This window comes from Pogona vitticeps, chromosome 2 (assembly GCF_051106095.1).
Source record: "Pogona vitticeps strain Pit_001003342236 chromosome 2, PviZW2.1, whole genome shotgun sequence".
In the NCBI taxonomy this organism is placed as follows: Eukaryota; Metazoa; Chordata; class Lepidosauria; order Squamata; family Agamidae; genus Pogona; species Pogona vitticeps.
Genome location: NC_135784.1, coordinates 137,390,060 through 137,678,417, shown reverse-complemented (window position 1 = coordinate 137,678,417; position 288,358 = coordinate 137,390,060). Strand labels below are relative to the sequence as shown.

At 44.0% G+C, this 288,358-nt stretch overlaps 5 protein-coding genes and 3 long non-coding RNA genes across 30 annotated transcripts in view; 1 reads left to right on the top strand and 7 right to left on the bottom strand.

Moving 5' to 3' along the window:
* Positions 1-3,737: 3,737 nt before the first annotated feature.
* Positions 3,738-16,411, bottom strand: LOC140704154 (uncharacterized). 2 transcript variants are annotated; one of them, XR_013541011.1, is made up of 4 exons: positions 16,303-16,411; positions 6,369-6,505; positions 5,327-5,367; positions 3,738-3,863 (listed from the first exon to the last, which is right to left on the bottom strand). It is a non-coding gene; the product is annotated as an uncharacterized LOC140704154 (long non-coding RNA). The 2 variants fall into 2 exon arrangements; XR_012083280.2 differs by lacking the exons at positions 3,738-3,863; positions 16,303-16,411 and adding an exon at positions 4,038-4,174 and having other exon boundaries at positions 6,369-6,488.
* Positions 16,412-74,432: 58,021 nt separating this feature from the next.
* On the bottom strand, positions 74,433-85,414 carry LOC140704569 (uncharacterized). Of its 2 annotated transcripts, XR_013541010.1 has the most exons (3): positions 77,006-85,414; positions 76,455-76,717; positions 74,433-74,572 (listed from the first exon to the last, which is right to left on the bottom strand). It is a non-coding gene; the product is annotated as an uncharacterized LOC140704569 (long non-coding RNA). The 2 variants fall into 2 exon arrangements; XR_012083827.2 differs by lacking the exon at positions 77,006-85,414 and having other exon boundaries at positions 76,455-76,994.
* Positions 85,415-99,754: 14,340 nt separating this feature from the next.
* Positions 99,755-151,475, bottom strand: SPATA20 (spermatogenesis associated 20). Of its 3 annotated transcripts, none has more exons than XR_013541009.1 (16): positions 151,279-151,475; positions 146,456-146,593; positions 144,870-144,934; positions 143,067-143,221; positions 142,398-142,541; positions 141,002-141,203; positions 138,608-138,738; positions 135,391-135,495; positions 130,164-130,238; positions 128,830-129,057; positions 126,251-126,443; positions 124,509-124,677; positions 119,882-120,090; positions 118,871-119,144; positions 117,266-117,346; positions 99,755-100,047 (listed from the first exon to the last, which is right to left on the bottom strand). XR_013541009.1 is itself a non-coding variant. In XM_072990620.2 (16 exons), exons 1-16 carry the CDS (start codon positions 151,368-151,370, stop codon positions 99,877-99,879), a joined length of 2,358 nt encoding a protein of 785 aa, XP_072846721.2. In that variant the 5' UTR covers positions 151,371-151,468; the 3' UTR covers positions 99,755-99,876. The 3 variants fall into 3 exon arrangements, 2 of the variants coding, with proteins under 2 accessions (XP_072846721.2, XP_072846722.2); XM_072990620.2 differs by having other exon boundaries at positions 118,871-119,070; positions 151,279-151,468; XM_072990621.2 differs by having other exon boundaries at positions 118,871-119,070; positions 128,845-129,057; positions 151,279-151,466.
* An 11,368-nt stretch (positions 151,476-162,843) lies between these two features.
* EPN3 (epsin 3) lies at positions 162,844-206,275 on the bottom strand. Of its 15 annotated transcripts, none has more exons than XM_020815153.3 (10): positions 206,133-206,275; positions 197,071-197,760; positions 194,421-194,539; positions 174,776-174,859; positions 173,834-173,941; positions 172,279-172,456; positions 171,350-171,646; positions 169,445-169,540; positions 166,288-166,518; positions 162,844-165,326 (listed from the first exon to the last, which is right to left on the bottom strand). In XM_020815153.3, exons 2-10 carry the CDS (start codon positions 197,648-197,650, stop codon positions 165,001-165,003), a joined length of 2,019 nt encoding a protein of 672 aa, XP_020670812.3. In that variant the 5' UTR covers positions 197,651-197,760; positions 206,133-206,275; the 3' UTR covers positions 162,844-165,000. The 15 variants fall into 15 exon arrangements, with proteins under 15 accessions (XP_020670812.3, XP_020670821.3, XP_078242210.1 ...); XM_020815162.3 differs by lacking the exon at positions 206,133-206,275 and adding an exon at positions 205,305-205,490; XM_078386084.1 differs by lacking the exon at positions 206,133-206,275 and adding an exon at positions 205,305-205,490 and having other exon boundaries at positions 174,776-174,856.
* On the top strand, positions 205,313-230,150 carry LOC144586923 (uncharacterized). Its single transcript, XR_013542036.1, has 2 exons — positions 205,313-205,446; positions 229,942-230,150. It is a non-coding gene; the product is annotated as an uncharacterized LOC144586923 (long non-coding RNA).
* On the bottom strand, positions 212,147-249,025 carry MYCBPAP (MYCBP associated protein). Of its 4 annotated transcripts, none has more exons than XM_078386082.1 (19): positions 248,538-249,025; positions 240,154-240,281; positions 237,076-237,238; positions 236,802-236,908; positions 234,572-234,752; positions 234,157-234,272; positions 232,170-232,320; positions 231,142-231,257; positions 229,900-230,012; positions 228,293-228,398; positions 227,918-228,107; positions 223,247-223,434; positions 222,679-222,825; positions 221,481-221,813; positions 220,838-220,959; positions 217,612-217,727; positions 216,936-217,045; positions 215,527-215,712; positions 212,147-212,296 (listed from the first exon to the last, which is right to left on the bottom strand). In XM_078386082.1, exons 1-19 carry the CDS (start codon positions 248,581-248,583, stop codon positions 212,195-212,197), a joined length of 2,721 nt encoding a protein of 906 aa, XP_078242208.1. In that variant the 5' UTR covers positions 248,584-249,025; the 3' UTR covers positions 212,147-212,194. The 4 variants fall into 4 exon arrangements, with proteins under 4 accessions (XP_078242208.1, XP_078242207.1, XP_078242205.1 ...); XM_078386081.1 differs by lacking the exon at positions 248,538-249,025 and adding an exon at positions 242,652-242,836; XM_078386079.1 differs by lacking the exon at positions 248,538-249,025 and adding an exon at positions 241,991-242,105.
* A 3,341-nt stretch (positions 249,026-252,366) lies between these two features.
* RSAD1 (radical S-adenosyl methionine domain containing 1) lies at positions 252,367-267,230 on the bottom strand. Of its 2 annotated transcripts, none has more exons than XM_078386093.1 (9): positions 266,942-267,230; positions 263,007-263,140; positions 262,471-262,675; positions 261,449-261,814; positions 260,517-260,580; positions 260,176-260,323; positions 259,495-259,549; positions 257,973-258,076; positions 252,367-252,581 (listed from the first exon to the last, which is right to left on the bottom strand). In XM_078386093.1, exons 1-9 carry the CDS (start codon positions 267,095-267,097, stop codon positions 252,578-252,580), a joined length of 1,236 nt encoding a protein of 411 aa, XP_078242219.1. In that variant the 5' UTR covers positions 267,098-267,230; the 3' UTR covers positions 252,367-252,577. The 2 variants fall into 2 exon arrangements, with proteins under 2 accessions (XP_078242219.1, XP_020670866.3); XM_020815207.3 differs by lacking the exon at positions 252,367-252,581 and adding an exon at positions 257,095-257,890 and having other exon boundaries at positions 266,942-267,228.
* A 10,492-nt stretch (positions 267,231-277,722) lies between these two features.
* ACSF2 (acyl-CoA synthetase family member 2) overlaps positions 277,723-288,358 on the bottom strand; it is a 69,934-nt gene continuing 59,298 nt past the window's right edge. The window contains exons 11-16 of the mRNA XM_020815218.3: positions 282,724-282,831; positions 282,455-282,606; positions 280,718-280,859; positions 280,430-280,540; positions 279,726-279,794; positions 277,723-278,098 (exon numbers count right to left, since the gene is read on the bottom strand). Of these exons, the coding sequence (XP_020670877.3) occupies positions 278,048-278,098; positions 279,726-279,794; positions 280,430-280,540; positions 280,718-280,859; positions 282,455-282,606; positions 282,724-282,831 (633 nt within the window). The 3' untranslated portion in view covers positions 277,723-278,047. The remainder of the gene's footprint in view (positions 278,099-279,725; positions 279,795-280,429; positions 280,541-280,717; positions 280,860-282,454; positions 282,607-282,723; positions 282,832-288,358) is intronic.

The following is a 288,358-nucleotide window of genomic DNA, read 5'->3' as shown; positions in this document are numbered from 1 at the left end:
GGGAGAGAGAAATAGAGGCTTTCCTTCCCAAAGTACAGTGCATCCCCGGCTCACGCTGTTGGCTCACATATACATACACTGCAATGAATGTTGCCATAGAAACAGGCTTTTGCGAACAAACAGTCTGCAACGATGCTTTTCCCCTTTCTATTTTTTCCCTTTTTTCCCTTTCTTTTCCCATGCCTACCAAGGAGGCTAAAAATTTTCTCCTTCCTCATGGAGGACTCTATAGAAGACAGGCAGCTCAACCCTTCTCTCTAGACCCACCCCAGTGGCCCATGTCTGAGGCATTCAGAAATCAACAAATCCCAAAGAGGAGCTAACTGGCAAAGCAGGAACTAAGCTGGGGTGAGTATACATATCCTTTCCCCACAGGATGCATATGAACCTCTATATCTTGTGATTTTGTCTCTTTAGGGGAAAGTACGTTACAGATGGATAAAAGATTACCGGAGACGTGTGAGGTTTTGGGACAGAAAACAACGAATAGTCTGCCATGGCCAAAATCCTGCTAGTCATACTACCAAACATACCACAAACAGCCTAACTTTCGATGGCAAATTGCCTCTAGTGAAGAAATCACCACAGACATTGCCTGTTGCTTTATGAGTCATGTGACCTAGCATACAACAAGAAGTTTCTTTAGTAATTCCTTAAGTTCAGGGAATTCTGCTCCAAAAGTTACAGTGCTTCTGTTCATGCAGTATAAAATCTGAATAGGATGTTAATCTGTACCTTCCACTCACAGAAAAGTTGGGATTTATTTTATTTTCAGTCACATATTAGTTGCATGTATATCCTGCTCTCTTTCAGTGAGTTCAAGGGGACGTGCAAGTTCTCCTCCTCCTCCTCAATCCTCACAACCGCCAGGTGAGATAGGTCAGGTGAAGTGAATGTGATTGGCCCAAGGTCACCCAGTAAGTTTCATGTCTCATCTCCTGCTTAGCACTCTGACTCAGGGAATCTGAGGGAGTGAGGGAAGTTTTCGTTAATCCCCCCCATGGTACCCATCCAAAAACAAAATATGAAACAAAACATGGCCCACACTGAGGGAGAAGCATGGATCCTGGACCAGCAATCTCATTTCCATCTCTGGCTAGAACCCCACCAAGTATCACTCCCCTTATACCCCAGGATCCAGTCCCATATGTCATCCAGCACTGCTACTTGACATGTGAGGCTGCCCAGGAGCATGACTGGTTGGGAATAGCCTCAGCTGCCAAATATTTCAAGGACTTCCCTTTAAAACAGTACAGAAACTTCAGCAGGTCCAAAATGCAGCAGCCAGACTGATTTCTGGGATGAGTATATTTGATCATATATCCTTAGCCTTTGCTCACCTTAATTGGCTTCCTGTCAGTTTCTGTGCTCAACTCAAGGTGCAATTTACTACCTATGAAGCCCTTAATGGTTCAGGACCTCAATACTTGTCAAAACATCTCTCTCAGAAATCAGTTACCTTTTTCAATCACTCCTCTCAATCCATTCTACTAAAAGGGAGAACAGAAAGTTGAAGACAAGGAATTGGACCTTCTTGGTGATAGCCCCCAATCTTTGGAATATTGAGGCATATCAGGTTCCTCCTTCCCTCATGATATTCAAGAAATTAGGAAAGACAGAATTATACAAAGCTGCTTTCAATCGCTTATTCCTTGGATGTTGTTGATATTAATTTTTAATTATTTACTTCTTCTTTTTTCGTTTTAGTTCCAGACCGGTGAACCACCATATTGATTGTATTGTTATATGAACTTGTGTGGGGTTCTGAGTTTTAATTTGTAAACTGCCCTGAGCAGTGTTTCAACTAAAGGGGGTTGAATGAATGAATGAATGAATGAATGAATGAATGAATGAATGAATGAATGAATGAATGAATGAATGAATGAATGAATGAATGAATCTATGAATGAATGAATACTGGATGGTTTCCATGGCCAGAGTCTACAGCAGGGGGACCAGAGACAAACTGTTCCTGACATCACCACCCATCCTGTATCTGTTTTTCTCCATTGCTTTGGACATAAGGTGTATGTATGTGCTGTCAAGTCCAACCTGACATAGTGACCCTCCAGGGTTTTCCAGGTAGAGAATACATAGAAGTGGTTTATCACTCCCTTTTTCTGAGGGCACTCTGGGATTGTGCAGCTTGCCTAAGGCCACATAAGGCTGGCTCTTCTCTCAGGAAGGGGAACTGAACTCCCTAAACCACTGAGCTATCCAGCTGCAAATTATTAGGCTAAAGAAGAAGATTAGTCATGTACAGGACTGGCCTGTACAGCTTTTTTTTTCCCCTTCTAAAATCTTCTTCACAGCACTTTTGTTGATTTCCTATTTACCTGTTTTGTTTGTTTGCTTGTTTTTTGGTCACAACATGGTTGTTACAGGCCTTGGAAGCATCCATTTCAGGAATAAACAAACGTTGGGCTTGCTTTCCAACCTGCACCCGCACCCACAGAGGCTGGCAAATCCAGGCAGCCTCACAGAGTAGACTGTCAACAGCCAAGAGGGGCTAGCTCAAGTGAACAAGCCACTGACCAAACTCTTCCAGGTACTTCACCTTGAATCTGCAGGAGTAACCAATGCTGCTCCTGGCACAGGTTTTGATATGTCACTCAAGCAGAGTCCTTCACTCTGGATGCCATCACAGTGTGAGATTTTAAATGGTCTCTAAGTCATTTGTATCAGGTTTATCCCATTTCATCACCATTGTTCCAACCAATTCGTACCCAGCCATTCCTGTAAAAGTCATTTATTGAATCCTCTTAGAAGCTGCCTGTACCTACCCTTGTCAAAACATCCAGCCACAATGAATCCCATTGGTTCACTGTATGTTGCCTGAAGAAATCCAGTATCCTGAACCTACAGCCAATCAGATTCTTTAGGTGAGCCACATTTAGTAATGTGGGACAGCAGGGATGACAGAATCGTTCCTTTCTCTCAATTGTCTTGTACCACACATAGATTTGTACCACCTAGGAACAGATCACATTTTGGACTGCTTATGGAGTGGTCCAGTGCAATATATTTTTCAGTAATAACACAACATACCGGGCAGTGCGCTTCAGCCTGATACCGATCCGTACTCAAGTAGGGCTGCTACTTTGGGGGGCTAGGCCGCAGCAATTCCCTAGCAGACAAAAGGACACATACTCAGGAATTTGGGGAGGCTCCATTTCTAAACTGTAGTTGCTAACTTTTATGTATAGGTACAACTTTTAAGTATTATTTTAAAAGAAATTTGATGTTTCTCACCACAGTGAAAAAGACAATGACCAGGCACTGTTGATGGCCCCTGCTCTCTCCCCGCCCCCCCCCCAAGTTCTGTTGTTGTTGTTGAACCATAAGAAGACAGACAGGACACAGCTTTTCAAACAGAGGATACTTCCAAATAGAGGAATGTCTTCTGACACGCCTTGAAATAGAGAATTTCCCTTCATAAAGTAGATTCCACAACTGCCCTAATAAAATCAAAGAGAAGACCCACCTTGGAAGCATATCTTCTATTTTAGCAGAGCTGTCTTATGGGGAACTGGCAAACTGACTATATTTCCTCACTGAGTGGTGTGTGTGTGGTTTTTTTCCTTTTTGCACACACACACTCTCTCTTCACCCCCCTTTCCCCTCTCTCTACCTTTGAACGTCTGCCTCCCATCACTCTGGCTGAATAATATGCTTCCAATTTGCATTCCGCCTGTGAGATTTTGATCTAAATACTTTGATGAAATGAAGCCAACGCGTTGGAGTGCAGAGCTTTAGTCAGCTTCTCATTGTTGCCATTGTTTTCATACCCAACCCTCAGTCACGCAAACTGTCTGACCAGGAACGTCACCACAATCCCATGAATGATCCCAATCACCAGGGAGCTGGAAAAGAAAGAAAAAAACTGTAAATGGAACCTTTCCAAGATCTCCACCAAACAGCAGATTTCTTTAGATTTCCCTCCTCCCCTTCTGCTGCACACAAATTCCCAAAAATATACTCTATCAGTATATACGCACAAAGGTTCCTCCACTACTTACTACTCATTTCTCTCTCTCTCTCTCTCTCTCTCTAAGTTTTTCGCACGTATATTTCCATATATGTCTTCACACTTATTCTCCTCCATCTTATATATAAACCATTGTTCCACTAAATTATGTATTGCAGTCAGCATCTTCTGCCAGACTGTCATAACCTGGAACAAAATAAAAGGACAGTGAGTGATCTCACTTTCCCCCTCCCTCTCCAAATCCTTCTCCCAGTGTCCATTTGCATTTAACACAAAAGCTGCCCACTGCATCCATGCCACAGTTGCCTCTCCATCAAATTTCCTACAGTGCCCTCTGCTGGCTAAAGGGAGATCCTTGTTCCTTGGATGGCACACAGATCACTAACCATCCACAATGTAATTTCCATTTTCTCAGCACTTTCTGGACTTGGGCGATCCTGCCATCAGATTAGGCCCCACATTATTCTGTTACAAATCTGTCCTCCTTTTGTTACTACTGTCATTGAAATCATGGGTGCAAAGAGGGAAATCCCATCTCTTGTATTACCCAGGAGAACATTCGAGGGGAGATGGCCGGCCATTGTTTTGTTATGCTGCTCTTCTGCCACCAGCAGTAGAAGATGGCAGAGACAAGCAATGTCCAAATAATCCCTGACACTATGTGTGAGTGCCTGGCTGCTTTCACAACATACTGAGTCTGTCCAACTGGGCTTTTTACACGTATGACTGCTGACTCGGATTCTGTTTGAGTTTGTCACTTTGCCTGTTCTTCCTAGCTTAAATTCCCGGGTTGTTTCGGCAATGGGTTGCATACCACAAGAAATTCAGCTGCAGCCTTTTCCAGTAGAAACAATTCTAGGGATGGGAAGATCTGTCAATTTTTCTTTTCTTTCTCCTGCAGAGTTCTTAAGCCTTAAATTCTTTTCCTCCTTGAATGAGGAGGAGATTGTAAAATTTTGTAAAATTCTTTTAAAAGAAACTCAAACAGAAGTTGCCTTGCCCATCCATACTGTCGGAGGCAACAGTGTCCCAATGTGGAGGGGGGCGATCATGTGTCACCTGCCTGCCATGGACCAATTAAAGATGAAGAATCTCTCTCTGAGAACAGAGATAAGAAACCCAGTTCATGGCATGGCTGAATACAAAGGGATTTGACAACCCAGGCACTTAAGTGTTAAGCACTCAAGGCCCTCTGCCCAGATGGATGAATCTGTCAGTGTCTGTTTCCCCATATTTAAATTATTGTAATCTCAACTTGTTTTCATCTCCAGCAAGAAGAAATGTGTGAAGGTTGGTACATGCTTGTCAGTAACAAACTGAAATCAAATTCTCACCCACCCCTGCCACCTTCTTCGCTCCTTTCCTTTCATCACCCCCTGCTGGATGAGAAAGAGGACAAAGATTAATATAATCTAGAAAAGCTGGTGGAGAAAAAAAATGAAAACATGATGACAGTTTCCTTTGGGTTGAAAAAATTCTCTCTGAATTCCTTGTTCTCCTCAATTTAGGTTGATTTGACATGGAAGAAAATCATAACAAGGCATTTTAAAGTCCTGTGAAATCCCTCGTCTCCAGCTGAAAGTGAAATAAGGAAGTTTTCTTTTTCTCAGAGTATTCGTAAATTGCACAAAGCTGGAATATCTCATAGTGTTTAAAGTGACTGGATGTAGAGCTGAGGGCTAAGAGTTCAAATCCAGCAAAGATCAGCTGAAGGTTTACATGCCTTATCACTTGAACGGCCATGTATTCTGGAGGGTCCCAGAGCACCACTAGAACAAAGGACCAGTAAATCACTCCTGAGTATCATACATAGAAAACCAGGTGAGGGTAGCTATAAGTCAAAAATGACGTGATGGTCCATAATCATAAATTTCCACAAAATAAATCTGTGTAAGATTAGAGTCCTTTTCCTTGAAAAGCAAAGCACAAAAAGAGAGCTGGTTTTTTAAGGAAGATACAAGCAACCCATCCAGTGCTTCAAATTCTTAAGCAAGGCCATAATTCTGGTCATAGTTCTAGGTCATTCCACCCCAGTTATGATTCTGCATCCTACTTTTGGGCAATGCGTTCAATTTGTGTGAACTGTGCAGTTTTTGCACAAAAATGAGAAATCTGTGCCAAGCATTTTTTCACCAATGCAAAACTCTGCTAAAAGCATCACAAAATCTCTCACTATCCTTAGCAGTGAGTTGAAAAACATTACAGTTCCTCATTGTTGCTCATGAGGATGAGACCAGAGAGGACTCATAGCCTTACAATTTTCACACATATATATCAGGCTAGAACCTCACTGCAATGCAGTTACACTGAGAATTAGAGAATTATGGATCCTTTTTCTTTCTGCTTCCAGATATAGACTAGAATCGAAATTATGACCCACAGCTTAATGCAAATGGACAACAGAGGCTAGCTGTTCAGGGTTTGTCCCGCAGGCAGGAGGCAGATTTGCTCCAAACACATGGGCTTTCTTCATCATCATCTTCTTCTTCTTCTTCTTCTTTGGTACCATGGTCTTTGCTATGAAGATAAACAGTTGAGTCACAACAGTGCGCACATGTCTGCAATTCTACAAACTAAAAACAACAAGAAAATACAATCATTTTTAAAATGTTAATTACTTGAAATATTGATAGCATGTGGACCAAGCAGGAGGGGGTCACCTCTAGATTTAGGCTTCCGCTACTCAGTCCATGAAGTATATATGAGAATATTGAGAATCCCCCCCCCCAAATAATTCCTCCTCCTGATAGGGGCCCCTGGGAAGGGGGGAGACAGCCTACCGGTTGAGAATACTAGGTCTTTAGTTGTTCATGGGAAATGTTGCTGTGGGTAGAAGGAGCAGCTCCACCTTATTCTCAGGAGACATAAGGAATCTCAAAGCCTCGTTTGTCCAAGAAGGAACTTGATTAGAAGTAAGAGCATTTGTTCCCAGCTCCTGGGAAGCATGTGAGCTGTCACCCTCAGTGCCCATTTTGGGGCTGTCTGTTGCATTCAATCACCAGGATCCCATCTGAAATGGCATGTTAATGAAAGACCATAATATAGCCCTGCCTTTGTGGCAGTAACTGAGAGGTTCATTAAAGTCTAAAAACAGGAGCTGAGCTTCGAGTGACATGACAGAGAAAGAAAGGACAGGAAATCCAGAGGGAGGGCAAGGGCGGGAAGAGAAAAGAGAGCTGAATTTTTCTCTGCATAGCCAGGAATCTCCAGTCCTCACAGGAAGAATCTTTGGTTGTCATCTGTGGAGGTTTTCACCTTCAGACTCCCTCCCCCCCTCCCCCTCCCCTTCCCCACAGCCAACCCCCCACCATGCCACTCTGCCAGCTGCCTGGCTTCAAGAGAAGTGGAAGATTCAAGTGACAGTGAGAGGAAAGGGTGGCGGTGGTGGAGACAACTGGGAAAAGGTTTAGGAGAGGAGCCAATTCAACAGCACTGCCAGCTCCTTGGGGGCATGGAGGATCTCAGCCGCAGCGACACCTTCAGAGCTTGCTCCTTCGTTCTGACAAGGTGTCCCTTCCTCTGAGGCAAAAGAATCAGAGGCCTCCCAGAACGGGAGCTAAGCCAGGTATCTCCAACAACTTGGCAAGCAGGAATGCAGGTTCGCCCTGTTCTCTGTGTTGTCATCAAGAGGCACAGAGGTTTGCTACCAAATCAGGCGGCAATTGTTATCTAAAGGCAGGGAGAAATGGGGTGTGTTCGTTGCACCTGGAGCAGCGAGGGAAGTCTGTTAAGCAGGTCACAGTGACCACAAAACTGAGAAGAGACATTAGTCACACATTAGCTTCTCCCTAACATAATGACCGGCATAATCGCCTGCTACAGGCAGCAGCCCATCAGACTGTAATACGAGTGTAAGAGCCATTAACCATCTCTGCTGCCATCTTCTCCCTCTGGAGCAATCATTCCCAGATTGTGTGTCCTGAACAATAAACAGATCCAATCAGGAACAGTCCCTCCAAGTCCAAAAGGTCCATAATTTGTGACCATGGTTCCACCATAGGAAGAAGAAGGTTCCTGATGTACCTCTATGTGACTGGTTGTTCTGTCATGGCCTCTCTTCCAGGGAATAACTTTGCTGCAGTGGTGAGACAGTGAGGGGAAACCAAGAATCACAGACTAGGGTGGGGGTGAGGGGGTGAAGAAGTTTAACTTGTGTATGACATACACGCTTCCAAGACACAAGCTGTTCTCAATCCTTGTATACCATTTATATTTCTAGTTCAAACAATCTCTCTCTCTCTCTCTCTCTCTCTCTCTCTCTCTATCTATCTATCTATCTATCTATCTATCTATCTATCCGAAGCCTCCAGGAACAGCTTTTAAACAAGCTATAGGGTTCTCCTGCTGTCCTTATCAGTAAAACCGATAAACAAACAAAAATAACAAAAACATATTTTTATACATGGAAGTGAACCTCTGGCAATTCCTGATTTTGCACCCTCTTCCTATTGTTCAAAAATACTAGGCACAGTCAATCAAAATTATAAAAACATTTACTCGTATTATATAACAGATACAAGTTTTAACAAAAAACCTAAGTATCAGTTAAATATCAGCACAGTCTGTATGCTATTCCTAATATTGCCGGTTTTTGTAGCTCTGATGGTGTTATTTCTGAGAACTGCAACTGCTTATAATACTGTGTGAAATTTCTTGATATTGTTCTCAAAGCCCCAATGACAATGGGGACCACTGAAGTGTGTTTCATCCACAAGTGAGATATTTCGATTGCCAGGTCTGTCCTTTGTTAGTTTTTCCCATTCTTTATCTTCAACTCTGGCATCCCCTGGAATTGCAATGTCAACGATCCAGACATTTCCTCATTCTATTACTACTATGTCTGGTATCTGGTATCGTTGTTGTTGTTGTTGTTGTTGTTGTTGTTGTTGTTGTTGTTGTCGTTGTCGTTGTCGTTGTCGTTGTCGTTGTCGTTGTCGTTGTTGTTGTTGTTGTTGTTGTTGTTAGCATTAGAATTTTTGTCAACCAGTAACCCTCCCACCCCAAGGATCTCAGAGCAAAAAAGAAATTGGTCCTTTAGCCCACTGAAGTTGTCCAACTATCATTTAGGTAGAATTACAAGATCTCTCACTTGAGTGGAGAAAACAGATAAAAGCAAAAAAGTCCCCTGCTGATCCTACTGCCCAAGTGCTGCTCACTGTGGATAGGTAGCTTCAAAGTCCTCGATCTTCCTTTTCCTGGTTTATTATCTTCCAATTAGACTTGAAAAGAACAGCCCTTCAGACAAGAGGGCACCTTCAAAGAGACAACTGCCCTCAGGAAGCCCTTCAAATAAAGGACTGGATAAGAACACGTGGATGCCCTACTTCCATCTCTGGTTCCCACATCTATAGGAAATACCAAGAAAGCACACAGTATAGAGCTGTGTCTACCAGATGGTGTGTGAAGCAACAATCAGTTTCGTTCTTCTACACCTTAAATTCAAAGTCATTCATGCCTTCCTTCTCCTCGTTGGCTCAGGTTTCAAAATGTTTGCATTTTCCCTAGCTGATGATGGCCAGATTTAGCCTGATGGTGTCTTTAATCCAGGACTCAGAAGGAGTGCTTCTTCCTGGGGTTCACGTCCATCACAGCTTGAACCTTTCTGCCTCTAATACTTGGCACATCAACAACCCACCAGCAACGAGAGTGGTGACAAGGTCACAGCGCCACTTCAGAGTGTGTCAGTATATTTATTTTACTCTCTAGTGAGCTAACAGCTCTTGTCAGGAGCTGTTTGTAAAGGCGTGATGATAGCTATCATATCTTGTTAGGGGTGCTAATCTTATCCTATTCTGCTCCTTTCTTGGTCTGCCCTCCATTATCCATTTATCCTTTTCCTCACATTGATTACTCTCTGCTCCCCAAATTAATTTGTCCCTTAACATTCCATAAGACCAGATAGAAAGAAAAGCTACACATAACTGGCCGAAGACATTTTGCAGCTCAAGGCAAAACAGGGAAAGCCTCCCTCCTCTGCTGGATTCACATACCTGAAGGCAGCCAAATTATGTTGGTAGCCGAGACAGAAAAGCTTACAAGTGCCCATCCCTCTTCCTGGTGGAAAAATAAAATCCTAATAAATTAAAATAACTAACAATTTGTTCTCATGACAGCCAAAATCTTGGCATGGTGGCCACCTCACTCTTCCTAATAGTAGGAACAGCCTGGGAGCTAGTTACTAATAATTCTCATTGCAGTGTAGTGTGGCTTTTCTAGTTCCTGGAAGAGATGTAATATAGAGGATGTGGCCTAGAGACAGTGTAAACATATCGACTTGGCTCCATTCATGTGCTGAATGCTAGAATCTGTTAGCTGAATGGAATACTCCCATGCTTTTGTGAAGAAGATATGGGGCAAAGCAGTCCAGGTACCTGAAATGATTAGATGAAAGGGGGAAATTCTACAGACATAACATTAAGGGAGAAAGAGCTAGAAAGCATTAATGGGGCTTTTACCAAGAATTCGATCAGACCATGGAACTTTAGGCTTGACAATTGATATCTTAATGTTAGCCAACAGAAACAAGGAGATTAATTTATTGTTGTTAGCTGTGGCTGGTGGAATCATTTAATTCATTGATCTAGTATTAATTAATTTGTTAATGAGTTTGTTAGGTTTGGAGAAAAACAGTAGGGGTTTCAGGGAATGGTATGAGGCTTATTGTTACCCGCAACATACTTCCACTTAATCACCAGAGGAATTATCATGTCAAATAACCTTGACAGGGAAAATGGCCACATTTGTGGCCTCTTGGGCAAAAGGGCATAGTGATGATCAATGAGGTAAAACCTCATTAATGTTACATTGACAGTGTTAAATCAGGCTAAAACTTTAAGCTACCTCCATTGTGCTGAACAAAGCACATCTCAACTATTTAAATTGTGAGAAATTAAACCTTATAGGCAAAAAAAAAACCCTAACAAACTTGGTTGTCCCATCAAGAACATCTGGATTAACATAACTGGAGTGAAAAATAAAAGTAATATGGTAGTTGGAGTCTTTTACCAATCACCCAACACCACCCCCCAAAAAAGAGAGAGAGAGATGCAGGTGAAACCTTTGAAAAACAAATTGCAAGGATTTTGAAGAGACATAATGTAGTAATAATGGCAGATTTCAATTATCCTGACACTTGTTGGGAGATGAATTCTGACAAATATGGCCCTTCCAAGCAATCTCTGGCTTGTGGGGCTGATAATTTTCTCCCACAAAAAGTGGAGAAACTAGAGGAGTAGCTGTCCTTGACATGATTCTAACCAATAAAAATGATTTGGTGGAAGGAGTGGCAAGATGAGTAACTCTGGCGGAAAGTGAACATGTTCTACCGGAGTTCTTAATTTCAAAGGAAACAAAACCAGAGTGTAGCCATATATGTATGTTGGGTTTTAGGAAAGCCAATTTTAATAAATTCAGAACAATGATAAGTAAAGTTCCATGGCAGGAGGTCCTAACAAGAAAAAGAGTCCAAGACAGGTGGGAGACTCTTAAAAAGGAAATTCTAAAGGTACATCTATGAACAATTCCAAGAAAAAAAAAAGGTGGAAGACAGCAAAGAAGACCAAGAGGAGCTAAAACACATCACTGATGCTCTCTGGTCTGCTAAGCGGTGTGGAATCCAGTGCTCACCCATATGCAAGCATGTTCTTCCCACTCCTATTGCAGATGGTACGGAGCTAAGTGGAGCAATGCTCGAATTCAGTACAAGGCAGTATCCTTGTACTGCCATCATATCTGCTAGAGCTCAAGACATTTCACCTGCAATCCTGTCAGGTGCTTTGTTGAGAGTGCAGCCTTTCTCGTATACCTTCCAGCCCTAGACTGAAGCATGGATACAGTAAAGACGAAGAACCATCTTGCATGAAGGTGTCCAACGTCTACCTAACATTTATACAAATGCCCCTAAGTTTCCAAAGCATTAATTCAGTTCTCCATCACAAAAGAGCTTTCTATTCTTCCTGATGCATTTGCACTCAGTGAATCTAATACAGATAAAACATATTAAAGCCATTCTTCGAACAGATGTGTCCCGAAGTATCACTGAACAAAGAAAGAAGGGAAGCACAGGAGTGGGCATTGGAGGGTGAAGAAGATAAAAAGAGGATATAAAGGAAAGAGGGCACCATCCCAATTCATCTTGAAACAGGCCGTCTTGTAAACAATAATACAATTGCCAGCAGTTGTAGCACGCTCAGGCTGTGGCAGACAGGTGAGGGCACTTTTGAATTTGAGTAGCATAGAGGCATTGCAGTCATCTGCTTTCTGATTACCCATTTTGCTAGAAGATCTTACTGAGTATCAAGGCAGAAGTTTATCTCCCTGATGCTGAATTGGGGTAGAGTGGGGTTCAAGACATTGCATCCAAAGTTGCATTGTACACTTCCCTTTCATTCACCCAGGCAAGCAGCTCTTTGACAACATGGTGAGAAACATAAGGCACAGTCGTTCATTTCGAGAAACTGGAAGTGAACAAGATATTGGAAAACTTAGTGTCCTGTGATTATTATCATAGAATCTAACCTTCCTGTCAAGCCAGCGATGCTGCCCAGGGGTTCATCCTTTCCCATCCATGCTGAATGCCCAAATCCCTGCTTCTTATGAATCCTCATCAGAACATACTAACAAAAAAAAAGTGACTGCAGTGTTTCAAGAGGAAAATTTTTAAATCTTTAAATATTTATGCTTTATGTAAGAGTCTTCCAAGAGAGTCCAATTGCAGCTCAGCCAGAGAAACAAGAGAGTGCATCGTTTCCTCTTCTCCAGAGAGTGTCAAGTCCCAGCAAGTGTGAAAACCTGAATGCTCATATGCAGACTCTCAGCCAGAAAGGCTGACATGCAAAAGAATCCAGATCGGAACTAAATGTGGATGGACATGTTGGTCTGAAGGGGAACCATATATTTTCGGCCTTTTAGATCAGTGGTTCTTAACCTTGGGTTACTCAGGTGTTTTTGGACTGCAACTCCCAGAAGCCTTCACCACCAGCTGTGCTGGCTTGGGTTTCTGGAAGTTGCAGTTCAAAAACACCTGAGTAACCCAAGGTTAAGAACCACTGTTTTAGATAATTAATCTAATTGTCTAAACAGGTGGTTTTATAGCCATTGTTACTACCACAAGAACAGCAATAATTAGAAACACATAATAACGAGATAGTGGTAAGAAGCGTTGGGCTCTCCAGAGGTTCTAGATTTTAACACTCACAATCTTTTCCTATTGGCCATGCTGAGTAGGACATCTGGGGGGGGGGTGAAGTCCAAACCAGGACCAAAAGTTCCTCACCACTGTTCTAGACACTTCATTCTTGTTGTTCCAGATAGCTTTAAAATAAGATCATAGAGTTTAAGCCTGTGATCCAAAGCACAGCTATGTGTATTATGTGCGGTCAAGTTGGAAGCAAAGTAAAGCAATCCGAAAGGGCTTCCAAGGTAAGCAAGATATTTAAGGAATCGTTTTACCTGCCCCACCCCACCACCCACTCAGTGAGTTTCCATGACCAACTGGGAAATTGAATCAAGGTCTCCTGAATCCTAGTCCATCACTGTATCCAATACACCAAACTGGGTATATAATACTAATAATTGCATGTCATCAATTACACTTTTCCGGAGATATCTAAGTAGAAATGGTTGAACCATCTCTTCTTCTGGAAACATCACGGGGCTGTGCATTTTGCCCAAGGCTATATAGGCTGGCTTTCCTTCTGGGAGTCGTAGTGGTGAATCCAACACCCAAGCTCTGGCTCCACAGCCAGATAGCTAACTCAGTATTTCTTATTATATGGATCAGGGCTTCTGCATAAACAGAGCATCTTCCAAACTCTTCTGCTGTATCTCTATGCATATTACCCAGAAGTTTTCTGATCACAGTTTCTTTGTTGGGAACGTACAGTAGACTTTATATAAGTGGGGTCATTCATAACGCACTCCATGTGTCAAGGATAAGGATAAAGTAGCAGAACTGTGACGGGAAGAAAACTGGCTTGACATGTGCTATCACACTCACATGGTGGCTTCTCCAGTGCAATCGTTTTGTAGAACAAGGGTGAAAATTTGTGCTCTGTTTGAATAATAGACTTAGGAGAGAGAAAATTATATGATTTGCTTTATATGAGAGAAAAGGATGGAGAACATAACTGCATGGCAACCATTAAATTCAGCACATAAGGTACATTTGGTACATTTGGTAAATTTGGTACCTAAGAGACCATATAATACTAAGATCCTTTCCAGCCTTACAGTTTCGTGTCTGTAAGGAGCTACACATTATATTCTGAAATAACATAGCATCATTTATTCAAGCCAAATTTCAGGCTCTAGCCCATGTGATTTTAATGGCAATGCAGTGATGGCAATCATGGTGCATACCTGCCTCCTTGAAGTATTAATGACTCTCTCTCGCTCATCCATCCATCTTTCCAACCTGCGATGAAGTCATTCCTGTCCTAACAAGGTCTCCATTTCTTGTTAGGTATGTTGACAGGTTGGGTCACAGCTTTGATAAAGATACTTATCAAAGATGCGCACCAGGTGTGAAAACTGCTGTCACAGTGGATTAGCAGATGGCAATTCACCTCCTGACATTTCTCATGATTAGAGACTGGATGGTGTGTTGGATTGAGGCAGAGGTAGAGGTAAAGGATGAGAGCGGTGTTTTGGAGATGGAAAATAATTTAAACCACGGAAACTGAACAAGAAGAAAAACCTGATGGTATCTGGAATGTGGAAGAGCGACTAACAAATAGGACATGAAAATATGTAAGAGAAAGAAACAAACATTTAGATAAAATAGCTGTGGGATTTATTCACAAAATTCTAAATTAATCCCAGGTTAGTGGAGTAAGAAGGTCTTGAATGATGACAGGTAGTAAGGTGTATAAACAGAAACAAGCCGGAATTAAGATTGCCGGAAGAAATATCAACAACCTCCGATATGCAGATGATACCACTCTGATGGCAGAAAGTGAGGAGGAATTAAAGAACCTCATAATGAGGGTGAAAGAGGAGAGTGCAAAAATGGTCTGAAGCTCAACATAAAAAAAAAACTAAGATCATGGCCACTGGTCCCATCACCTCCTGGGAAATAGAAGGGGAAGATATGGAGGCAGTGACTGATTCTACTTTCTTGGGCTCCATGATCACTGCAGATGGAGACAGCAGCCACAAAATTAAAAGACACCTGCTTCTTGGGAGGAAAGCGATGACAAACCTAGACAGCATCTTAAAAAGCAGAGAGATCACCTTGCCGACAAAGGTCCGCATAATCAAAGCTATGGTTTTTCCAGGAGCGATGTATGGAAGTGAGAGCTGGACCATAAAACTGACCGCTGAAGAATTGATGCTTTTGAACTGTGGTGCTGGAGGAGACTCTTGAGAGTCCCCTGGACTGCAAGGAGAACAAACGAATCCACTCTGAAGGAAATCAACCCAGAGTGCTCACTGTAAGGACAGATCCTGAAGCTGAGGCTCCAATACTTTGGACACCTCATGAGAAGAGAAGACTCCCTGGAAAAGACCCTGATGTTAGGAAAGTGTGAAGGCAGGAGGAGAAGGGGACGACAAAGGATGAGATGGTTGGACAGTGTCATCGAAGCGACCAACATGAATTTGACCCAACTCCAGGAGGCAGTGGAAGACAGGAGGGCCTGGCGTGCTCTGGTCCATGGGGTCATGAAGAGTCGGATATGACTTAACGACTAAACAACAACAACAAAATCCCATTGAATATAATGTTGCTTATTTCCTGCTGCATACCATTTAGGATAGCAGTCCATGTAGTGAAAGTTAACACTATGTATTATGCTGCCATTGAAGCTGCAATCCTATATACTTTCAGCAGGGAGTAAGACCCACCAAACTCAGATGGGATTTGTTTCTGAGCAGACATTCACAGGATGGTGCTGCCAATTATCATTAAGTCTCATTACACCTTTTCATAAAACATTTCCTAGTTCATTTTACCTGGAAAGGCTTCTGGTCTGAGCAGAGGGATAGCCTCTGCGCTATGTAGGGATAGTGGGGATATTCCCCAGGCCAGAAGCCAGACTTAGTTTTTTATATCTCTCATGGCCAACAGTTCTGAGCTTCCTGTAAAGAAGAGTGTAACCTCTACCTCCTGATGGAGTTGCATGTCAACTGTTATTATTTACACAGACCTCCCTGCCCATGAAATTAAAGTGATAAAATCCTGTCAATTCACACAAATATAAGGTTCTATCAGGTAATTTCACCCAAGCCATGAATGCTCTCTACAAGATGACAATCTTTGACTAAATATTGATGGCTTTAATAGTTATGCTGCTTAGTCTGTTTTGAAAACTTACCAGGGTCAAGCTGACTTCCATTTTCATGGCACTTCATCAAATTGATTCATTTTCATTCTTCAGTCTAAACTGCCAGCTTAAATAATTGAGTAAAATGCTGTTTTGCCCTGGAATTTTGAAGAAGAAAAAACTAAACATATGCCAAAAAGAGCACATACAATTCATTTTGTTGTACAAAATGAACATTTTTCAAAAGTCAGTGCATAGTCAGGTATTTAATTTAATTTAATTTAATTTTGGGTGACAAATGGACTTGGTTTATTTTTTAAATTTCGAAAATTTGACACCTCTGTTTCCTCAACTTTCTTCTCAGAAAAAGACCAGCAGTTCTAACTTACAGTATATACTCAACTGAGTTCAGCGGAACTTTCTGCCATCTCTAGGATTGTAACAGACTGTAGCTATGTATAGTATTGTGGTCTGATTATTGCCCCATTCCACACACAGACTTACCTACACATTTGCATTTTGTTAATTAGGAGGCCATAAAATGAGCTGGACTTTCTGCACATAATAAATTAGTTAATTAATTAATTCTCTTCCTGGAGTTTAGAAGAATGATATTACATCTTATCTGCCCTTCTTTTCTACTCATCCCTCCATTTAAGTCACCAAGTCTGCAAGTCTGACAGTCAAGACTTCCATTTTGGACATCTGTCACTAGAGGTTAATTACTTAGATATAACAGTAACTGTAGAGCTGAAGGTGGCTAAACAAACTCTCAGATTGAAAAAAATGCTATTCATCATTCTATCACAAAATGAACCCCTCCGGTCCCATTCACATCATCAGAAGTCAAAAAAAGAGTGGCCATCCAGATATGGCTTTACAAGCTCTGGTAGCAAAAGAAAACTACAGAAATATGTTTAAAATTAAACAGCTCAGATAGCAAACTAGCTGCTGATGAGAAAATAATTAAAGCCCCCCCCCCCACATAGCCTCCTACTCTCCTTTCACTACTGTTCCCTCGTCCTCAGACACATGGAGATTTCACACAAACACTAAAGAAGATTAATCGTCCTTTTCTGTTTTGCTTTAGTCAGGCTTCACAGGAGCACTGTGTCTGGTTCTGGAAACCAGAGTTTTAAAAGGGTAGTTGCACACTGGCAGTTGTTGAATGGAGGATGACAGAAATGTGGAGGGGCTAGGAGGCTCACCCCTTTGTGGATCTTTGAAAGGTGTTCAGTATGTTATTTAGCCTGGAAAAGAAATTATTATGAGGTGCCATGATAGCTCTCTTGAAACACCCGAAGGGTTGTCACATGGTTGATGCAGCAATTTAGTTTTCTGTGGCTTCAGAGCCTAGTAGCTAAATCTACAGTTTCACAGAAAAGAAAATTTAGATAAAATGTCAGGAGGAACTTCCTAACAGTATATAAACTGTTCCACCTTGATGCCTCAGGAAGTGACAGACTCTTCTTCACTGGTAGAGACTGGGTGGCATGTTATTAGGAGCCCTGTAGTAGTGGGATGTCCCATATTGAGTGGAAGTTTTCAAGCCCAGAAAAGTTACATTTCTAGAATACTAGAACTCTAAACCAACATGGACACTGGCTATTATGGCTATGAGATTCTAGGAGCTGTAGTAATAAAAAATAACTTTTCCAAACTGGGGTGGTATGCTAGATGGTCTCCAAGTACTCTTCCAATCCAACACTTCGGAGGTTGAGTTAGTCACAAATACTACACGGCCACAAATCTAGTCCTGTAGAACCAGATAGTGCAGGTAGGATCCTGAGAATCTCATTACCTCACGTATCCAATATTTGGTAATATAACAAATATAACAAATAACAAATAAATATTTGGCATGACTGTAAAGGAAGTACCGCAAATCATCTACTAATGGCTGCCAGTGGTCTTGTGTTTCTCCTGACAATTCAAGAATGGTAATAGTGTCATTTAGAATAGTGGTCCCCAACCTTGGGCCTCCAGATGTTCTTGGACTGCAACTCCCAGAAGCCTTCACCACCACCTCTGCTGGCTGGGATTTCTGGGAGTTGAAGTCCAAGAACATCTGGAGGCCCAAAGTTGGGGACCACAGATTTAGAAGACAGCTTCCAACTGTGGATTTTGAAAGCCTTCTATTTATAATCTGGCTTGAAGAGATAGTTTATCTTTCAGACAACAAGAGATAGTTCATGTGGAAAGATCAAAGGCCAAAGTTAGGACATATACTTGCATCTAGAATATCACAGGTCCAGTCCCTAGGAAGCAGGGCCAATTTAAAAGGCAGGCAGGCCAGGAAGGATGATGAAGGAAGTGAAGTGAAACACCCCTTCCACTTATGACCCTGGAGACCTGATGTCAGTTAGAGTGGACAGTAGTGGGCTTGATGTGTAATGTTTACTATATAACTTCTGTTTTAAAAGAACAGGTGCTGGCTGGATAGCTCAGTGAAATATCCAGCTGTGGAGTCAGAGGTTAAGAGTATGACTCCCCGCTGCGTGTCCCTGGAGGAAAGCCAGCCTGTGTAGCCTTGAGCAAACTGCAAAGCCCCAGGGCACCACCCCAGAAGAAGGGAATGGCAAACCACTTCTGAGTACCTTATGCCTTTCGAAACTGAAAAAGGTCACCATAGGTCAGGACTGACAAGACAGAACATAACTAATTACCTAAAGGGTACAAGTAGTGCCACTTTAAGAAGCAGAGACAGATTCTTAGTGCTGTGTGCCCAGGAAGGACAACCTTCAAGAATGCTCATACCATGCTTATGGTTGGCTCATTTGCAGCACTAACACGAGCGCACGAGTGACACGCTTAAACTAAAGTCAATTGCAGGAGGATGCTCTGGATGACTGGTAAGGAGATGGGTTTTCTTTGCTTTCCTGCTGTACCCCTATTCTCTTTGGATGTGTGTGTGGACCGGAAAAAGGAGAGTTCTGGTTCCATCTTCTACTCCCACCCAAACTCCTGCCCTAGCAGCACAGAGAAACACAGGCTTGACATGTTGGAGAGGGGACCAGCTTGTTGTGACCTAGACCTCCCATTCCCGGTGGACAATAGTAAGATTCTGTGGGATTTGGGGTGCAAAACATCTGTCAGACCAAAGCTTTCTCAGGCCTGATCTTAATGGACTGTAGACTCCCCCCACCCGCACACACACAACACTTCTGAGAGAATGGAATCAAATCCGTTAGAACTAGCCAGTGGCTCATGAATTTGGTGGTTGAAATCTAAAACCCCTAGACTGCTGAGAGTCCCTCACCTCTGTCCTAGAACAAGCGGCCTACATCTGATAATCTGGCCATGCCAGAAGGCAAGTAAAGAAATAAACAGTCAGACATTCCCTGGTGGTTTTTCTGTCAAACAAACCAGGACTGTAGGTCTGCTAACAACTGAAGAATGACAGTGTCTACACTCTCCTTTGAGTGTCAGCCAATAACAGCTTTAGAAATATGTGAAAAGTTAGAGCAGGTCTCTGCTTGGCCTTCAGTGTATGAAATGTAAATACCACTGTTGCTGTGCCTTGTCTGTGCAAATGCATTTCGTTTGCAAGAATCAGATCCTTTTCCTTTCCCTTTCTGTTTCTCTCCAGTTCTTGACTACCAAGTGTGGGAATCAAGGATTATACCAAGGACAGTCAATTTATGTCCACCCAAGAGGTTCTAGGATGGCCACTCCCATCAGTCCTATAAAGCCAGACCGCTGGGGACGGCCATCAAACCACAGGTTGTCCACTCCTGGATTATATGATTAGCAGAAGCAAACCATGCCTCTTCATGACAAGGGATGAATGTTTTTATTCAAATGTGCAATTCTCTTCCCCACAGCCAATCCACAATGGTCTCTTGAGTCTGCAGAGTGGGTACATGGAGCCCAACATTCCTGGGGAGGAAAGGTATCTTACTCTGTGTAGGCCTGGAGTGTCCTGAAAATGGCTCAACAGACCAATCCTGATTTAATCTAAGACATAATGTAAAAGAGGGAAGTATTTTTTTAATAAAATGCTGAAGTCAACCTGGTCTCTGGTAAAAGTACCACTTATATGTAGTTGTTGACAAGGAGATCCATGGATGTTGTCACTAGTCTTCTTCCTGATCTTATCACCATCCATATCCTCACTTGCCAAGTGACATGCCTTGGGGACTTGTCTGCCTTTGCAATGAATGACAGAAGGCCGACAAAGAGAGCAGTAGTAGGAGATTATAATTATCTTTGCCCCCATGCAAACATGGGCCAAAATCCTGTCACTCAGCATAGTAAATCCCACTAGTGTAGACCCACTTGGTCAATGGGGATTTAGTGAGAACTCTTCTGTAAATTCCATTGATTTCAATGGGCCTACTCTAGCTGTGGCTTGCTACACTAAAGTAAATCAGAAATTGAAGAGGCCTGTTTGAATCCACTGAACTTTTCAGAGGACTTGACTCACCAATTTACTATGCCACACAATAGGATTTTGCCCATAGTTTCTGACCAGATGAATGAAAGAGATTCGATGCACATATTGCACATATTTCAAATACCTCGGCAGAACTTATCCAATAAGCACATATACATCTCTGTGTTATTCTCATGATTTTCCTAATAATGTTTCTTTTCTAACTCTTCACTGTCTTCACCACTCACTTAAAAACAATGCAATCTCTTCTGCTCCCCGAGAACAATTTTGCTGAGTTCTACTTTGCACGAACCAAATAAGAAACATGCCTAAGCAAGACTCACAGATTATTATTTTTTTTAAAAAACCCATTGCCAATGGGGCTGCAACCCAGGGATTCACTTTTGTAAAGCCAATTGTGTTCCTTCTGCCAGCAGGACACAGAGCTGTATTTGCAGAGGAACAATAATACTGCACAGGCATGCAGCAAACACAGAAGCTGTTAGCTTCATCTATTTTTCAGCAACAGAGCTGTAGATTTTAAATATAATATAATAGACAGAAGAAAAGCAGGAGGACGGAGATATTCAAAGGGCACTGGGTTGGGGGGGGGAGAGATTTAAACTGGTACATCTTCAAATGTATTAGATTTAATATTATGACTGGACTGAGAAAAGAGCATTCAGTTCCACCACATCTATTTGCACTGAAAATTTGATTTAATGGGACACATTGTACAGAAGATGTGAGAATGCAGCCTGCCCTACTGGGCAAAACTGAAGACTTGGCCTCAGGACTGTGTTGTCTGTCAGGATTAGCCCAAGACATTTTGCTGCCTGAGGCATAGCAGCAAATAGTGCCCTCCCACTCACTTGTCACTTAAAGCATTTAAAGCATGGATATTTGAGGCACACAAGAACATCTTACAGATTTCTCTCTCCATCCAATAAAATATAAATGAAATAATTATCACTTGCCGTTCTTTCTTGCCACTCAAAATCTGTTAACCCAAGGCAGTTGGGCCTGTTGTGGCCCTGCTGTGTATCCTTTTGTTTTATTGGGTGTCATATTGAGTGGTGTCTCCACTCCTGTTGTCCATGGAGAGAAAGTTCAGGGGCATTTGCCACATCTGTTCTAGCGAGAGGCCCTTCTTTCTTCTGGACTGTGAAGGATGCTAGGCAACACTGTTCCTTACATTTAGTCCAGTCGTGTCCAACTGTAGAGGGTGGTGCTCATCCCTGTCTCCAAGCCATGGAGCCAGCGTTTGTCCATAGACAGTTTCTGTGGTCATGTGGCCAGTGCAACTAGACCTTCCCACCAAGGTGGTACCTATTTATTTACTCGCATTTTTACATGCTTTCAAACGGCTAGGTTGGCAGGAGCTGGGACAAGCGACGGGAGCTCACTCCATCACGTGTTTTCGATCTTACGATTGCAGGCCTTCTAACCTTGCAGCACAGAGGCTTCTGCGGTTTAACCCACAGTACCACCACGTCCCTTTCCTAGGCACCACAGCCACACACTAATCTAGACAGGCTCGAACATGCCCTGACTTGATGGCAGGCCAATAAACGAAAGCAAAGCTCCTAGTACTGGAGATGAAGCCCAACACGATGGATGTCGGCAGGGAGAACCAGCCCTTTCTTTCCGCAACCCTCATCCTCACCCCACCTATCGCTCAGTAATGAGGTTGCCATTATAGGATTGCCGATGGAGTTGCCTGGTTTCAGGAAATATATACAGTATCTGTTTTTCTAGTTTATTGAGCAGCACACAAATCTCAATGCAAGCAAGGTTGATCTTTGTATATGAGAGATGGCTTTAAACCTTGGGCTCGTAACTCCACTTCTTCCCAGCTGGGGCTGGGATGCACTGGCTCAGAGTGGAGATGTTTGGATGGGTTTTGTCCTTGCATAATGTTGTTATGCCAAAACGTCAGGAGCCCGAGCGAGGGACTGGGAAGAGAGCACGTGAGTGTATCCGCTTGGGCCCATAGTGCCATTTGGAGCATGGCAGGGAGGGACTCATCACCATCCTTGCTGCACAAGTCTTTGCAGCAGCAGGAGCTGGAAGAGTGGAAAAAAGAAAGGAAAGAACCCTCCCTGTGAGAGCTGGCAGTGAGACTGCTACTAATCTCAGCAACAGTGTAGGGTGTGGGTGGGCAATGTGTGACCTGTCAAGTGCGGGACATCCAGCTTCCATAACCCTAGCCTCACCTCTGGGTGCACTGGCTAGGACTGATGAGACCTGCAATTCTAGAACATCAGGAGGGCCACACAATGGGGTACAGCTTGGAAAACCTACCCTCCCCCACTTATGCCATGTTGGTTCATTTTGGTTCTGGATTGCCCTATTGTATGGTTAGGTGGGTGTTACCCATCTTCTAGGCTCATTTCCCATGTGTCGGTGTCTGTAGGCAAGGTGGTAGATGGCTGCCTTTTCGTCTAGCAGAAATGGCTGCAACCAGTGCAACTGGCAGGCACATTTCACTTACTTTATTTAACCGGGGGGGGAGGGGGAGGGAACCCCATAAGAGTTGCCATGGTTCACTGAATGATGGCCATGGGAAAAGGCAGGGAAGTGGGGTGGAAGGGGAGTGTCATGAATTGAAAGGAGGACAAACTGGAGTGATCCAAAGATCTGTCTCGAGCCCTTCTCATGAGAGAAGAAGCGTTGATCGGTGTGAACAGAACGACTGCTCAAGTGAGAGATCACACCGAAGATAAGGACCCTTCATGCATGAACCAGACTTCTCCAACCCCCCCCCCCATGTGGACAAGACCTACCTTTCTGAGATCTAGGTATGAAAAGCCCAACGAAGACAGCCTGCAGCAGTGAGACTGAGGATTTCAATCCCATCTTTCCCATCTTTCTTTTAGCACCAACTAGGGACAGCCCTTATTCCAAAGAGGGGAGGACTCCTGCCCGAAATGGTGAGTAGGGGCGCACACACATACACACATCGTGAGCTTCCCATGGGACCAACCCAGGGCAGCCAGAACTGGCAAATAACTCGAGTGCCATTGTAACAACCATTCTCAATCCATCATGGCTTCTGTGACTAATTCTGTATTGTGTGGTGCCCATTTTTAATATTCTTCTATAAATATTCATACACTTGTCAGCTATGAAAAAGGATCCTGGCTGTGGTTGCACTCCCTTGCTGAAAATGGAGGAGAGGGGGACTGCGATGGAGACAGAGAAATCTTCCAAAAGGAATTAGAAGAGCCTTCTAATCAGCAAAGTCACATTTATTTACATGTGTGCAAAAAGTCTTCTCCATATACTGGAATGGTATGAACAGTTGATTTTCCACCACCTTATCAAAAAGCTCTGCCTTTTTAAATACATGCATGGGGTATACAGGTTATTCCATTCTACCAAACCAGGCTTCTACAAAGTGATACTGTCAAGGTATTGGACTACTTCCAAAATCTCCAGTCTACAGGGCCTATGGGCCCCTGCTGGATGAGGATGATGAGGATAGTAGTCTGATACATTTGGAGGGTGTCAGAAAGGGGAAAACTAAAGGGGGCGATACTTTGCATGAAGTGGTTTCTTCATATAGTGCCACTCTAGTTTATAACACTGAAAATAGGGATGACTTCTAGTTTGAATGCCACTTCACCCATAAATAAATCAAACCTACATGAATAAAATTGGCTGAATGAAATGTCTTTCTCTGATGTGTTCTATAATTAGACCTCAGGGAATTTTTTACATGGAAGAGCATTACAAACAAATATAGCTCCCCCCACATGCAAATTTACTTTTAGACTACACCTCCCAGAATCCCCCAGTTAGCATGGCTCTACAAATCAGAATTCCAAACCCTCTCTCTCTTTCTCTAAGGCATAGAGCAGCAAGACACCTACGGCAATTCCATTTACATTTTTGTTTTGGTGTATTCATTTCAGCCATTTTTATCCTGCCTTTCCATCAAACAATCAAAATTGGTTTACAGTCCATCAAGCAGCAACAGCTCCTGTGATAAGCAACAAATTGTCTAAAAACAATTTACAGATTTAGAAAGCAGTAGAAGCCGCAGCAGCCGCCAGTTCCTTAACAACAATGCTCCAGAGAGGCGTTTGGATATCTACCATCATCTTCAAGCATCTTAAGCCAGAAGCTTATTTCTAGCCTTCTATTTTTTTCCCCCCGTTCTTTTTGACAGGGTGACCATTTAACAAGACACAAGTGCACCTTTTTCTCCATTGGCTCAGAGCAAAATCCTGCCTCCCACTTGAAAGGGAGTGGTCCTCTGCCCTGCAGCCCCACAGCACCCCATATATAGACAGCTACAAGGCAGATGAGTGGAGATCAACCCAATAACATTGCCTTTTCATTCACCCTGTAGCTGCCAACTCAGCTCTCCCAGATTAAAATCACAGACAGACATTTCAGAACATCCATGAATCCCAGAGAGAGAGCAGAGATGGCAAGGATTAAAACATGGAATGAAGGAACTACCCACCTTTTGAAACGGACAGAACCCCCCAGGAAATCTAGCCCCTGGTCACACAAAGAACTGGAGTCACTGGAAGTCACTTAATCTTAATGGGCTGGAGCGGGCAGAACCAAAGCTAAGAAAACAGGGTTCCTGCACCAACACAATCCTTTGCAAGTGGAGAAAAACAAGCAAGGTCGCATGTATGCCAGTGTACACTAGGCTCCTCAACATGGACTATGGAAGATTTTATATCAGGGGTCCCAAATGCTCCTGATATTGCTTGTTATTGGGGGAAAACTATCCCATGTTTTTATTAATGGTGTTGCTTGTGGCACAAAGAAAGAGAGATTCCGCCTTATGCTAGAGCGTGGTCATATGCCTTTGGCGATAGGCCTTCGCACAGCATGCTCCAATCAGAGTGGCTACATGTTTTTGATGCTGATTGTTGCTTATACGAGACCACAATGGAAACATCAAGGAGCTTTTAAAGGTCTTTGCTTTGCATTTGTGTTAGGCTGCTAGCTGGGATGGAGAGAAGTTTGAATTTAGTCTGCCCTTTCCAACTGGCTGAGATTTGCCCCATCCGTTTTGCCCTTGTCCGTATTTAGTCATCCTTTGCACATGCCCACAACAGAAGCGCTTTATCTGAAACAGCTTCCACTTTGAAATGTGGACTTTGGGGTGAAAACGCTTTCCAACCTCTGTTACGAAGGACAGATCTCTCTTCCATTAAACCAGGGGCAGAGAACACGTAGGGCTTCAGGACCTCCTCCACCACCTCCCATCCAAGGCAGACCATGCCATACAAGTCATGCCTTTGGATGTTCTACCTGTGGCACTGAATGTTGATGGCAGAAGCAGCAACCCTCCGCCCCCATCCACTCCCCTTTCTTTAAAACTGTGTTCCAGGTCTGTAGTTCTAAGATTGTTATTCTCATCATCGTTATTATTTGTAGCAGTCCCAGATCGCAAACGTTAGTGGTCTGTTAAAGAAAGAAAAAAACTAAACATGTTGCTTATTTGTTTCACAACTGGCAGCTTGGGCAGCTTAACTTGTCAGTGGAGGCTTCCCCAAAGCTGATGCAGTTGTTTTAAGTGAAATCATGGGGGAGATGGTTTCATCACCATCACTTGTCTTCCTCTATTTGTGCTAAAGTGTCCCTTTTGACACTCCTGGTAACACAACCAGGAAGTTGGCGTCTCAGTGTCGATTTTTCTTGTGGAATGTACTGCCCGGTGCTGTGGTACAGAAGTGGCCTGGTCTGCTCCTCCATTTGGGAAGAAACTTATGACTAAGTTTCCTTGTTAGATCCCCACAATGAATCAGGCAGCCATTCGTGGCTGGAGGCTTGCCACCCTAATCTCTGTTTGGGAAAGAGTTGATTTATTTGGATGGATCTGTGCTGGATCATCAGCCATGCAATTGCTAGATCCAAGGAACCCAGCTTGTCTTCCATACACACTCACCCTCTCAAATCACCGCAGTGGCTGCAGAAAGCTGAGCCAAATAGCATGCAGCTGTATGGCACTCACGCCTGTATGGGCAAATGTTTCGGATTCTGAAAAAGTCCACAAAGCTGAGGAGAGAGACAGAGAAAGAGAGGGAAGGAGGACATTTGTATTTGTTTTCACTCTTCCTAAATTTGCATCTACACTGTGTAACAAGGTTGGCCAACTTAGAGGGCAATTACATTACTAAAAAAACAAAAACAAACTCTGCTACTCCTGTCCTCTGAAGATGCTGGCCACAGAGACTGGCAAAACAACCTTCAGAACATGGCCAAAGAGCCCGAGAAACCGACAGCAACCAAACTCTATTTAAATCAGGTTTAGCCTGTTTTGAATCAGTGTAAAAATAGGTGAATGTTTATTATTTATTTATTTATTTATCTGACTTTTATACCACTCATCGAGCTACCAATATCACTCTGGGTGGTTAACAACACAATGCACGACATGTGTAAGAGCAGATTAATTTGGTGGGGAATCATGATTTTTGGAGCGGCAGTGAGCCATTTTTACTCCTCCACCAGAGGTCAGTTTATTTTAATGTGGATATGGAATTTATCATTTAAATTGATTCCCCCCTATCTGAACACTTCTGCCCACATTAATTTTATAGTAACCTTTCCGTTGGCTGATACCCAGAGCCACTTGCCACTGCTGCTGTTGTGTTAAAAGCAGGGTGGGTGGGGGAGAAGCCCGGATGCCAAGCAGCCTGTAGGAACCCCCTGCCCCTCACTTGCTCACCCAAATCTTAGGATCATAGAATCACAGAATAGTGAATTTAGAAGGGGCCTATGAGACCATCAAGTCCAACCCCCTACTCAACGCAGGAATACAAATCAAAGGATATCTGCCACGTGGTTGTCTAAGTTTCTCTTGAATGCCTCCAGTGTTGGAGCACTCACCACCTCTCGAACCAATTTGTTCCACTGTTGTACTGCTCTAATAGTTAGGAAGTTTTTCCTGATATTTGATCAAAATCTGCCTTCTTGTAACTTCAGCTTCTTCAGGTCCTGGAGTAGGATAGGGGATGGATAAGGCAAGATCCACTCAGGGAAGTGTCTCTTCACTAAGCCGGTGTGCAAACCCTGGAACTGGCAGCTAAAAGGCAGGCAAGCAAACAAAACACTGCCGGCATCACTGCCACTCTCTTCCCCCCCCCCACTCCAGCCAGCCAGTTTCAGCTCCTGTCTCTTCCTTTGCCCTCGCTCTGTGTTGTACGCATTTTTTTGTTTCTGCGTTTGCGGTGTGTGTCGGCCACGCTTCACTGCCAGGCTTTTCCGAATGTGTCAGTACTCACAAGGCACCGCTGTGCACACAAAGGCTTTTCTACTGCTGGCTTGTTCAGTTGTTTCTTACTGTACTTCCCTCTTCCGGACGTGCACACCAAGGGTATACACACATATCTGCACAAACGCCTGCCTCTCTGAATTCCAGCCTTAGGTTGAAGAGAAAGTGTACACATCTAGCAAGAGTGTCTCTTCAAAAATACTAGATGAAACATTTGTTTCAAGGGAATGCACACTGCAATTCAAACAGTACGTGACTGCCATGTGACTCAGACTCGATTTAACATGCTTTCATTTACACAGACACATAATCTGAACTATTGCTCTAATGTAAACAAGCCCTTGATTGGTGTGCAGGAACTCTTGTAAGTGTGATACTTAGAAACTTACTAAAAATGGAAATTTGGGTTCCCAACTCTCATGCCCAAAGCAATAGATAACAGGAGAAAGGGATGGAGAGATGTGGAGAGAGAGGAGAGTATGTCAGAAGGAGGGAGAATGGAAAGGAACAGGGCACTTCTCTGAATTTCTAGAACCCTAAGAATAACATCAAAGAGGCCTCTGATGAAGTGGGCTACAGCCCATGAAAGCTTATGCCATAATACAGTAAATGGGTTAATACTGAAAGTGTTTTATCAGTGTGCTAGTCTTTATTGTGCCAAATGACTTTCTGTTTGTTGCTTTGTTTGTTTGCAGCTGCAAACCAACAAATCCCTCAGGGGAAAAAATCTTTTGGCATCTTAAAGACTGATAGATTTTTCACGGCATAACCAATGGTGATCAATTGTGCAAATATTTGGAAAAAAGAAGTGAGACAGAGGTGGTCCACTTTGGGAACAGGCTGGTTCGCTTCATTTTCCTGCAAATATATGACATATTGTACAGGCAATTGTGAATCAGCCCAACCCTTTATTCATGTCTAGCTGCAACTTCTGGGGTCTCTGGCAAGGATTACTGTTTTTTTTTTTTTTTTTAATGAGGGTAAAGTAGCTCTGTTTTGGTATACTTCCAACATGTGTGATCGCCAGTATCAAATCAAACTGTCATTTCACTTAACCTACTGCAGGATTCAACTTTCATGCAGGTGGGAAAGATGCCACTTATTAATAAATTTAAATTTGCAGCCTTCACTCACTTCTCCATGGAGGGGAAGATAGAGAAGGGGGCATGGAGAGGATCTTATTTGTTATATGTTGCCTTTAAAGGGAGGCTAAATAAGGCCACTCGAGGTGTATCACCCCAAATAGCATACTGCATCTCAAAATGACACCATATAGCCCAAGCCGGCCTGGGACTATTTAGTTTTTAAGTCACACCTTAAATTAATGTAGAGTAAGCGAAAGAAGTCCTGCTAACAAATGTCAGTCAAATAGTCTTGGCTCCTTGGCTGCTGGGAAGGTGGGGGGGGAACAGTATAAATTAGATTGGGGCTCAGTGTAAGTTAAGAGGGTCAATCTGACTTACACTGACACTCCCCCCATCTAATTTATAGAGACCCCTTGGACAGGTACCATGCAAAAAATGAAGCGGGGCAGCATTCGGCAAAATAATCTTGGAAATTACACAATTATAATATATATGTGCTAATTTGTTGACCTTCCCCCCCATCCCCCCCATACCCGATAGCAAAAGAAACCAACTTCACATTTTAATTTGGCAAGGCCCATGCCTGTTAATTTTACTGGCATTACAAACAGTGAGTTTTGACTCTCTGTTTTGTTATTCTTCCCTCCTTATCTGCAATCAGCGTCAGAAAATGAAGATAAGGAACCATTTAACACCTTAGAACTGAGTTCTTTTTTGCAGCCCAGAAATGTTTGGCACAGAATAAGAGCTTTTATTTGCAAAATGGCAAGGTTTTGCGTGGAAGAACAATGTTTTGTGAGCTGGTGAGGTTCTGCATGGTACCGGAACTTTTTGCAAAGTTCTGGTATCATGCTGGCAAAGTTTTGCATGGAACAGGAATCAGGTGCACAAACAGCTTTTAAAGCATTAATGAGCTTGACAGCCAATGGAAGAAATTAAACTAGATTTAAAATATAACAGATTACATTTTTGAGGGTAGTAATAATTTAAAAATGAACTAAACCGTTAAGAAACTAACATTTCAGACTATATTTTTAAAACATAACATTCCCTGCCCCTGCTGGAGTGGGACATGATTTGCATCCTGCCACTGGTGACACCATGTATGCACTGTCGCAATGATGCTCCCAGAAGTCACACCCTTGTATTGGGCTGTAGCCAAAGAGTCACATTTCTAACCAGTAGAGCTGAGAAGTACCTGCTGGGGCATCTAACTTTGTAACTTGGAATGACCAGAACCAACACTGCTCAGGATATGCCCGACCCTAGACTTTGGAGGGATGCAGATGTTTCTGAAACCTCCAGATTTCCAATACAATTCTGGATTTTTTTTAAAAAAAAAAATGAAGAAGTGCCCTTGTTCCATCTAGTTGCCAAGTTTTTGAAAAAATAAAATAAAATTGGCCATGTGGGTTTCCCCAACATTGCTGAGCGCCCCTACAAAGAAAGGAAAATGGCCCCTGATGACTTCTAGAGGATACAAAAAGACTTTCTGCATCCCTCCAAATTAAACAAAGATGTTAAAAATATATAAGAAAGAAAAAAGATGGGTGTGTGTGTTGGGAACCACATTTCTGCCTCTGAGGCTAGGTTCCAGCAAAAAGATTTCACTTTTTTTTTTGTTTTTTTAAATTTTATTTTTTTATATAAGGGATGACAGAAAGGAAAAGGGAAATGGAATTGATGAGGAAGAGGGGAGACAATAACATATTTCCATCCATTCTGTACCTATTGCCATATCAAGATTTTAAGTTATTCTATTTACTCTTTTCTGCCTTCTGGATTGAGTTCTCATTTCAATATATGCTATTCATAAGTTGCCTGTTGATTCAGTCCACTTGTTAAATAGATCCCATCTTTCTGTTGCCTTTTGCAAGGGATAGTCCTTCATGACTTCTGTTAAAATGTCCATTTCGGCTATTTCCCGTATCTTTTCAATAAGATCTTCTTGTTTCGGTACCGTTGGTCTTTTCCAATTTTTAGCATATAGAATTCTGGCTGCCGTAACTATGTATATAACTATATAATCCTTTGACTTATCTATATTTTCAGGTATCATACTCAATAAAAACAGTTCTGGGGTTAATGGCACCTTACAGAGCAATATTTGTTCCAACATAGCATGCACTCTTTTCCAATATTGTTTCGCTACTCCACATGACCACCACATATGGTAATAGCTTCCCACTTTTGTTCCACGTTTCCAACACTTATTTGATACATCTGTACACATTTTTGACAATTTTTCTGGAGTCATATGCCACCTATAAAACATCTTATATATATTCTCTTTAAAGTTCACGGATCTTGTAAGCTTTATGTTATTTTGCCATATTTTCAGCCATTGATCAATATCAATATTATGCCCTATATTTTGTGACCACTTAATCATACATTCCTTAACCATTTCATCTTGCATCTTAATTTCCAACATGTAATTATACATTTTCTTAACAATTTGTTCTTTTGAACCTAATAAAAGTTTATCAAAAATCGTTTGCTCTGAGTAGAAGCCTTCTATCTTATCTTTTGTAAATCTAGATTCTAACTGTGCTCTAGGCCACCAATCGATATATATGTTCTGTGACTCTAGCTCTTCTTTAGATTTTAATTCACCATCCTTTTTTAATAGATCTTGATATCTTAAAAAGTTTGCTTTTGTCATAAACCTGGGTTGAGTAAAAGCCTCTATTGGTGGCACCCATACAGGTATTTTATAATAAATTTGTTGTACAATTTTTCTCCACATTCCCAGTAAAGCTCTTCTTATCATATGTGAGTTGAAATTGTTTTGTTCTTTATCCTTTTTATACCATAAGTAAGCATGCCAGCCTAGTTTGTTTTTGTTTTTGTTTTTTACTTATATACCGCCCCATAGCGCTACAAGCACTCTCCGGGCGGTTTACAATTTTAATTATACAGGCTACACATTGCCCCCCCCCCAGCAAGCTGGGTACTCATTTTACCGACCTCGGTTGCAAATCATGTCCTTCCAAGCTAAGTAATCTATCGTTTTCTAGAGTTATCCATTCTTTTATCCAATCTAAGGTACAAGATCTATAATACAGAACCCAATCTGGAAGACCAAAGCCGCCCCTCTGTTTATCATCTTGCATTGTCTTAATTTTAATTCTTGATTTTTTTCCTTGCCACATAAATCTCATGATTCTCAAGATTCTCAAGATTCTCAAGATTTCACTTTCTCAAAGGATTTCTGTATTTATCCTTCTGTTTCTTTCATTGTATTGTCAGTTTTTATTACCTTGTACATAATTTGTACATCCCAAATTCTCACTCTAGTTTTCAGCCCAGAGTTCAAAATCCTATTGCGTAAATTACCATTGCATAAGGGCAATGATGTCACCAGCAGAGGGAGATTGCTGGTAATAAAGGAGTTCCTACCTTCATCTCAAGGCTTGTCCAATCTGACCAGAAGTTGCCTACAATTAGTCTCACTGCAGATGAGTCAAGCAACTTGTGGAATCAAAAGCAGAAGCTCTTCCATCACCTCCATTCTCTTGGGGCCAATGATATCATCATCCTTGTACAGGTACAATTCACTTAACAGGATTTTGGCTAGAGAATGTTAAGACCCTCTAACCATTTGAATCTTTTAGGATCTCAAGGCTTTTTTATATCTATCCACAATGAATGTAAGTTGCACAAGTCAAAATTCCCTCTTTTACAGTAGTGGTTAAAAGCACACAACCTCTGTCTTCACTCTTATCTGCCTACCTGCAAGTTACCCACAACATTGCTCAGATTCCATGTGTCAGCTGCTTGCAGAATGACCCTCTTGGCATTTCAGCACTATTAGTTTCTCCGGAGAATATCTGCTGTGCACTCCCTGAAATAATGCTTTCAGACCTATGCATGTTCAACAAAATGTGTATGGTGTGGATATAAAATGGTATACTAATGTGTTCTTGAGCCACTGTCACCTCTTCCCCAAAGCAAATGAGATGATTTTAAACAAAGGGAAACCAACAGTCGGTGAAATATCAAGAAACCCAGCAATTCACATGAAGAATCCCCAAAGGGGGAAAAATGACTAGTACAGTGCATTAATCAGGAAATGAGGCTGGAACGACCAAAATAACACGGCAGTGCAAAGTTGTGGACAAAACGCCAACACCAGACTGCTATAGTTGTTGAAAATAAAACTTTCAAAATAAACAAAAACTTTGTTTTATTTTTGCACTTCAAATTTAAGGTGTAGAAATACCTTTAGGCCTTGTGAATTGGTTCTTCTGACCCTGTGGGCAGATAAGCAACATTTTCCTGAAACCTTAGCTGTCATTCTCAGGCTACACAGATCCAGCTGAGACATTTTAACTCTCAGTTATTATTCAGGTTCAAGGTTTCAAACGGCAGCCAAAAACAAAAGATGTTCAAAGAAGGCATAATCAAACTCCAACTTTTCTGGAAACCTCTAAATTGACAGAATTATATTCTCATTTTAGAGGATGCATGAGCACTTGGGTTACACAGGTGCTGCTGCTTCTTGTACCAAGATGCACTGTTTGCTTCGAACTGAATTAGGCAGAGTGCAGCAGCACCGCAGACAAGAGGCACCAAGAAGGAAGGAATGGCAGGGACACGTTGGAGAACATTGCTGGAGGTGCCATGATATCTGTCTTGCACCCCCTTACCTAGCCTGCTGCTCTCAGACGTGGCTCAGAAAGTTAATATAAGAGCCAAATGCCAGTCTGGATGGCTTTGCTTCTTTGCCCCAGGCGGCAAAATGTATTGACTTGATCCTATCTCTTTGTCTTGTTCCCAGCGTGAATTTAGTTCCTGAATTAGCAAATAGAAGCTTACCAGAACTATTTGCTGGAGATCCACAGCCAAAATCTAAAACAGTCCAAGTTAGGCTAGTCCAAGAATCATACAAGGAAACAGGGAGAATCCAAAAGCATATAGTCAAGTAGTCCAGATGTGACACATACCAAGGAGTTGGCTATGGAGACACATACCATAGGTTGAGAACAGATGTGGGCACAAACTAAAAAACGAACCATGATTGGGAAACAGAAGCAATCTAGGCAGGGCACAGATTTCTCATAAGCATGACTAAGAAATTCAGTCTCCTTCAATCCCCTTGTCTTCCCAAAATCGGGGTGTATTATCTCCAACTGACCTGCCTAGCGTGAATTATTCACTTGGGAACTTTTGCCGTCAGCTCTGGAGAGTCAGTGTTTCTCCTAGTCCTGTTCTTCCCCTGCCCTCTAACTTATGGTAAATGATGAATTACGGTAGCAGATTCCTTGTAAACGTATCTCTTCGGGGGGTGGGGGTGGGGAGAGGGTGCTTGCTTGATTGCAGAATGCAGTTTCTTTGAAAGAGTGATTGGTGGAAAACTACGTTACCGCAGCTTGAGAACCATTGTTCTACCATATCGGAGAACAGCAGGCTACCTTAGAATGTGTGGGCCACACTGTGTGGCAAACACAGCAGGAGCGGGAAGAGACCGGAGCTCAAAAGAAATGGGCAAGGCCTTGACGGCTGTTGTCAAGGAATGAAAGTTAAGGAGTGACTACATGGGCATTTTGTCCTGCTGCTTAGTCCTCTCTGGGGACAGGTTGCTTTGCTCCTTTTGTGAATGACTAGACAACAGAATTACCAGTGCAAACCAGCCTGTCTCCAGAGCATTCCTATCTATACTTTTGGAGGGTCCCTGTCAGAGGCTACTGTTTCTTAGGTGTGCATTTTTTAAGGACTCCATGCTGTTTCAATTTGAGTGTGATCGCCAGGATCAAACCAAAGTGGCTGCCTGGTTGTCCCTTCTTCCCCTTTAAAAGCAAAGATTATTTCCCTTTAAAGGGAAATATTTCTCAAGATTGTTAAGCAGCTGGCTGGCTGGTCCTTTGGACTGGTCCTTTGGAGAACTAATTTAAGAATCTTAAGAGACCTTCCTTGCAGCTCACCTTTGGAGTGGAAGTTACACACTTTTTAAATTGTTGCTAACTAATGCAGTGCACCACAATTCAAAAGCATCAATTCTTCAGCAGTCAGCCTACTTTATGGTCCAGCTCTCACTTCCATACATCGCTACTGGAAAAACCATAGCTTTCACTATGCGGACCTCTGTTGGCAAGGTGATGTCTCTGCTTTTTAAGATGCTATCTAGGTTTCTTGTCGCTTTCTTCCCATGAAGCAGGCATCTTTTAATTTCGGGGCTGCTGTCACCATCTGCAGTGATCATGGAGCCCAAGAAAGTAAAATCTCTCACTGCCTCCATATCTTCCCCTTCTATTTGCCAGGAGGTGATGGGACCAGTGGCCATGATCTTAGTTTTTTTGATGTTGAGCTTCGGACCATTTTTTGGGCTCTCCTCTTTCACCCTCATTAAGAGGTTGTTTAATTCCTCCTCATTTTCTGCCACCAGAGTGGTATCATCTGCATATCGGAGCTTGTTGATATTTCTTCTGGCAATCTTAATTCCGGTTTGGGATTCATCCAGTCCAGCCTTCTGCACAATGTATTCTGCATATAAACTAAATAAGCAGGGAGACAATATATAGCCTTGACGAACTCATTTCCCAATTTTGAACCAATCAGTTGTTCCATATCCAGTTCTAACTGTTGCCTCCTGTCCCACATATAGATTTCTCAGAGGACTTACCATAGTTTCCTGTGATCCACACAGTCAAAGGCTTTTGCGTAGTCAATGAAGCAGAAATAGATGTTTTTCTGGAACTCCCTTGCTTTCTCTATAATCCAGCGCATGTTAGCAATTTGATCTCTAGTGCCTCTGCCCCTTCGAAATCCAGCTTGTACTTCTGGGGGTTCTCGGTCCACATACTGCTGAAGCCTACCTTGTAGGATTTTGAGCATAACCTTGCTAGCTTGTGAAATGAGTGCAATTGTACGGTAGTTGGAGCATTCTTTGGCACTGCCTTTCTTTGGGATTGGGATGTAGACTGATCTTTTCCAATCCTCTGGCCACTGTTGGGTTTTCCAAACTTGCTGGCATATTGAATGTAGCACCTTAACAGCATCATCTTTCAAGATTTTAAATAGTTCCACTGGAATGCCATCACCTCCACTGGCCTTGTTGTTAGCCAGGCTTTCTAAGGCCCACTTGACTTCGCTCTCCAGGATGTCTGGCTCAGGGTTAGCAACTACATTATCTGGGTTGTCTGGGATATCCAAATCTTTCTGATATAATTCCTCTGTGTATTCTTGCTACCTCTTCTTGACGTCTTCTGCTTCTGTTAGGTCCCTCTCATTTTGTCCTTTATTATGTCCATCTTTGCGCAAAATGTTCCTCTAATATCTCCAATTTTCCTGAACAGATCTCTGGTTTTTCGTTTTCTGTTATCTTCCTCTATTTCTTTGCATTGTTCATTTAAGAAGGCCCTCTTGTCTCTCCTTGCTATTCTTTGGAAGTCTGCATTCAAGTTTCTGTAGCTTTCCGTATCTCCCTTGCATTTTGCTTCCCTTCTCCTCTCTGCTATTTCTAAGGCCTCGTTGGACAGCCACTTTGCTTTCTTGCATTTCCTTTTCTTTGGGATGGTTTTTGTTGCTGCCTCCTGGACAATGTTACGAGCCTCTATCCAAAGTTCTTCAGGCACTCTGTCCACCAAATCTAGTTCCTTAAATCTGTTCTTTACTTCCACTGTGTATTCATAAGGGATTTGGTTTAGATTATACCTGAGTGGCCCAGTGGTTTTTCCCACTCTCTTCAGTCTAAGCTTGAATTTTGCTATGAGAAGCTGATGATCAGAGCCGCAGTTAGCTCCAGGTCTTGTTTTTGCTGACTGTATAGAGCTTCTCCATCTTTGGCTGCAGAGGATATAATCAATCTGATTTCGGTATTGCCCATCTGGTGATTTCCATGTGTAGAGTCGCCTCTTGTGTTGTTGGAAAAGAGTGTTTGTGATGACCAGCTTATTCTCTTGACAAAACTCTATTAGCCTTTGTCCTGCTTCGTTCTGAACTCCAAGGCTAAACTTCCCTGTTGTTCCTTTTATCTCTTGGCTCCCTACTTTAGCATTCCAGTCCCCTAGAATGAGAAGAACATCTTTCTTTGGTGCCAGTTCTAGAATGTGTTGTAAATCTTCATAAAACTGTTCAATTTTAGTCTCCTCAGCAATGGTGGTTGGTGCATAAACTTGGATTATTGTGATGTTGAAAGGTCTGCCTTGGATTCGTATTGACATCATTCTATCATTTTTGAGATTGTATCCCATTACAGCTTTTCCCACTCTTTTGTTGACTATGAAGGCTACTCCATTCCTTCTGAGCTGAATTCGCCCATTCCAGTCCATTTTAGTTCACTGATGCCCAGGATGTCGATGTTTATTCTTGCCATCTCCTGTTTGACCACCTCCAGCTTCCCAAGGTTCATAGATCTTATATTCCAGGTTCCTATGCAGTGTTCTTCTTTGCAGCATTGGACTTTCCTTTCACTTCCAGGCACGTCCACAGCTGAGCGTCCTTTCGGCTTTGGCACAACCACTTCATTAGCTCTGGAGCTACTTGTACTTGTCCTCCGCTCTTCCTCAGTAGCATTTTGGACGCCTTCCGTCCTGAGGGGCCCATCTTCCAGCGTCATATCTTTTAGCCTTTTGTTTCTGATCATGGGGTTTTCTTGGCAAAAATACTAGAGTGGCATTGCCAGTTCCTACTCCAGGTGGATTGCGTTTAGTCGGAACTCTCCACTATGTCCTGTCCGTCTTGGGTGTCCCTGCACGGCACAGCCCATAGCTTCTCTGAGTTACTCAAGCCCCTGCGCCACGACAAGGCAGCAATCCATGAAGGGGGAAGTGACATATTAGTAACCAGTATATGTTAGAAAATGTGCACATGACTTTCAGGCAAAAAAAATGATAAGCTTTACATGAGTCATTTAAGAAGGATTGGCTTGAAATAAAAGAAATTGATAAACATTATGTTAGCTCCTAGATTGTTACTAGGATGCTTTTTGACACATAGACATCGTAACTCAAAATTAATTGATGTTGACTTTTTACATTAAGTATTACAAAGTTCATGAGCTTAATTGGTATATACTGTATATATATACAATATCTTCTTTGCTTAGATACCAGTAAAAGAACATCTCAGATGGTAATAGCCACTTTTAGATAAGATAATAGGTAATAAAAACAGGAGACGAAGAAGAACACAAAAGAATGGATACCTACATCTGAGAAATCAAATGCTGGTAAAAAGGGGGCAAAATAGATGGTAAGAATTTAACTAGGCGTCCTTGAGTCTCGGGAGACTCTGGTTAACATGCTCTGAATAGAGATCTTGGAACAGCGTATAATGTGGCTGAGAAGGCCTATACAAGAGTGACAATCCCTTCCACACTGAAGATAAATACAATCTGTCCCTTGTCCAGCTCCTTGATTTTGCTGGTTTCGAGACTGCCTCTTTGCCTCAGCCTGCTGGACAAGGGTCTCTTCAAATTGGGAGAGGCCATGCTTCACCGCCTGCCTCCAGGCTGAACGCTCAGATGTCAAGGTTATCCATCTGTTGAGGTTCATTCCTAAGGCCTTCAGGTCCCGCTTGCAGATAGTATCCTGTATCGCAGCTGTGGGCGCTTTCCCTGCACTAATTCTAATAGCTATAACTAGTTTTTCAATATACATGGTGTCACTTGACCAATGCCAGTGGTGATTTTAAATTTTCTTACATATATCTCAAACAAAATGATAATTTTAATTTTTATTAATAATTTCTACAAATGTAACCAAGAATCTTTTTATTAACTATCTTTCACACAGAAAGATTCGTGTCATTTTGTATGACCTTTTTCATTATTTTATGTACATCTTTAATAATATTTTATATATTTGTCAGAATAAAAGAAAGCACTAAACATAACATTTTGAAATGCTGCAAAAGCTTATTTCTCTACTCAAAAAGGCAGAGAAACATATGCTAGAATATTCAGATGACATTTCTTTGAAGACGCTATGAATTATTTCTGAGTTTCACACAAACCAAGAATAACGGCCCATAGAAAGGAAGATGTTGGTATGTGAAACTGATTCACAAATATTTCCTGGTACTATGAGGCCACAATGTTGTTTAATAATTGATAGAATCATGGAACAGGGGAATTATCAACGCTTAGCTACATTATTGTTTACTAGCATTTGTTATCTGAGGTAGCTATCTCTCTCTTTCTGCTTAATGGTAGGCCTCCAAGCATGAAGATTGTCTCTTTAAATTTATCTATCCTTTCTAGAGGGATAGAAACGCTGGATAGGTGGATAGACTGCAGTGTGTTATGCTACATTGAGCTTTTTACCAGCTCGGAGCTATCCAAAGTCTTCTACTCAAGCCAAATTTACTGACTCCTCCCTAAGGATTTACAGCCTGCTCTCTTTCTTTCCCTAATCTTCTCTTGCCATACGAACTCCCAATCAAAAGAGGACAAACTGCAGCTATCTAAGGGCTGAACTAGATAAGATACCACCATTGCAATTAGGGTATTAAATACTATTGCCCCAGAAACACATGTCTTTACACCTTCCATGTCTATGCGGTCAATTTCCAAATGAAACTTATGGTGTCTCCTAATGACCAATTGTCAAATTCTGCAATTTGCAGACCTGCAACAAGCTTGTGGTAGGAAAAACAAATGTCATTTTCCTCTTAAGGAAGTTCCATTTCTAACTGCAGAGCTAGCTTCACATATAGTGTGACCTTCAGTCTTTAATAACAGAGGTCTTAAGTCTGGCTTACTGGTTCCAACCCATTTTTATTTAGCTTTCTATGATGGCAAGCAAAGCAAAGCAAGTTGCCAAGTGTAACTATCCTTGTTTTGTACAGACCTTGAATGATATTTAATTTAGCTACAAGTTCACCATCCTTCTCCCTTAACATTGAATGAAAAACGTTGGCCTGTACCACACTTACTCATTACAAAATACATCTTTTAGAAGCCATCGATTTTGTTTATATATCTAATTCCAACTTATTGATCTTATTAGTCTGTTGTAATTCAAGCTAAATTAGCTGTCATTTACTGGCAATAATTTGTTATAAGTTAGCTTTTGGGTAATCAGGGCCAAAACCATTGTATGTGGTCAAAGAAGACATATATGTAATGGATACATACTCTGCTTCCCTGGAAACCAGCCAGCTGAGCTACTGGTTCAAGGACTAGACACACCATTTAGCGTTTGACAAAAGAAGCATTCTTCTTCTCCTTTTCTCAGGGAGAGGGGGAGGCCAAGTGCAACCTTTTACATAGTGTCAGTCTACAAGTCTCATCATCCCTCACCATATAGCAGCACAGTCCAAGGGCTGCACTTTCCCTTAGATGCTTACAGTTAAATGACTTAACTGAAGTTTTCTCAGACTAATGTTGCAGCTGATATCCAGGATATCCAGTATGGTGTAATGGATAGAGTGAGGAGGCCTGGGTTCAGATCCCTACTCAGCCATGGGGGAGTGGAACTGGTAAAACCAAATATCTCACCTACCACGAAAGCCCTATTGGAGTCACTAGAAGTTAATTCTGACTTCATGGCACAGAATGCACACACAAACCTGATTCAAATGCAGGTTTCATTTTGTGTTGTTCTGTTTTGTTTTGTTTTTGCAACGTGTAACCATGCCCTCTGACAAACAAGCAAGGGAGATGCACTCACAGGTGTCAAAATGGACTGAAGCCAGGTAAAAGTTTATGGACAGAAAATTTTACCTTCTCAGGAGTGACTGACAACTTGAAAATGCAAAGGCGTGGGTCTTTCATAAGTGAAGCAAACCTATATAAAATCAAGTTTTGTTTATCCAAAATGTGTCCAGCTTGAATACACTCTGGCACTTCTGAGAAAAGTTCTTCCCCTCCTCCTGAGCGGCTTTCAATACCTTTTCTATGTTGTTCTGTTCTGAATTACTTCTGGCGGCACAGCTTCAATGAGTGGAACACAATGACCTCTAACAAAAGATCTCCAGTCAGCCAAAATGCAACATTTGGGTTTTAATAATAAATGCAAACAATCTCAAGTAATACCAGTTACCAGTAATAAGGATTCAAAAATCCATTTTATGATTTTCCTTACTCCCTGCCTTCCTCTATGCTGATCTGTCACAAACATTGACAACGATAAAAGGGGCTTTTAAGTTATATTGCCGTTCTGGGAAGCGGCAACCTCGTTCCCCGTTTTGTGGGAGGTAGAATCACAGAACTGGGTTTCCCTGCTTTCTCCATTTAATACACCCAAAATTAGTATGCACCTCTTGCTGACCTGTATCTGAATGTGTGAATGGATTTCACTGAAAAGAACTGTGTTTGTGATTTCGTGTGGTAATAAGTTTTGTCTGTGTTGTCAGATGTGAAATAGTTTCTCCACAGCTGGAAGCCATCACTTGAGGTTGCAGCCACCAACCATCAGTCTACCAATGTTCAGCAAAGAAGGCTGTTCTTTCTTTCTTTCTTTCTTTCTTTCTTTCTTTCTTTCTTTCTTTCTTTCTTTCTTTCTTTCTTTCTTTCTTTCTTTCTTTCTTTCTTTCTTTCTTTCAAATCTTTCAAATCTTTCCTCACCCGCCAAGTTTACTGACTGAATTATGGGCCAGTGACAGTTTCTTCCAAACCGACCTACCTCACAGGACTATTGTGAGAATAAAAGGGAAGAATTGTGAGAATAAAAGGGAAGAATCATATGTATTATACCTTTTGGGATAATGTAGACCAGGTAGACATTCCAAACTTAGGGAGTAGCAGTATAAGACTGAACACCTGAGACACCTCTTCCCTTGCCATGGCACAGGATTACCACAAACAGGTCTCATGGAAATCTTGAGATTTGTTTAAATTTATTTTTAAATTTAAGTTAGATAACTCTCCTGACCTTTATCTAACCCCTCAATGTATTAGACTTCAGACAAACAGTTCTTTGCCAGGCTTTACCACTACAGCACTGGATAGCTGTTTTAAATTTTAAAAAACCACCTGAAATTGTAAAGATGGGGAATGCCTTCCTGCATGATTCCTTAATTTATAAAAACAGATTTCCATCAGGCATGGGGCTGCCTGTCACACATTGCAGCCGCTTTGAAGCGGCCACATGCAAGCTGCTCAATTCAAGGTACTGCACACTCAGAGAGGACGGCACAAAGAACATTAAAGCCACAGCACATCAAACAGGCCTCTGAAAAGGGAAGCTGGCCTAGATTCTTTTGCTGCAGTGCACCTAAAAAGCTTTCATTGCTTTTGATGTGCCTCTCTTTCGCCACCCCAAACAACAGCCACTCGCTGTACGGGCGCACTGTCATGAAACATAACATTTACACGTGGCACCTCCTAAGCAGCCAGTCACGAAACAGCCAATGTTGAACGGCTTCAACCCTGCTTAATTTTAAAGCCCCTAATGGCAGCCAAAAAAAAGAGAAAAGAAAAGAAAAGAAAAGCTAAAACCCCAGGGGACCTTTGGTTTAGATATCTCATTCAGCATTTCCCTCTTTCTCTTCCTCCCGAATTCTGCCCAGCCTCAAAATATGCAGAAATCCTTCAGATCCAGAAAAGAAAAGAGAAGAAAAGAAAAGGCACCTTTTCTGTTCTGATTAACAAGAGAGACTTCATGGGAGACTTTAGTGCCTGCTCCTTCTCTGCAACTGGCTTGTTTAATTTAGCCCTCTCATAATAGCGGCTAAGATAAAGAAGTCTCCTCCAGCAGTTCAGTTCCCTTCACCCCCCTCAGCACACACCTGAGCACCACACAATGCCAGCAGCTACGGCAAAGGTGGTTTATTGAATTCTTCAGGTTGTGACACCTTGGGATATTGGGCTGTCGGAGGCGTTTGTTGAAAAGCGGCATTCTCTGCCGGCATTGTAATGGGCAGGGAAAGAGCCGGCCTTCCAGTAATAAGGGACACACCTGCTAGTCCCTCCACTCCCTGCTTCTTTTCTATCCCTGGCTCCCGGAGAAATGGATTGTGCTGCTCATTGTTATGGGCAAAAACATGCACCGGCAGAGTTCACTGCCTGGGTCTCCTCCACCCACGCATGGTTTGACTGGCATTTCTCTCCGTCTGGGGCTACAGAAGTAGCAGCCGCCACACAGAAGGAACTGAATCCTGAGGGCTTGTTCTTATGAAGTATCTCGTCGGTGTACGATGTTTTAAAAAGTCTGTGTTTTGGAACCGCAAGTTCATCATATAAGCTTATGTATCTAACAGCCATGGCTGTGTTCTGTCTGGAGACCTTTCAAAGTAACTGTGTTCAATGATGCCATGCCTTCTACAACCAGGAGGCAGGAAAGGAGATGTGCTGTAGAGAATTCTGTGGTACAAAATGGTCACCTGAGACCAGAGTGACATTTGGGGGAGAATAAAGTGCCACAAGAACAAATATGGGTGGGGAAAAAATTGTTAACCCTGCAAACTCTGGAATTCATTAACTGGGGATGGTCCACAACATGTAACTTTATATTCGTTTATTATTTATTATTGGCTTCTCTTCCACCCCACCTTCTCTACAAGGACTTAAACCAGTTTACATGGGTCCCTCCTGCTTACCTTCTCTACACATGAACCACAACCTAGGTCACAATTTAAGCTTCATGGGTCAGTGGGGATGAGAACATAGATCATCCACTTCCATGCTAACATTAACAAGCTTTCTCTGAGATCCTCCACTTTGGGAGGGAAAAAAAGGCAACTTAAGGATGACAGCAGGAAGTATCTCCAGAAATTCAGTGAACTGCAGTCTCTTCTCTTGGACTCAAAACAAAGAGATGGTGGCCCACTCCTTTGGGACTCAGTAAGCAATTCAGTTTCCTCACACAGTCACCTGGCAACTGAAGCAAGTTGGCAAGTAATTCTTCTAATATATCTCTATTTCATGCAAACAAATTCTTATTGCCTCTAAGAAGCTGTATAGATTCATAAGGAATCCTGAGAGTGTTTAACTAGGGTGGAATCATTCATCTCTAGAGACAGAGAAAGAATTACACTTTCAAGTAAGGAAACAGAACATTTCCGACTGCATCTTAGCACTTGTTGAGATGGGCAAACATTCCTCAGTAAATGAGCACAGATGTTGGCGGTTCCACTTCAAGAGGACCAGGCCTGGAAAACCTGTGGTTTTGAAAATCATTTCTCTGCAAAATCCACTTACTTGGTACAGCTTTCCTTTTGCAGCTTTTCAAAAAGAAAATTGAATGCAGCAAGTAAAGGCTTCTATTTGTAAACGTCTGGCTCAAAATGAACTTTCCATAAGAAGCACTGTAGCACTGAGTTTTGTGATACACACAGAGACACACATACCTCTGAAAAAAGCATTGATCTTAGGGAATTCAGCCTTTGTGGTCTGTAGATCAATGGGAAACCTGACCAAAAAGAACAGCACTGAAGCAGGTACTGAGGCAACAACAATATATTTGAATGTGAGTGGAGCTCCCAATCAGAAATGCTACCTTTGCCATGTGGAGAAATTTTCTGGAGAGGGGGCTGGGGAGGGCTGTGTGTGAGCCATGGCTGTCTGTCATGGTGGTGCTTATAGAGCCTTGTGGTGCAGTGGTTAAACCACTGTACTGCAACCAAAACTGTGCTCACAACCTGGGGTTCAATCCCAGGTAGCGGCTCAAGGTTGACTCAGCCTTCTATCCTTCCGAGGTTGGTGAAATGAGTACCCAGCTCGCTGGGGGGGGGGGGGGCGGAATGTGTAGCCTGCATAACTAACTTGTAAACCGCCCAGAGAGTGTTGAAGCACTATTGGGTGGTATATAAGCAGCACGCTTTGCTTTTTGCTTTGCTTTGCTTTTAAGCGAGAACTAAATTATCATTTGGCTCTGTTCTCCATCAACTGCCCCCTCATCTGTTTTAGCTTATCTCAAGTACAGTGCACAAGCTCACATCAGAGTGAAACTGGGCATTGCACGTGACATATTCTGAGGGTCAGGGTGGGACCAAATGGCACAATTATCATAGCTTGGATCAGGCTGGATTGTGCTAAATAGAGTCACTTTGAGGTGCCACATGTCATTTCATCCTTGCATCCACAAGGCTGACCACACCACACCTGTTTAACACAATTGAGGACAACCTTCTTTCCCCTTTTTAAAAAAAGAAAAAAGTGGGGAAAACGCCCCATCTCCTCCTCTATGCCTTGCCTAAGCCACTTAATGATCTTGAGAAGCTTCCTTTCCACTCACCTATCCTTTCAAAGCATGGCTGATGTGTAAGCACCAATGAAAAAGAAATGCAAATTTTCTTCTCCCTTCCCTCCTCAAGGGAATGGGAAGAAGCTTTCCATTTCTCAAGACCATTAAGCAACTTAAGCAAAGGAACAGCTTAAGTCATCCACTTTGGTTTGATCAAACACACTGGATCCAAATCACAACAGAACAATCCTGCTAGCACACAGACACAAAAAGAGGGATCAAAAGAGGTGTGGCTAAGCATTAATCAGAGGTGGACTAGTTTCTGATGGCACATATGTCATGTGGTTGTCAGAAAAAAAATCAGCCTATACCCAACCTGCACCAAATAGTGGACAAATGCTCACCTGATTGCATCCTCAAGCTAGACATGCTGGTAATGTGCATTTTCTCCAATAAGCTAATTTTCCTTGTACAGTAGGATCTCCACAAAGATATGTGTTTTGACAAAGAGAATTGCAAATTAAGCATGCTATACGGAGGAGACAGAGGTGAGGAAAACCATCTGTTATGAAAAACAGATGTCTTTCAACAATTGAGGGAGCACCTCTTCTGAAATGTGCTAAGCATGTAATCTAAGATTATGGGCACCCAGTGCAGAATAGGGTGGGAGAAGCTGGGCTTCTTTGAAAACACTCCTGCCTGCTAGGAGGCTTTGCCTACCCTGTGGAGCAGATGGACCCTTGCCCTCAGTAGCTGGCCAACCAAGCCAGCGCCTATACTCTCTATAAGAGGTGTGGCAGCAATTTTTTCTTGGCAGGGCAGAGAAACAATGGGTTACAAAGAACTCATTGTTTATAATTAAATATATTTTTTAAAAAATATATACAATACTTTACTAAGGTGAATTACAATCATAGCGTAAACAAGGGATAATTTCATCCCTTTTATGTTATACCTGTAACGTTCCTTTTAGAAACTTTTTTAGTTACAGGTTATAGGTGCAGTCTCACCTAAGGATGTCTTTTATTGGCTAGTCATGCGATCATGAAAAAAAAGAAAAGCAAAATAACTTAAAATTAAGTTGTTACTTTTGACCAAAGAAAAAGACATGAGTTCTCTTTTCAAAACTGGAGCTATAATGGTAAATAGCTGTTTATGTATTTGCTCCATGGAATGGTAACTGTAACTCATTACTTTGGGGGGGGGGGGAAGGAAAGTTGCCAGCTCTTCTCTGTGGGCACCTTCTGGTGAAGGACTCCTACCCATTCGCTGCTGCCGCCTTGCAGCCAAGAGGCCATGGCTCCTCTCCATTCCTCCTTCTGCAAGCACAGCTCCACCACTCTTCCCTTACATTAAGCCTCCAAAATATGCACTGACTTTAAATTTAATATGAGAGAGAAAGAGTCACCAGTCTGCAAATAGCACAGATGTATTTTTAAAAGGTTATTAGATACAATGGTTGAATGCCTGGTGCCCGTAATTCTTTTCCTTCTGTGCAGTGGTAGCTTCTGCACTTTCTGCGTTGCGCGCCTAATTCCTCCTCCCCACTCGCCCTTTCTCTTTCTGCTCCTACGGAGCGGGTCCTCTTCCCGTTCCCTCCATCCCGGGAGTCTGCCATTGCATTAGCAGCCTCGCAGATGCCTTGAGCAATATGTTTTATTTCTCTTGAGTCGTGGCTGAAGCCAACGGGCCCATAATAAATTAATGAGATCGCTGTGGCACTCCCCAGTCAGAAGGTGCAGATTTTAAGGTTATTAAAAGCACCGACCTTCGTTTGAACAAAAAAGCAGAAGCCACACAGAACAGAACAGCCCTTCCCGCACAGGAGCTGGGGCTCCGGTGAGAACCAAGATAGGGGCTGCCAAAACTCACGTCTTGCAATGATACCAGGTTTCCTTGTGTCACCAGCATCAGGTTAATAATGGAGTCCTGAACTTGGGATGGCACTCCCTGCAGAGCGCTTCTTGGGAAACCCATCTTCCCAGAACAGAACATTTTTGCTCTCAAATCAAAGAAGCGGATAAATGTAACCTGTGCATAGTTATTCTGTTGTCATAGGAGGCAAGGGCTATCATGGATCATGGAACTGTTGTAATGTTGGAAGGGACCTTGGAGGTCTTCTAGTCCAACCCCATACCCAAGGCAGGAGACTTCATACCATCCCATACCATCCCGGACAGAGGGCTGTCCAATCTTTTCTTGAAAACCACCAGTGATGGGGCACCCACAACACCGGGAGGCAAGCTGTTCCACTGCTTAATGGTTCTCACCGTTGGGAAATTCCTCCTTATTTCCAGGGTGGATCTCCCTCTGACGAGCTTCCACCCATCGGTTCTTTGTCCTGCCCTTAGGAGCAGTGGAGAATAAATTGATGCCCTCTTCCCTGTGGCAACCCTTCACGTATTGGAAGACTTCTATCATGACTCCCCTCAGTCTTCTCTTTGTTACCTAAGTACTTTTAGTCATTCTTCATAGGATTCAGCTATGGATTTAGCATAGGATTTATTCTACCCAGTACCAGAAGCAATACATCTCTGTATATCAATTGCTGGAGGCAGAAGGTATGGGTCCACTCATCCATATAGCCCACTGGTTGCCCAATGTGTGTATAGACATTTGAAGCCTTTGGTTTGAACCAGCACGACTTCTCTTATACTGTATTCTTATAAACTTGGGTTATTTTTGAAAAAAGAGAGAGAGAGATGAAGAAGAAAAAGGAAAAAAAGCCTAGTTACTTAGGGACATGTGCTGTTTTCCTGGTTTGGAAAGAATAAACAAAAAGCGCCCCCCCCCCCTCTCTCCAGTCTCCAGTACAATACTGTGATTTTTCTAAAGACTCTGCATCCCAGCAGGAAGCCAATCTGCTACCACTATGGATCTTTTACAGATAGCAGTACATGTACATAGTTCACAATCAAAAGTCTCAATTTCCAAAGGTCATAAAAGTTAGGAAGAAAGGAGAGGTGGAGATAGGCAATGTGAGATAATTTAAGTACATTTTAGCTAATGACACGGAGGTTACATTTACGGGCGTGCTGTAGTGGTGAAATGAAGCCACTGACTTCTTGTTGTTGTGTCCTAGCTGGAAGAAAGGTGGGGCGGGGGGAGTGTCACAGACAATGTGACACAGAGCAAACACACTTTTCATTTGCACTTGGCTGTTTCTGTGAAGAGGAATGGGGTGGGAGTAGCATCAGAGTGGGTCTGGCAGCAATGAGAGAGAGAGAGAGAGAGAGAGAGAGAGAGAGAGAGAGGTGACCCTGTGTATGTCAACAGGAGGGAGCCCTTTGTTTAAGAGACAACCACATTGCATGGTGCAGTGGCCCATGGGCAGCTAAAATTGGGGAATTCACAGCTGTGAAGCATTCAGGCAGGAAACTACCTGAACAAAGTTTGCTAGGTATTATTAGTATCCAGTTTGGATAGCTGGTTTGTGTAACGCTTTCTACGACAATTGCCTGCACATGCACTCTTTTATACAGGATAATTTAATTTTGACTTACTTGTTACCAGAGATGGAATATTCATATTTGTCTCCTGGGGAGGACGAATACGAATATCACCACCACAAGTGGCCAAGTCCTTTCAACCCACCCCCCAGAACTGGCTGGTCTACTTACCGTTTGTGGCGCGGTGTGCACAACCATTGTAGTTCACGTCACACGAATTGCAGAAGTAGCCTGGTTGGCATTTCCCCTCCTCCCTGTATTGCTGACCACTCAGCAGCTGAGCGGGGAAACTCATCAACCCACCTCCTCTCTGGTCAGCAGTGCTGAGAGGCAGGAAGCCCTGCCTGGGCTACTTCCATGATTGGCGTGGCAACAACAACTATAGCCCTGTGCGCTGTGCACAATAAGTGGACCGCTGAGTTTGGGGGAGGTGTCGAAAGGGCCTGGCCACCTGTGGTAGTGATATTTGTATTCGTCTCCTTCGGGAGACAAATGTGAATATCCCATCTCTATTTGCTAGCTATCCAGTGCCCAATTAGTTCTGAAAAGCGATTTATTTTCGGAGTGCTACAGATTATCTTGAATGTTTGTTGCTTCAGCTGGTTCTGTTGTTCTGTGCCATCAATTCAGAATTTATAGTGACCCTATGAGGATTTTCCTATGAGTAGAGCCAGCCTGTGTGGCCTTGGGCAAGCTGCACAGTCCCAAGCTGCCTCCAGAAGAAGGGAATGAGTATTCTCTTCTGAATATTTTCCACCTGGAAAAACCTGATAAGGGTAGCTAGAAGGTGCTGAAGGAGACTCCCAAGAGTCCCCTGGACTGCAAGGAGAACAAACCTATCCATTCTGAAGGAAATCAACCCTGAGTGCTCACTGGAAGGACAGATCCTGAAGCTGAGGCTCCAATACTCTGGCTATCTCACGAGAAGAGAAATCTTCCCTGGAAAAGACCTTGATGTTGGGAAAGTGTGAAGGCAAGAGGAGAAGGGACGACAGAGGATGAGATGGTTGGACAGGGTCACCGAAGCGACCAACATGAATTTGACTCAACTCCGGCAGGCAGTGGAAGACAAGAGGGTCTGGAGTGATCTGGTCCATGGGGTCACAAATAGTCGGACACGATTTAACAACTAAACAAAAACAAAATGCTGAAAGCCAGTTAATGTAGACAGGTGACCAAGGTAGTCTTTCCATCTTTGTGGGACCAGACTTAAAATTCTTCTTCTTCTTCTTCTTCTTCTTCTTCTTCTTCTTCTTCTTCTTCTTCTTCTTCTTATTATTATTATTATTATTATTATTATTATTATTATTATTATTATTATTATTATTGTTATTATTGTTATTATTGTTATTATTGTTATTATTGTTTATTATTGTTTATTATTATTATTATTATTATTATTATTATTATTATTATTATTATTATTATTATTATTATTATTATTATTATTATTATTATTATTATTATTATTATTATTATTATTATTATTATTATTATTATTATTATTATTACTATTACTATTATTATTATTATTCCTGTCCTGTAGGCATCCTTCAGCCTTGAGAGACTATGGTAATGTGCTTTGAACAGAGGTTTTGGAACAGCGTCTAATGTGGTTGAGAAGGCCAATTTGAGAGTGACAATCCCTTCCACACTGAAGACAAATACAATTTGTCCCCTGTCCAGTTCCCCGATTTTGCTGCTTTCGGGACTGCCTCTTCGCCTCGGCCGGCTGGACAAGTGTCTCTTCAAAATGGGAGAGGCCATGATGCACCGCCTGCCTCCAGGCTGAATGCTCAGATGTCAAGGTTTCCCGCCTGTTGAGGTCCATTCCTAAGGCCTTCAGATCTCGCTTGCTGATCTCCTTGTATCGCAGCTGTGGTCTCCCTCTGGGGCACTTTCCATGCAGTAATTCTCCATACAGAAGATCTTTTGGAATCCGACCATCAGCCATTCTCACAAGATGCCCAAGCCAACGTAGACATCGCTGTTTCAGTAACGTATACGTGTTAATCATCATCATCATCCAGGCCTGAAATTCAGTCCTGAAATTCAGTCACCAAAGAAAGAAAGCTAATCTCTGTAGTCCCAGAGGTGAGAGAAGCTCATGCTGTGATGCTTAGGGCATGATTTCACTACCAATTAGAACCGCAGTTGATTTGGGTTAAGAGAAAACAAAATCAATTTAAAACAACAATGGAAGCACAGATTTGGAGAGGGGGGCTGGGAAGTGTTTTTTGTTTTGTTTTGGCTGGAAGGCAAGGCAAAATATTCCTCTGCTAGAGAAACATTCATTTTAAATCTCATGGCAAGCGGAATTATTTCAATCAGTTTGGCATACGTAATTCCCTCTGTTGGAGTAAACTGTGTCTGCTGAGCTTGAGCCAGAGGTTGGGAGCTCCATCCCGCACTGTGCCTCCTTGAGAGGGGCTAGACTCATTGATCAATAGGGTCCCTTCCAGCTCAGCAGTTCAAAGGATATTACTAGCAAGAGGGGAGAAAAAGGAGTGGAGCGAGGAGGACCGGCCACAGCAGAGGCAAGGGGAAGAGTGTTGGGGATCACTGCCTGGATCCACTGCCCCACCCCGTCCATATGCCAAAGGGAGTGTGCATTCAGCAGCCTAATTTACAGTGACACAACTCACTCATTCATAGAACCCATGAAGCGCTTGGCATGCATTTAGAACAATTTATACACATACAGTAGTATGTATTTAGAGGAGATGCTCCCTCATATGGGGAAAGACATTTGTACATCATAGCATCTAATTTTCCTCTCCTATAATCTTAAATTCAGCCTGCTTTGCCTTGTGGAAGGTAGTTTATGACTGCTGAAGCACACTATCTCTGAAGAAATCTTATTGTGAATGAGAAAATGGTCTCTCACAAAGAAGGTGCCTTATCTTGCCTACGTAGTTTCACCCTCAGTCTCAAAATATTCCTGCCTCCACTCCCACCCACTGCAGTGGTACCTCACTAAACGACGACCCCGCTAAACAACAAATCCACATGACAATGACTTTTTGCAATCGCTATAGCGATTCGCAAAACAGTCATTCCTATGGGGGATTTTTGCTGGACGTCGATTAGGTCCGTGCTTCGCAAACTGTTTGTTCGCAAGACGACAATTTTTTCGGCTCCTCAAAATGGCTGCCCTGTTTTTTCTGGACCCATGCTTCACAGGGCAGCCATTTTAACAGCTGATCGGCGCTCGCAAAATGGCTTCCCTATGGGTGATCTTCGCTGGACGACTAGGTATTTCCCCCATCGGAACGCATTAAACCGGGTTTCAATGCATTCCAATGGGGAAAGGGTTGTCACATGACGACGATTTCGCTAAACAGCGACTTTCCCGGGACAGATTATTGTCGTCATGTGGGACACCACTGTAAAGCCAGCATTGTTCAGGAACACTAAATTTGCCCACTCCTGGACATGCCTCTAACATTGTGCTTCCCAGTGTCCATGGTTGTCTTCGATACTATGTAGCTGTGTTTGGCCATTTCTTCCCACCCCCTTCTTGCCATGGATTTCCCTCTTCATTTGGATTAGCTAGAGATGTGCAAGAGCAAACTTCCCATTGGGCTTCACTATCTGATACCATAGTCCAAGAGTGAGAAGTTCAGGAACTGTATTTCAGCATTGTTCAGCCAGGAATGAGGAGGAGACCAGCACCCTAACAGTAAAGCTACAACACAGAATAGAACCAGAGGCTTTCCTCCATCCTGACATTTACCTTTCTGCCTGGACATCCAAAGCAGCACAGCAGGTCCCTAAATCCTTGGGGATTATCTATGTTGTCATTTTACTTAGTGTCTATCTCAGCCTCTCCTAGATAAAACAAACTTACACTTAATTAGGGTGTGATCCCAAGAGGCAAATGATCATACTGTATTTCAGACTGCTCTGGGGCAATCCAATACGATCTGTTTCCTGGCAATCACACGAAATATGGGGAAATGTACTTGAGCCTTTGTTCAGGCTATGCCTAAACTGGACCTTTTTGGTGTAGCTTGTAGGACTGTTACTTTTGGGGGCCAGGATGGAGTGGTTCCTCGGCAAATGAAAGAGCTGTGTTAAGGGGGACCACTCCCTGCCAAGTAGCCTTCTTCCAGTGTGACCAGATGTGTGCTTTTCCTGCTGTCTCATCATGCCATCAATAATGATGGAGTTCAGACCACGGTGCCTTGAACATCCCTGAAACAGCCTGCTTGTCCATCTCCCTATTTGCCTGGTGTACGGCTGCCATTAGCAACCCTAGATAGTTCCTGACTCACATTGCCATCATTGATATATCAATAGTGGGCACAAATCTATAGTGACACCACAGTTATATCCCCATCAAATAGCATCACATCACAGTTTACTCTGAAAGGCACTTTAGAAGCACCGAAGAGAAGCCTTTTGCGAGGTGACTCCACCCGGTCACCCCAGCCATTAACCACCTAGAATCTGCCAGTTTGTGGTTACTGGCAAATGAACTCTGGAAACATCCTCATTCCCTCAGGGAAGCCAGGCACTTAAGCTATGACAGAGAAACATGCCAAACATTTATAGTGTGATAGTACCAGGAAAGTTTGTGAGGAGATGAGCAGGAACAAACAGACAAAAAAGCTGCAGAGCATGAATGGCATGGAGGAATGGCGAACTTGAGCATGAGGAAGCACCGCCTATGGATCAGAAGAGTGGATGAAAATTAGAAGAACAAGGCCTTGCAGCTGCAGTTCCACCACTAAACTCCAACAGAACATCAAGCTTCCAAAACCAACAGCTGCAGGGAGTGAGCAAGGCCAGTTATTTTGTCAGTCTAGGCATCCCAGGTGATGAACAGGGCATGCATTTTGAAAAAGCTAAGCCTTACTTCCAGGCAACAGCTTCCTAGGCTGCAGACCAGAGTCCCGCCCCATGCAACCACTTCCTGGCATGCACATTGCCCCGCATTTTCAGTTGCTGAGTGGAGGAAACATCAAAAGAGCTTGTAGGCCTGGTGGGGAACTCCTGCAGGCTCCATCCAGCCCAAGTGTGGGTGGAGGCTCCTTATTTTTGCTCTAAGTAAACAAGGGAGGATGAAGCCCACTTCTTGTTCTGTTTGTCCTCCTTCTTCCAGATTACCACCTTAAATAGTAACTTTGGACATAGGTTGTTCCTTCCATCAAGAGAGGGTGAGAAAGGATATACTGTACTGAATGAGCAGAAGTGAAGGAGGAGATGTTACATTCCCTCAGGTGCACTCAAATCTCTTAACGGCATCGGCACAATTTCCAAACTTCAGGCTAATTTCCCAGTCTAACTTGGAGCCAGTGGTGTGCCTCCAAGAAGGGCCGATACAAATGGCTACACAGGAAGTAATATGCAAATAGGGTCAAATGTTGGGTCCAAACTGGTACATACCATTTCCCTTTGCTCAGCCACTTCCCCCACTTCCTGTGGGTCAGAATTTGAATGCTGGCAGAGATGAGGTTGGGCAAAGGGTAGAGTAAAGCCAAGTCATTTCCTGAACGAGGTAGTCAACAAGCTGAAAGAGCAAAATGCCCCAGGCTGGCCAATTTATTCTGGCACCCATGGCAAAAAATAAAATAAATAAATAAATAAATCCCACAGGCAGTACTTCCCATTCTTGGCAGTAATTTAACAAAAGAACTAACAATTGCTGATGGCACTCAGAATCTGCTGCTGAAAGGAATCACTTCACCTTGCCTAATGATAGGACTGGCCTTGACAAAAGAATCTGTAAGAATCCGCAAGAGTGAAAAACAAAAAGGAAGAAGCAATGCCTCGGCTCAGAACATTCAGAAATATTACCAGCAGGCGCTCCAGATGGGGGCTCTGGCAGTCCTCTCCATTAGAGATAAAACAAAATCCATGTCTCAACCCCCTCTAGACTACATTGGCCTTTAAACTAACTTTGCCGGATATACCTTCTCTATGTGTGAAGTCGGATGCCTGCATGGTTATTTCATTAGAGAGTGTGCTCTTAATGTGGACGAGCCGGGGAAAGGTATGAGCGGGAGGCTGACGAGCTCTCCCAATCTGCCAGCTCTGGATTTGCATTTTCCAGGCTTGCCTGCGTTTTATCTTTGCCGGGCCGATAATTATTGCAGCTCCCTCACGTGGCACATTGGAGGGCAAACCCTCCTGTGTCTGCCACTTTCTGCACAGCTGGGCTATTTGATGCAAAACATGTAGGAAGGGAAGAGTGTGTGTTCGTTTGTCTGCTAATGGCTCCCTTGCTCCCTCAGACCAGAGAGACGTCTCTTCAAATCTCCTTCGGTGACGTGTGCAGCGGCTTCCCGCCCACCCCAACCCTTTTCTACTGAGGTCCTTGAGGACGGTCACCCACTTAGGGCGAGGTTGAGCCAGGCAACTGAACTGAGGGAACCACTTTCAGCCTGTGGGCCAGTTTCCATTTCACACTAGTCCTCAGAGGACTCCCCAATTCCCCACGGTGGGTGGGCAGGGCCAAAGGCAAACGTGTGGGAGCTCAAAGCTGCATGCCTACAAGTCAATGCCAACTTGTGGCCATCCTTGCCAGGGTTTTCCAAGGTATAAAGTGCTCGGAAGTGGTTTGCCATGCCCTTCAGCTGGGGGTGCTCTGGGACTTCACAGTTTGTCCAAGGCTGGCTTTTCTCCTGCAAAGCACAGTGGGGAAATCAGAGTCCCGACCCAGGCACTCCTATCCAGGCAGCAGCAGTAGCTAATAAGCTTTACCATTTGCCTCCGTTCTTCGGACAACAACGAAGCCTTAGGAAATTAATTGTAACCTTTTTAAAAGGTGGGGGTGGGGAAGCTATAGAAACCCTGGGCAACCACTAAGGGACTGTATCCTGGGAAAGAGGTTGTGGTGGTCTATCTACAGAAACCGAGAAAGCCATATTGAAATCTCAGAGAGGGCTGGATTTGGCCCAAGGGCATGGGGTTCCCCACCTTTGTTCGAATGAAATGGTCTGAAGTGTACTTGTGATTTTTTAAAAAAATAATATGTGTATTCTATAGGCATTGAGGGGAAAATGCAGAAAATGAGACTTGACACATAATGCAGCCCCCTGAGATCCTCAGCTTTCTTTCTCTTCCCCCCCCCCAACGCCACCACCAAATCAAGTTTCTAGATCCCATGGCTGCAGTTATGTACTTGAGTGGGACAGCAATGTCTCCTGAAAACTCTGAAGTGCTGGGGAGAAGGTGGAGCTGAGCCAGATTTTCAGTGGTTGGGAACTGAGAAAATATCGGTATGTTCAAGACTGAAGCAAGCCATAGAAGTTTTCTTTGTTTGGGTTCTGAGTGTGACTTACCTGGGCGAGTCTTCCCCACCCTGGAGGAGGGTGATGTAGGTGTGTTATGGGATTCAGCTGTCCCTGCTTCTGTCAGTGACTCACTGTCTCACCTTGAGAGACACTTGCAGCCCCATTTGCACGTCTGGTGTTGTTTATTCCGGCTTCCTGTACAGGGTGAGCATAACCTCTTTCTCTGGGGGCATTGCATGTCCAACGTCATGCAGCCTTAGCAACAGAGACATCAGGGAATGCTCATCTTCGTGTGTATGGAAATGGATGACACAAAGTCCTGGGAAGCAAACCCACCAGCTTAAGGCTCTAATTATGCTCTAGAGACTGCACTAGGCGTAACATTCACAATTATGGGAATTACTGAAAGGGTTTCAGCTCACTTTATGGTCGAGTGAATTGGCATTGTCCTGACTCTCCATATGTATCTTTTTATTATGACAATCTCCTATCACCTTGAAGATGGCCCTGCTCTGAGTTGAGCTAATTTGTTTGGGACTACACTTCCCAGCTTCCCTGCGTAGTCCAGCAACCATCCCATGGACTCTCTCACATGGCTAAAGGGACTCATGCTTCTCCTTTCTTGTCTCTCCACAAGCCCTATTCTGTCCTTCTAAAAGTGCATGAACAGCACATGCAAAGTGGGGGACACGTTGGTACTGCCGCCTCCATTGTCACTTCAATTACATGAAAGGAACAGTGTGAAAAGGGGGAGGCTGAAGAATCCAAGGATGTTCCCAACAAAAGCCAACACACGAACACACAACCTCGGTTCTGGCTCATGCGGAGTACCTAATGCTGGTACAGCACTTCTTCAGACCTACTCAGTCGTTCTGTATGCAGATAGCCTAACTTCAGAGGAAGGAGAATGAGCAATAAGTCCTGCTCTCTCCACCCTTGCTTTGCTGATGCAAAATGACAGCTCTGAAAAGAGGAGGCTCAGCTGTCTAGGAAGGCTGCCCACATGAGCCAGAGTCCTGATTCCCCGTGTTCTGGCTTGCACAGAAAGACTTCCTGGTTTGAAAAGCGCCTCCCCCCTCTCATCCCGCAGCCCGCGTTAGACCTGTCACCTCATATGAATAAAGCAAAAACAGAGAGGTGAGGCTAATTCCCTCTTTGTCCTCAAGTGTTTAACTCAGTGGATACTGGATGGCTGAACAGGCTTCTGCTCTTCAGCGTGACTTTTCTGTGACTGAAGCCATGACGGGAGGGGTAATGAGCTGGGCTGGGCTAGCACAGTCCCCTTGTGGCATGTGCACTATCTTCATTGCATGCATTCCCATGCTTTAAAAGTGACTACGCAGGGCTCTTGTCCCTTATGTTGCATGTAGACAAGGTAGTGTTACTTGGCTTGCTGAGGCAACCTGCCTTGCTCCTCTCATTTCTCACTTGCTGGTTTGGCTGGGAGAATAAGTCACTACAAGCAAAAAGAAGGCATTCCAGGAGGGAGTGGTGGGACCATTTTTGGGGGTGGGTATAAAGGAGAAAGAATTGCTAGGGGCTCTGTGGTAACAACCCCTCATGCTGGTAGAATGTGAGAACTGGTAGGCTTAAGCCTCGTTCTTGAATGCCCAGGCACCAGATATTTGGAATAATATTTATTGAACCTAAAATGCAGGGTCTTGCCTTCACTGGAGATTCAGCCTGCACATAACAAAGACCACAAAGGAGGGTGGGACAAAGGCCACAAGGCCTCCCCCCTTTGTATGTTCTTTACAGAGCTGCAGTAAACTTCAGATCATAGAAACCGTGGATGCCGTTCCTGCTGATATTGGCAGCGGCGGGGGGGGTCTTGCTGCATTCTCTTGTCTTGAGCAGACCTTGGAAAAGTTGTGAAATCAGTCTAACAGCTCCCAGGAGGCTGTCCTGGTCTGTGGTTCTGGGAGCTGAACTCCAGCAAATTAATTTTCCTGAGCTCCGATTTTGAATGGCAGCCTACTTTTCGTCTCTCTCCCCTCCCCTCCTGCTGCCATTAAGAATGATGTAACCAAAGTCGGTGACAGTGAGAGAAACAGCTGGGCTACCTCTGAGTTCTAATATTGCTGGGGCAGAGCTTCTTCTCCGGGGATATGATGTGGGGCGATAGTATTTGCTGTTTCTAGAAGTTAAGCCGTGCTTCTACCTCTGTTTGACTTTTCAGTCAGTACATGCCCTCATATGTTACCAACCTTCTTAAGTCTCCAGCGGCCCTTCCTTCCGAAGGAAAGCAATCCCAGGTCATCACTCTCTCCCCTGAGGTACTCACCCTAAGATCAGCCAACACGTGCACCAAATAGTCTATTTCAGCTAGCGCTGAGAGAGAAAGAGAGGGTGCAATCAGACAGCTGCATCCGCCTGATCATACTGGAAAGGGTTGCTTCGTAACAGGATCGATCGCCCTTAAAGCAATATTAAAGAAACAGGATGGTGTGATTCGCCAGCAGACAGAAGGGTCACTTCAATGGGAGTGACCTCTCTTAAAGCAACTCCTGTGTCTGCTGGAGAATTATTCTGGCCTGCCCCCTACAGCTAGACCAAAAAAGTACAGTTTGGGCACAGATTGGGGTCAGGCTCTAGGCGCTCCAAGGCAGCCACTGCCCTCAAGCAGCAGATTTTGCAGTATCAGTGGTTTTTTTGCCATCTATCCGTGGCATGGATCCACATGAATTTTAATGTATGTTCATCTCCAAAGCATTGCCCATCTCCATTTCCCCACTTGTGGCACTGGCGTGAGAGGTTAGACTGGAAGCTTCTTTGAAGTGGCATACCTTCTCCCCACTAGTACTCTGCAAGGAGCTGTCCATGGAGTGCCATGGCGTTGATGATGAAAATGAGGCTTGCCATGTCTCAGAGAATGAGCTGCTGTGCCAGGAAATGACTGGGCTCCCCTGAATCTCCAGGCCAGGCAAACAAATGTGAGGAGCCGTGTGGAAGGGAAGGAGCGAGTCTCGTTTATTGTTACGGGGTGGCCATCGTGTTTGGGTTCCCAACTCCAACCCTCTCTGAATGGCACCAGGGCTCACTGGTTTCCTGTCTGTCCAACATGACACATAATATACTTGCTTAGGAGCTCAGACAGGAAACCCAAAATGCCTAGCTCACTCCCTCATACGTGCATGAAGAAATATTATGTTCCCAATTCCTGTGACATCACAAGGCCCCACACCATGACTTCACAAAGACCCACCGCAGGCCTTGGGCCCCAGATATAATGACAGTTATCCTCAGCGGAGACAATGGCCTGGTTCAACTCCAGCAGGACGCCTGCCTTCTGGTCCCTCACATCCCCCTGGGGAAGAGGATGCTTCAGGCCTTGCAAGAGAAAGAGAGAGAAAAAACAAATAAAGGGCGAGCTCATCCACGGCCGTCAACTGACTTCAACCCAGGCGTATCCACTGACCAATGTTCTGGCAACTTCATCCCGAAGTTGCGCCTGCAAACATCCACTGGCTTCCACCAGGAATATCCACCCATTCATATCTTCCACTCCAGCCTCCTCCAGCTCCCAAATGCTTGGGTCACACTCTCGCCCTGGCGTCATCCCCACAGAACACCAGCCAGCCCATTCACTCACTCACTCACTCACTCACTCACTCACTCACTCACTCACTCACTCACTCACTCACTCACTCACTCACTCACTCACTCACTCACACACACACACACACACAAACACACACACACACACACACACACACCATCCACCCCCAACACACATACCTCTTCACTCCACCAGCCATTCACATACACGCCCAGGCTTCCATCCACCGATATCCACCAAGCTTCCGCCAGCTGGTTTCAGGAGGCTAATGGTCCATCACTGGCTTCATCTGCCAATCTCTGCCAGCCTCCGCCTTGCGGCCTCAGCCAGCTTCCGCAGGCAGATTCACCAGCTTCTGTCTGCCAATGTCCACCGACTTCCCCCCAGTCCATCGCTGACATCAGCCAGCTTCAAGCCACAGATCTCTGCCAGCCTCGAGCTGTTAATTTGCAAGCCCACTTAGCAAGTTCTAATTTCATGAGAGCACTTGCCTCGGGCAGAAGGGCTGGGTCCCCTCCAGCCGCTGCTGCGCTCTCTGCCGGACTGCCCTCTGGCCACTGGCCACCCTTCTGGTCTCCTGCCCTGCCCAACAAACCCCTTTTATCTGCCAGCAGAGAGGTGAGGCTCTGTGAGGTCACAAAGACTCAGGAGGATAGGGTTGGGTTCCCAAGGGAGCAGCAGCAGCACCCTCGGGATTGGCTGAGTCCTGAAGGTGATGTCAACAGTCCCTCTGATCATGTGGTTTGCCCACAAAAACTTGCATTTTGCATGATTTTTTTAAAAGAATTAATTAGTGGCCCATAAATGTATCCACTGTCACCAACCCCTCTGATAGTTAAATCTCCCCATGTTAGCCTTCTGACAGGATTCTAGGCTGGTGCTCCAAAAAGTTATCTCCCAGCATTTGCACCAAAAGGAACTTTCCTAAGCCCTGAGGTGGCGGGGGGGGGCTGAAAGTAATAAATGAATAAGGATGGGCACAGTTGCACAATGCAGCCTTTGACACTATTGGGGTTGGGTGGTGTTTTTTGTTTTTGGGTGGTTGTTGTTGTTTTGGCCTCTTTTTGGACATTTTTTTTCTTGTCCTTGCTATGAAAATGATATTATAAGGAGCCCATTAAGGAAAAAGCCTAAGTGTTTGAAACACATACCAGTATTTTAACACCATCCCTGCACCATCAAAGATGCAGCTGTGTTTCAAAGACTCTCCCAGCCTTTGGAATATCCTCCCACTGGAAGGCAGATCTGCCCCATCTTTGCTGTCCTTCCACAAGCCGGCCAAGACGTTCCTCTCCAGGCAAGCTTTCCCTTATGGACTGGCTGCCTGCGTTGGCAGCCAGTCACTAAGGTAAACAAAAGCAACACATTTTTGGTGTTGCTTTTGTTTACTGTTTTTACTGGGGTATTTGTTCCTGTAAATTGCTTTTTCCAGCACCTTTTGAAGCTTCAGTGACTGAATCTGCAACTTCCTGCATGCCAGACTTGCTGCCAACCTCTGAACTAAGTTGCTCCCATCACATTCTCCATTGCTGGTGCCATCATTAGCCTTAGGTGGCCTTTGGTTATGGATGCCTGGCACCTATTATACGTAGGTGCTTGCATACTGGTGTTTGCATAAGGTTTGAGTAATGTGCCCTGGTTAATTGAAAGGTGCCAAGGAGTGTCTGGGTCACATGCCTGGTCATGTGCCTGATTTGTGCAACCAGGATGTACCCCAGCACTTCATCAATCAGCTGCAGGTAGCCATGACAAGTTACTCATAATTTATGCAAGTGCCAATAGGATTCCAATTAAAATGTCTATAAATAGAAAGTACTTCCTTTCCCTTTCAGCATTGAGCGCATTGTTGCAAAGGTACTGCAGACAGTTGGGTAGACATCCGTTTCTCTCAGGCTGGACACACAGTAGGATCCCTGTATCCACTGGATCAGTATCCACAGTTTCACTCATCCCTAGTCTGAAATTTTGAAAACAATTAAAAGAAAAAGAAAAGAAAAAACTAGAAATAGGTATTTTTGCAATGTATTTACCCAAACTGGCCACTACAGGGAGCCTGAGACCATACTAGGTATTGTTATTGTTGAAGAATATATAGTACTGTATAGTCTCTGGCTCCCTTGGTTGGCCAGTTCTGGTGATATAGGTGAAAATCCATATTCTTGGATTTTGCTCTTTTACCATTCTAGTTATTATTATAGTGTTCACTATTATCCACAGTTTTCAGCATCCGTGGGGGGCTTGTAACCAATCCCCCACAGATATGGGGTTCTGACTGTGCTTTCTCATTCAGAAACTGTGTTTTCTAGTTCCAATATTACTCCCTGTATCAACATTTGTACATATATAGTGTGTTATGCATACCTGTACAAATTGCTTCCTTACCAAATTGCTGAAATCAAGTCACAGCCAGCTGAACTCAGACATCTGCTGACACAAGAAGGGGGATACACTATAAAATTATGCAGAAGATGAATAAAGTGGATAGAGCGAAGCTCTTTTCCCTCTCACGCAATACCAGAACCAGGGGACATCTATTTCAACTGAGTGTCAGGAGAGTGAAAACAGACAAAAGAAAGTATTTCTTGACCCAGCGTGCTGTTAGTCTGTAGAACTCCTTGCCACAGGATGTAGTGATGGCATCTGGCCTAGATGCCTTGAAAAGGGGATTGGACAGATTCTTGGAGGAAAAGTTCATCGCAGGTTACAAGCCATGGTAGGGATGTATAATCTCCAGGCTTAAAAGGGAGGCACCTCCAAATACCAACTGCAGGGGACAGTATCCGGAGACAGGTACAGTATTTAGTTGTCTCGTGTGCTGCCAGAGGCATCTGGTGGGGCCACTGTGAGATACAGGGAGCTGGACTAGATGGGCCCTTGGCCTGATCCAGCAGGGCTCTTCTTATATGTTCTTGTGTTCTTAAGGAGCTGAAATTTCCAAAGCTTCCCAATATAATAATAATATAAGTGTATTCAGTTTTAACACCTCTGGAATAAAACATTAATATTGTAATGCTGTACTTCCTGTCATTGGAAAATGTAATTCAAGTGATTCTGGAATTCATAGAATCAAAGTATCATGAAATAATTGAGTTGGAAGGAGCGTACAAGGCCATGGGGTCCAACCTCCTGCTCAATGCTGTAATCCAAGTCAAAGCAGATCTGACACAAGGTTGGCCAATTTTCTCTTGAATGCCTCCAACATGGGTGCACTCACCACCTGCCAAGGTAACTGGTTCCAATGTCATACAGCTCTAACAGTTAAGAAGTCTTTCTCTATATTCAGCCTAAATGCAGCTTCCTGTAATTTGGGCCTTTTATCATGTGTCTTGCAGTCTGGGATGAGTGAGAACAGATCCTGCCTCTCCTACGTACAACTGCCTTTCAAGTATTTGAAAAGTGCTATCATATCTGCCCTCAGTCCCCTTTTCTTTCTTTCTTTCTTTCTTTCTTTCTTTCTTTCTTTCTTTCTTTCTTTCTTTCTTTCTTTCTTTCTTTCTTTCTTTCTTTCTTTCTTTCTTTTTCTTTCTTTCTTTCTTCATTTCTTCATTTCTTCATTTATTTATTTATTTATTTATTTATTTATTTATTTATTTATTTATTTATTTATTTATTTATTTATTTATTTATTTATTTATTTATTTATATCCCGCCCTTCTAGACAATGTCTAATCAGGGCGGCTGACAATAAAACATATCATAAAACAGTTAAAACAATTTAAGTCAATGGTATTAGTATTGTTCAAGATGGGCAATGTGAGGAAAAGCTAAAGTAAGAAGTAAAAGTTAAATATTGACAGGAGGGAAGTCCTGCCTAAAGAGCCAAGTCTTTAACTGGCTCTTAAAAACACCCAGCGAGGGTGCCAGGCAGATCTCTGGCGGCAGGCTGTTCCAAAGTCGAGGGGCCACTGCGGAGAAGGCACAGTTTCTTGTTGTTTCTTTCCGGGCCTCCCTCGGCATTAGGCCCCTCAGCTGTCTTTCCTGGCTATATCAAGTGACTCAAGTAGATCTAGGTGGGAGAAGGCGTTCCGCTAGGTATCGAGGTCGAGGTTCTCAAGGCTAAACATTTTCAGCTCTTTCAGCATTTCCTCATACGGCTTGGTTTCCAGTCCCCTGATCATCCTCAGGTGAGTAGAAACCATCATCTTGGACATGATTACAACAGAACTCTTCCAAATGTTGAAAAAGAGAAAACACCTTGGGGCCCGGTGGGAGACGAGTGAGCAGAGTAAAAATCTGAATTAGCCCCTGGATAGACCTGGAGGGGAAAAAGTGAGGTGGGAGAGAAAAGAAAGAGAAGAGAGAAAGGATAATTGTTGGGAATTCGGGAGGAGGAAAAAAAATCACGACAGCTGAATGGAGAGGAAGACTGGGTCACTGGATGGGTCCATGGATGGACTGGGGGGAAGTTGGTGGACGTTAGCAGACAGAAGCTGGTGGAATCTGCCTGTGGAAGCTGGCTGAGGCCGCAAGGTGGAGGCTGGCAGAGGTTGTCGGATGAAGTCAGTGGTGGACCATTAGCCTCCTGAAACCAGCTGGCGGAAGCTTGGTGGATATTGGTGGATGGGAGCCCGGGCGTTTGTGTGAATGTGTATTTTCAATGTCCAGCGACTTCCCCCCAGTCCATCACCAACATCAGCCAGCTTCAAGCCACAGATCTCTGCCAGCCTCGAGCTGTTAATTCACAAGCCCACTTAGCAAGTTCATTTGCTTTCCTGAGAGAACTTGCCTTGGACAGACGGGCTGAGTCCCCTGCAGCCACTGCCGCTCTCTTTGCTGGACTGCCCTCTCTTCTGGTCTCCTGCCCTGCCCAGCAAGCCCCTTTTATCTGCCAGCAGAGAGGTGGGGCTATGTGAGGTCACAAAGACCCAGGAAAAAAAGGGGATGGGTTCCCAAGGCAACAGCAGCACCCTCGGGATTGGCTGAGTCCTGAAGATGATGTCAACAGTCCCTCTTGGCCAATTTTCTCTTGAATGCCTCCAACATGGGTGCACTCATCACCTGCCAAGGTAACTGGTTCCAATGTCATACAGCTCTAACAGTTAAGAAGTCTTTTTCTATATTCAGCCTAAATGCAGCTTCCTGTAATTTGGGCCTTTTATCATGTGTCCTGCAGTCTGGGATGAGTGAGAACAGATCCCGCCTCTCCTCAATACAACTGCCTTTCAAGTACTGTATTTAAAAAGTGCTATCATATCTGCCCTCAGTCCCCTTTTCTCAAGGCTAAACATTTTCAGCTCTTTCAGTATTTCCTCATAGGGCTTGGTTTCCAGTCCCCTGATCATCCTCAGGTGAGTAGGAACCATCATCCTGGACATGACTACAACAGAACTTTTCCAAATGTTGAAAAAGAGAAAACACCTTGGGGCCCTATGGGAGACGAGTGAACAGAGTGAAAATCTGAATTAGCCCCAGGATAGACCTCCAAGGGAAAAAAGTGAGGTGGGAGAGAAAAGGAAGAGAAGAGAGAAAGAGAAAGGGTAATTGTTGGGAATCCGGGAGGAGGAAAAAAGAGTCACGACAGCTGAGTGGAGAGAAAGATTGGGTCACTGGATGGGTCCATGGGTGGACAAGCCAAGAACAGGTATGCCTCAGTAGATGAGAAGGAAGAAGCAGCGGGAAGAACAAGAGATTTGAGGGCTCCTAAATCATGCGAGGAGGAGCACCGGTGCTAGTTTTTAATTAAAATGAAATACGCAGGCAAGAACAGCAGCAGCAGCACCAAAAACAAAATACTGTAGAGCAGAATACAAAATGACTGATAAAGGAGGAAAGCACACTTAATTCTAAATATTTTAAAGATGACAAACGTGTGGGGGAGGAGGCATGGAACCATTGGAAGCGTTTGCAGGGGTTCTCCTGTTCTCCCCTCAATTTTAGCCTTCCAGTGGACAAGCTAAATCCCTACGTAACACTACTCTTGATGACTCTTAGAAAGTAAAGAAAAACCTACCAATTATTAATAAGAGCCTGGACAATAAATTAACACCAATGGCTGTGCTTTGCATGCCTGTATTTTCATTATAGCTGATGTTGCAGGCAGGTGGCCCAACTGTCTTGTTCCTGGGGCCCTATAAAGGTAAAGGTTCCCCTTGACATTTTTAGTCCAGTCGTGTCCGACTCTAGGGGGCGGTGCTCATCCCGTTTTTCAAGCCGTAGAGCCAGCGCTTGTCCGAAGACAGTTTCCGTTGTCACACGGCCAGTGTGACTAGGGAGCGCCGTTTTACCTTCCCACCGAGATGGTACCTTTTTATCTACTCAGATTTACATGCTTTCGAAGTGCTAGGTTGGCAAGGAGCTGGGACAAAGCGACGGGAGCTCACTCTGTCATGTGGATTCAATCTTACGACTGCTGGTCTTCTGACCCTGCAGCACAGAGGCTTCTGCGGTTTAGCCCGCAGCGCCACCACGTCCCCCTGGGGCCCTATACTTTAGGAAAATTCATACTGACCCATTTGCTGAAAGAACTTGCTTTGTAGCTAGGCATTTGCAAACCTAAACATGTCTCCTCAGAGTCCAACTGTGCTGAATGGAACATGCTGCTAGGTAAGCAGGCACAGGACTGCCTCCCTCTGCCGCCTCCAGAGTGTGCTTCTGGATCAGGCCTTTAGGACTACTGCAAACAACAGCCATGGAAAGATGTATTCTCAGTATACCAGCCACGAATGGCACACTAGAAAGAGGTCTGGTGAATGATAACACCACATGCAAATCTGAGCACAGGTCAGGCTTTTGCCCATCAAAGCAAGAATACAGGAAGCTTCTCTGCATGTCTAGTAAGTCGGCAGCAAATTCAGTGCCTTAGGCCCCAATGAAAACGAAAGAACACAACGGAGAGAAATCAAGGCTTGCATTCATAGACATCTGAACCACTAGGCCAGTGATGGCAAACCTATGGCACACGTGCCACAGCTGACACACAGAGCCCTCTCTGTGGGCATACGAGCCATAAGTCGCCATAGAGAAATACTTACCCGTCCTCCAATCCCAGATTTTGACACTCCCCTCTGCTGGTGAAGGTCCAGCGGAGGGTTGCAATGGCAACAATTACCAGTGTAGCTCAATGGGGGATTGGAGGATCAGTAAGTATTTATTTGTTGATACTGCCCCTGAGGGTGGGGTGGAGGAAAACAAGCATTTAACCCTTGCAGTGCAGGAACAGTTGTTTTTTCTAAACTAAAACGTCAGCATTTGGGTTTTAATTGCAGTATTGGGACTTTGAAATAAATATGAAAAGTTGATTTTGTGTTGCAGATCATGTTTCTGCATGCGTCCCATGATCGCCAGGAAATAGATTGCACAATATAGTGCCCCTAGTGGTCCAAATTGCATATTTTCCCATGTGATCACACCCACAGTTCCTTTTTCAGCTTCTCTGCATGCCAGTACATTTAACATATTTATGCCAATTAAAGTAAATCAAGGAAGCAATGCACACTCACAAAAACAGACTCAGCAGAGCAACTGAAAAAATAACAAAAATTAATTATGGCAATCCCGATAAGAGGAGTAAAAGGGGGGGGACATGTATGTGAAATATGTCTCTGCGATTTCTAGTTTTTGTGTTGTTTTAAATTCTTTGCTAATTAACTGGATAAAGTATATACTATATTTTTTCAGTTTTCCAGAAGGAACACTGGAAGAAAAGTATATCATTATTGAGAGATTGTCTTTAAATTAATACCATCTTAATAAGTGCTATTAGGACTGCTTCAAATCATTACATTGAAGGAAAAAAGAAAAGATCTAGACCATAATAAGGGGGAATATCTAGGCAGGAACATTCTAAGGGTTGTAGAGTTACAAAAGAGCACCAATCTGGACTCTTTGGAAGTGAAGTCTATGGGGTAGTATAAAAGCAGCGTGCTTTTTTTTTTAAAGTCATGGAATGAAGCGACAGGGAAAGAGGTAAACAAAAGCAAAAGCCAAACAAGGGCAAAAGGATAATGCATTAACTGAGTTTGATATTTTTAAGAAACAAACGAGTTCAGAAATAACTCTGAAAACAACGGTTCATCTCATTCGGTGGAAACAGGACCAAAAGTGGGGGGATCCTGTTGCTTCCTGGCCCTTGAAAGAAACGGTGGAGCTGTGAAGTAACCAGGCCAGCCCCTTGTGCAGAATGGGGTAAGAGGGACTGAAAAATGAACAAGCCACCTTTCATCCAAAAAGTTAGCATGAGCAAACAGTAACTAGGTCAGGAAATATCCAGAGAAGGAGGTAGTCTTCAGAGTCTTGGCCTGATATTGGTGCTCAGGGTCAGGGAGCTGAGGAAGGCGGGAGGTAACTGATGAAAGAAACAGGCAAGGCAAGAGCAAAGCAGGCAAGAACCAGGTGTGAGACCCACTGTGAATAAAACAGGAGATTTTATTCTAGCCTCAGTACATGCTTATGGGAATACGTCAACAGGCACATATTGGACTAGTCATGTCACCTGCTTGTCCATCTGCGTGCTACAGCTCAACCTTAACCACTCACTTCTCTGCCCGCCCCCATGATGAATCTGATGGATTTAATCTTTGACTATATACTCTGACAAGCAGCTGCTGTGGCTGCACATGTGCTGCACATGTGCTGCACAGTGTTAAAATGAGAGTATTTTTGCAATCACATCACTCTTCCAGTGTGTTTTGAAGGAGTGGAAAAATTCTCCTACAAGACTAGATTTAAATCTTCCCTGTCTTTTGAATTAACCCTTCAGCGGGATATTCTGAGCAATACTGTTGGGTATCTAAAAGAAAGAAGAAAGGTGATTTAATTATTTACTTGCTGTCAAGCTGATTCACAGTTAGGTAAAGGTAAAGGTTCCCCTTGACATTCTTAGTCCAGTCGTGTCCGACTCTAGGGGGCGGTGCTCATCCCCGTTTCCAAGCTGTAGAGCCAGCGCTTGTCCAAAGACAGTTTCCATTGTCACGTAGCCAGTGTGAATAGGGAACGCCGTTTTACCTTCCCACGGAGGTGGTACCTATTTATCTACTCACATTTGCATGCTTTCGAACTGCTAGGTTGGCGAGGAGCTGGGACAAAGTGATGGGAGCTCACTCCGTCGTGTGGATTTGATCTTACGACTGCAGGTCATCTGACCTTGCGGCACAGAGGCATCTGCAGTTTAGCCTGCAGCGCTACCACGTCTGAGTTAGGAAGACCCTTTTGGGATTTCTTGATATATAGAGTATTCTGAAGTAGTTTACCAGTCCCTTCTTCGAGCGCACTCTAGGACCATGTGGCTTGCCCAAGGCCGCTTCGTCTGGCTCTTCTTTTACAAGACAACATGGGGAATCAAACTCCTTTAAAAAAATTGAGACCACTGCAGTTTTGTTGAAATATCTAGCTAGGCAACAATCAGATATTTCAGAGGAATGCTCTAAACAGGGCTTCCAGAATGTACACCCCCTGGGCCTGACCTCACATAGGAAGTTCATACAGAACTGACATGCTGTGTCGTATCCTCCCTGCCATTGACTGGTAGTTACATCAGTGTTTGTGGTGTGTATCTTTTCTTACAAAATTTATAAGAATTTATATTCAATGTGGCTTGTGTCTTTTCTTGCAAAATGAGTCCTCCATTGTAGTTAAAAAAAAACGAGAGCAGGCTGATTAGATACAGTTATCAGTCAAAGCTTCCACTTTCTCTGCTTGACCAGAGAAATTCATCAAGGGTAGGGATAGAGTGGCCATTTACCTGTCACCAAAAAGGAGGACCGCTCTCAAAATTGAATACTGTGCTCCCTAAAGAAGGAATATGGCCACCCTAGTGTTAGGGTATGTTCTGATTGTGTGCCTGATCACATACTCAACTGCACTACTGAGATGTGCACCTCACCAATTGGCTGCAATTAGCCATGACAGGTATCAAGAGACTGGCAAATGAGGGGATGGTAGGTTTCAGTTGCTCTGTGAAATCAAAGCCTGTTAGTTTGTGCCTCAGTTGAATGATTTCAGCTGGACAGCGGGTGGGGGGAGTGAACACCGCACTTTAATCATGCAGGCTACACATTCCCAGCAAAGATGATCAGGGGGCTGGAAACCTAGCCTTATGAGGAAAGACTGAAGGAACTGGGCATGTTTAGCCTTGACAGAAGACTGAGGGGAGATATGATAACACTTTTCAAATACTTGAAAGGTTGTCATACAGAGAAGTGGCAGGATCTGTTCTTAATCATCCCAGAGTGCAGGACATAAAACAATGGGTTCAAGTTACAGGAAGCCAGATTTCAGTTGAATATCAGGAAAAACATCTCAACTGTCAGAGCAGTACAACAATGGAACCAATAATCTCAGGAGGCGGAGAGCACTCCAACAGTGGAGGCATTCAAGAGAAATTTTAGACAACCTCATGGACTGAACATGGGGTTCAATTCAATGGCCTTATAGGCCCCTTCCAACTTCATGATTCTATGAAGTCAGTTTTGGAAAAAGTTACTCTCTCCTGGAAGATTTGTGGCAACAGGGGACTTGGTTGATGGAATAAACACAAAAGCTCTGGATTATTGGTATAAAAACAATATGGGGAATGTTTAGTTTAGCCTAGCTTCTCTGAGGAGAATGTCATCCTCACTTGCTATCTTGCTGTTTTATTTACTTTCTGCACATGCTCTGAAACTATGATCTTATGCAAATAGTTTAAGGCAGCTAGCTTTTTAATTTTCTTTGTAGACTGTTCTGGAATTGCCCTTGTCTCTAAACCTTTTGAATGTGTGTTTTTACAACTTTTGACAGCCTTTGTTTGGAATTACTTTCTTTGAAACTACTCATGATTGTATTTCTTTTTGACTCTTTGTAACCTCTTCAATAAAATAAAATAAAAATTAACTGCAGTTTGGACATTTTGGGAATAGAGAGTTGACTGGTACATAATAAGGCCCTTACTTTGTGCCCCTTCTGGATCCTGTATGTTTTTGTGGGTGTTTTGAGTATTCCTACTTTGTAGAGTTGGCGTGTAGGCTAAAACGTGCAACCTTTTACAGTTTTCTTAACTCCTGGAGCACTGTGGTGTCAGGGTGGCTCAAGGTGTTGGGTAGGAAGATTTTCCACAGCTAGTAGCACATCTAACTCTCCGGGAAGTCACCCACACCAGGAAAGTCTGGGTAGTGTGGCTGAATGGTTTGTGTCTCTGTCCCAGCCATAATCTTGACAGCAGGTTATGCAAACTTTTTGTGAATCCCTTTTCTCTGATTCTGATGTCAAAACCCATTTGTCTTGTCCCTTGTTTACCTGCTAGTGAGGATTTGGGCTTGATTTGCTCTAGAACCCATTGATTCACTTCAGGTAAGCAGTCTCAATTAACCAGGCCATTGATGTAAATGTTCTTTGCAACAGGAATGAGGAAAGGCAAGCTTACAGCAGCTCTTTAATTTCTGCAGTGTTTATGAGACATAGCTCTCTGGCTGTGATATTCAGTCTTCAGGTAGGCAACATTCCAGTGATATTCAATGTGCAGCTTCCCGCTATTACAGGACCATAACTCCCATCAGACCTGGACACCATAGCTAATGGTGAGGAATGGTGGGAGTTGCAGTCAGGCCATATCTGGAGGAGCACACTTGGCCAACGCCTGGCCTACAGTGACTAACAGTGTCTATCCAGACTTTGGGGCAGGAATTTTTCCCATCCCTGCCTGGAGAAAGTGGGTAGAACCTGGGATTCTTTGGCATTCGAACCTCCACCATTGAGCAATGATGACCCTTCCCCAATCAAAGAACCTACTTCATGTATTGCTCTTAAAATTAGCAGTGTCTAAAACTTAAAACAAAGAGATACCCACAGTATAGACCAGTAAAGGCAGCACCCTCTGTATCCATCTTGGACATCTATAATCCAGAGGCAAACAAAATGGCTTCCACAAACCAAAAGGCTAACTCTTCCTTAAGAGCCCGTGGCACAGTGGTTAAACTGCCGTGATGCAGCCACAAGTCTGCTCATGACCTAAGTTCAATGTCAGTTAGTCAGCTTGAGGTTCAGTCAGCCTTCCATCTTTCTGAGGTCAGTAAACTGAGTACTGTACCCAGCTCATTGGGGGGTGGGAATGTGTAGCCTGCATGATTAAAGTATAAACCATCCAAGAGTCCTTTAAGTGCTGTGGGGCAGTATATAAGCCTTTGCCTTGCTTTCATATTCAGTTCCTGGTTGTGAGAGGCAAAGTTTTTAAAAGGTGTCTTTTTTGAACTACTGTGCACAAAATTCCCCCACTATAAGCTCTGGGCTAGTTATCCAGAAGTCAGAAAACCACACCAAATTGTAAGCGAAGGTTATATAGCCCTCTTAGACTTCAGGAAGCTGCCTGTTAAAATAAGAAGAAAGCCCAAGCTGCGTCAAACAATGAGAATTACTCTGGAATGATTGAGGTTAAGAACTTTCTTTGGCAGTACAGATCCTCCAGCCGCTCATAAATACTGAAGAACAATGTGGTGATGCATGACTGTTAGTATTTTAAGACCTAGGAGGCAAACAATCCATGTTAAAATTTAAAAACTGATGGGGGAGGACTATGTTAATATGTTAATAAGAGTAAAAAAAATACAGCAGTTTATGGGCCACTTTAAAAAGATGGAATGGAATAATCTGAACTGGCGGGGGGGGGGCATTTATATTCTGTTGCAGAAACCTGGGACGCTGTATGTTACTCAGCTTTGGCCTGAGGAGAAGGTTTTTAAACACAACCACAGGGGTGAATGGCAGCTATGATGTTATAACACAAGGAGCTGCTCAGTTTGTTTATTTGTTTTAGAAACATCTTGCAAGTTCCTGCCCCTATTTAACACCAACCACCACCACTGAGTAAATCCCTGCAAGGACAAGAAGGGTGTTAAAAGTTGGGCCTTCGGTTTGCTTCACGTTTTTCCATTTGAGATAGAGATAAGACCAACTGCAGCACCTCCAGTGGAACAGCAGCGTCCTTTCCCTGACTGTCCAGTATTTCTCTCTGGAGGTTATTTCATTGCCCTACAGTAGGGGGTGAAACTATGGTTCCTCCTGAGCTGCCGGTTGCAGGATCCCTCACCACGACTTTTGCTTGGGAACATCTGGAGGGCTACAGCGGCCCAACCTGTTCTACAGTGACATGGTTGGTTGGTCAGTCAGTTAATTGGTTTGTTTAAGCCAAGGGAATCATGTGGCCCACAAGATGCACATAGTCTCCAAAGGCTGTTCTTTGCAGCTTCTAGAGCCTTACAACATTTTAAAAAGAAAAAGCAGAATTGTGCCTTCAGTGGGTACTGGGGTTTAAAAAAAAGACATGCCCTCACCTTATTTTAGATGATAGATAGATACAGTGGTGCCTCGCTTAACGAGTGCACCGTTTAACGACAAATCCACATAGCAATGCGTTTTTTGCTATCACTAATGCGATCGCATTGCGATGTTTCTAATAGGGAAAACATCGCATTGCAATGATCAGTAAGCGTTTTGCTTACCAATCTTCGCATTGCGATGTTTTGGGAACAGCTGATCGGTGGTTCCAAAATGGCCGCCGGGTCAACAAAATGGCCACCCGCAGCATTTTTGCGCCCTGCCCTCGCTTACCGGGCAGCGAAAATGGCGGCCAGATGGAGGATTCCCCGCATAGCGGTGAGTTTTTCCCCAATACGAACGCATTAAACTAAGTTTAATCTGTTCCTATGGGTTCCCCCCCCCCCCCGCATCCAGATAGCGACGTTAATCCTGAAGCAGGGCACCACTGTAGGTAGGTAGGTAGGTAGGTAGGTAGGTAGGTAGGTAGGTAGGTAGGTAGGTAGGTAGGTAGGTAGGTAGGTAGGTAGGTAGGTAGGTAGGTAGGTAGGTAGGTAGGTAGGTAGATTCCCCTAAACCAAGTTATTTTTCCCAGTTCAGTTCTTTGACTCAGTTTGTATCTTGTTCTAAACCTCTGCTTATTATTTTGCATGTGGTTTTGCCTTTTCTGGGTATGTGAGACCAGAGTTTAGCAACTTTATTAATTTTTTTTAAATCTCCAACTCTCAGAATCTAGCAGCCACTCTAAGTGTTCCCATTATCGCCAGCCAAAGTAACCATTAGTGAGATGATGATGGGAGCTGTAGTTTAGCAACACCAATCCCTATCCCTGCTTAGACTTGGAATAGCTCAGTGATGGCAAACCTATGGCACACGTGCCACAGCTGGCACACAGAGTCCTCTCTGTTGGCCATAGAGAAATACTTACCTGTCCTCTGATCCCGGATTTCGGCACTCCCCTCTGCTGGTGCAGTGGTCTAACGGAGGGGTGCAATGGTGACCATTACTGGTCTAGCCCAACGGGGGATTGAAAGACCAGTAATATTTGTTAATACCGCCCGGGGGGGGGGGGGGAGAGACAAGCATTTAACCCTTGCAGTACAGGAGCAGTTGGTTTTTTCTAAACTAAAGCTTCAGCATTCGGATTTTAATTGCAGTATTGTCACTTTGAAATAAATAAGTTGATTTTGTGTAGCAGTTTGGGCACTCGGGCTCAAAAAAGGTTTACCATCACTGCACTAGGCACTCAGAGGCAGCCACTACCCTCAAGCAGCAGATTTTGCAGTACCAGTATATTTTTGCCATCTATGGCACGGATCCACATGAATTTTAATGCACACTCATCTCCAAATCATTGCCCATCTCCATTTCCTCGGTTGTAGCACTGGCGTGAAAGGTTGGACTGGAAGCTTCTTTGAAGTGGAATACTTTCTCCCCACTTGTACTCTTGCAAGGATCTGTCCATGGAGTGCCATGGTGTTGATGATGAAGATGAGGCTTGACAGGTCTCATAAAATGAGCTGCTGTGCCAGGAAATGACTGGGCTCCCCTGAATCTCCAGGCCAGGCAAACAAATGTGAGGAGCCGTGATGGAAGGGAAGGAGCGAGTCTCGTTTATTGTTACAGGGTGGCCATCGTGTTTGGGTTCCCAACTCCAACCCACTCTGAATGGCACCAGGGCTCACTGGCTTCCTGTCTGTCCAACACGACACATAATATACTTGCTTAGGAGCTCAGACAGGGAACCCAAAATGCCTAGCTCACTCCCTCATACGTGCATGAAGAAATACTGTGTTCCCAATTCCTGTGACATCACAAGGCCCCACACCATGACTTCACAAAGACCCACCCCAGGCATTGGGCCCCAGATATAATGAGGGGATGGGGAAGATAATCCTGTGACAGCCCCTGACAAACAAGACAACAAAACCATTCCGGAAAAATACTTTTACTGGTTTTGGAAAAGAGGCTAAATGGGTATCCTCAGCAGAGACAACGGCCTAGTTCAGCTCCAGCAGGATGCCTGCCTTCTGGTCCCTCACATCACCCTGGGGAAGAGGATGTTTTGGGCCCTGCAAGAGAAAGAGAGAGAAAAAAACAACTAAGGGGCGAGCTCGTCCACGGCCGTCAACTGGCTTCAACCCAGGCGTATCCACCGACCAATGTTCTGCCAACTTCATCCCGAAGTTTCACCTGCCAGCATCCATTGCCTTCCACCAGGAATATCCACTCATTCATCTCTTCCACTCCGCTTCTGAAGCCAGCCTCCGCCAGCTCCTAAATGCTTGGGTCACACACACGCCCCGGTGACATCCCCATGGAATGCCAGCCAGCCTATTCACACACATCTTCACACACACACCTTCATACACACACACGCACACACACACCTGCTACCACCCCGACACACACACACACACACACACCTTCACTCCACCAGCCATTCACACACATGCCCAGGCTTCCATCCACCGATATCCACCAAGCTTCCACCAGCTGGTTTCAGGAGGCTAACATCCCCTGGCTTCATCCGTCAATATTTCCTGGCCTCCCCCATGCGACCTCAGCCGGCTTCCGCAGGCAGATTCCACCAGCTTCTGTCTGCCAATGTCCACCGACCCGCGACTCCGGTCCATCGCCGACATCAGCCAGCTTCAAGCCACGGATCTCCGCCAGCCTTGAGCTGTTAACTCGCAAGCCCACTTAGCAAGTTCATCTGCTTTTGGGAGAAAACTTGCCTTGGGCAGAAGGGCTGGGTCCCCTCCAGCCACTGCTGCTTCCTCCGCCAGACTGCTCTCTGGCCACTGGCCTCCCTTCTGGTCTCCTGCCCTGCCCAGCAAGCCCCTTTTATCTGCCAGCAGAGAGGTGGCGCCCCTGTGAGGTCACAAAGACCCAGGAGAAAAGGGGTTGGGTTCCCAAGGCAGCAGCGGCAGCACCCTCGGGATTGGCTGAGTCCTGAAGATGATGTCAACAGTCCCTCTGATCATGTGATTCATCCACAAAAGCTTGCATTTCACATGATTTTTTTTAAAAAATTAATTAGTGGCCTATAAATGTATCCCCTGTCCCCAACCCCTCTGATTGTTAAATCTCCCCATGTTGGCCTTCTGACAGGATTCTAGGCTGGTGCTCCAAAAAGTTATCTCCCAGCATTTGGAACCAAAAGGAACTTTCCTAAGCCCTGAGCTAGGGGGAAAATGAAAGTAATAAATGAATAAGAATGGGCACAGTCACACAATGAAGCCTTTGACCCCTTTTTTGGGGCCTATTTTTGGACTTTATTTTTCTCGTCCTTGCCATGAAAAAAATATTATAAGGAGCCCGTTAAGAAAACAACCTAAGTTTTTGAAACACATACGAGTATTTTAACATCCATCCCTACACTATCAAAGATGCAGCTGTGTTTCAAAGACTCTCCCAGCCTTTGGAACCCCCTCCCACTGGGAGGCAGATTTGCCCCACCAGTATTTATTTGTTAATACATCCCATGGGGGGCGGGGGCAAACAGTCATTTAACCCTTGCAGTGCAGGAACAGTTTTTCCCCCCCTAAATTAAAACCTCAGCATTCAGGTTTTAATTGCAGTATTGTCACTTTGAAATAAATAAGTTGGTTTTGTGTTGCAGTTTGGGCACTCAGGGTCAAAAAGTTTCTCCATCGCTGGCCTAGCTTGTCCTGAAAATCAGATTTCCTGCACTGCGGGGGGGGGGGGGGGAGGAGAAGGGGAGAGAGTGTGGGGAGAAGGATAATTTTGTGTGTGAGAGAGAGAGAGACTGCACTTCAGTTTCTGCCCAGTGCATCCTCTTGTGCCACAAACAAGCTAGAAAACATGTGCATGATGATAATTCAGTGGTGGCTGGCCAACTGTCCTCCCAGTTTTTCCATGAATTCATCCACTCGCCCACCATACAAATGGCATAAGAACATCAGATCTGCCTTGCTGGATTGGACCAACCAAAGTCATTATACTCCAACATTTAGCTTTGCAACAGGAACCAGCTGGATCCTTCCAGGAAGCTTGCAAGCAGCAGGACATCAAGGAGATAATCTCCCCTGTTGTTTCTTCTAAAGGATGGTTTTAAGAGCTGAACTGCTTCTGTACAAGGAGGCTCCCTTCTGCTGTTGTGTTTCAGTCTCTTATTTTTAACACATCACCAAATCCACCCGTGTGTCCCTCTATTGGGTTCTTCTGGGTGTATGTTTTAACAAGGATAAAAACTAAAAGAAAAAGAAAAATATAGTGAGTTCTTCGAGATTAACTCATTTCTTTCAGTGTGTGATTTCATGGCCTACAGTCCACTTTTTCGGACAGAGATTATAATCCACAAATGCTCAGATTGAAATAAATCTGTTATTTTAAAGAAACCAAAATACTCATTTTGTTTTGTAACAGCATAGCAAGACTACTTCCTTGAAAATGCGAACAATTCTAACTTGTTACAATAAGTTACACAGGCTGCCTGTGGTTGAAAAATGAAGTTTCAAGTCACTCAGCCATGACCTTACCCGTTTGGGTTTTCCTTCCATTGACATTCGCACATGTATGGGGATTAAATGAGAGTTTATCCTGTGCTTCGCCATTTGAGAGAAGGGCTTGTCCAGTTTTATAGTTCCAAGCTACGAAAGCCCATTAAAAGCACTAATTAAGGCATCTGAAATCAGACAGTAACTGCACCAATGAGCATCAGAAAGGATTTTTCCTGTCTCCCACAATGCATCATGGAAATGCACAACCGAATGTGCATGACTGTAAAGTCATGGAAATAAAGCCGAATCCTGTGCAGAAATGTCTTCCTTTGCTCACGGCTAAGATTACCCCATTATATGGGATCTGGCAACAGACACAGAAGTGGAAAAGGCCTGGAGAAAGCTTTATAGCATCGCCTTCCTGCGCTGGGAAGAACAGAACAGCTCTGAAACCATGCCAGGGAACTCTGTGTGAGGAGGGGAAAGACCGACAGGAGGGCTGAAAAAAATATGAACGAAGCAAGCAGTGGCATCTGCGATCCAGCCCTAGCACACAGTGCTGTGGAGGAGTCAAAAGAGAGATCTGCGGGTTGTAACTTCCTTACATCCTCCTCCACGACAGTCTTTCCCTCGTCATTTGATCCAGCCGCTGGAGGGTCCTTGGACCTCGAACAGTGAGATGGGTCTCGTGTGATCCCTAGGTGGGAGGGGAAAGCCAGGGGTATTTAAAGGGCTTTCCCCCTCTGGGACGCCCTCTTCTTTTCGGGCGGATGGGGGAATTTTTGCCTATCCCACACTAGAAAAGGGTTGTGGGAAGTTGGTGGAATTAGCTTCGGTCACACTGGCAGGTAATGCGGAAAAAACAGGCATTTACGGTGGGTCCCGCTGTAATTTCAAGTAAGCCAACAGCACATCCTACTGCCTGGCACTGCGGATCGTGCGATTACAGTGCCTGTGGCGGGAAGATGCGCTGGGCCATTTCCAGACTAACTACCCTCAAATAAAGGGGGATCAAGGTCTGGGGGTGTTTGTTAGCGGCCAGCCAGGTTCCTGCGATCCTTAAGGTCCCTGGAGCCTGGGGCCGGGGACTCGCCCTTTCATTGATCTAGGAGTATTTAGATACTCACGTCATTTAACTGTTTCCGCACTACGGCAGGCCCCTCATTCTGAATAAAAAATTTGGAATATGAATGTATATTAATAAAGTGTGGTCCGTATTTTAACCCATATCAGTGTCTCGCGTTTTATTCCGGGGTTGGGAAGGCAATGCTCCATGGCAATAACGACAGTAACTCTGGGAGGGAGAAGAAGGTGAACAGGAGCACTTATCGAATCCCAGGCTTCCTTCTGTCGACAGAATGCCTTAGCTCTGCTCCTCCCTGCTCTGTGGGGCCTGGCCTCTGCCTTCTCCTCCCTCTCCCTCTGGAAGCTGCAGGGCCTTACCATTTAAAAGTAATTAGTTGGTCTTACAATTCCATCCCATAGTAGAGTTACTTTCCACCTTAGTTACAATTTCAAAAAGCAATGAATTTGCTTGTTCTGCTAAGGTAACTTAACAGGAAATTTAATTTGCTTTCAAAAGAAAGAATCCGAGTTGCCACAAGTCACTACAGAACTTACTCTTCTCCTGTCCACTTCACTGTTTTCTTAACTCAACACCAAACAGCAGAAGGAGGAGGCAGGTGGAACAGCTTCATTCTCTGCTAATTCGGGATATTCCTCTTCTATTGTTAGGGAAGCCAAACCCCTTTTAGTAGTTAAAAAACAAGAACTAAAAACAGATGGCTAAAAAAAAAAGAAGAACTAGTGGCATTGTCCTTTATTAAGTTACAACCTTCATGTAATGTAATTATAAATATTTTCTTTTTAATTGAATCAGTTATAAGTAACTAGTACTGTAACTTTCAAGTCCTGCTCTTCATGTTTGATGAACTCTGCAGACGAGAGAGTCTGAAAGCACAGGGCACGTGAACTGCTGTAGCCTCTTGAGAAAGGATGCCGGTTGCTTTGCCAACAGCAAGCAGGAAGCTAAAGCGCACGAGGTGTGCTGACCCAGTGAGACTTGCAGCGAATAAATGCCGAAAGCCGAGGCCAGGGACACCTAGGAAGGCACCAACCAAGTCCGTCCTCCTCTCTCTCTCTTTTTTTGGTGCTATGCACTTAGGATGCCCAAGCCCCGAGTGGGGAGGCATGGATTAGGCTCTTGTTCAAGATGCCCAGCAGCATCTTGACAAAACTAAAAGCCATCTTAAGGCAGAGGAAGGCAACTGGGTGGTGTGGCCGTTCTTTGGCCTTTCCCCTTTGTTGGGATCAGACAAAGAAGCTGTGCATTACTTTCTGAGCCCAGGAGCTGAAGGAAGGTCCAGCTGCCTCTCCAGTCAGCTTCTGCAGCAGCAGTAAGTGGTGCAAGGGAGGCACACCGTGTCTTTGAACAGCCTAGGACAGGTGATTTGACCATCTAACCTGGCACGATCTATTTAGAAGATGGTCTGTAGCCTCTACTATGCTCTTCTCCATCATCTGTTAGCCGATCCTTTTAATGGGAGATGCCAGGGACTGAACCTGGTTTTTTTGTTTTTTTGTTTTTTTGTTTGTTTGTTTGTTTTTAATGCAGTGCCTACCCTCTGCTCATAACCTGTTAAGACAGTTTACCTTTCTGGACTTTGAGTGACAGATCCAGTTTCACTTGAGACCCTCTCTGGTGCTCCAGAAGAAGAAAAAAAGGCAGGGTTCTCCAACCTTTTAAAATACTGTAGTATCTTCCAAGCAGCACACTATGGTGGCATCAGGTTACAATTAGCAGTTTTAATTATTCTTAACATTAAATATATCCATTAAAAAGAATAGAAACATGAACCCCTTATCCATTAAAAAGGAGAGAAGGACATGACAATATCCAACCAACCAACCAACCAACCAACCAACCAACCAACCAGCCAACCAACCAACCAACCAACCAACCAACCAACCAATCAATCAATCAATCAATCAATCAATCAATCAATCAATCAATCAATCAATCAATCATATAACTGCTGGATAGCCCACTGTCTTAGGTGTTGGCTGCTGAGCCAGAAGCTGGGAGTTAAATTCTCCCACTGTGGCTGCCTGACAGAGGTTGGACTCGATGATCCGTAGGGTCCCTTCCCACTTTGCCATTCGAAGTCCACTGTTGTTATCATCATCCTGTTCTGCCTTCATCTACTGCAGCTGGGTTTGGTTGGAGGTGGCTGAAATGGATAATTCCCCTTCACAGAGTTCCCCCCAGGAGCCTAGATAAAGATAGCAATCTCTCCTCCCCCATGTCAGATGTTCATTCCCGCCAACACAACATGGAGGGTAATGGTTCTGTGTCACTGAGAATGATAGAGGAAGGGACACTGGAAAGTGTATCTCCGCTCTCTCCTTTTGTGACAGATAAAAAAGCTGATGGCCACAACAAAATAAAAGGTAAGGTGGGGGGAAAGAGTTTTAATGCTGCCAGTTATTGGTTTTTTAAAAACAAAGTTTTAAAAGATCAGAAATAACATTGATGGTGCTCTGACAAATTGTGAGTCCCACCTTGAACTTTTAGAAGAATTTGCCATTCTGTCTCAGGAAAAAGCATCTCCTGTTCATAGACCCACAAATTCCCCTTTCCTCCATTTCTAAATCAGTTCAGTGTTGGATTCAGATACGTAGACCCCTGCATTTAGTTAAAGACATACAGCTCATCATCCCAGGTGATATCCAAGAATAGCTTATAACCTTTCAGGGGCTGCAGAGAAGAAAGCAGCAGTGACTGAAAATATTGGCAAACTTGACCTATTTTCTATGCTTGGGAGCCTTTGTTGTTGTTTAATCATTAAGTCGTGTCCGACTCTTCGTGACCCCATGGACCAGAGCATGCCAGGCCCTCCTGTCTTCCACTGCCTCCCAGAGTTTGATCAAATTCATGTTGGTAGCTTTGGTGACCCTGTACAACCATCTCATCTTCTGTCATCCCCTTCTCCTCTTGCTTTCACTCTTTCCCAACATCAGGGTCTTTTCCAGGGAGTCTTCTCATGAGATGGCCAAAGCAATAGAGCCTCAATTTCAGGATCTCTCCTTCCAGGGTTGATTAGCTTCAGAATGGATAGGTTTGTCATCGCTTTCCTCCCAAGAAGCAGATGTCTTTTAATTTCGTGGCTGCTGTCACCATCTGCAGTGATCATGAAGCCCAAGAAAGTAAAATCTGTCACTGCCTCTATATCTTCCCCTTCTATTTGCCAGAAGGTGATGGGACCAGTGGCTATCCTGGGAGCCTAGAAATGGCAAATGTGGCATAAAGCCCATGCCTACATTGGTGCCACAAGCTGTGCAGAGGAACAAGGGAAACCCATAGATATTTATCAGGTGTGTGCCATAAAAGGAAAATGTTGCTCACAACAGCAGTTATTATGATCAATGATCATTCACTTTGCATTGATGCAAATGAGCTGAAACATTTCCATCGTTAGTACACCCATGTTTTCCACCAGATTTACTCCGCTTGGATTCCTTGCTTACTGCATTCTCTCCTCCTACTTGATTAGCTTTCCCCTGTGGTTCCAACATCACAAACAGATTTCAAAGCCCCCATCTCCCATTGATGTCACATCAATACAACCAAGATAAAAAGCCAAGATTCCAAGAACCAGCTGTTAATCTGATGGTGTCAGTTTTTCTAAGGAATATTAATTGGCGAATTAGAAGCAAAGTTTCACTATTATTGCAACCAACCCGAAAAGCTAAACTAAGTTTTCAATAAGCAGGACACGACTAGGCCCATTTTCAAGATTTGTCCACTGCTGTCAGAACCTTGAGGGCTGCTATAAGGATGGCAGGACATAAAACATCTCTCACATCCTCCATGGAATCCAAGGGAAGTGCCCATAAAGTTCTGCTCTTAAGGTTGACGGCGGAGCTTCTTTTTTCACTCAGATATCAAAATGGGCATTCCCTTCTACAAACCTGCTACAGAAAGAATTAGGAGCTGCTGGGCTAGGGCTGTTGATGTCCAAAACAAACTGGAACAAGCACTATGTAGGTCTAGGCTTTCCAGGGCTGTATTTCACGTTGTTAGTCTGCAACCGCCAAGATCCCCTTCCAACATAGGTAGTGGCTAGGGCTGCTAGGAGTTCCAGTTATAAGAACCTACTATATGTCCTGCAGTGTCTGCCACATCCATCCTTTTCCTAGCAGCCATGTCTTTCTAGCAAGTAGACCTCACTGGGAGTGCTGTGTGAAGTTCTGGATGCAGCACTTGGCAGGTACGCACACCTGGGGGGGGGGGAAATCATAGGATGTTCGGGGGGATGGGGGGAAAGGTCCTATCAGGAAGCTCTAAGAGGAATTGTGTTTATCCTGGATAAAAAACACCAGAGGCATATGTGGAAAGGGTGGCGATGATAGCATTCCTCAAACACCTGAAGAGCTGCCACATAGGGGTTGCCGATGATTTCTTCTCTGCTGCACTGGAGGGCTAGATGCAATGGACTTAAGTTGCAAGACGGTAAATTAAACTTTCTATTGAGTGTTAGGAGAAAATTGTTCTTAAAGCAAGAACAATTTGTCAAGAAAACCACTTATAACTGGAGGTCTTCAGGCAGAGCCTGGACAGCCATTTATGGAACTCTGCTCGGGTTGTATTGAGAGAAAGAGAACAGAACTGCAAGGGCCCATCATGGACTTGAGCAGTCTTAAGTGGAGAAAATAGGATTTTAGGGCAACTTAACCAGTAGATTCCTTCAAAGCTATAGTGATGGCAGCAAAGGAAATGTACTTTCGGGATGGGGGTTATAAAGGGTTAATAAGGAGGAAGGAAGGACTCATCATCATTGAGTTCTGCTACATTGGGTGCGAGTAGTCTCATAGCTGGAGCCTAGAAATCTTATTCCACAATATGTATTTTTTCCCTAAAGATCCAAATTATTCCCTGAGAAAAAGCACTTCATTCAATGTGTGGATTAGCCCCTTTTCTCTCTGCTTTGACGTGAGGAGCCCAGAGTGTCATGTTTGCTTCACAGCATTTCTGCCAAGTAGCCCATTCCTTCCTGGCACCCTATCCTGGCCAGCACCTGGACGCTGCCTGGCTGGGGATCCCATTCAGTGCTGTTGGAGGCCCATTAAACACAGAACACAATCAGTCGGTGAGTCACCAAGCGGAAACTTTTCACATCGCTGCCTCTTGTCATGTCCGTGCACTGTGGCTGTCAACAAAACTTTAATTTAATTGTGCAGACAAGCAAAGGGTGGAAAACCACGGTTTCAGCAAATCAACGTAATTTGCAGGGAAATTGGGTGACATCCTGGCAGGAAATGTAATGAGGACAGAAGGGGCTTTAATGGTGTATAACTTTTTAGCTTCTTGTGTGGCGGCTCTCTAGGGCCGTCCTCTCAGCAGCCATGCTGTAGACCCAGAAGTGGACAAGGGGTGCTTGACTGCCAGATGGGTTGACACCTTCTGCCAGGCCACAGGGGGCACCCCCCACTAGCCTGCCCAATGGTCACTGTCTCTGCCAAGCAATGCCCAGCAAGCATCCTTTCCTCTAACAGCCTTGTCCTTATCAGTACAGCGGAAGTGGCTTTCAGACACTCGCCCATGTCCCGTGGAGGCTGACTGGCAGCGGCTCTTCAGGTTGTTGAGCCGAAATTCTTACAACCATGTTTGGAGGTCCTGACAATTGAAGCTGAGACCTCCTGCACATGCCACTGAGCTACAGCCCCTCTTTAACACTTCTCTGCTGTGCCTCCTTGACAGGGGTTGAACTCAGTGATCCATAGCGTCCCTTCCAGCTCTAAGGTGATGATGATTAGGAAAGCCTACAGAGCCTAGAATTCCCCAGTCAGCAGAGCTAGGCTTCCTTTTAACACCACAAAATATTCTCCCCCACCCCCCCAAGCATTGATTAAGCATTTCCTCATAAAAATGAATGGCCATTTATCCTCTTTGGGGCCCCCTTACCCCCATTGCTATTCCCTCCACCATTCATGAGCCCTGACTTGGAAGTTCTCCTGAAGCAAAGGGTTGGGTTTTATCTTCTTGTTGTGGAGGAAGGTCTTGGGGAACTCAACCTCGCCCAGACACCCGCTGTGTGTTCTCTGACTTGTACCCTTGAACCTCTACCCAGCCGCCCAACTTTCAAGAGTGCTGAGGGCCTAACCTGAGGCTCACTTTGCCATCGCCAGCCTTCATGTCTTTCTGCTTCTGTTTGGAAGAGGAGGAAAACCACCAAACATGTTCTATGAGTAAGCTGAAGCATGGTGCTACATCCCCAGGGGCTGCTGTGGATTGATTCTTCTCCCTCTGGAGGCAACCATTCCCTCTGCTAGATAATAATTTTGGCTTCTGATTTCCTCTCCCCTCTGCTCACATCCTGACACAGTTTGGCTTTTATTCCTTTAAATAGGCTCGCCCCAGTGCAGTGTCAGAGAGAGAGAAAAAGAGAGAGAGAAAGAGAGATCTTCTTGTCCTAACCTACATTTCCTTCCCTTTCAAATCTGCAAAAGCAATTAAAATTTAAGTGGAAACCTTTGCACTGCAGTCAGGGTTGGTGGGGAGCAGACACAGAAAACCAGTCCTGTCACTCAGTGCTTCTCTCCACCATTGGCTGTCTGGGATCAGAGGTGAGAACTCGCTCCTCTTCTGATCTATGGCCACAGACTAGCACTCTGTAAATTCCTCAAGGAGGTGTCAGAGGCATAAGATGTAGCTGCCGTTTTGGGTTTGATGAGCCAGTTGCCTTTTGCTGATGCTCCAGTGCTTTGTCCACTTCCACCCCAGGGTCATCACAGAAGAAGATCCAGCACAGCACAGGCCACCACAGATTGGCATGCAGAGCTGCCCTAGACAGTCTGCTTTCTCCTCCAACTCTATCATTCTACAGCCACAGGAAATAAGATAGAGGGTGGTGAGAAGGGTAGCTCAGTGACCAAAGTGTTGTCGTGTGGTAACTACATAGATATCTGATTGAGATGTCCTAGCTTGGATTTCTGACATGGAGAAGGGGAGCATTGGGCTGTAAGACTTTGTTATCCATCTCTAACATTAGGGATAGAAACAGACATTATAGGTAGCCAATGATTAGAAAAAGAAAATTGCTAAGGTCTGGTTGTACTTGCATTTCACAGTATGAGCTTCTCTCATCTCCAGGGGATTCCTTTGAAGTCTGATTTGTCAAACACTGTAGACTGCCTTACTCACATCTCTCCAACACTAACATGCCTTCAGCTCTAATTACAGGCACTCAGCTATGTCTGTTGTCTTGGAATTCTCTGATTTATTTGCACAGAACATTTGTATGTGGTGCCTGCCTTTTTGGAGGGGTAAATGTTATGGCTCAGATTAAATTCAAATTTCTCAGATTGCCTCCCTGAAACATCATACTGAATTTCTGGGGTGTGGTGTGGTCTGGGACTTATGTATCAATGTTTTGCTTTGCTTTTTAAAAACCATCAAGGGAAAATGTTCCTGGACTAACAGAAGGGAAAGCTTAAGGTTTCTACTCAGTGGGATTTGTCCAGCATTACTTTCTGGACTGAGTGAAAGCGTGCGCGCACACACACACACACACACACACACACACACACACACACACACACACACACACACACACACACACACACACACACACACACACACACACACACACACACACACACACACACACACACAGTGCAAAGTGAGAGAAAAGAGGCCTGGAGTCAGTTCAGGCAACTCGGCTTTCTGCTGGTGGTGAGCCTGCTCGTTTTCAGTTCATGGTGTTCCAGTAAAGGAAGTGATTCTGAAGCACAAAGTGCACTTTTGGTAACTACCACAATCTCCCTAAATTGTGAAAGTGGCACACACACACACACACACACACACACACACACACACACACACACACACAGAGTGATTTTGTCATTCAGTTAAGAGCTTCAAGATGCACTCATTAGCTTTTCCTGCTGAGGGCTGTACAGGTGTGATTGTGGCTTTGGGATGATCTCTTCTACAATAAAGCTCTCTGTTTTCCTATAGCTGATGAATTCTCTGACAAATTTTTCCACAAAGCCTTCTGCTGGATTCAAGATTAACTCTAAACTAAGGACATGGACAGCCCACTTTTACAATGTACCTCACCACCTGCAGTCCAAGCGTCAGACTTTAGTGAGAGCAGTAAGATCCTGTGCCAGACTCCCATGCAGTCAAAACTGAGACAATCAAGGAGAAGCTTACTGTGGGGAATTGTATACAGCAGGACCCCCTATCCGTGGGATCGGTATCCATGATTCACTTATCTGCTGCTTGAAAATACTAAATGAAGAAAACAAACAAACAAACCCAGAAATACCTGTTTATACATATATCCGAGATGTACTTATCAGAAATTTTATTAGTTTATTAGTTTAATTTGCTTATTTGTTTTTATTAACTTTATTTATATGCCACATCTCTCCCAATAAGGGACCCAAAGCGGCAAGAAATGGCCACTATAGAGAACCAGAGACCATGTAATGTATAGCATTCAATACATTTATTGACATCCACAAGGGAGGGGCTTCAAACCAATCCCCTGCAGGTACTACAGTCCTACCGTATTTTAATATATAATAAGCAGCATCATTTAAAGTATTGGGATAGTGCGTCCCAGCTGAGAATCTCCCGCCAAAAATCCCTGAGCAATATCACTGCTTCTAGATCTAATCCACTTCCTTCCTTCTATGTTCTTATAGCGAACAATCTTGAAAAATAGTTGTCTGCTAATCATAACCAGATTTATTTATGTACTCATTCATTCATTCATTCATTCATTCATTCATTCATTCATTCATTCATTCATTCATTTATTGCTCTTGATGTTGTTGTTGTAAAGTCCAAGGATGAAACTCATCCTCTAAGTAGATTCTTACCTGGCTATCTTGACCACTTATAACAGACAGCACTTGTTTTACTACTGGTCTAAGCCACAAGCCACCTAAGGTAAGAGCCTGTAGCTCTTTGCCTGTCATAGAACCATGCCAGCTTTTGCCAGAGACTGGCATTCTGTGTAGAGACTCTTGTGTTTCTGTGGGGGTGGTAGGCCTGGCAAGAGGAAACCCTGGCTGATCTCCTGAGAATCATGGAGGAGGACATGCCTGGCAGGTATACTGAATGTGGGATCCGCCCCAGGACATTGAGTTGCCTGAAGCAACATAACACCATCATCCCATCTGCAAGCCAGGATGCATGGAAACCCAAGGGCAGAAAAAGTTATTCTAGCACCCAAGACAAGATACATTTTCTATTTATGATGCCATTGATAAAGACTAGCGAAGAAGAGTTAAAGGATGGGCAAAATATGATTAATATATTTTGTAACTGAGATAAGAAATCAAGGATTAATGCGAGGAGATGGTATAAATCTCAAAAAGTTGGAGAGTTAGGACTTCCCAATTTAAAGCTATAGTATACAGCCAATCAATTAAGACCTATGTCGGATATCATATTTCAGTCCAACAAACTAATCTGGTTGAATATGGAAACATAAGAATTGCATTTGAAGCCTGTAAATATTCCCTTTATACAAGATAATAAAAATATAGAGAAAATTCCTTCTTTAAAAATATGCTTTCAATTTGGAATAGACATAGAAAAATATCCTACCAGTCTCCCCATTACATCAGGTGACAGAGTTGGAGAAATTCCCAGGAAACATAGAAGGATTGATTGAGAAATTATTAATAAAGAGATATATTATTGGAATAATGGATTAGTTGAAAAAAGATTAAGAATAAAGAGCAAATAAAAGAAGTAATAGGTATGGATAAAACAGTTTAGTATAATATTATTCAATTAGAGCAGCAGACAAAGAACTGAGTAAAAAGAAATAGTAAATGTAGGGAATGTATTAAATATGAAGGAATTATTTTACAAAAGGAAAGTGAAGATAAAAACAATGTACTGAAAGGTATAGTTAAGTAAAATTAATAATATGTTAATGGCAGATCAGGAGGACTCACTTAAATCATTATGGGAATGAGATATGGGAGCAGAAATAAGTACTAGTGCTTGGAAAAAATAGGTGGAATATTAAAATATTGAAATCAATAAGGATAAAAGATGATATCCACTGAGGTACAGACTAGGACTCGGGAGGCCTGGGTTCGATTCCCTGCTCAGCCATGGAGGCTCCCTGGGGGAGTGGAACCGGTGAAACCCCACCTTAAATATCTCACATACCTTGAAAGCCCTATGAGGTTTGCTACAAGTCATCTCCAGCTTGACAGCACATAACAACATAAAAAATTACAATTTGGTACTTATTGCCAGTGAAATTAAATCAGATAGATCGTAAGATGTCCTGGTGAAGGGGCCAGAAAGTAGGTCCTTATTTTCATATGTGTTGGGAATATGAGGATATATTGAAATCTTAGCAATTGTTTTTTAAGGAAATAAAAAAGGAAACTAAACTTAGCTGTATGTCGTAAAATAGCACTTTTATCACTATTTGAAAAGGAAGGCAGGCAATTGGATAAAGAATTAATTTCCAGTTCGTTAACTGTGGCAAGATTAATTATAGCTAGGAATTGGAAAGCAGCTTATAATTTCCACTTAAGTGATTGGTAGATAGGGAAATATGGGATAAAGCTATGATTAGCTTACTGTACATGTAATTTAAAACTTAAGAGGGGGGTAAGAGAAAGAAATGAGTTCATAGATATATGGAAGAATTTCTCCATTTTGTACTAATAAAGGGGAAAGGGGCAAAGCACATTGCAAGAGTCAATACAACTTTGGCAGGGAGAGAGGGCTGCACAAAGGTAAATGGTATCGGTTGTTACTCCCAAAAGGTCCCTGTGGCGGAGGGGGAGCACTGTCTATTTAGATATTAGTTTATTAAGATGTTTTTTTCTTTTATGGTTGTTTTGTTTTTCCTTTTTCTGGTTGTTTTGGGGTTTTGTATGAAATAGAAAAATTTAAAATTTAAAAATAAAATATTAACCAATGACATGCTACCCAGAGTAGACCTTTGGTCTAGATGGGCATGGTATAAATCTAATAAAATAAATAAATAAATAAATAAATAAATAAATAAATAAATAAATAAATAAATAAATAAATAAATAAATAAATAAATAAATAAATAAATAAATAAATAAATAAATAAATAAATTGATAGCTTTCCTTCTTGTTCCTCCCAAGAAACCGGGTGTCATTGTGGCTAGACTAACTGGATGTGGCAGCAGTTTTAAAGCATAGCAATATAATCATCATGATAACCATCACCATCATCATCTATCTCCTCTTTCCTACAGTTCTTTTCTCCCTTATTTTATCTTGAATGATAAGCTGTACATGGATGAAATATTACATCTACTTGTGATTAAAAGTATTTCATGACTTGGCCTCTAGTCTCATGTTTTAGTGTATCTTGGTGGGCTACCCTCCCAGGAAATTCTGAACATTTTATTTATTTATTTATTTATTTATTTATTTATTTATTTATTTATTTATTTATTTATTTATTTATTTATTTATTTATTTATTTATTTATTTATTTATTTAATATCCCACCTATCTGGTCGGGTGAGGACCACTCTGTAATAAATCCACATTTCAAATGCTACTGGTTGTTTTTTTAATAGTACTGTAGCAGTGTTAAAATCCATGGATCTTTGCAGCCAGAGCTAATTGGAGACATTTCTGTCTTTCTGACAGAACTTAAGTAGACTTCAATCTTATTTCCACCTTACCTTCATGGAACTGATGGCCTTACAGTTGGCCCAAGCAGGACCTTTTCAGTTTCAGCAGAGTTGCTGTATCATATGGTGACAGACCATACCATGGGGCTACAGCTGTCAACAAGGTAAGGGTGCTACTAACCTGTAGGATGTGTGAAGTTGAAGGTGGAGGTAATACATAGGACTTTGCCACCACAATTCATCTTGGTTTGCACAATTCCAGCCACAGAATGTGTGCACAATAGGTTCTTGAGAGGAATCAGATAGATCCAAACTTCTAAAAAGGTTAATGCTTGGATTGGCTGACTTTGGTTCACCATTTTATGGAACCTAATCATTTAAATTATGTCTGGATTACTATCTAGGCCTCCTTTTCTTCTGAATTACTTGGCAATACAAAATGTTTCTTCTGTCTTGACCGTGGAACTATTTAGGCTGGCTGGATTTATTCCTAAGGGGGAACAGGAGGGAAGTGTAATAAAAATCTATGCCCTATATGAGCAAATGCAGTGAAAAAAACCTTGCTGCCTTCCAGTTAGTGAGTGGCTGAGAATAAGCTTGGAGGTCTGCCTTTGGAGAAGAGTTTTACAAATACATTAGGTTTCACTGACGCCTTTCATTCTTTATCAAAGTGTACTCCTACCCCAGCCGCCACAGCTCCATCCAATTAAAACCAACAGCTTTTTTTTTCTTTTTACAGTGGCAGTGTGAGAAGTCATGAAGCACAAGAGGACGAAAGCAGAAAGAATACCACAACGAAGCATGCTGGGAGAAGCAACATTTGGAAGGGAAGCCTAGCATCTCGTTCTGGGACAGCGGTGCCTGCACCTGCTTCCCGAGGTCCTGACCTCCCAGGGCTGCCACTGAGACATACAAAACTGGATGAAGATGGTGCTAACTTCCCATTTGCTCCTCCGTCCTGCTCGCCTATAGGTTGTGGGGCAGAGGTCCCACACAAATAGGTCTGAAAAGGTTCCAACAAGCACTGAGGACTTCCAAGGATTGCCTTGGACCTAAACCCAAACCCATGCCTTGGTCCTCTAGGCTCATTTCCCAGAGTGACTCTTATGGGCCACTCACTCCGCATGATCATCTCTTGCTTACTCTCCAGGACAGTTGAGGTAGCCTGCAATAAGTTAATGCGTTAAAGCAGGATGTGAAGCAGACCCTGGCCTGCAGGTTGACCAATACTGGGAGGCTTCCCCATCACTATTGACAGCCCCAAGGTCAGGGCAGCCTTGCCCACTCACCATGCAGGGGAAAAGGAGCTGCTCGGCTGTGTCCTCCTTGGCAAACACATCACCAGCCAGCCCGTGCCAAGGTGGCTGAGAAGCCTTCCCAGCCCTGGCCGGACAGCAAGGCTGTTTTTTGTTGTTGTTGTTGTTGTTGTTTTTGCTCAAGGGGCAGGTCCAACAGCTTCATGTTTGCTGCATGTCAAACTGCAACCCAGCGCTACCAGTAGCTGGGAAACCCCACAGTACAGTACTGGCCAGCCAGGATGGAAGCCTGGTGCAGTTTAAAAGTGCCAATGTACACTTTTAAAAACTGCACCAGCGTTTGCATCATGTGAAACAACCAAAGTCACTGCAAAGTGAGTTTCGTTTTTCCTGAAAGGGTCGTTGCAGCCCGAAACTGTTTCCTGCCATGTATCTTGAAGACCATCTGATTTTTCTAGCCACCTGGCTTGCTCCTTCCGAGAGATGGCCTGTTATTCGGGACTGGATCATTCTGCCCCTGCAGGAGGCCACAGAGCTTTCCCAGGCATTTTGGAGCTGCACACCCCTGACGGTACAGCTAATATGTGCTCTGGCACCTTGTCAATTAGCCACACAATTAGCTTTGGCCAGTTATGCAAATATCAGTAGGAGTGTGGCCAAAGTGTATGATGATGACACAAGATTAATATTGGGTTTAGTTGGCACCTTTTCTAAATGTGCAAAACATTGCATTTACAATGATCTCGGCCATCTTCATAACAACAGTAGAAGCCAGTGCTATTATATTCTTATCACGGAGAGTGTCCTGAAATCAGGGTAGTTTGTTTAAGGTCCAGAAATGTTTGTTATCCAAGAGGCAGCATGGCCAATTTAGCCATGTTAGCTACAGTTATTGCAGCCCGTGAAAACAATATTTCCATGTTCTGCTAAAACTGTTTCGTTTTTTCTATTTCTATTATAAGCGGATCACAACGGACTTTCTAGGCATACTACAAAAAAATTAAAAAATAAAATAAAAAGCCATGCAAAAGCACCACATTACAACCTTCCCATTATTCTAAAACTTAAAATTATGCACACAAAGAAAACTGATCTATATCAAACTTTGATGTTGAGGGGCTTCCTCTGGGGTTTCAAAGCACCCCACCTCCCCTTGACCTCAGGTTCAGGCCAACAACGTAAATACATTTTCTTCTACAGTGGTGCCTCGCTTAGCGATGGCTCCGTTGAGCAATGAATTCGCATAGCGAGGGGATCCGGGCCATCGCTGGCGCGTTCGCTCAGCGATGGCCCCTATGGCGTTTTTCGCTGTGCGACGATCGCTAAGCGATTCGCTTAGCGATTTTCGCACAACGAAGCGGGGGAGAACAGCTGATCGGCGGTTCCAAAATGGCCACCGCAACTTTTCCCGCCGCACCCTCGCTTACCAAGGGCGCGAAAATGGCCGCCCCTATGGAGAAGCTTCGCTCAACGGTAAGTTTAGGGCCCACTGGAACGCATTAAACCAAGTTTAATGCGTTTTAATGGGGTTTTTTGTTCCGTTGAGCGATGTTTCCCATAGCGAGGGTTAATCTGGAACGAATTAACCTCGCTATGCGAGGCACCACTTGTATTTTAAAATGCTTCTTTCAGTCAAGGCTCCAAGTGACACCTCCTCATCGCCCCTCAAGGAGCCGAGTGGCACAGCTACCTTCCCACAAAGTTTAGATGCTGGGGTCCTATTGCCGATGAGGTGCTTTACAAGTGCATTAAAGGAAACCAAAGAATCAAAGGTGGGAAGTGAGCTTCTTCAAATGACATGAAGCCCTTTCTCGATGACCTGCTACAAACAGTGTCAGTAAGCCAGTATCTTCTGGCACTTTATCATCTGGGGGGGTGGGGAGATCACCACTGAGGTAAAGTCATATGGTCAGACAAGGATAAAAAACAATGAAGGTGTGATGGCACTGTGGAGGATAATCTTCTTGCCCTGTAAGAAGACAACATTTCTCCACAGAATTAACTTTTGAGGGGGGGGGAATCCAATGTGTCTTGGCTTTTTTGGCCTCTTCCACCTTCTTTCTCCGGCAGCCAAGAAACTACATTCACAAAGATGAGGTGCAAAATTCCTCCCCAACTTCAAAGACCTTCTTCTGGCCGCCTGTCCTTGATTCCTGGAACATCCCCTTGGAAAGCTCTGGATACAACCAGCTGGCAACACGCTTTTCAAAACGCTCACTTCCCCCTGGAAGGCCCACGGCCAGATTGTCGCAGACATTCAGGAAGGCTGGTTGGTGAGAGAGATGGGGAGAGAGAAGGAATGGGGGGAAGTTTCATAGCCTGTTTCACCGGGAATGTTGTTTCTGCTGTTGTTTTTATAGCCTGGGGTTCCTTTAGACACTAATGGCTGTAAAAGAAAAGAACTGAATACCAAACAAGTTTCTTAAGTCATTACTGTACTAGGTGTAAATGCCACAGTGACTCACCCAATTTGTATCTACCAATCACCACTATCCCTTTATCTTAGATCCCTGTATGAATGCTTTGCTATGTAGTCACTGTCCTCTCAGTCTGAGGTCTGAAAAAGTGGACGTGTTCCAGGAAAGCTCACATTAAAATATAGCAGTCTTTAAGGTGCTGCAACATCTTTGTCCTGGGAAGTCTCCACAGAGGCATCAAGACATCTCATGGTTTGAAAACTCTGGCAAGGAGAAGGACCACAGGGCCAATTCAGCTTTTGCCCAGACAGGGAGAAGATGCCATAGGAAACAAAACCCCGTTTCTGAATGCCAACACAAGGTGGCCAGCTTTCTTTCTTTCTCCCTCCTGCTGTCATGCAAGGGGGGCTGCCCTTTTTAATGGGCTGCCCTGCTGTGAGACACAACCTCTTTGCTTGCCCTGCACTTCCACTATCCCAAGTTATGAGTCAGAGCTCTCTGCTGAAATCCTATGGCTGACTGAGAACATCACCAGCATTTGGAGGAGGGAAGGGAGGCCCTGGAACATGAATAGTCTGGAGGCCAAGGAAGTACACAGGTATTTCATTTGGCTAGGACTTCCTACGGGAAAGAGTATCTTCCGAAACCTGAGTCAGATCTCAGTGACATTGCCATGATGTTGTTATAGGCCCCGTCTGGCACACTCCTGTTAAAAGATACGAGAACGCTGGGAGGTATGTATGTCGGCTGTCCTACATCCCCATAGACAATAGCACTCCCAGAGATCACTGTGGTAATTGCACTGGGGTGACTCCTTCCAATTGGGATTCTCAAGGGCTGGGATACTGCAGCATTATTCCCATTTTACTGCAACAAATGGCCCATCCAAGCCTTCTCACACAGCAATATCGTCTAAACCAGCGATGGTGAACTTATGGCACGCGTGCCACAGCCGGCACGCAGAGCTCTCTCTGCGGGGACGAGAGCCATAAGTTGCCAGATCACTACTCCCGGCAGCCAAACTTGAGGAGGCAGCTGCAGCCACGGTGGTATCATCCCAACAGGTGGCGGGCCAGGATCTGGAGCAGCTGGCCCTGGCGAGGGTTGGGCATGACTGGAGGTGGATCCAGAGTGGGGTCTGGAGGCACCTCCATGCCCAGGATTCCCTTCTTCTGCCGCCACTTCCGCTGCTGCTGCCGCCACCGCCAGCTGATGTGTTTTTTTCTCCCCGGTTTGGGCACTTGGGCTCAAAAAGGTTAGCCATCACTGGTCTAAACTGTATCTTAGCGAGATGCGGCATTACCCACAGTTGCTTATTTGTTTCTTACTTAACATGCTGAACTGCCCTATCAAAAGCACAAAATATAGCTCGGCCGCCACTTGCTTCTAGTCATTAGCCACGGTTCATACATTCTATGCATTCTGTTAAAAATCCAAATATAGTACTCAAGGGACTTTTTTTCTGTCCTCTGTTACAAAGAATATACGGGCACATCTATCCTACTAAAATGTCCTGCAAAAACTAAAGAGATGAAAAATAAACACAAAACTCTTAATATTTCCTGTTATGTGGTGTCAAGGCGGAACTGACTTATTGCAACTCTAGTAGGGCTTTCAAGGTATGTGAGATATTGAAGAGGTGGCTGTCATACACATTCCCAGTGAGTTTCCATGGCAGAGCAGGGATTCAAATCCAGATCTCCTGAGTCCTAATCTGTTACTCTGTCTACTACACCATAGTGGCTATTTTCTTAATGCTTGTATTTATTTATTGTTCATTTCATGATAAAAAGTGTGCTTTTCCTACTTCCTCTCTTTTTTATTAAAACACACATGAACTATTAATATAAACTATTACCCCCAACCCAGAATTGGAGTTTCCAGTGGATTCTGACCGCCGCACTCCCCAGTGATGAAGAATGTTTAGTACCAGCAAGAAAACAGGGCTCTTGAAATTAATAGGAGGAGCAAGCATTTAATAGCTCACAAATAACTGGACCAAGTTTCTCAGCAGAAGCCAGCCTGTTTCAAACTAGTCAAGTGTGCCAGCATGCTCTGACTCAAAACAGCCTGCGGTGCCCCCACAAGCATAACCGGAGGGGGCCAAATCAAAACTTTGCAAGAAATGTGAAGCCAAGATGACAGCTGTAAAAGATACTCATCATGTTCTGCGGGAAACTTTAACAGGGAACACACAGAACATTCTTTTTCACTTGCAATGGTCTGAAACACAGAGCACCCAGAAAAACAACAACAACAACAAAAGAGGTTGTGTGATGATTCCACGTATAATGATGGCAGAGTTTAGAAAAGCTAATTTCCAGACTAGATCTCCCTTAATCACCCTGCAAGCAGAGCCAGTGGTTGTAAAGATCATTTATACTTAATAAGGTTGAGAGCTCTGCTTATAAGCCAGCAAACCAACATACAGTGGTGCCTCGCTTAACGAGCGCCTCGCTGAGCGATGAAATCGCTTAACGAGGGGCTCTGGGCCATCGCTGGAGCATTCGCTCAGCGATGGCCCCTATGGCGTTTTTTCGCTTTGCGATATTCGCTAAGCGATTCGCTTAGCGAATATCGCATAACGAAGCGGGGGAGAACAGCTGATCGGCGGTTCCAAAATGGCCGCCGGAAGGTCCGCGCCGCATTTTCGCGCCCTGCCCTCGCTTACCGAGGGCGCGAAAATGGCGGCGCTATGGAGGAACATCGCTTAACGGTGAGTTTTAAAGCCATAGGAACGCATTGAACGAAGTTCAATGCATTTCTATGGCTTTTAAAATTCCGTTTAGTGATGTTTCGCTATAGCGAAGGTTAATCCGGAACGGATTAACCTCGCTATGCGAGGCACCACTGTATTATAGACCATCTTTCCTTGGGACTCTCTTTCTCCTCCCCCCCGCCCCGCCAGTACCTAATTTACAGATTATCATATGCATGAAGCTGCTTTATAGTGGTCAAGCTCTTGAACTCTCTCCCTTAGTCTTGCCTGCATTGGACTGGTAGTAGCAAAATGAAGAGCACACCTTCTCCATTCTGGGCCAGCAGAGGTCGATGGGAGTTGTGGTTCAACATCAGGAAGGCTACAAGTGGCCCGCCCTTGGCTAAAGTCTCTTAATTGGAGACCCCAGCCCTTCTGGGACAGTCCTGATTAGCTCACAAGGGCGACTGACACACACAGAGACCAAGCTGATAACCCAGCAGCTGCTGGGCCGGGCAAAATCCTCTCTTTCCACCCAAGTGACACTGAGCTTCTGGGTCATTCTGCTGCTAGCACCAACCCACCAAGGAGGTGCTACCCTGCGCTCTCATTCCCTCTATGCTAGCATTTTATTCACCACCCAAACCCTCACAGCAGCACAGGCAGGAATGTGTCCCACTCTTCTGGCTGGGGTGTGATCCTCTCGTCACAAAGCAAAACTAATGAGGGAACTGGGACAGCAGTGAGCAAAAGTGTTCCTATCACGTTTGGAAGCACCGTTATCTAATTTACTGCTAGGAACAGCAGCAGGGTCAGGAGACCCCATAACTGAATCTATCCATCACTGTCATAGCACAGCCAGCACTTCTGCTCCCGAGAAATCTCATGTTCCTTGTTCCCGGGGACCTTTCTGTCCTGTGCAAAAGTTTCTCCAGTACTGCTTGGCTGGGAGCCCAACGACCTTTCGAGGTCAAAGTGCCAGAAGAGAGTACAGGACTGGCAGAAATCCATGGGAGGTACTCCTCAATCCAAACTCCCCAGTTTCAGTAAAAAGGGAGAGCCACTACTTGGTCAGCAACTAAATGCAACCCTCTCTCCGTTTACTAAGACCCCGGCCCTTTTTGTGGCTACCTCCAGGCTATACAAAAGAAAAACCCGAAACAAAGTTGACTAGGTACCCATTTCCAGCAGGGATGTGACCATTCTGCTGTTGCTTAACTCAGAAAGCTTTATCCTCACATCATTGCACTATAACCCAGGGATTCTGATCTGTTACATCTCAGTAAACGGGAGGATGGTAGAGCCAGACCCGAACTTGACGAAGTTATTCTTCTGGACTACCAGAATGTCTGAGCCAGCACAACCATCAGCAGCTGGTCTATTTTTAACTCATCAGAAAGTGGAAAGTAGCAGGAAGACACAGGCAGGTGACAAGTAGAAGGTGTGATCCAGACCTTTGCAGAATTCTGTTTATGAAGCAGACCGAAAGCATTAAAAATATATGACTGGAAGGACCTATGGGGACATAATACGGATCACACTGGTACGGCCTGCCAGCATCTTAAAATAGCTTCTCTTTCACTCCAGAAAGTGACATCCGGCTCCCTCACCCGACCAATTCCCACCCACCCTCCTCTCTTTTGGCACAGGTGCAAAGATTGATTCCTGGCAACTCCTGCATACCTGACATAAGAAAATTAAAAAAAAGCAGGAGCCTTGCCCGGATGAAGGGCATCTCTAGCTCTACTGTAGGTGAGGAGGGTGTTAAATAATTCAGCCGCTGCTGCCCCAAGATGGCCAGGAAGAGCAGCCAGGGTGGGAACGGCGGCTTCTTGGTTTCGTATGACAGCCGATGCTGGCTCTCTTTCTGGCATTCTGGTTGAAAGATCCCTTCATCATCCCCAGTAGGGAGCTGGCAACTTGCAGTGCCCTCGGCAGTTCCGGGGGGGAACTGCTTGCCCAAAGGTGTTAACGAATTTGACTTTTCACTAGTCAGTTATCTAGTTATGCCGAAAAAGTCAACATCGACAACCCCCACTTCTGCTGACAGCCTCACCTGCTGGTGTCAAAAGACACCTCCTGGAACTGTGCACTGCATCCCTTGTGGGAGCATCAGGGATGGGGAAGTTCAAGGTTTCAGCCGAGGGAAGGGAAGGCCAGGCCAAAGTGGAAGGCAGAGAAAAAGATACAATACGTTCTTGCGGGCTGCACAGAAAGACAGTCACTCGCTGGAGAGTCTCTCTAGTGCTTCTCTCCAGCCATGACTGATCTTTTAGAGCTAAACTACACAGAGCACAAGTAAGCAAGATCCAAGTCCCTTAAATTTTAGAGCAGTGCATTCTTGGAAGTTTATAAATGGCTGTGCCCAAGCAGGTCGGTGGGGGAGACTTAGATTCAGAAATATAACATGCCTGAATTCTATAAATTATTTTACAAATTTTTCAAATGCACATTATATATACAACACAGAAAGAGAGAGTGTGGGCTACAATTTCAAGCTTTTTTCACATTTCTGTTAGCTAGAAACTTTGTATTTTTCTGGAAAAAGAAAAAACTCAAGATTCAGTCTCATATCACCTTAATGCATTCTACTATTAGAGCCTGAACAATGCAGTCATGCCATCTATTAGAAGACTACCTAGCTATGTTTTAATATGATTCCACATATTCCATCTGGAGTGACGTTGTCCTGGATATGTTACCTCTGTTTGCTGGCTTTCTCATTTACATTAAAATGTGGAAGGTTAACCCTCCATCTGCACAGTAACCTAAAATATTCAGCAAGTATTGGCCACAGCATGGACTGTCTTAGACCTCAAGTATCACACCAGACAGCTCTGAGTGGATGAAGGAATATGAAGATTCTATTTTAGCCATTCTAGTTAAAAGCCACTTACATACCAACATAAATATACCACTAATACAAAGATGGGCAGGCAATAAATGCAGAACTGTTTCAGCTTTCCCCAAATTTATGCCCTCCATGGCCAGTGAGGGACATGTAGAGGACACTGCTTAAGATCATCAGAGGAACTGAGACTGTTACTCTTTTAGGGAAAAGGACAGTTCTTGCCCCTGAAACATCGCAGAAGAGCCAAGCAGGATTGGAACATTATTTACTCGTAGAGAAGATTTAGGAGGAAACAGAATTGCCCCTTGATTTAGTCAGCTGAAAAGTCTGGAGGCTTGAGGTAGTGGGTTGAAAATATATAATTCCTGTAAAAAGTAAGAAAAATAATCTCACTGAGGGTTACAGAAAACCTTGAGGTCCTATAGAAACCAAGGTGCTGTTCAATCAGCTGAGAGAAATGTTTTCTGCAGGGTAGGTTGGTCACCATGTGTCTCAAAGGCCATTTTGGGGGGTTTTGGTCGTGATGCCCTCTCTGGCCAAAGGGGGGAGACTGTTTCCTAAAAAACAACAATGCTCAATCATCCCAAACCAAAACAAAAAACAGCCCTCCCACTTTCTTCAAATAAAAAAGGACAGTGACTTCTCCTCCTGCAAGCCTCTAGAATATATGGCCTCCAGAACCTCATAGCTTGCCCACCCCTGTTTAACCCACAGTACCAAAGATTTCACCGCTCAGGGCCTTGAAAGTGAGACTCAAACTCACTTCTGTTCCCATAAGGTAACATCCTTTGCCCCCGATGGTAAATCTGAGGCCCACTAAACAGGCATCTTCTTAAGAGGAGAGATGGAAAAGAAGATGATTTTGTGACAGAAACAGGAAAGTTGAAAGACCTACAAGCAGGCTAGTCTAAAGGCAACTTTATTGGGAAGGCCAAGCCACTAAGTATTGTCTTGTTAAATCTGAGGCTCTCTCTTCACACATCCACTGAACTCCAGGGCCACAGAGGAGGAAGGTCGCTAACTCCTCAGGAAAGCAACATGCGGCGCAGCTCCTGGCTGGAGGTGACAGGCAAGGAGCAGGCGAAGTTCTCACAGAGGTAAGCAGTGGCTTTCCCCTCTTTCTTCTCCAGTGAGGACAGGAAGTCAAGCTGCTGGTACAGGAACCCTGCTGTATCTCCATCAGCAAGAATCAGCACCTGAAGCAGAGACATAAAGGAAGGCGGTCTTAGAAATCTGCCAATCAAAGGACAGCCTAAGGAGCTTTGTGAAACATACCCGATGACCTCCCTAAGAACCGTTCACCTGTCTAAAGTTTCAAAACCTGAACATCAGCCTTGCCAGACAGGTGTAAAACCTTTGCACACACCCTCAAGGGCCCGGCCCCTTTGGGACAGAGGCTGTACATGGGCCAGCTATTCAGCTGCATGGCAGGGCAAAGTGGGTAGAGGGCATTGGGCTTCCGAGGATGCACCAGCAAGCAGCTAAGACCACAAAAAACCATAGGCTGTGCTTCCCTGGGTTAGTCGCTGATTTCCTTCCCAACTTTTCTGCTGCATGAAGCACACAGTTGACTCTTATCGGCTGTGTGAGTTAACTTTTTCTTATACCACTGGCACCTCTGAAATGGCACATCTTGCTCTCTTCCCTTCTGTTTGTGACACGCTGTAATCTTCATTATATCCATGACGCTGGTTTGCTTCCCTGCTCTTTAGCAAAGCTTGAAGCACTGTTTCCTCCCAATGAAAATCAGGCACGCACACACAGAGCCACAAAATCCATCAATATATATTTTTCTCCGTATAAAAAAATCTTATTCCCTTACCTGATACACCCAAAGGGGCCTAAATTTAAAATACAAATTCCCTGTTGATTTATAACATATTAATCTATGAATCTACTAATCCAAACTCTTATTCCTAACTGTATATGCCTCAGTAGTTCTGAGAAGACATGGCAGTGCTTTGGATGCAAACACTGAAGAGAATGGCATGGCAACTGCATGTCAAATGCGTAAAATCACCACTAATCAGGCTTGAAAAGATAGACAGCACAACAGGCACTGGCCACAAGCTATAGATGCTTAGTTTTTTAAAAAGTGGGAATCCAGACATCCCATACTCAACAGCCTGTGTGGACACAATTTTGTTATGAGTGTTTGGGACAGAAGATGCCCACGGCTCCCATCTTGTGCAGGCATTCCAACTAGGAGACTTCCTGATCCTTTTCAGTCATAAGCTTCTGACACCAAAATTAAAAGAGCTCTTGGAACAATCAGCATCTTCTCCGTGTGTGTTCTGTTGTCTTCTCAAGGGAACACACAATGTATAAACAATACAACTGCCTCTAGCAGCAGAATGAGCTGAAAAGAGGGAGGTGGAACATCTTGACCTTAATGCAAGACATCCAGTGGGTGCCGGTCGCCTTTTGCTGAAGATGCCGAGGGTATCCAGAGTTCTCCAGCTGAAGCTCTGGTGGCAAACTCTGGTACAGGCAATGAAGCCTGAGGAGGTAGGAATCTCTCACATGTTATCCTGAAATAGCAAGCTCTCTAACAGGACCAAAGGAGCTTGATTGTGTCATCAAGCCCACAACAGTTTACTGATGGGAGATTCTGGACATGGGGAGAGAAGCCAATGTGACTCATTCAAGCAAGGCTCCCCTTACCCAAGCCCTGCCCCACTCGCGATCTGAGGTTATGTGCTGTGCCATACAGCAGTTTGGAGGAAGGAGTCAGCACTCCCCTCCTCTCTTCCTGCCACCCTCTCTCCTTCAGCCCCATCTGTGCCCCAGCTAAGCTGTGATCAACAGAAGCATACTGCTCTCCACCTCCGCGTGCCCAGCAGGCTTCAAACATGCCACTCTAATTGAACTCAAAGGGCATGAATCACTTCAGCAGCACGCCAGCTTCCTGTTTTGCACACAGGATTCAGGCCCAGGCCAGATTCTGGGCAGCACGACTCCCCTAATGCTGGACTGCTGCACGGTCGTTTGAGGAACTGAAAGTCAAGTTAGGCACCCAAGCCTAAATGGCAGGTCCCTTGGACCTGCTGCAAGCTCAGAGAACCAACCCAGACAAATATTAGTTTTATTTTACATAGGTACTACAGACCAGGGTGGGGAAACGGGTCAGTCCGAGGGACAGAGGGGGCCTCTGAGGAGCAAATGGATGGCCAGGTATGGAGCCCTGCCTGCTCAGAGCTCCTTGTGCTGACGCCACAAGTCCTGCCTCCTCTGAAACATCACCAAAGGTTGGCAAAGAGGGACCCTCTTTGTCGTTGGGCTGCAAGGTCAGTTCCCACTGGCCAGCGCAGCCAAGGGCGAGGAATGCTGGGACTTGCAACCCCCCAAAACACCTGGAGGGCTGCCTTTTACACCCACCTCCTTTCACCTTTCTCTCTGCAGAGGTAAAAAGGGAAATCATATAAACGTCGTCATGCATTTCCAAACTATGTGTGGGAAAGAGAATGTTCCCTGGTGGCTCCCTCATTCAACAAGAGTGAGAAATTAAATTAAATTTGGGCAAAGTTGAATCTCAATGGGGCCCTTTCGCACCAGCTTTCATATGCCAAACTTATACCAGAGATTACTGCTGGCTTACTGGGTTGTTTTGGAGCAACAAATCAAGACCATTTGTTTGGACATCACAAGAAGTGAAAGCATCCTGGCTGCTTGTGCAAAAGGACAAGTGAATGATTTGCATGCTGCTCATTCAGTGTAAACCAAGTGATACCAGAAAAACGGGCCGGTTGTGTGCAAAAGCAGCCCCTCTCTTTAGCACAGGAAGAAACTGATACAGTAGGGACTTGAGCAACTGAATGAGGGGTGACTGTTTATAAACCTCAGAAAATGAGGCTTATTATCTTAGCAAGATGAGAGTCTCGTGGAACAGTGGTTAAACTGCAATACTGCAGTCAAGACTCTGCTGATGACCTGCGTTCAATCCCAGAAGATTCACTTAGCCAGCTCAAGACTGACTCAGCCTTCCATGCTTCTGAGCTTAGTAAATAGCGAACTCGGTGTGTGTGTGTGCATGTGTGTGTGCATGAGAGAAAGACAGAGAGAGAGAGGGAGCTTGGAATGGTTCCTTTTCCCAAGAATAAGAGAGCCCCTGCTGGATTTGACTAAGGACTCCTCTAGTCTAGCTTCCTGTTTCCAACAGTGGCCAGCCAGATACCCTCAAGGAATCTCATAAGTCAAGAGCAACCCCGCTCCCTTCCCTGCCACACCATACATTTCCAGTAGCTAATACTGTAGTGAGCTATACATTGCTCCTGAACATAGAGATTCCTTGCACAATGAACACACTTTAATTCGCTGGACCTAGAGCAAAATGTTGTAGTGGTCACATCCAGCCACTTTCTTTTTCAGGATACTCTATTCTTTCCCCACTTCCCTGTGGCTTTTTGACTTATCCCCCTAAAACGAGAAATCTTTACCCACAACATGCTATTGCTTAGTTCCCATTGGGCTGTTCTCCACATAAAGGTCTCCTCTCATAGAAGTGCAGGTTTCTGAAAAGCCTCAGGTTCCCACAAGCCTGCAGATACTCCGCTGCACCCACAAGCATGGTACAGTGGACCCTCGACTTACAGACGGCTCGATTTACAGACTTTTCAAGTTACAGACTTCTCTGGCCACAAAATTTAGGTTCGCCTTGCAGCCTGAGAATCGACCTACAGAGCAGAAAAAACCCAAAATGGAACAAAAACTGCCGGTTACAGGATTAATCAGTTTTCAATGCATTGTAGGTCAATGGAGACTCGACCTACAGAATTTTCAATTTGCAGCCACTGTTCCAATACGGATTAATTCCGTAAGTAGAGGGTCCACTGTATGGTTCTTGCTGAATTTAGTACTAGAATGTGATCTCCGAGTGCATGCCTTCACAACAGAACCATCCACCTCCCCTTCTGCGCTTGGGCTCAGCCCCATGTTGTGCATAAGCATCCCTCAGTCTGACCCTTCTGAAGCACCCTATCCGTATAAAACACTCAATGCCTGCTTGGATCTTGCTGCTTTTTACATTTAAAATGTCTCTCTGTCTTCTTCCCTTTCCCCTCCTCTTGTCCCTTTCATGACACATACACTGACTGAACGATGCCTGACTGCCCCTCTAACTGCCTTCTCCCTTGCACAAACCTTACATCTCTGCCTGACAGCCTCCGTTCCATTAAGCCCCCCCCCTCTTTTCATTATACTCCATGATTTGTTTCACCCCAGAAAATGCCCCAAACGCGTCTCAGCACCCTCCAACGCCCCCTCCTCCCCGGCTGCAATCAGCTCTTTCATTCTACAGCCATTTCAAATGGGGCCTTCCGGGTGTTTTCTAGGCCAGATCAAAGCAGCAGAGGCTCCTGCCGCAGAGTCATCAGGTCACCCCTGTTAGAAGTGCTCTAATCATGCCTGAGAAATGAATGGCTGCAGCGCTAATTAATTTTTACAATACAGAAATTATTATTAGCTCCCCTGGGTCTTGGCCGTTAATGGAAAGTGTACTGGAATGAAACTTGTCAAAAGTGAGCATCAGCCACCTTTGTTCAAGGTGTAAAACAGGGCAGGCCATGTGGAAATCAAAGACGATGGGAGATACGCTAAGTACTTCTGTCATTACAGGACAAAGGACTTGTCTCTCTCACACACAGGTCAGTTCATGAGGAAATGAGCAGAGGGTGAAAAAAAACACAGAAGGGGTAAGAAGCATCACACTGCTATCGTATACGCAGACAAGATCACAACACCACGGTGTGCAAGTGCGAGCTGGATCATCACACTCACACACAGTGCCCTGAAAACAGAGTACCTCCCAGCACCAGATCATACTGAGGAATGAAACATTAGGACTGTGAAAAATAAGGCAACACATCAGTAATTCCTAACTTTGGCTCCCCAGATTTTCTTGGGCTGCAACTCCCAGAAATCCTGGCCCAGGTGATGAAAGGCTTCTGGGAGTTGCAATCCAAGAACGTCTGGGGGACCCAAGACGGGGAACCACTGCAATAGATCACTTCTGTGAAGCACCACCTTGCTGAAACGGGAAGCCTGATGCTCTAGACACTAGCTCCCTCTAGTGGGAGGGAGGATTATGGACAGCTGCATTTCAGGTGTACATGCAGTACAGTACCCATAAACTTCTTGTTTACAGGTGGGTTATGTACACTTGAAATGCAGCTGAATTCATCTGGTGCTGCTGGCTGATATAAAGCCCTTCCTTCTACTCCTATCCCTCAGTCAGATCCACTTGCCACTCAGGGAGCTCAAACAACAAGCTTTCACTCAGGGTTTAATCTCAAACCTGCTGTCTCTTTGTCCCTTGCCCAAAAAATATCAGCTTCTGCTTTTAGACCTGATCATCCAACAATTCCAACAAGTTCTGAGTCAGACAGATAAAAAGATAGTGAAACCATTTATAACATAATACTTCCAGCAGACTGTATTAGATGAGTCAAAGCTGGGGTCAATGTTTGTCACTGATTTCCCAGTAGGTACAAAGAGTAAAAGTGACTGGAAATAAACTCTGTATTTTGTGCACTTGTTGCACTCACATAATCACAGACTGACTTCTGAAAATACCCTCAGACACCAGCATCTTAACATACACGTTTCATCAACCCAGGCAACCTCAGTGTTGATCATAGACAATACAAAATCCAGCTCCCATTTGGCTCTCAGCACCATGCTAGTTATACCTGGTTCTGGATGAAGTACACTACCATCCACCCACTGAACCACCCTTCATCCTCCCAGTCAGCATCATCCTCCAAGCGAGGTAGCTCAACGCAAATGCATATTTTAAAAGTTTTCCATCCTAACCTAGCATATTTTCTGCACAAATGTAAAAACCTTCCATTTTTGCCCAGTGTCAGTTATTCTTTTGTCTATGAACAAATCTAGTACTATCAGTCAACGGCATATCTCAGTGGTTTGACATACAGTGGTGCCTCGCTTGACGAGGATAATTCGTTCCATTGAAATCACTGTTAAGCGAAATCGTCGTCAAGCGAAACGAAAAAGCCAATTGAAATGCATTGAAACCGGTTCAATGCGTTCCAATGGGCCAAATACTCATATCCAGTGAAGATCCTCCAAAGGGGCAGCCATTTTCGGTGCCTGTAAAGTGAGGAATCCATCCTAAAACACAGCGGGGAGCCATTTTGCACAGCGGGCGGCCATTTTAGAGCCGCCAATCAGCTGTTTAAAAATCGTTGTGTAGCGAAAAATCGGTTCCCGAAGCAGGGAACCGATCATCATTAAGCGAAATTTCACTATCTAAATATCGTTTTGCGATCGCAAAAACTTCATCATCAAGCAGTTTCGTCGTTTAACGAGGTAATCATTAAGCAAGGCACCACTGTATTACTATTAGAGTAATAGTAGTAGTAGTTTTATTAGCTTTATTTGTATGTCACATTTCTCCCAACAAGGGACCCAAAGTGGCTCACAACATTAAAATTCACACAATTAAGAAACACAATATGTTAAATATTAAAAGATAAAAGAAACAATATATTTACACACACTTCATGTCCTAAAGAGTTCCTCAGCAAGCTCAACTGTAAGAGCCACCCCTAATAACCATCCATTCCTTTCCTTCTATTTTTAACCAAGGTCTGCTGTCAAACATCTGCCACAAAACAGATGCCTAGCCTATCTACTCTCTTTGGAAAGGGTGGGTAGAATCCTATCCATCGCACCCCTGAAGGATATATGCCTCCTTCTCTTTCCAATCTCTTTCTCCTAACGCAACTCGTCTCTCTTGCTCGGTTCCTCCAAAGCCAGGCCCGAGGGCCTTCCCCATGAGCTTTCCATTGTGCCCACGCCACCTCCCTAGTGCACGCAGGCCACCTTCACAACAGTCCCCAGCCTTGCCCTGCCCTGCCATCCACACCACCTTTTCTTCGTTACTCTTTTGTCTGCCATTCTCTCTCCTTGCCTTTATCGTGAGTTCCAGAAGTGATTAATTACCAATTCATGTCCAACCTAAAATTCATTAATTTGTTTTTTTCCGCCGCCTCCCTGAGGTCTTCTTGCTCAGGCAGGATAAAGGAAAGCCAGAGCATTAGCACTCAGTGGACAAAGGAGATAATAAAATCCTTCATAATTACCCTTAGACCATTTGCAGTCAAGTTATTTAGAAGCCAGAAAGTAAACTCCAGCTGGAAGCTACCCACCATCCACCAATGTTCCAGAATGGAATGGAATCATGGCTTCCCTTTTCCCTCATTGACACCCTTCAAGTTTTAAGGAACATCTAACGTTTAACATCAGGAGAAGCTCTTTTCCCCCCATTTCTAAAGTTTTTTTTCTTGAAACTACAAGTCATTACTGCTAAACCAATTAATGATAAAAACACTCTTCATGTGGGAGCGGTCACTCTTTTGACACAGTTCAGTCCCTTTGTTCAGTTCCTCTGATGGATGCTGCTACTTAAGAGTCATCTCCCTTCTTTTCTGCCTGCGCTGCCCTCAGCCTCCCATGCTGTGAGAGCAACATTTAATCTGATCATCGGTGGTGACCCAAATGATTTTCTTCAAGTGCATCCAAGGGATCCTCATGTCAAAGAGAGCAATGTTGCATCATTGACTTGGACCACCATCCGTAACAGAATTAAGCAGCAGTGAGAGTGAATGAGATCACAGTGGGAAGGAAGAGAACAAGAATGTCACTGACAAGAATGGCAAAACAACGAAGCGGATTTGTTTTGCAAACAACACCAGGTATCATCCAAATTAGAAGGCCCTTTTTAAACAAAAACAAGGCTCAGCCATAGGCAGCTGTTAGATGGGAGCTAGGAACCAGGAGTGAAGCTGGGGATTCAGAATAGGGTGATTAAGTCAGAAGACTTCAAAGACATACTGTAGGAAGCACAGAAACACACCAGAACCAGGATAGCCGTATTTCTCAGAGGAAGAAATCTTTTGTAGGCTTTCCTGTACAAAAGGGATCAATGGCCAACTAGATGGATGGGGTCAGCTCAGAGCAGAGAACACTAGGAACACAATCCAAGCCACAGGTTTCCCAGCACACCACATGGGGCAGCTCACAACAGAGCTAAATGTTTTAGCCTCGGGAGCTGTCGACATTTTGCTCCGACCCTAAATCAAGTGCATTTTTAACATTTTTCAAAATTACTACACCTTTCCTTCTTGCTTTCCACATCTGCCAGCTTCCAGCACTTGGCACAGAAGCCCTGTACAGTGAAAGAAACCTGACAAACTATTCCTCACATTCACCACTGCTTGGAGTTAAGAGACGAACAGGGCTGTGTCAACTGAATGAAGTTTTGATCCACTACATGACCCAAAACTGTGATGGACTTACACAGAACATGTTATGCAATATGATCCCATCTAATGAACGTACTTTAGTGATCAGTATGTTTCATTACGACTTGGGAAACCTTTTTTTCTATTTAATTTTTTAATTTTTAAACTACTAGGAATAGGGTAGGGAATACAAAAGGTAAAAGGAAGCGTAAGGGATGGGGAAAGGGTTTTGAGGATAGGAGGACACAGAGTATACAATCATTCAATCTATTCACATTAGGTATACATGCCTCTGATCTGTTCATTTTTCAATACAAAAACAACTTTGTATTCTTTTTTTATATAAATATCTACAGTATATACTGTTTGGTTATCCTCTAAATATCAGCTTATATTCATGTTTTAATTTAAATCTAAGTTATTCCAACTCTATCAAGAAATCGAGAACAATTATAAAATACATCCCCTCTTTCAATTTCCTTCTGCCTTGGACGCACATACAGCCTGTCTGGAAAGATATCCATTTCTAGCACTTCCCATATTTTCTCAGTTTCTGTGCCTCTATTTTCTTCCAGTTTTGGGGAGATAAAATTAAATCCAGGACAGTAGTCTGATTTTTAACATCACCTTTTCTGACTATTATAGCTGGGTAGCTCACATGGTAACTCTTAATCTCATCTATGTTACCTGGCATCACTCTCAATAAAAACTGTTCTGGAGTTAATACAGTTTCATTTAACTGTTGTTTAATCTCTGATGGTTTCCCTTTCATCAGGTCTTCTACCTGGCTGAGGTGCTCATTTACCTGCTGAAATCCTGTTATTATAGTCATTTGCATGGTAACCAGCCATTCTTTATCTGGCAAAACTCCCAACCGTTGATCTTTAACATTTTCGGATGTCATTTCCATCTTTCCAATACATATGGTTTGTATAAATAATATTTTTTTGATTCCACTATTTTATCAACAAACCAAACCCATCATCATAAACCACCCCTAGGTATGTCCTCCCCTCCTTGCCCAGATATTACAGCAATATTATCAAAATCCACACAGTCCGACCAAAAGAGAGTCCAGACTAAACATCAAAGAGGGCGCCAGTCTCTCTCTCAAAAAAACAAAAACAAAAAAAAACAGACACGTCATAGTCCTTTAATAACTCCAGACCTGATTTTCTTAGGTCCTCCGTCTATTTATTCTGTTAAGTTCCTCTCGCTGATAAGCTGATAATTTACTGTCCGTTGCTCCCGGAGATTTGTTCTTCCTTCCAAAACCAAAGACGCTTTTGTTATCAGAGTCCTATTCGACTCTAGTCCTGGCTTCTCCCACTCTTCAATCTACGTCGCCATACTGATGATTCATCGCCTGTTTTTTATTCCCAAAAGCTTATGCCTCCTGCTCCAAAGACAAGATTTTACTTTCAAAGTCCCGCTCAAACTAGGGAGAAAAATCCAGACTACACAGCATTGACAAGATTTCAGTCCCTTGAAACCTGTTGAGTAGTATTTCCTCTGGGATTTTTTTCCAGAAACACAAAATTTTTCCATCTCACTGTGTATCTCAATGACCTTGAGCCAGCTTGCTAATTATAAACTTGCTGTTTAACAGTCAGTTCACTTTGAAAAAAACAAGCTGGCAGGCATGGCTCGCGGCTTCCTCTTTCTCCTTTCGGTCAGGTATTTTCACTTTAGTTTCTTTTACATCTTAATGAGGTTATTCATAAATCAAAGGCTTACTTGGTTACTGTATATTTTTGGCCATATTTTTGCTCTCGTTCCTCGGGATTTGGGGGTGGAGTTTCACACAGCTTTCTGCCATAAGATGGCCTCCCATCTCCGGTCTGTGCTCGGATAAATTTTCAGAGGGAAGAAAGACCCAGTTGCTGCCAAATCTTCTACCTTCTGGGCTCACCATCTGCTTCGGGATGACCTCTCCTGGCCTCCTCTTCGGTCCCCCCCCCCTTTCTAGAGGGACCCCAGACTGCGCGGTTCCAACTTTTCCCGGGAGCTGTTGCCAGGAGCTGCTGGCTTCACTGCTATCAAGCTCCACCCTCTCGACTTGGGAAACCTGAGTTTAAATCCCCACTTGGCCATGAAAATTCACCTATAGACTTTGCCCCAAACACCAGAGCGTTTATGAGGAGAAAGTGAGAAGAAAGAGCCATCTGTGTCACCTTGAGTACACTGGAGGAAAAGGATGTAAATGTAACAAATAATATTAAAAAATAGAGTCAAATTACTGTTTTGATAATGTTTCAGTTGTTTCTACAGGCTTTGCATTCCAATTCATTTTCTGAATGTACAGAAGTTGCCAGGTTGCCTACATCAACATTTCAATTTTCTCCATATCTTCATGAAGTCTACACAACAAAGTATTAATCCACCATTAATACTTCCTAAAGTAACACAGCTGTGCCCTTGCCAGTGCTTCTGATGGCCCCATGAAGATGCAGTGGCATACTCCACTTCATGCACCCTATTCAACCCTAAATTAGGACCAATAGTGTACAAACTGGAGTAAAGAGTTAAGAGGGATATTGCATGGGGAAAACTACCACCGGGTACATAAATAGCTAACGAAGCCTCGAGCAGCACCAGCCACTTCCCTCATGGAGGCCACGCTCTCGCTCCAATTTGTAGAAGAGAAGTGGCAGATGGGCTCTGAGAAGCCTGGGTCATGACACATGGGTTTTTCCCTTACTTGCTATCTTAGCACAGAAAACAGCTGTCCTTCCAACGCTGACTTTGCATATGGGGTAGCTGAGGTAAAGCTGCCTTTGCTTTCCACCTTAAAATTGCTCCCTTTGTTATTGTTGCTTTCTTTTCACTTCAGGATGAATGGTGCTATGTGGTTTTGTGAGGGAATTAATTACTGGAATTACCAAATTAATTACATTTGCCGTGGCAGCTTTAACCACCAGCACCTTACCCCATGGTGCAAAGAGGGATGTCAAATGACGTGTCCACATTTAGTTTAAAAGAAACCTCTCTATCTGGCTTGTCTGCTCAGCAAGCCCATTTCCGGGAGTGGGGTGGGGGTGGAGTGTGTGAGTCAGGACTCTTTCATCACCTACATGAAGGAAGATCAATGGCTAGGAAATAGGTGCTGCAAAGAAAATGAAGACACTGTGTTTTGCGTACAATCTGTCTGTTTTATTCCACCTTTTCTCCAGGTAATTCAAAGCAATACACATGGCTCTTCTCCCTATTTCCATGCCATACCCACAACAGCCCAAAGAAATGGACATGAGCCACGAAAATTCATATAGAAATTCATAACAGTGGGTCTTTAAGGTGCCACAACATTTTTATAAGTTTTATTTCGTTTTACTTGTTTTACTTAGCTGTGTTTTGTTTTTGTCTGACAGGCTTGCACAGACTAGCATGGCCACCTCTTCAAAAATCATAAAAACCCTGTGAGGTAGGTAAGGCTAAAGTCACACAGGAAGCTTCGTGGCTAAGTGGAAAACCAGACTAAGTCTCCTCAGGTGTAACCAAGACACCAGGCTGGCTCGCTAGGTAACTCATTCTACCACATCGCCTTTTCTTTTACTTGATTATTCTGCCTGAGATTACACTTCCACCTAACTTGTCTACTTATTAGACACGGTAAATTGCCACTGTCCAGTCTTGATCAGTGCAGTCACACAGCCCATGGTAGACCAAACTTCTATCTCAGTTTAATTTGTCACCTTGATTTCTGTCATGATCCAGCACTGCTCCAGAATTCAAGAACAGGGCTTGGCCAAAGACATTTGGTTGCTTGAGGCTGACAAGATGGCGCTTCCTTCCACATGCCACTAAAACTGAACGGACTGTCTTAATACTGGTGACAGGAGACCACTATACCTGAAGGGAACGTCCTCCATCATACCCAGGACAGGCTGTGCAGAGCAATACAGTTCTCCCCTCCAAGAATGGGTGGGTGGGGAATACCTGGTGGATTTAGGAGGAACTGACAGGAATGGCCTCTGCTGCTGCTGCTGCTCAACATCTGTTGCCTGAGACCCAACTAGTGCCTGTCTCCTGTTTATTCCTACAGTTGTTTTGTAAATGTATTAAAAGTTAGGTCAAGGTGTTACTTGATGGCATCTGGGTGCTTAGCATCACAAAATGTCTGAAATTGTCTAACAATTGTTGCTGTGCCTTTCAGTTACTGAGCATCCATAGCACTCAAGAGGCCAGGCAAGGGACTGTGAGATGAAAAAATTATCCTGCAATGCTGAGCCAGGCTCTCTCACCCAGATGAGTTCGAACTAGTTTGTTCTTCCCCTGAAGGAATCTATGGCCTGGTTCTAACCTCCCTTGTGCTATTACTGAAGATGCTCCCGACATGGAGTATTCTGCACTCGTGCTACAAAATGCACTTGCATTGGCCCGAATCCTGCTGGGTATCATCTGTGTACTCAAAAGAGACTGGAAGTTGCCACCACTAATTGACAAGGCGGAAGTCACAGATTAGTCATCTGCCAGATCATGGGTATGCTCTCTATTGCCACTCCCTGAATGACCAAGCAGAGGGTAGCAATTCGTCACTGATGCACTGAACTCAAAGAAGAAGAACCCATGTTGATGGCAGGAAGTTGCGGCTCTTTCACAGATCCATGCCTTGAAACACCTTTGAACAAGAGGGTTGAATGTCCCTTTCTATCTCTTCCACTCATGGAAGAAAATCAGAAGGAAAAAAACTACTGTACTTGCTTAACACCATCTCCCCATCCCACAAGAGATAAGAAACATTATTCCTCTAAGATTACTACTCACAGAATACACCAGTCGGTATGGCCAGTGAACTGTATTCCAAAAAAAGTAATCTTTCGCATACTTAGTTATACACTGTTAAGTCAGAACTGACTTATAGCAACTAGAGACGGGGATATTCGTATTTGTAAACCAATGCTAATATCTAACATCCCAGGTGCACCTAATGTGGGCTCAGCCCCCAGGACCACTCACGCATCCTGGAGCTGCAAAGGTCCTGCTGTTCCTGCCAATCGAGGCACCAACCCTGCCCTCTCCCTGCTCAACTGGCCACTCAGCAGCCTTGAGGGGAGACTCGTCCTCCTGCTCCCGCCCCGCCTGGAGTGGCCAGCCGAGCAGGGAGATGGCGGAGTTACCGCCACAATTGGCGGGAAGAGCGGGACCTTCACATGAGTGGACACATTCATATTCATGAATATGAATATCCCCATCTCTCACAGCAACACTTTATCGGGCTTTCAAGTTAAGTGAGATTATTTATTCAGTGGTTTAGGTGCTTGGCTGTGGAGCCAGAAGTTGGGAGTTCAGTTCCGCACTGAGAAGAGCCCGCTTGTGCGGCCTTGGGCAAGCTGTGCAGTCATGGGGCGCCCCCAGAAGGAAACGGAAAATCCTGTAAAGGGTCACCATAAATCAGAACTGACTCGAAGGCACGTTATTATGATTTACCAGTTCCACTCCCCCAGGGAGCGTCCATGGCCAAGCGCAGATTCAAACCCTGGTCTCCAGAATCCTAGACCCATCACTTTATCCACTACACTGCCCTGAGGTACCTAAATTTCCCCCATCCCTTCCCTCAAATTCCTAACCCTGTTCCTCCTATCTTTGGTGAACATCCTCTTCTTTCTTTTCCTGGCTCCCACAGCTCTTGGAGGGAATTAAGAGGAAATCAAATTAAACAGGGAGAATGGAATTTGATTTCCATGCTGGCTGATTTGATCACATTCTCTTCTCTTCTCCGGGCTCACTCCGCTGGTTCATCTGGGGACCCTCCCTCCCACTCCCCAAACATGTTCAGGTTGCAGAGAACAACAACAACAACAAAAAAGAGCTGATACAGCTGTTAGGAAAGGAGTAATTCTTTAACCCTGGCAGTGGTAGATGCCAACACAGTGCTTTTGACAGCTGCAAAGTGGGTCACTGCCTGTAATCCTACTAAGAGAAGGCAGCAGCTGAGACAAAGCAGGAAAAGATGCGTGAGCCCCGCAGGCAGCTGCAAATGGCTCCAGGTACAGAACAAAGCAGAACAGGGGACGATCTGGAAGACGCCAGGTACTTACTCATTCGCCTTACAGAGGATGCCAAGCCAAGCATTTGCCACAAGGACAGATGCTCCCATCCCCAGTTCCCTTACAGCCAACCTTGCTGGCCCATTCTAAAACCCTCACGTATTCTGCTCATCACCAAATACGCTTTGTAGGTACAATGCCTACCCACAAGATAGCAATTGCTCCAGCCACTTCTCTGCTATTGAATCCAAGGTACCTCTGATTGACTGAAGCAGGAAGAGATGCCTGTTGGTCCATAAAGAGGATGAGGCATTAAAAGTCAGTAAATGTTATGGCTTCAAAGCCAGAGTGTACAAAATGTTCAGAAAAAAATATTCATTCAAACATGACCCTCCTAGACAGTCAAGAAATTTGACTTCTACACTTAAGATTTATGATGTCTCAAACATCTGCAGAATCTGGCACAAGAAGTGGCTGAGACGCTCAGCTATTCAACACTCTTATCTATTTTCAGGAATCCCAGTTTCTCTGTCTACCCACCCGATCTCTATCCCTATCTTCTTCACAAGCCAAAGCAGCTCGTCCCTTACTACCGCCTTTTGCCTACTTTTACACATCACTAGCAAAATAACTCATGAAACTCCATGTCATGCATCTGTGAAGATTCTCAGTCATCCAGGTGAGGTTATCAGGAAGTTGAGTCATGGCAGCTGGACTTCTTTCTTGTTAGGTTGAAACGTTCCGCTACTCCTCCAAGTAGCTTCTTCAGACTGCCGTGACTCAACTTCCAAATCCACATAATGCATTTGGAACAAATAAAAAAAATATTCTAGATGGCTTATGTATGGATTAGCCAGAACATCAACCTGCTTTAGCACAGAAGGAACTAACACACTGGCAGACCTGAAGGTACCCAAACTGCTGTTTGAATTACGAGCCTCTGCAATGGAGGGCCATAGCCTAAGGTGTGTTTTAAGCATGACTTGCCTCACCTTCTCCCCATAGAGGAGCCACATAAACTTTACAGCAAGATTTTCTCCACTGCAATGCAGACACCATTCGTTTTGCTAAGAAAACAGAGAGCCTTTCCACAGGGAATCTAGAAATTCAGATGCATGGACAATTGAAGGACGACAGCTGGACAAAGCAGATGCGATTGTGACAAGTGTTCCCCTGTCAGAGAAGGAAAGGCCGAGAGTCCTTGAAGGCTCTAGGTGGCAATATTCTTTTGCCAGGAGGAGTTGCCATTAACTCCTGTCAGTGGAGATGCTTGGTGCAACTTTTCCTTGGATTTAAAAAAAATTATAGTAAGCTGGAGCACTTGGGATGTAGAACATCTCCCATAAAGGGGAAGAACCCATGGAAATCAAAGGACGGGGGGGGGGAGGGGAAGCTGAAAGAACAGGGGAGCAAAACCCAGAAAGAGACACAGCAATGGGAGGGTTCTTTCCTCTTGCAAGGATTTTACCCCATGGCATTCTACCTCAGGGCAAGTTATTTCAGAAGACAAATCCAGCTAATATAATGTAGCAAAGCCTATATCCAGACCAGTCTCCAGATCTACAACTCCCATCATCTCAAAAGATTGCATTGGTTGGAGATGGTGGGGATTGTAGTCCTGGGCAGCCAAAGCATGGCAGGTGGGGAAATGCTGCTTAAGAATGGGACCCATGCCGAAGGGAGAACTGCTGACATGCTGCTTATTCCCTCGCCAGCTTAGGGACTCAGGAAATCCCAGACAGATGGCAACCCTTTCCCCTCTGTGTCCTGCGGCTGTTTGGGCTTTCCCGCTCTTTTGTAGTATCCCGCCAGGGAAGGCAGGCTTGCCACTCCCCCTTTCAGCCCATTACTTCGGATGTGAAGTTGGAAAGGCCTCCCACTGACACGCCCACACACTCACAGCTATGCTGATTGGGTATTCTGGGAGTTACCGTCCAATTCTTGGAAAGCAATTCCTCCGAGCTGAGCTTGGATTCGGCCACCCGGTGGCAGCGGGCCCACCTTCTCCCACCCAGTGCTACTGCCACTGCCTCCTTGCCTTCCACTTCGTTGCCTATGAGGCACCCAAACCAAGGGGAAGAAAACCTTGCCTTCCATAGCTAAGAAAGCAATTTTGCACACACGTATTTGGGGGCAAACCTCGCTAAATGCAGCGGAACTTGCTTCCAAGCAAGTGTCAACAGGACTGTGCAAGAAGTTGAGGTTGTCTGGCTGCCTCCTTTTGTATTGTGCAGAGCTGGACAATTTGCGGCTCTCCAGATTCTGGAGGACTGCACCTCCCATCGGTCCTGGTCAGCCCCAGCCCACACTGAGGGACGATGGGAGTTGCAGTCCAAGAACTTCTGGAGGGTTCAGAAGACAAACACTCTGGTTGTAATGTCCTGTGCTCAAGGATCTGGTCTGTTGTATTTTGATGAAGCTTTCCTAAGGGTCCAGAGGTGAGGGTCAGGTATGTTGGGCAGGGGGGAGAAAATGACAGTCGCCCCAAATAAGCTGCTTTTGTACAGCAGGCCAGACAAATGCACTGTGCTAAACAGAAGCATGTTCAGAAAGGCTTCTCAGCTCTACACATACATAGATCTGCAGGCGCCGGCACCTTGGTCAAGAAATCAGACTCAGAGGCAGTCTTCAACCTAGGGAACTAGAACTCTTGGGTGCAAACCCACATTAGCCTCTCCTGTGCCACGGTCACCCATTGGTCTAAAAAAGATTGAGGAAGATGTTCACAACCCAGCAGTGAAATGCAGGCTGTACCTCTTAGGACTGCTAGGATAGATCAGGCACATGCCTTCAAACCCTACCCTCCTGACCCCGGCGGGGGGGGTGTTCATCCAATCTCCACCTCTTGTTTAATCCTGAAACTCCAGGCTTTCTAAAGGCTTGCCTTTCAAAAATACCTCTTGTTGAAAGGTCAGCATCTTGAACGTGGCTGGCTTTCTCTTCTGAGTCCTCTGGGGTTCCCAGCCCTGTCATTCTATAATCATCAATCCACTTCACTCATCAAACTTGACCTAGCTAGGACCCTGTTGAGTGATTTAGCAACTCTCTTTTCCCAGCTCTGACTTTGAGAAGGCCATCTACTCCCCAAACATCAACGCCAGGACAGAAACACCCAGTGTGCAATGGCACAAGGGAAGAGCCAGCTGCTGGCAGGTGAGTCTCACCCTGTTTGGAACGTATGTAGAATAATAACAGTGCAGCAGCTCTCTGGTGTCGTCTTCTGCTGGATTGCCACAGACAACAACCTGTCCAAAAAACAAAACAGAAGCAAGATGTGCTTTGAATCTTCCCTAAAGAGCAAAACACAGCCGGAAAAACCCTCAACGGAGTCAGATCAGCAAAAACAGAACCACCTTGGACTCGCAAGCAGAAGGAAAGGATTCCGTTCTCATTCTCTGCCCACCGTCTTTATGCATAAGGGGCCTGTTGTATTTCTCAGTTGAACCAATGGGACTTCTCAGCTGATGGAACCAAACCAGGAGGGATCCAACCCACTCAATAAGAGGAAATGCCAAAGCGAAAGGCAAGAGCGGAAGTCATTTTGTATAGAAAGGCAGATGTTGGGTTGAGCAGCAGGGTGTGTTAGGGCAAGCACATTCAGACATGAGGAGAAGAGTCCCGCCATTACTTTGGGGACCTGACACACCAGCAGAGGTATCGCTTAGAGCTGCCATTCATGGATTCAGGCTGGCTGCAGGACTAGGAAATGTATACGGCACTTTGAAGACTGGTGGCTCTGAATGCACAGAAGCTTACAGAAAGCACACCAAAACTGGAATGCAAACAACTCTTTGACTCATGGAGTCCTCTCCTTCTACAGGGCTGGGAATGGTGAGGGGAGATCCTATGAGCTATTCAGGAGCACTGACAACTGATGAGACCTCTGGCATAAGACCAGAGATGCCCAACTCTCATGACTCCTGAAGGAGGCCAGCAAGGGGGGGGGGGCAAGGCACTGCTAGATCTTGCTCCCCTTCCAAGGAGGCTCAAGTTTCCAGATCTGGGTAAGTATACACTTAAGTAATGGTCAATCGACTGATTCCTCCCTTAAGGCAATTATCTGCTCTGTCCCTTCTATGTTGCAAGAACCTTTTAAGCGCCAAAGCAGCACAGCTATACTGTCAAGCACCATTATCCATACATTTGGTGCAGGAGTGACCTCAGTCAAAGCTCACTGAAGAGAGTTGGAGAGTGAGAGCAAAATGCAGCCAGAAAGGGAAGCAAGAGATCATACATTCAGGAAGGATGCAGAAGCTGTCTGGCTCACGTCTTCCTCCCCCCCCCCCGGGCACCCCAAGTGTGGTAGAGTAATCAACACTGACCAGTGACAACAGGGTCACAGGAAGGATCAAAGTGTCCCATGACAAGCAAGTCAGTTAGATGGCCAGTTCCCAGCACCATCAAAACACCCCCCCCAAAAAAAAACCCCATCAAAACAGAAAAGCAGAAACCTGAGTGTGGGAATTTTTCTATGTTGGATTACATGTATAGGTAACTGCTTAACAACCCTTAACCAAGAAATCCTACAGACTGTCCCCTTCTTCTCCCTCACCTTGTTTTTAACAGTCTTGACATCATACACAGCACTAAGAGTTCTGTCTCTTCAGTTGCTCCATGTTAAAAGAAAAGCAGTAACCTCACATCTGGCTTTTGGACAGAGCAACGTGGGGGGGAGGGGGACCGCTCCCCACATTTGGGGGTGGGGGACTAGCCCTCTTCTTCGATTACAAGCTGCCTCTGATGAACTCCTTCCCTGCCCACAACAATACCTGTTTAAGGGTCAGGTGGAAAGCTGCTGTGGCTCGAGCCATCTCTGGGAGGACAACAGGGATTTTTAGCAATCTCTCTGAGAAGGCAGCCAGGATCTGCCCGGCTTTCTTCACCCATTCCTTGTGGCCAGTGTAGCAGGCTGCACGTAGCAGGTTAGTGACAGCCACAGAGTTTGGACTGGGCTCTGCGCCATCTTGGTCTAGGAAGAGAAAAACAATGGCCAATCCGTCAGAAGTCTAGAGGACCACAGGCAGCTCTCACCAGAATGACACACTGTTAAGATATAAGAATAACAAGAGGAGAAGGTCAGTGCTGGATCAGACCAATGGCTTATCTAGCCCAGCATTCTCTGACAGCAGTGGCCAACCAAAGCCGACTGGCATGTTGTCCAGCAACAGAATGTGCAGTAGTGGCACACTCTCTTCAACAGGTGACATACAGGCACCCAGGCTTGTAGCCACTTGTAACCTCGTTCAGCAACCATTTGTCTCTCTTTTGATCACCATAGTAAACTCCACCATTTACCAAAAGACCACCTCCTGTATGTGGTCTGATGTCACAAAAATGCTTTTCTAAACAAGAGGGGCAGGTGCACAGAAAGCTGCAAAGACGACACCTGTGGCGGAACACAGAATTATTCTTTGTTGTATGAAACCACAGCAAGAAACCTCTGGTTCAAGTGTTTTTTCCTCATTGTGGAATGGGGATGGGTGCGAAAGGTGTAACATGCCTCTTAAAGACAAGGCAATGTGTTTTTAAATATTGTGCCACCGAAGAGAAAGGGGATAGATGTGATAGCCCCAGGAGAATTCCAAAAGGACCCAGCAGAAACTCTGGCCCAGGGGGTCCCTGAAGTTCTCAGGGCTTTGGAGAACTGAGTTTCTAGAGGGGTGGAAACTCTTCCCTCCTTTACCTTCTGAGGTCTCGTGCGAAGGACCTGCTTGTCCAAGGGCTCATCAATTCCCAGTTGGAATGGCAGACATCCCTGTCTCTGAGAGAAACCTACGTACCATCCTTCATGCGGAGGAGCAAGGAAGGGTCGGCAGCCTCCGTAGAAAAATAGGCGAAGCCCTTCGGGTCCCAGAAGAGCTCATCCTGCTTGTGCTGAAGCTGCACAGCCCATTCCAGCCACCTTGGATCCAGCGAGGCCTCGTAAAGGTCAAAGAGGGCTTGAATGACAAAGACGTAGTCCTCTAGGAATCCGTGGATGGGAACAGAGCTGGGCAGGAGGTCAACAAGGATGCAAAGAAACAGCATTATAAGAGGCATGCCCCATCTACCACCTCTAAACCTCATTAATGCTATCAGATGCCTTGCACACCTATGGTCGGGTCGAGCATGTCAATCCCATGGCATGAACTGCAGGATATCTCGGAGCCAGAGGTTGGGAGCTGCATTCCCCACTGTAGCTCCTTAACCGGGGCTGGACCCAATGATCCATAGGGCCCCCTCCTCTAGCCCTGCAGTTCTAAGATGATGATGATTTCTGACTAAATTAGGAAGAACATTCTGACAATAAAGAGTTATCCCACAGTGGTATGGATTACTTGGGAAAAGGACAAAGTCAGCTATAAGTAGGTTCTGTATTAGTCTTAGGCAATTCTTCTTCAGGCGATACAAATGACAATTCAGAGTGGTTAATAAACGAACTTTTATTAATACAACTGTTTGTGTCATCCTTATTAACCTCAACAGAACTTTGTATTGTTAACTGGGGAGGGGAACTCTCCCAAGACCATAACAATGACTTTTCATTATTTCCTTTAGTAGTACGTTTTTGCCTTTATCTCCTCCTCGGTCGGTTGCCTCAGGAAACCGTTGCGCACCACACACAAAGTCCCGCAACTTGGGTGACGGGCCCAATCTGCCTCTTTTGTTGACTCTTTCTCCAGAGTAGGATCCAATTGGTGTACCAATCAAGCAGGACCCCGACTCTTGGGGTACACCAACACCATCCATTCTTCTGGACTAAGACTAGGTATTATGGGTCTAACTTTTCCGCCTGATGAACTTTCTGCCTCCTCGTCAATCGTGCTAGCAGCTGTTCTCTTCACAGGCACGGCAAAAACGTGTACACCTTTGTTGGTTTTATCTGCTAAGGTTTCTCTGATTACAGTTATTTTCTCCATCTCCTTAGACTCTGTTCCTTCTTCCGTAGTCAGGAACACATCTAGCTTCTCTCTTTCGGGTTCCCCCTCCTTCTTGTCTCCTGCCTCAGCCGCCTCTAACTGCCCTGACTGTTTTTCCCCCTCATGAGTTCCTTTGTCTCGAGCCCTCACTACCTCCATCGCACGGTATTCTTCCTTCTTTTCTGCTTGTGCTTCTGTCTTTGGCTTTCTTTCTTGCTCTGTCACTATATCCCACGTTGGGCTTATAGTCTGATCTATCCTAGTTGTTTGAGGGGACGGCTCACTCTCTCACATTTTCTCTATCTCCTCCTCATATCAGCTCCATTACAAAGGATGATGCAGGTTCTGTGGCCATCTGTCAGGGATCCTTTAACTGTAGGTCCCTTCACTGCCAGGGGGTTGGAGGGGACCCTACGGATCCCAACTCTACATTTCCGCAGGAGATTCCCTAACTAACCGAACGGTTAAATCAGGAACAAAGGCAGACATAACCTCCAAAAGCAAGGCAGAACGTCCCTCTCCTGGGCCGTCATCATAATGATTTCGACCCTCTCTCCATGGTGAGAATGAGATTATTAGAGAGAGACTGTGTGTTGTGCTGGGAATTGAACGCCACACACACCAGAAGCTATTGCTCAATCTGCAGGAGACTGTTGCTTAAAAATCTCTCCTGGACAATAAAGCTTGTGTTTTATCGTCTTCGGATATTTTATTAGAAAAGCCGTATACAATATTTTAAAACAAGACGGTTAAAGAAAAAGAGATTACTGTTTCCCCAGGCTGCTTAGTGAAGGCAAACCCCTGACAGGTCTGGAATATAGCGATGGAGACACCTGCCTGCCTTCCAAGGTGAAAACTGTGGGGCAGCAACCCCACAGGCGGCCTCCATCTTATCTGACTCAAGGCAAGCAAATTACTAACAGAACCTCCGTCTCCACTCAAGTGGCCATGAAGAGGTGACTGGAGGGAAGGGGAAAGGCAAACAGTTGCCTGAGAGCAACTATTGCTGCTTGAAAATTCAAACCCAGTAGTGACATACAGAGCCATGTCTTCGACTTCTTCCCACACCGTGCCACCTCCTTTCTCCCAACGTCTCCAGTCATTTAAGCAAAACGTCCACCCTGGCATGCAAGAGGCAGGTCCAGAGCTGAGTGCCTGTCAGCATTAAGCGTGCAAGTAAATCAAACAGGTGCTCTAATCGCTGTTGACACAAGCTTAATTTGAGTTTACTGGAGCCGGCTTTGGGAAGGCATAGATCAAGGAGGGGTCCAACTGGGGCTTCGGAAGCTTCTCTTTATAACAAGCTTGATGTCAAGCTAGTACATTTCCAGAACTAACCCCAATCCCAGTGAAGCAACTCTTGCAATGCTATGGAAAGTCAAATGGCACAACATTCTTCCTCGTGAGAATGGCTGGCTGTGTATCTCAGTGTCACCTCATACATAAAAGCAAATGTCTATTTCATCTCATGACGATGTGACCCCTCTGGACAGACTCAGTAACATGCCTGAAAGCTCAGACATGAACATAAAGCCATGTTCATCAACCAATGACCAATTACAAAATAAGGCAGGCTAATTGGCCAGAGGCAGACCGAGGCAAGATCATGTTAGAGTAAGCAGACAACCTTTTCCTCTTAAAAGAGCTCTGCTTCTAATGACACATTAACTATTCAATCTAATTTGGTCTTCAGTGGAAGGAAGGTGCATATTTCGGTCTTCTTGTATGCCTGTGTGCGTGTACGCAGGCATGTATGTTCCTGGATTTTCTACCATACACCTGTATACACACACACCTGCACGGAATTCCCATGTTTATCTGCACTTAACTGCCGCTGTCAAATACAAGTTTATTCTGTGTGGTGGTCACAAGAGTGAACTATGAGCTGGAAATCCCCAAATGAAACAGGACCTCAACCATGAACTCACTAGATGACCCAAACAAGTCGCTATATTTCAGTCTCAACCCACTGGCTGTAATATAAAACAAGCCGGCTTTATACAGGCTTTGCAAGAGGGTGTCAAGTTAATGCAAGTACAACACTTTAAACATGGGGAGGGGCACACACATCATTCTACATACAATATATCCACTGTATCCACATAATTATGTGTACATAGAAATTTTTATTTTTATTTTTTAACAGGCTCTCTAACAGAAGCAAGACGAGAGCCCCTGCTGCTACGGAAACTGAAGTTCCCCCCTCACTGTCACAAAGAAGGTCACACGCCTCCACGCTCGTTCCCCTTGAGAATCCAGAGACATTAATTTCAGTGGAAGTTTCACCACTGCGTTCCGTGGAAGGCGCAGTTTGCACCTTGAGTTTAAGGACACAGACAGGGGTCCAGAATCATTCTATTAAAACCAATTGTAACAGGGCATCCATCCAAGCTCCTGGTTTCACACTCAGACAAAGGCAGCTCTTCGACAGGTTCCACAATGAATTGCAACCACCTATTCTTAATCAGGATGGGCCAACAGCAAAAGTGGAGTAGGAGCAGGGAGTCTTCGAGGAGAGACGCAACAGCCAGGGGCCAAGGAGAAGACAAGGCAATCCTCTGCATGGATGACTGGGGCCGTCCCAGAGGGTGCTCTGCCTCACGCATTTGACTTGCTTTTGAATCTGTTCACACACTTGCAAACAGGGAGGAGGAAATCAATTAAGTTTCCAGAGGTCTTGGACTACGACTCCCACAAACTCACATCGCTGGCCATGCTGGATGGAGCTGAGGAGAGCTGTGTGCCAAAACACCACCAGCCTTTGTCCAGATGTTGAGACCAGCAGCTGAAGTCTTTTGGAGCTGAGTAACAGATGCAGCAACCTGCTCGACAAGCTGAGGACTTCCTCCCACATAGCTCCCAAAACGGTGGAACTCCCTGCCTTCAAGAAGCAGGGTCGGTTTCCACTCTCATTGTTTTTAGGAAGGGTACAAACACACCTCTTTTTAAACTGACCTTTAAACCAGGGTGATGGTTTCGAAGGTCTGCAGACCTTCTGATAGGAATGGCTTTGATGCCTGTGTTTCACTTATTTGATTCTAATGATTCTGAACTTGTTTTGATTACTTTTCATGATGATTGGAAGCTGTTCTTGAAAGATGGGATAGAAACTCAAAAAGCAGCAGCAGCAACATCTGGGAGGCCAAAGGAGTCCCATCTCTGATCAGAAGAGCACTGGCGTTCTCCCAGCTCCTCCCTCGGGTAACTCAGCCCCACACCACGGAGGTATCTCGAGGCTGGCATACTGCTGAGGTGCCTTTGTCCATCTGACCCACTGCTGCCTACTTTTGATGGGGAGCAGCTCTCCAGGCTCTTGGACAAAGAAAGGTTTTCCCCCCCTCACCTGTTCTTTGATCCTTTCACAGAGAGGACCCCAGAAACTGAACCTGGGAGATTCTGAGCTCAAGGCAGCCGCTCTGCCTTGGAGTTACTCCTTCTCCACTTCCTCCAGGCACATCAATCCTTTCCTTGCAGACATTGGTCTTGTCTGGGATTGCTGGCCACTTACCCCTTGTCCACGGAGTTGCCCTGGCCCCGATAGCAGGTTCGGATCAGCTTTCCGTCGTTGCTGTTAAACATGTGGTCCTGCAAGAAGGAAGCTGCCTGCACAGCCCGGTCCGTGTATTCTTTCTTGCCCAGGATGGCTCCGCTCTGAGCAAAGCCAGAGATCATCAAGCCTATGAGAAGGAGAAAGGCAACGCAGGGGAGGATAGGCATGTATGGATTGACATTCGCCCCAGAATTCCATGGGAGCCTCACTTCTCCCAATATTCACAAAAGGACAAGACAGAAGGGTTGACGTGGGGCTCCCAACGTCCGGTTGAACACACCACGTTCTGATTAAAATGACTGTTTATAGCAGGGGTGGGGAAATATTGCAGGAGTACCAGCGTCAGCCAGTATAGCCAATGGTCACAGATACTGGGACAGGCAGTCCAACAACAACTAAAGGGCCATGCTTATGGACCCCTGGATTCCAAGGAGGTCCTTCAAAAGCAGATTATATAGGACAAACCATCCTGTGCCGCATGGGAACCTACCACTGGGTGTACAGGCACTGCATTTACTGCAGAAAGAGTTCTACCACTGTTGTATTCCTTGTCAGAAATTCGGGAGAAAGAATAGGAATCCAGAATTGACTCATCCCTTGGAGCAGACAAAGGGCACAGCAATAAACGCTGAAGAGCAGGTACTCATCACAACACTCTGCACAGCCACACCCTCCACAGAGAGTAAAAAAAAAGGCAGGCACCTACGCTGATCTGTATCAAGCGTTCCAACAGTTCTCACCCCTACAAAGAGCATGGCTTTTGTAAAGCTAATGGGTCTCGACTGCACACTCAAGACTAAGCCATTCCAAAATATCTGGCATTACAAATGGTTCAAAACCGTACACGATTACTTTGAACATTTATTCTAATACACATATACCACACCTCAGCTGCTGTGAAGTTTGCAGTTAAACTGAGAGGGAACAGGAAAGTTTGGTGGGGTGAGACGCACTCATCAAAAAAATCTTGTTACCTCCAACCTGCAATCTCTGGCTCCATTATGCCACTGCTCGTGGAAACTACCGCTTAGTGAAATGTTTTCTTTCCACAAAAGTTAAGTGGCAAACACGTCTTGATGCCTTTAAATGTTATTTCTCCCACAATATTTTAAAGATGGACACTCTATTACAATCGAGGGGGGGGGAGGGAGGGAGGGAGGAGAGTATTTCCAAAGAGAGAGGTGTGCATTCCGGAGATAGGGGTGTGTGTGTGTGTGTTTCTCTACCACTCTTTTCATTCTCTGTTTGATATCTTCATTCCATAATAAACAGGCGCACCCCCACCTCCGCTCCAAATTCATTATATAAAATGAGAAAAGCTACAATCATGTGAACAGCTGCCTGGATTAAAGAAGACTCTTTCAAGCAGCCTGCGAGAAAACCCAAGAGAAAGGAGCTGCTGCCCCCTGGTGGCAACATAGGATAAATGTCTTAGAAAAAGCATGCCTATCCAGAGAGCTTTTCTCTACAGTAATGCCACTGCGGGGGCAGAGGGAAGCATCAACAGCCGAATAAGGAAAAACAGCTTCAGACACATCAGAGGCTGTTCCTCCAGCATCTGAGATGGTGGGAGATCTATTCAACGAGATGGTGGCTCAACTTTGTTGCATCACAGAAGAGCCAACTGTGGCTAAAATGGACCGAGCGTCACACTCTCTGTGCACCATGCATCACTGCACCCTGCACAAGAAATTTCTCACCATTCCAAGCTGCCAGCATCTTGGTATCCAGGTGGGGTCGGGGCCGCAGGGCCCGTGCCTTCAAAAGCGCCTCCCGGCTTTTAACCAGCATCGTCTTCAGCTGCTGCAGCTCCAATCCAAACCGGGCGGCTGTAAGTTCCAAGGAATATTGCACAATGAGGACATTTTTCCCTTTTAGCTCATTGTGAGGGTCCTGGAGGGGAACAAAGTCCGACATCAGAGAACAGAGAAAGAAGCAAAGTCAGACTCTTTAGCTCCACACATTTGTGACCATTATTCAGCTTATTCTAACTCGCTGGCCTCCCAGTGGCCTTCCTCATGGGACTGGCTGGCTGTGTATCTGTGTCACTGGGGCCCCATCACTGGGGCACCCCCAAGACAGATGGATAAGACCATTTCCTTTCTCCTTTTTCTTGTTTTCCAACAATAGTTCTCAAACTTTGGTCTTCAAAGGTTTTGGAATTCAACTCCCCAACTCCAGGCCATGCTGGCTACACCTTCTGGGAGTTAATGTTCAAAATATCTCGGGGTCCTGGTTGATAAACACGAATTTAGGAGAAGGAGACACAGCACGTAAAAGGTAACCAGAAAAATGGAGAGATAGAAAAGGATGATAGATAAAGGTATACTGTAGATTAAACAGTTTAAATTGGATCCCATGTTTATTATGGTTAGGGGTAAAAGGTAGGTTCTGTACTGGAAAGAAGTCTGAGACTAGTGATGTATCACAGTATTGCCATACCCTTATTAAAAGAATACCATCTCTCCACTGGCTGTCACACTTTGGGCACAACATGAGAACATAAGTTGGAGAAGACCATAATTCTGGGAAAAGCGGAAGCCAACAGGAGAAGATGAGGACATATTATGAGATGGGTTGACTCAATAAAAGTAGCCGCGGCCCTGATTCTGCAAGAGCTGAGCAGGGCTGAGAATAACCGGACATTTCGGAGGTCACTCTTTCAGAGGGTCACCGTAAGTTGGGGGCAACAACGACAGCACATAATGACATCTCCCTGGGCCTCTTAAATAATGATTGCCTCTTCCTTCCAGGGACCTTTGGCTAGAAGCTGGACTTGATGACCTTTGGCATCCCTTCAGTTCTATGGTCCTATGAAGACTCAGCTGCCTCTGAAATCTGTCTCAGCAGTTTCTAAGTACTTTGGGGCCAGCCAAATATTCCATTAGCTCTCAAGGCCAGGCTCAGCTGTTCCTCAGTTGGTATCATACAAAATCAAGCATCCTCTTCCAACAATTAGGAGCTAGCAGCGTTGTCTAAGGAGAAAAGTCCTGGCTCTCTCTTTCTGGAAACCATACCTCCAAGTTGTTTTCCCAGACCGCAGCACACAAGACATGTACCCTTCTTGCTCCTTTGTGGCAGAGGGGCCGAGAGCATTTCAGACGCTTTCCCTTTCAGAGGCTTCACATTTCCCCAGCATTCAAACAGCCATTCAGTTGGAACTAAGAAATCTGCGGTTTTGTCTCAACTAATCAAAGCAGACTATTCACACAACACACGCACTAACAGATTTTAATTTATTTTCCCTCCACTGTCCCGGATAAGCCAACAAGCTCCTGCTTCACACCCTTCTTTGCTGGTTTGCAGTGGAACTAAGAGGATTTTTGGCCCAGAGGCGGCTGATCGTGATTCCAACTTCTAAGTCTCAAAATGCTGCTTTTGGATCAGGAACCCTGTAGCTCAGGAACATCTGCTGAGAGGCAGCCAGAAACATCCATAACACTTAAGACTAGCCAATCAGGGAACATGTCTTGGAGGAGAGAGAACCTTTGGAAGAGACAACGCGGGAGTCCCCCAACGTTCTGACAACACCCACCTGTGCGGCAGTTCTGACAAAGCACCCTTCCCCCCTCACAAGTGCCCCATAGTTCTTGGTGCTGTGCAAAGTGGGGGGGGGACAACTCTGTGTGGATCTTGCTCCCACTGTGTATGTTTGTGCCTCAGCTGGCTTAGGCTCTTGTACCTCATATTTACCACAAAGCCTACTTTGAAATGCTTTGTAGAGCCGGCTATGCGTGCTTTTGTGCTCGTCTCCTGTGACTGTGTATTCACACAAAGGCACACATGTTGAGGCAAACCCTTGATGATGTTGCCTGGCTGAGAGCAGGTGCATGAATGAGGGCAGCGTCCCCCCCCCCCATTCGACAGGAAGCCCAGAAGCACGTGGGTCTGAGCAGCTGGGCTTCGGCAGATGCCGAGACTGGCCGCCTGGGGCTGCAGCTGTGGTCGGTACAGGACTGGCCCAGAGAGACACACACAAGAGTTCTTGTGGGACCTGGTCAGCACTTCTTTCAAGGTCTGTGGTGCCTCCTGTGGCGACCAGAATCTCTCTGAGCTGCAGAAGAGGTTACGAGGCAGAAGTGGCTCAGGTGCCTCCCCCGACCCAGGCTCAGAGCTTCATCGCTGTCTGAAGCTCTAACAGCCACTCCCCTAGCAGGGAGGCACGGCGGTCCTTTCTAGTAGCTCTGCTGGGAGAAAAAGATCTCTGTTCTCAACCTCTCATAAGCCCGGACAATCTCTGGGACATTGCGGGACAGCGAAGGGCCAACCTGCTCCCCACCCACTCCCACGTCACCTTCATCGGATTCACATTGCCATCTTCCTTCACCCCGTAGTGATGGATGAAGACATCCGCTAAGGTCTTCCTTTCCGGGTTCCCTTCAATGGGGTCAGGCAAGAGTTGACGGATCTCCTCAGCGGTCCATACACAGAACGCCCCTTCCTGCTTCTCTTCTGACTGGACGGTGGGGTAGGAGTCTGCATCCTCTGCGCTGTAGAATCCCCCAGACTGAAACCGAAAGCAGCACCGTGAAGGTCCACATTCCTGCACTGCCCAACCTGACATGAACAAAGGAGTGAACGTTCTGCTCGGAAATGAGCTGATTCAGTCTACTCATTTGCCCAGTCATGATGCCGCCTCACACAAAATTTGCATCCCTGCATTAGCAGTTAATGGCTGAAATCCTGTTGTGCAGCTCAGCATGCATAGCAGGGATGACATCATCATCAGTGGCAAACAGCCACTGATTAAAGGCAAATGTAAGGTGTACACAATTTATACACAATGCAACAATGTTGCATGCACCTTGAAATCACCAAAGGAAACCTTTAATCAGTGGCAATTTGTTGATGATGATGATGTCCTCCCTGTTATGCATGCAGAGCTGTGCAAGGGGATTTCACCCATTAACTGCTAATGCATGGCCCTCCAGACATATTTAGACTACAACCTGTACTGTCCCTTACAGTCGGTCTTGCTGGCTGGGACTTGTGAAGACTGAAGTCTAACTCCAGCACAGCAAAAAGTTCTTCAGTCCTATATTAAAGAATAGTTGGAGAGTATGAGGGTTTACACTCCAGTAGCAAAAATAATGAATTTTGGAGGAAACAAATAAGGAAAATCAAACAAATCATTAAGGAGAGATTCATTTTTCGTAGCTCTATTAGTTACTCAAATATGTATGAATATGCATTTTACAGAAATGCTCCTTTACATTTGAAAATGTCATGGTTTTACATCCAGTTTTTCTTATCTTATAATTAATTATCCGACCCATTCCCAATCTCTGAAAATTCCTAAAACATATACCTGTACCCTTTTTTTAAAGCCAATCTGAGTTCTGTACTCTGGTACAGACCTGCTGTTGACCCCCGTGTGACCCATGTCAAGCTGAATGTGGCTGAGAGGAAGAAGGGGGGAAAGCTTGTTGCCCACCCCATGGAAGGATGTTGTATAAAGGGCTGCATTACTTTCCTCCCATAAGGCTGGGAGCTCCAGGCACTGTCCAGGACTGATGGCTTTGCAGCTCCATCCATTCCAGGCGGATGATGGCAACTTGAAGGCTGGACACAGCTATTAAGGGCAACAAGGGACAACCCAAGACGGTAGCTTACCTTATCGCTCAGATCCCGGGAAACATACAGCAGAATATCTGCCAGGGTGTCTGCAAAGAATTCATCACCAGAAATCTGTGTAGGAGAGAAAAAGGATTTTATTCCAAAGGGGACAGATTTGGGGACAAAAAGGTAAAGACAATCATGTTTTTGATACTTGCAATTAAAGGAATTAAGGGGGAGGATGGAAGGATGCTGGGATGGGGAGGCAACACTCCCCAGTCAGGGCAGAGGGACCCTAACCTCCAGACCAAGAAAAGCAAAGGATAGCACTGTTGGAATCAGTAGGAATGAACTTTGATTTATATCAAAATGCTGTCTGCCAGCTCAACCTCCTTTGTGCAGCAGAAATGTTGAAGGCCTGGGAGAATCACACCCAGGCCATTCGGCCCCCCAAGGCACTAAACAGCTGTTGCCTAGTGAATAAATGAGAAGCCCTGGGAGCAAGGGACATATGGCCTCTTCGTTCTCTTAGGATGTATAAGGTGCAGCCATGTCTCCACTAGAAGCTCAGAAATAAAACAGTAGTGACAGAGGCATAGATGACAACTCTGAACATACCCCATGGATCTCCTGCCCGATCCTACCTGCATGTTTCACACAATGCCAGTCCACAACCCCAAAGTTCTGCAACAACCCAAATCTCACAACTGGACTTAGAGCAAGAACTTGCGTTCAGATTTATTCCAATTTGTCTGATCTGTGCACATTATTCTTTTGGGATTTTGTTTCCATGCCACAAGATGCAGGTACATGACCCCCATCAGGATGGAGACTTAGCGTAAAGCTGCTCTTAGAGGGTGGATGAGATGAATGCGAGTATCCCGCCAGAGTACTAGCAGCAGACAAGATATGCAATAGGGGGATCCAAGCTCATCCCTGGCTGTGGGGAAGCCAATGATCGAATGCTGAGGCAAGGAGGCTGCTGTTTTACTGACTAGCTTTGCTAATCCTCTAAACCCTTGCAGATTCCACAGCTGCAAATCCTTTTTGAATTGCATCTGAAGAGTCTGGTAATGGGCAATTAAAATTAGGATGGTGAAGGAGAATGGCTTAACACAAAAGCCCTCTCATCTCCAGCCCAGGTTACATCAGCAGCCACTCTAGCTGAGCACCTGAACGGGAATTTATTCACTGGACGATGTGTATGTGGCCCTTTGCCTCAGAGGAGCCCTCCCAGTAGTTTTATGACTGGAATCAACCCGGCACAGCGTCACATCCAAGGGCTACGCTTACATTAAGAACAAAGGAGAAAACATGAGCTCAAATGTAGGCACCTGCATCAACAGAACGTATCTAAATTTCTCATCCCCTGAAGCCTGATCTTTACTGTCCTTCAGAAAACTGGAATAAAATAAGAGTGGGAAGCTGGGAGAAGCCTCTTGGGAGGCTGTTTTGCAGAGAAGGTGCCACCAGAGAGAAAGCCCAGAGAACAAACAAGAATCAGCTGCAGGCACAAGCCATAAGAGAAAGGGTTCAGGAAGCCGGATAAGCCACAGATGGTACCTAATCAGAAAGAACATTGAGCAGCCAAACCTTGTAGCAGTACAAAAGGTGTGTGTGTGGGGAGGGGATTAATAGATACCCAGTGGAGTGCTGTGAACAAACTAGGACTCAGGAGACCTAAGTTTGAATCCTAGCTCAGGCAAGGAAACTCACTCTAGTAAATGGTAAAGGTAAAGGTTCCCCTTGACAATTTGTCCAGTCGTGTTCGATTCTAGGGGGTGGTGCTCATCCCCGTTTCCAACCCATAGAGCTAGGGTTTTGTCCAAAGACAATCTTCCGTGGTCACGTGGCCAGCGCGACTAGACACGGAACGCCGTTGTGGTGATCCCCTCTGAAGTCCCTATCCCCCCCCCAGGTCTTCACGAAGTTCTCGCCCATCTTCCTTCTTCGCTGCCACCAGATATTAAATCTTTAATATCAATTACTTATAGAGACTAGTGTGCTGTTCAAAACTTAAGTCATTTATTAGATCAGGGAAGTTAATATTTGATTAATATTTAAGAGAAAAATCACAGGTTGCCAATCACTTGCATTTGAATCAAATCTGTTGTACCTTTAAACCTCTTTTAACCTTCTGTTTCAATCTAGACTCTTACAGATCTCTAACTCACTCTTAATTCACTTTTAAGTTTCACACAGTCTCTCTCTACCAGAATCTCCTCTCAGACCCCATCCACCAGTCTTTTTATCCAGCTCTCTCCACGCTTGGCTCCGCCTTCCATCCACTCATTGGCTCCTTTTTTTAATATTCTGCGATGACGGACAGGTGAGGGCAGGGCTGTTCGCTACAGCCGTTATTTTCCCACTGAGGTGGTCCCTATTTATCTACTCACATATTTGCATTTTTTTTTCATGCTTTCGAACCGCTAGGTTAGCGGGAGCTGGGACAAGCGACGGGGGCTCACACCGATGTGTGGATTTGATCTTACGACTGCAGATCTTCTGACCTTGCAGCACAGAGGCTTCCGTGGTTTAACCCGCAGCACCACCATGTCCCATGGAACAGTTAAAACCACCCCTTAAATATGCAACTTGAAAGCCCTATTAGGGTCACTATAAATGAGCTCTGACTTGACGGCACAGCCCAGGCACACAGGGATTAACAAAGAGTCAACGCAAGTGAGCAAACTGTTGACCGGATGTCCTCCAAGCACTACCTTGTAGCCCCTCTTGAGCTGAAATAACCAGTAGGGATGTCAGGGAAGGATTGTTCTATCCCTTTTGACTCTCTGGCCTGCGCCTCTCAGCCCACTGATTATTTCGCAGGCTCTGCACTTATTCTCACTTTAACTTCCTTTCACGTTTGTACAGGGAGCAGACACATTCTCTCCCCTCAGCTATGGGCTCTCCAGGGGGCCCATATCCACCCTGTTAAGAGCAGCATTTAGGCTTTTCTATCTTGAAGGTAACTTTCTCAGTAAAAGTTTAGTTACGGTATTTGATTTCAACGGCTGCCTTTCCTCGTGGGCCTGCCCTGGGAATGGCAACCCACACCTTTAAGCCAAACTCAGCTACAGAGAGAACGTTTATTCTTTTTTCTTTCCTTTCTCTCTCACGTTGTGAACATTTACAATGAAACGTGTTGACAACACATATTAGATGCTGCACAGCTCAATCACAGCAGGGTGGGAACAGAGCACGTGTCCGTGCCTCTGCCGGCTCCCATCCGAGCCCTCTAGTTCCCTCGGAGCCCAGGAAACACAGAGGATGGGCTGTGCGGCCCGCAGGAGTATAACGTTGGGAGATATAATGGAATTCTTTCTTCAGTGCCCTCTGGACAAAAAACAAACAAACACCATTATAGGGAGAGCCTGAAAAGTTATTACATGCTTGACAACTCAAGATTCCCTCCAGGACGGAAGATGTGAGGACAGTGAAGGTCACAGGCCAAGCTCGGGAATCAATCCCTTCTATTCCCCTCCCTTGCCCTCCTCTGTGAAATATGTTCAGGCCCATTTTCTGGCAGCAGTGAGATGAGGTGGTGGTGGATCTGCTTATTGAACTGGGAAACTTCACCCGAAAAGAGAAACTGAGGAGAGGCAGATCATGGAAGCTGCCCCATCCAAACATTTCCCAGGGGGAGGCAGCTTTGGCAGAAAGGCCAAGCGTACATTCATTCCACTTCCGAGCAGGCCTGCCCGTCACAGAGCAAAAAGTGCAACTGCTTTTGCTCCAACCAACCATTTCTGACTTCACCCTTTCCTAGGTAAACACTGACTTGCTCTACAGCACCCAAAGCGATCAATCCATGTCTTGGTTTTCATTACACTCCTGAGGTGCCACATTACGGCCTAGGATAACGTGCAGTGAGCAGTATGGAGGGATCTGCCGTTAGTGTCACCATCTCCCTCCACTGCCCACAAACAGCCTCGGCGAAACAAAGGAAACAACCACAAGAAAACTTCCGTTTCCTCCTCCTTTGCCTACAAAGGTGAGTCATGGAGTGCCAGCGCTGAGTTCAAGAAGCCAACTGTCTGACTATAACGATCCTCCCCTTCCTCCTCCTTTTACCCAACAACCCCTAGTTACCGTCATGTCACCTCAATGAGGAGATATCTAGATAGAGTTTAAGTACCTTTCCTCCCAACCGGTTCCAGTTTCTCAAATCACAGGCTAACCTGCCCCTCAGCTGAGGAACCAGGGACGGAGCAATCTAAAATATCCATCCTAATATCATTCAGCGTAGTCACGCGCTTCCAGGGTTGCCAGCGTGAAGGTTTATGGGCATAATTCCGTTGTCCTCAACATCACTGAGCTCCCAGGTGCCTGACTGGCCTTGGCCACAGGGTAGACGGCACAGGCTCAGCATGGGCAGCCCAAGCAATGCGCCACACTCTTCCTCGACACCACATGGGAAAAGAAATGTGTTTCCCCATCTCTTTCAATAGGAGGTGGCAAAGGCGCTGCCCCAGAGTATCAGGGCAGCTGGAGAAGGAGGAGAAAACACCACAGCTACTCCTCCCACCCTTCAAAAAGGCAGGAGGAGCTGCTGTAAGGACTATGACAGCACAGCCCTGGCTGCTTGGACCCCAAACAGTGCCTGCCAGAGGAAAAGGAGGGGTGTCCAGAGACTTCCAGATGTGACCTCCTCGGGTCCCCACCATTCTGGCACCTTCAAGGAAGGCTGTATCCTCCTCCTGCTCCTCCTCCAGTGCTGTTGGGAGGACCACCCCCATTTTGCTGCTGCCATTGCTTACACCCCCTATTGCAGGTAACAGGTCCCTCTTGCTTACAGGCATGGCTTCTCCTGGATTGGAAGCAGGGCCGGAGGGGAGCCAGGCGTTCTCCACCCTAAGGGCTCTGCAACCCGAGGAAAAGGCCATTGGCCTTCCTGAGGAAAAATGGCAGAGCTGGGCCTGTCAGAGAATTCATGGGGTGAAAAGATCTATTTATTTATTATTAAACTTATTCCCCGCCCATCTAGACTGACGTCTAAATCTATCCCATTTCTCAGAGAACGACTTCAACGTAACTGACTCCATCATGTTAGGCACACAGAAAGGCGGCCACAATACAGAATGGAAGCAGCAATACAAGGAAATAATATGGAATCCAACTACAGTACTATGAAAATTTCCCCTGATTTCCTCTGACTTTCCCCTCCCCCCATAAAGCCTTGCCTCCTGCCCCCTTCTTGACCAAGATGAGCATTTTCCCCTTTCCCACTTCTTTCCGGCCCTGTCCTACAACAGAGATTCAGGGGGTGTTGAAAGAGCAGTACCTGGAATGCCTTGGCATAAGCTGCTGCCAGCTGCCCCTGGTCGTACAGCATCTTTTCGAAATGAGGGACATGCCAGCGTTGATCCGTGGAGTAGCGATGGAACCCCTGCAGGAGGGAGAGAGGAGGGAGGTGGTCACCCTTTCTGTCCAGCTGGAAGTGGTGTTATATATCCCCCACAAATTCTCTTCAACAGAAGACAGTCTTAAGCCGGGCAAGGATGTCTCTGAGGGTTAACAGACTAGGCCGCCCTAACGGAGAAGCTCCAAAGCAGTCAAAAGAGCCTGGTGGCTCAGGAGGCCTCTGGCGATACAAAGCCACTGGGCCCAATCAGTCTGCGGTGGTACAAGGCTCACAACACAGGAGAAGAACAAAGGTGGAGTCTTATCAGCTACTCTCTGAAAAAGCGAGAAGCTGCCTACAACAAGGAGCGCCGTAGATCCTGTTCTGTGGAGGGTTTGGAGTATTGACTTCATAATTCTCTGCTTATCTTCCTAGAATCCAGTCTCACAACCATACATGCAATTTTAGAGGACCTGTGCCCCAAATATCCAGCCCTAGTATTCCCCACAGGCTGCACTGACCCATGTAAAAGTCATGATGGGAAGACATTTCCATTTCCTTCCTCCTTCTTTTTATTTTGAGGAATCTGATAAACCCCACATCCCATTTCGGAGCAAATGTACTCTGAAATGGCCTCCAGGTGCAGAAAATAACTCCCTCGGAATTTTCTTAGCTGCAGGTACCCAGGGGCACCCACAGAGGTCACAATAGTAAACTAGGAGCAGGGGGGCATGTTGCCTACAGGTGGCACTTTGCCCACCCTTGCCCTGCACAATATCATCCATTCTCTTTCCAATTCAACTGTCTGAATGGCATTGCTTAGGTAACAAAAGAGTACCATCCACATACAGGAAGTTGCTATCAAGGGGCTCAGAGATATGAGTACAGAAAAATCTTGACCAAAACAAGGAAAGGAGAGAGAAAATAGCCTTGAGAAACAACCAAGAACATCTCATAAAATCAATTCAAATATCTTGCAATGTTTATGTCACCAGGATTGTGTCCACGTAGTTTAACGCAGCCATTAATGAGTCCATACCCAACGCAAAGGAACGTAATGGGAACTGAGTGTGCGCAGTGGGCACAGAATGCTGATTCACTTGGTGGGAAGGGGGAAATGGCTAATAAGCGAAGGGACAGAAGGAATCTCTGAATAGATGCATTTCACATTACAATAGTCTGTTGCACAATCCTCCTTACACAGTAGATTAGCTGGATTTACATTGATTATAACCATGGCAATCAGGACATCTTTGAGATTAGGCTGTCTTTTTAGCAACTGGATCAATGAATGATTCACTAACCAAGCTGACCCCACATCATGAGTGGATTTTAAAAAGGGTATTTTACTGGCCTGACCAGCCTACAGTGAACATGTGGCTCACGAAGCCTTCCGTCCAGCCCATGTAAGTGGCAGTGTTTTATCTCTAATAAATTATCCTTATCTAATCTTCATTCTTTTATCTAAACATTCATTCACCTCCATATCATCTCAATGACAAGTGAAAAGGTGAAGTTTAAAGTAAGTTCAGTCAGTCTTTCTGCTTGTTGACGGGCATTTACAGATCCTATCTCAAGTCCAGGCCTGGCCTAAATCCCACACGAGGATCCAAAGGCTGGCAGTTATTAAAAGGCCTGGTATGGTGTTCAGCTGTGCCAAAGTCACCATCCAACCCCGCCCTCCAAGCTGCACCACCACAGCGTTCTCTGCAACTCATGAGGCCACTGCTCAGCTGTTCGGAGCTATTCTCTTGGACAAGATGGCAAACATGAATGAGCCTTCCTGCGTACCACGCTTCCCCCTGTAAGCAGTGCCCGGCCCCATCGATCCAACAGCTGCTTAATAAAAGGAGAGGAAGACAGTTCAGGGGAAGGGGTCACACGTGAAAAGGAGGACGAACAGCTATTTGGGATTAATCTCTCAGTGAAGGGTCTGCCATCACAGCACTTACTTACTTACTTACTTACTTACTTACTTACTTACTTACTTACTTACTTACTTACTTACTTACTTACTTACTTACTTACTTACTTACTTACTACTTACTTACTTACTTACCTTACCTTACCTTACCTTACCTTACCTTACCTTACCTTACCTTTACTTTACCTTACCTAACCTTTACTTTACTTTACTTTCTTACTTACTTAACGTATTTCTATCCCACCTTTCTCCCCAAAAGGACTCAGGGCAGGTTACATCATCAAAACAGTATTTAAAGGCTAAAAACAATAAGTATACAAATATTTAAAAAGAATTAAACAAGTATTATATTAAAATGCTAACTAGGATCAATATTAAAACATATTTAAAACACAGCAGAGCACAACAGTCCATTAAAACACCCCTTAGATCACCAGTCATTAAGGAAAAGCCTGCCTGAAGAGGAAGGTCTTTCCCTGCTTGCGGAAGGACAGCAAAGATGGGGCCAGTCTGGCCTCCCGTGGGAGGGAGTTCCAAAGTCTGGGAGCACCGACAGAGAAGGCCCTCTCTCCTGTGTCCCCACCAAGCATGCCTATGAGGGGGGCTGGACCAAGAGAAAGGCCTCCCCTGATGATCTTAATGTCTGCAGCAATTTGGACCCTTTGAAGTTTTCGAACACTTTCCAAAGGCAATCCCACGCAGAGCATGTCACAGTAATCCAGTCAAGATGTAACTAGGGCATGTGTCACTGTGGCCAGATCAGACCTGTCAAGAAATGGGTGCAGCTGGCACACTGGTTTTAACTGTGCAAAGGCACTCCTGGCCACTGGTGAAACTAGGGTATCCGGACTCAGAGGTGAATCCAGGAACACCCCCAAGCTGCATGTCTGTGTTTTCAAAGGGAGTGTAACCCCATCCAGCACAGGCTGAATCCCTATTCCTTGATCTTATTTTTGACTGACCAGGAGCACCTCTGTCTCGTCTGGATTAGGTTTCTCTTCATTCACCCTCATCCAGTCCATGATTGACACCAAACACTGATCTAGAGCTGAAACATCTTCCTTGGATTTAGATGGAAAGGAGAGACAGAGTTTGGTGTCATCCATGTATTGTTAACATCAAACCCCAGAATTCCGGACGACCTCTCCCAGTGGTCTTGCTATAAGCAACAGGAGACAAAACAGAACCCTGTTGGACACTACAGGCCACCTACGGGCCTCTATCCATTCTTACCTGGGCAATATGATCATGAATCCCCCCATAGGCCATCATCTTGAGTGTGTGCAGTGCCATCTGAAGTGCCTGAGCTCCTTCAGGAGTTGACCGATGAAGAGCCCAGTAGGAGAAGAGGAAATTCAAGTTGACTGCAACATAAGAAGGTTGGGGGAGAGTAATGGATCCAGCTCAGTCGCTCATCTAAAGCCACCTCCTTCTGTGACAACAGACTGACTAGACTGGTGAGATGAACCTCCAGCCCGTGGCCAGTCCCAATAGAGTCAGCAGCTTTCCCCAAAATCCAGCCATTGCTGAAGGAGAGATTTCCCACGTGCCCCTCACTTTTCCACTTGGGAAGGCAAACAAGGTTGGGGAGGCAGGATCTTGGGCTAACCTATCCGGAATTGGTCTGGGTGAAGGGCCTCCCGCTAGCATCTCACCCGACCAATTTGCAGTGTTTTTTAAATCTAAAGTGGAGTCCATCCGCCGTGATCTTTCTCCTTTTTTAAATACAATGGATCGAGCTGAGATGTCCAGCGCTCCGCCTTGCCCGGCAATTCTCGATTCCTTTCAGCCTGTGACGCCAGATTTGGTGGACAAGGCACTTGATCGCTGTCAGGCCTCCACCTCTTCTCTCGACCCTTGCCCGGCCTGGCTAATCAAAGCAGCCAGGCCTGTAACAACAGAACTGGCCACTGTAATAATTAATGGGTCTCTCCAGGAGGGCAAGGTTCCCCTTGCCCTCAAGGAGACACTCATTAGGCCCATTAGGAAGAAACCAAATTTGGCGACGGACGACATTGGAAACTATAGGCCTGTCGCCAACGTTTCTTTCCTTAGCAAGGTGGTTGAGAGGGTGATGGAAGATCAGCTCCAGGCGCTTTTGGACGAAACCAATGCTCTGGACCCATTCCAGTCGGGCTTCAGGCCACACTACGGCACAGAAACAGCACTGGTTGCACTGATGGATGACCTGTTGAGGAAGGCCCATGGGGGCAATATGTCCTTGTTGGTCCTCCTTGACATCCCAGCGGCCTTTGATACCATTGACCATGGTATCCTCCTAGGGAGGCTCTCTGAGTTAGGAATAGGTGGCCTAGTGCTTGCTTGGCTCCGTTCCTACCTGGAGGACCGGCCCCAAAGAGTACAGCTTAGAGAGAGGGTTTCGACCCCGTGGAGCCTCAATTGTGGGGTCCCACAGGGGTCGATCATCTCTCCAATGCTGTTTAACATCTACATGAGGCTGCTGGCAAGGGGGGTCATCAGGGGGTGTGGAGCCTTGTGTCGCCAGTATGCTGATGACACGCAGCTCTACATCTCCTTCTCATCTACCTCAGTCAATGCCGTTCTGTCCCTCCAGCGCTGCCTGGAGACTGTACTGGAATGGATGCAGTTGAATGGGTTGAGGCTGAACCCAGACAAGACGGAGGTGTTGAGGGTGGGTGGTCCTTCCGTCAGCAGTATAGGTAACTCCCTTTCTTTTGGGGGAATGACCCTTGCCGCAAAGAATGAGGTTCACAGCTTGGGGCTACATCTGGACCCAGCGCTTACCATGGAAACCCAGGTGACATCCGTGGTCCGCTCCACCTATTTTCATCTATGGCGGATTGCCCAGCTGCGTCCATATCTTGATCGGGGGCCCCTCACTACTCTAGTACATGCACTCGTAATCTCGAGATTAGACCATTGTAACGCACTCTACGTGGGGCTGCCTTTGAGGCTGATGCGGAAATTTCAGATGGTCCAGAATGCGGCAGCCAGGCTACTTAGTGGGGTGAGAAAACACCAACACATCTCCCCCACTCTGGCTGCTTTGCACTGGTTGCCCATCCGTTTCCGTGTCAACTTCAAAGTGCTAATGATCACTTATAAAGCCCTAAATGGTTTGGGACTTCAATATTTGGCAGGTCGTCTTCTCCCACCCAGATCTACCCGAATCACCCGCCATAGCCAGCAGGGATGGCTGACGGGCCTGACACCGAGAGAGGCTCGGAAGGAAAAAACTAGAAACCAGGCCTTCTCGGCGGTGGCCCCTCGGCTGTGGAATGCCCTCCCAACAGAAATTCGGCTGGCACCCTTGCTGGGTGTTTTAAAAAGACAATTAAAAACTTGGCTATTTAGGCAGGCCTTCCCTCCAGTCAGCTAAGTCTTTTTATTTCTTCTTTCCCTATCCTACCCCATCTTGGTAATCCTTTTCTTAAATTAATTTTCTTAATTAATATAGTAATTGTATTTTTAATGATTATATATATTTTATATTGATTTATTTTATGTTGTAAGCCGCCCCAAGTAGACATGGTGTAGAGGGGCAGGGTATAAATCTAATAAATAAATAAATAAATAAATAAATAAATAAATAAATAAATAAATAAATAAATAAATAAATAAAAACAAGCAAACAAACAAACAAACCTGGAGTAGGAAACTTGGGTGATTCTGAGAATCCACCATATTCTTCATCATAAGACTCTGACAGTTGCTGAAAACACCTGGTCATCACCTCCTTGGAAGACGGGGGTGGTTCCTCTCCTCGAACACCAACATCAGTCCTGGCTAACAGTGCAGACAAGATCTTCTGGCTGTTTTCCAAAAGGCTTGTCTTGTTCCGTTTCCACTAGAGTGAAAGGCCGAAGGGAGAGACTACAAAGTCATCATTCTTCACCTATTTGCCTGGTGCCTCACCTAATCATCTGCCTGCTCAGAAAGAATTCCAGTTCATTTCCCACCCCAAAAGATTGAAGAATGCTCTTGGAGGAAATCAAGGTAAGAATGTTAGCAGAACACAACAGGCCAAATCGCTCAAAATGCTCATGGGAAAAGGAAATCCACTGAGGATAAAACCTAGTCTTGAATATGAAAGCTGGCCTCTGTGTGGGTGTAAGGATGCAGAAGGTCAATATGGAAGCAACTCATGGCCTTCCTTCCACAGCAGAAGAAACAGAACAAAGGAAAGGAACCTATTTCTTTGAAATGTGATCCAGGAAGAAGGGCAACCATCTAGAAATGGTCACTTAGAAAAAACCAAGAGATGCCAAGATGCCCAGTCCTTCCTGGCTGGCTGCTGTTTCCCCACCCCTTTCGGTTACTTTAAATCACTGGTGGGCAAAGTGTAGCTCATGGGCTACATGCGCCCCACTGAACCCCAACAGCAGCCCTCCATAACCTGTTCCCTACACCCAACAATTATTTACATTTTTTAAAAGAAATATTTTTGCTTGAAAAGTGCCCTTGCAGCCACTAGGATGCCTCATAGTACCTGTTTTTTGTCACTTTGTAAAAATTTGGACACCAGAAGATGTGAGTGTGCTTTCTCGGCAGGGGGCGGGGGGAGATAATGGGGGGGGAGCACAAAGAGGCATGGGAGTCATTATGGCTCTTTAAGCTTCATGGTGGCCATGTGTGGTTCCCTAGACCTCATCTTTTCTTCAAATGCAACACTGCTGGGACTTAACAATCCCACATATGGATTTAAAGACAACATGACACATGAGGGGCAATCCACAGGGACTGCCTTCTCAGGTATTGTAGCTGCCACTCCTACCACTGCATCAAAGCGTTCCCAGGATCTTTCACACACGAACTATGTGGCTCTAGGACAGAAGCTGGCAAACCTCAGTCTACTAGCCAGTTCCTTTCTCCCCAGTCCTCACTGACATCAAAAGGAATTCCCCAAGTCCACTTCGTTTACAAGTCCTGCATTAACCCATCCAGTTAAACAGAGCAGCAAGCTTGTTCCGGATGCTACACTGATGGTTATACCAACAAGGACATCAGTTCATTACACAGTCTTGAACACTGCACTCCGTACCTGGTCTAGGATGCGCAGCAGAACAGTCCGAAAGCCAATCTGGTAAATTCTGTCCTCGGGAGGGAAATAGGTCCCACCTACAAATGGTTTGAGTTCAGGAGTCAACCATACGCTCATTGGCCAGCCCCCTCCACTGCTGGTGGCCTGTAGGAAAAACATGATAGCTAGAGATGGGGACACTTGTATTCACATATGAATATCCCCATGCAGCTGGAGTTAACGAGAGTCCGCCCCCTGGGGCTGGATCGCCCACTCACACATCCACTGGCATCAGCAGCCTCGCTCACCCTTCCCATCACTCCTGGAGCCTCGCTCTCTTCCTGCTTGGCTAGTGACCCAGCAGCTGTGCAGGGAGACTCGTCCTCCCTCCCTTTGCCTGGAGTGGCTAGCCGAGCAGGCAAAGAGTGTGGCTCAGGGATTGATTGGAAGGGTGAGCGAGGCCCCTGCCGGCAGACGCGTGAGTGGATGGTCCAGCCCCAGGGGGCGGACCCTCGTTAACTCCAGCTGCGCGGGGGTATTTGTATTCATATACGAATACCCCCATCTCTAATGATAGTATATACTGTAGTAGACACCCTGCACCATTCTCTGTCCTTCCTCCAGGAAATAATCAGAGAGCTAGTTATCTCCCGTTCTTTCCTCTGGTGTGCCCATGGGCTAATGCCCTACCTGTACAAAGGTCATGTAGACTTTATCAACATCTGGGCGTTCCTCACGATCCACCTTGATGCACACGAAGTTGTCATTCAAAATTCTGGCAATTTCTTCATTCTGGAAGGATTCCTGCTCCATCACATGGCACCAATGGCAGGTTGAATAGCCAACTGAAGACATACATACAGCCAATTAAACAAGAGTCCACCAATGAGAAAAGCAATGGAATGGCAATCTCCAGAGAAAATTGGCGCTTCACGGGGATTGGGGAGGTTGATAGGGGAAACACAACGGCAGTCTTCCTCTGCAGATACATACTTTGAGGTGCTTAGGTAAAGAGTGAGGATAGGCACTTATGTATAAGAAGAACAAAAGGGGAAGTAGCTCTTTTGGAATGTTGGCTGCAGACCACCTGGAAGGGTTCACTGCCCGTTCAGCAAATTCTGGAACAGGATACCAACAACCTTTCTGTAAGCAAAACGTTTTATACCCGATGAAAGTGAACTGGCTAAATCAAGGAAGTCTGAATGAGGAGGCTTAATAAGATATTTTTATAATGAAGTGCCGAAGCCAGGTTATTAAAAAAATAGGCACCTAACAACCTTTGAGACAAATAGAAGTCCTTTTAGGCTTCAGTTCTGTACACTGTTATATCTGAGTCACCACATATAAGTTCAATCAATTTTTTTCTGAAAACACATAGTTTTCCAAAATTCTTTCCCATATGGCATTTTTTTTAAAAAAATTAAAGGATGGGGAAGAAACAGAAAGTAGCAGCTAGAATCCTGTTAATTACATAAATTGGCCTGAATCAAACAGCATAAATCACAACAGCCAATTTTGGCTAGTTAAGGAGTCAAGGCTTACACTCCTCATTGTGCACCAACTGCATGACTTGGCAGGCAACAAGGAATGGAAGCCCCAACTCCTTAACTACCAGCTGTTCACCACCATGATTTATGCCATTTTGACTTACACCAGTGTATTTAACCAATAGGATCTGGGACTAAATGTAATCTCCCAACTTACTATAAAGGACTGCCAGGTTTCTGTCTTGACTCAATACCATGTTTTTGTGATTGACCCAAGCCACTGGATGCATCTCTGCCTTAGAGCCAGGTTCTGTTTTCCCAAGAATAAAAAATATTTAGCCCCTTCTTACAGTAGCTTCTATTTTATCTAAGCTCCAAATCTCCGTGTACGAGAATGTGCACAGAGCCCTCGTCAAGTCAGAAAATCTTCTCCTAATGAAGCAGACACATCCACTGGCAAGTCTACATATGACTATCACCAGGGAATCAGCTAACTTGCCAGTAAACATCTTTGCAAGGTGCACAACCATTAAATGAGTCACATCAGAACATCCCAGAAGAAGGAGGCCTGGGGAAAGGAACTTGCCCTTTTTTTCTCCCAGAAAGCATTTGATTGCCCAGTACACGGGGGGGGGCAGTTTTTGTACTGGCCTGTGTTATATTCAGGATTTGAGCATGCATGGGGGGGAGGCTCCAATTGCATAAGCTGCTGTAGCAACATGATAAGGTTCTGGTTGCGCACAACTAGGCGCATGACCAGCACTGGTCAGATCACTGTGGCACCTTCCACAGGCAGATTAGTCAACAAGATATTGGTCATCATTTCTTCCTCCAAGTGCAAGCTTATTCTCTCAGACTGAAAACAACATGTTAGCAAATAGGAATGTTTTCCATATTTTCTACATGTTTGAAAGCGCCAATAAAGATACTATACACCATATATGCATCTATTCAGATGTAAGCATCTACCTGTGGTGAGCATAGAATGAAGCTGTTTCTTCATTACCTGACAGAAATATCAACTTGTCCTCCCTTTTTGCTCTGTCAAAGGCTTCCTGGCCCCAAGGGTACCTGTGGGGGAAAAGAAACTGAGAAAGATGCTGGAATTTGTTTCTTCAATCCACCTCTTTCAGTATACTGCAATTTAATGCAGGCTGCTCAATGGTGGCTGTGGAGCTTAACATTCCTGTGAAGGCAGAGAGTACCTGAAAGCTGCCGCCACTACCACCCCGCCACTTGGGACCCACTGGAGGCCAGCCTTGATCCTAGCCGTGACAGAGAGCTGTTTGTCTGAGGAAAACTAATTCAAGGAGTTCTGCCTGGAGCTATGCCAAAGCAACTCACCTGGCTCATCTACTACCACGAGCATGCTGGGGCATGTGTGTACACGCAGGCATGTGCAATTAATGATCATTTAGCATAGGTGATGAACAGAGTGCTCACTTCATTAGAAGTCAAGATTATTGTTGCTCCTGATTTCATATCCCCAGGGACCACCCAAAGTAGCTTTTTGAATGCTGAACAAGATTCCGTAGCCATTTAGTTCTGTTCTGAGCTGGAGAACCGCACCATTTAGGAACCCCGGTTGCATTGTCAAAATTGTCTCAGTACCACCTTTTGATCTTAAAACACAAACCAGCTTCTCCTCCTCAGCGCTGCTATGGATCTGTACATTCAGCTCAGGAGATACCCCAAACAAAACCCACTCACTTGCTCTGATTTTCTATAGTTACTACTCATGCATTCTCTTTATAACCCACTTTTGTACGATATCACATACACAATGTGGCATATAATAATATAAGCAATCATATAATTTTTTTACAGATCCATGAACAATGTTAAGAGAAACCTGATACATCAGACATCAAGAACTATGCAACATAAGTGCCGTTTAAACAGAACCTGAAACATTAAACACCAGTTGGAGTAAAAACTGTTTTCACGCATCATTTCAAACCCAAATGTTTTAGAAAATGTTAAACTGAAAACAGGCAAAAGGGGAAGTCTTTTCAGATCCCATAGGAGGACTTTTGAAAGTTGTGCTGCAAATAAAGAAACAGATCCAGTTGGGCCTCTGAAGATGATGTTGAACAACTGTCCTCTGAAATCAGTATCAGAGCTCTAAAAAAATTCATATGGGTACTTAACATGAGTAATGGGAGTAAAATGCTCTCTCTCGCTTTCTCATACTTGTGCACTCACGCAGTCTGTACATTCAAATTTCAAGAGTCAAGAAAAAGATTGCATGAAATGAAAAAGGTGTTGGGAACAAATAGCACTATAAATACTTCGGTTTCATTTCCGATGGGGATGCACCTAAAGAAGAATTAGGGAATATGAAAAGGCTGGGTTTGGAAAAAAGCTCTGAAAGGGGAGCGAGCATCACGCATTTGTTAGGGAAGGCAGGTCCAGGCACAAGAGAAAGAACGACAGGGGTCACTCAAGCGAGTGGATGATCTGGGGACAGAGGGTGGCAGAGCAAAATGGATTTCCTGCAGAAGGGGGCATCTAAAATTCCAGATCTATTCTCCCTGAAGTCCATCCATCTTTCCCCATCCTTCTGTGTTATTAAAAGAAAATAAGTCTTACCAGTCAACAGGGTTATGGGCATGTTGAAGGAGATAGGGCGATTTCTCATGAACCAGACGGTTAGTGTAGAGAGCACTGCTGGAATAGCTGCCCTTCCCTCCTGTGGCCATGGCTAAGGCAGTTCTCAGATAAACAGTTCTGCAACAAGAAACAAGAAACTATTTAGCCTGGCTCGTTGCCATTGTTCCTTCTCACTGCCTGGCCTCTTGCAAGACCCAGCAGTACCCAGGAGAGGCCAGGACCTGGGTAGACCCAAAGCTCTACTGTCAGCAAACATTCCAAGCTTATTATATTAATGAAGCAACAGCTCCTGGATGGACAGGAATAAAACAGAAGTCTTGGGCTAACCTTGGGAGCTGACCAAGCTATACCATACATATCAGTTTTGAGGCACACAGAAACTCCCTGTGCAGACTAATGGAAGCAGATTTTGCCGTTTTGCATGAGCTAAGTCACAGATATGAGAAGAGCCTCTTTCTTATTCTAATTGTTTACGGCTTCAAAACCCTGAGATTCACACACTAGAAGACTCACACATTTCTAGAGATACTTATGTCACACAAAAAATAAGAAGGAAAAAAGCAGGAAAGGTTTTCAACCATTAATGATAACTTCAGTGATATAGACTTCATACGACATAAGAAACAATGGCTTGAATTGCTGAAATCTGACTTGTTGTTATGTGTAAAGTCACCTTTGGGGAAAAATATGTTAACCAGCCATTCAAAGTTTGTCATAGACTTAAGAATTCTGGCTTGTTTGAATCATGGCTTTTGTGCAATGATGGCTCATTACCTGATCAGGGGGGCTACTTCGTCATGCTATGGTGAGACAAAGCAACCCAAGACACCTACCCATCACTAGCTGCTGATATATCTTGACAGCTAAGCCTGTAACTATGGCTTGTTTCCCTGCCCATTCTGAAAAAGGAGCATGAAAGATGAAAAGCAGAAAAGATGAAAATATGCCATGGTCCATTTTGTTGCCTGTCATGCAATTTATGGCATATGCAGCAAATCATGGTTGATGCAAACCATGCATCATCATGAGGCAAACGCACAAGTCATAGCTTATTTCCTACTGTGAATTTACTGTCTGGAATACCATGCCCAAAAGACGCTTGCTAGCTACTTGTATGGCTCTGCATTTAGAAGGCTGATCAAAGTCTTGCTTTTTAGCCAGATTATACTATGGTTCTTTATTGCAATATTTTTCCAGTTTGTACTGTTTTATTTTCCTTGTTTTTATTTTATTTTGCATATATTTTGCCCTATTTTACTGTAAGCTGCTTCGGGTGCCCTTTTAGATAAGGTTTAGATACAAAGAATAAATTGAAAATAAATACATAACATGGTATTATCTTATCAGAACTACAAGTTAATTCAAGAACCAATTTGAAATGTTATCATGAGTGACAAATTAATTAGGAAAATATATAAATACCTTCTAAATTGGAAAATGGAGGATGAACAGGTCAAAGAAACAATGATTCAATGGACAAAAAAATTTGGGTACAATATTGACTTAGAAAAATGGCAAGGGCTGTGGTCTAGAAACTATAAGATGACAATGGCAACATCTTATAAAGAGAATCTATATAAAATGTTTTATAAATGGCATTTACCTTCTGATAGATTAGCTAAGATGTACTCTAACAGGTCAAGTAAATGTTGGAAATGTCATAAAAAAACTGGAACCTATTATCACCTCTGGTGGACTTGTGATAAAGCAAAAAAATTTTGGTACAAAATACATACATGGCTTGTTAAAATAATCAAAAAACATGTAGATTTTAGGCCAGAGCTCTTTCTGTTAGGTATAATACCAGAAAGTGTTGATAGACAAAATGTATATTTAATACTGCATATTCTAACAGCGGCAAGGATTATTTATGCACAGTACTGGAAAAATGAAGGAACACCTACGGATCAAGAAATAATTAAAAAGATATTGGACTGCGCCGAAATGGACAGACTAACACTGAAAATCAAAGGAAAAGAAGATACAAAATATTATCAAACATGGGACTTATTCTATCAATGGTTAGAAGGATATTGTATAGATTAGGAGTGTAATGTGTGTAGTAGTTGTTTTACAAATGATTATAAGCTGTACCCTGGTGACACAATGTTAAACCAATATGGATGGATATATATAAAATTTAAAAAAGGTTTTTTTTAAAAAAAGAAATGTTATCATGAAGATAATGCATGCAGCCTTCAATCACACCTCTTCCCCCCTATGCACATATTTACACTCCTCCATCTATTCTGTCATTCTCAAATACAGTTCCTATACTCCACAGCTACTTCCTTAGTTCTTTCATTCCTTCCACTAACCCTATTTTTAAGAATAGGTCGTTATTTTATAATGAATCACAATTTCTGGCATTTATCTTTCAGCACAATATACCACATGATCACACCGAACAATTTCTTGATCAACAGTTATTGTACTTTATCATTAATTATCTTGAAGTTACAGAGGAAGCCTAAGAATAAGGAGGCTTTTGAGGTCAACTAATTCCCCAACGAACTGAAGACATTAGAATATATCTAGATAAGAGCACCAAACTGACTGCTCTTTTAAGACTGTAAAATGCTTTTGAATTTATGCAGGTGCTAGCTACTTGTAACCACAATTTCACTGAATGAAAAAAGAGTTCTCCTTGTTTCAGATTATTTATGGCTTTAAGTGCAGCAAAACAAAAACCACCTTGCAGACCCAGATGTTGCTTCTTTTTCAAACTGTGATCACCTCGACTGTTTCTGCCATCGCAACAAACTGTACAGCAGAGCTGTGGATTTTCAAAATGGGGTTGGCTCCACCCACATTCCAGAATATGACTTGTGTTGACCAATCAGAACCCACATCTCTTGTAGCAAATGGAACAAGCATTGTATCTAAAAAGATTCCAGTACAGCTCCTGGGGGGGGGGGGAGCAAACTTTGTAATATTGTCTATCTAACACATATATTTAGGTACATATGCCAATATATTGCATTATACTTCATGCCAAGGGTCTGTAGTCCAAGCAGGAAGGGCTTGCAGCTCTTATGGGAAAGCTGGCACCAAGAGTGGGTATGGTTCCTGATATCCCAGACCACGAATATCACTAATACCTCACAGTATGTCTTTACTATGCATCACATATTTGCAATGCAGACCTTCAACATGTATACCTAAAAAGATATTTTATGCATATGATAAACATTACTGTATGCAGGAAACAAGGAATAGTGTCATGAGTTTGGAAAATGAACACAAACATTTTCCTCTGTATTTATTATTATTATTATTATTATTATTATTATTATTATTATTATTATTATTATTATTATTATTATTATTATTATTATTATTATTATTATTATTATTACTTAAAAACTCCAGGCACAGTCAAAATTTAAAAAAAAATTGACTGGTATTATATAACAGATACATGTTTTAACCAAAAACCTATCTGTTAAATATCAACATAGTATGTATGCTGTTCCTAATACCCTGTTTCCCTGAAAATAAGATCAAACCTGAAAATAAGCCCTAGTATGATTTTTCAGGATGCTCATAATATAAACCCCACCCCAAAAATAAGCCCCAGTTAAGTGAAACCCCGCCCTCCACCATTGTGCAGCAACCAGAAGATGACATGGCTGTAAAATAAAACATCCACTGAAAAAAAAGGCCCAGTGCGGGGTTTGTTTGTTTGTTTGTTTGTTTTTGGAGCAAAAATTAATATAAGCCTCTGTCTTACTTTTGGGGAAACACGGTACAGTACTGCCGGTTTTTGTGGCTCTGATGGTGTGATTTCTGAGATCTGCAACTGCTTATTTTGTTGTTGTTGCTGCTGCTACTACTATTGAAAGCAGCATATTGTTTATTTTAATATTTTAAGTAGTTTCCAGAGAAAGAGCCATCTTAGTCTATTGAATAAAAAGCAACAAGTTCTTTATGACGTATGTCTTGAGCCCATAGAATGGAAAGAGGTCAAAAACCTAAAATAAATACGTATTTCAGGATTCATTAGGGAGCAGCCAATATTTCCCCGAACATCTACCAGACTGCAGAGGCACGCATAAAAGCGGAGTTAAAGAGAAGAAAGTTGCTGTCAGCCGTACAGACAGAAAAGTTCAAGAGCTGCTACTTTACTATGTAACACACTCCTTCATCGTGCTAATAAGCCTAACGCCGATTGTGCCCGGGGAGGGGCAGGCTGCCCACGGTGAGAGAGAGAGAGAGAGAGAGAGAGAGAGAGAGAGAGCTATCAGGGCCTCGAGTTCGGATTTCCCCATCCACCCCTCCCCGCAGCAAAATTCCCTCTTTGCTTTCCGCGCTTCCCGCAAGCGGGCCTTCCCTTCCCTTCCTCAGCCCCGCACATTCGTCGGAGGGCAGCAGTGTCTGTCTGGAGGAGGCTGCCTTGAACCCACAATCTCCAGAGTGGCCGCGTTAGGGAACAGCTGCAGGGGAATCCCAGCAAACCCAGTTCGGGCAGCACCAGTTCCTGCTAGAAGCTAAGCAACGAAAGAAAGGGCAGGGCTTTTATGAGTGTATTTATTCAGATGGCCGGTTCAAGGATGACTGGCAATGACAGCAAAACAAGGAGCTCCAGGAAATCGGAAACGACCAGCGTCATGCCGCTTGCTGGGCGACGAAACCGGATTGCCTCCTCTCTTTCCTCCGCCCCGCCCCCAGCCTTGTTGGCCCCATGTAAACAGCCGCCCCACGGGGCGCGCCTGGCTCCCTAAGTCTCTCCTAAGGGGCTCTGAAGGGATGGCCGTGAAGCGCAGTCCCGGCCCCCTCCCCCGCGCGCGGCGGCTCGGTACCTGCGAGCCCAGGAGGTTCGGCTCGGCCCAGGCCGGCGGCCCAGGAGGCGGCGGCCGGCTCGGCCCAGGAGCGCGGCGCGGGCGGCCAGCATCGGCGTCACCGAGAGGCCCGCAAGGCGTCGCGGCCACCAGAGGCGGCGCTCGCCGTCACCCCTTCGGCGAGGAAGGCCAGGCCGCCGCCGAGCACCAGTGGGGGAAGCCTCCTTCTCTTACCCTCGCCGCGCCTCCAGGGAGGGAGGGAGGGAGGGATGGGCGGCCTTTTTCCGCGCCGAGGGGAGTGACTCTGGTCTGGTGGAGCTCGGCGGAGGGAGAAGAGGGGCGCGAGTCCCGATCCCTCTTCGGAGGAGTCCGCACCAAGGCTACTACCAGGGCTCCGTCAGACGACCGGGTCACCCTGAAAAAAGCGAGTGAAGGACGCGCTCCCTGGAGCAAAGTGTTGCGCGAGGATACGGCTGGCCTCTTTCTCAGAACTCTGGCCTGCTTGGAGCAGAATTTCGCTCCTTTGCCCCGGAGCTGAGAGGGAGGCTCGATCGATTTCTGCAAAAGACGGGGAGCCTCTGTATTTCTTTGCGAAGGAAAATATTACTTGGAGGGGTTGTGTGAAGGGTACTGCAGAGAGCAAGATTCGCAATGTGATTTAGTGAATAGGGTGGCGGGCCTGGAGTGGATCTGATAAAACGTCCTCTTAACTACCGCCTAGAAAGTTCTGTTAGGGTCGCTTTAAGTCTGTTCCGACGTGAGGACACAAAACACACACACCGAAGAGAGTAGACGGATACATGTTTGTTTTGTTTCTGTCCATGGAGTTTTCTTGGCAAAGATACTGGAGTGGCTTGACACTGCCTGCTCCAGGTGGATTGCGTTTAGTCGGAACTCTCCACTATGACCTGTCCGTCTTGGGTGTCTCTGCACGGCATAGCCCATAGTTTCTCTGAATTACTCAAGCCCCTTTGCCACGACAAGGCAGCAATCCATGAATAAATTTATTTTTTTATTTTATTTATATCCCACTCTAGGCGGCTAACAGCATAAAATAACACAATAAATATATATGAAAACAATTTTTGCAGAATAGAAAACATTTCAACAAGATGGGAGTAAACAACGGGGGGGGGGAGAGAAGAAGGGCATCAGGAATTGACTGGAGGGAAAGCCTGCCGAAACATCCATGTTTTTAGTTGATTTTTAAAGATACCCAGCGAGGGAGCCACACGAATCTCAGGAGGTAGTTTGTTCCAGAGGCGAGGAGCCACCGCCGAGAAGGCCCGATTTCTTGTGTTTTCCTTCCGGGCCTCCCTTGGCGTTAGGCTCCTCAGTATCACCTTTTGGCTTGCGCGAGTGACACGGGTAGATCTTGGTGGGAGAAGGCGTTCCGCCAGGTATTGAGCCCCTAAACCGTTTAGGGCTTTGTATGTAAGCATCAACACTTTGAAGTCGATGCGGAACCGGATGGGCAGCCAGTGCAATGCGGCCAGAGTGGGTGAGATATGTTGGTATTTTTTTCACTCCACTAAGTAATCTGGCCGCCGCATTCTGCACCACCTGGAGTTTCCACAACAGCCTCAAAGGCAGCCCCACGTAGAGCCCATTACAGTGGTCTAATCTTGAGATTACGAGCGCGTGCACCAAGGTAGTGAGCGCCCCAACATCGAGATAGGACCGCAGCTGGGCTATCTGCCTAAGATGAAAAAAGGCAGTGCGGACCACCGACGCCACCTGAGTTTCCACAGTGAGCGCCGGGTCCAGATGGATCCCCAAGCTGCGGACCCCATCCTTGGCGGGCAGAGTCACCCCCCCAAAAGAGAGGGAGTTTCCCAGGCCCCCAGCTGTGGGGGCGCCCACCTTCAGTACTTCCGTCTTGTCGGGGTTCAGCCTCAGCCCGTTCTCCTGCATCCACTGAAGTACGGTCCCCAGGCAGCACTGAAGGGACAGAACGGCATCTCCTGCGGTTGGAGAAAAGGAGATGTAGAGCTGAGTGTAATCAGCGTACTGATGACACAAGGCTCCACACCCCCTGATGAGCCCACCCAGCGGCCTCATATAGATGTTGAACAGCATTGGGGAGATAATCAACCCCTCTGGAACCACAATTGAGACTCCACGGGGCCAAAACACTCTCCCCAAGCTGCACTCTCTGGGGACACTCCTCCAAGAAGGAACGGAGCCAGGCCAGTGCCAGGCCACCAATTCCCAGCTCAGAGAGCCTCCCCAGGAGGATACCGTGGTCAATGGTATCAAAGGCCGCTGAGATGTCGAGGAGGACCAGCAGAGACACTTTGCCCCTGCCAGCTTCCCTCAATAGGTCATCACACAGGGCGACCAATGCCATTTCTGTACCATGGCACGGCCTGAAGCCCGACTGAAATGGATGCAGGACATCTGTTTCATCCAAGTGCACCTGAAGCTGGTCAGCCACCACCCTCTCGACCACCTTGCTTAAGAAAGAAACATTGGCGACGAGCCTGTAGTTGCCAATTTTGTCCGGCACCAAACTGGGTTTCTTCCTAATGGGCCTAATGAGTGTCTCCTTTAGGGCAGATGGAAACCTGCCCTCAAGGAGAGACCCATTAATTATTATAGTGGCCCATTCCGTTGTTGTAGGCCTGGCTGCTTTGATTAGCCAGGCCGGGCAAGGGTCAAGGGAGGAGGTGGTGGCACGACAGCGATCAAGCGCCCTGGCCACAGAATCAGGCATAACAGGCTGAAAGGAGTCAAAAGTTACTGGGCAAGACGGAGCACTGGACATCTCAGCTCGACTCACTGTATTCAAAAAAGGAGAGAGGTCCTGGCGGATGGCCTCCACTTTCGATTTTTAAAATGCTGCAAATTGATCTGGTGAAAAACTAGGGGGAGGCCCATCATTCAGACCAATTCCGGATAGGTCGCGCACTATACAGAATAGTTCCCCTACTGGTTGGATGCTTCGCTTATCTGGTTAGCGAAGTATGCTCGACTGGCAGCCTTTACCTTAGCCAGGTAAAGGTTAGTAGCAACCTTGACAGCTATCCAATTATAATCCAAGTCAAGTGTGTGGCCGCCCACGTGGGTGGGGCCGTTGACATGATTTGGTATCTGTTTCTTTCATATTGTGTTTATGACTGTGGCCAAAGAAAGGTTGAGAATGGCTTCTTTAGAGATCCCATCAGCCCCCTCACCCTAGGGAATAAGACGAAATTGTGGGAGCTGTCGTCTGAAACATCTGGAGGGTCAAAATTTCCCCACCCTGGCCTGCCAGCAGGGTCATGGATTAACATGATGTTTGACTGGAGAAAAAAAATCCCAAGGAGGTAGCCATGGTCATGTGATACAGCAGAAACAATGAAGAGTCTTGTGGCATCTTTAAGATGAGCAGGTTTATAATTCATGTAAATTTGGGGGGTCATGGCCAGATCCTTCAGGTGTAATATTCAAGCTATCCAATATTGGTAATATTCAGCTCCTGGTAATGGAGGTGGGACAAAATGAATTGAGTTGCAGGAGATGACAACTGTATGGTAAACACTGGTCTTACAACCAGCTTCTTGAAAGTTTATGGCCACTGTTATTGATCTAGTTGCCCTCTTCAGCATCTCTCTTAATTCCGCCACACCCCTAACCAGAGCCAGTGTTTGTATAAGCCTGTTGTGGCTTTGATATTGTGCTCCATGCGTATGAGGAAGTGAACCAAGACCATGAAATGGCAGCCTTAAAGCTGTTACAAGACTTTCTTACTGGAAGAAATGGGAAGCTGAGAGTGAACCTGAACTCATGAGCACCCTCGCTGGATCCTGACCATTCCTTTAAGCAACAGTCTCTTCCTGGAAGTCCGAGAATGGCTGGGGTAGGCAGCGTGCCCAGCTGATCGGCGATTCCAAAATGGCCTCGCTTACCGAGGCGGCGAAAATGGCAGCCCTATGGAGGATCTTCGCTGAACTGTGAGGTTTTGCCCCCTAGGAACGAATTAAACAGGGTTTAATTCGTTCCTATGGGGTTTTTTGTTCCGTTCAGCGATGTTTCCGTATAGCGACGTTAATCCTGGAATGGATTAACGTTGCTATGCGGGGCACCACTGTACAGTATTTAAATTTGTCTCCCACACTGTTTTAGGTCCTCTGCCTTTTCTGCATTCTTTCTCAATAATACTTTTATATATTAGCGAGGTTAGTCCTCTCTTTTTATTTTTATCTTTTTCGATACAATATTGTTCAAATTCAGTTAATGTTCTTAGAGAGCCAAGTTTTTGTTGTAAGTGAATAGTGAATCTTATTTGTTTTATATGTAGCCAATTGGTTTTTATTTGCTTTGTTTTCTCTTCTGTTTGCCTGATGGTGATTGGTAGAAAGCACTATAGGCAAGTCTTCACTTATCAGCGTATCTCTCATCATTTGCCAGCCCTGCATGATGTACAGCTCCTTGCTGCTGGAATCCTTCCCACTTGATGGAGACGTTTTTATCACTGCTGGAGTAAAATAACACACTGTTGGTTATCATTCTTTCCTGTTGCTTTCAGAAGAAAATTCTGCAAAACCTACAGTTTTATTCTCTTCAGGCTCACTCTGCAACCACTTTAATATTCAATTAACAGCGCAGCAATGTATGCCTTTAAGCAATTGCATGGATATACTGTACATTTACCTCGGCCCCCTTCTAGCTTATGGTAAAGATGAGAGATTGATTGACTTCTTCCTGTGTCTTGATGATTTTGATTGTAGATTTCATATTTTGGAGGGGTAGAAGATACCCACAGAAGTAAATACAGTATGTCAGTTTTCAGTGAGATGATGGAAGTCACAGTAAGTTGCTTCTGAGGCAGCTGATGGGGGGAGGAGGGAAAGACTGCCTGTAGGAGGTAAACATGCTTGTTTTTCTTACGCATACACTTTTGGGAATGGAAAGAGTAGGAGATAAAATGACGCTAGTCGTAATTAACAGCTTTCTATCCTCTGCAAAACAGTAGCCATCATCAACAACAAAACAATGTATTCTATTCCCTAAAAATGCAAAAGGAATGTAAGCAGATTTCAAGGAGATGTAAACTGGGTTGCTGATCCAGCAGCTGGCCCACAGGTAAGAAAACAAAGCTTTGGAAAAAATCAAAACACATAAGAACATAAGAGCCCAGCTGGATCAGGCCAAGGGCCCACCTAGTCCAGCTTCCTGTATTTCACAGTGGCCCCACCAGAGACCTCTGGGATTACACAAGACAACTAGAGACCTGTCTCCTGATCCCCCTCCCCTGCATCTGGCATTTGGAGGTCCCTTCCTTTCAAGCCTGTAGATCATATCTCCCCATCATGGCTTGTAACCTGTGATGGACTTTTCCTCCAGGAATCTGTCCAATCCCCTTTCAAAGGCATCAAGGCCAGATGCCGTCACCACCTCCTGTGGCAAGGAGTTCCACACATTTTCCCATTTTCTTGTAGAAGCAGTATTATTTGTTTGTTTGTTTGTTCCATTTTTATCCCGCCTAAGTACCTCTACTTAGAAATCCTAAGAACTATGTAGGAGTCCAGCTTTTTAAAAAATAGTTATTTTAAAATAGGTTGGTCTGCCCTGCACTTTCCCTTTCAGGCATCTATACCTGCCGTGCATATTGCAAGTACTGTACAGTAAATAATTCTTTAATCTTAGGCTGGGGAATATATGGTCCTCCCAGATGTTGCTGGACGGCTGCTCCCATCAGCCATGGTTAGCATAGCCATAGTATGGGGTGGTGGGCGTTTCATTTTAACGACATTCAGAGGACCACAAGTCTCCCTGTTCCTGCTTCAGTCTTTGGAACCTACAATAAAAGTGGCAAATAACACAGCTGTATGTATGGCTATTCTAAACAAACCTCCTAGGATAATATGCATAGGTTACTGTCCTAAGTATAAACCAGAGGAACCTAAGTAAACCATGGGTCTCTGTCAAATCTTTTTTTCAAGTCTGCTATGCAGGGCTGTTGTATGAATTGTTGTATGAATTGCTGAGATTATGCCTTTAAAGCAGTGGTCCCCAACCTTGGGCCTCCAGATGTTCTTGGACTACAACTCCCAGAAACGCTCACCACCACCTTTGCTGGCCAGGATTTCTGGGAGTTGAAGTCCAAGAACATCTGGAGGCCCAAGGTTGGGGACCACTGCTTTAAAGGACTCTGAACACCTGACAACACTTCCTTGTATGCATGTTTAGTCAAGTGTGCCCCATTGCATTGAGGATACTTGCAATATGCACGGCAGGTATAGATGCGTGAAGGGGAAAGTGTGGGCCAGACCAACCTATTTTAAAATAACTATTTTTTAAAAAGCTGGACTCCTACATAGTTCTTAGGATAAGTGTGCCAGCTTAAGATCTTACATGTCCAGTTTTTGGCTGCTTCAGTGTTCCCATTATCCTCTGCTGAGGTTGCTAGCTTTTAATAAACATTATTTTATCCTATAGTTGTAGAAGAGGTAGCCATGTTAATCTGCGCAACCATTATAGATAAAATAAAAGAACAAATAAAGAAAACAAAAACATGGTGGCACCTTAAAGACTAACTGTTCTATTCTAATGTGAACTTTTCTGGACAATTCTACTTCCTCAGACATTTATTTATTCTTTTATCCTTTCATTTATATTTAGGCAAACTTTTGGTATGTTTTTCCATTTTCTATATATTTTTTGAATGTAACTTCTGGAGACCCATTTGCCTACTTTTTTTAAAGCCACCTGGCATAGATGGATTAACACATTAAAATAATTAACTTATACGAGGCTGTAGTCAGAGAAGGGACGTAACAGTTAAGACATCTGGAAAAGTCCATGGACAGCCAGGCCCTTTCAGTCTTTTATACCCATGAAGAGGGCATTGCTGATGGATCCAAATTCTGCAACATTTTAGATGCTTCAGAGAAGGAATACAGTCAGAAAACAGCTCATCCTAGCTCTACATATTCTTCACACCTAAGAAACAAACAAAACCAACAAAAATGGCTGGAGATGAGTTGTCAAGTTAATCAGCATCCATTTCCCCAGACTTGTGCGTTGGCATCTTAATGATCCGATTTATGCTTCCTGATGCCTGGGAGTGAGAATTTAGCTTGCGTTTGCTGATAAATGGGCAAAAGGAGAGCTATTTAAAATAGTCTGATGTACTATATCCAGACGAATAGGCTTTTGTTTTATTTGTCTCTTGCCAAGCTGTTATTGATTGAAATATTCCAGAGGGATAGCACTTGTCAAATAACATTGGTGATAAAAGCCTTCAGAAAGAGACATCAGAATGTCACAAAGCCCCATAGAAAAGAAAAATCATTCACCCTGAAACAGACAGCCTGAACAAAGTGTTCCCCCACCCATCCTTGCTTTCTCCTTTGACTTGATTAATACTCATTCAGCTGTAAAATTTAGATTGCATCATTGTCTTCTTGTCTCTACTTATGAATGGAATCAGATGTGCTCTGAGGATTGTGTCTGACTTTCTTTCCGCAGCTCCTTTCGATTTGGGAGATCTCGTCAGCCATTCTCAACCTTTTATCGGCCATGGCCATAAACACAATATGAAGGAAATATAGGTCAAATCAGGATTGTATAAGTCACAGATGAACCTTATAAAATGGTATGTGAAGAACTGTTTTCTGTGGCCCCCTTCAATTGTGCCAGGGCCCCCTAGGGAGCCATATAGCCCCCATTGAAAATGGCTGATTGAGATCATCTCCCTCCCTTACCACTGCCACTCCCATAAAATGATACCTTTTCTCCCTTCTCTCATATATATATGGAAAGCATAACCACAGAAATATCCCTGATGGCGGGGGGGGGGGGACTAGGAGTGGGAGTGATCAACCCACTATCTTTGTTTTTAAGTTTGGAGTGAGGAGCTCTGAGGTGCAGACCCACACTTTACTATAGTTTTTGATAGTGATTTTCAGTTATAGGAATGGTGCCTCAATAGGACCCATGATAGATATTAAAGTGTTCTGCCGTTCAAGAAAATTTGAGGACACATATGGTACTAGTACTGCAAGAACAGTTTCTGTTCCACGCCCCCTGAGCCTTTATGGTCTGATTAAAATGGTTGTTTAAAAGGCTTGCATGTATAGCTTGTAAGTCCCATGGCAGGGGCTAATGCAGGTGCTTGGTCTGGTGATGGGTGAGATGGTCTGAGGTGTAGCTGGGGGGGGGGGGGTTGATGCCTCCTAGCCGCACTGCAGAACCTAAATGACCCCATAAAGTCCCAGGCCTTGTGCTTGTCACTCCCTGGTTAAAGTATGGGTATGGTCCTCCTGTTTGATGGTTTCCATGCTACGAATTAAGTCTGGAATTGCCAATGTCTTGCATTCACCATTTATGGAAAAGTCAGATAACACCGTTGCCAAGTTACTGTTCCAGAATTTGCTGCGTTTTACAGGCCGGGAGAAAGATTTGCAATAAATGTTGCTGCTACATTGTGGGCCGATCCAAAGTGAACCTCTAAAATGCCGTGGTGACATTTATGGGATGTTGTTGGAAATGGTAGGAAGATGAATAGCTGACCTCTGGCCAAGCACCTGTTGACTGTCCTGTAATGTCTGCTCCTGTTGTGGAAGTCTTTCATCATAGGTTTCTTCCAGTTTTATTTCTTTTTTTCTTTCAATATCCACGAAATTCTATTTTACACGAAAGAATGAAAATGAAAAATAATTTTTTGGGTTGTTGTGGGCTGTCAAGTCACCTCCAATGTATGGTGACCCTATGAACACCCTAAAACTCAACCCCGGGGACAAACTCATCAGCTTTGACGTAGTATCCCTATTCACCAAGGTACCAATAAAGGACACTCTGACACTCATCCAGCAGATCTTTCCAGGAGACATCAAGGCCCTTTTCCAACACTGCCTAACAACCAGCTATTTTCAGTGGGATAACGAGATCTATGAACAGACAGATGGAGTGGCCATGGGGAGCCCCCTCAGCCTGGTTATAGCAAACTCCTACATGGAACATTTTGAAAAACAGGCCCTGGCTTCGGCACCCTTCACACCCACAGTCTGGTTCCGATACATGGATGACACCTTCGCAATTTGGAACCACGGTGAAGAAAAACTGGAAGAATTTCTAAACCATCTTAACAACATCCACCCGAATATTCAATTCACCATGGAAAAAGAAACAGAGGGCTCTGGTGATCACCCATGTCATTCATACCATTCATATTCATGAGCTGATTTGCATGAGCCTATGAGAGGACTGGAGAGGCAGAGTCACCAGCTACATGAGGTTTGGCAGGAGAAGGAGGAGTCAGATAGGGCTGGTTAGTCAGAGAAAGAGGGAACAGATACTGAGAGAAATAAAACTGTTAAGAAAATAGTTAGAAAAGGTGGCAATGATATAGCAAGAGAAAAGAAGTATGTACTGAGAGAACTGTTGATGATTTGCTTGTGTATAATGTTTATCTAAGAAACTTCTGTTATTATTCAATCTGCTTCATGTCAATAAATAAGTTCTCTTTGTGTTCACAAGACAAGTGTTCTAACAAACATCATTTATATTGTGGATTGAGGTAATCCACTGGTGGCAGCGAGAGGAAAACGTGACGTGAGCCTTTGTGAGGGAAGGACAAGCAGGGGCCACAAGGGTGAACACTATAAGGGCCAACTCCCTTTCTTAGATGTCACGGTCGTACACAAAACTAACCTCCTATTGGGACACAAGGTCTACAGAAAACCCACCCACACAGACCAGTACCTACACAAAAACTTCAACCACCACGCACAGCAAAAAAGAGGCATAATCAAAACACTGTGAAGGTCAATTTCTCAGCACCGAACTCAACCATCTGAATTGGGCGCTATAGGCAAATCAAAAGAGCCATCAAACAAAGAAAACAACACCAAACTGAAAAGGAAAAACAGTCACCCACAAATAAAGTATTTCTGCCATACATCAAAGGGGTCACGGACTGGATGCGGAAACTTTTGAAAAAACACAATCTACAAACAGTATTCAAGCCCACCACAAAAATACAACAAATGTTACAGTCAGCAAAGGATAAAAGGGACCCCTTCACCACTGGAGGAGTATACTGGATACCTTGCAGTTTTGGCCAGGTATATAATGGAACCACAAAACGCAGCATCCACACCAGAATCAAAGAATATGAGAGACACTGCAGACTAAAATAACCGGAAAAATCGGCAGTAGCTAAACATGCCCTAAAACAAGCTGGACACAAAATTCTATTTCAAAATACTGAAGTACTGGACAACACCAGCAATCATTATGTTAGACTGCACGGGAAGCCATTGAAATCCACAAACACCAGCAGAGCTTCAGAAAAAAAGAAGAAAGTTTAAAACTCAACAAAGCCTGGCTCCCAGCACTGAAAAATACAGCCTGCAAAAGGTAAACAAATTCTACCCAGCCACAAGGACTGGTGATCACTGTACATAAAAGACCAGCTAACAACACCCATCAATCACAGTGACAGATACTCTCTCCTCCTTATCACAACAATATACCCACAACAAAAAACATGCTGATCACCATAATCACCCAATCTCCTGAACAGGACAAAAGGTGACACACAGCTATAAATACTCAACTATCCAAGCAAACTGCACCAGAGTACAGAATTCTGACTCCTGTCCTCTGAAGATGCCGGCCACAGAGACTGGCAAAACGTTAGGAAGAAAAACCTTAAGAACATGGCCAAACAATCCGGAAAACCCACAACAACCAATTAACAGCTGGTTCATAACTAATTCCCTCCACCTGACCTCCAGCAATACTGGACAGATAACAATAAAATGATTAGAAGCTACAAGAAGGAAACTTTGAATGAACCTTGTATGGTATCTTTGCTGAGCATTATAGAGGGATCCTGACTATGAGGGTGGCCATAGCTAGCTGATGTGGCATTATTTTAAATGCTTTTGCACAGATCCACTGTTTTCACATTGTTTCTAGCCAAAAAAAGAAAACAATGGTTTAGCGGCACAAAAGGCCCCTTGTGAGGAAGCATGTTGACAAAACAAATCAACAACAAAGAAGAGGGCAAATTTGTGGGGGTGGTGGTGGTTTGAGAACAAGTGACGGGGGGGGGGGAACTAACTCTCCCCTAGCTACACATAGCAACCCTGATCCAGATTGGATCCACACATACTTGCTGTGGAGTAAGAAACAAGATAAGGCTCAGTTACATGTTATGAATTTCACACAGCATGTATGAGAGTACATGCACCTACAGTATTTTGTTTTCTTCCAAATAAGAAATAGAATAGGACATAAAGAAGCACAAAGGCATTTCCACGTGCAATCATAATTTAGCCCTGAGACCGAATGCCATTACCAGTGCCACAACACCAAAGTGGCCTGGCAGTGTTAGTACACAGCCACATTTGATTGGTTGGATTATGGTGATTGTCCATTCACACTGAGGGCAAGACCTTTTGTCCCAATGCTGAATTTGCTGAAGCAGCTTCCAACAGAGGCGGTGTAGAGGCAGAATAAATTAAACAAATATTTGGAGAATTTAAAGAAGTTTTGGATCTTGCCCCAATCCTTCTTTTCTATGCCCATCCCCAACTAAAGGGGAAGGAGACAGTTTAACACACACACAATAATACATCAAGAAACATGAAGCACGTTAGAACATTTTATTGACTGTTTATTTCCCCACCCTACCCATGTCCAGTTATAGCCAGAAAGTCTGTATTGGTATGTTGATTGCTGTGGTAGTGCTTAAGCATACTTGGCAGTAAAGCCCTAATTATTGTACCACGCTGCTCTCCTTGCCTGGCCCCTTTTCCACCCCACCTCTAGCATATCCTGGCTGCATCCGTGCCCCAGAGCCATCTTGCCCTGCAAATGAAACTTGTATCTGCATGCTGAGTGGAATCTTCAATTAAGACACAGCCGGTAATTGGGATATTAAATTCATGCTGTACACACTGCTGCTTCTCTGCCATTCCAACTCCCAGTTTTACAACAAATCCATTAATATGCTGGGAGGACTCTGGAGGATGAGGCTGGTTGGAAATGAAAGATAAAGTATTTTACCAATTTCTCTTTTGAGGTTTTTAAAGCACATCTGAGCGCTAATGAAATGCACCAAGGCTGTGAAGCTGAACTGCAAAATTTGTAATGGACAAGAGTTCCTCAAGTCTGAATCAAACAGGGTCCTTCCCTCTTTTGCGTCCATTAAAGCAATCCATAATTTTTCACTGAATCTCACAAGGCTCATTCAAGTGTGGTTGAACTATGGAGTTTTCTCGTATTGGAGTTTTTTCATTTCCAGAGTTCCGCATTCTGGAAATCAGGGCTTGAGAGGTAGGCACTAAGGCTAGCAACAAAGTCTAGAATCAAGCATGTAATAAAGGAATCAGCCAAGAGGACGACACAGAAGAAACTGGGTTTCCCGAAGTGAGAACTGAGATGTCATTTGGGAGCAAAATAGGCAGAAGCACAGTATCAGAAAGAGCATCTAGGAAAGAGCTTGAGTGAGAGCGGGAACGATGTGCTCCTATAGTGTAAAGTGTGACAGCTTCCTTAAAATCCTGAGTATCTCAGTTTGCCAAGTTTATCCAGCATACCTCTGGGCATTTTTTTAAAAAACTGAACCATTAGAAGTTGAAGAAGATTGATCAGATACTTCAAGTAATCTAGGTGTCTGGAGTCCATGATTCAGCTCCACTCTATTTCCATTATCAACAAGACTTATCAACCTTTATCTCAAAGCAGACAGGCGTTTACTGAGATTGGCAAGCACTTTTAAAAAAATCTTGCACATCCACCCACACAATTTTCTGCATGTCTCATCCCACTACCTTCCTAATTCTTGACACAAAATTTCAAAAGCTATCAACTTCGCTCCAAGCTTTGCAAACAGATTTAGGAATGCACGCGGCAAATATTTATGCAGTTTGTCTTACTTGCTGTTTTTAGGATTAGGAATGCTGGGCTTTCAAGTTGCAGGCTCTTAAGTTTTGTTGTGTTTTTTTTTCATATTGCAATTGGGTAGCAATAGCAGCTGAGAAAGAAATTTCCCTTCGTCAAACAACCCAATAAAGAGGACACTGTAAAAAGGAAACCAGATTTTCTCCTTTTGCATGTAACATGTAGCTAGCTACGTGTGCTGAGGTGCCTTGATTTCCAGAAATGAGCCTGTGCCCTGTCATACATGCAGTATAGCTGCAAGCCTTTGCAAACATTTGTGTGTTTTTCCATGCAGATTACAAAATTATTTTTCTGTCCCATTGAAGGTGCCTCATCACTCTTTTTAATCACAGAGTGCTTCCAGATGAGGCTTGTATTGTGTGATTGCCCTGCTTCAAACATGAAATTTTATGCATCCGGATAGCATCCTCTCCCATTTGTAACCCTCCCATGTCTTCTTTTTTTCTTCTTCTTAACACTGGACAATGCCGTCTACAGTTCTAACAGCTGTATGTCTGGAAGCATGCTTTGTCCCTGTCCATACCAACATTAAAACAGAGGAGAGCAGGGACCTTGGAAAAACAAAGCCCTTCTTCACCATGGATCTCCCATCTCCTTTGCATCCATCAAAACTGGCTAGCTGATGATAGGAATGTCCTCACCACCCTCAAGGGTGGACTCTAGAAAATGATCAACATGGTGGAATGGTTGATTCTTCTCTAGCCTTCTCAAGAAAGGAGATTTCTGCTGAGTCTCTTTGGCCAGGCAAACTAAGGTATCCACAAAAGTCTTTGCATGGGAGGTTCTCCATAACAGCTGGAGAAGGAGCAGGATGAGAGTTCACACGACATCAACAATGTTTTCTCAGAGGAAAGGGTTCATACTGCTTTGGGGAGGTAATGTTGGGGGGACTGAGCCAGAGAGTGGTAAGAGAGGTTGAGGCAAGTTGGTGGGTAACTCTGGGAAAGGTCCTGCTCCAGCCTGAGGGAAGGCGCTCATGGAGGCTGGAAGGGTCACTGATGATGGGATGCTGCTGAGCGGAAGAGGGAGTGAAGCACTGTAGGACATGGAGTTCATGGTCATTCCCATGGCTGCACTGGGTACTGGGGAGCTGGTCCGCATCTGGTTGAGGGTTGGCTTGGCCTGGTCAATGACATTGAATGGGTTGGTGGGTGAAGGTGTGCTAAGGCCTGGAGGAAGGAAAAGAGAGGCGACCATTAGCAAAACATTCAACAGGAGACTCACAGGCAAACTCTTGAGATACAGAAAGTTGGGGTTTTTTGTGTGTGTTTTTTAAAAACTCCCTCTAGAAATTCTGCACACAAAGAGAGCATGCTTTGTAACAATACAACTCATACCCTCTAATATCCAATAAGGAAAACATGAAAATGTGCTTCATCTTGGTTACTGTGGGTGTGTCTTTTGCTGTGTGTGCCAATGGTATTTTGGTTCAAGACCAAGGTCAAAGTGGAAGAGACATCAGCTCTGAAAGGTTGGGCAAAATCCTGTTGCATAATTTTGTGCCTGGTGTAACCAAGATCAGATACAGAAACACTTAGTTTACACTAAGTAAAAGCTTCCTATACCCGTTTCAGTTTCTGAGGATCCCAAGGTCTCCCCTTTGCCCTGGGGAAGTCTCTGGGAGCTTCAGGATGGAGGGAAGCCTTTAAAAGTCAAAAACAGCTGCTGAATCACTGCCACTGGGATTCAGATTGCCACTGCCAATCCAGCAGTAATTTTTCACTCTTAAAGGCTCCCCCTCTCTACTGTGAGGCTTTGAACAGCTTATCCAGGGCAAAAGGTAGCCCCTTAGGGAGCCCTGGAACCTAAAATGGGTTGGGGGGGGGGGAATAGGAAGCTTTTAATAGGTATAAATTAAATATTTTTGGTACTTAATTTAGGTTGTGCCACGCACAACAGGGTTTTGCCCATTATGTCATGAAGGAATAAAGCCTCTAGGGAAATGTACTAAATGGAAGGAGAAGAAGTTTTGTGGCATGGGCTACAGTAGGTAGGGGATGGTGCAACAGGAATGCACTGTGCCGGGCTGAATTATACAAAGATCAGTACAAAATTGAAACAAACAAACAGTGGGCCTCATGTTGGTCCCAATGCAGTTTACTATGGATCGTTTCTGCCTACAGGACCTACCTGCCAGGAATGGGTTACGAGACTTCAGGTTCTGGGGTGCTGTGACCAAAGAGTCCAAATTAACCAAGGAAGAGGCATTTGGACCAAGAAATGTCTCTGGAGTTTTGCTATCTTTCTTCTCCTTCTTTGTATCAGGAAGAGAATCTCCTAAACTTGTAATATCAAAAACATCCTTATTCTTGGTTCCGTTTTCTCTGGTACTTGGAATAAGATCACCAAACAGGCCCATATCTACCAAAAACAAGAGACAGAAAGAGAAACCAGTGGAGCATTTCTGTTCCTCGCCATAAAAAGCATGGTTTGTCCCACATTTCTTCTGAGTGTTTACCAAATTATTTATGTACTCATTTCTGAGATGCATTAGCTAGTCACCAACTAAAGCTATCAAAGTGGCTTGCAAAAACATACGCACAAACATAAGAATGTTATGAATTACACTAGAGTGGAAAAGAAAACACAGCAGAAGGAAAATTTCAGCTCAAAATTGGTTATACAACGAACAGGACAAAAATGTCTATACAAACAGCAAAACTGAAAGGTCCATATAGAAAAATGCACGTGGTACTCCAGGCCAATCTTAACATGAGGCAGAGAGAGGAAGGTACCTCAGGAGTAGATGATGGCTTATGTGAAATGCCAGCCAACTCTCCATCTTGGCCTTCTCAGCTCCTTGGCCGTTCTCCTCTGTTTGAGGATAGCAAGCCACCTTGTGTCCCCTATGTTAGCCTGTTGCCCTCATGTATGGTGGAAGATTCAGTACTGGAATAAGGCTCAAGAGCCATCCTGGTGAATTTCTATATGGAATATCCTGTCTGTGAACAACTGTGCTGCCTTGTCCTCATCACCATTATTTGAAGCAGCCCACCTAGCACCAAGAAGAGAACAAGAGTGAACTAGATGGATTTGCTTAGGCAATAAATTCTATCAGTGAGGCAGCAGGAGTGGTCACTAGTCCATCTCTGATGAGAAAGGAGTTTGGAACAGGACTTTGGATGATTATCAAAATATTCAAGCAAATGCCCCTTAGATGGGGAAATCTGCAGTTCTCAGGGTGAATGGAGCTCTCGGGGCCAGACTATGGGTTAGAGACAGTGTGTGTGTTGTGTGAAAGAAATGGCTAAAAGATCTGTGGTTTTGTCCTAGGAATGTGTGGGTGTATGAACAAGTTTGTGTTATGGTTTCACTCGAGGAGCCCTCTTGCAAGAATGAAATTACACCCCAAGATGAAGACTGTATAGATTCTGAGTCCCCCAGGGTGCTGGAAGTCACATCTTCTGAAGAAAAGTACCAGAATGTACTCAGATGAGATCTTGAGCCTCCTCCCAGACCAGGAAAATGTAGGATTTCCTTGTAGCACCAGCAACAGTAAAGTTTCTGGTTCTGGCTTATCATTGTTCAATGTCCTGTCTTTCATGCCCCATGTTTTTTTCTCATCAGATCCCTCTGACTGCTGATTTCAGACTGTCAGTGTCAGCTTTGAAAACTCCCTATTTGGAACTGACACTATCCGGCAGGACTGATTTGGAATTTTCCCAGACTCTGCTCCAGCCTGTCTTTTCCACATTGGTGCTTTGCTCTCCAGATAACCAACCCACCGGGTCTTCCTATCTGGAAGCAGGACACTTCATATGTATGTTACACTATGAGGATATGTGCATCCACGTGACATATCATGAGGAAGTGTATTTAAAAAGTGTGTAGGATGCAACCCATTTTGCTTTGGTGCCACCCGCTGCTGACATGCAATCTCCAGATGTTAGTCATAGGTGAATACTATATCATCCTCTGGGAGGAAAATCTTCCTTATATCTCTTCTTTAGGAAATCCAAGCCCTTCAGGAATTGAAAGGTGCCAGCAAAACTTTGCATCATATGAAATATGAAACTCCTTCCCACCTACATTTCTGCTAGATTCCTTTTCTTTTGCAACTCTACCACTGTTACCTAGTTATACAAAGATTCTCCTGCCTACTTTAAGTAATGTTTTTGTGTATTTTTCTGCAGATGTATGTGTGCACTTGTATGTGTTGCATGCAAAGCATACGAGATATCTTGGCATAGGCACTGTACACCCCTTCATTCTCCAGCTAAAAGGCACTCAGTTATTAGAACTGGGAAAGACAACTTCTGCCTGAGGCCTCCTACCCATAATGACAAACCAAACCATTCTCACTGTATGTCTATTCAGACTCACTGTAAAGCAGTGTTTATGTAATAGTTCTTATTCTCAGAACAGCCTTCCTTTAATGCGGGTGTTATGTCACCACCATCTCAGCTTTCAAGTCTCACTTCAAGCCTTCCTTTTCCCTAAGGCTTTTTCTTTCACTGGTGCAGAATCGAATGGCTCACTAACACAATACTGGACTTTAAAAAAAAACTGGCTTGTGATGAGCTCCCAGCATTACATAAGTATCAGCCTCCAGTTGAAAGGGTGGAACTGCACAAAAAGTCTAGCATTCTGAGGCTGAAACCAGTCACTGTATGATGGATGAAGCCAGGACAAAGCCGTCTGCTTCTCTTGCAGGGTGTGCGCTATGAAATTTGAGCATGTGGCAAGTATGAAACATATGGACAATCTCTGATATTTGGCAGCTCCTTGTGCAGCTCACAGAAACCTGATGTGCCCCACCATCAAAACATCTGTCCATCTGCAACTACTTTTTTGCAGAGTTGTTCTCAACAGGACATCTAAAGACAGCAGAAACAGCCTTGGGAGGCCACGTGTGGCCCTGGTCCAGGGACACAGGTGAATAAGGAAGTTTAGTAACAATTCATATGAGTACTTTCATGTGTGCATGTACATGAGCAGTCCCTTCAGCACTGCATGCAGCTCTAAGGCTGCAAAACATTGTCCAGGCCTGGTATAAAATGCCCACTGTGGTGGAGGCTGAAATTATGGGACTATGATGTTCTCAGAAAATGTGCCTTAAGGATGTGTGACAGGAAATTAAACATTTTACCCTTCTGGCCATTTGTACAGCTTTGATAACCACTTATTTTCCTGGGTACCTCTCTAGCTTTCATCCTAATGTTTAAGCCTACAGGTCCCCGCACCCTGAGTACTGACCCTGCTGACCGCTTGAGCTGATCGGAGTTGTTAGCATAAAAGATCCGGACCTGCTCAGCTTGGAGTCAGCTGTGTCAAGGCTTGAACTTACCCACAGGGCTGTTAGACCTCACAGATGATGGTGCCTGGGAACTGTCGTGTTCTGGCTGATCCACTTGTTTGGCAAACAAGTCAAAAGCAGCACTGCCTGCAAACGAGAGAAAACAGAAGGAAAACCTCCTGAGATGAAATGGTCTAGACACCAATACTTTCCCCTTTTCCTGCATCGCTGCCGACTTAGCAACTCAGGGAAAACAGAAGCAATGTTTGTGGTGGAGCAATAACTCACAGTGCCAAAACCACTTCCCCTGGTATCTCCTATCCCCTCTTGAGCTTAGTGGGAACCTTCGCAGGACTTTCAGGGAGGGATTGCTTTTCACTGGCAGTGGCATGTGCTTGGGAGGCATCCTTCTGCGGCAGTGCAAGACATTTGGGAGTGCCTTGGTCTTGAATGGGTGATTAAGTGGACAGAAACACCTGCTGAAACTGGCTTGATGAGAGGGGTCCACGAATTTGCTGGTTCGTTGGTGTCCTTCTTCTGGGCATATCATGTAAAATGTGCCACAACATAACTGAGTTATAATGTTTGATCTCTGTTAAATCTGTATAGAACTTCATATGATCCTTTTGACTCTTCTTCATTTGAGGACAAGAAGAGGGTGGGCTTTAGGTGGAAGAGTATTAAAAAAGTTGACTCCGGCCAGAGGCTGGGGTTCTTTACCCACCATCCATCTGAGAGGTTTCAATGCACAGCAGTCTCATTCTAGCTGGCTCTCATCCATCTCTGGGCCACAAGCTAAGTCTAGAATAACAGTGGTTTGTGAGGATGCGGGGTTATGTTTAGGTGCATGCATACAAGTTCTGTTTTTCAAATTGACTAGAAGTCATGTAGTCTTCTCTTATTTGGAATGGGCTCCATGATCACTGCAGATGTTGACACCTGCTTCTTGGGAGGAAAGTGATGACAAACCTTGACAGCATCTTAAAAAACAGAGACATCACCTTGCCGACAAAAGTCCGCATAGTCAAAGCTATGGTTTTTCCTGTCATGATGTATGGAAGTGAGAGCTGGACCATAAAGAAAGCTGACCTCCGAAGAATTGATGCCTTTGAATTGTGGTGCTGGAGGAGACTCTTGAGAGTCCCCTGGACTGCAAAGAGAACAAACCTATCAGTTCTAAAGGAAATCAACCCTGAGTGCTCACTGGAAGGACAGATCCTGAAGCTGAGGCTCCAGTACTTTGGCCACCTCATGAGAAAAGAAGACTCCCTGGAAAAGACCCTGATGTTAGGAAAGTGTGAAGGCAGAAGGAGAAGGGGACAACAGAGGATGAGATGGCTGAACAGTGTCACCGAAACTACCAACATGAATTTGACCCAACTCCCGGAGGCAGTGGAAGACAGGAGGGCCTGGCGTGCTCTGGTCCATGGGGTCACGAAGAGTCAGACACGACTAAACAACTAAACAACGACGACGACATGTAGGCTTCTCTTATTTTAGCCTCATAGCCAAAGGGACCTTGCAAAGTCTTAAAGCAACTTCCTGGTCACTTTGCCCCATACATCCCACTCCAAGAGCTGTAGGACCACCTTCATTGTTGAAATTATGCATCTGCTCCTACCGACATTTGGCAGCGAACACCAACATTTTCAGAGAAACACTAAGTCGTACCTCTCTATGATGAGGAAGGTAGCCAGGCACCCTCCTGTACCATAGAGACCTGAATATTTCCAGAGGAGAAAAAAAGAAGGGAAAGCTCCTTTGTTTGTAATGAAGGTAACAGCAACATGTCAGCTAACTTGCCATTCAGGTAATCAGTCCACTTGAGCAGACAAATAGCATGTTATATCGCTCACATGCTGCAAGAAGGAAATTACAGATAACAGTTACAGAAAGAAGCAAGTGGTTCTTCGTGCTATCTGACTTTGGATGCAAATAAAAATGAGTTTCTCTCACCAGCAGTGGAAGGCTTTTCAAGAGAGCCTCCCCAAGGATCAGCAGTAGAGGCAACATCTGCCGAGACTGGAGCTGGTGGGGAGGACTTTCGCCAGGGATCCGAAGATGTGACAGTGGATGACAGGGATTCCATGCCCCACGGTCCAGAAGAAGGAGTGGCATGGGGAAGATCCCAAGGCCCTGAAGAGACCTGGTGCGTTGAAGAAGAGGGTAGAGGATCCCCTGAAGGTACAGGTACCCAAGGATCTGCAGTCGGACCCCAAGATGCTCCTGTAGTTTCTACAGTAGATTTGGTATCTAAAAGAAAGCAGACAGGTAGGTGTAGAGCAAATCAAAATACAATCACCGCGACACAAGTGGAGGCAGGAGGGGAAATAGGATGGCAGCAGGTATGTGATGCAATCCTAAATGAAGACAAGTGTTTCAGATGTTACTGGCTTGAAGAAAGCTTAGTTGATTAATCACATCTGCTTTGATTAATTAAATCTATATATGGATATCTTCTGAAAGGAGGAATCATTTTAGATGATTCATTGATCCATGTGACCCACCACATATAAAGCATTTGTTCCTGTATGAGCTCAGTTGTGGATGGTTTTAGCTTTGCGTTATATTCATTTTTATTAAAAGTAAAATTTCCAGACTATGTTTTTCTAAGTGCTTTTTACAAACTACTGCTAAATTTTATTATTGTTGTTGTTGCTGCTGTTGTAGTTATAAATATGTATTTCTTAAAATCTGCAATCTAATTAAGAGGGGCATTGTTTAATGAGAGATGTATTAATCACTTATGCTTATTTATTGATTTAAACACTTTGGCTCAAAGCAGAACCACCCAGAAACAATGGATGAACATTTGCCAGAGCAGGACAAAGCATGAATGAAATTTGGGGGGGGGGGAGAGAAAGAGATAGTGCAAAGCTCCTTACTGTTTTGCTCCCAAGAACTGGACAAGGACAAAGCTGGAGGAGAAAAGGCTGTATCATGATCCCAAACCTCAGCAGATTGAGGGTTGCTCCCACCTGGAATATCCCATGGGTCAGCTGACGTATGTGCAGAAGTGACAGGTGCTGGTCCAAAAATGTCAACTAATTCCAACATAGAAGACTGCAAAGATATGGAGGAATAAAATGAATTAGGAGTCCACAGATACCCAAAATGTGAAAGGTTTAATACATAACAAAACTATAGCATATGATGGCCTAAATCCAACTATTGATTATATTAGGAAAAACCCACTGAATCAGTTGATTCACTGGTAATCTACCATAGTTGGGACTAAAGGTAAGATTTAAATCAATAGGTTTTGGAGGATCAGCTAGAAGACATCCCTCACTGTCCTCCTTGTTCATTTTCTAGGTAATTCTTATTCTGTGTTCATAGCTCAGAGTCTCACCCTGAAGTGATTCACATTCAATATTTCTGGTATTTCACTTTCCCAATACTGTGGATACAACTGGAGAAATGTAGGCATGGTTAAGACCCACTTAAAGCAATAATAGGTTGCTATTTGGGCCACTGGGAAGTAAACAGGGTCCTCTTTGCAACTGCTACTGAGGCACAAAGTTTTACCAGAATCTGAACACAAAAGTGATTTTCACCTTCTAATGATATGCCATCTGTAATATACAGGTTGACCTCCAGATGAAGGCGTACTAGTGCCATTTGAAAGAGATAACGTTTTTGTTCTCTATCTTATGTAATCTCCATCACTCTTCGACCCCAATAAAATTCCATGTATGACAAAGAATGATTGCACAATAAGAACCTGATCTCAGTGCACCTTGATCCAAGCAAGCTTTAGTTTCAGCGAGAACTGCTCTCTTTTTTGGACAGTTTTCTGAAGTTCTTCTCAGTTGTACTTCACAATTCTATGAATGCCACAGATGTAGCAGTCTGAAATATTGTCTGTCATAAATCTCTGGAAAGCTAAGGTGAAAGGGCAAGCTTCCTAACATGGCCTGGACTGAAATCTTCACAAAGCTAGTGACATACTAGGATTCAATGTGTTAAATAATGTGTGACATCAAGCCACGCAGGAAGAACACAAATCTGTACTGTCCAATGGAATAGTGTGGCCTGTCTGTCAGGACCCACAAGGCAGTGAAGCAACAAACTGAAAAGGCAGGTGCCAAGGGGTAGCGTGCACAGTCCCTTGGCTTCCTCCTCCTAAACCCTGCACTGTTCACTTCTGTGTGTGCCTCACATCCTGTTTCAGAGGTTAGTTTTTTTTCGGACTACAGCTCTTAGAATTTCCCAACCAGCAAAGCCAAACTCTGGCCTGCCCTATTTCTCCAAACTAGCCTGCTGCCCTCCGGTGTAGTGGACAATGGAATTCCATTGCTAGCATTCCACTGCCACTGGTTAGCTGATGAATGTGGAGCAGGGTCCATGAGAAACCTTGTTCTTTGCCTCAGGTGGCCAAGTGTCTTGGGCCAGCCTTAATGTTGGTGCCAAAGAACAGAGCAAACTGGTTCCTCATACCTGACTTTTCTTTGTCCTTTCTTCTTCTTCTTCTTCCTCTGTGCCTAAGTGACTCTCTTCCAGTGCTCTCTGCAGTAGTGAATTTTCTCCTTGCCAGGCCCTAACTTCCTGCAGTTAAAACAAACAGTGCAATAGTCTGCGCTGAATGCAAGAAAAACGAAGAATTGCTTCCCTCTGGCCACAGTCATAATCGAGATACAGCCATACTTGTAATTGTCAAATGCATTTGTAAAATCCATGTTAATGTGCTCTCTGTTAAGAATAGTTAGTTTTCAAAACTGAAAGTTAAGGTTATCAGCCAGAAAAGAACCACAAGGCAGAAGAAAATAGACATAAGCAAAGGTCATGGTAAGAATGGGGAAGGGGTCTAGAATTCTTCCATCTAATCCCCACCGAAACACACACAAATTCTGTGATCAAAGACCTGTTGTAATCATATGCATACTTTCTTGGGAGTGGACCCCACTGTGCTCCATGGGGGGGTTACTTTCAAATTAATGTACTTGGGATTGCGTCTCATAGTTATGGGAAAAGGTATATTTGCATACTTGAATTTTAAATCATTGTTCTGGTGATCAAACTTTCATTTTAGAATTTGACATTTCTGTCATGGAAGGAGAGAAGAAGAGAACCCATAAGGTCCACTCTTGGGTTCCGAAGACTTTGTAATTACTTCTTACGTGACTGAAGATTGTTTTCGGAATGATAAGGACTAGAAACCTAATTTTTCTCTTATTAACATATTTAGGATTCCACCAAGGTGATTAGATTCCAAGCCTGTGGCAAGCTCACAGATGTGCAGAATTTCTAGACCCTTCTGGATATAGCAGCATTGTCTTCAGAACAAGATGCAAAGAAGGTCTCAAGCTCTGACATTTAAAGATGTGAATTCAAGAAGAAGAAAAGTTAAAGCACCCTTCACCATCTGGGTTTTGGGGATACCTTCTCATGTTCCTGTTTGCTCAGGGTAAGCGCTATCTGTAATTGCAAATCTTCATCTGTGCTGGAGACTGGAGGTTGTGGCTGCTGACAATGAAGGAAAAGTGGGTAAAAGTTTGCTTTAATTCCAGGCTGTCTCTATTCACAGGCTGTCTCTATTCAGTCATTTATTCTGGCTCTAGATTTCAACCCTGCTTTCCCTTTATGATCAAAGAGCAAGATGGCTTTAAGTCCAGCCATATGAAGATTCTACTATTTTTGATGATTCTGCTGCTCATCCAGAGTTATGGTTTCTGTTGCTTCATCCAGTTTGCCATAATTCCATTCAACTTGCTTCTCCCTAGTTTTTTTCTTCTATCCTCCCATACTTCATTTATTTATCTATATTACTGTTTATTTGCCTATTATGTTATTACAAAGATTGGTATATATTTTGTGACACACACACACACACCCCACTGACATTTATTCAGCTGTGGGAATTTAAAATGAGAGTATTGAGGGAAGATTTTTCTCTCTCTCTTCACATTCTATCACATAGTGTATTGGATTTATTTTGTTATAATAAGCTATAATTAAAATCTATAGCTAATTTGTAATAATTAAACCCAATTAGAGTCTGATAAATTTAAAGAGAAAATGCTGCATTAAATATTTGCAAACATAAAACAAATCCATAAAGCAGTTACTTAAAAAAATACACAAAAGCAAGAGCATGTCTAACATCAGGTCAGTCTCTCTCTTCCAGCAGAGGTGGACCAGCCAGAGCTGTTTTTCTAACCCACAGCCGATATAAACAAGACAACCCAGGAGCAATGTGAGCCATAAGGAATCAGGTGGGGAATCTTTTGCCCTCCTAGCCCTAAATTAGATTCAGCACCTTGGACAGTTTCTTTTAAACCATTTAAAGGAAAAAAAACTTGGGAGGTGACGCACAGATTTTTGGTATCAGTGAAATACAGCTTCTGCAATTCTCCCAGCCAGACTTCTTGGGGTTTTAATTAAGAAATCAAAATCTTCATAGTTTTTTTTTCAAGTTCTCAGACTAATGATTTCTGACACTGATAGCCATTTGCATCTTGTGCAGAAGACTGGGGGAACAGATGCTCTGTGGGAACTACAAGGGATTTATGGGTCGGGAAGGTTTTGGGTTTTTTGTTTTTGTTTGTTTGTTTTTTGTTTTGTTTTTGTTTTTTGAGAGGCTTCATTTGCAGACCATAATGAGCAGATACTACCACACCCACAGACTCTTGCAACTCCCACAGAGCTTAGCCCTGTCCATCCATTTCCCCTGTCTTCTCCATAGGATGAAAATGATTGTGGAAGTCTGAAATACTTCTATATTGTCTTTCAATTGTTAAATCTCAGGGAAGTTTGAAACAGATAAAAGCTGGAATTTAGCAAATAAAATAAATTAAAATAAAATGCAGATGGTTTTAAGCACTTTTCTTCCAACAAAAGAGGGCCCACTGTTGTCTTTCAAGACAGCAAACCTAGATGCCACCTTACATGTAGCACTCAAGTAGGGTGGAGCTTTACATATTGTCTACAGAGTCTGGGGAAAGAAATAGATAGAAATGAATCATAATCCATTCTAGTCAGTGAGAAAGTGATGTAATGACCTGCATGCCCACCCAGTTTGCTATCTAGACACTGACAACCATTGATTGCTTGATGTAAATACCTGTAATCCCTTTTTATGGTTCCTGTCTTTGAAACTGACTTGGACTAAATAGTCCTTCAAACAAAGGAAAGTCCTCCGACAATCTTTCAAAGAAGGCTTTATTCTCTAAAGTAGGACACACAATACAACCAAGTAATAGAAGATGAGAACGTGTTTGTCTACAAAACATCTTTCACAAATGGCACAGTGTGTTACTAGATGTTCTCTGGATCAACTGACGGAAGGCTGTATATGTAGCACCAGGGCAGCATTTTCCCCAGAACTAAAAAGTTTTCCAGAGTTAAAAAGTTTTCCCTTTCCACCGTTGCCAGCACTTGTATACAGGGGAAATGACTGAGTAATCTACAAACCATTAAAAACACTAAGTGAAGAGTCTAAATGAATAATGCCAAACTTTTTTATTTCAACATCAGTGAGTGCCTGCAGGTCTAGCTTTTTTGTTTTGTGTTGTGTTGTTTTTTCAGACTTTTAGCAGGCTGGCTGACTTCCCAAGCTACCAAAACCAGAGAGTTTGCTATGCTGGCTGCTATGAACCTTCTGTCCTTCCTTTGGGCTGGAGTTTATTAAGTGTCATTCCCAAATCCAGTCTGCTACAGCAAGGTGAAACAGCAAGCAACTGGTAGATTGTGGCACCAGCAGGTACGCTGGCTTTGTTTTTAACCCCAACAGGAAAAAATTAGTCACACTTTGTAGCAGTACAAGCAGCCATCATCACCATTCCCTGCAAAAAAAGAGGAGACTATTCCATGTACCATCTTAATGCTGAATTTAAAAGGGCAACTTGTCGCAGATCTTGTACTGTCATTTCACAAAAACGAATCACAGTTGTTATTGCCTTTAGCCCAAAACCCAGCTATCATCCTGAACAGCTAGTGCAGCATCATGAAAATCAGTTCTGACAGGAGCACAGATGTCCACTTCCTTTAGAAATTACACCTAGCCTATTCGGCCAATAAGTTGGAAATACAATGTGACTTACATATAGGTGCACATTAGTATCTACTGTCGGCTACCAAGTGCCAAAGCTTAGTTTTGCATAGAGAGCTTCCTCAGAGGAAGGGGCTGCACATTAAATCACTATACGCATCCTAAATTGTGAGGTACATCACCATTTTATTCTCATAGGTTCTAAAACATCATTATCTTCATGTTTGCCTCCACAGAATCCCTGAGACCACCTCAATTTGCAAATGGGAACTAGGACAGCAAGGAAATGATTTGCTGAAAGCTACACACTAAGCTAATGGCAGAAATGAGAGCTGAGCCCAACTCCTAATACTTTCTTGACTGATATTCTGATATTTAACTGCAGGCTCCACACACACGCACACCCAGGTTCCAAAGCTACTCAGGGCTCTCTTTTGCCCCATAGAATCCTATGCGAGCCCCGGGACCAGGGAGGGGGGGGAGTCTTTGATGGCCAAAAATCACTGCCAGATTGGTGGTGGTGGTGGTGGTTCCAGTGCTGGTGGGTAGAACCTGTGGTGGCAATTCCTGGCTATTAAAGGCTTCCCCACCCCTTCTTGAGACTTCCCTAGGGCAAAAGGAGCCCCAGAGAGCCTTGTAATATAAAATGGGGGGTGGGTGGGATATGATGCTTTCAATTAAACGAAATTAAATGTTACTGTTGGAGACTGATGACATCACTCTAATTGCACAGAGTAAAATGACACCAACAGGGTTTCAGCTATTATATATGTGTGATTAGATGACTAGTAGAGTTAAACTATAGTGTTTACCTGGGTTTAATTTAAGACACCAGAAAAATGCATTAGTGTGTTCATGTTTTGAGTGACAAGGGGATATGATTTATTGTCTGAATTGCCTTACTTTTGTTGGTATGCTTCAAACATACATTTTTACTTTAAACTAAAGTTTTTTTGTCTTTGGGAAATGTTACTGCTTTTTAAAACATAAGAAAACACAGGTGTCAATGTTGAGAAAAGGATACCTGTCTATATTAAAATTTTTGAGGTAAGAGCATTTCTTTAAAAGCCACCAAATAAACAAAGCAAATGTGTAACACATCTGCTCACAAAAGAGAGGAAGTTATTTTGACTTATATACTGCCCCACAGTGCTAGAACGTTCTCTGGGTAGTTTACAACATAATTATGCAAACAACATGTACGCCCCCAATAAGCTAGGTATTTCTTTGACCAACCTCAGAAGGCTGGAAGGCTGAGTCACTGTTGAGATGCCTACCTGAACCTTCTGTGATTGACCTCAGGTCGTGAGCAGAGGCTTGACTGTAGTACTGCAGTTTAAACACTGTGCCACAGGTCTTGCTGCCATTTAAGCATCTCTCTTAAAGAGCTAGATCCTGCATATGAATAAGTGTTACAAATCTCACTTGCATAAGCATCTACACAACAGGAAAAATATGATTTGATTTGCTGTGGTCTGCAGTTTTTCAAATTGGGTCCTTGCTAGTTTCTAGGGGTCAAATCTCTGTAGCCATCCAGACGACAAACAATTACTGTGTTGCAGGAGTTAGCAGCCATGAGCAGAGAAAGCTGTACTGTATTTGCACAAAACTCCAAAAGCAGAAGCTACCTTTGATCTGAGGTAGCTGCTAATTGGTAATTTCCATTTGTTTTTTAAAAACTTATTTTTCTGAAATGAGTTAGTGATAATTTGTTGTGGCAGTGACTTAAAAGCCCCCATTTTAAAAAAAAGTACTCTGGAGACAATAGGCACTCAGCTGAGAGGAATTGACACTCCTTTGAATGCTCTTTTGCCTTTGAATCACGCAGTAACACAAAGCTAAAAGCAAAGAAAAGTGATGCCAGCCAACTGCAGCAAATTTAAACCATCCCTGACAACTGAACAACAACAGCAACAAGAAGAAGAACAACAAAGACAATTTCCCACTGAAATGAGAAGATTCCCCACCAGGCTTGCCTACATTGAGCTCTACATCATGTAGTTGCTGGATGTGTATTCAATTTCATTGCTGACTAATCTGATGTAACTTGTGCAGTAAATGGCCGATGTGGTCACCCACATAATCTCTATAACATGAAACAGATCTATTAGTATTTCATCCAATGCTGCAAAGAAAAATACTGCATAGGAACCTGGAATGTAAGATCTATGAACACTGGGAAGCTGGAGGTGGTCAAACAGGAGATGGCAAGAATAAACATCGACATCCTGGGCATCAGTGAACTAAAATGGACAGGAATGGGCGAATTCAGCTCAGATGATTATCATATCTACTATTGTGGACAAGAATCCCGTAGAAGGAATGGAGTAGCCCTCATAGTCAACAAAAGAGTGGGAAAAGCTGTAATGGGATACAATCTCAAAAATGATAGAATGATGTCAATACGAATCCAAGGCAGACCATTCAACATCACAATAATCCAAGTTTATGCACCAACCAGCATTGCTGAGGAGACTGAAATTGAACAAGTCTATGAAGATTTACAACACCTTCTACAACTGACACCAAAGAAAGATGTTCTTCTCATTCTAGGGGACTGGAATGCTAAAGTAGGGAGCCAAGAGATAAAAGGAACAACAGGGAAGTTTGGCCTTGGAGTTCAGAACGAAGCAGGACAAAGGCTAATAGAGTTTTGTCAAGAGAATAAGCTGGTCATCACAAACACTCTTTTCCAACAACACAAGAGGCGACTCTATACATGGAAATCACCAGATGGGCAATATCGAAATCAGATTGATTATATTCTCTGCAGCCAAAGATGGAGAAGCTCTATACAGTCAGCAAAAACAAGACCTGGAGCTGACTGCGGTTCTGATCATCAGCTTCTCATAGCAAAATTCAAGCTTAGACTGAAGAGATTAGGAAAAACCACTGGGCCACTCAGGTATAATCTAAACCAAATCCCTTATGAATACACAGTGGAAGTAAAGAACAGATTTAAGGAACTAGATTTGGTGGACAGAGTGCCTGAAGAACTTTGGATAGAGGCTCGTAACATTGTCCAGGAGGCAGCAACGAAAACCATCCCAAAGAAAAGGAAATGCAAGAAAGCAAAGTGGCTGTCCAACGAGGCCTTAGAAATAGCAGAGAGGAGAAGGGAAGCAAAATGCAAGGGAGATAGGGAAAGTTACAGAAACTTGAATGCAGACTTCCAAAGAATAGCAAGGAGAGACAAGAGGGCCTTCTTAAATGAACAATGCAAAGAAATAGAGGAAGATAACAGAAAAGGAAAGACCAGAGATCTGTTCAGGAAAATTGGACATATTAGAGGAACATTTTGCGCAAAGATGAACATGATAAAAGACAAAAATGGGAGGGACCTAACAGAAGCAGAAGACGTCAAGAAGAGGTGGCAAGAATACACAGAGGAATTATATCAGAAAGATGTGGATATCCCGGACAACCCAGACAATGTAGTTGCTGACCTTGAGCCAGACATCCTGGAGAGCGAAGTCAAGTGGGCCTTAGAAAGCCTGGCTAACAACAAGGCCAGTGGAGGTGATGGCATTCCAGTTGAACTATTTAAAATCTTGAAAGATGATGCTGTTAAGGTGCTACATTCAATATGCCAGCAAGTTTGGAAAACTCAACAGTGGCCAGAGGATTGGAAAAGATCAGTCTACATCCCAATCCCAAAGAAAGGCAGTGCCAAAGAATGCTCCAACTACCGTACAATTGCACTCATTTCGCACGCTAGCAAGGTTATGCTCAAAATCCTACAAGGTAGGCTTCAGCAGTATGTGGACCGAGAACTCCCAGAAGTACAAGCTGGATTCCGAAGAGGCAGAGGAACTCGAGACCAAATTGCTAACTTGCGCTGGATTATGGAGAAAGCCAGAGAGTTCCAGAAAAATATCTACTTCTGCTTCATTGACTATGCGAAAGCCTTTGACTGTGTGGACCACAGCAAACTATGGCAAGTTCTTAAAGAAATGGGAGTGCCTGACCACTTTATCTGTCTCCTGAGAAACCTATATGTGGGACAGGAAGCAACAGTTAGAACTGGTCATGGAACAACTGAGTGGTTCAAAATTGGGAAAGGAGTACGGCAAGGCTGTATATTGTCCCCCAGCTTATTTAACTTATATGCAGAATACATCATGCGGAAGGCTGGACTGGAAGAAACCCAAGCCGGAATTAAGATTGCCGGAAGAAATATCAACAACCTCCGATATGCAGATGATACCACTCTGATGGCAGAAAGTGAGGAGGAATTAAAGAACCTTGTAATGAGAGTGAAAGAGGAGAGTGCAAAAAACGGTCTGAAACTCAACATCAAAAAAACTAAGATCATGGCCACTGGTCCCATCACCTCCTGGGAAATAGAAGGGGAAGATATGGAGGCAGTGTCAAATTTTATCTTCCTGGGCTCCATGATCACTGCAGATGGAGACAGCAGCCCTGAAATTAAAAGGCGCCTTCTTCTTGGGAGGAAAGCGATGACAAATCTGGACAGCATCTTGAAAAGCAGAGACATCACCTTGCCAACAAAAGTCCGAATAGTCAAAGCTATGGTTTTTCCTGTCGTGATGTATGGAAGTGAGAGCTGGACCATAAAGAAAGCAGACCGCCGAAGAATTGATGCCTTTGAATTGTGGTGCTGGAGGAGGCTCTTGAGAATCCCCTGGACTGCAAGGAGAACAAACCTATCAGTTCTAAAGGAAATCAACCCTGAGTGCTCACTGGAAGGACAGATCCTGAAGCTGAGGCTCCAGTACTTTGGCCATCTAATGAGAAGAAAAGACTCCCTGGAAAAGACCCTGATGTTGGGAAAGTGTGATGGCAAGAGGAGAAGGGGACGACCGAGGATGAGATGGCTGGACAGTGTCTGCGAAGCAACCAACATGAACCTGACACAACTCCGGGAGGCAGTAGAAGACAGGAGGGCCTGGCGTGCTCTGGTCCATGGGGTCACGAAGAGTCGGACACGACTAAACGACTAAACACACACACACACAAAGTATTTCATCAATCTCTGATGATTTGTTGTCCCTACCAGCTCACCACTGGGAGGGTGAAGGGCATTCTGCTGTTGCCTGCCTGTCCCCAAGAATCTCATCCAGATCCTGTCCAAGGAACTTTGCCTCATCTCTAGTTCTGTCAACTATTTCCTGAAAGCAAATTCTTGCGGTTATTTTTAAAGCAAAGACGGTGCACAGCTATTCAACTTAGACATTCCTCATGTTGCCACCCTTTTCATTATCTCCATTTTCCTGACTCATTATGCATCTGCAGAAATGTATCCCTTAATGTATTGTAGTTGATGTAGTACAGAATGTTTCTATCAATGTTGGTGTAGTACAGAATGTTTCTATGAGCTTTACACTGTCATGTTGCAATCCTGCACGCACTACAAAATAGTCTTCCTCCTTTCCTGTGAATTCAGCTTCTCTTTCCATGTTGTGATGGGAGATGAGCACATTTAGTGCTTTTTAAGAAATGGCACCATATTTGCCAACAAGACAGACAAGAGTTAACCAGACATTGTTAAACACATCAAAGTGCATAAAGCCTAGAAAAGAAAGACCCCTCAAAAGCTGAGGTTTCTGCAAAAGCTGATATTGCTGCACAAACATTTACAAGAGAATGCTAACTATTTTTTTAGTCTGGGTTTTTTTTTTCCAGCAGATATCAGTGGGAAATCATGCAAAATGCCAGAGGCTGGAATGTGACCACAACTGATGTACAGCAGAATGTGACCCTTGGTAATTCCTGTGGATCATGTGGTTAAGTCCAATGCTTATTTTGAGGTATTGTTTTCTCCATTATAAGTCCTGAAGTAGACACAAGTTACAACATAACAGAAACACATTATGGTCCTGAATGCAAATTTTGTACATCTGGATACAGGTGAGGCTAATGAGATGGAGAAAAGGAGAGGTCTACTGCCTCTTCAATAGTTGTGTAAAGGCGGGTCTAGTTGGGCAAGTTTTGCCCACTGAAACCAGCTGGTCCTACAGCCTGGATATTATTGTCTTAGAAATAATTAGTCCCTGTTACCCATTAGTATTGACTAATTACTGTCATCTTTATAAAGTCCTAGAAAGAGTGATTTTTAGCCATCTAATGGTAGTAGTGGAGCCAATTCTCATGACACAATAGGCTGGCATTAGATCTGGGAAGAACTCTACACCACAAGCCCTGCACTTAACACAACACAGCGAGGACAGCTTTGAAACCAGAAAGATCACTTTGTTTACCTCTCTGATGCTTTGTGACACTGTTCATCATCAAGTACTACTGCAAAAATGCTATAATCTAATCAAGGATAATAGAAATATCAATAATAGAAATCTTTTTTTTTTTTTTTTTGCAAAATCTCAGGTTTTCATCAGCTTTCAAGGACAATGCAGCCAATTAAGGATTCAAAATAATGGTCTAACATTGGCTCCTATGTTGTTAATATCTGCACCAATGGCCAAACACTTCCTAAAGGACCAAATGTTTCATTTATGCTGATGAGCTCACACTTGCTGCTCAATTGCATAGGTTCAGAACATATTCTGAATAACATAATCTAACAGAAGTTACAAGAACTTGGCATATAGTGCGATAGAAATCCCCAGCCTGCTAAAATTCAGATATGAGCCTTTTATCTAAGAAGCAAGCAGATATCTTAGAAATGTCAAGTTACCTGGAAGGGTGTCCAACTAGATCATTATTTTGTCTGAAATATTTATTATTTATTCAGATTATAAAATATTTTTACCCTGCTTTTCTCTTAAGAAAGGACCCAAGGCTGTTTATACCATTAAAACTCAACATTCAAGCTAAAAACAGTTAATTATTTAAATATTAAACAAATTAAAAACATTCTATTAAGAACATTATTCAAACAGTTTAAAGCAACAAAACGCAGACCATCTCATTTTAAAACCCATCCTAGACAATCTGTAAGTAAAGAAAAAACTGCCTGACGATAAAGGTCTTTGTTTGCTTGCAGAAGGACAGCAAAAATGGGGCAGCCTGGTCTCCAATGAGAGATTCTGGGTCTGGAAACTGTAGCACAGAAGGCCCTCTCCCATGTCCCAACCAAACCTACCTGTGAGGATGGTGGGACAGAGAGATATGTAGATCTCCCCTAATGATCTTCACACTAGGGCAGGCTCCTAGAGAGAGATATGGTCTTTGAGATACATCTTGGACATAAGTTGTTCAGGGCTTTACAGGTTAAAACCAGAACTTTGAATTGCACTGAGAAGCAGATCGGCAGCCAGTGGAGATGCTGTAACAGGTGTGTGTGCGCGTGCGTGCGTGTGTTATGTGATCCCAGTGTTCAGCCCCATTTAACAATCTGGCTGCTGCATATTGGACCCACTAAATTTTCCTGACACTTTCCATAGGCAGTCCCAGATAGAATGTATTACAGTAATCCAGCCAGGAGGTAACTAAGGCAGACCTGGGCAAAGTGCGGCCCTCCAGATGTTCCTGAACTGCATATCCCAACATTCCTCACTGTGTGGGCTAGGCCAAACTCTCCTCACTATTGGCTGTGTGGGCTAGGAATTATGGGAGTTGCAGTTCAGCAACATCTAGAGGGCCACATTTTGCCCACCCCTGAACTAAGGCATAAGTCACTGTGGTCAAGTCAGACCTTTCTAGGAATGAGCACAGCTGGCATACTACTTTTAACTGTGCAAAGGTATTTCTGGTCACTGCTGAAACCTGGGCATCTAGGCTCAAAGATGAATCCAGGTGTTACTTTGGATTGTGCACTGACCTATTAGAAACAGTGCCAGAACACAAAACAAAAGATCTGTGAAAGAAGAAGTGTTCTTCAGAAGCTAACAGGAACAACTTGGGACACACAACAAACATTAAGAACTACAGCCCTGACCCTATGCTACTCTGCAGGCAAAAACACCAACTATGGTATATGTATACAGTATACTGTAACTATACCAATGTGGTATAATTAAGCCCATGCAAAACAGGTAGACATAGCACTAAATGAAAGCTGGAGAATCATAACTGGATGCCTGAAACCAATTCCTATTGATGAAATCAGTTCTCTTGCAGACATTGCACCCAGTGGTTTATGGAGAGAGGTAGTAAATAATAGCAAAAGACTCAAAGCATCTACCTCAAATGTGTGGGAATGATCAGAACTTGGAAAAGCTACATTTGGAGCTAGAAGTTCCCAAATTCCCCAGCCACCAGGCCCACTATGGCTATGCAGGCAGGGAATTCTGGGAGTTGAAGTTTAAAGAAGATAACTTTTATAAACTCCAGGCAGGGTGTAGCCCCTTCTGTGCTCTTTTGCAGTCCCATTCCAGATCAGGCTTACCACACTTGTTATTTGAATTGTAGAAGGATTGGAAGTTTTGACAATCAAAGCGGGTTTATCTAATAACAGTCATGGCTGTTTAATAATAATAATAATAAATTAATCCTCTGAACTGCTTCTCTGATTGAAGCAGAGATTAACATGTTTTCATCTAGAGCTTCTCCGTTGTTTCATCACCTGGAACACTCAAACCAATCCAATCCTTGGCACTGGTTGTTATCTGCTGGAAGCTCTGCTGCAGAGTTCCAAATAAAATCAGCAAGATTTTATTTGATTCTTGATGGTTTAATGATAATGAAAATAAAAGGCATACAGTGCAGCCCTAACGTGTGTCTACTCAGAAGTAATTTTTTAAATGGGCTCAGTGTGTCTTTCTCCCAGCTGGGATTGCAGCTTTACTTTCTTCCCAGTGTTAAGACTGCTGGAATCCAGAAAGGGCCCAAAGAGAAAGCAGACATAGGTTTGGTGTGTGATAGAATGATACTCATAACAGAGGACTGGGCTCTGTTCAGAGCCATTGTATTCCACAGTTCTATGTCTAGTTTCCTGAACCATTATTTTGCTTCCTGTTAGTGGGCCTCACAGTTCTAGTGAAAAACAAAGTAGACCCCACAAACCTATAAGCACAACCCCCTCCCCAGACTGTCTCTGATCAGCACGAGACTCACTTCCACTTTTCCAGAACTGTTGTCTGGCCCAGGAAAAGGCCCTGGATAGCATGGAATAGAAGAACTGTGCCCCACATGGTGATTCTCAATTTTTTTTGGCCAAAAAAGTTAAAGGAGGACATTGCTCACAACACTCCAAGGGGCCCACAATTTCCTTTTCTGCTGTAGACATTCACACTGATTGTAAAGTTTTGCTTGTTGTTCTGGAAAATATCCCTATATGTTATCAAGTTCCTGGGAGTAAAGGGGGCAGGAAAAAAATGAAATAGTAGGATAGAATCAGAAAAACCAGGAAGCCTTGCTCTTGACCTCATCCGCAAGTCTGCTGCATTGGCACAAGGAGCTGCGGAAAGCTGGAGAATTACTTAACAGCTGACACAATCCAAAATGATGATAAGAGCTTTTTCTTCCCTGGGATAGTCTATTGTTTATATTATTATATAATGCATGTTTAATTTGTTGTACATAATCCAGAGTAGGAATTTGTTAGATCAATAGCATATAAATTGAATAAATAGATTTTTTCCCCCTCTGTTGAGATCTTTGCCAATATTACATACAAATTAGGAAGGAAAGAAACGAATCCCCAGGTGCAAGGAATAAGAGCTGAGTTGGCCTTTAAGCCCATCATATTACATTAAAACAACTCTTTTTCATGAACATTTTATATCCATTTTATAGTGCATGAAGTCACAACTGTGTATCCCAATGTCAATTGAATGTGCATTCAGTTTCAAAAATACCAATTGGAAAACTGAAAGGAGTGCTCTATCTATAAGGGGAAATGGCAGCCATTATAGTTTTGGGAGGAAGCAGGGAAGGGAGGTAGTTCTGTAGGGGGGAAAATAGAATCCATTATGCGTTATAAGTATAGAGTTGCATCTAATGTGTTATGCTCTTATCTGCAAATAGAAATTGCTGTGTAGGAGAGTAAAGACCTATAACCACCATTCAGCATCACTGACCTGTTTTCCAACTCTGTACGCAATAATTAAAGTTATTACAGGGATACGACTACATCCTTATGATTATTCCATGGCTACAGTAATATCCCTGATGTCCTCTTCCTTTTGCTGCATTGTGGAAATCAGTATTTGCTGGTTCAACCATTAAGTTGTAGTCAGGACAGTACTTTTCATGGTTCATCCGGTCCCCAACCTTTCCCTACATCACCCCTCTTCTGGATCCCTACAAGGAAGAAAGCTATGTTTCCCACAGACAGTTGTTGGGTTTTAGAAGAATTGTCTTTGAAAATGTCTCACCCTTTACTCATAATGGACAGAAACAACATGAGGAACAAAAGAACGTAAGAAAATATTAGTTATGTGGTTTGTAAACAAACTGACTGGAATTTTTCTGTCAGCAGTATACAGTCTTAAAGTGCTTTATAGCAAAGGTTGTTAAGGAGAAAGTAGGGAGGTAAGTATTGAAGGAAATTGTATACTCAGCATTCTACGTGGATGACATGGTGCTGTTGCTGGCACAAATGGTAAACCTTCTCTCCATCTACCCATAGAATACAAGCAACTTGCAAATAGGCAAGGGACACACCTCTGAAATTTTAGGGTGAGGTACTCCTCCTGCCCCAGGCCCTAGGTCTCCCCACCCCAAAAACCTGTAGATATTGCACAGATGGGGCTATGGGCAGCAGGAAAATAAGATGAAAAGAGAGAATGACAAGACTGTGCAGCATGGAAAGTCAGAGTGACAAAGGATGACTAAGGTGACCCAGCCATGAAGTCAACCGTGAGAACCCGCCCTGGGCAAATTACTGTCTCACAGTCTGACCCTCCTTACAAGGTTGCTATGAAGTTAAAACAGGCAAGCCACTATTTGCATCCCTCCTGAACCCCTAGAAAGAAGCATAAAGCACAATCATGACATACAAACAGTTTGATTATTGTAGTCCCTGAGGTTTATCTCCCAAACTAACCAAAGCAAACACAGTAGCTGGTGAGGAGGTAGCAAACTCCTGGACTTCCTTCTCAAGAAAGCTTTTGTCCCGTTTTGACAACAACTAGGACAACAACACGTCACTGAAAGGCAGAATGCACAAATGGCATCCCACGTATCCAAGCAGAAGGGCATGCTGTGGGTGTAATTCAACAAGGCCTGACAACTCTGAAGTACAGAACAGGGGAAGAACATTACTTGGCATGACAGAGAAGGGCCCAGGTAGCTGAGAGGGCTGTCATTTCCAATTGGCTGCTCACTCTTGTAAAGGACACAAATAGCCCTCTCTCCTCTGCTGCCTGCCTTCTGTGTGGCAGGGGAAATTATGAGAGCTGAAATTGTTAATGTTTTCTTGCTCTACAACTAAACAGCTTTGTCTCAGGAGATCACCATTTAAAGGCTGCTACCCATTTCTTCTCCTTGTGCACTTGTATAGTTGGAAATGGCTCCCCGTACACCCAGACAGTGTAAAAATGCTTATATGTTTGGAAAAACATTGCAACCATAAAATTCAAAGTGCCTATACTCAGTATATATAGTAGTTATTTGTGGTAGTTATGGAAGTAAGTATTTTTGGACTTTCCGTCAGCCCTGTGGAAAGTAAAGGGATTTCCCAGCACCTAGTCTGTGAGGGAAGGGCTTGTTTCAAGAAAACCATGAGCAGTTCCTTTCCTGACATAGCTCAAGGTGAGAAGGATAATTCCCGTTTGTCTGGAGTGAATTGTTGTAATCTAGGTTGGTTGGAGCTCCATTTGTAAACAAAAAGGAGGATAAGTATAGGCCTCACAAAAAAGGAGGGACTGGCTTGCTCTAAATCTGGGTATTTTTCCTGCCAGATAGGAAGTGAGAGAAAGCCCTAAGAAACTGAGGGATTATAATTAAGCTTTGATATCTTTACCCATTTTCCCAAAACTTGGTTTTTACAAGATGGCTGACCTCTGCCTTGACAGTACATTCCAAGCTGGCCCTACTATGCAGCAACATAAATCAAGGCTCTTTCAGCAATGGACTGTGTTGGTGTCCAAATGATGTAGTGAGATTTTTTTTTTAAATGGTGAATATATGAGCATGGGAGAGGTACAGTTTGGAGTTCTATTTTAGTAACATGTACTGGGCAGTAATGAGTACATACAACAGTTTTCTGTTGTTGCTGTTCTGCTCAGTATTTATTAGGAATAGGCAATTCAGGAGAAACAACTGTTACTTTCTAGGATGTCCACAGCTAAAAGGGACAGTCAGTTTCCTGGGCCAAATTAAAAGGGCCCAAGATTACACATTGCAACAGGAGTGTGGAAGCTCTGGCCAATTAGACGTATTCCCTACCATTCCTTTCAACCCCATTCAGCATTCCCAATGGTAAGATATGGAAGGATTTAGAATTCAAAACATTTGGAAGGCAAGAAGCTCCCCTTCCCAGGTCTACAGGATACAGGGATCCTAAAGATCCTAAACTAATCTACAAACATAGATTACAACTGCAATAGCTGGTCAACCCAACTCAGTCAATGCATTGAGTTGGGTTAATCAACATGAAAAGTGCAGCCAATGTTTCTTCCCATTAGCAGACTTTACAAGAACCTTTGTTAAGAAGCAATTTTATATATATTTTAATTGCATTTTAATTGTTCTGAATTTTTATTGTACAGTATTTTAAATGTACAGTGGGTAGTGTGGGCAGCATATTAAATAAATAAATAGACAGACAGACAGACAGACAGACAGACAGACAGACAGACAGACAGACAGACAGACAGACAGATAGATAGATAGATAGATAGATAGATAGATAGATAGATAGATAGATAGATAGATAGATAGATAGATAGATAGATAGATAGATAGATAGATAGATAGATAGATAGATAGATAGATAGATAGATAAAACTTTCTACTGCAGGAAAATTCATTCTCATTTTGCTATACTAGCAGCCCATACACCAGTCTTTACAAGCACTCCCTTCCTTCCTCCCACTCCCCTGTTCTATTTCTCTGCATGCAAGCTTTTTAATTCTGCAGTCTCATCTCTGAGGTAGTAGTGTTCCCACCTAACTAATGCCTGGCTTCTTAAGCTGCCTCTTAAGAATCTGGCTCAGCTTTCCTAGATGAAGCTTCTGAATAATTGGGGAAATGACTCACCCAAGTTGAAGGTGTAGGCCTGAAAAGCCTGTGGGATCCCTGCAACAGGGAGACAATAACCAAAAAGTGTTGGAAATCACAACAGCAATGCTGTGGTGAGTAAGACATTAAGGGAGGTGGGCAGCAAATGGCAGAGAGATAGCCAGATGGGATTCGCTCATCATAGAATCATGAAATCGGAAGAGGCCTAAAAGGCCATTGAGTCCAACCCCCTGCTCAAGGCAGGATTACAAATCAAAGGATATCTGTCAGGGGGTTGTCTAAATTTCTCTTGAATGCCCTCAGTGTTGGAGCGCTCACCACCTCTCGAGGTAATTGGTTCCACCGTCTTACTGCTCTAACAGTTAGGAACCGAAATCTGGCTTCCTGCAACTTCAGCCCATTGTTGTGTGTCCTGCACTGTGGGGGATGATTGAAAACAGATCCTGCCCTTCTTCTGTATGTCAGCCATTCAAGTATCTCTCCTATCTTGTCCAATGTTTTGCTCCCTAAAAGACTACTCATTTAATATGTAGATTGCTGCCCTGAGGGATTACTTCCTGCTTCACTGCAGATGGTATCTTGCCCTCTCTTTACATGGCTGCTCAGATACCCTTGTAGAAGCCAGCTTTAGGGCCTTCAGTAAACAAGTCTAGGTATTCTCCTTTTCTCCTACTGCCTCCACCTGGATGGGTTTCCTAAAACAGTAAGCATTCAGATTAGTTACCTCTGTTTCTTAGCTGTTGCATTCTGCTAGTATAAACACTAAATATTCTCATAGTAAGGACTACAGTCATATCGTTAAGAATGGTATCTAGGCGGTTGCAAGGAACTACTCTGTTTTGTGTATATAGGGCAAATGATTCTCAGTTTTTAATAGGTGATACTGGAAGAGAAATGTGATTTTGACACTGATTGATTCCTCCTATAGTTCCTCTTAGCCATCCCTCTAAGTAAACCACAAACCATTAGATCCCTCAAGGCCAGAAAACAGTGTATTATATCTAATAGACAGCAGTGATCTTTATTATTCTGTGAGATGGCTTTTTTAAAAAAATGATTTAGTGGAATATTACAAAGCAGTATTTTTGTAGCAAAGTATGTACTGCTATCAAGTACTGCTTAGCTTCTCTACAAGTCCACCGTACTGTATATAATAAAAGCTTCCCTCTTGTGCTTTACACTTCCAACGCACATTTGACACCTCTGTATAGTCTTTGACAGTTTTTTTTTCCAGTCATATACCACCTATATAACTTCTTATATATGTTCTCCTTAAAATTTATCGATGTTGTGAGCTTTATATTACTTTTCCATATTTACTACTAATGATCAATATCAATATTACGTCCTATATTTTGTGCCACCTAATCATACATTAGGTGGCACATTAAAAGGGACGTGGTGGCGCTGCGGGCTAAAACGCAGAAGCCTGTGCTGCAGCGTCAGAAGACCAGCAGTCGTAAGATCGAATCCCCGTGACGGAGTGAGCGCCTGTCACTTGTCCCAGCTCCCGCCAACCTAGCAGTTCGAAAGCATGCAAGTAGATAAATAGGGACCACCTCAGTGGGAAGGTAACAGCGTTCCGTATCTAAGTCGCACTGGCCATGTGACCACGGAAGATTGTCTTCGGACAAAACACTGACTCTATGGCTTGGAAATGGGGATGAACACCGCCCCCTAGAGTCGAACACGGCTGGACAAAAATTGTCAAGAGGAACCTTTACCTTTACCCAATCATACATTATTTTACAATCTCATCTTGCATTTTAGATTCGAGCAGATAATCAACCATTTTCTTAATTACCTTCTCATTTGAGCAACGTGACCACGGAAACTGTCTTTGGACAAACACTGGCTCTATGGCTTGGAAAGGGGGATGAGCACCACTCCCTAGAGTCAGACAGGACTTGATTAAATGTCAAGGGGAACCTTTACCTAGGCCTATTTGAATTAATCAAATGTATGGAGAAGTTTACTCAATAGATCCCATTGAATCAGTGAGCCTAATCTACTGAAATTTACTGCACAAAGCAACAGGATTTTGGCCAATGAGGGATAACATCACTATTGTTTAGGTTTAAGTATAACTAGTTTTCTTAGTTTTAGAGTTACAAGGGTTGTGGGACCATCACATAGGTGGGTTTTGAACCACAGTCTGGTGATGGTTTTAGCATTCTGGTGTTTTTTTTAAAAAATAAATAGCAAGAAACTAAACTATTACTTCTTTAAAAACAATAATAATGTACTTTACCCCAAGGTTTCACAAGTACAGCTCTAACTAGTCAGTTTTTGAAAGTAACTTTCTGTCTTCTACCCATTTGGTGGGAAATCCCTATTCCTTGAACCATCATTTCAAGGCTGGGATGATTGTTCACCAGCTTGTTTCGCCAATGTCACTTGTGTCATTTGAAACAAGAAATGCAGTCAAAGTTAATCTTGTATTTGTGCACGTAAACAAATGCTAGAGCTACCTGGAAAGGGAGAAGCAGATCAGCTGATAGGAAGACTGCTGACCAAGAGTGTTCGAAGGACACAAATCACAGTGCTGCACCATTGGACAGCATTTTAAAGAAGCAAAGCAAAAGCAAAGAGTCACTTGGGGTGAAGGGAAAACACCACCAGTCCCAAGTACTGTATCTGCCACATTTAGTGATCGCTACTGGTGGTGAAAACTATGAGGACAGGCCAAAGAATGTGGATATAGCACACACAATTCTCCTTTTGAACATTAAAATCACCAGTGGAAGGCCATTTGGGATTCTCAACCAGCATCCAAAAAGACATGCATAATCAGGTTTGGACTATGTTCATTTCCTCTAACCCATCATGACTAGGGAAAACAGATTTTCCTTGAGGGCTACCAATTCTACTGAAGAATTGTGGACAAACAACTGTAAAGCCAAGTATCACAATCCTCTACCCAAGACCAGTGAATCCCAACAGTAAGCACCAGTCAGGGTGCGCAAAAGTCCAATTTTGCTGGAATGACCTGCCAGAAAAAGAATGGCTGAAATCCTATTCTGTATGTGATGTCCTATGTAAGGCTGATGACACAATCAGCCACAGTGATTTTTCAGAACTAAAACATTTTTGCCATCAGCTTTATGCTGCATTAATATAGGCAACAGGATTTCATCCAATATCTGTTTTCCTTTAAAATAGGTATTGGGGGCTCCTTCTTAATTTACAAGTGCAATCATGCTGAAACCAATAGTTTTCATTCATTCATTCATTCATTCATTCATTCATTCATTCATTCATTCATTCATTCATTCATTCATTCATTCAACTTTTATACCACCCATCTGGCTGCAAGGCCACTTTGGGCGGTTTACAACATACTAAATGCCCTCACAAGTGAAGCTTTCCTTTTCGTTCCTGCCTCTTGCAGTCCCTTATGACGCTTCTTGTAAAACATCTCTAGAGGGTTCAGAGTCACTACCCAACTCTTTGAGTTGTATCTTAGAGCAGTGTATCAGAAATGAATAACTGCATGAAATACTGGTGGAGGAATGTTGCACTGCTCATGCATGGACGGTGCCCAATTCTGGGCAGTTCCTCCTTTCCACTGTAGCCCTGAAGATACAGCAGTCATCCCCCGTCCTGCTAAAGAGGCCGTGTGGTGAATGCAGATGCTACAAGGAGCTGGAAGGGAAGATTTGTTTCACATAGTTCTCTTCCTCTAATATAGGACGGAATTTCACCCTTTCTTTTCTAAGATCTCCATTCCCCTCCCCCGATACAGGAATCCTGAATCCATACCTGTAACCAGGTTCTTTCATTTTCTTAAAAAAAAAAATCTAACCACAGAGAAATACAGGAGGAGGCAGACTCTTGCTCTTCCCTTAGCAGACCTTGCCATTTTCAGGCACTAGAGCCTACTATCACAAGGCAGGTAAGACTCAGACAAGGCAAAAGCTCCACCGAGAAAGTCACAGATATCCTTATTCCCTTTTGAAATAATGACTCGAATGCCCAACCCAACATTACCTTTTCTGCTTCTTCTCGGCTCATGGCGAGGGCGAGCTGGAGTTGGAGCTCTTCTTCACCCGTTGTCTGTGGTCTGGCCTGTTCCAGATCAGAACTGAACTGAGGGGATGAGGAAGAGGCTGAAGGACAAAGCAGAAAGGAGTGAGGCTGGCAAAGTGAATGGGACTCAGCTGGCGTCTCTTGAACATCGCCTGGCACGTTCTTAAGAGAGTAGGAGTGGAAGGACCCACTGTACCCAGCTTAAAGTAAAATGCTATGCAAAAACATTTTCTCTCCTCTGGCTCTTTCCTTCACCCTCTCTATGGAAACTCACTCCTCCTCTCTCTTCCTACCTGGTGCTCCTTTCCCCCCCCCCCTTTCTGCTATCCTTTTCTTTCTTCCTCCCCCACTTCCTCTTTTCTCCACCCTCCAACTTCGCCAGTCATTAGGAAGACAAATCCTTCATCCCATGGGTCTGAACTGATCACTTTAAAAAAGCCTAGGTAACAGGGTATTTATTTATTTATTTATTTATTTATTTATTTATTTATTTATTTATTTAAAAGGATAGCAGAAAGGGGGGGGAAGGAGCACCAGGTAGGAAGAGAGAGGAGGAGTGAGTTTCCATAGAGAGGGTAAAGGAAAGAGCCAGAGGAGAGAAAATGTTTTTGCATAGCATTTTACTTCGATAACTCCTGTTCTTTTATGTTTCCCAAGAAATATCCTTAAATCTGACAAAAAAAGAGCATTAAGTGTGTTGCTGAGGCTCAATAAAGTACATTAATTTGGCTAAGTTAATGGATGAACAATAAGAAAAGAACAAATGTGTGGGGCCCAGAGGTTTGACACTTCTTCCCAACAGAAGTCTCTCTTTGCCATTGTCATCATTATTATCTCCTCAGTCTTGTCATATGGCATGTCTGCTTTATGGAACTGCAATGCAATCCTGTATATGTTTAACAATGAGGATGAGGATGTGCCATCAAGTCAGTTCTGGCTTATGGTGACCCTTTCTGGGGTTTTCTAGGTAGAGAACACCCATAAGTGGTTTACCCATCTTCAGGGGGTGCCATGGGACTGTGCAGTTTGCCCAAGACCACACAGGCTGGCTGTTCTCCCTGGAGGCACAGTGAGGAAACGCAAGCAAATCCCAATAGCATGTCAGTGTGCACAAGCAAACCTCAATTGCAGGTGAATATACATACAATCACAACATCAAAAGTGCAATCCCAATGCTTCTGTAAAGCCTCATTTAACCTCACCATGGAGGAAATGTGAATAGATGGTGATTATACTGCATCACACTGGTTTTAAAGTAATCTCCCTTGCTCAGGGAAACCTCACTGAATGTACCCATAGTGAAAGGAAGGAAAATTAAAGAAGAACTGAGTATGAATGTTTGAGACATAACTGCAGCTGCCAGCAGAAATTCTAAGGAATGGAATCCTCCAAGCTAAACATGGCCTGCCTGATTTGTGATCACATCAGCACTGGCTCTAATTCACTCTCCCAAATGGCTTATTTACATATTGGGAAAACAGGTGGGAAAAAAGAGAGGCAGAAATATGCGAGATTAAGGGTTGATCTATACTTTTAAAGGAGAGGACACATCATTGTGGCTGCTTCTTCAACTGCAGCTTGTCATGCACAGAGATGCCAGTTGCCCCAATTATGTTGCCAGACATAACCCATGCAAAGAAAGTGAACATGCTCTTCAGCCTAATCATGGCACATGTAATTCAGAGGCAGAAGCAGATGTGTTATGAAGTGGGCTCAAAGACCACTTCACAATTTACTACCATCTTAAAACAAAGGTACTTTTTTTTTGCAGAAGTTAGTATGATACCCATATGGAAATTATAATGTGTGACAGCTGCACAGGTATAATGTATGTGCTCTGAGGGCCTGGAATGAATCACCAGTTGCCAATGGTGATTGGCAACATGGCACCTTTTATGTGTGTTGAACATATCTAAACAAATGTAACTCAGCCTAAATCCAGTTGCGAGAGCCAACTAGAGTAGACTCACTGACTCAATGGGAATGTGGTAAGTCAACTCTTAGATGAATTTCATTCCATTGATTTAATGGGTCTACACGTATTGGCAATACACTAGATTTAGGCCATTGTGTGTGCAGTCGTCTTCTGTGTTGAATATGACTTCTCTCTCATAGGAGTGCCTTAAAATTAATAATGTAATGTGGTTATGGAGAAAAATCATATAAAATTAGTACACAACTAGTTCTAGTGATCATGGGGTGGCAGACAGTGAAGAAAGAAAAGGCTCCTACATGTGTCACAGCTCATAGTTTCTTTCCATTGACCCCCCCTTGCACATTCCTCCCAACTACCAACATTAGTTTGGTCCTGCCAATGTTTGTTCCTTAGTCTCAGTGAGAGTAACATGATAAATCATCTCCCACACATACAAAGACCACCAGCATGTTCTGAAAATTCTTAAATGTAACCCATTTACATTGCATATTGATTCCACCCAATAGTCCATGGTGTTGACAAACAACTCAGCCCCCAGGAAACCCGGAATATTCACAAATGATACTAGATGTTCATTCAGACACCCACTGGCAAAAATACTGGCTAGAAATACAGCTACATGTCTTGAAACATCAGGGAACAGGCAACTTGCCCATGCTGGGCTACTCTACTCACAATTGAAGGAGGATGGGGAACCCCTTGACCTGCTGTAGTCATCTCCATACTGTGATGCTCGCCGTCCATAGGAAATCTGCTGGCTGTTGCTGCTGCTGATACCCATGCCCTCAAGGGACATCCGCTCTTTGGTTTTCAAAGCATAGGCTCTCTCCTGCTTCAGCCTCTCCTCATCTTTCAGCAAGCTCATAACCTGCTTCACCTTTTCTCGTACATTAATACCCTGGTCCTTGCCATCACGGTCTATGTACTGGAACTCTTTTAAGGTCTGGATGGTGTACAGGTTTTCCCGGCACTGATGAGCCACTTTCTCTGAGCCTGTTTTGATGAGGTAGTCCAGAAGAGTCAGAGCCTTGTAGACATGGCGCCAGTTCTTGCCATTGTCGTTAAGCCGCCTCCAGATCATGCCCATGACTTCTGCAAATGCCACTGTGTTGAAGGTCAGGTCTGCAATCTCAGACATTAAGGAGCTTGGTGGCCCCCATGGGTCATTAGAGGTGGCCTCACGCACCTTGATTTCTGCCTCAGAATAATTATGTACGATGTTTTTTACCTGTCGACGTAATGCAGACGTAGTCATGGCTGCACCTCGGAGAAAGAACTCACTTAGCAGAAGGAAATAAATGTAGCAAAAATAAAAACCCAGTTTGATCAGTTGAAAGGTGTTAATTCTTCCGCTGGTATATTGTCCTAGAAAACAAGTCAATATATTAGGTCTGTTGACCATTTTAGACTGTCATTTTTTAAACCTGTATCCAGTTAGTCAAAATAGGTCAGATTTCTCTCCCTCAGCTTCCTCCTTTCCAGGATTGTTTCTCTAGTATCTAGAGGAATGATAAGATAAGTGATAAGATACTTCTAACCAGCCACCTTAATTCACTGCAGACCTTGGTTATGTTGATGGTGGAGAACCTACGGTCCTCTAGATGCTGACAAACTGCTATTTCAACCATCCCTCACCACTGGCCAGTCTGGCTGGGCCTCTGCCTCTCTCTCTCTCTCTCATTGTATTTGTAATTTGCCATAAATAAATGAGGATTGACGGGAAGGGGATAGTGACCTTCTGGCTCTATTGATAAATACTGGGAAAAACTGCCTCAGCTGCAGTCCAGCACAGAGTACAGTACTTCTAACCTAATTCCCATAGAAAGGGAGAGATCCCAAAATCAATAGGAAATCTGCACAAACTTTATCTTGATCTAAGTGACAAGGAATTATCTATCCTTGCTTCTGACTCAGCAATACTGAGAGATGTACTGAGTAGCAATACTGAACGTTTTCACAAGAGACTTCTTGCCCACTCAACCATATGTGCACACCGGTCTTGATTCATTTTAGATGTTCTGTGCATGACAGCAAGAGCTGCCAGGTTGGCCACCTGGAAATTATTGTTTTCTCTTCAGAGATGCTGACAATGCTTTGGGCCTGAGGCACTATGCTTGAGAGAGGTTTCATCCTTACTAGACAAAGTTTTATTCTTTCTGATATGGAAGGGATTATTAGAGAAGCTTAAGTCAAATTTTGGCTGAGAGCAATGAGGACAGGATCTAAAACTTCTGTCTAATTAAACTAATCTCTGTGCATTTATTTTATGCTTGTGGATTCTATTTACAACATTTGATTAATTTGGCTTTTATCTGAACGAATTCTGTGGTGAGGTCTATGGACAGGATCAATAAAGCTACCCATCTTCTTAAAAGTCCAAAACAGATTTGGGGCAGCAGTCTGTCTCAGCATTGTCCATAAGTTTTTGAAAGGCAGACCGGGAGAACCACAAGGTCTGAGGCAGTCCATGAGGAGATGGTCCTTTGGTGGGTTGTTTCCTCTAGGACTTGACAGCTGTTCTCCATGGCAACAGTGCTTCAAGGAGTTTAGAAACCCTCTTAGATTCTCACAGTGTCTCAGAGCAATGGCCAGTTCTGGCATTATGGCTAAGGTGCAGCTGTCCTGATGCAATTTGACATGTTACTGCCATCAAGTAAATCTTCCCAGGTCCACTAACAGAGGTCAACATTCAGGGCACAAGGTCAGAATGCTATTTTTCACAAGTGGGGGCCAAGCTAAGCATGGGTAGTGGGTTTTGTTGGTATTTGCACCTGCCCAAAGATCCTAGGTGCTGGAGCTGGCCCTGATAGCAAGACATACAGGCACTCAAGCTTTATAGCTATACCATGTTTGCATGCTGCCTCTGCCCTGAGTGTCACCTCATCAATCTCCTTCCCTCCTCCTCATCTCATAAGAGTGTGAGATTCTTTCCTCCCTCAGCTGTTGCAGTATGTTGCTTGGGTCCTGCCTCTGAGGGAGCATATCTCCAGATTGCCATCCTGGCAGCTCTAATAGTGGAGAAAGGAAAACAAGCTCACAGCTCGCTACTGCCATGCTCCACTGCATAGAGAGGACCTACATAACACAACACTATCTGTAGATGTCAGTGGGGCCAGCTGACATTGAGCATTCCTCAGATTCCTGATCCTAAATGGGTTTATGGGCCAATGGCTCCACTACTGCAGGTCTGTGGTTTGCAAAGTGTGATAAGAGGGAACCCTGAATTTCCTGTAAATCTGTCCAGGAGCTCCTTAATGACAAGATGAGAAAAAATGGGCAGACATCCCCAGGAACCAACCGCCCAGCCCCTGCCAACCTTTTCCTTCAATATGCAACCGCAAGAGAGTAGTGGGTGTGCTTGTGAAACTACATTCTCAGTTTAACACAAGGTGGGCAATCTAGGACATGGCCCAAGCCCCTCAACAATGTACCAAGGTTCCTTAGGAGTGAAAAGGACAAAGCAATTCCCCTTGAAATGATAACGACTGGGGGGGGGCAGAACCTCAACGATTTGAGCTGCAGGATATATTAAGGTGATTTTTAGATATAATCTTACCTTATATCAGCTCATTAGCCCGACTAAACAGCTGGCCCATATTTCAACTGATTTGTTCTTAAGAAGTGTTATTCTATACACTTTTTTTCAAATATGACAAAAGTTACTTATTTGGACTACACACTCTACAATATCCCAGCCATGCTGATTGGGCTGTTTTGGAAATAAATTTTAATTATTTAATTAAAGCTTATCTGAAACAGGTCAAGCCATTTTCATGTGCTATAATAATACTGTATGTCCAATCTGACCTCAGGAAACTTTTCTCCCATATTCCAAGTATGGCAGCTAATTAAACCTCTCCGCCAGGAAGCAAATCCTGTCAGTTGAGTTCATCATCATTTGTATGAAAATATGTCACATAAAGCATCTTCACTATTTGAAGCCACTGGCAATGGTGCAGCTAAAAAATATTGTAAATAAATAAATAAATAAATAAATTTGGATATTGAACAAATGAGTGTGTTTATTGTGAAACCTAGTTTTTGGCAGTTTATATTTTGTTGCTTATAAATCTGTTTTTAATAATGCTTTTAGCTAACATTTTTAATATAATGTTATTAATTTTTCTTTATATTCGCCTAATTTGCTGTTTTTAGCTTTTAATATTGTGTTTTTAATGATGTAAGACACCTGGGACCTTTAAAGGCAGGGTAATTTTTTTTTAAAATGAATACATGTCATAATAAGGGATGTCATGTAAGCTTCAGTAAAGTCACCTTAACTTTTCCAGTAGCCTTTGAAATTCTACCATCAAAATAAAAATTGGAGGAAATATCAAGGGTTTTTTTAAGTCTGTCAAGAAAACCAAGCCTCTCAGAGTGGTCGCATAGACCAGATGGGTGGGTTACAAATCAAATCAAATCAAATCAAATCAAATCAATCAATCAATCAATCAATCAATCAATCAATCAATCAATCAATCAATCAATCAATCAATCAAATAAAAAGATTTAATGAATTTATTTTCAGTTGCTTCTCAATAAATCCAAGCCAGCTACTGAGGACAAATAGATGTCAGCTGCTGTCAGTTTGTTTACCTCATCACTTGCAACACGAGTCTTCCTGGAATTCAGATGCTTCATTTTCATGATGCCATCTCTACCATCTCATATCACTCAGAATTAAGCTTCTACTTACAAATTTTCATTTTCCTCATGACTGAAAATAGGTGGCCATGGAAGTGCACACCCAGGAAGTATGTGTGACTCCCCATACCAGCAAAATGAGTCACATATCCTAAGACTCTATTGGGCCACTCTACCTTTTGCAGCAGCCCTGGCTGGGCCATTTACCTCCTTCATTGAAGGAAGGCATGAGACATCCTTCCCCACCTGGTGAGTAGCATCATTTATTGTGAGTCAGGAAGAGAAAATCTGGAAACTGCATGCATGTACGGCTTGCAGAGTTTCTTTCAAGATACTTCCCTGTATTGATTGCAGTACACAATCCAGCCCAGTTACTGTTTTTAGATTCTGGTTGAGCTACACACCAAGAAAATGACTGCAGCCAAGCACAGCAATGTTTGGAAGGGGAGGGGGTGAAGAGACTATACATTTTTATGGTTAGCTAAAAATGAAGGCATTGGATAAGAGATTGTGGCCATCTGCACATGAACCAAATGGGCTGATCAGTACTAGATTATTCAGACAGAGTCCCCTTCTCATGGCATATGCTAATACGCCTGGACCAGCATTGTGGCCACTGCAGAACAGAAGCTGTGATAACTCATGATTAGTCAGCATATGAGATTGTCAAAAATTGCAGGGAGAATGAACACTGGAAATTGCCTCACACTATTTGCCCACTTCTAGCCCAGTATTATGGATTGCAATGTTGGGGAACATGCAGCCTTCCACATACAGGACTAAGCAATGTTGAGGGAGACTACAATTCCCATATTCTGACACAGGGATTCTGGGAGATTAACTTTAAAAATTACCTTTGGTAAGCTTTGTTCAGATACGGTTGGACTTGACCTTCCACCAACCCTCACCTTTCCCTATTCTGGCTAAGACTAATGAAACTCAGCATCTATCAGCCTTTGGCAGATCACATGCTTTCTGCCCTTGTTTTACTTTTGACAGCCTGCAGAAATCCAGAGGTCTTACTCTGGCCTTGTCTGAAGGTAGATACATCTGAATACAGAGTGTGTGTCCCAGCAGTAAGCCCCCTTCCCTGTTTGTGCAGCCATAAGAACAGTATGCGTGCCTGTGTGCACACACACACGCTGACGCACAAAAGACAGTGTGAAGTCCTGAGTAGAATTCAAAAGGCCAAAAGGAGGTTGTAAATGATTCATGGGATCACAGCGAGCATCATGGGGTAATCAATGAGGAAAGAGAAATTAGCTACCGAAATACAAATCATAGTGGCCACCAGAGAGAAGGAAACAAAGGAAAGAGAGAAGGAAACCTGGTTTCAAGCTGCTTCAGACTAACACAGGTACCTCTTCCAAATCTTCAGAATCGGAGAATCTACGGGCAGCAGAGATGCCAGCAGAGGGAGAAAGGCACAGACTGAAGAGAACACAATCCCATGGGAACAACTTTGGGTGGGCAGAGTAGCATTTCGTCTAAGGCAGCAAAACGCATGCCAGTCAGATCCAGAGATCAGCATTCTCCTTCTGGCCTCTACAAGGTTACAGATAAAAGTTCCACCTTCCAAAAAGGACTCCGCCTCCTCCTCCTCCTCTGACAAACACTACACAACTGCTGGTGGAAAAGTCCCTTGCATGTAAGCCTTGGGTCAGGACATTCTGCTTGAGCAAACACTCTCTGTGCTAGAGAACTCCAGGCACAGGGCAGCGCTGAGTTCAATAAAGCTATGGACTAGTGCACGTGTTTTAAGAAATATCCCAGATACGCATCTTCATTATAATACATGAAAAAAATCAAATCTGCTCAATGCCGAATGGCAGGGCCTCCTGTGTTATGCCTCACCAGGGCTAGTGGCCAAAATTGTTTTGGGCTGGCACAGGTCGAGGCACAGTGCTAGAAGAAAACGTGGGTAGTCACAATCTCTTCCTGTGTCCCTGGGCATGTGCAGAGTGCCTTTCCTTCCCACTTTTGCCCAGACCTATCTAAGACTGTTCTCATGGCACAGAATATCACTGTCAAGGCCAGCAATAGCCTTGGCATTTCTCATTTCGGCCTGGGGGAAGGGGAGGTCGGAAAGGAGAGACAAGAGTGTTTGCGCCTGGAGCGTTGCCAACAGTGGTTAAAAGCAGTAAGTTGTATCGAACGCAAATATCCCCAGGAACACAAAGATAGGGAAACAGAAACCCGTGTGGTAGATAAGACAGCAGCGCCAGGCAGCCACATATGAAATTACTGCAGTGACCTTGAATAAAAGAACTGTCAGGTGAAGGAGGGCAGGCCGGAGAAGAGGCAGTGGCCCAGAGCTGCCAAGAGACTCTTGTGTGGTTAGGGCATATTCCAAGGGGGGGGGGGGAGCCACAAGGCTAGTCTGGGTCCAACAAGGCAGCCACTTCTTTACTGTGTCACCTGCTGTTTCCTAGGCTACTCGCTACAACAAACTTGGGAAAGGATAAGTGTTGCATTTTTCCCCCTGAATAGGACAGGTGGGTTGTACTCCAAGCACTCTGTGTGTGTGTGTGTGAGAGAGAGTGTGTGTGTGCGCGCGCGCGCGTGTACCTCACCCCAATAATTTAGAATAAGCCTTCCCTGCCCCCAATCTTCATTTGGACCCTGGGCTGCCTATGCTGTGAGGACTTGCTTAGACCAGATCATTTTCTGGGGTGGGGTGGGGTTTGTGCCCATAACCCCTTACTGTACGTTATGAGATGCCTCCTATGGTTTGGTACCCTACTCTTCCCAGAGCAACACTTACTCCAAAACTGCACAGCCTCCAGTGCAGATATATTGTGCCATGGGGGACATGACTGGCAAAAGGATGGTCAAACACAAGACAGGAGGAGAAGAAGAAAGGGGCCTCTACCCACCTCTGTCCCTTATTAACTATGTCTCTTCATTTCTGTCCTTTCTTGTTTCTTCACTAGGCGGGGGAGGAGGAGAAGGTACAAACCCTGGGGCAGGTATTTTTGGGGAGGGTTGCACCACTTAGCACCAGACACCTTGTCAGCTCTCCACAATAGAGGGGGGAAGAAGCTAGCCAGGCCATTGATCTCTAAGAAAGAGATGGAGCAGCCAATGTGGGGTCATCAGGAATGCCCTTAACTCCCTTAGCTCCCTGTATCAGAGCTTTGCAGACAAAGCAGGAGAGGCTCATGCTGTTGATTTCAAATAGTATCTTCCTAAAGCTTCCCCTTGACCTGCACTTGACATTTGGATTTCTAGCCTTTGTGCCCTGGGTCAAGTTTCTGGCAGGAGTTTCCTTGCCTAGAACAGAGCTGAAGGAGATGCTCTTAATTGGAAGAACCCTTCCTTATTTTATCCCTTTTCACCTGTCCCTTGTTTTATCCCTGCCTCCTATTTTATAAAACAGTACAGAGCTATTCCTCCAGCGCATTTCAGAGAAGAGAAGGAATGAAAACCATTTCCTCCTTCTACCTCCCCGCCACGAAGGCTCCTACCACAATCACCACCACCACCACCACCACCACCACCACCACCACCACCACGAAACTGCTCACCGGGAGAAGGGCTCATCACAGAAAAGTGGGAAAGATTTGATTGATAACAAAGTCCGGCAAAAACCTGGAATTGGAACAGTGGCAACAGGGACCTGATTTTAGACTGGCTTGGAGAGACAGAAAGTACATGTGTGTGTGTACCATGAAGATGGCAATGGGTATACTGTAGTTTTCCTTGGTTGGAAACCTCGCTTGAGACGCCTCCCTCCCTCCCATTCATTCTGCTCCGCGGGGCCCTGAACCTCCCATGTCCTGTCCTGATGGCCCCAGACAGAACACTGGGGTGGAAGAGAGGACCGCTTGCTCGGGTCTACTAGGGGGCAGGAGAAGAAAGTTTCACAGCCGGCTTGGCTTGACCCCGGAGGTGTGGGGAGGGGTGTGCGTGTGTGTCAGGTGAGGGCGGGGGTCTACACTCTCTCCTCACCCCTGCCTCGTGATTCGGCGCCCTCCGCGTTGGCACCGATTTACACCCCCCCCTCCGCTCCCGGGAGAAGCAGCAGCGGGAGCAGCCCAGCTCTGCTGGCCGGAACAGCCGGGATTACATAATCCTGCCTCTTCACTCTTGCTGCGATCCCCACTTGATCCCTGAGCTAGAGCCGCACGGGAAACGCGGAAAGGGGGGGGGAGAGAGATCTCAGTGTGTACGGGAATACCAATACACACATACACACGACGGAAACACGCGAACGCGCGCCCTCGCAGGCAGGTACACACGCACACGCACACGCACACACACACCTTGAAGGAATCCAGAGGAGTTCGACAGCAGAGGCCCGATTCATCCGATCCACCAGCCCACACCGCGGGGAAAAAGAGAAGGAGGGGGAGGACTCCGACGATCGAGTGGCTGGGCAGCAGGCAAGGCACTGTAGCTGGACAGGTGACAGGCACCGGGCAAGCTGGCGGGGAGGGGAGGGGAGGGGAGGGGGCAGGGAAGGAGGGAAGAGAGAACGGGCGGGGTAGAAGGGGGCTGGCTCTAACCGACCGACCGGCGACGACGGCCCGCAAGGGGAGGATCCTATACACACACACACACACATACACACACACCGCAAGAGCAGCCCCCCTCCCCAACACGCGCTTTCGCCAGGCCACCCCGGGGGTGGCGAAGGAGCCGCAGACACACACACACACCAGCTCCTCTCTGCATCCGTGGGATCCGGAAACTTCAGTCAGGGCGGTGGCACTGCAGGGAGCCCAAGGATCGGGGCGGGGAGATGAGGCGGGCGGAGTGGGGGAGAAGTATCCTGCTCAGCTTTGCCAAAGAAGCGAGAGCCCTTCGCACGCGGTCCACTGCAGCCCGGGAAGGGCTCCGGCGCCCAGAACTTTCCTCCCGTCCCGTCCCCTCCTCACCCCCACCCCGCCCGCCGCCCGCCACCCTTCCCTGGCCACCGTCTACCTTTCCGGACCAGCTGCCCGCTTTCGGAATACCTGAGGCTTAACAGGCACGGCGGCTGCCCGGGCTCGGGATGCGCAAGCGGCGTCTGCAAGGCTAGCCCGGCCGTCCTCCCGCCCGCGAGGAGATGCTGAGCAGCTGAAGCGCCGCAGGAGGACGCGGGTTCTTACCTCAGTCCCGCCTGCCCTCTTCGCCTCGGGGCCCTCAGCTGCCGCCCGCCGCCGGGCCCATACGGAAGCTGCCTTCTCTTCCGAGCTGGAGGAGGAGGAGGTGGAGGAGGAGGAGAGAGCGGGAGCTTCCCCTCGTCGAGGGAGAGGAAGAAGCAGGCGGCGGCGGCGGCGGCGTCAAACCCGCGCTTTCCCCGCTCTCCCTCTACTCTGAAAGCGCAGCCTTCGCCCTTCCATGGCGGGGGTGGCGGCGGCGGGGGCGGTGCTGCTGCTGCTGCTCTGCTCCCTCACCTTGCGAGCCCCCTGAGGGGGCAAAGGCAGTCTCCCTGCGGGGCTGGCAGTACGCAGCCCTCTGCGGCACCGCCGCCGGCCGCCCTGCCCTCGTTTCCCACCCCCAAGCGGGGTGTCCTCTGCGGCATAGAAGGAACCGGCCTGCCCAAAAAGCTTCGCCTCCCCGCACGCGCCGCAGCCCGGCGCTCGAAAGTTGCCAAGCTTGCTGGGCAGGTCGGCTGCTTTTGGTTGGAGCGGGAGCGCCCGAGACGAGCGCGGCGGCGCAGCCCTGAGGGAGGCGGTGGCGGCGCCTCCGGTTAACCTCTTCAGGCCCGTCGCGTTGACGGGAGGGGGGGAAGAGCCCCCTCTGGCCAGCCTCGCGACACCCCCCCCCACTCCGGGTTAGAAAAAGAGGCGACCCGGAGAGATGCACAACGAAGGGAGGCCGCCCGAGACGGCCCGCTGTGGCCCCCTTGGTGGCGGCGGCGGCGGCGGGAGGTGCTGGGCGGGGGTGAAGGGGGGCGGCGGCGGCAACGGGCCGTGCAGGAGCTGCAGGAGGGAGAGCGCCCGTGTTAACACAACGGGCGACGAGCCGCACTCCGTCGCTCTGACCCTCTTTTGGCCTGAAGCCACCGGGCGCTGCTTTTGTGTGTTTTTCGCCTAGCCAGCACTCGTGCCTAACGCGGGGCTGCCTACAAAGTTATTTTTCCCCCACAGCTCTCGCCGGGGGCCCGCCGGCCTCCCTTCGGCGAGCCAGTGACAGAAGCTGCTGGGTGGTGTGCTTTTTTGTTGCTGTTATTCGTTTTGTTTTGTTTTCTGGTGGTGGCGGCGGAGAGGAGACCTTTCTACGCTTCCCCCCCCCCCGCGCCCGCCCGCCTGCCCTCAAAGCGCCACTAGCCGCTGAGCCATCGGGTGACCCGCCAGGCTACTCCATGTTCCTTTGCTGTTGCCCTCATCATCCTTGCCAAGCCACTCTTCCTCCCGCAGGACTCTACCGCCAGCCTCTGCCTCCTGGTATTCTGTTCCAACCGCTGACAGATGTCCCCCGCCTTCCTCCCTCTCCCCCGCCACCCCCGTTTTATATATTTGATGGCCCTGACGTTCTTCTCCTCAACAAAAATACACCCGCGCTTGCTGCGCGGGAGGGGAACCGAGAACTGGCTCACACGGACCACCCACTTACCATGAGGAACCAGCCACATTCATGGAAGGAAGACAGGCCCCCTGCCTCAATGTGTGAAAAGTCCACGGGGGTCTTTCTTATCATCAGAACATACAGGCGAAGGAGAAGAAGGGGCTCTACTACTGTGGGGAAACGACCTTGTGCTTCCAAGCGGAGTCTTTAGTCACCCTAGGCATGCAAAACTAAAAAGAGTTTCTCCATCCAGAGGATATTTGGGTTGTGGAATTCACTGGCACAAGACCTAGACATGGTTGCCAACTCGGATGGCTTTAAAGGGGGATTAAATACATCCAGGGAGATTAGGGCATCAATAGCAACTTGTCAGGATTGGTGATGTATCTCCAGTATTCGAGAGCGTGTGCCTCTGGAAAGGCTGTACTGTACAGTTGCGCTCATGTTTTTGTTGGCAGGCTTCCCTTAAGCAACTGGTTGGCTACTGTGTGAACAAGACCTCGGACCCCCCTTTGGTCTAACCCAACGCTTCTTACCTAAAGGCAAGGGACCAAGGTTCAACCTCAGCATCTCCTGTGGGAAGGATCAGTAGCAAGTGAGGGGCAGAGACTTCCCTCCCTGAAGATATATTGTCAGTCTGGTGTAGACAGTAATGGGTAAGGTACAAGGCTGCTGAGAAAGAGACAAAGTGAGGCAGCAAACAGGTGCTAGAATTTGCAACACTGTTAAGGTAACAGAGTGCCCTTTACCACCTGCAGTAGCACAATCTGCAAGGATGCTGTTTTGCACAAGACAGTTAAGACAATTATCACTTCCCTTGATCTTAGCCATTAAGACTTAGCCATGCTTCTGAGATCTCATTTTAGCTCATCCCAAATACTGCATGAAGTTCTATAAACCCAAAAGACCTAGCTGGCTAACAAGCTAGATACGATATAGAATAGCTAGCTATTGTATTGACGTCTGTACCTCTCTATTAGTATGAACACTCTCATTGTGACTAGAGACATGGAACAGAACACAAGAGGAATTACCGGAGCAACAAAACACAGGATCTGCACTGCTGTGATGATGGTGATTCTGAATGAGAAACCACAGTCTCAGGAGACTGGTTTCTCCTTCCAAAACAGATTCATTGGCTGTACCAGTTCCTTTTGTTCCTTCCTCTGCTATGATGGTGCCAGCCCCACAGTCCATCTGCAGGGCTATGGGAAAGGAAGAATAGTCTTTTACTCTGCAGGAGGCATATTTGCCATGTGTCCATTAACATTAATGTTTCTGAGTGGAGCAAATGCAACAGATACCATGCCTCTCTTCCTCCTGCCAGCCTTGAAAAATACGCCATTTGCATCCTATCTTCCTTCTACCAGTTTAGGCAGAAACCTTCAGAACACTGCCAAAGAGCCCGAAAAACCCACAACAGCCATTTCAAAGAGGCTTCCCTTCCATACATCAATCAGACCCATTTCTTGTTAGCTCTGGTGCTGCTCTTACATCCTGTACCTGCAGCCCACAACCTTGGCCCAAACACAAATGGAACTTCTCAACTCAATATTCCTGTTTCTCAAGCAGTGCTACTTCTCTTAGTCCCTGGCTGGCAACTCCATGGTATTGGCAAAGAGTTGAAGGGCCTGCAACCTTGGTGCTACAACTTGACTGACGCCCATCCAAGCCAAGACCCTGGCAAGGGTTTCGTATCTGCCTCACCTCCTCCTGCAGTGACAATTGCAGAGGATTGGTGGAAGCCTTCTTTCAAGCAGCTGTTTACTGTAATTATCTCTGCCACCTAGCTTAGGCAGAGGAGTGAGCAGCTAATGGTGGTGCCAAACAAGAGACCACTCATGCAATTAGCAGTTATGTGAATGAATTTTTAAACATACATCTAGATGCAGGGGCTCAGTCTGGATCTTGGCTTTGGCATCAGAGTACTTAAAAAAAAAGATTTACGAAACTATTTCTAAGCTGTTTTGCAGAAAATATGTCCTCTCTAGGTGGTTTACATGAAAATTAAAATTAAATTTCAGCAAAATATAATAGTCCAAAACAGCAGTGAAAAGTATACCACAATCCAACCTGGCTGTTATGTAGAACCAATCAAGCCACTGAGAAAAGAGCAAGGGTTCACGTCTGGCCCCTGCTGCAGTCCTGCTCTGGATCAGCAACCCACTCATCCTGCCTGGTCTGCTCTTGGGGCTGGGGAGGGAACCTTCAATACTAGTGGGAACTTTTCACTCATGGATAGTATGGTGGGGTAATTCAGGTGAGGACCTCAGCAGGAGACCAAGGGATTAAAGTTCTCTCATCTTTAAATTCCAAAACCCATTTGGGGGCCCATTACCACTACTTTAGAGCTTAGCAATCTTCAGCAGCCCGTGGGCTGCCCATGTCCTTCCTTGGAGTTTAGAAAGTGGCACCAGCTCTCATGATCCCAAGTCCCAATTATTTGGTGACTTACTTATTTATCTCCAAAAGAGAAAAAGCACCCTTGTACCTTCTAGTGGTGAAATTTTTGAAAAGTTTTTGAAGTGGTGGGAGGCAGAGGTGTAGGGGCCTTAAAACATGGCAGATCTGTGTCCATAACCCAGAAAGCAGAAAGGAATTCTTTGAGGAGCCCCCCCACACCAATTGCTTTTTAATGTTGTTTAACTTAGTCATGGTAATGTATACTTTAGTTACATCCCCTATGGATAACTGTAATGCATTCTCTGTGTACTCACTGTGATTCTCACAAACCTCAGGCTCTTGCCAGGTGAATTGCCCTTTTATATGAGCACAGAGGGACTCCTGTCCTTGAATCCAACTTTTTACCATACATCAAGACCCTCTGCGTGCTCCTTCACACCATTCTCTCTACACACATGGGACACTCCATTACTACCCTTAAAGTGTAACTTCTGAATGCTACCACTTCATTGTGATGAGGAACCCTTAAGCTGCTATTATGCTTTGGTAGAGCAACTTCCACTCACTCTGAGAAAGGTATTTATTAAAGCAACTTGTTGCAACTTAAGCACTTAGGTAAGGCTACCACCACCAGTTCTGATATCAGAAACTTTTAAAAGGTACCTGTTTCTTCCCCTCCTCAATTTGTTTGAGATTAGGTCAAACAGCAACATGAGTGCTTATGTGATTCAGTTTGTATATACAGTAATGTCTATCTGGAGCAGTCCAATCTAACATACAATTACAATAATCTCTGCCCTTAACCTCTTGACCACCTTTCATACAGTCTTTTATTATACCTAATCCAACCCTCTCAGGCTATGTCCCAAAAACAATCTAAGCCTAATTCTATCTCTCCATTCATCTCTTCTAAATGCTCACCCTCTCTTCCATACAGTCTAGTTCCTCCCCCTCAAGACTGGGGAAAACAACTGAATATAAGATTCTGTAGAGGTATTTAGGTTGCCCCTGCCCCATGGCCAGAATAATCATGTGTGTCACTCATCCAATGCTTTTCTATCACTCAACCCATTTATTCCAGCAAGTGAACAGCCAACTGACCTATATCTACATTATTTACAAAACAGCAATAGGCATGTATGGACTGAACTCATCACACTCATCTTTGAAGATTGTTTAGAACCTTCAGCTGTGCCCATCTATTTCATACCACTAGCAGCACAATCCTTTACATGAGAAGTAAACCCCACTGAGTGAGTGCAGAAGGGTTCACTCTTCCAGAAAAAGCAGGTTTAAGATTGCAACCCTGAAGCATTTTTAAAAAAGATAAATCTTTAAATACTATTTTGAGCTTATGGGGAAGGAGGTTAGGGGTTCCTTGTCATATGTAATATTGGGGCACTACCATTGCATGTCCTGAGATGTTTGCATGTCTGTTGCAGAAGAGCCAGCTGTGCTTTTGGAAGGGAACTGTCATTCAGGCTTTTGTCTGTGATGCTGTAAAACTGGTCTGTCCAAAGACTATGACAGATCTACCCAAAAATGTAAAGCAATGATAGTTGAACTAGTCATCATTTCCAAGTTAACAAAAAAGTATTATCTCTAAATAGAATATTGTACTAACAAAGACCCATAGGCACTGAAAGCTGTAACTGAGAGCTCTGCAGTGCATGTAAAATAAGACCTGCATCACTCAAAGTCAGCATTTTCTAAGAAAGCATCAGCTGGCAAATTCCAATGAAAAATACATCATGTGCTATTTGGGTTGTGCAACCATGCAACTAAGAATGGATGCTGCCAAAGAGAGGACTCCTAGCACTCACAATTGGGAGGCCTTGTGCAACCATTCTTCCTTAACAGAAGACATGGGGAAACTACAAAATAAAGATCATGTCACTTGGAAGGTTCTCCTCACACAAGAGTTTATGAATGAAGCAGGATAGTTGCAAAACAAGAGCTTCTTAATGAATGAACTCAGTAACCATGACGGAAACACAGATATAATCAAGTACAGTATCAGTCTCAAAATCTCAACAGGATTGATGACAATTCCCCTTCATATCTAAAACTTCTCAGTTGAGTCATATAACAGATTAAACTGCGTAAACCAGCTATACATAAATCTGCAGTGGACAACTACTTATATAGATCATCCCTTAGTCTCTTAATTAGTTACTGCTTACAAAAATAAAAGGAAGCTGCTCCAACATTGTGTATAAAAATAAAGCTTTTTATTTCACTATAAAATAAGCACCATTTAAACAAAGGGCGCTTTAGTCCTCTTCTCCAAGGAATCCTTCTTCAGCTCCTCAAAGAGGAAAAGCATTTTGCTCACCATGGAATCCAGCAATCCATAAACCTAAAAGTAAGAATCAACACCAAGAAGTTTTAAGGACAGAAGAAGAGGGTGGAAGGGCCAGGACAGCAACATTTTAGAAAGAAGAGAAGTATAAACCTTAGATTCTTAGACACAGCTTCAACTACAGTGGACCCTTGACTTACAGACGGCTTGACTTACAGACTTTTTGAGTTACAGACTTCTCTGGCCGCAAAATTTAGGTTTGACTTGCAGACTGAGATTTGACTTACAGACCAGAAAAAAACCAAAATGGAACAAAAACGGCCTGTTACGGGATTAATCGGTTTTCAATGCACTGTAGGTCAATGGAGACTTGACTTACAGACTTTTTGACTTGAGAACCGCCTTCCAATACGGATTAAGTTCTCAAGTCAAGACCCCACTGTACCTGTAAATCTTTCTCCAAATGTCATTGTTTCTGTTTAGGGCAGGAATGGTAGCAAATATTGCATGCTGTTATGTTGTAACACACATCAGGGATCTGAACTGAAAACTGACTAAAGCCCAAACCTAATCCACTTTGGTCATGGTAAATTTATATTTAAAATGTTGTTTGTGTTATGGCTACAGTATGTTTGCTATGCTTTGCAATCACTGTGGAGCCCTGAGAACCTGCTTCATATGCTAGTATGTATCACCTCCATTAAGCCCATAGGATACCAGGCACAGAGGCCAGAATGGATCCATGCAATTGACCAAATGGGTGGCCAATTCCATGCAAATGCTCTTAATTGTGGCATTCTAGAGGGGGAAGGGAGATGGACACGCACATACACACACATAGGCATAGCATTACTGAAAGCTGCCTCTGCCTAACCCCCAGCCCCCCCCCCATTGTGAATGGATCAGATCTCTTTCTAGGGAATGGGAATCTTAGAGCCAAGCTATGTATTCTTCAGCAAAACTGGACTAAAAGAGAAAGGATTGTACTTTCAAATCAGTCTGATGCATTTTGACTTGAAAATAAAGCCTGCTGAATTCTCATGATTTTCTTCCAAGTAAATGTGTAAAGAAATGCAGGTTAAGATCCTTTCTGTAGTATCTTAAGAATTAGAAGTTATTTTTAAAAAAATGCAACTTATGTATCTCTATTCAGGTTTTCACACTGGAACTGCAACCAGTTTAATAGTTTATAAGAGGCCAAGCTAACCTGGACCAAAATAGAATCTTCAATGAGTGTACAAAGAAAGGGGGACGGTGTGATAGGTAATACACAATTTTTATGGGGATAAAGGATTTTCATTTCTACTCATTGGATACAGAAATATTGCCATTTAAACATTTTATGGCCAAAATTGTATGAAGAAACACAATTCAGTCTTTCAGTGATCTATTGCGTACTGTGGACATCCTTTTCTGCACTTCTGAGCTTCTGCTACTGTGGCCCTTCAACAATGGCAAACTGAGGCAAGATATAATAATTGTGTGTCATCAAGTCAATTGTGACTAATGGCAATCCTTTTCAGGGTGTTCTAGGTAGAGAATACTCAGAAATGGTTCACTATTCCCTTTTTTTGAGGGCATCCTGGGACTGTGCAGCTTGTCCAAGGCCACACAGGCTGGCTTTGCTCCCAGAAGGCACAGTGAGGAATTAAACTCACAACCTCTGGCTCAGCAGCCAAATGGCAGACTGAAGAGATATAGACATTCTTAAAACCACTGTGTTTCCTCCTGGTTGAGGAAGCTACAGAATGTTTCCCTCTTGGGAAGCACACTATGCTATTCAAAAGGATAATTAAAGCAATCTGCATTTATTTTTAATGAGGGGGGGGGGGAGAGACTGAAATTACCACCTGCAGGTGTGGCTCCTTTTAAGCTGTTTACCTTACATTATGTTGGTACAAAGGAAAAATATACTTTTAGAGATTATACAGAAGTCATGTAAAAGATTAAATGTTTTTTTCACCCCCAAATCAGGAAGCATTCACTTTCCAATCTGAGTCCTCTTGCTGAGCTTTCTCTGTTTAAGCCTGTTGGCTGAAAGACTGCCGCTGGACACCAAGTATCCTTTTCCTAATGCAACATATCCAGCCTTTTGGACCCGTGCCAGATTCTGGAACTATTTCTAGTGGTATATCTTAGCAAGTGGTGGTACTGCTGCCTCAGTAGAAGCTGAGGATAACAGCCAAGGTGAATTCCACTACAGTCTTATACCTGGTTCCCTGAGAATATGTTTCACTGAACTCAGAGGAACCGACATCTTGGTAGACATGGACAGGCTTTCACTGTTAGAAATGTTTTACTCTCTATTTTGCTTTCTGCTTCCTAATTAAATTGTTCCTTTAAAGTACTATGGTTCTGGCTGAGTTTATGTAGAATAAAAGGCATGGTTCACTGTTTAGGAGGCCTGTGGCCTTCCAGATGTTGTTGGACTACAATGTCCATCATCCACAAGATCCTCAGACATTGCAAAAAACAAAAAACTATATAGAAGCAAAAGAAGTCCTGGACATTAAACCAATATGGATATGCCTTATATTATACACTAAACTCAACAAAAGCTTTTTTCTGTCTCAGTGGTGCCACAATACCTTTACTTTAACAGGTACTTCTCTAAGATCTTTGCTGATGTGTTTCCTCCTTAACACACACTTGAATACTCCAGACCAGCAAACTGTTAAAACTTTGGCTTTTATAGAGGTGCTCACACTTCTCAAGGGCATTTGGTTAGCAACACCTGGCTGCTACTTAGCCTCTTAATTCCTATGGAAGCAGTAAGGGTGTACTTAGTTTTTCATACATGGCTTCTCCATTTTGGCTTTATTTCTGCAAAACAAATTATGACATGGTGGAGGAAATGTTTTTCTTCATCTGAGGTTGCATTTACCTCATTTTTCAGACCTGCTGAGGACCAGATGATTTTTATTATGTCCTGTTATATAAGACCATATTATTCAAGGAGGGTGTTCTTTCTTTTTCACATAACTGTACTGTATATTGCTTTTGTTTTTTTGCAATATCTGTCTTAAGTTATTCACCCTAGTCTTAGCCCAATACTATTAATCCCGGAAGTAAATGACATTTACTATCTTTCTACATTGGACAACTTAGAAGAGATCAGAAGTGAGACCTGATTCACATTTAGGTGCTGGGTGACATTCCCACCTTAAACACATCTACTGAGAAGGAAGCACCCCTTATGTTACAGTGGTAGATATGCACAAATAGGCTGAGAGCTTCAATTAAAGTGATGGGCACATGAGCAAAGGTCACACGATGGACACACTTACATCAACATAAAGTTTCTCGTGATACTTTTCCTGCACAACTGGATCTACATGTTCTTGGCGAAGTCCTTGGAGTTCTGTTTCTGCAGAATCCACTACAAAAGAAATAGCTTCCTTTGCTTCCTTTGTAGAAATTCGTGACTTCTTCTCTTCTTTCCATTTGCCTTTCTTGCTATTTGTGCGATCCTGCTAAGAGAAATGCAAGTATAGTAATGGGAGAGCAGGGCAAGCCTCAGTACTAGTATGATGAGAAGGAAGGGAAAACCTCCTCCTATCAGTTTTCTTCACACAGCACATAATCATTTGTTGTGTATCAGGGGACACAACACTTTTGCCATCTTGTCCTTAAGTACCTTTTTGCTAACCTAGAACCTCCAAATATTACTACATTTTCTCGCAGCGATGTCATTCCAGATCCACGATTATATTCATTACGCTTTTTTTGCAACTTTTCACAGTCTAAAATAGCCTTTTTGAGGTGTTATGAGCAGAACTGTGCACAGTATTCTACATATCTCTGTTGTATACATTTGTAAGAGACCATGTGGAATTTTTGGCACTGCAGTCTTAACTGTTGCTTTCTTACCTAATAATTCCTAGTATGCAACATCAGACTGTAAGTGGAATTAACAATTTTTTTGCTCTAATGTGCCTCACTTTACTTTTCCTTATATTGAAAGGCACTTGCCAGTTTAATGCCCGCTCACCCAGTTTGAAGAAGCTATTTTGAAGCTTTTTGCTGTTTCTCTTTTTTTAATTACCTGAAACAACTTGGTGTTATCTAAAAATCTGGTCACCTTCCCAATACATATTCCTGAGGAAACCTACTACTCACATCCCTTCATTATGAGAAACAGCTATTAAAAGCGGACATTGAATGTTTGACAGGAACTATCCTTTCAAGTAAAGGGTAAGCTCAAATCAGAAATCAGAGGCATTTTCAGGTAATGTGTCAAATATCAGCCAGAATCCTATTAGGTACTGTAGTTATGCTAGCGTCAGTGCAGTGGTATAAATGGCAGCAGTGAATTGCTACTTGTATCCCTCCATGCATAGCCATTGCTCAACAAAACTAGTGCTCACTGAAGGATACAAGAGGCAACCTCTTAACTAGCAGAATTGCTTCACTTTACACCACTGCCCAAAGCTGGTGTAACTAACCAATATGATCCTGGTCATTTCTGCTGAACTGAGGCCAAAAATAGACATCAGAGGACAAGCAATAATTAGAGCTGAAAGTATGTTAACAGTTGCACTGAGGCAGTCTTTCAGTGTTTGTGAAATCATATTTCAGTGCTCCTGCTGTGACACTCAGACTTCAGGCTTAGTTAAGAAATGTTCTTCTTCCATTTGTGGGCTATCTCTAACCTCTGCTTCATTTCCCAGTACTGTACCCCAACCACATACAGTACCTCTTTCAATGCCTTTCCTTTGTCTTTTTCTTTTGCAGCAGCCTTCTTATCCTCTTTCTGAACTTTCCGGTCCTCCTTTCCGGTCTTTACAACAACTGGCTTTACCTCAACTGTGCAGAAAACAAAGCAACTCACTTGTTTGAACCAGGCAAAACTAATCCTCATTTCACTGATCTTTCAAGTGATTAATGCAACTAACCCTTTGCCAGGTAACCAGTAGTGAAATCTGAAAAAGCCAATAAAATCTGAGACCTTGTTCAGCAAAGAATATTTGCTAGTGATTCTCTACTTGGATGAAACAAGCTCAGAGAATAGCAGAATTATTTTGTTGGCCTGCCCTACAGGGCTTGGTTGGGTTGCATTTTTTATATAATTGTTTAATTTGTTTCTTGTGTTTAATTTTGTACAGCCACCCAGATCTATACAAAATATCGCTCTGGGCAGCTTGACCCATCACTAGTTGGGTGGGGTACATAAGCCAAATAAAATAAAATAAAATAAAATAAATATAGTCTCTAGAATCCTAAAGTTGGCTGCAGGATCCTAGGAGTTACAATCTTTTTTTAAAAGGAACTTTCTGAGGCTCTGGACAGGCCCTCCTTCCAACCCCTGCTGATTCTGCAAAGCTCAACACACACACCCCAGAAAGATCTGGTCTGCTGGAATGAATGTTTACCTGGTTCTTCTGGGATAACTTCTGCATACGTATCCTTCTCGGGCATACCAAGCAAGGACCTGAGCAACAGAGATTGTTTCACCAGACCATCAATTACTTCACGCCACAACTGGAAACTGGCATATAAAAAGAAAATAGATTTTATTTCTGGATGGAAACATGAAGAAGAGAAGGACAGGCAAAAGCTTATGATCTGCCTTTCAATTATTTTATTTATTCTCAGAATCTAAAGGAAACTAAAACCAGAAGGAGCTGTTAGCTGCTTTAAGTAAGCTTGACAGGTTGAAAGGCAATATGTCTCAGACTTCTGATGTCCAAGACAAACATTGCTCTTTTTAAAAATTCAATTAGATTAACACTGGAGGGAAATTGTCCTTTGACATATGAATAAGCTTATTTTTGAACTCCAGTGATTGCTCCCTCTGCCCACCCCACCCCCATATTGCGTAACTCATTCTTACACAAGGGGAAGAGATCTAGGATCAGTAAATGTATTGGCCAAAATCTTGTTGCTTAGTGTAATAAACTGCACTAGCGTAGACCTACTGAATCAATGGGAATTTAGTGAGTCAAGGCCTACTCTAACTGCAACTAAAGTAGCAACTAGAGTAGGCCGATTTAAATCAATGGAACTTATGAAGGAGCTGACTCACTAAATTCCTGTTGACACAATGCGCCTTCTCTAGAGCGATTTATTATGCTAAGCAACAGGGTTTGGGTCATTATGTACCAAAAGCTCCAGGCAATTTGAAGATCTATTATGATGGTATTCTAATGAGGCAATCTGTATCCATAGTTTTTTAAAAAAGCATTCAAAGGAAGCCATGGATCTCTCTCTGTCCTCCTATTTCAATTACACCAATGACTCTTGGCCTCCTAACCAGAATTACTCACCTGCTGTCTGTTTTTCTATCTATGGTTTTAAGAGCATCTGGAGTAATGGTTTGAGTATGGCACTGGAGCCAAAGAAACCAAGGTTCAAATTCCCACCCAGCCAATGACATTGGGAGACTCATTGGCTTCTGTTCTAAGCTATATCATGAGGTTGTTGCCAGGATAAATAGGGCTAGAAAAATATATGCTGCCTTGGGCAGTTTGGAGAAACACCAGGGGGGTGGAGGAAGTAAAGATTGTTTAGAAACAGCCTTTGTAACAAATTGTGTTGGTCAGAGTATTTGACAGCAGCTTGGGAGATTGACTTCCAGGCCCCTCACAGCCAGTCACTCTCTCAGCCTGGCCTATTTCTGAGAAGAACCATCTCTGAGAAAGAACCATCTAGGTCATCTTGAGCTTGCTGGAGAAGCAGTATAGATGTAACTAATAAACATTAGAGGAACATTTTGCGCAAAGATGGACATGATAAAGGACAAAAATGGGAGGGACCTAACAGAAGCAGAAGACATCAAGAAGAGGTGGCAAGAATACACAGAGGAATTATATCACAAAGATGTGGATATCCCGGACAACCCAGACAATGTAGTTGCTGACCTTGAGCCAGACATCCTGGAGAGTGAAGTAAAGTGGGCCTTAGAAAGCCTGGCTAACAACAAGGCCAGTGGAGGTGATGGCATTCCAGTCGAACTATTTAAAATCCTGAAAGATGATGCTGTTAAGGTGCTACATTCAATATGCCAGCAAGTTTGGAAAACCCAACAGTGGCCAGAGGATTGGAAAAGATCAGTCTACATCCCAATCCCAAAGAAAGGCAGTGCCAAAGAATGCTCCAACTACCGCACAATTGCACTCATCTCACACGCCAGCAAGGTTATGCTCAAGATCCTCCAAGGTAGGCTTCAGCAGTATGTGGACCGAGAACTCCCAGAAGTACAAGCTGGATTCCGAAGAGGCAGAGGCACTCGAGACCAAATTGCTAACTTGCGCTGGATTATGGAGAAAGCCAGAGAGTTCCAGAAAAACATCTACTTCTGCTTCATTGACTATGCAAAAGCCTTTGACTGTGTGGACCACAACAAACTATGGCAAGTTCTTAAAGAAATGGGAGTGCCTGACCACCTTATCTATCTCCTGAGAAACCTATATGTGGGACAGGAAGCAACAGTTAGAACTGGATATGGAACAACTGATTGGTTCAAAATTGGAAAAGGAGTACGGCAAGGTTGTATATTGTCACCCTGCTTATTTAACTTATATGCAGAATACATCATGCGGAAGGCTGGACTGGAGGAATCCCAAGCCGGAATTAAGATTGCTGGAAGAAATATCAACAACCTCCGATATGCAGATGACACCACTCTGATGGCAGAAAGTGAGGAGGAATTAAAGAACCTTGTAATGAGGGTGAAAGAAGAGAGTGCAAAAAATGGTCTGAAACTCAACATCAAAAAAACTAAGATCATGGCCACTGGTCCCATCACCTCCTGGGAAATAGAAGGAGAAGATATGGAGGCAGTGACAGATTTTATTTTCCTGGGCTCCATGATCACTGCAGATGGAGACAGCAGCCACGAAATTAAAAGACGCCTGCTTCTTGGGAGGAAAGCAATGACAAACCTTGACAGCATCTTAAAAAGCAGAGACATCACCTTGCCAACAAAAGTCCGAATAGTCAAAGCTATGGTTTTTCCTGTCGTGATGTATGGAAGTGAGAGCTGGACCATAAAGAAAGCAGACCGCCGACGAATTGATGCCTTTGAATTGTGGTGCTGGAGGAGACTCTTGAGAATCCCCTGGACTGCAAGGAGAACAAACCTATCAATTCTAAAGGAAATCAACCCTGAGTGCTCACTGGAAGGACAGATCCTGAAGCTGAGGCTCCAGTACTTTGGCCATCTAATGAGAAGAAAAGACTCCCTGGAAAAGACCCTGATGTTGGGAAAGTGTGATGGCAAGAGGAGAAGGGGACGACCAAGGATGAGATGGCTGGACAGTGTCTGCGAAGCAACCAGCATGAATTTGACACAACTCCGGGAGGCAGTAGAAGATAGGAGGGCCTGGCGTGCTCTGGTCCATGGGGTCACGAAGAGTCGGGCACGACTAAACGACTAAACGACGACGACGAATAAACAACAAAGTCTAAAAAACATTTCCTTTGCTCCCATGCGTCGATCCACCTGGTGGAAGCCATTGCATCTTCTCTAGGGTTGCAGTCATCTACCAAGGGTTGTATTTCCCCCTTTCTTTGTATTGTTTTCATGTGTGTTTTCTTTCTTTTTAGCAAAGTAAGGCTAAGTTTGGTCTTTGGTCTTGTTCAGTACCAGCAACATACCATATGTGATACATGAGGTCTTCCTGAGTCTTCAGTGGGATCGTACAAAGCTCCAGGGTTGCTCTGTTGAGATAGGCTAGGGCAGTTTCTCGTTCATCTTCATCAGGAACTGTCAGCAAGGTCTAATGAGAGAGAAACCACCATCACAATAATCTTTCAGAGCTTCACATATTTCTTGTTATCCCCTAGAATGACAAAGGGACAGAATGGACAAAAGAGATGCTTCCCACCAAGGCCTTGCCAAATAAACCATTTGGTGAAATGAATACCAGTAGGCCAGACTTGCATGCTTCCACCCTGCTCGTCTCCCAGTTCTGCTCCCTTCACCATGAAAATCATCTAATGTCCAAATTCAGAAGTATATATATGTATGGATTATGGACTCTTCCTCTATTGCATGCACTCCGATGTGTTAAAGAAGATGCCTCTGAAGAAAAGGGGAAATGTGCATTTGTGATTCTAGATTTTTTTTCCTGGAAACTGGTGTTGAATTATGTGTGCAACATCTAAAGGCTGTATGCACTCTTTCTACTATCTTCATTGTGGACATGGTGTTATCATTCTTTCAATCAACTAGATGGATAAGTGGACTTGACTTGGAATATTCCAAAGTTAGGAGAAATAAAGAGCACTGTTCATTCACCTGTTTAAAATCTGTGATGGAAAGATTCCACTCCACCCGACTGACTTCCTCCATGTGGTTCATTTCCTCCACAGCAGTTCCATCCAGCTGGCCTACCACTACCTCTAGGAGAGACTTCTTTACTCCTGAAACAGCTGGGGAGACACTTTTGCGGCATATTGCGTCATCAGGACTCTTCTGCCGTGAGCTTGTGCCACTCTTTGGTGGGGATGATTCACTGGCAATGCTTTTCCGATGACCTTCGTATGAATATACCTCTATAACTTGGGGGGGATTCATGAGTTTATTCCAAAGATCATGAAGTTCCTTTACCACTTGGTGTTTATAGTGTAGCTTATAATGAAAGGAGATATAAAATGAGACATGTGAACCAACAACAGGATTTTGGCCATAGCACAATATCATTTTTTTAAAAAATGCAGTTAAGAGTATGAATTGCACCAAAAACAACTACAGAGGATCTTGTAGCACCTTAAAGACTTAGAAATAAATTATGGTTTGAGTTTTCATAGACAAGGGATTACCCCTTCAGATTCAACTTACAAATGAACATTAAATATAATGGCCAAAATCCTGTTGCTTACCGTAGCAAATTGCACTAGAGTAGGCTCATTGAATCAAAGGGATTTAGTGAGACAGCTCCTCCAGTTGATTCAAATGGGTATGCTCCAGTTGTTACTGGCTTTAGCATAATAAGTGGCAGTTACAACAGCCCTATTTGAATCAGTTAAACTTATGGAGGAGTTGGCTGATCAAGTTCCCATTGATTTAATGTCCCACTCTACTTTAGTGTACTGTGCTAAGCAACAGGATTCTGGCCATAAATTATTAAAATATAATTGTTGAAATAAATATTTCCATACAGTCATGGATTGCAGGATTTCTTCTCATCATAAACGGACTTTATATACAGTTTTTTTAAGAATAAAAGTCAGGTGGCATTTTCTATCTTTTGAACCTTTTGGCTTTCAGGGTTTTGTTGTTTATTGTTGTTTTTAAAGGATCTGGTGTACAGACGAGCATAGGAAATGTCACCTCTAGGTTCAGATACAAAAAAGGAGTGGCTTCTAGGAATCAGGAATCAGATTTATATACTTAATAGGTCTGAGAGCTTTCCCATGGTCTTCTGTCTTGTTTCCTAACACCCTGATCTGTATCAACATAATGATACCCTTTCACTCGAAAAGGCAGACATTACCTCTGGGTTTTTTCTATGGAACAACTCTTCTTCTGTGACATATGCATCTAGAGGAGATCGTACTCGCTCTGGCGTACGAATTCGGTCAAGCAATTCCTTCAAGTTCTCTTCGACTATAACAGCAACCTCTTGGGTTTCCAGATTGCTCTAATATTTTAAAAAAAAAAAATAGTACATGAGGTTTAGCAGTCAACTTCCATTCTAAATGTCAGGTAATACATATTTCTTATAATTTCTTCCAGAGAAAAGCAGACTGCAGAAATTAGTAAGGAAAAGTAAACCCTGGGTTCTGCTACCGGACGAAAGAACAAGGACACCAGGGAGGTTCCACCCTTTCTACTCAGGAAGAAAAAGAAAGGAAAAGGATGCTTTGATCCTCATCTGGATAGAAATACATATTATCCCACTTACCCCTAGCATCATTAAACATATCTTCCTCTACCTTCTATCTTCACCCTTCCCTCTTGTGTTTTTCATCAGCAAGGCTGAGGACAATATAGTCTGTGCCCTATTTTCTGAGCATTGGGGAAACAACACTGGGAAGCTGTTTCACCATCCATTTAATTACCTCTAATTCACGCCTCATCTCAGATGATATATCTTCATATATGGCAATTCCCCATAGGGTTACTTGTAGCAAAGCTCCACCTAAAAGTATAGGATGAGTACCAAACTCCCAGGATTCACTGAAGATTCCCGCATTCATGGATTTGAAGATGAAAGAAAACTTCCTGGTTTCTCCAGGCAATATTACCCCTAAGAGAAGAAACATATTGGGAAGTACTAGTGAAAATCACTCCTATAAGAGCCCCTTCACATGTTGCTCTTATATTTTATCATCTGTTATTTCACTCACTCTCTCACACACACATCCTCAAGGCTTTGGAAAATGTATAACATGTATTTTGCTATAAATACTGTTTGCTATGCTTCCTTCGTGTGTATGTTTGAATGATCACAGTTCCCTACTGCAAGGCCTTGTAGGGAAATGGAGAGCAGACTACACTTCCCCCCCCCCCAAGATCTACTCTGTTTTTAATTAGAAACCCAAGATCCACCAACCAGAACAAAACACTAAAGACAAACAATTAGCATTAAAGGCCATCTTGGAATTTATTGTCAATACCCAACCTTAACAGAGCTCACAATCCTTTTTTTAAAAATCGATCTCTTGATATCTTAAGTGTTCCCCATTTTGGCATCTAGTGGAGGTAGAAAAATTACTTTGTTACTTTTACTACTAAACATCTGGTAGTAGAAGCCTTTGCCGATCTGATGCACATTACAGTATTCACTAGCAGGTCCTGATACACACATGATATATATACAGAAAATGGTAAATATGTGTTTGTAATGTACGAAATGATCCAGGAGAAAGAGAGGTTACTTACCTGTAACCATGGTTCTTCGAGTGGTACTCTGTGAATCCAAATGAATGGGTTTTACTGCGCCTGTGCAGGACTCCTCGGAATCTTCTAGAGCTTAAAAACATGTGTTTAGTAAGACGTTCTTCCATGGTGCGCATGCTCCACCCTCCTATAATACCTCAGTTCGATCATGCCTGCCACTGTCTAAGCTCTGAAGCCCCAAGACAAGCAAGTGACAGACAGTGGGGAGGATGGGCGGGATGTGTGGATTCACAGAGTACCACTCGAAGAACCATGGTTACAGGTAAGTAACCTCTCTTTCTTCTTTGTGGTCTCTGTGAATGCACACGAATAGGTGACTAGCAAGCCAACTCACTGGATGGAGGGCCGTCATGCCAACATCGAAGTCAGCACAGCCCTGCCAAAACTCTCCTCCTCCTTGGCCCTGACGTCTAGAAGATAGTGTGTGACAAAGTCGAAGGCGTAGACCAGGTGGCCGCTCGACAGATGTCAGAAACCTCAATACCACGCAGCAAGGCAGTAGAGGTGGCCATCGTGTGAGCTTTCAGCACCTCTGCCCGAGTCTTTCCCGCCAACACTTAAGCCAGGGTAATAGCACCTGTGATCCACTTTGATATAGGCTGTGAAGAGGCAGGACACCCCTTTCCTGGGCCATGGAAACAAATGAAGAGGTGAGGAGAACTATGAAAGTCCTTGGTTCTAGAAACATAAAATGCCAGGGCACGGATCACATCAAAGAAATGGAGCCTGCTCTCAACATCGGAAGAAGGAGAAGGAAACAACGTTGGAAGGATCAAAGGCTGATTAACATGAAAACTTGAAACAACTTTTGGTAGAAAAGACACATCAGGATACAGTGTCACCTTATCCAGATTAAATTGAATATAAGGGGCATCAGTCCTTAGGGCAGCCAACTCACTCGCTTGTCTAGCAGAAGTAATCGCCACTAGGAAAAGTGTCTTGAAGGAAAGAAGCTTTAAGCTCGTACAAGCAAAGGGTTCAAATTGGGGGGGGGGGGTGCGAACCAGTGCACGAAGCACAACCTGAAGAGACAATTGAGGGAGTGGGGGTTTAACCGGAGGGCGAATGTTCTTCAGACCGCTAAGAAACTTCTTCAGAGTTGGGTGCAAAAATCAGCATGAAACCTCAGATCCAATAGGTTGATAAGAGACAATAGCTAAAACATAAACTTTGAGTCTCGAGTGTGCCAAACCTCGATCAAACAGATGACGCAGGAAAGCGGGGAGGGTGCTTAGAGACGCTGGAATTGGAACTAGACCCATAGAGGCCATAAAAGAGGAGAAAGCATTCCATTTATAAGAATATAATAACCTAGTAGAAGGCTTTATGGCCTTGCCCAGGATGTCTGCCGCCATGGAGGCACCTTGCAGGTTGTAAGGGGGAGAGTGTCATGAGTTCAGCCGAAGAAGATCTGGAATCTGAGGGGTTAATTACAACTGAGGAAAATGCTGGGCAATTAGAAGCACAGACAGCTGAATCACCGTCAGATTCTCCTCACCCAGTAGCCAGAGTGAGGGCTAAACTTTGGCAAAGACTCATGACACGAAGGGCAGAAGATCACACGAATGCTTCCCATAGGAACATCAGGTCGACCAGCCCTGAGTTTTAGCAGGATGAAGTGTTTAGATGACTTGTTGCTTGCACCCAGAGGCTTGGAAGTTTGTGGAAGCAACAAGTCAACACTGTCTGGCATCCACGCTCCTGCTTATCCTGGACCCTGTTCTCTGGACCCTGGGCTTTGGACTCTGACTGCTATGGTTTGTGTTTTGGCTTTGGCATTTTGGTATCTGCTTTGCCTCTTCTGGACTTCTGATGTTGGACTGGTTTATTGGACTGTTGCCTGTTGAAACCCCCTAGGAACATGACAGAGAGACTCCAAATCAGGGTGACAAATCATGCCGTCGCCATGAGTCAGGAGGTATGGCTGCAGAGGTAGCCTGAGGAAGTTGTCTGACATGGTCCTTACATGGGCAAATCATCGCTGGCAAGGCCACCAGGGAGCTATCAAGATGGCATTGGCCTGGGACTGCTGGATCCTGACTATTGTCCTTTGGATGAGAGGAATAGGAGGGAAGAGATAAAGCAGTGACTTGCACCAGTCCACCATGAATGTATCACCTCAAGAACCTAGGCCTTTCCCTGCTCGAGAACAGAACATGCTGCACTTTGAATTGTCCTGACTGGCAAAAACGTCCAAGGTCGGGGTACCCACTGACTGCAGAGACTGGCAAAAATGGCGGCATTGAGAAAACCACTCGTGGGTTTGGGTGGTAAGACGGCTCAGGCAATTGGTGATGTTGACACATGAATGGTAACTGGGAAAATGTGGTGGTCGTAACACCACTCCCAAAGATGAATCACCAGGTACAGCAGGGAAAGTGAGTACCGCCCTGTTTGTTGATATAATACAGGGTGGTCATATTGTCTGTGGCAATCTGTACTCCTCTGCCAACTATGAGAGAACGGAAAGTGCGAAAGGCCTTGATGACCACGAGCATCTCCAGATGATGCCGATCATGCTCCCCATAATGGAGCTCTTAATAGTCTGCCAAGTATCGGGAGTGCTGAGGGATGTAAATAACATCCTGATGCCTAGGTGACTGAACCAGTGGAGAAACATGGTGCCACTTAGCCAAATGTTTACGCGGAGGAGAAGCCCATGCCGAAACGTCTGAGTTCGAGAGCTGAGTAACAGTTGTCATCAGAGGTGTTAAGGTATGCTCCATAGTAGATGGTGATCTCAAGGTTGAAGGCCTCAGGGATTCCTCCCAGAGAAAAGATCGAAGACGCTGCAAATGAAGCTTAAGGGCAGGTCTGGTCAATCTCTTGCATTCCGGGCAGGAGCTCATCTGGTGTTGTTCCCCCAGGCAAAACAAACAGCAACCCAAGAGGGGAATTTTATTGGCACACGAGCTGCAACACTTGAATGGGCCCGTCAGGGCCATAAAAAGGGTGGGTGTGAAGTGGGGGGAAAGGGGGAGAGGGGAGAATCAGAAGAAAGAAAAAACTCAAAAGGAAACGTCCGAAACAGAAGAACAGATCTATCCCGAAATCCAAATCGTAAACCGTGAGACAAGCCAAAAGTCCGAAAAATTCTAACAACAAGAGGTTCGCTCTAGAGATTGCCAAAGAAGTCCGATTTCAGTGGCGGCTACAAGGAACTGAGGCATTACAGGAGTGTGGAGCATGCACACCACGGGGGAACGTCTTACTAATCACATGTTTTTAAGCTGTAGAAGATTCCGAGGAGTCCTGTGCAGGCGCAGTAAAATGCATTCGCATGCATTCACAGAGACCACAAAGAAGAAACTTGAAGTAGCATAACTGACTTCATTTTACAGGGTGACTCTTTGCTGGGGCACTTCACATTAACTTCACATTCTGTAATCTGTCTTCTTATTAGTTTGATCCCCCACATCATAGCCTTTGAGTCATGAGGCGTTCTGCTCACTTCAGTAGCATCTCTTTATCACTGTGAAATGACCTGACTTCTGAAGGACTTCTGACAACTATGTTCCAGGCAGAAATGATCATGAATCAGGACAATTTGACTACTTTTGACAGATTCTTCTCCCCTTCATTTGTTCCACAATACCCTTTTGCTTTGTCCTGTAACAGCAGAAGGAAAGAGCCGATCCACTCTCCTTATTTTCCAACAAGGTTCTTCCTTGATATCTAGGAGCTACTGCTAAAACCTAAAGATGATCTTGCATACTTGACTGGATTCACTATGTTCAATACAGACTCTTAGGGAACCTCTCCTTTTTGTGCATATTTGGAGTTTATATGAAGACATCAACTGCCAACATACCAGACATATTATTACCCACCTGACCTGGTGTTGAAGTAAAAATTCGGTGTCTTTTTCTTCCTTTTCTCTTGAAAGGTAAATGGATGAGGCAACCTTCGCCAATCATACCAGATGGCAGTTGTGCCATCATTGCTCACTGTGAGACGAGATTCTGCCTTCTCACCTACCAAAATCTCAAAGGTGACACGGGCAGCAATGCCAATTTCATCCTACAGTATTGGAATTAAAGAAAACAAAACACATGGGTGCCTGCAGTAGCCAATTTCTGCCTGGTCATGACATTCCACCCCATTACCTCCCAGCCCAGGGCCAGATAAGTTCCTTGAAATCTCCTGTCCAACAAAGACTCTTAAAAAAAATCAAGCTAGGATGTGGTATTACAAATCCAGTTTACCTTAGGAGAAGTGGTCTCAATCCAGCGAGCTGGTTGTCCACAGAATTTCAGAGAGGGACCTAATATTGGTTCTGAAAACACATCTGGATATTCTTCTAATGGGTCCCTACCAACCAAAGCAAAAATATGAATTACTCACAGAAAATTACTATGCTTGGAAGGAAATGAATCTGATGGTACCTTGCAGGACTATTAGCCAAGAACTAAGTCAGAGTTTCGTTGAATAAATAATTACTGCATGCCAGCTTGTAGTTATATGAAATTTAAACCAGATATGGACATATATAAATGATTTTTGAGGTGATCAAAGAAGAGAATGAGCAGAGCTCCATTTGAGAAACAGATAATCTACTGTGGGAAACCCTGGCCCCACCTCCCAGGTGACCAGCAGTTGGAGAGTCTCCAGGCAAGAACTCCATGGGTTCCCGTTTGGGCTTATGAATCTCAACAGCTTTTATTAACAGAACAGCAGTTGCTCCCACTGTCTCTTCTCCCACATTCCCAGGGGGCTGAATTTCCAGCATTAACCTTCTGGGTAGTCTGTCAAACGGGGCTCTGCTTGGCTTCACTGGGCCCACGGAACGTCCGGGTCCAACTAAGTGGGAGGGGAGGAGTAGGCCAGGTCCAGGTCACAGCCCTTTTAAGGAGGGATGGTAGAGCCAAGCGAGACGGACCAAGGTCTGCCAGGACATTCCTCCCAATGCCTCCTTTGCTGCTCCTTATTGGCCCTTGCACCTCTAGCACTAGAGTTGGGATGGGAGTGGCTCCTATTGAGCAGCAGGACATCAAGGCTGAAGCTGCACAGGACCTCCATCAAGTTGCAATGTAGGGGCTCCTGATCTCCAGCCAAATAGGCTGGGCAGGAAGAGATGGCACCAAACGTCCTCTATCCCACCTTGTATCTCCACAGAGGCACAGAAGATGGAATCTCATTCCTTGACTGCCTCTCACCATGTCTCCTCCTCTGATGGCAACCACCCTCATTCCTCTACTTCCAGCCCTTTGATTCCTGCCATTGCCTAAGGCTTTCGCCCTTCCTCCAGCTGTGGTGTTGCTTTTCTGCTTGCCAGGGGTCAAAAGACTCTCTTTCTCCCATTCTCCTGTGGGTTGGGACCAGACAGCCCACCAAGGCTCCCCAAGGTGACCCTTTCACATCTACCTAAGGCCTATATTTGCCAGAGACAGTAAATAGGTGTTCAGACTGTACCACTTTGGATTACTGGTATGGTTTCACATGACTGAATGCCCCTCTGCACCAATACACAACCTGCCAGGATTTCTGGGAGTTGTAGTCCAAGAACATCTGGGAACCCAAGGTTGGGAACCACTGCTCTAAGTGGTTTCATATCTGATTTCGGATCCTGTGTGGGCACAAATATTAAAGTGGGGGAGGGGGTATTTCCAGAGAAGAATTAGAAATGGGGAAAGCCTATGCATCCACTCACTTTCAATGATTTTGTTTGTTTTATACACAGACCACCCTTCTCAGTTGTTCTGCAACTGCTATCATTTTTTTCCCCAGCTTGTGTATTAATCCTGGGCGTTGAATGTCTGTTTCCCTCAGGATGCCTCCTTTTTATTAAACCAATACCCAAAGCACTACTTACTGGCTTTTTTCTTCTTGAGCACTTTCTTTATCTTTATCACAGGGTGAAAAACGTTCTGCTGACACATTGGTGAAAGGCTGATTCCTCCCTACAACTTCCAAACCATCCAAGTCCTTGAAGAAAGAAAGACAGAAAGAAAGAAAGAAAGAAAGAAAGAAAGAAAGAAAGAAAGAAAGAAAGAAAGAAAGAAAGAAAGAAAGAAAGAAAGAAAGAAAGAAAGAAAAAGAAAGAAAGAAAGAAAGAAAGAAAGATGAATGCTTTTGGACTTGCCTTATGCTCCTATTGGTTTGTTAGATGTCCATTTGTCTATGGATGGACTGAGGACTCTTACCCTGATGGTAGCCCTATTCCTCTCTTACAGATACTGAACACATGAGGAGAGGGAGTGTAATAGTCCCTCCCCTCTCTGTTGCTCTGCATACATGTGAGGAGCAGGAAGAGAGGAGCTTCCTTTAGCCATGGTTCTTCCCACACAATCTGAAGTTTTAGTGCTTCAAATCACACACAAAAATGCTCTTCTCTTGGGAAAGTCATCTTTCACTAGGAGAGGAGGAGAAAGAACTGGTGATTGAGGGTGGGGCTGGATGGGGCTTCCCCACTCTTCTCTGCTTGTGCTTGAATAGGGCTATTGGGTTGTGTGTGTGTGTTTTGTTTTATGTTAGGCTTGTTTTTCTCTTCTGGTCTTCATATGTTAACTATCCATAGGGACTCTTTTCTGACTGTAGCTTGATTGTAAGGGTTCTCTACTGGTAGCATTCTTTTAAAATGTTGTCTGTCTTTAAACATCAGACGTGAGGTAGACATTTCTTGTTGTATACAAGGGGCTGTGATCACAGTGTGTCGCTATGTGGGTGAGGTGGAGATGGAAAAGAAAGATAGAGATCTTGTGTCTTTCCATAGTATGGCTATGTACTTTCTCTCAAGTAAGTCATTTTAAGGGAAGGTGCACACTAGGTTCTGCTTGAATGCTGCAAAAGATGCCATGGAGTTCCTCCCCTCTATAAAATTTAGTCATCGTTCTGGCATTTCATCAGACATATGTGTTCCCTAATGCTAAAATATAAAGCAGTCCCTACATACTGCTGTTAGCTGTGATTTTCTTTATTCTTCCCCTTCATCATGTGGGAGGCTGTGCAGTACAAAACGACTGAACAAAATTTACATTACTGTCTCTTGGAAGAAAGATGAAATTATGCAAAGGTGATACTTCTAAATGGTACTGTGCATGAAATCTTATCATACCGGGTTGTAAAAATCCAGCTTTTCTAGGATCTCCTTTAATTCATTCCGTCTATGTTTTAGGAAAAGACTGTCCTCCCAGTGAAGATGGAAAGTGCGGTGTCTTGGAGGCCTAGTACCTGTGGCAATTAGGGGCATGAGATTATTAGTTCACATTTAAATACAAAGATAACACAAGCCAGAACACATGCTGTTCTCAAAATCTGAACATTAACTAAGTTTTCCGAAACCCAAAGAAGAAGAAAAAGACTGACTTATGGCAGCCTTTTTACAATTGAAGTATGACTGCATAATGAAGGCAGTTGATTTGATCTTCAAAATGAAAGTCTTTTTTCGGGGACTGGCAGTGAATGTTCATCCATATATCCATATGTTTATATATATTTAGGAAGAAGTGGGTGGAGATAGAGCAGCAGCTAACACTTGACTTATGGTGGCAGAACAACAGAATCTAGCACAATATCCGCTTCCCATTACTCCTGTCACCCACCCCAAATACTATCTCTAGAGGGGCAGGAAACCGTCTGGAACCAGTTTTCAGGCAGCTCTGAGGGTTGTGTAGAGGAAAAAGAAAGACATCTCTGACACACCAGTGCTTCAGTACCAGAACCACACCAGATTCAGGAAATGGATCATTCTGCTATCTTCTTTTTTAATGTATGGTAGGCTGTTTTTCTGTTTGCAACCTCTTGTATACAAATAAACTGACAATAATACTGCTCCTCAAACCATTTTACTCACCATACATTATACATACTTGCTTAAAACAACTTGATTTGGTTTGGCATGGGGGATTCTGACTCTGTATGTTTAGCTAGTCTGCAGGAATCTTTTGTATTTACAATTGAATCATTGTATTAATCCTTATTAGGGTCCAAGACATTGTTCTACATTTAAGCCTTGTGACTGACAAAATACACTTACATAAACTTCTCAACAGCAACATACAACTAGCAGGAAAAAAATTACTCTTATTTTCTTTTACCAAATGCATACTTTGCTAGGAATGCTTCATGGTTATGATGTCTCACCCATTTCCATCCAGATGCTGCGAGGTCTCCCCACGTGAGTGACTTCTTCTGGGAAGCCACGTTCAGTCTGACCCAGAGTCACGGCAAGACCAGTAAGCTCATCTCCAATATACACAGGCTGGCTCCAGAATTCACTTCCCGCATGCTGGCCCTGGTAGGAAAAAACAGCAATATTTACCTACGTAAAGCCTAGTTTTGTGTGGCAAAGGATCAAGCAGATACATTGTGAATGGATGGTGAGATAGTTCAAGGAATAGAAATAGAACATGGCATGAGAAGATGAGTATACCTTTTGCACGGCTGCTCATTATTATTCTTCCTACCCTACTTTGATATCTATTTATTATCCCAGCTTTCTGTTTTTAAGAAAAACATTTTAAGCAAAGTGTCTTAAAAACATTAAAAGCAATAGCAAGCAAACCCAGTTATGTCATCCTGCTCATCAAACTGCTTTTAGCAGTTCCTTGCCACATGCAAGGAAGTCACCCTCAAAATCCAGAGAACATCAGAGGTTTCAGGCAGAAGACCCGTTGCTCTAGAAGACCTCTCTTAGAATGGCACTGGATTCAATCCATGAAGAAACTTAAAAACAGGCATCAACAACTGGAAGCAGATGCTAAAATAGCATATTATTGGTACATTTTAATTCTTTTTATTCTGTTTTCAGACATTTAGGACTATAGCTCCTGTTACTCCCTGCTTAAATATATTTAAGCCAGGCATTCCTAAGTGAAGATAATGGGAGTGCTAGTCCAAAACATCTGAGGAGTGGCAGGCTGCAGAAGGCTGCAGTATATTATCGTCACCTGAATACTTAATGTAAGTACATCTTACATAATAGATAGACTGACTGTTATTCTAACTTGCACTTATCTCCTTGCAGATCATTTTTTTCCCTGGGAATAGAAAATTTTACCCCGCTGTCCAGTTATAAAACCTTAGCTAATCACTACAAAACTGCACTGTATAAATGTAGCCTAGAAGCACAGCTGTATGGATTAGTTTTGAGATTCAAAATATACATTTGAGCTGATAAATTCTTATTAAAACAATTATAGAAGAACATAATGTCTTCAGTAGGGAACTGCTGATCACACTCCCACTACTCCCAGACAGCAAAATAATTGAGGATTCGTAACAATAAAAAGCTAAAACTATCCCTAAAAAGAATATTTATAATTGTATTACATGGCCTTAGAAGTAGGACTAGAGAAACTTTGAAAAAGAAAATCTGAATAACACATTGATTTCTTGAGAATGATTCTTGGTTTCTGTTGTACTTGATAATAGTTTAGTAATGATAAAAAGAGCATCCAGCGTAATCCTACCTCGTCAGAACTACCGAACTGGCTACCAGAATCTGCAGTCTTGGCCACCAATGTGGACAGCTTTCAAAGGAGGTGGGACAAATTCATGGAAGCTGGGGCTATCAGTGGCTATTAGTCATGACTGACCAGTTCCTTCAGTACCAGAGACAGCTTATCTCTGTACATCTGTTGCTGGGGAGCATGAGCTAGACACTCCACGCGCTATCTATTGGCTTCCTAAAGAGGTATCCAATTGACTGTTGTGTGAACGGAGTGTTGGGCTAAATAGGCATTGTGTCTGACTCAGCATACTCCTTCTTGCATTCTTACTCTGATGCAAGACCCTCCATTTAGTGAGTACAGTACTGCGCTGTTAATATGCTAAGATTTTCTCAAAAAGATTCTATATATCAGAAATGGCTAAAATATTTATCCATAATTAACAGTTATAACTGTCAGCATTTATCTCATTTCTCTGTTAAACCTCTTACATGTTACTGTTTGTGATGCTGTATTTATTCAATAGTTCAGAAGTTTTAACCTCAGCCAAACAACTTTCAGTTTTTTGAACCAGTCTTTTTTGTTTGTTTTAATTCTTTAACGACAACTGCATGTTTAAGTTCCATAATTTATCATGAGAAGGTTATCTTGAGTGAATCTATTCTTTGGGAAGCTACTACCTTTCCAGGGTACAAAGCACGAAGACCGCGGTCAATCAGAGTACGCTCTTCCTGTATTTTCCTATAATTCTCTGAAGAGTTCATCACCAAGTCACTTTCTGATTTCTCAAGGTATTCTGAAAACAAACAAAACTGTTTCACTGCATTGTTGTCGAGCCAGCTATTCACAGTGCCCAAGAAATCAAGCTACATATTCAGTCCTGCAACCCCAAATCTTCTACATCTAAACCAGCCTTAATCTTTCCTCAGGCTACAAAAGACACTGTCAGCTCTGGATTGAATGCAGAACAAATTTTCTCTAATACTAGAGTATAAGAAAAGTCTACAGCAACCTTGATGTAATGTTTTATGCTTGGCCCGTCATGGGTAGTTTTCATCATCAATGCAGCTGCCCTTCTTCCTGAATTTTACTTACCACACAGCTTCTGCTGCTGCCGCCTCCTAATGGCCATGTTGCGATGCCAGTTCTGAAGGGCCAAGTGTTGGGACGAAGGTGTCTGGGTGGGCTTCTCTTCTTCCACATGTATTTTTCTGAACTTCCCAAAAACTGGGATTCCACAAGACAGCTGGGCTTCATCAGGAATAAGTTTTACGACCTGAAAGAGACCCACCGTTTTGTTTTTTGGAGCAAGGTAAAATAAATAGGCAGGATACTGCTTTTCTGCCTGATTCAGCCATCACTCACTTTCAAAGTTTAACCCGTGAACAAAGGTTTGTGTCAAGAGCTGGCTTTCAATAGATTGCTGCTCTGGGAGCTGCTCTGCTACGGACAAAGCCCTGATGCAGCCTGCACAGTCCCAGATTCTGTCACTAATGAGCACACCACTTCCTTGAGTGAAAACTAAGCTAGGACTTTATTAAACGTTTCTGTGCTATTTATCTCCTATGGGTCCAGCAGTGTGCTCCTGTGCTTAAATAAAAAGAAAAGGATGCTCATTCTGTTCCTTTTCTCCTGCTGTGCAACATTCTCTCACAGGACCTGGGTCGTGTGAGGAAAAAAATAGACACCGTGGTGCTTTCTTCCTGCACCAGAGTAACCTCTCCAAAACACTGGAGGGAGTTGCAGCAGCCTTCCCCACCTTGAGGTCTTCCAGATCGTTTGAGGTTCCATGTCCATGATTCCTTAACATAAGCCACGTAAACGGAGGCTGATGAAAACCCTAATTCAAAACAACTGAAACACATTGGTTTGGGGAAAGGCAATCTTCGGCACTGACTCATTCATCACGGCCCCAGAGCTTTTGACACTTTTCAGGTAACACTGGAAGGACATGTACTGCACAGCCTCCCACATGATGAAGGGGAAGAATAAAGAAAATCACAGCTAACAGCAGTATGTAGGGGCTGCCTCTCTCAATTCTCCACTTTATATTTTAGCATTAGGAAACACATATATCTGATGAAATGCCAGAACAGTAACTAAATTTTATAGAGGGAAGGAACTCTATAGCATCTTTTGCAGAATTCAAGCAGAACCTAGTATGCACCTTCCCTTAAAATGGCTTCCTTGAGAGAAAGTACATAGCTATACTATGGAAAGACACAAGATCTCTACCTTTCTTTTCCATCTCCACCTCACCCACATAGTGACACATTTCTCTCTCTCTCTCTCTCTCTCTCTCTCTCTCTCTCTCTCTCTCTCTCTCTCTCTCTCTCTCACACACACACACACACACACACACACACACACACACACACACACACACACACACATCACTATGTTTCAAGCAGAAACAGGAAGGTAAATAGATCGGAGTATGAGCCTTCCTTTTTCAAGTTCTTGGCCCCCTTCCATCAACTTTTATTTATTATTTATTGCATTGATATACATCTAGTGGCAAACCACTGCTCTGGGTGGTTCACAACAGTTAAAACACCCACCCACCATAAACAAAGAGAGACAAATAAAACGATAAAAGAACTAACAGCAGACCAAAACAAAAAACAAAATAGAAATCTAAGTTTGATGGCTTGATCATAAGGGGAGGGTCTTCTTGAAAGCCTCCTTGAACAGCAGTTTAAACATGTTTCTTGAAGGACAAGAGGGAGGGCACCTGGCACACATCCATAGGCAATGCCTACAGCATTCTGCAGCACTGCAATAGCTTCCAAAAAGATCTGGTTCCTGTTGGTTGTTTTCTTGGTCTCCCTTGGGGTGGCCACTTGCAACAGTGATGATGGGGAAAAGAAGTTGGTCTGGATAGATTATCTTAAGGAAAAATGCTCTGACAAGTAATGACGTCCCAAACTGCTAAGGGCCTTATAGGTTAAAATTAGTACTTTAAATCTGGCATGGAAGCAGACAGGAAGTCAATATAGGTACACCAGGATCAGGGAGACTTGCTCGTATTTTAAAGCTCCCGAAGCCAATCTGGCCACTACATATTGCACCCGCTGCAATTTCCATATTACCTTCAAAGGCATCCCCGCCTGGCAAAGTAGGTGTAGACCAATGGACTAGTGGCCCTATCTACCCATGCAGGTGTGTCAGTCCAGTCCATACCTCCACTCTCCTGTTCCTCAGCTGAACTCTCCTTCTCAGTCCTTTCTCTCTCTCTCTCTCTCTCTCATTTATCTGCATTATTTATCTACTTCTGCCGACTTTGCCAGCAGACCAACACTATACACAGCAGCTGAAAACCAACCTCTCTATGTCCTCTTCTTAAGGCTTCTTCCTTGAATTCCTGGAGAGTTCCTAAGATGCTGTGGGGGAGGATATAGCCATAGTTATCAACTACTGGCCCTTCGATACCTACAACAAAGCATAGCAAGGGAAGCCTAATAAATCCTATAATATACCCATTAAGACAGGGCAGACTACACAAATAATTCAAAAACTAATCCGTATCCTCCTATATCTTCAAGCAATATAACATGAATATCATGTTCAGGTATGATAAAAGATGTTGTTAACTATACCAGAATAATTCAGTGTTTTCTTGGATTCATCTGGGACAGCTGGATAAGCAACCAGGAAATGTGTTTTCTTCCCAGCTTCCTGAGGCTTAGATCGGCGAATGAGGTACTTCTTGGTTACAGCAGGCTTCTCTTTCCTTTCTTGAGGAACTTGTGCAGTTTGGAGCTACCAAGACAGAATATACTCCTGATGAAATCATGTCTAAAAATACAGCTCTACCTTTACCCAACTCATTTCCAACTGATAAAAGAAGCTAAAGAATTTACCGAGATGATAATTTATATCCTTTCTGGGAAGCATTCAGACTGCTGAAATGTGGGAAACTAACAGTTCTAAACTTAAAAAAAAACTTAAGAGGGGTTAAGAGTGACATAAAATGAAGGAAAGCTTTGCTATATAGTTTCTGAAATCAAAATATGATTTGGGGATGGGATTTCAGTGTTTGATAAACCAGAAACCTCTTGTGCTGTTTTTTACAATCTGCTTCCTCAACAATGCCTTGGTATCATTTTCTTATAACATATATCTCTTCCCTAAATTATATTCTACAAAATCCTGATATGTCTGAAAAACAAACGTATTTACATTTATTTACTGTTTTTCTTATTTTAAATATTTATATCTTAGTTCTTTCAGATCAAGGTAGCAGTCAAAAAGTGACTATTAAAACACAGCAAGATTCTATACACTAATACCTGAGATCATGGATGTGGGTTGGGAACTGGGACTTTCCAGGTAATTCCCTCCTAGCACTCCCATAAGTCTCAGTCAACACTAAGCCAATGGTGGGGGATTATGGAAGCTGCAGTCCAATAACAGCTTGAGGGCTACAGTTAGCCATCTCTGTCAGAAAGGCTGCCACTACTTGTGTGAACTAGATTAATGTATATACTTTTGCCTCTGCACATCTTAAAGTTAATGGTCATAAATCTGCAAGACATTTGAGAGCAGAATTCTAATTCCGTTGTTACAGTGTACTCACCATTGTTTGACACAAATGCTGACTCCAGACCTAGCCAACAATTATCCAACTGCACTGCCTTTTATATTGTGGGTTGGGGCTGGGGGTGGAACAAGGCTTAACAGCACAGAAAAGCATCCGATTGTAAAAGCCATTGTTATTATGTGTTGTCAAGTCATTTCTGACATATGGTGACCCTATGAATTAATAAACTCTGAAGGGTCCTATCTTTATCAGCCCTGCTCAGGTCTTGTAGGCAGAATGTGCATAATTTAATCCCTGCATATCTTAAAATGAAAGCCACTTAAAAGGTAGAAGGAAACCATGACAGACACTGAAAGTACATTTCAGTGGAACATGGGATGGAGTAAGTATCAAACAACAAAATGTCAGCTTAAAGGCAACTTGAAGTATTCTTTCCTTTGGTTGTTGTAGGTTTTTCGGGCTGTTTGGCCATGTTCTGGAGGTTTTTCTCTGTGGCTGGCATCTTCAGAGGACAGGAGTTTGAACACAGAAAGAGTTCTAACTCCTGTCCTCTGAAGATACCAGCCACAGAGACTGGTGAACTGTTAGGAAGAAAAATGTCCAGAACACGCCCAAACAGCCCGAAAAACCTACAACAACCATTGGATCCCGGCTGTGAAAGCCCTTGAGAATATATTCTTTCCTTATTTAAAATGTGTATCACTCACATTTCACAGTTTCAGATGGTCAGCACTACAATAATGGCTAGACTCCTATTGGTGTTCACATAACTTTTGTGTAACTTGCTACTGATAATAAACTAGGTGCCAGTGTTAATACTGAAACAGCAACGTCTAAGTTGGCTCGGGCATGTCATGAGAATGGCTGACGGCCGGATTCCAAAAGATCTCCTGTATGGAGAATTACTGCAGGGAAAGCACCCCAGAGGGAGACCACAGCTGCAATACAAGGATATCTGCAAGCGGGATCTGAAGGCCTTAGGAACGGACCTCAACAGATGGGAAACTTTGAGATCTGAGCGTTCAGCCTGGAGGCAGGCGGTGCATCACGGCCTCTCCCAATTTGAAGAGACCCTTGTCCAGCAGGCCAAGGCAAAGAGGCAGTCCTGAAAGCAGCAAAATCAGGGAGCTGGACAGGGGACAGATTGTATTTGTCTTTAATGTGGAAGGGATTGTTACTCTCAAATTGGCCTTCTCACCCACACCAGATGCTGTTCCAAGACCTCTGTTCAGAGCACGTTACCACAGTCTCTCAAGACTGAAGGATGCCTACTAAAAAGGGTCAATCTCAGTTGCATGCCTGGTCAAGGGCCTAAATGTCAACATTGCCATTCTGAAAATATGTACTGTATTGAGAAAAATAAGTGTTGTTACTTCGTTACATTAACGTGACTGCACACATTATATGTGCTTCAGCAATTACCTGCAATTGTGTCAAGTTATGCAGATCTTACATGAACAATAACGGAATTCTGGTCATTATATTACATATAGAGTCAAACATGCAATATCCTTGCTACTTCTTCTTTTATTAAGTAGCAGCCTTGAAATGATTTATTCCATGTTACTAATGTGCATGTATAGTAGCAAACTCATTCCTCCATGTTCTCTTTTATCTCTCATCCTGATGTTTTTGGAAAATGATCAGACTAACAAATATTTTCCTCCAAAGTGTCATACACAGGGGGGAAAGTATGTAACATACAACAGGAGTGTAGCACAGATTAAAAATGTATCATGCAAAACAAATATAAAACACAGCAACACAATCATGAAATATCTGGTGCAATGCCTGTCTAAAAGCAAAGCAGCTTGGCAGATCTTCCCAGGGAGAGATTTCCAAAACTGGAATGCCATTGTCAGTCCTGATGCTGATACCAGGGAAAGGGATCCTTACTAAGGATAAGTTTGGGAGCAGAGAACTCTAAAGCTAACTTCAAGGCTTAGCTGGGTTCATATGGGACGAGGGAGTCCTTTAATAATCTGTCACTGGAATGGAATATGAAACCATGATGACTAATTTTACAAATTAAAGTGACTGAATGCTAAAAAGTAGTTCTTCGAAGATTAAAACAAAGGGTCAATGAAGGCAAGTACTTTGGTTATCACAAAGTTTGTCTCAGTCTTGTACCCACCTTTGCCAGATCTTCCAATTTTATGGCTAGAGCTTGGATGTCATATCCTTGTAGCACACAACTTACAGGCTCTGGCTCTTCTTGCACTGGTGAGGTGGGCTGCTCCAAGGCTTTTGTTTTTTTCTTGTCTGAAACACAGGCACTTTATTTTCTAAGACATCCTGTTTCTAGAAACCAGTTCCAGGATCCCCAATGGCCCAGTCATCCACTTCCTGGGAGGGAGATGAAGTATATATTGAAGGGTACATTGGAACTCTCCTTCTGCAAGTCAAGGAATGGTGCTAGGTAGAGACCTTCCTACTGCAGGGGAAATATCCACCAACATCACTGGCCCACCTGCCAGAATGGGAGACCCAAACTGGACATGCTGCACATCAGTCAGTCAAGAATGTATTACAACCACAAAGAAACAACCAGACAAAAGCATATAGGACTGGGGTTATGTTGAGGGGAGAGCTCAGACCAGTCACTTTGTGGACTACAGTCTGCAGGACTCCCAGGCTAACATGGCCTGTGGCTACACTAGCTGGGAAATTCTGTGAGTCGTGATCCAAAAAGTAACTTTTCTCTGGTTAAGGGAAGTCCTTAATCTACAGATCAAAACGGACACCAAAGTGATGCTAGCCCAAAAGGTGGAACAGTTAATTCCATCCCACTGTTTTCAAAGAGACTTTTAAAAAAGCACCACCAGCAAAGAAAACAGTGGAGAATGCCCCCTTTATTCGTCTGTTTTGAAGTGGAGGGCTTTACAATGTAGCTATGCCCACACAACTGATCTCCGTCCACCTACACTTCGGATTGCTCTAGCCACTGAGGAAAGGAATCTGAGAGTAGCCAGAAGCTATATGATTCATTATGCAAAAATGTGTCACAAGTACCTGTACATCTTACTCCATAATAAGATACATGGACATGATTATAGCACAGCACAAAGCATACAGTATATGGAAACAAATGAATGTGACAATTTATGCACATGGATATGTAGGAATTGATCATCTAAGTAATTCCCTTTGAACTTGACAGGCAGGCTTAAATTTTTATTGCTGCCAAGGTTAATGGTTTCTCCCTGAGACAAAGGAAGTGGTGAAAAAATTGTTGGATGGGCCTGGGGGTGAGCAACATCTTGCTCTTCTGATGCTGATGGTCTGTCTTTCAGTTCAAACTGACATAACCAAGAGTTGCAGCCCAGCCAAATCCTGCCCACCCCTATTTTCAGTAGTAGCCAACTAAGTGGTACAAGAAGTCCACAGACAAAGCATGTGGCATTCTCCCACTAGTCCCCCTCCTTTCAGTGGCACACTGTTTCGGGACGGGAATAATCCATTCTAGCATCATAAAATAGAAATCTACCTTTCATATGCCAAATTCCCTTTTAAGCCCCTCTAACTATTAGTAGCTCATTAAGGGCAGCGGAGTGTTGCCCCACTTCAGACTAACCTCATGCATACAAGCCTCTTTACCACAGACAGAGGGCTTCTCTGTGTGTTAATGCCTGCCTGCCTTGATATATGTTTAGATGTGTGAGAGAGAGAGACAAATTCTTTGTGCGGTTATAAACATCCACTTTTGCTTCTGGCTCCTCTCAACCAATGGCAAAGCATCCTAATGGTCACAACACCCAAGACAGTAACCACCGCCACATTTAAAGCAGTGGATTCTGCAAGCCTGACCATGCACTGAGCGTGCAACTGTTTCCAACCCCCAGCATTCCAGAATCTACGGCCAACTGAAAGACTTTTGCAACATATACCCGTTGATCCTGCCTTCTCCCTTTGGTTCTAGGGCTCTTGCAGTAGCATCAGCACCCCATCCTCTCCCTGTGTTTCAGACTCACCACCACAGTGCCATGGCTTGTACTGCTCCTCCTCATAACCTGAGTCCCGAAGAAGCATTTCACCCAGCAGTCTTTTGTCAGTTACAAGGAATTGTCCATGGTTAAAGGGGAGGGTTGGCTTGAGAGTATTCCAAGTGGAAAACACATTTACTCAATCCAGATGCCCACTCACTACTACACACCAGGACTTAAAGGGGGAAAGTCCGGTTTCAAGTTGCAGAGTGCGTTTAAACTAAGTATTTCCCCGGGTGCCCTTGAGCCATGCTGATAACTAGGCGGCATACAAACATGACTCTGCCGGGGCAGAAGGTGAAGTTCCTGACCTTTCCAAGCGAGGGTGGAAAAGACCCTTGGGCTAGTCGTTTCAGAGGGCCAGGGCCAGCCTTGGCGCACGGCAACTTCCTAAGGGCAACCCTGCGGGTCAGAGAGGCTAATTCCCAAGGTCTCGATGCCGCCGGGCTTTCTTTTCCTTTCTTGAAAGGAGGGAGAGCCTGCTGCGGCTCCCGCGCACCGTGTCCCTCCGAGCACTGTAATAGGATCGAGGGCGGCAGGAGAGCTCCCGGCAAGCTCCCTGCCCCGACTTTTCAGGACGCTCCCCGCCCCCCCTCCTCCCAGCGCTCCCAAGAGGCGCCTCCCTTCTCTCCCCCCTCCCCCAACCTACCAGGGGGCGTTTTACTGTTGCGCGACTCCTTCTTCCCGGGCTTGTTCATCTACCTTCCCGATCCTGCGAGGGGGCTCCCCCGCGCGCGTCCCGTCCTCCTAACCCGCGGGAACCGCTGCCTCCCCTGCAAAGCCAGGCGCGCGAGTCCCCCGCGGCGTTCTCGTCTCCACGGCAACGCTGTTTCTTCCATCCACCAGCCTGCCCGTCCTCCCCTCCCCGACGGGGGGGGGCGGAGGGGGGAGGAAGCCACGCCCACCAAGGCAAATACTGTAGAAGAGGTCCAAACTAAACCAAGTTGCCCTTTCCTAGGGCAACCTCCGATCTGCAGATGAGACCACGCTGATGGCAGAAAGTGAGGAGGAATTAGGGAACCTTGTAATGAGGGTGAAAGAGGAGAGTGCAAAAAACGGTCTGAAGCTCAACATAAAAAAAACCTGAGATCATGGCCACTGGTCCCATCACCTCCTGGCAAATAGAAGGGGAACATATGGAGGCAGTGATAGATTTTACTTTCTTGGGCTCCATGATCACTGCAGATGGTGACAGCAGCCACGAAATTAAAAGACACCTGCTTCTTGGGAGGAAAGCAATGACAAACCTTGACAGCATCTTAAAAAGCAGAGACATCACCTTGCCAACAAAAGTCCAAATAGTTAAAGCTATGGTTTTTCCTGTAGTGATGTACGGAAGTGAGAGCTGGGCCATAATGAAAGCAGACCGCTGAAGAATTGATGCTTTTGAATTGTGGTGTTGGAGGAGACTCTTGAGAGTCCCCTGGACTGCAAGGAGAACAAACCTATCCATTCTAAAGGAAATCAACCCTGAGTGCTCACTGGAAGGACAGATCCTGAAGCTGAGGCTCCAATACTTTGGCCATCTCATGAGAAGAGAAGACTCCTTGGAAAAGACCTTGATGTTAGGAAAGTATGAGGGTAAAAGGAGAAGGGGACCACAGAGGATGAGATGGTTGGACAGTGTCTTTGAAGCGACCAACATGAATTTGACCCAACTCCAGGAGGCAGTGGAAGACAGGAAAGGCCTGGCATGCTCTGTTCCATGGGGTCACAAAGAGTCGGACATGACTAAACGACTATACAACAAGGAAAGGAAGGGATGCACCTTAAGCACTCATGCAGGGAGGGAGTTGCTTTGGGATCGGGAGGGTTTGTTTCTGAATAAGGCGATACCTAGGAATGGCCTTGGTGCACTTACAGAGAACCTCTTCACATTTATAGATAAAAGCCAAATAGAAATAAAAAGTTTTTTTTTTTTAAAAAAAAAAAAGGCAAACACATGGTAGCACTTTAAAGACTAACGTTTACATTTTTTTAATTACAAAATCTATAAGTTGTTAAGCCATTTTAATGTTCCAGGTGTTTTTTAAGAATTTCTTGACATGTTTCTTCCTTCTATAAATTTTATCCAAATATCTCTTCTTTACTGAGACTAAAGAAATTAATCATTGCACAATCAAAATGTTTTCTTCAAAAGATTTTGTGCAAATTCTGAAGTACAATTACGCATTTGGGTGACTACTTCTGGTGTTAGGCCCTGGCAGTTTTTAATCCTTGAAGTACAGATAATCAGAATACTCTTTTTGGTTCCTCAGTGAATATTTCTCTGGAGCCAGAAAAATGTTCTGTATAATTCCATCCAGTTTTAATCGACTTGCTTTTTAGAACATATCGCCTGTGGAATGGTATTGTCAAGGATCAGACTGCTGCTGTAAGGTGGCACTATATGATCCAGTACTACATACAGTGGTGCCTCGCATTACAGCGTTAATTCATTCCAGCGAAATTGCTGTAGAACGAAAACGTCGTAATGCGAAATAAAAAAGCCCATAGAAACGCATTAAAACCCGATTAATGCGTTCCTATGGGTTTGAAACTCAACGTCCAGCGAAGATCCTCCATGGCACAGCCATTTTCGCTGCTTGTGCAGTGAGGAATCCATCCCAGAAAAGAGCGGGGAGCCTTTTTTTTTTACCCGACGGCCATTTTGAAACCGCCAATCAGCTGGCCAAAAATCATTGTTTTGCGAGAATCAGTTCTCAAAGCAGGGAACCGATCACTGCAAAGCGAAAAAAAACCCATTTAAAACATCGTAAAGCAATCACTTTTGCGATCGCAAAAAGTTCATCATGGTGCGATTTCGTCGTTAAACGGGGCGCTCGTCTTGCGAGGCACACTGTAGTTGGAGCTGGGGTGCAGACTGATTTCCCACGCTCACTAGTGAATATAAAGCCCATGTTATAGCCACATTGGTATTTTCCATTACTGACGGCTGGAAAAATTTGCTAGCATGTATAAGGGCTAGTTGGAAGATTTCTACCCATTTTAGCACCACTATTTACTAATTATTTATTAATTATGCCAGGGTGCTTCTGACACCCTGATGTATTAGTGTAGGGAAAGCAACCCAGAGGAAGACCACAGCTGCAACACAAGGATATCTGCAAGCGGGATCTGAAGGCCTTAGGAACAGACCTCAACAGATGGGAAAACTCGACATCTGAGCGTTCAGCCTGGAAACAGGCAGTGCAGCATGCCCTCTCCCAATTTGAAGAGACACCTGTCCAGCAGACCGAGGCAAAGAGGCAGTCCTGAAAGCAGCAAAATCAGGGAGCTGGACAGGAGACAGATTGTATTTGTCTTCAGTGTGGAAGGGATTGTCACTCTCGTATTGGCCTTCTAAGCCACAGCAGACGCTGTTCCAAGACCTCTATTCAAAGCATGTTACCATATTCTCTCAAGACTGAAGGATGCCTAAACAGCTTCTGACATGAAAAAAGAAGAAGGAATAAGTACTGCTTCTCCATTGTTTTTATCAAGTGCACATCCCCAAACATTACTATGATTTGCGAAGGCTGTGAGACAAAAGGCTATCTCACAGCCATAAATACTCCACTCCCAAGCCAACTACAGTACACGAGAGCACAGAGTGTTCTCCTCTGAAGATGCCAGCCAGAGAGAATTGTGAAATGTTAGGAAGAACAACATTCAGAACATGGCCAAAGAGCCCGAAAAACACACAACAACCACTATTATGATTACTGAAGTCTCTGAGTATAAAATATAAGCTTTGCTTATGAAAATTGCCAGGGATTTTAAAGGAAAAGATTGCATTAGATGGTTTATAGAGGATATAATCCTACTGTGTAACAGCAATAGACAATAAAGCACTTCCATATTTTCTATGAAGCCTCTCACTACAAGTCTCATGCCAGATGTTTCAGGGTATCACTGATGGGTGACTCTGAGCAGGAGTGTGTCCCTGTCAGCTCTGTAATTTTTGACACTATTCTTGTTGGATGCCATGGCTAATGGACAGTGGCATCTCCTGTCCACCATATTAATTAGCATGTATGCATTAAATCACTGGGAGAGGTTGGTCCTCCCCTTTTCATCTGAATCCAGTAAAGCTCTTCCTGTTTTACACTATGCCTGGTGTTGGTAATGTGCTGGTTGAGGGCAAACAAATGGAAGCTAAATCCAATCAAAGACAGTTTAAAAGCAGATCAGGAAATACTGGACGGAGTTATATTCCTCTTAAAAACCAGGTTCACAATATGGGTGTAAATGCAGGTTTCTGTACAAATTTGAATGCCCAGGTTTCGGTGTTGGCCAGAAGTGCATTTGCACAGTTACGGTTAGTGAGCCAATGACACGTATTCCTGTGGATATGTCATGTTACCATGAGATCAAATACGCATTTCATTAATTTTGGACACTCTGCACATATTTTGGACATTTTTAAAAGTCACTCTGTGTGGGACTACAGTTGGAAACTGTTTAAAAGCTTCAGCAGGTCAAGAATGTTGCATGTCAGAAAAATCCAATATTAGTCCCAACTACAGTAGACTCATTGACGTTTACATATGATGCTTTTTTTGTCATATGCAATATATGTTCCATTGACTTCAGTGAGTCTAATCTAGTTGGGAATAACACTGGATTTAATCTTGTCATTGCCTTTTTATGACAGTTTTCCTGGTTAATGCTGCTTTTAGTTTTTAGACATAATTGAAAGTACTGATTATGACTCAGAGAAGCCTATATGACTTAAGACTTGGTTACTTGAAAGACCATATTCTCCCAAATGAGCCTGTTTGGGTTTTAAGATCTTCAGAGGAAATGGCTTTCCTCGGTTCTACTAGCTTTGGAGGTACATCTGGTGAAGACCCAAGATATTATTGTCATGATTGTCATGCCTGTATTATGGCAAATCCCATCTAAAAAAGTTAAGTCCTCTGCCTGTTTGTTGTCCTTTTACCAGCTGGTAATATTTTTTTGAAAAAGATCAGAAAGCCACATGACATTTAAGCTGGTCTGGTTTTGAGTGGGGGTTTAAATAGTGGACTGCTAGCTACGTCTGTACTGTTGTGTTTTTAATGTATTTGTGTTTTGGAGGGGGGAGTCAATCGGTATTTTGTTTTTAACTGAGGTGTTATTATAGCTACCTACTTTGCTCACCTTGTTTGGTTGAAAGTAAATTAACACATTAAATACATTTAAATTAATAACAGCAATAAACTGTTCCCCAGTCGAGAGGGAAGTAGATTCAACAGAAAAACTAAGAGAAGGTCCAGTTGCTTGGAGGCATATTTGATCCTCTGAACAAGTTTACTGCTTGCTGAATTTCTTACTTAACATTTCCCATCCTTTTTGATTCATAGTTTCATTTGTAGGCACTGTAACTCTGCTCTTAAACAGCAGACCTCCCCCCTTTTGAAGAGAACTATGCAAGTATCTGCCATTGTGTACGATGGGACATTACTTTACTGAGGCTCCGTAAACATCAGAAGGCCTAAAACACACTAAAGCGCAAAAATATTTAAGTACAACAGATTCAAGTTCAGCATCATGTTTAAACATGAAGTTATCTGTGTTTGAACAATAATCCATCTCAAAGACGAAAATATTACAAAATATACTGAGGAAGCCTTTTTTAAAAAAAGAATATCCTGCTTTCTATATACTGAGAAATCCAATAAATGTTAACTATAGTAGCAACCAGTACAGTACTTATTTACAGTTAATAACTTCTACAGAGCAGCTTCCCTTGAGTAAATCAATAATGAGCAAAATCCTGTTGAATAAAATTATGCCAGATTAAACAGATCTGGCTCCAAAAATTAATTTTAAATAGTTTACGTTCTCCCCCATCACCCGCTTCAGGTCTTGATGCTCTCTAGGGTTCCCTTTTGCCCTGGGGAAGCCTTTGGGAGCCTCAGGATGGATGGGAGGGAGCCTATAATAATTTTAAAAATGCTGCCAGATCACTGCCATCACAATAGGGACAGCATAACTTTACATACCAGGATTTTGCATAACATGTAACTATTAGAGGTAGATCAGGTTGCCAGCAAGATCTCTGCAAGGTCTAGTCATAGTAGGCCTAACTTCTCAAAGATATTCTACAGAGGATCACATCCACAGGATCTGTTGAGTCAGACAGATGAGTGTCAGGAACACACACACACACACACACACACACACACACACACACACACACACACACACACTGCAAGGCTCTTCTACACACACACACACACACACACTATGCAAGGCTCTTCTGTTCCCACTCGTCTCTCCGCATACTCTCCATACACATACGTCCCAAATCTCCTCACGTACAATCAGTTCACAGAAGCTTCTCTATGTACACACTTCACATGCAAGTGCACAAGGACATGTCCATACTCAAAAGGCAAATCTATTTCAGACAGGCTTGTCTGCACAATTTTGTCGAACAGAAGACATTGAAGTGCTTAATACAAGTTGACAGTGCATACATAAAAGCATAAGAAAGTAACAGAAATCTAAGACAATGGACAGAAACTCACAAGCCCTTCCACTCCCACCATTGACTTCCCTCTCTCACCTTTGGCTTCGTTGGCAAGCCTCTTCAGTCTGCCGACAGTTAGCATTCTTGTGGGACCAGCCTCTGCTTAGGAAGAGTCAATATAGTGGAGGTCCTGTGTTCACATACAAATCGCTCTTACTTTAACCTAAAGAGTCTTGTATTCCTATGGCTATTTAATAGATTTGCACTTGCTGTGTGGCAAGTACAATTTCCTTTATTAGTTATAATATCTTAACAAGCATAAGGAAAATCAGAGTGTATTTTTAGGTTGTAACAACAACAACAAAAGTCACAGATAGGAGAAATCTGCTATATGTCATCCATGCGCTGTCGCTCTCTCGCTCTGTGTGTGTGTGTGTGTGTGTGTGTGTGTGTGTGTTAAGAGCTGCCCATTTTATAACACGCACTATATTCTAATCAGTGGAACTGAAGTTAAAGACATCAGGTTCCCTAGGGGGAACTGTTTCTAAGGGAACAACTCCCAACCATATGTGGCTGCTAATTTTTGCTTTATTTCTCAGTATCACTTTGCATGGAGGCTTAGCTATTGGTCCATTATTTTACTGAAAATCAAAGTGAAACTGTGGATGAAGCAAGGTTGGGAGCTGTTCCCTGGAACACTTCCCCTGGGAAACCTGATGTCTTTAACTTTGGTTCCTTTGATCATGATACACCTACACTATATGATTCTGGGTGCCAAATTCCATGTGTCTGTAAAAAAAGAAAGAAAGAAGAAGCAGCAGCAGCATAAAGTGATTCTTTTAACTTTATAGTCCATAGCCAAATTCTACAAATGGGCAATGCTTTTGATAAAACCAACATCAATTTCACAAAGGCATGTGAAATTTCACAAAAGTGTTTTCCAGAGCTCTTCATTAGGCTAGGCAATTAAAAAAAAAAACAGAATAAAATGCATGGAAGCCCAGAAACTTGGCTGGGTACTGAGACTATGAAGCCTTCCAAGATTTCAAACTAAATGAGTGAGAGATAGGAGTGTAAATATCAGGTTACACATTGCAATGCTCAATGGGATAGACAAGGAATAGTGAATCTCCATTTTTGAAAACACAATTCCAGCTGCCTGCTTAAAAGATCTCATTTAGTTTCATTTGTTCTCTGAAAAGTAAAAGTAATTAGCTACAACTAAGTAATATTTCACTGTTTTGGTGGAACCTGATATTGATTGGAATTCTCTGCATGGAAGTCTATTCACTGACTCAATGAAATACCGCTTGGGGAGTGGTTTAGTCGGACACGACTAAACGACTAAACAACAACAACAAAATGTTACACCCATTGATTTAAATAGAACAAACAAAATAACTTTATAATCTTTATTTACCATCAAGATCTGAATACATTTCACATCAAACACCTGAGGCACACAGCTATAACATTGTATCCCATTGCAAAGCTCTTGCTGCCTTGACAATTTACAAACTTGCTTTGAAAGGATGCCATAATACTGTAGATGTGTTCCTTCCTAGACTGCAGTTTGGCCATTTCCAGATGGGACATTTTTATGTTTTTTTTTTCTGCCCCCTTTTTATCACCTGTTCCTGAGAAAGCATGAGATCTACCTGGATTTGCATCCAAACTGAGTTTCCTCCTCAAGTAGTGAGGAGTTGCAAGCTGGGCAGCCCCTGAAAAATCACCCCCTCCTCTTTCTGTCCCTCTTGTCAAATCAGCAGCTATGGGTCCTTTGCCATGCAGCCTTTGTGTACCTTTGTGTGCTGAGTTGCCAATTACATTTACATATTATTAAACAAACAGAATATTTAAAACATCATTAGTTAAAGCAAGGTAAACCATTTTTATTAAAATACCAATAATAATATGCAAAAAAATGCTGCATCCCCCTGTTTTAAAAAATGCAATCTTGCAATCACATTTAGATCTTAAAAGCCAATGTGAAAAAGGACGGTTTTCTCCTGCTGGCGGAAGGACTTTAAGGAAGGGGCCAACCTAGCCTTGTGAGGCAAAGAAATCCATAGACTGGGCACAGCCACCAAAAATGTCCTTTGTAAGGTTCTTACCAAATGTCCCTGGGAGGTCAGTGGGACTGAAATAATGCATTTCTTTACAGATCTCAGAGATCAAGCAGTATTGTATTGGGAGGTATGTCCATTAAATACCTGTACCCAACCTGCATATGGCTTTATATATCACAACCAGCACTTTGCTTTGGGCCTGGATATGAAGAGGCAGCTGGTGAAGCGGTTGTAACATGGGGGTGATATGATCCCTGTACCTGGCTTTAATCAGCAGTATGGCTGCAGCATTTTCAGCCAGCTTAAGTTTCCGAACTGTCTTCAAAGGGAGCCTGACATAGAGTGTGTTACAATAAACCAAACTGGCTGTAAACTAAAGGCCTGTCCACACTGTGCAATTTGGTGTGATCCAGCTGGTGCTTAAAAGGCCTTTATCTTCAGTTCAATCTGCTTTAACTTTCGGTACCCATTTTTTACGGCAGAACAAAGAGCTATTTCCATCTCAATCAATTGTCCCCAAAAGATTGGATGCCCTAGCCCTGTGCCAGAAAGATACAGGCCAGCTCTTAAAGGGGAAGGATGGAATGTTTTAAATAGGAACACAAGTAGATGAAAGGGTTTTTCCCCCCCATGGCAAACAGGGCCATCAGGATTCCTTATAGTATAACTATATGCTAGTGTGGACAGCTCTGAAATTACAGTATATCCCATTCTTCAACCTGTTTTGTAGGAGGAATAAACCAGGGAAATGCTGTAGGGCAAAAGCACCAAAACTCCCTCATCCTGCTTTTCGGTGGCTGCTTTTGAAGATGAAAATGAAAGAAAAGACAAGTTTTGGGTTGAGAAGAAAATGCCACAAAGCAGGACGAAATAGATAAATGTTTGGGAAAACATAAAGATAAAGGAACTCATAGGGGGCATGCATACCAGTATATACTGGGATACCAAGAACACAGTCTAGATGCTAGATGTTGGGGGGGAGTCTTCTCAGAACAGGGCTTAAGGGGAACTTTAAGGAGTACAAATGCCCCTCTTGGAAGAACCTGTAGCCACACTACCTGTGACAACTATATTCCACTTGCTTGTCCCATATTTGTTCCTATTAGAATATCACACAGAAGCTAAAGCCAACCCTTACCATAAATTTTATATTGAAGTGCCTTACTGCTTAGCTGAAGAAGCAAGTTATTAACTTTTTTGTTTTTTTCCACTTTCCCCCATCTTTCACTGTATTGTTCATATAAAAATTCTTTATCTTCTTGTTCTTGCTTCTTCATTTCTTTATTCTGGAGGCTCTGATCATTTACTGTGATTTCCCATATTTGTCCATTTTTACTGTGTAATATTATTTATGGAATTCCCTTCCCAGTGAAATCTATACTGATTCATCCCAAGAACCTCTTTTTTTGTTGTTGTTTCAACTCTTCCATTTTCCCAGCCTCCAGTTCATATTCCCTATTTTCTTATTTCCTTATCTTCTACAGTACTTTTACTTCTGTCATCTTCTTAAGATGGTAAGATGGGGGACAGGGACTCTTGCTACTTAATCTACAAATAGGATTTGGCTGCTGTAGAAATATTATAAATATTAAATACTATCCGTCATAGTTAAAAGGGAGGTTTATTAATCTCAGAAGCTTTGTGCACACAGGAGCGGAGTGGAGCGGATGGAAATCCAGTGAAGAAAGAAGCTGCAATTAGATGAACTGTAATTATTCCACTTTAAAGTTCATTCTTGTCCTAGCTGCTTACTCTTGCATCCCAAGGCAATTGTAATAGGCTTAATTGCTTTACTGATTTTAATCAGTCCTCATACAGATGTGATGGTATTTTTTTCTCTTTTTTTCCTGAGTATTTGGGTGGAAACAACAGTATTACACAAAACAGATTACAGACAATGGAGGTGGGCAACCTGTATGTCAAGGATTACATGCATCCCAAGACCAAGGGTCTGATAAGGCAAGGATTAGTCCACGGTTTGTTCTACTTGAGGGATGGGTTGGTTTGCTCTTTTCCCTGGCAGCTGCATTATGTACAGTCCATCACAAACCAGTTCTTGATCTCTTCCTACCTGCATATAAATAAATAATAAATAATAAATTATCCGTTACTGGTTTTTTAAAACTAGGATTGTTGTGTTTTGGCTTGGTTTCAGTGAGTGTGATCACTAGGGCTGAACTAAAATAGATGGCTTAAGCCATTTAACAACATAAGGAAATTGAAAGTTTCCTCACACTACCCCATAGAGCAGGAGGGAAAAGAAAAGGGGTGTATTTTTTTTAAAATCCCAAAGAAGCAATGTGATATACCAGTGGAAAAGGGAGAAAGGTTCCTCTCTTTCCACCTCGTTTCGGGAGTGAGGGGAAGCTTTTGATTTATGTTGTTAAACAAGTTAAGCAAAGGGACAGCTTAAGCCATCCACTTTGGTTCAACCCTAGAGATCACACACACTGGAACCAAACCGAAATAATGACGCAGCTTAAGCAAAGCACAGAAGAGAAACAGGAGGGGACAAGGCATGGGGTTTTCAAAACTTATTTATCCATTTATTTATTTTGTTATTTCTCTCTTTACCTTTAAAAGGAAAGGAGGACCAAATAGGGTTGGCCTGAAGTGTGATGTGATCCATCCATGCATACTAAACAGGGTCATTTTGGGAATGCAAGGATTGCCCCAAATGACATGTCATATTTCAAAGTGACCCTGTTTAGCGTAATCCAGGCTGGAATAATTTGGCCATCTACTCACACCCTAAATTCATATAGGTGGGTTGGAAATGAAAAATAAGGGAGCCCAAAAGAGACAAAACAATAAGGGGAACAAAATAATCTGTCTATATCAGGCATGATGAGCTGTCTCTCTTCCAATAGGTTCAAGGAGAGTGAGAAAAGAAGATAAAAGATAGAGAAGTAGGAATTTGGTCATGCTCACCAGCAACCTTTCTCCAATGGAATGAGGCCCTCCACAGGAAAAAAAAAAACAAATGTGTTATTGCCTGCATACACCCAGCTGCAGAGCTACTGACATCAATACACTGTGGTTTATGTTCTGAATGCTCCAGCCTATTCATTTTCCACTGCATCCGTCCTAAGCTCCAAATTCCTAAGTCTTTTGCACATGATCAGGAAAACTGTGCAAGGCAAAGTGATACTGCATCATTTTTAACTGTATTTTATTATAGGCATCCATAGAGCTATCCTTCAGTTAATTCGCACAGTTGCTTACAAAGATTTAAGAGAAACCATTTACCCTACAGAACAGGTGGATTAATTCTGAGGCCTTAGTGGGCAAATTCTAGCCCTGAGTCACAGGCCACACCAGGCCAAGAAATGGCTGAAAACAACTCTTAAAACCAAACAGACAAGCAAGAAGTGAGCACTCCTGGGTTGTTGGTTTTTCTTGGGGGGGGGGTTTCTTGGGAGATAGCAAGAAATCCAGCAGTGCTAATTCTAGAGAAAAGTGGTATAAAAATATAGCTGAATCTAGGGAGCAGCTACACTGGCTATTCACTCTGCAATTTACAGCAGATTGGGCATAGATGAATTCAAATTAAAACCTAGTGACCATACATCTCAGTGTGGGGAAGCCTACTGTGCAATAATCTTTTCTGAGAAGGAAATAGCTTTTTTTGTTTGTTTATTTGTTTGTGTTCTGCCAGCAAGGGTGGTTTAAATGTGTTGCCATTGGCTTGACATAGCTGGTGTCTGCTTTCTGCCAGTGTGATTTCCTGATAAATGCAAAGGGGTGTTAACGGGTATCTGTTCGCTTCAACTGAACACCCCTAGTTCCCATGGTTTCTTTAAAAAAAAAAAGCCAACAGGCTTCAACTTAATACTGGTACAGAGTTTCACTAAGGCAGTGAGCAGAACTAAAGAGAGACGGAAACTGCCAATTAACAACTTGTTAGCACCTTAAGGCAGCTTTTGCTATTGAAGGTCTGTGCAAACAGGCTCTCTGACTCCTGCAAATTGTTATCTGGATGGCTGCGGCAATTCACTGATTTGATAAACTCAGTGAAGTCAATATACAGTGGATCAAACTGTATTTTCCAGGCTGTGTAGTCACACACGTATTTGGCCATAAGTGAACAGGATTAAAATTATCAAGAACGTCTTTGTTCAAGAGCTGGGATGAACTTTAAACTGTACAGTGCTGTTGATTAGAATTCAGTTCCTTCTTTCCAGCGGTACATTTAAAACACTGGATTATGCATATTTTAAAATTATTTATACACTTCATCACTTCTCAGTGCAAAGCTCCTAAAGGGCCAGAGACAGACATAATACAAGGGAGCTCAGTGTGGCATCACGTTGTGAAGGAAGCCTAACTTCCCCCTGATGTTGAAGATGAAATGATATAGCCGAACATACCTACAAATTAAGTTCAGCCCCAGGTATCCCGCCCTAGACAGCTCAGGCAGGAGGCCCATTTAATTTGGCAAGTAGCTACATCTGTTTCAGAATGTTTAACAAAAGCGAAATGTCAAAAAATTAAATAAAAAGTCTTATGCCACCTTGAAGACTCTTCTTCAGACACACATATCAGAACTTTAATTTAGTTTTCAGATTTGTTGAAGTCATTCTCCTCTTTTGTTTATTCGACCTTTAAAAAACAGAGTTGCAATATCCCTTCAGGTTATGAGGGCAGACACCACTGTTGACACAGGCAGCCAACGGATGTTTTGTATACCTGGTTTCTGAGAGCCCTTTTATTTTTATATTCTTTTTCCTCCTGGGGGCATGCTGGACTAGTTCTAGGGTGACTCAAGTACATTTTTAAAAACTACCATCCCAATGCCAAGCTCTTGTTTGTATGGTCCAGAGACAGTGCATTGGAGCAATATGGAAAAAATAAAATAAAATAAAATAAAATAAAATAAAATAAAATAAAATAAAATAAAATAAACTCTACCAAGTATTTTAAATTACTGCATTTACTCATAGGAAATTTGAATTTTGCCACTCCTTGTAATTTGTGAGATTCTAATTCTGCTTTTTCCCATGGCTATGGGAAAGGAGGGACGTGGTGGCGCTGCGGGCTAAACCGCAGAAGTCTGTGCTGCAGGGTCAGAAGACCAAGCAGTCGTAAGATCAAATCCACGCAACGGAGTGAGCTCCCGTCACTTGTCCCAGCTCTCGCCAACCTAGTGGTTTGAAAGCATGCAAATGCGAGTAGATTAATAGGGATCACCTCGGTGAGAAGGTAACAGCGTTCCGTGTCTAAGTCGCACTGGCCATGTGACCACGGAAGATTGTCTTTGGACAAAACGCTGGCTCTATGGCTTGGAAACGGGGATGAGCACTGCCCCCTAGAGTCGAACACGACTGGACAAAAATTGTCAAGGGGAACCTATGGGAAAGGAACCTTGAAACTTGTCTGGTCAGCCTCCCAGGAAGGCAAGATTCCTGGATTTTAAATCATCTCTGAAATATACTATTCACTTTTGAACTGTAGGCTTCCATTATTATCTCCTCTTCCAGCAGCATGCTTATTTTACAATACTGTAGCTGAATTTTTATCTCACACAGACTACTTGTCTAGCTGGTTGAGCTAGCAATTAATGGTGTCATCAGGACATGCCACCTAAGGACGTGGGACCTGCCCTACTCCAGGTCAATCTACTGTGTTCCATTTGGTTGCTCTGGTTTCCCTTCCAAGCTGCTAACATTCTGAGAATGCTATGGTTTCATGGCACGCCTTTCCTCTGCAAAGCTCTTATTTATCATCCCTGTTTCAGTAGGTGTAGAAACTGTGACTAGGATTGGTTGAATTGTTAGCCCAGGATGAAGCAGTGAGTCACTGTGCTAGCTAGCATGAACCCAGTTTCCAGTCTCCTGCTATACCTAGTGAAATGTCAACTTGGTACCAAAGTGGTAGATAGATTCAACTGGAAATAAAAAGCTAATAATAGGGATTCTTTAACATATCAATTAATTTCTGAATTTCAAAATCAAATGTCTTCGTTCCTCATACTTGCCAAATTCACTGGCTTTTTCAGTTTGCCATTGTCCTCACACTATTGTGCCTTTCCTTTCCTGTTCTTTCAAGTACTGTAATTTTGTAAAAAAAAAAAAATAGTTTACCTACAGTAAAGCCTGTAATTTTATATTAAGATTTTAATTAATGAGATTTTAAATTAAAATACTGTGTTTCATTTTTGCTTTTTCTCTCTCTTCTTTTTCCCTTGGGGTTTTATTTTTGTAGGAACTTACTAATGTGTTTTGTGTAAACATGAATTCCTTCATGAGGAAACTTCTCTACCTTCATGTTGCCAAGTGCCTTGTTTTAATTTAATATAAGAAAGTTTCAGCTAATTCATTGAAGATAAGTTTTCTAGCATGTAAGGAATATCCTTTGTTTTCTAGTTTATACAACTGAAGCAAAGTACTATTTTAATCCGTATGTCCTTGTTGCAGTTTTGACCTAACAGGCCTAAACAGGACATTATCCTGTAGCAGTGTCATTAACAGATATTGAGTAAGCATCCTCTGATTTAGAAAGGTTCATAGCTCAGAAGCACCACTTCCTGTCACCTGTGATAATACCATGGGTCACCCCATTAGAGATAAACAGACAACAGAAACTAGGCATATACATCTTTTATTTTTTTCAGGTAGGGACAAAAAATGTTCTTCCCACTCAACAAGATTATAAGAGTTGTTGTGCTTTTTCTCTTAATTTCTTCACTTTCTTTGCAAAAATAAAAATCTATGGAAATGTTTTTCAGACTGAAAAGCCTGTATTTGTACAAAATACAGGGTTTCTAAACACAAACTACAAGTTTTTCATACAAAAAACCACAGTGCTTTTGTGACTGCGAGCGCTGACTGAAAAAGTATGGGGAGCTGTCCTATGAACACAGTATGCTAATATTTTGTTATTTTCAAGTAATTTCCCTTTGTAGAAGCTTTTCTTTGTTGTGGATTCACAAAAATACAGCACATCTAATCCATTCATTGTGCAGCCTAAGAATATATCCTGACCGGTTTCTTTCATGTAGAAGTCATCATGGGCCCTAGAGGAAAAACAACTTATCTTCCGTTTAGTACAAAGGGCAAAACCTCATGGACACAGCATTAGTTTAGACCAAGTCTTGAATTCGGCTAATCTATGTAAACGGTTTCCTTTAATATGAAAGTGTTTCCCTGGATCTGACCCCTGGAGCTGAATAACTTTCCAAACTGGAAATACTCTTCAGCCTCCAACAAAAGGATGTCCTTTCAGTTCTACTCTCCTGGAAGTTAGATGAGTACAGCATGTGGATTTCAAGTCCCACTGAATGTTTTGTCTTTGTTCACCCAGGCCTTCTGGAGCTGGTTAAGAAGTATCAGCAGTAGAGAATCCAGGACAGCCAGTCCTTTCCAAGAACATCTAAGTCCCCTGGGGAAAAAAATAATTTAGACTTCTCCAAGAGCTGGCAGGATCCCTATTCCCAAGAAAGAAGAATGACACAATCCCTCACCTGTTGTCTAAAACCAACAAGCCATTGTCTTCTAACTCTTTCACCTCCTTTGATTCTGCAAATACGTCCCACAAACTGAGGTTGTGGGCAAACCGTAGCCAATGCTGTAAGAAGAAGATTCTACTGTCAAAAAACCAAGTGCTTATCAGTATTTAGAAATAAAAAGAGTAACTTTGCCCCTACTCCACCATCAAAAGTTTGATGACCAAAGTTCAGAGTATGGGGGGGAGGCCTCTTCAAAATCGGATATAAAACAGTCTCAATGAATTTCACAGTCTTCCAGCATACACACTTTAAGAGCATGACATGCATCCGGCTCCATCATCAGAGTTCAAATGTGTGTCCACAAGAAGCAGAGACTATTGTCTGGTGGCAGTCTGTTCCCAGGAGTTGTTCCCCGGGATGAGGTGTGCAGAAATCAATTGGTTTAAAGCCTATATACTACATGAAGTTTGGTTTTGTTTATACATTTTGTATAATATTGATCTACAAATGTTATCCTTTTTTTAAATGGCCTTGTTTTAAACAGTACCAATTAATTTTGTTAGCTGCTTTAGGGGACTTTCAGGCCAGGAGATGGGAAAACAGAAGTATGAATGTAAAAATAAATACACTACTGTATTTCTTCTGGTTCATTTTAAGCAGCTAGTATTTAAAGTAGGAACTACAGTGGACCCTCGACTTACAGATGGCTCCACTTACAGACTTTTCGAGTTACAAACTTCTCTGGCCGCAAAATTTAGGTTCGACTTGCAGCCGGAGAATCGACCTACAGACCAGAAAAATCCCGAAATGGACAAAAACGGCCGGTTACGGATTAATGGGTTTTCAATGCATTGTAAGTCAATACAGCCTCGACCTACAGACTTTTCAACCTGCAGCCATCGTTACAATATGGATTAATTCTGTAAGTTGAGGGTCCACTGTACAGCATTGTGATAAACCAGAAAAATGTATTTGTTGAGCTTCAGATTGGGGTGACCCACTTGAGACAGGTGGCCAAGCTGCAGTGCTGATTTAAATCTGGTTTAATGCAATGTAGGTAAGTGTGCACACTTCTCTGGGGGGGAGGGGGGGCTAAGCACAAGGTCACATGATCAGAAACTTGGGTCTGTTCCTGCCCTCTTTTATTTTTTCAGAAAGGTTTCCGTATGCTTATTTGGACGTGCAATTTCAAATACAGATTAAAAACATTTGCATGAAGGCCTAAAGGGTGTGTGTGTGGAATCAAAAACAGAGAAGAGTAAGAGGGGGAATGGTGAACAAGTGGGAGGGAGAAGGGGCAAGCAAAAAATTGGCAGGGAAAAATAGGTGGTCCTATACTGCCTGAAATTGGTGTATCTAAAAAAAAACTGGAGCAGAAAATAACTGTTCTGGAAGTTGTTTTGAATCTCAGTATGGCTTGGCATTGGGTGCTACAACAGGCGCGGCTGCGGATCCATTCTGTTTTTCCTGAAGAGTGTCGTTTCCACCCAGCTGTAAGAGCAGCTGCTGCCACCATCGCTAGACACTAGAGCTTTACCTGGTGTGTGATTCCTGTATCCATCCGGAGTCCCAACATCAGCACCTCCTCCAATCTATTAAAAAAAAAACAGAAAGATAATAATCCAAAGCCGCAGCACTCTACAGCAGAGAAACAGCAACAGGGTGCAGTGTTTCCAGCAAAAAAAAGGAAGGGGGGGGGGGGGAGAGAGAGAGAGAGAGAGAAAGAAAGAAAGAAAGAAAGAAAGAAAGAAAGAAAGAAAGAAAGAAAGAAAGAAAGAAAGAAAGAAAGAAAGAAAGAAAGAGAGAGAGAGAGAGAGAGAGAGAGAGAGAGAGAGAGAGAGAAAGAAAGAAAATATAAAAATCCAATTATAAACCCAAGATAAAAATGTTACCTTGCAAAATCAGGTGTTCAACTGACTTTTATTTATGTAAATAGTTATGGTATGTAGATAGTGCTTTCCTATACAAGGCATTTATCACATATTTTCTTAGCATTCCTCACCAAAAAACCCCTAGAAGGTAAGGACTGTATTACTGATGGGAGGTCAGGGGTTCACACAAGACTCTTCCATTTGTGCATTTGCTATATTATGCTAGCATTCAGGAATCCTACTTATGGTATACCTCCATAAATTGGAACTGCCTAGATGTACATAACTATTATTATTGTTTAAGTATATGCGGGGAAAATGACACAACTTCCTCCCCTTTTACTTACACTTCCAATTCACTCAGTACTGTCCGCTTCCGGGTCCCATGCCCAAAGACTGGCACCTCTTTCATCCATACATCAGGCTCCAAGGTCTGTATTCTGGCCTCTCGATGGGTCTTCCCTTCTCCCCATGGCACAAATCTCCCATGGGCTCCTAGGAAAGAAGCAGCTAGTGGTGTGACCAGTTTCTAGTTTGGAGATGTGGCAGCCACTGCATGACTAGCCAACGATTCTCACTCTCAGGTTATGAATGCCTCCCCTGAGGCACTGTTAATACTGTGCTACCTGAAAACCACTTCAGGAGACCCACCTTGGGATGCTGTCGTTATCACCTCCAGTACACTCACCTGGTCCAATCCCAATATACTGACTGCCCTGCCAATAGGAGAGGTTGTGGGTACTAAATGCGCCCTGGAGGAAGAAAACAAAGCATAGCATAAACCATTAAGGGACTGGTAGTCTTGGAAAAAAAGCATTGCACGATACCATCTGACTTTCCTAAATATCCTTAAATAAATATCAGAGGGCCCAACAAGAAAGTTTGTTTAAATCTCAGTTGTTTTGTTCATTGTAACAGTTCTGGGTAGCTTGGCTTGGCTTTTTGCAAGGGGCAAACAGAGCAGCAGGAGCAGGAGGAGGCAGAAGGAGGGGGATCAGACCTTTAAGAGGAAAGCAAATCACCTCCCCTTGCCCTCTCCTGTCTGCTCACGGTTGCTCTGCTTGCCCCTTGTACAAAGCCATGCCAAGCCATGCTGCACACAAGCACACACACAGAGGCAGAGAAACACACAGACAGCTGAATAAGGTAGGCTCTTGATTGGCCCTTTAAAAAGAAAGGAAAGAAAAGCTCCTGGGAGGAAGCTTTCTATTTATCTTTTTAAAGGGGCACCAAAGTGTATTGGGGCACCAAATATTTGCTGCCCTAATACACACTTCATTTTGTTTTCACTTCCTCCGCCCCTCTACAGGGAGGGCCAAATCTTAAAAGAAGGCTGCTATGGACCAACAGGATCGCTTGAGGTCCATATGCTATCTGTATGTCAGGATCACAACCAATGGCATACTTGACCTCCTACTGACCCTGTTTTGCCCAATCAGGTCTGCCCTTCCCTGACTGTCTAGACAAGCCCTCTATTCCTTTTACCTGTGTAGCAGGAAGATATTCTTCCTTCTCTCCTATACACAGGCAACATGTTTATTTCAATACCATGTATTTCTAAGTTGCTTTATTTCACTTAGGTTGGACACCACAGGGTCCACCCAAAAGAAAAAGACTTACATTCCTAGCAAAGTTGGAGACCTCATACTGATGAAACCCTGCGTTCTTCAGCGTGTGCCTTGCACACTCATACATCTCTGCTACTACATCTGGATCAGGCAAGGACAGGAAGCCCTGCTGGACCTGTTTGAAAAGAGATGTGCCTCTCTCCAGGGTCAGCTGGTAGAGAGAGAGATGGTCATCACACACTGCAAGCATCTCCTCCAAATTCTGCATCCATAAGGCAACCGAGTGGCCTGGGATGCCAAAGATGAGGTCAACAGATATTCGGCCTGAAAAGAGTTTCTTGGCTTCTTCGAAAGTTCTCAGACCATCACAAACAGTGTGGTTCCTTCCAAGGAGCTTCAGTTCTGAATCGTTCAGTGACTGCAGGTGAGAAGATAAATGCAGTTATCTTTGGTTGACAACAGCACAGGTTGAATTGAGTAATGACTGATGTGAGGAAGGATTAAAGCAGCATTACAGGATGCAAGCATTTGAAGGTAAGGAGCAGTAAGAACCAATTTGTGCAAGAGAAGATTAAAGAGCCTGAGAGCCAAACTGCAATTTACATGGGAAATTCCTGACTAGTCCTCTAGAACTGAAATTCAGGCAACTACAGAAGTGATATAAGCAGATGTATATTTAAACCTTTTTCAATCAAAATCACTCAACCCAATTCCTATTTCCTTGCTCTCTCCTGCCAAATTTACAGCACATTCCTGTTCATGTTCATTACACTAACTTCACTGAAGTTACAAGCCCTCCATTCAGAGCACGTTACCATAGCCTCTCGAGACTGAAGGATGTCTAATCTACTGAAAGTAGAATTTGCGAGGTTGTTTTTGTTTTCAAACTATGAGTAAAGTAGAACAGATTAGATGATTCTTGGCTCTCTTCCAGCTCTACAATCCTATGAAAGCAGAGGTGCTTGGAATTGGCATTGAACCACTCTAAATATAAGGCGGTCCACTTCTATCAAGAACATTTTTACCGGAGCACTCACTTCAGACTAAAGGAAAGGAACATTCCCATTTTATTACCTGGATACCAATGGAAAGCCTGTTGACACCTGCTTTCTGGAAATCGGCAAGGCGCAAGACATCTGCTGATGTGGGATTGGCTTCTAGTGTTATCTCGGTGCCTTCTGCTAAATAGGCATATTGAGAGATATTGTCCAAGACAGCAGCAATCGTGAGTGGGCTGGCTAAGCTCGGTGTCCCTCCACCAAAAAATACTGACGTGATTCTGCAAAGCCAAGGAAAGAGATGAAGGTGCATACATGAAGAAGCCAGTGTGGAACCAAGTCTGTCTCTATCAGGTTTTTCACACAGATTGTGTTTATCATGAGGCTTCTAGTCGTCTGAAAGAATTCTCTTCCTCTTCGGGACTATACTGGAGCTAGTGGTAGAGAAAGCCAATAACACAAACATTCCAAAGTGGTAGACCTCCCAGAAATCTCTTCCTCCTTTAGTTGTAACATTTGTCTCTGTCTGCCACCTTCCTACTCTTCTAAGCCTCCCAGCTATAAAATGTGATTCTTAGACATCTGTCGTTTTTCCACTCGCATATTGCCTACCTCTGAACTTGGCTGAGTTCGATCAAGGTCTGAGCCTCCTGAATGAGGCAGTTTCTCATTCTAGTCTCATCAAGGTTTCGGGGGATGTACTTGTTGAAGTTGCAGTAGCTGCAGCGCTTCTCACAGTATGGCCACTACGAGAGCAAAGAAGAACAAATTCTTGTTTCTGCTTTGGAATTCAGCATCATTTATACCTTGCCAGAAGACGAAACAAACCCACTCACTAAAACAGGTAACATGAAAAGAGATTTAAGCCTGTGCCTTCTTCTGCAGCTATATGGTACACATGAGGAAATGCACAACAGGACTTCAGCTGCTGTGCAGTCTACACTGCCGTGTTTTACAGAATAGCTTGACAGTGCTACAAATAATATGAGGGAGGCATCCACTTGCTGTATCACAATGCTCCCAAAGGCAAAAGGAGACATCCGTCATTAGTACTGTATTATTTTTCTGTCTCATAGCACCAGAGCAGACCTGGGCAAAGTGCGGCCCACAGGCCATGTACGGCCTGCGAGCTGCTCCTGTCCGGCCCGCCCGTCGCCACTGAGTGAGCCGGAACTCCTGCTCCAGTCACCCAGCATGGCAGGAAGCAAAACTCGCAAGATCCAATGCTGGGATCTCACGCGTTTTCACTGTTACCCTTGAGCTGCAGGCTGCGGAGGCCAGAATCGATCTTTGCGCAGCTGACGTGATGACGCATCACGGCGACTACACTGGATATAAGACAGTTGGAGTGGAAGGCCGCGGGGGAACAGCGGACAGGTGAGTTAGCTCAGTGTTGTTGTTTTCTTTCCCCCCTGCGGTGAACAAATTACAACGCTCACACAGTTAACTCCCTAAAAAGTTTAGGGAGTTAACTATGTCAGCCTTGTAGTTCGCAGGGCCTCACCCAATGGGGACCTATTCCTACCCACAAACTGGGAGCCTATTACTACCCACCTAATGGGGGCCTATTTTTAAGTAATGTTGGTTCGGCCCCTGAACATAGTTCAGATTTTTCATGTGGCCCACTATAGAAATTAATTGCCCATCCGTGGACTACAGGCAGTTGCTTTTTATCTCTCTTCCGGTTTTAGACTGGATGGCTCTGAATCATCCAGGTTGGCAGGAAGACTCTCAAAACAAAGCCCCTGTTAAGCCAGTAAATTATTTTGAAGGTTGCATGCCAGGCAGTTTTCTTCTTTCGACTAAGGGCTGGATAGAGATAACCCGGGGCACAAGCCACCACAAAGAAGAGCAATTCTGTGTTACTTCTGCCTCTCGTCCAAGAAAGCAACATACAAATAGTCCACTTGTACCCAGAACAGAACCATGAGGTGGCATGCTAACTTGTTTGCCTTCCTTCCTAGGAAGAGATAAATTCAGAACTCTGACACAGCTTCCAGAAGAATAAATGCTATATTTAGCTGAAGGTAATTTGCATTGTGTACAGTATTACATAATATCATGTCACAAAAAGTAGAAGGAGGCTACTAAGAGCTTGATACAGGACCTATGAACATTTGTTTTCTTTTAAAAGTGAAAATTTCTTATTCCTTTGGCTGGGAAAGTCTGCCTCTGCTTAACAGATGGAAATATTTGGCTAGAGCTTTTTGTGCTGTATAAGGATGGGATTCTTTCACTTCTAGTATTCACTTCTCAACAGGAACTGTTTACTGGAAGGACTTGCCCCAATAAGTTTAAGAAGCTTATTTAGTGGCTAAATTGTTGTAAGAAGTTCTAATAAATGCAGTACAGTATCTAGGATGCTAAATGCCACAGGTTTGAAATCAAGCTTTAAGATTCAGTCTCTGGTTCAACTTGATGTCAGATATTTTGTTTTGATTAAACAACGTCATTATGCCAGGAAGATAATTTCTGGTTTTGTTTAAATGTTGCCTCATTAACACTGGATACTAGATTTCAACTAAGGGTGATGATGCTGTCTCTGCTGGGAAAATTGTTTTCACTGGAGACTTGCTTTTGAATGTCTGCTCAGTGCTCTTGCCATGAATTTTGCCCCTTCAACTCTGTTTAATGTACAGTGGTGCCTCACATAACGAGCACACCGTACAACGACGAATTCGCATAGCAATCCCTTTTTTGGGATCGCTAATGCGAAGGCATACCAGCAGCCCCAATGGGCAAAACTCGCATTGCGAAGATCGGTAAGCGTTTCGCTTACCGATCTTCGCATTGCGATGTCAGGAAATCACTGATCGGCGGCTCCAAAATGGGCACTGTGCGACCCAGAATGGCCGCATGCAGCGTTTTCGCGCCCAGCCCTCGCTTACTGGGAGCGCGAAAATGGCTGCCATATGGGGGAAACTTCCCTAAACGGTGAGTACAGAAGCCATTGGAACGCATTAAACTTAGTTTAATGCGTTCCAATGGCATTTTGCGTCCCGTTTAGCGATGTTTCCCCATAGCGACGGTTAATCTGTACTGTCTATTTCTTTACTGAACAGGCCACCTCCATCCAAGGGCAGCTCTATCTGCCTCCTTTCTCCCTACCGAAGTGCAGCTGACAAGAGGCAGATATGGTGTTGCAGGCCGACAGGTGTAGAAATCAACATTGCTGCTGTCTAAGTGTTGAGAAGCATTTGTTTGCTGTCTGGAAAAATGCTTGCTTTTGTCCCTCAACATCTTTGCTTACAATCACTTGTCTTCCAGAAGACAGTCTAAATAAGACCACAGCTTATCCCAAAAGATATACTGGTAGCATCCAAATAAAGCCCTGATAGTTTGCTGCTCCCGTACAAATGAGGGCTGGTAAAACTGGCCTTTCACCCTAAACAGTCTAGTTAGAAGCATCTCTCCCAGTGGTTAAGGGTTGGATCCTGCTTTGTCTTTTGAAGGTTGCAATTCCCAGAAATTCCAGGTGGGGTGCTTAAACATACAGTAAATGTAGTTTTCTTGCTGTACCTTACACATTTACGTTCCATGTCAGTGAAAGCTGTTTTTTGCCACAAACTTTCTGTTGTTGTTTTTTTTTTTTTTTTTGTCCACATTTGAATCCCAAATGACTGCCCCATCCTCACCGAGTTTTTACGGCTGAAATGCAGCTATTCACGCAGAATCACCTTTCAAGTCCCCACATGTTTCCTCAGGCAAGGGTTCATTAATGCAAGAACTCTGAATCCCAGACTTCTTCATCCAATGCTGACCTAAAACCTGAACCAGAGCCCTGCTGAAACCCTGACATGCTGTGTTGCACCTGGTTGGTTTTGTGGCTTCTTCCTTACAAAAGGGTCCCTGACCAGCTCCCCCATTCCCCCCCCACACACACACACCCTTCTGAGCACAGAGATTTACAAAACGTAGACACTGTCGTGCACAAACGTCTGTCAGACTTTTCCCTGCAGGGGCTCCAAACCTTTATCTGCTTTGGACTTCAACTCCCAGAATCCCCATACGGTGGGAGCTGTAGTCGAAAACCCAAGGCTCATCACCCAAATTCCCCTGGCACCTCTCTGAAAACTACCAGAGTATCTTGGCTGAGATGGGGGGAGGGGAAACCCCGCACATTTTATTCAAGTTATTCAGTCATGATTTTGCGACGGGGGAAGCAGGGAATCAACCCGCCAAGAAATACAAGGGGAAAGTCCCGAGTCCCTGCGTCCTTCTCCCTTCCTTCGGAGGCGCGGAAGGTGAAGGCCAAGGACTTCTCCAAGGCCCTCCTCGGCACACTTCCACCTCCAGACTTTCCGTCAAGGGGTGAAAAGAACTCAGGAGGCGGGAAGGGGGGAGAAGGGTTTTAGTTCTGGCAAACAACGTCTGCCGCTTTTCACCCTCCCGAAGACGCCTCGCTTTGGGGACTACAACTCCCAGAATTCCCCAGGAAGCGCAACCTCGGTTCATTTCCTCCTGTGATTTCTGGGAATTGTGGTCCAACAGGGAATCATGGGCGTCTTTGCACCACACGGCGCCTGCGCGAGAGTTGAAGGCCTCACGTGGACGTAGAGAGCCGCCGCCTGCTTCTCCTCGCGGGGCCGGCCGGAGTGTTGCGTCGCCGCGAGTCGCTTCGGTGGAGACCATCTTGGTTTCGGCCGTAGGGCGCCAGCAAGGCCAGCCCGCGTTCTCGGTAATAATAGGCGCCGGCTCCCCATGTCGGTCCCTCTTCCCTCCGCCTCGGCGGCGGCGACGGCAGCGGGAGAAGGCTCCTCCTTGCACCCGGGGGTGGTGAAGGGGAGGGGTGGGGCGGTCAGTGCGGTTGAAGCGGGCCTGCCTTTCGGATCTCTGCTGCCCCCACCGTCGGGAAGAGCGAGCGAGCGAGAGGGCGCCCGCCCCTACCGTCCTGCTGGCTGCTGCCGGCCTGGCTTTCATGGGCTGAGGTGGGGCGCGAGAAAGAAAGGTGGCCTTGGAAGCAGGCTGGGAGGGTGCCACCTTCAGCAGTGCGGTGCAGTGGTTAGAGCTGGCCTCGTAGCGCTTGTTCATAGGAAGTTAAACATGGGTCAAAGCGCTCAATAAAGAAGCTTTTTTTCTCATTTTCCAGCCTAAGACCCCAGTGCAGCCTGGGTTCACTTTTCCACCCACATTGCCAAGATTGACTTGGAGAGGAGCAACTGTGGTCTGTTGTGAGCGCATCCTGTCTTTGGAGAAATTGAAGGTTTTCTGTAAGTTGCACAGGAAAGGTAGGGGCTTAGCTTGTGTTGGGGTAGTGGTGTTATGCCAATTTTAATTTTATTTTTGTAAGTTGCAGAGGAGAAGTAGGGGGCTTAGCTTGTTTTTTTGGGGGGTGTTATGCCAATTTTAATTTTATTTTTGTAAGTTGCAGAGGAAAGGTAGGGGGCTTAGCTTGTGTTAAGGGGGGGTGTTATGCCAATTTTAATTTTATTTTTGTAAGTTGCAGAGGAAAGGTAGGGGCTTAGCTTGTGTTAAGGGGGGGTGTTATGCCAATTTTAATTTTATTTTTGTAAGTTGCAGAGGAAAGGTAGGGGGCTTAGCTTGTGTTAAGGGGGGGTGTTGTGCCACTTGTTTGTCCAGGGCAGTTTTGGCCAGGGGTGTGAAGGTGCATGGGAAGGTGTGTGTGAAGCGGATGTGAAGCACTGCCTTTTGTTTTTGTAAATGTAGCAGCTGTGCTGAGAGGGGTCCCAAGAAAGCTGCTTCTGCAGAGGCCGGGAAGATGACAACGGAGAAGACTACTCTAGAGATGAAGAAGGAGATCATGAGGAAGCACAACGATGTTCCTGCGGCTGAGGACTTTGCCACGGAGTGCCTGGAGGTTGTGAGGACACAGGGCTACCTTCCACAGCAGGTCTTCAGCTGCAACAAGACCGGACTGTTTTGGAAGAGGATGCCCAAGAGGTCCTTCCTCAGTGAAGTGGAGAGCAAGCTGCCTGGCCACAAGCCCATGAAGGACCGTCTGACCCTCCTCTTCTGTGCCAACGCCAGCGGGGACCTGAAGATAAAGCCCTTGCTGGTGTACCGCTCGGAGACCCCACGGGCCTTCGAGAAGCGCAAGGTCAACAAAGGCCAGCTGGGTGTGTTGTGGCGATCCAGCGCTAGGGCTTGGGTCACACGCGTCCTATTTGTGGACTGGGTCAATGTGGCTTTTGGCCCTGCTGTCAAGCAGTACCTGCTGGACAACGACCTGCCACTGAAAGCCCTGCTCCTGATGGACAATGCTCCCGCCCATCCTCCAGGCCTTGAGGAAGACTTGTTAGAGGAGTTTAGCTTCATTAAAATCATGTTCCTGCCGCCGAACGCCACCCCGTTACGCCAGCCACTGTATCAGCAGGTGATTGACAATTTCAAGAAACAGTACACCAAGGAGCTTTTCACGATCTGCTTCGAGATGACCGAATGCACCCACCTCACCCTGTGTGAATTCTGGAGGGACCACTTTGACATTGTCGGATCCTTGAAGTTGATTGCCATAGCCTGGGACGGGATCAGCCAGAGAAATCTTAATTCTGCTTGGCGTAACCTGTGGCCGGACTGTGTGGCAACAAGTGACTCTGATGCTTCTGCGCCTGCACCAGAGTCAACAGTGATGGAGGACATTGTTGCCTTGGGGTGGGCCATGGACCTTGAGGTCACAGAGGAGGACATCTGTGAACTGGTGGAGAGCCACAACCGGGCGCTGTACACCCAGGAGCTGGTCGAACTGCCGGCTACGGAGCAGCAGGCCTCTTTGGAAGAGGAAGATCCAGGCGAAGAACAACTGCCCACCACTGAACTGAAGGAGCTCTTAGAAAAATGGCAATTCGTTAAGGATATAGCACAGCGGTACCACCCGGACAAGGCTCTGGCACGTGAAATTAATAACAAGTTTGCCGCAGCGACCGTGTTCCCTTTCAGAAGGCTGCTGAAAAGGAGGCAGAAGCAGCTGACCATGGAGAGGTTCCTCCCAAAGAGGCCGAGACAGGAAGAGGAACCTGCTGCTTCTACCAGTGGTGCCCAGTTGCCTTCCTCCTCCTCCTCCTCCTAGAAGCTTTGAGGTCAAGGCTGAAAGCCTTCTCCCAGTTGTCCATCGTTCGGGCCATCGCCAGAGAGACCCTCTGCAGTTCTGGGAACGTAAAAGACTGCTGCTGTGATGTGGGGACCATTCTGTCTGCCTCCAGTTTCCTGACTTAAAACACTGGTCCTGGTGGTTTAGAGTCTTCAGCCTCACTTCTTCACTTTAAAATGTGAAATGTAAAAAGTTTCTGTAGTGTTGTTTTCTGTATGCTTACAGTTTCAGTGAAGGCAGATGTTCCTGCCTCATGTTTGCTGATTTTTTATTATTATTATTTTCACAGAAGAAGAGAAAAAAGAAAGAAAAGCAACAGACCAAATATAAAGGAAAAAGAAGAAGAAGAAGAAAACCCTAACTAACCCCTCAATTTAAACTAAACCCTCCCCCCTTTGGAGTCAGAAACTCCAGCCTCGTTAACCCCTCTATTCTCCCCAGTTTGATTTCCAGTATGTACTAGGTAGATATACATATAAACTTTGCCCTACACTCCTGTCTTCTTCTGGGCCCAAGAGTATATTGGTTCCCAGCTTTGTTTTACATAGTCTCTTGGTTGTTCCCGTAGTGCTTCTGATCGAGTGATGCTGATTTTTAAATGTTTTTCTATGATGTTTAAAAAGTTAAAATTGTGATTGAAGTTTTTGAAATCATCTGCGCAATATGTATGGCTTTAAAGAGCACCTAATAAATCCTTTGTAAACCAAATTTGACTTTCTTCAGACTTTTTTGCCCATAGGAAGGCATTAATTAGATTTCAAGGCATTCCTATGGGAAACCGCATTTCACAAGACAAATTTTTCGCAAGAGAACATTAACTGCAGAACGAATTAAATTTGCCTTGCAAGGCTGTTGGGTTCAGGCAATGAGCAGGCTGATGGGCTTTGTGGTGATCACCAAATAATAGGATAGCAAAGAGTCTCTTAGCAATAGATTAAGGAAGTCAGCCACACACACAAATGGATGTCTGCCAGCAGTACTCCTGGTGGGTGACTCATCAAGGCAGCAGTAGGAGAACTGTCTTTCTCTAACGTGACTCACTTTGTTCGCTCTCCATCTTGTTAATGTGCCTATTGTATAATAATCCTTTTAATATTTATTCATGTATTTTATGCTGTAAGCCGCCTAGAGCGGTCATAACTGACCAGATAGGCAGGGTATAAATAGAATAAATAAATAAATAAACTCATCTGGCGCCCTGCCCCCCAGGAGACGGTCCTTTTATTAACATTACAAGGTCACAGGTGTTGACAGCATTACAGAGGGTAGACAGGGTTCAGATAGGACAGTGGTCTGGGGAAAGGCAATTAATCAAGCCCTCTGATTGGCCTAAGGAAAGGCCTCTATGGCAAGCTCTCTCTGATAATGAGAAAGAGGAAGAATGGTGGCAGCTCCTCCCCTCAGAAGCAGCCACAGGATGCTAGGAGAGTTTTCTCTACACTACAACACCCGTGTGGCTTAGCGACCTTGGGAATGGCACCTCCACACGAGGCACCACTGTAATGCTATCACTATTGGACTTGGAGTTTGGATTTCTGTTCCATACTAGCCCATTAAACGCACTGGTTGACACTGGGCCAATGATACACTTTCGGCCTGACCAACCTCCTAGGTTTCTTGCGAGGATGAAGCAGGGAAGAGAACCTTGTATGTCCCCTTGGGATAATTGGAGGAAAAGATGGATAGATATTTGTTTATTTTATTTATATTTCTCCCCAAGAAGGACTCAAGGTGGACAATATTAAAAGCTAAAAACAGTATTCAAATACTGAAAAGGATCAAACAGATGCCATTACTAAAAGACAATAAACAAAAGCAACACCAAAAATGCAGTCAAAGCAGTGAGGTACAGTCATACATTTAAAAAACCCATTCAGGCAGTCTGTCATTAATGGAAAGCCTGCCTGAAGGGAAAGGTCTGCTTGCTGACGGACAGCCTAGCCTCCTGTGGGAGAGAGTTCCAAAGTCTGGGAGCAGCGACGGAGAAGACCCTCTCCCATGTCCCCACAAAGCACACCTGTGGGGTAGCGGGACCAAGAGAAAGGTGATGATCATAAAGCCTGGCCAGGCTCATAGAGGGAGGTGCGGTCATTCAGATCGCTTGTAGTGTAATTGTAAATATAATAATCATATTATTCTTAATAAGCATATTTGGATTCCGAAAGATCTCCTGTATGGAGAATTAATGCAGGGAAAGCGCCCCAGAGGGAGACCACAGCTGCAATACAAGGATATCTGCAAGCGGGATCTGAAGGCCTTAGGAATGGACCTCAACAGATGGTAAACCCTGACATCTGAGCGTTCAGCCTGGAGGCAGGCGGTGCATCATGGCCTCTCCCAATATGAAGAGACACCTGTCCAGCAGACCGAGGCAAAGAGGCAGTCCTGAAAGCAGCAAAATCAGGGAGCTGGACAGGAGACAGATTGTATTTGTCTTCAATGTGGAAGGGATTTTCACTCGAATCGGCCTTCTCAGCCACACTAGATGCTGTTCCAAGACCTCTATTCAGAGCATATTACCATAGTCTCTCGAGACTGAAGGATGCCTAATCTGAATAATCATATGCCATCAAGGCAATTCTGACTTATGGCAACCTCTTCAGGTTTTTCCAGGTAGACAATGTTCAGAAGTCGTTTACCATTCCCTCTTCTGGGGGCACCCTGAGATTGTGCAGCTTGCCCAAGGCCACACAAGCTGGCTCTTTTTATAGGAGGTAGAGTGGAGAATCAAACTCCCAACTACCTAAACCGCTGAGCTATAAAGAGGAAGAAGTGGAAGTGGAAAGGCAGGGAATAAATCTATGGTAGCCCCTTAAATCTTTTTCCTCTTGACCCCCTTCTGCTGTTCCCATAAAATGGGATAAAGAAATGCCTGTGTAAAGTGTCCTATTTCTTCCATGCATGTTCTTGTTGAGAATTTTTATTATAATGTGTATTCTCATAACAGCAGAGTAAGGAGATACTGATTAGCAGAGATACTTATGACACTGAGAGAATTAAAAAAACAATTTATTCTATTTACATATACAGTGGTGCCTCGCTTAACGGGCGCCCTGTTTAACGATGAATCCGCATAGCGATTAAGTTTTTGCGATATTTTTTGAGATCTCGTTGTGGTGTTTCTAATCGGAAAAAATCGCTTTGTGATGATCAGTAAGCTGTGTCGCTTACCAATTTTCGCATAACGTTGTTTTCCCAACAGCTGATTGGAGATTCCAAAATGGCCACCGGGTAAAAAAAATGGCCACCCGCTGCGTTTTCGCCTGGATAAATGTGTTTTAATGCATTCTTATGGGCTTTTTTATTTCGCATAGTGACGAATCCATATAGCGACGATTTTTGTTGCACGGATTATCGTCGCTATGCTGGGCACCACTGTATATAGAGAGAATAGACATTCCTCTGGCAGCATGACATGACATGAAGCAACACACAGCATAGGAAAAAGTGATCTGACTTAACAGCAGATAAAGATGTTCATTTTACACATGACTTGCGTACAGTTCTGTGACCAATCAGAAAATACATTACTTCATTTTCTGTTACACAAAATTTCATCATGTACACGGCTGTACAACATTAAGTCTTAATCCTTTGTACCCACACCTGAACACAATCAGTACAGTGACTCAGGTAAAATCAACCATTTTCCATTTAATTATACAACATTAATATTTAATAAATTTTCATATAAAAATCTCTACAGTTCTTACTTTTGCCAGAGTAAAAATTCTTATATAAAGCAAAAGGTTATCTTGAATTCGCTCAACATTGCGAAAACATGAGCTTTTAAAACAGCTTTACAGTTGCAGTAGCCAGACAGCAGAGGGCAAACCTGTGCCGCCCATCAGCAGCGTAGCCACTTTGCCCCTTGTTGCCTTGAGCTGAAGCTTCACCATTCCAGATTTTTTGTCTCCTGAAATTTTAGAAAAGATCCAGCAATAACAAGCTGGGAAACCAGAAGAGCTGAAGTCACGCAACAGTCCGTCCTTTGCTCTCATTTTATGATCTCATCCTGTCATTTCAAGTGAAACAGGGTGTAGAGAGCCTCCTTTTAAACTGTGCAAGGTCTGATTAGAGAAATTAAGGAGTGCAGTTAGATGGGAAACAGCCCATATTTTGGGCCACTTGTGGCACAGTCCAATGTAAGCCATTTCCTGGCCATTGCATGATGCTCCAGCCTGAACTCAGTTCCCATGCCGAAGCTGGACTTTTTTTGGTCCAGCAGCAGGGCCACTCTCTTTTAGGGGGTGTGGGTGGATGGGAGTGGGTCTCAGACAGATGGAGAGGGTCACTTTAAGGTAGATCACACTAAGCAGAGTGATCCTTTCTCATGTGATTAAATGTGATGCACATCTGATCCTAACTCATTCAGTTGTGACTTCTCCGCGGCATTGAAGTGGAGCGATTTTTTTAAAAAAAGATTTGTTTCACCTTTTTACTTAAGCCGAACTGAAATATATCATGTGTGTAATATGCTGCAGTATATTATTTTGAAAATGTTTCATTTGGCATAAGAGTGGATTATGCGCATGAAATAGGAACAGGTTGTTCTCCAGCAGTTGCAAAGGTGCCACTGTCAGAGTGGAAAAATGCTCTGAACCCATCGCTAACACACTTCTGAATTATGCTTATGAATAGAGTTGGATCGTTTTCATGGTTTGGAGAGAACTTCTTTATTAGCATAGCTAACTGAACTCTTGGTGTTATTTTCCTGAGCTGTCTGAGGTTAAGGGATTTTTTTTTTAAAAAAGGACTTGTGTTTTGATGATTTCCAAAGAACTAGACATGGTAATTTGCCTCAGCATGTTGGAAGAACTGAAGGGAAAAAATAAGAAAAGGGGTGAGGATATTGTGGCATTTCAAAGACTGATGGATTTATGGGGAAACTGATACAGAGGGTGGCGGAGGACCAACCGCAGGCATTGTTGGACAATATCGATTGTCTGGATCCATGTCCTTCTGGGTTCAGGCCTCGCCATGGAACCGAGACAGTTCTGACTGTTCTGCTTGATGATCTAATAACGGAAGCTGACTGGGGGAGTGTGGTCTTGTTGGTTCTCCTAGATCACTGGTTCTTAACCTTGGGTTACTCAGGAGTTTTGGACTGCAACTCCCAGAAGCCTTCACCACCAGCTGTCCTGACTGGGGTTTCTGGGAGTTGCAGTTCAAAAGCATCCGAGTAACAAAGGTTAAGAACCACTGTCCTAGATCTCTCAGGAGCCTTCAAAACCTGTGACCACAGTATCCTTTTGGACAGACTATGGGGTATGGGGGTTGGAAGCCTAGCTCTGGTCTGGCTACACTCCTTTCTTGAGGGTCATGCCCAGAAGGTTCAGCTTGGGGAGCAGTCTTGCCCCCTTGGTTTCTTTGTTGTGGAGCTCCACAGGGGTCGATCATCTTTCCAGTGCCGTTCAACATCTACATGAGGCTGCAGGGGGAGTTCAGAATTTTGGACAATGCCTAGCCTCAGTAATGGTGAGGGTAGCCCTCAGTAGTGAGGGCTAACAGCCTGAAATTGAATCCTGACAAGATGGAGTCCTTGTTGTTGGGAGTGGATCCTGACTGGCTAGGGAGTGTTCTGCTTGGTCTGAATGGGGTCACACATGTTTTCAACTAAATAATACCGCATCACAACCTAACCATGAATGCTGTTCCTGATTTTCACTAGGCCTGCCCCACTGTAGAATGCAACTTCTGTTAATTATATATGTTTACTGTTCATTTGTGTAATGATTACGTTTTACATCTATTAAATGTTTGCTTTAGATATGCTTTGTTGTACTTAATTAGGTCCAGGTTGCCATGGGCTATTACAGGAGCCTGAGGCCTGTGATGTGAATGTGCTGTGCATGGATATGAACTGCTGGATAGCTCAGTCGTTTAGGCATCTGGCAGTGGAACCAGAGGGTGGGAGTTTGATTCCCCCGCTGTGCCGCCTCACTAGGGGCTGGACTCAGTGATCGATAGGATCCCTTTCAGCTCTGCAGTTCCAAGATTCTTAATATTATATGAGGTATTTTTGTGCTGCTGAAGGCTTTAGATAGACAATCATTTAGAAACTGTGTTCCCTTACTATTCTTGGAGCTCTTGTATATAGGGTATAGAGGCAACATGGCCATGAATAGGCCATGTATATAAATCATTTACTATACTTTTGTTCTTGATGTTTCATTGGAGCTCTGTATGTCACATGCTGCTATTATTTCTTCCCGTTTGTTGTTGTTTGAAAGAGAATCAGCTAAATCCTTTACTCTGCCTTTAATGTTTCTTATGCTGGTTTGTTTTATGGGCAGACTTGGCAGTGTGTTGGCATAGCAGACTTCATAACCTCCTTTTAAATCTTTCTTTTTTAAAAAAGAGTTAATTCCAACAAGAGTCCCTGCAGAAGTGGGACGATCGAGGTTTTGTCCTTTGCCAAACTGTAAGAAGAACAGGAAAAACCGAGTATACAGTTAATTCCCTGCTCCCTCTAGACCGGTGACAGTGAACCTCTTTGGGCCCGAGTGCCCAAACTGGAAAAAAAACCAGCAGGAAGTGGCGGAAGCGCAAGTGGTGGCAGCGGAAGTGGCAGGGAAGGGGGAATGAGACCCCACTCTGGATCCACAACCAGTGCCAGCTGCTCTGGATCCTGGCCCGCCACCTGTCGGGGTGCCAGCACTGTGACTGTAGTCTCCTCCTCAGGTTTGGCTGCGAAGGGGGTGGGGGAGTGGCAATATGGCAATTTATGGCTCATGTGCCCGTAGAGAAGGCTCTGTGTGCCAGCTGTGGCATGCGTGCCATAGGTTCGGCATTGCTGTCCTAGACTATAAGCATGTTTGGGAGTTGCCAAATGCTGATCTGAAAACCTTTCCTTGCATTCCTGAGAGTACTAGGAGTTTGGCATTTCTACAGTGTCTCAAACTATTTCAGTTAGAGACATCTAGCAAAGAAACAAATGGGAGAAAGGCTAATCATTGATCTGTGACACATCTTGCATCCTGAGTATCTACTAAAGTAGTTAGAAGTAAGACTCAGTGGCCCAAATACTCCCTTTGAATTACTAAGGGGTTTGTTGTTGTTGTTGTTTAGCCGTTAAGTTGTGCCCGACTCTTCGTGACCCTATGGACCAAAGCACGCCAGGCCCTCCTGTCTTCCACTGCCTCCCGGAGTTTGGTTAAATTCATGTTGGTAGCTTTGATAACACTGCCCAACCATCTCGTCCTCTGTCGTTCCCCTTCTCCTCCTGCCTTCATACTTTCCCAGCATCAGGGTCTTTTCCAGGGAGTCTTTGCTTCTCATGAGATGGCCAAAGTATTGGAGCCTCAGCTTCAGGATCTGTCCTTGCAGAGAGCACTCAGGGTTGATTTCCTTCAGAATGGATAGGTTTGTTCTCCTTGCAGTCCAGGGGATTCTCAAGAGCCTCCTCCAGCACCACAATTCAAAGGCATCAATTCTTCAGCGGTCTGCTTTCTTTATGGTCCATCTCTCACTTCCATACATCAATACTGGAAAAACCATAGCTTTGACTATGCGGAGCTTTGTTGGCAAGGTGGTGTCTCTGCTTTTTAAGATGCTGTCTAGGTTTGTCATCGCTTTCCTCCCAAGTAGCCTTAATGGGAATGCATTAGGCCCAAACTCAATGAGCAGTGGGAGCATGTTCTGGCAGCAACAATATTGGTGAGGTGGGGGAGGCAAATACTGGCAGACAAAATGAACAGAGAATGGATGGACTTGGGAAATGGGCAGCAGGAGTCGTGTCCTACTCTTTGTGACCCCAGGGAACAGAGAACGCCAGGCCCTTCTATCTTCCACTACCTCCTGGAATTTGGTCAAATTCATGTTGGTAGCTTCAGTGACACTGTCCATCCATCTCGTCATTCCCCTTCTCCTCCTGCCTTCATACTTTCCCAACATCAGGGTCTTTTCCAGGGAGTTTTCTCTTCTAAGATGGCCAAAGTATTGGAGCCTCAGCTTCAGGATCTGTCCTTCCAGTGAGCACCCAGGGCTGATTTCTTTCTGAATGGATACGTGTCGGTTTGTTCTCTTTGAGGGGACTCTCAAGAGACTCTAAGGGGTTAGTCAGCAGCAAAGCACATCCCCTTTGCTCCATTGTCACATCAGGAGGAAGACTTACTGATCCTCCCTTACAAACAGGTCAAGTATTCTTGGGATAAGGCATGACAGAAGACTAGAGAATCTATTATCACTATTATTATTATAATTAGAGCCCTATTAGTGCTGCAGAACTGCAACATTTAATGAGAATGCAATACAACATGGAAATAAAATAGGCAGAACTTTTGTCCTCTCTTTTATTTGATACAATAACGTTCAGAGGAATGATTTTTTTTTTCTTATATTCATCTACTGTGAAGAAGATTCCATCTTTCTGGGTCTCATTCCCAAGTAATGGGAAAACAAAGTATGAGTGAGAGGGAGAGAACATTCTTTACAAACACGAAAAATCTGTTACAGAGCATTACTTTTAGTGGACTTCAATTAATTAAGTAAAATAATGCATCTTCAGGCAGGCTTACTGGGGCCAAACGTGAAGTACTCATAGGCCAAGTATTTAAAAAGTTGGTAGAAGGCACTTTTGATTTGGTTTCTCTTAGGTTGCTATTCATACTTTAAGATGCGCTTCCATTCGCTCTCTCAGTTTGTATTTCTGTATCTAAAATTGAAAGACAAAGGGAAAAAGAAGAAAGATATTAAAGGTATGTATATATACCATTATATTGTTAAGGGATGAACTTCTAAGATCAAACCTAACCACCTTTCTTCCTAACCTCTCTTCTCCTTGCACACTGTCTTATCTCTTGACATGAGAGACCAGCAAGGCGAGCGTGCAAAAGCCACTCCCCCAGATTAGGCTGTGACCTGTATACTGGCCCCTGCAGATTGCTCATAACTTCCCCACCAGCACAGCCTAACTAAAGCTGATGGTGAGGGCAATGTTAACTCCTTTAAGGACAAACTTGGCTCCAGAGCACTAACATAGCAGCAGGTGTCATTTTAAATATCTCCCAATACATTATCCAACTTGGACAGTTTAGAATAGTGCCTGCAATATACAGTATTTAGTGGTCCATAGGGCTAGACTGGAAAAACTGCTGGTTGGGCAAGACTGCTGGTTGGGCATGTGACTGGTGTTGATAAGGGCAGCAAGGAGCCTTAAATCTCACTGCTAGCTGCTGTTGTGCCTTCTGCTCTCAGTCCCTCCCTGCTGTATCAACCAAACTTACCCGGTAACTAGCACTATCTACATGCTGAAGTAGAAACCCATCTCCTGCTCAACTCTAGAGCAGCAGATATGGTAGGAGGGGCAGATGTCTTGTACTGTACTCTCAAAATGAAAGGCCTGGAGTCGTGCTGGGCATTGCAACTGCTTGATGCCACAGCTGGAGCTGTGATGCCAAATGAGAGCTTGCCTCCTAAGTAGGATGGTAGCAATCACACTATTAAGTTGGGGAGGTGGTGGCAGGCAATTGTGCTCATTTGGCTGTCTCTTCCAATCTGCTTCTTCATGCTGAAGTTCGCTATCCTTGTAGTAGGGCCAGATCTGACAGTTTTATCCATCTCTTGAATAGGCACATAGCCTTGGTTGTGTCTCTGACTCCTCTTTCTCCCCCACTCTCTGTATTCAGTACATTGCTTATCTCTAAGGACAGTACTTATCTCTTTACACTAGAGGTGAAATACGGTCTTTCTTATAATTTTCCTCAGCAAAACTCTTTTTATTCACTTTAGTCCACAGCAATCTTTTCTCCTCTAGTCTTTGATTGTTGGTGACCTCACATCTTCCTAGTACTCAGCTGTCAAGATCAGTCACTTCTCTCGTCTCTCTCATTATACTGCACTTCACTTTAACTTTCTGTACAGTCTTCTTGTCCATTCCTGGATCTAGCACAAGTATCCTGCTAGCAGTCTTGCTTCCTCTAAATCCATTCACAGATTCCTCCTTTTCCATGGAACCTTTGTGTCAACCTCCAATTTTTAGTCTATAACTAAACCCACACATGTTTAGTTGGAATCATTGGCTATATTTTCCTGTCTTTGGCTATCATTGGCTATCCTGTCTTTGGCTATCCTGTCTTTGGCTATCATTGGCTATCCTGTCTTTGGCTATCCTGTCTTTGGCTATCATTGGCTATCCTGTCTTTGGCTATCATTGGCTATATCATCCCCTTCCCCTTCCTTTGTTGTTCCCCTGTTGAAGCTAGGCCTGACCTCTTGTACTTTATAAAGTGCTTCCTGATGATGCTAAAACAAACAATTAAAATCTTTCTGCTGTTACTCACCTTGCCTGACACAGTTAGTGGGAAATCCTTCACAAATACTATGTAACGAGGGATCTTGAAATGAGAAATCTGCAACAGAAATGCCAAGAGGTAGGGCTGCAAAACTCCTGCTTCTGGTTCCTGAGTTAAGAGACTCTCTGGCCCAGAATATAAAATGAAACCTGATCTGATGTCACAACTACCATAGTAAGATACAACACGGGTGGGCAAACTATGCCCTGCATAATCTTTATTTCCCCCCCCCCCCAGCACCCTACAACCTGAAAACAAGTTTGGCTGCAATCACATCCTCAGAAGCTTCTAGGATGGGGTGCAACTGACTTTTGGGGGGCCCTGGGGCAGTTTTAGGGTTGGACAGGCCTTTTTTCGAAAGATGTGATTGGAACGACCCATGCTCTAAGACAGCAGATCTTACTCACTCAGTGTTTCTGAAGGCCAAACTGGTCTCTCTTTTTTTCATGGCAAAAGAAGAATAATGAGGTGGGAGGGTTATATCTCCCTAAAAATGGCTGGGGTTAGGGTGGAAGTGAGCTGCTTAAGTCCTAGGGAGCTTGCGCAGCCCATCAACCCCTGAAAGATGCTCATCTCTCCCCTATAGTGTTTTACCAATTGACCCCATAAAATCTCCACCATGAACACCATGGTTAACAGGGTTCTTTCTCCTGAACAAGGCATGGCAGACTCATCCAATCAGAAGCTCTTACCTTCCCTTTGCAAAAGGCCTTGATTTCCTCTGCTGTGCACTCTTCTCCTTCTTTTACTCTGATCGAGGCACAGATCTCCTCTCCCATGCGCGCATCTTTCACACCAACTACCTGAACAGACAAGAAGGACCAAACAGATCTTTGGCGGGACTACATCTTTTCCTGGCACTCATCAAGTGCTCTTGTTTTTCTGAAGGGCTGAAATGTCTTAGTTCATTTAGCCACAGGTATTTATGCAAGCAGCAGAATTCAATGGCTCCCCAAATCCCACAAAACCATCCTTCTCACCTGCACCTCATGAATCTTAGGGTGGGTATGAAGAAACTGTTCAAGCTCCGCAGGGTATATGTTTTCCCCTCCTCGGATTATCATGTCCTTGCAGCGACCTACAATCTTGCAGTAACCATGTTCATCAAGCATAGCAATGTCCCTGTAAGTGACACCACACAGTCAGTCCACCCCAAGTCTAATATGCTGCTAAAACTCCCACTCAAATACTCAAGTGTTTTCATCCTGTTACACTGCCCATGCTTTTTCTGCCTGCACAGATGGCACATTGTAAGAAAGAGTCTGGATTCTCTATCACAAGATTCTGCAGTGTGTGGCACCACATGCCATGGTAAGATATCCCATGTGATCTGTGCTGAAGAAAAAGCTTTCTTTCTTTCTTTCTTTCTTTCTTTCTTTCTTTCTTTCTTTCTTTCTTTCTTTCTTTCTTTCTTTCTTTCTTTCTTTCTTTCTTTCTTTCTTTCTTTCTTTGTTTGTTTGTTTGTTTGTTTGTTTGTTTGTTTGTTTGTTTGTTTGTTTGTTTGTTTATTTATTTAAAATAATTTTCCCTGCCTTTCTCCTAAAAAGGGACCCAAGGTGGCTTACATCATTAAAATGACATTTTAAAGCTAAAAATAATAAGTATACAAATACTAAAAAAGATCAAGCAAATATCACTCTAAGAAACGGTAAACAAAAGCAATGCCAAAACCGCATTCAAAGCAGTAAGGCACAACCATCCATTAAAAAAACTTCACTCAGGCAGCTAGTTACTGAGTGAGAGCTTGCCTGAGGAGAAAGGTCTTTTGCCTGCTTGTGGAAGGGCAGCATGGGTGGGGCCAGCTTGGTCTTCTCTGGGATGAAGTTCAAAGTCTGGGAGCAGTGGCAGAGACGTCCCTCTCCCATGTTCCACCAAACGCATCTGTGAGGATGGCAGGACTGAGAGAAAGGCCTCTCCTTAACAACCAAGCCGTCTTAACAACCAAGCCATCTCATAAGCCGCCCGGAGTCTAGATGGGCGGCATATAAATGCAATAAATAAATAAATAAATAAATAAATAAATAAATAAATAAATAAATAAATAAATAAATAAATAAATAAATAAATAAATAAATAAATAAATAAATAAATAAATAAATAAATAAATAAAGGGAGACAGAGATGGAATTCACAGGTCGACATAACGAGGGCCTGGCCCCCTGGGGCTGGACCATCCACTCACCCATCCGCTGCAGCTGCAGGCTCCGCGCTCCCTTCCAGTTGCTCCAGAGCTCATGGTCAACTAGTCACTCATCAGCCTGGCAGGGAGGCTCGTCTTCCCTCCTTCTGCCAGGAGTGGATAGTCGATCAGGAGCTTCGGAGCAATTGGAAGGGAGTATGACTAGTAGTTATCCTTTTGAGCCTAAACTGCTCTTCAGTTCAGAGAGGTTTGCTGTTTCCTATCTGGTTATTCACACAATATACATTTTATAAGACTGATCATTTTGTTCTATTTTGTTCTGATGGGACTGAAAAGAAGATATACTGATTTGCTAAAAACCACCCTTTGCACCTATCATTCTGCTGAAATTCAGTCCACTTCCCTATCCCACATTCTACCTACTAGATCATATTAACTATACCAATGAATTAATACTTTTCTGTTACTTATACTTATACTTATACTTATACTTATACTTATACTTATACTTATACTTATTTATTTATTTATTTATTTATTTGATTTTACCCCGCCCCTCTAGACCATGTCTACTTACCCAGTCTTGTACCATTTTTCACCAGTCATCACCTCATTAGTCTTGTTGGGGTCTCCCCAGTATCCAAGCATGACACAGTAACCTTTAATCTGAAGTTCTCCTGGGCTGTTGAGTGGGAGGAATTCTCCTGTATTAGGATCCTCAATTTTTGCCTTTTAACACAGAGGAAAGAGAATGCTTAAATATGGGGTTGAGCCAGGACTGGAAGGGAGAATACTGGTTGGGACTCTGAAACAGTATAGCAATAAACTATATATTGCAAAAGTCACCTCTGTGTGGGGGAAAATGCATCCCACAGTCTCTGTTTTCTGGGTAATGTTGTCTTGAGGAAACCCCATGAATGTAACTGGGCTATTCTCTGTAGTTCCATAAGCAACCTACAAAACACAAGAGTGAGGAACAGCTATGAGGAGAGTGACACCAACAGAGGAAGAATAAAAAAAGTCTCTGAGATGCATCTAATTTGCAGACAGAACCATACCAGGGCAGCTACAATGTGACTGTTTCTCAGGGAAGTGTGTTCCATTTAGCTCCAGCTCATTCACATTATTTAAGCTAAGAAAATAATTTGTGCAAACACGTGTGTGTTATATACCATGAAATCTTTTCAGACTTATTTTTTTTTCCGATTTTTAAATAGTATTTTATTTAGATTTTTTCCCTACATACAAAAAAATCTCTACAAACCCTACACACAAAAAAAACAAACAAACAGAGACAGTACACCTAAATCAAAAATACAAACAGACAAACCCCCACATATATAGGCAGAGGGGAAGCATTTCCATACAATGTTATCCATTCTTAAAAAAAACTGACTGCACCAACCTTCTTACTTATAAGAATTCCAAAATATCATTCGTCCTAAAATTGTACTAATTCTAATAATTATTTCTCTTACATCCTTGGCTACCAATTATTTCTTAGAATATCAATACTACCATCATGTAAAACTCCACATTTCAGCAATAAACATCATCATTAGAGAAACAAAAGCAAAGCAAAACCTCACAAAACATATCTAACATTGGCTGCCTAATCATATTATACTTCATATGTGTTTAGTATCTTTATATAAAGGCGTTAATTATCCTCCTACACTATATTACTTTCCATTTTTAATCTATGCACATATAAAGTTCTATATCAAAATTTCACATGATATCAATATTTCAGAGAATAGATATGTTATGTATCTCTCACATTATAGATTGATTGTGTTACAATGATATCCCAATTTCATATTTCATCAAAGTTAAACATTAGTTCCTTTTTTTCCCTAGTTTTAAAATGCCACCTATAAAAACCTATTAGGCTATTTTCTCTCTGATTTGAAGTTTCCCCAATTTTCATGTCCATTTGGAGCCAAGGAATGTCTAATTTGTAATCATATTTCAACTCTTCCTTCTCGCTTCTTCGATCTGCATAAACACCCATCAAATTCGGACACCTCTCATCCACCTGGGCCTCTTTCCCCTCCTTTGTCTCTCTCCTTTGCGGCTGTGTAGTGATGTTCTCTGTTTCAGTCTGTTGTGACGAAAAGTTCCAGTGCTGTATCCCTTCCTCCATCCCAAAAAGGACAGTCTTGAGCCCATCAAACTGTTGCAACTGTGTAGTGACAATTTCTGTTTCAATCTGTTGTGACGAAAAGTTCAAGTGCTGTATCTTTTCCTCCATCCCAGAGAGGACAGTCTTAAGCCCATCAAACTGAAAATTTAGATGGTCAAGAATGTTCCTCTGTACGTTGTGGAAAACATTTACTATATCCGCTACTATATCCTGTGTTAAAGTTTCCATATTTGGAAGGTGAGTGTTCAAAACTGTCTCCTAATTTCCAAATATCCACCTCATTTAAAGAGACATTCCTTGTTATGAAGATTCTCCCCAATTTGGCTTATTTACTTTTCACGGCCGGCAGCTGTAAGGTATTTAAGCAATAAAAGTCAGTTCCTCAACAGATAAATAGCTTCAGTTGTAAATTAACCTCTTACAGGGAGCAAAAATCGAAAGTCTCTGTCCTTATCTGCTTCTCTATTTCGGGTGTGACCCAGTGAAAAAAAACCCGATCTGTTCCAGGCTAGAGCCTGTTTGCCGCTTCCGGGATTACACTGTCCAGCCGTTTAAGATTATTTATTTTGTACTCACAAAATGTTGGAACTGATTAGTTCTGTTGGTTCAGTCCTTTATAACATTCTCCTGCTTTCCCCTCCTGCCGCAGGGCTTACAGCTAGGAGAGCCATAAAACATGGCGTCGACGGAATCCTTTGTCTGGAGAAAGGGTAATCTAAAGAGGTGGTTGCCTTCCACCCCCCAGAAAACCCCCTCCCTCCTATGACCCAGAGGAGCTTCTCCTGGGTCCCCTTTTCCCCCAATTTCTCGGGGGGTGTTGGATTCGCGGCAAGCAGCAGGAATCTGGAGAGCCCAAATTCCCTTGCTGCCTCGCTGTTTGTAGCCCCGCCCCTTTTCCAAATCTTTTCAGACTTATGATGACCCTAATTAAGTTTTCAGAGTCTGTAAAATGTTCAAGGTTCACCATTATTACTTCAAAGGATTTGCTGTGGACAAGTGGAGGTTTCATCCCAGTCTCCTGGGTCCCAGGGTTCTAGGACACACTATCCAATAAAGCAGTGAATCTCACACACAACATTCATTTAATTTCCACATTTTGTCCTCTTCTATATGCTTGGAATCTTGGAAGATTCGCTTCCTTGCAAGAATTGAAAAGGAGGCAGAACATGTCATGGGATGAAGAACTCATGTGCCGAGGACATAGCTATCTTACCTTTCTGTCCTGCTTTTGGGTTTTTTCTGTGGCATATGGTTGGCCCCCATGGGAAACAGAATGCTGGACTAGGTAGGGCTTTGGTCTGATCAATCACATCTCTTTTTATGTACACGGGAAGGATGTAGGATATAGAAGAATGGCCTCAAGATGTCAAAGGTCTGGTACAAGTGAGAATAGATACAAGAATGCCTTGAGAGAACTATGTCCTCTCTCTCTGTTGTCTGGTACAGTGGAAAAGAAATTGATTGGGGAGGAACGGCAGCAGTGGTATAGTACAGTGACTATAGTAAAATGATAGAAAGTCAGTTCTCTGTGAAGCAGGAGAGAGGGGGGATGTTCAGCTTTTTAATTTCCTTCTGCCAAACATAAAAGAGGGATGCATGCATGTCCTCCTCTCCTGTAGGACTTACTACCACAAAATGGCCCACTGGCTTTGTCTCTGCTACTTCCATGATGCACTGAATGTGCATACTTGACACCTTTTGGTGAAAAGTATGACACTGTTCATAGAACCACCAGATTGTAGTGCTTGAAGGAATCCTAAAAATCATCAAGTCCAACCCTCTGCTGGAAGTAGGAAGTCCACAGCTACTTATTTATTAATTATATTATTTGTTTATGTTATTTATATGCTACATTTCTCCCCATAGGAGACCCGAGTTGGCTCACAACAAATGCTACTATAAAATAATTAGAGATTTGATATCTGAGGGTAGTGGTTTCCAAATGGATTTTTTTTTTAATTTTTGTCTCCTAAAACCCTATGGACTCAGAATATTGTGGTCCTTTTGCCATGTGTCCATGGTTTTGTGGGCTCAAAGAACAGTCTCCGTGGAACTTTGGCACTGTACAAAAACAAGAATAGAGCAGAATAAATTCCCTATTTTGAGCAAAACAAACTTGCATATCTATATAAATGCGGGGGGGGGGCAAGCAAAAGTAACCTTTTCATGCAAAAGTATTTTACATTTTCTTCTTTTCTCTTTTCTGATCATTCTGAGATCAGTTCCACAGCTATTCCTGCACATTTTAATGGCACCTGGAGTCTTGTGAGAAGTGACTTTTTCATATTGCTTAGAAAGGCACAGAATGCACTCTTATCTGGAGACATCTTGCAGAATCTCACAGAAAACTGTTCTGCACAGTCTTGGAGAGATTATGAGGGTTTACTCAATTTTCAACCATGTCCCAGTCCTGCAAAGGCTTCCCTTGACTCTATTTCATATTCACTTGGCAGAATTTATTTAAAATTGCGCAGTCCAGGCCCACAGATGAACACATTCTTCTGATGGCTAAAATTGCTTGTGTATCATTTGCGTGGTAGAGTAAAATTTTAAGATATCTGTGGGTCCCCTTTAGTCTGAAGGAGGCCATAGAGAAGATAATCACATAGTTGGTTGAAAATAATTTTAAACCACAACTATTTAGCAAATGGGTCACCTCATTCAGAGGATTTGCCAAGAATCATTTTAAATATTGCATCCCTGCAATTTATTTTTATTGACAAGTCCTTCTTTCTTGGGGAATGTTGTGCCCTTGGCTAAACTGGGAATAAGAGACATCTTAGCAAAACTGCTTGCTTTTAAATGTCGCACGAAACCTCTCTTGCTAATACAGTATTGTTTAAACACTGGCCAGCATAAGCCTACAGTACAGCATGCCTCTAAAATAGAATGAAATAAACATGTCTGGAGTCATAGAATGTGGCAATTTGGAATCATCTTGATTTAGTGGGTAGAGATGGTCATGAGGATGCCAGGCTTCTATACTGGCTTCATCATTGTGTTTATGCTGGGAGATCACTTACTCCTGATGATGCTGAAAGTATGAAACATACTTCCATTGCTGTCTATGAAAGGATCCTCCACCAACCTGCTTATGGTTCAGGCCCACCAGGAAAATGTAAAGTCACTTCAAAACTGTTCCATTGTGCAGGAAGGGAACAGTTGCCAGCATGTTTGGGGTACTGTAGGCTACCAGTAGAGGACTTCAGTGGTGCTAAGATGCTGTTCCTTCACAAGCCAAATAAATAATCATTCTCCAAAAAGAGGTAGATTCTGATTCTAAAATGTCAAGCAGCTTCTCTGTCCCCCTACTGCAATAATGCATATACAGTAAAATGTCCAAAACATTTTGCTGCTTGAAGCAAGAGACAAGATGGTACCAATCTCATAAGCTGAGTGGGCAGGAAGTTGAATATCATTTCAAGACTGGTGAGGGAATTGGGGAAGGTAGCTTGGTGGGAGCCTCCAGAGTAACCCAAGTGTCTAAGACAGTTGTCCTCCAGTCGCTCCATAGCTCCCTATCATCCAGGGTTTGGGGCCTAATTTTGTGACTGATCCCATTCTTTGAGCATATATCTACAAGGATGTCATGTAGGAACCACATTTCAAAATGGTTAAGAAGGAAGGCAGTGTGGTGGGACAGTATGAACAGTTGTTATCAATACAGAAGTGTGCAGTGCACCCTAAGTTGCCACTGCCTATAGGTTTGAAGAAGGAAGTACAGCCAGGCATCCGGTGGAGCTGAGTACCTCTTTGCTCACAATCTGCCAGTGACCAAATATGCCCTATACTTCCCATCAGTGTTCCACAGCACTGAATATCCCAGCACATGCAATCTCTTCGCGTGTACCAAAGCTGGGAAAAGGGCAACAGGAATGGCCCTGTTTTCCCCAAAATAAGACCTAACCTGAAAATAAGACCTAGCATGATTTTTCAGGATGCTCGTAATATAAGCCCTACCCCAAATATAAGCCGTAGTTAAGTGAAACCCTGCCCTCCACCATTGTGCGGCAACCAGAAGATGACATGACTGTATTTGAATAAATGTAGATGGTTGTACATGAAAAAAATAAAACATCCCCTGAAAATAAGCTCTAATGCTTTTTTAAAAGCAAAAATTAATATAAGACCCTGTCTTATTTTCGGGGAAACACGGTACAAGTGATGGAGGGAATATGAAGACATCTGCTGCATACAAAGGTTTCTGTGAAGCTTGAAAGTTCTGAACACTAGAAACCCGTTTGAGTAGAGTTTCCAAGACATGAATGTGCTTGCCGAAAGCAATAGAGCGCGCTATCACACTGACTTGTCTCACCAGTCAATCACGCACTAGTT

Coding starts and splice junctions, on each gene's coding strand:
- SPATA20 (XM_072990620.2), bottom strand. CDS start 151,370: ATGCTGGCCGCCCGCGCCGCGCTCCTGGGCCGAGCCGGCCGCCGCCTC. Junction 143,222..144,869: donor CAAGTTGATATTTCTGTCAG/GTAATGAAGAAA, acceptor GTATGTCTTCAG/TTGGCTATTCAACCTGCCAT. Junction 126,444..128,829: donor TGAAGGTGACGTGGGAGTGG/GTGGGGAGCAGG, acceptor GTTCCCCTCCAG/GACCCTCACAATGAGCTAAA.
- EPN3 (XM_072990615.2), bottom strand. CDS start 197,797: ATGGTCAACAGACCTAATATATTGACTTGTTTTCTAGGACAATATACC. Junction 173,942..174,775: donor GCAAACAGGAACATGAGAAG/GTATCCCCAAAA, acceptor TTTTAACTGCAG/GAAGTTAGGGCCTGGCAAGG. Junction 171,647..172,278: donor CAGTTCTTGGGAGCAAAACA/GTAAGGAGCTTT, acceptor GCTTTCTTTTAG/ATACCAAATCTACTGTAGAA.
- MYCBPAP (XM_078386079.1), bottom strand. CDS start 242,048: ATGCTTCTTCGGGACTCAGGTTATGAGGAGGAGCAGTACAAGCCATGG. Junction 240,282..241,990: donor CAAGCCATGGCACTGTGGTG/GTGAGTCTGAAA, acceptor CCTGTGTTTCAG/ACAAGAAAAAAACAAAAGCC. Junction 215,713..216,935: donor AAGGAAAGGCATTGAAAGAG/GTACTGTATGTG, acceptor CATTTCTCTTAG/CAGGATCGCACAAATAGCAA.
- RSAD1 (XM_020815207.3), bottom strand. CDS start 267,097: ATGGGGAGCCGGCGCCTATTATTACCGAGAACGCGGGCTGGCCTTGCT. Junction 263,141..266,941: donor CGGCGGCTCTCTACGTCCAC/GTGAGGCCTTCA, acceptor TTGCTCTCGTAG/TGGCCATACTGTGAGAAGCG. Junction 262,676..263,006: donor GAACTCAGCCAAGTTCAGAG/GTAGGCAATATG, acceptor TTGGCTTTGCAG/AATCACGTCAGTATTTTTTG.